Source organism: Poecilia mexicana, unplaced genomic scaffold (assembly GCF_051168715.1).
Source record: "Poecilia mexicana isolate PSO_F unplaced genomic scaffold, ASM5116871v1 scaffold_5, whole genome shotgun sequence".
Classification (NCBI taxonomy): domain Eukaryota; kingdom Metazoa; phylum Chordata; class Actinopteri; order Cyprinodontiformes; family Poeciliidae; genus Poecilia; species Poecilia mexicana.
The window spans coordinates 23,554,404-23,798,196 of NW_028263374.1; the positions used below are offsets into that span (position 1 = coordinate 23,554,404).

Consider the following 243,793-nt stretch of genomic DNA (forward strand, 5'->3'; position numbering starts at 1 on the left):
TCAGGTGCCTTGAACTCTGCCTGACCTCCTAAGCTTATGCTTAGGATCAGCAACACTGATGACTTTAGCTACAGTTATTATTCAGACTGAGGTTGATTTTCTTAGAGACTCTTTTGGCTTCATAAAGACACATTTTATTTTTCTGATGGGGGAAAACGTCATGTACATGCCTTGTGATATTTTTTTTACAATAAAAACATTGCAACAACACTGACGGAAGTGGATTCAATAACACTTAGAAAATTGCACTCAACATGTTTAGGTTGCAATCTAAACATCTTGAGACTAATACTAGCCATACAGAAGCAAAAAATAAAAATAAAAATAAAAGCACTGTATGTTAATTAGAATAAATTAGTGTACCGCTCAGAGGGGGAAAACATTTTTTTTTTTGTTAAGCCAGTTCAAACTAAGGTAACAAATCCTGTAACGATGTAACGAGCTTCACCGCTGGCCCTTAATTAGCGGCTTGGGAACAAAAACATTTGTCGATCTGCATGAAAGATTTCATCATATGCCTGAAACTCATACAGACTTTAAAACACATCGTTAGCAGTCTAGAACCTTTTGAAGCATTCGCATTTGGTACACCAGTGCCTCTTAACCACATCATTGTTCTGCAAAGCACCCTAACAATGCTACGACTTATTTATGTAAATAAAAAGATTATGAGTTGCCCAAGAAAACTTCAAAGCAAGTCAGAGGTGGTTTTATTGAATTGAAAATCAGAGGAGCACTACTTCGCTATGCACACCCTGAAAACAAAATCCATAGAGGTAAAAAAAAATTTTGACTTTGATTTGATCTGCAGATTTTGACTCTGCAGGAATAAGATGTTTATTCTTCATAATGCTCAGAAATGTAGCATTTTCTGCTTTGTAAAATTCCTAGTAAATCCAATCAGTGGAATTACAAAAAAATGTGTTTTGTGGAAGGGTTTTAAAGTTTTAAGGAGCGGATCAGCTTCTCACTGGGGAATTAAAAAAAGCGTGTTAATCTTTAGTAAAGCAGTTCCATAAATACAACAAAGAGAACTTGAAAATCCCCACATTGCCACATAGATATCGTAATACAAGAAACGTCACTACAAACCTGCAACTTTCAGTGAGTCTTACACTTACTAAAACCTGAGAAGCCAAATCTACTCAGGTTATTGAAAAGGTCCATCGTTTGCCTGGAATTAGACGGGTGGAGGGACAGGGCTAAAATGTAAGAGTGGGGGGTCAGAAAGAGAGAGTTGATGAGTGGATCGGAAAAGATGGAGCATAGGTCAAAGGACACGAAGATGGGATTAAAATGACTGAGGGATAGAGAAGCAACTTTTAAAGTGAGCAAAGAAGAACACAGTAATAAAATATTTAAATATATGGTTTATAATTTATGTTGATAGATGTTAATTTCTAGTCGGCTTGCGGACCGCTCTCCTACGCACACATTTACGGTGTCCTTAATATGCAGACCACAGCAGTAACTACATCCGTTACCACACAGGAGTGGTGCAAGCATCTCCTTTGGAGGATTAAGAAGGTCCTAATGCCGTTAAGAGTCTCCACTGATGAGTGCTTTTTATGCATCCCTCAAAGTTTGGAAAACTGAATATTTAAGATTTCTTGCTTTGAACCGTCTCATGAAACATTTGGCTTGTGTGGGTTTCACTTAATCCAAATTAAATGTGCTCATTTTCTTATTCAGCATTTCACAATCTAATCAGTTGGAGGGTTACAGAAATACAATTTAGATGAGGCAGAGACATTCATTTTCAGGGCTTACAGGAGCTGTAACCCAACTAAAAGATAAACCAGATGAAAACAACAATTATGGTGGTACAGCTAAAGAGCGGTCTGATTTTTTAAAAGGTTATTGATGTCAAACTGAGGTAATCAGCAAGATTACCTGTTTAATTTTGCTGGCATGAAATCTAAAAGTTTCAGATTGTATTTATGTTTGTAATGTTTACTGAACATTCTTAACTTGAGTCCTACGATACGTGTCTTCAAGCATCAACTATGAAGTCTAACCAAAGAAAACGTTCAAATAGTTTTAAGCCTCGGCCAACATAAAATAACACCCGAGTATACTTTGATCTAAATGTTTCCATTGCAGCTCTGCGTCCATGTTTAGGTCTGCTGTCCTGCTGGAAAGTGAACCTCTTATCCAGTCTCAAATGTTTTTTCAAATAGATTTTCTTCCAGGATTGCCCTGCGTTATCCGTCCTCCCAACAAGTTTGACCAGCTTCTCTAACCCTCCTCTGTTCCCACAGGATGATGCTGCCACCACCATGGCAGGGGGGGATTGTGCCCAGTGTTTTTATTTTCTTCCCATGCCTAATGTTAGGATGCCAAAAAGTTACATTTAGATAGTTAGAATATAACTATAACATGTTGAAAGCTTGAAGATTTTTTTTTGTTTTATAGCCTAATCCTCTTTAAACTCCTCCACGTCTTTCTCCCTGGCCATATTTCCTGAGCTCTTTGGTCTTTGTGATGCTGTTTGTTCACGAATGTTTTCTAACAAACCTCTGAGGCCTTCACAGAACAGCTGCATTAATGCTGAGATCAAATTTCACACAGATTAACTATTTACTAATTAAGCTTCAGATGACAACTGGTTGCACTGGACGTTATTTGGACTGAATGCAAATGAAAGCTAAACTTTTCACATTTTTATTTATGCTTGCCCTTCATAATTACATGCTGCTGAAATATCTGGAAGTTTGAACTTGTAACAAACTTCCAGAAAAAGTGTTTTCACATGGCAAAATGATGAAAACACTTTTGCAAAGAATCCCTGATTATCATATCATGTACTTTTCTTCTTTTTGGACGGTGAGAGGAAACTAGAGTACCCAGAGAAAACCCAGCATAGACAGAGATCATCCACTCAGAAAAGCCCTGAACAGATTTTGAACTCCAGATTCTCTTGCTGTGCAACTCAGACCGCTGCTCTAAACTGAGAAATCATTCCACCTCAGCCATTATATGCACACAGGGTTTAAGAGCTAAGGTGAAAGTTAGATGCTAACAGGAAATATAGACCATTATGTTACATTACCCTCTTGAAAGCAGTGTAACCTGAAAAATGGCAAAGAAAAAAAACACACCACCCCATTTTCTGTTGAAATGAAAAGGGTTTTTGTTATTACCAACAGTATATTTTTCTCCTGCAGTGGTCCCAGTTCCTAAAGCTGGACAGATATTTTAGGTGAAGCACTAACCCATTAGCCTTAATGGTACAGTAAACCCATTTCACCCACAGACTGTCAGAGCTGCATAGGCTCCCGAGTAGCTCATTGACCTTTAGTGCAGCCCCCCTTTCAGTGTCCATCCACTCAGTGAGGCCTATTACCAGCCCATTATTGTAATTCAATGGGACACTGAATGTAAGGTAGCCTGAAGGCCACACACATTAAAGAGCCACACAGGTCCACATAACACCTCCTCAGACATGCATGGCTGTAGTGTACTTATTACCCAAAGAAAACTAAAAACTTTTACTTTATTAAAATATTACTGATATTGTTATAAGTTTTTTATTTCCTAATTATTACTTCCCCACTCTCCCATAGACCCACTTTCCCTTTTCTTGGACATTTCTTTAAAAAAGACAGACTTCAGAAGTACATAAACTTCCAAAAGAGTCATAGGTTAATCGATTCAATGGAAAACAGTCATGTAAAAAAAACATTTCGAGGTTAATCAATTTTTGCAAAAGGTTTCCTAGTAACTTTTTAGACGCACGTGACAAAAGATTAGAAGAGGTGAAATCCACCTGTTAAAAAATACAAAGCCAATATTTTTATTTTAACTTGCAACTTAAAACAGAAGAATATGCTGATGTTTTATTTTTATTTTTTTATTTAGTCACTGGTGTCTCTAAGATCTTGTCTTGCCTTCATTACTGTGGCTCACTAAGGCAATTTAACAAGCAGAAACACACTAACTGCTTATCCCACACGAGGTCCACAAATACTACATGAAGAATGGACTTTGGGCACGTGTGGTACAAAAAGGTTGTTTGCCATTTGAAAGTCATTTGAAGCATGTGCTAGGGCACATATGTCAGAGTCAAGGCCCGCGGGCCACATCCGGCCCGCGAGAAGGTTTTTTACGGCCCCTGGGATGATCTTGATTTATTATTAGAACCGGCCCGCAGACCGCAGCAAGCCGGCACCCCGTCTGAAAAAAAATATCTTCCTTATTTGAACTGTAAGTAGTTCTTTAAATGTTCTGTGAGATGATGTACTTACCCATGTATCCATAACAACCGGAACTTTCAATATCCACCAAGTTATTGCCGAAATATACCGTCTATTAAAGGAGTGCCCCCCGGATTAATTACACTCTCTGCAGCTGCAGCTGCGAAGTTACCGTATTAACCCGATACTTGCTGGAAAGTGCAACATCTCCCCTTTCAGAAACCGTTGGAATTTTTCCACTTAGCGCTACGTGTGGCGGAATTACGGTACTGCAAATTTAGATGTGTCGCCGGCGACACATCTAAATGCCTTGACTCTGACATATGTGGATTAATAGATTTTTGCACTTTATTTTATTGTATTTCAATCCAATTATATTTTAAAAATATTTCAGTTGTGTCTGTTGAAAATTAAAGATTACTGACAGAGCCATAAGAAAATATTGCTTTATTTATCTGATCATATTGGAATATATTTGTTAGGTTTTCAGTAGGTTCAATTAGGTTCACTAGACTATATGCGTCATTTAAAAAAAATTCAATGAACATTCGATCAATCCGGCCCTCGGCTTGTAGCTAAATTTTTTATTTGGCCCTCCATCCATTTGACTTTGACACCCCTGTGCTAGGGTTTCAACTAAGTTGGACTTTTTTTTCCATATATATATGTATATATATAAATGTACATTTAACAACTGCTGACCTCGACTCAAATGACTTAAAAGCAATGTGAGCATATTGACAAGGCAACATTTATATAAAACTCACTTACATTCCCCCAGGCTTTTTAAAATGTGTGCCCACAAGCTAAAGAGATGTTTTTCAGTGTTTGATGCTTGAACTCACTGTTGCATTCAGATTTTGCTCTCATCTCCAAGCTCTGTTGTGCTGCCTCGGCTCATCCAGCACACAAATAGTCCCTCTCAAATTGCAACATACATTATTAAATGTGGTATGCTTTAAAAAGACATCTTACTCATTTTCACTTACTCGCTATTTCACAGTATTTTCAGGTTTTCTAACTTTGCCAGTAGAATTTTAAAATAGACACACCCCACAAAATGTCCTTTTTAAATAATGTTTTGATTTTGCCACAGAACTCCATATTCTTGCAAGATTGAAGTATTTTTTTCTTTTCATTTTAAAAATGTGTTTAATTGCTTTAAAACCTAAGCCTACGTTAAACTTCTACACAATTTTTTTTTTTACTTATGTTCTCTAAGAAAACTTTAAAGCGCTGTGAGGGAGCAGAAAAAAATCTCCCACACCAGGATGAAGCACACATTTACACTGACAAAAACCTTGTTAGTGTTTTGTTATGCATTTCTTTTGAAGTCCACTAAACCCTCTCTCTCCTCAACAAAAGCTTCCTGAAGGCAGGATTCATGGAGAGCACATATGATGACAGACTATAATGACTTCACCCTGAGGGAATTCCCTACTCATCTACCTCATTGGAGAAGAAGCTTGAGCTTGATTTGATTCAGTTTGCTTTCTATATTATCTGTATTAGTTTGTAGGCAGATTTATGTTGTGTATATAAAATAACTTTAGTAGCATGTTGTATATATTTATTGGTAAGGGTACTGTTTCTGTTTTTGTTTATAAAAGCTGCCTGAACTACTAATGCTGTGACGTTGGTGCCAGAAACTGGTGAGACATCTTTAAAAACTTCTTGAAAATTAAAAGAAAAACATTAAGGCTTCGGAAAACTAAGATGAAGAGACATCTAAAAGTTGCATGACACTGGTCCTCAAGGATGGGAGTATGAGACTTCTTGTATAATACATAAATCTGAATAAAATACATTCAAATTTGTGGTTGAAATGTGAAAAAAAAAATGAAAAAGTTAAAGGTTTACAAAATGCTTGAGGAAGGTGTTTACAATGTGCAGCTCAAAAGAAAAAAAAATCTTTCAAACCAAATATTATGCTTAAAGCTTTTAAATTGATGTACCATTTATCACTTATTGTGTATGAAATCATGAACTTTCAGAAGCACTTTCCTGTCTGACAAAACAATAAATAATGACATCATAAATTACTGTCAATCTGGATCCTCCAACAGAAAAAAACAGAAAAAAAAGAACGTTTGTCGATGATGATTAAAAGTGACTTGAAACTCAACCTCAGTTTGATAATGAAGAAATAAAAACCACACAGACCAGAAAGCTGAGCCTGATGATGGATGGAGCAGAGGGCCGATTATGTCTAATAATAGCATTTCTACGTTAAATATTCATTACACTGAGTGAGGGATTGATGAAAGAGAGGGAGAACACAGCAGGGGGAAAAATAGCTGTTTAGAAGAGAAAGCGAACAAACTAAAACTGACGCACAGAGAAACAAAAATAAAAAAATTAGAGGTACAACTATATAGACGTGGAATGGAGAAAAACTCATATCCTGGAGAAATAAGAGCTGCCTCCAGACTTTTTGTGTCGACCACAATTTGTGTCTTCTCATATGCAGGGCGGGGGTTTTGCTCCGTGTGCATCCAAGAAATAAATCCAGATGTGGAACATAGGAGGAGGTGTACATCTTATGCCTGATGTCTGAATAAACAACTGCAAGTCTCACCTTGGTGTCCAAGCTTGTTAATAAATCAACTTGAAATGAACATGAACACAGAGCCGGGCATAATTCACTGCCCAAATAGTTGAAACATATATACATATATGGTAAGCATTGGCTTATGCAGCACAAGTTAAGAAGATATCAGATGTGAATCAAGCTGGAAAAAAATATCTAATAAAATCTATTTATTTGTTGGATACACAGGGAGCATTTGCTTTTCTTCTGTTACTCATCAACCCAATAGGGGCTGCACAACTAATCCACTTTCAGTTGCAAGAGGACTTGTCAGAATAGTCAAGACAATCTATGCTCATTTATTTTAGTCTAAAAAAAAATCATTTAATTACATGACAAGACTGCCTGCCCTACTCTGCAACCCATTGACAACCAGCTGCAGGACAGAAAACCTATTCTATTTTATCCACTAATCAATAAATAGACAGTTGGGTTTTGCATTTGAGGAAACAGCTCAAATCTTAGAAACAGTTTATAATTACTTTCTTTTCTTATGAGAGGATGGAGTAAAGGGGAGTACAAAGTTAACAAAAAGGCTTAAAGCACAAAAACTGTGAATTTCAGACGAAGGTTTGAACATTTTAAACATACTAGTCCCTTTCATACAGGAAGAGAACAAACTGACCTAACTCAGTTTTACTATTTCAGTTGAAAATAGATCAATCTGCTTCTGTGAATCCCAACTTAGTGTTTGGAACCTGTCCTGTCAGAGCGAGCCAGCGCTAATGGCATAACAAAACACAGAAACCTGCAGGCTGGGAAAAAGTTGGCTCTTTTACATGTTTTATGCAAATCACTGCCAAGTTACTCCAGTTATGAGTAGGAATAGGCCGTAATTACTGGAAGCACTTAACAGTGTGACAAGGACTTACAAAGCATTAGAGAAGTGCTCCTAACATTTTCCAAGGAAACGAATGACAGACTTCTGAGAAGAGTCAGTCCTTTTAGGTGTGAGAGGGGACAGTGGCCTAGATGTTTCTATCCATGCCTTCCAGGAATGAACCACTTAGGTTTCACATGTAAAATGAAGGAACAACTCACTTTTCCCATTTGCTCCAAGACCTCTTTGACTAAATTATGTCAGATACACATATTTTTCTTGAGCAAAAACATCTCACTGTGTCTTATCTCCAGAAATAGTTGCGCAACTCTGCACTTTATCCAACTAGAGGCCTTAATTTAGTTGTTTTGCCTGATCCGTTTGGCTTTGGTTATAAGTCAAAATAGCTAAGTGAGTAAATAAAAGGTTTTCCCAGTTTTATTTGTATGACATAATTTTTCTGACCCAGGAAAATGTTTTGGTTTCAGACACATGTTTTGTTCGGTGGATAACTTGCTCCTTTGTATGTGATAGAAAACAAACATTCTTAAACATCAAAACAGGTCAGTTTCAGTTGGCGTTAATGAAATGTAAATGTAGATTTTCTGATTACTTAACTCTAAAATAAAAAAAAATATACCCCTTCAATTCAAATATAAACTCAGGAAAAATCTGATCACAGCCTATGACGATTGCATGTCTGCAGTCACAAATACAGTATTGAGTGGTTACCCAGCACTATGCCACTGATATTTTATAAGTGAATGAGTCAGCAGCTTTTGGAATAAATGTTGATACCAAACCAATACGTCTCAGTGCTGAGAGATCAGGGCTGTTTATGATGCACTTCTGTTTTCTGAATGAAAGCAGAGAAGTTGGCTTGTTGTTATGGCGATTGTGCAACCCGTCCTACCGGGGTGTCTGCGGAAACCGAGAGTAACCATAACAACGGCGGAACTTTCCTCCAGAACGCAGAGCCATACAAACACTAACCGTGACCCACACACGCAAACTCCCACAGCGGGCTGACAGTGCCCACATCTCAGCCAGAGCCTTAACAGAGGAGATTCTTTCTTAACATGAACCATTAAATGCATCTTTAATATTTACTTACTTTTTATTGCTTAGAAAAGTCCAACATCTTTTTTTTTCTGCCAATTACAGGAAATAGACATACAGCATCCCTTCATCCTAACATCACCATGAGGCAGCTGTCCACTTTTTTCTAGTTGAGTACTATAATCATAGACTTTACAGTAAACCAGGTAAAAACATATTATTTTGTTTCATTCTGTTTTCCAAGTATATTCTTATGAATATGATGAATACTCCATGTTTCCAAACTCAGTATGTTATCATTAAATAATCTTGATTTTAGTGTTGATCAAAGTAGTTTTTGATTTTTTTTTTACCTGCTAAAAGCATTTGCCTGCTAAAAAGGAATGAGTCAGGAAGATAAAATGACAGAGACAGAAATTGGAAATTAAGTCTCAAGTCTAAAAGGATGGTGAGAGTTTAAAAAAGGTTTGTGGGTATATGCTGGATTTCTTTGAATCAACATGAAATAAACTATTAGACTGAGAGGGAATATAGAAGAGGTCTATTTATTTTTCATGAGAGGGACACAGTATGTCCCCAAGCAAGTGTGCAACCAGCAAAATCCACCCATATATTACAGAGATCAACACTGTGGTGTTAATGCAAAGAACCACTTATGCTGACATCAACTTGGATCGGTAACAAGGTTTGCAATATTTCACTGATGTGTAAATAATTTTATTATCATAAAGTAAAGCAATTACAGGACGCCGCCACCCATCACCAAGGTTCATTAAGCTCCGAAGTCCAGCTGCTCTGCACATAATCCTCTCGAGTCTCTTGCCTTTGGTGTTTTGCCCTACTTGCTCACTCTGATGTGGGGAAACAGTGAATGCTTTAGGTTGATTGTGGTCTCAGTTTTTCACCTACAGATTGTGAATGAGTGCAGCGGCTGGAATTACATGACACAGACCAAGACACTGTGATTCATGTGAAAATCCTGCTGCACCCTCATGGCTTGGCAATTTAAGCAAGAGGGGCAAAGAACATAAAAACCGAAGGTAGAGATCAAACGGGAAGAGCGCTCTCCTCAACTACAACATTGGTTAGATGAGTTTCAGCACCATGGATAGCAGCCAGAATCTCAGATTGCATAAGTGAAATCTTTCATAGTTTTTACTTGCTAATAAAAGAGATATTTTTTGAGTCAGTGAAATACATTATCCAAGTACAATTACCTGTCTTGAGTGTGGTTTAAAGACCAGCTCAGTAGTACAATGTGGATGTACTCACAGAAGGAGACGCTGATTTCCCTTTAAGAGCTATAACTTAAGACAAAATAAGAACAGCACTCAAAATATTATTTCTAGTCTTCTTGCCATGAGCAGTAATTAATTACGCTCATTAGGAGCAGAGACAGTCATGTTGTGTGTGTGAGCGCAGTCCAGATCTGTCTTTAGAATCTGACATTATAGTTTACTATGGCTAGGGCAGAAAACGCTACAGAAACGCTCGTCTCCAGCTGTAAATACTGGAGGACTCAGGACCTCACCCTGAATATGAGCTGATCGAAAAACTACCAACATCTCCAAATCCAAGGATTGACAGATCAAAAGGATAAAACCGAGCAAAGTTGCTGTACATTGTTTGGCCTTCCTGTAAACGGCTTGAAGTTTTGCACTCTCTCGCCGTCCTGCAGCCTGAAAAACCAACAGATATGTCTTCATATGCGACTTTTCTAGTAGCTTCCTGTGTCTCTGCTGACTTAAGAGATGCAGCAAAAACGTTAATTCAAAACATCAGCTGGTTTGATGACTTTCTGTAGCAACAAATGTTTTACATTTGGGATATGAAATAAATGCAATGTTGATAATTGATAGCATTTTTATAAGATATGTAATTCAATATTACTACTATTTAAAATATACTTTTTGCTATAAGAATTGTATGTCAGTTTCACTGAGGATATTCTGATAGTGTCCTAATGAAGCAGTTGGAAGATTAACTGAACTGACTAAAGGCTCTTGGTAAAGAGCGAAACATCAGCACTGATCCATGTTATTCCTACTAAGAGATAATATTCCGGTAACATTTTATGGAAAGCTGCATCCAAGTTAGAAAAACTGTTTCATTTATTATTACAGGTGCAGAAGCTGCAATTTGTCTGTTTATGCTTTCGTTGGACACCATCATTTAACTGCAGTTTTACAACATAAATATTTCATATTTATATTCGCCTTAATTTTATTTAGAATGGGAGTATTTACATCTCCTCCGGCACATCGGCGAGATGTGCCCACACAAAAAATATACATAAACCTGTTAAGGCATGCTTAAGGCATTCATAAAAGTGCCCAGTTACTGCCTATAAATATGCAAATATGATCCAAAACCTCACTTTAAGAACAAAAATCTAATTTTATTCAAACATTTTCTTCTGACTCAATCTATATGAAGGAGGCCAAGGTTTTCCAGAGATGGTTGCTGAAGTAAGAAACACACATTAGGATTCAACAGAAAAACACTAATAGAATCTCCAGCAGTTGAACTCATCAAGTGATCCTTCCTGTCTCACATCCCGAACACATAGTGGCAAACAACAGATGGAAAGAGGAACGAACAATAACCAGCTCCTGGGAGGCAACGGAAAGATGTTTGATGTAGATCCTGTCATGTTTCATAGTTCTTTCACACTCTGAAGGAAACCATAACAATGCTGAACTAAATATCCCTTTCCTGTTAAATTAAAATCAAAGGAATAGATTTGGATGCCCCAGCAGCAAAGTTTTTGGAGATTCTCAGCAGCAGTTGTCAACACCTGACAAACCATCAGACCGTCTGGGACACTCGGCTGCATCACTTTTAACTGTGTCATACAAAAACTCTCTGCTTCAACTATGGAAGACTCACCTGGTTATGTTATGTATCAGGGGAAATGTGGAATCTCTTACTAATTAAGCATTTCCCTCCTCTGAGAAAAGCTTGTATAACAGCACTTTCTAATGATTAAAAGTGTAAATCTGGGTCACTAAACACTAACAGCCAGGAAAAGCAGCAACATGCCGCAGAGTGACAGTTCAACAAATTTCAAGTTCAAATGCAGTTCAGCTTATCGTGACACAGCAGGCGGAGCTTCATTCCATTAGCGGGCTGTTAAAGGATGCAAAAACTGCGCACTATATGCAGATTATGGTTTTATTTTATTTTTAGCAGAAATAATCCCATTGATAAAACGAAAAATCATAACGGATGTTTCAAAGCTTCTCCATAAAAGTTGGGACGAAAGAGCATGAATAAGCATAAAAACCTTAATCCTACTTAATACACGGCAAAAGATAACTAGATCTTACCCCCATATTTTGTGAAACATAACAGCAATAAAACTGAAAATGCTTAATTCTGAATCTAAAGTGCAGTTTGGACATGAAGCTCAAAAATCGAAAACTATTTGATTTGTAGAAAACTTGACAGAAAGACCAAACGATCCCGCACTCAGTACACTAATAGCTCCAATATCCTCATAATGTAATGGCTATACTGCAATGCAGAGCATCAACAATCACACTTTTAACGCCGTCTGCGAAAGCTGCTAAAGCTCTTAAAGAGAAAATAAACCAAAAAAAAGCAGTTATTCTGTTTCCCATCTTCAAATGGAAGATGAAACGATTACTGTATAATACAACACACAAAGTCTATATACATGCAGTATAATTAGCAAAGACATCCACAGGCAGACATACAAACTCAAAAAATCATTTCTGCCACAGGTAAAATTGAATAAAAGATCTTTAAATACTAATCTCAAACTGAAAAGTTTTGCAAAATTCAAACCTTTAATTTAAGATTGTGTTTCAGTAAAGTTACTTGTGCACAGTTGTTGGTATTCCAAGTGATTTCTAAGGTCTTCTAGTAAACTACGACTTTGACATAAAACAGAGGCTGAGTTATTGTAGTCACTGGCCACTAGGAGGACCAGGATCCATGTTCATCTTGCCAGCACCAATAGTGAGCAGGATGGTAGGAGAGGTTAAACAGGCATTTTTGGTGTCACTATATAACATTAGATACTATCTGCATATAAAGTGGGTGATGCCGTGAAACGACTTTCTGTTCTGTAGTCTCAAATGTAAAACTAGGAAACATTTGGAGTTTGCTAGTCTCAGCTGAAACTTTTTCCCTTGGTCAGATCAGCGATGATTGGGAAGAAAAACTTCAGGTGGGTTTGGAGTAAAACAAAAGACAAAAATATGAAAGCCACCTTATATCAGCATGTTGGATGATCTTTGACGCTGTGGGACCAATTCTCTTCTAAGGGCCCCAAGAATCTTGTTAGAGTACAAGGCCACAGCATTTTAAATAAAAAATCTGTTTCACTCTTTCAGAACAGTATTTCTTCAATAAATCAATTTAACATCTTTTTATTCATCTTTACCAGGGCGTGCCAACATCTGGACGACCAATTAGGGACATTACGCAAACCAAGTAACATGACATCCTGCTGCATAATACATCAACATTTTTACTAAATTAAGTCCAACCCTAAGAAAATGATTTGCATAAGAGAAATGTCTGACAGAGTGCTTCATTGTCTGGGGAGAAGTATAATAATGGCACCATCTGTAGTTTAGTACTGGAGCTTTTCAAATCCGAAAGGACACTACAGTAAGTCACAGGGAGGAAAATTTGAAAGGTTGGTTCAGGATAAATGGGTCAGAGCGAAATCAGACTAGATAAATTAGGGACATAAATTACACATCAGTTAATTTCAGTGTGACCCAGTTTAAACACTGGGTTTGCTGGTTCATGCCTGTAAAAATTCTTCAGCATATCTGTCATTTGCTGACACCGCGGTCCAGCAGCTGGCAACATTTCAGCTCATAACAAGCAGGTTCTGGGAGTGACCCAGCTGGCTGGCTTCAGCCTTATTGTGAGGGTTTAAATCCCCCTCAGTCAGGGAGTTGGTTTTATTAACTTCTTAACTTTTTCATATAATGGAGGCAAATAAGGTATGTTTTTAATTCTGCAAATACGATGATGATTATCAAAAGATGAAGCCGATAAGATTTAGTACCACATAATTTCAATAGCTGCTACGATGCATAATTTCAGACCTTTAGCAGGTATAATTGATGAACGGTATGTCACTTCTCATGTCCATCTCTCTCTCAACCCATCCATGTGTCAGTATGTGTTCTGTGTCGAGTGTGAGAACTGAGCAGTGTGCAGTGCAGCCCTGGGGGAGGTGAAGCTTCATTCAGGAACCTCTATGGGTGCCACAAAGCTGCATTCATGCAGCTGAATAGCTGTTTTCTACAAACGAGGCACTAGTCATCCCAACTCCATTGGAACGCCTCTATGAGTTACCACTCTCTCTGCCTTGGTATGCATAGCCTTATCCTGCAAAAATCACAAATGCTCGGATTACCAAAGGCCACAGAACACACTTGCATGACAACAATGATACCAGTTTCCAAGTGCGAGTTCTTCCAGGTTTTGTTTGATCCCAATATTAACGCCGACATTAAAGACTTCCTGATGTCTTCTCTGTTGTGTACCTATTTAGTTATTGATGTTTACAAGAAAGGATCATGAGAGAACAAATGAGGGGAAAAAAATCTGCTATAATTTCCATTTGATATGGAGCAGATTGTGATAAAAGAAAAACTGAATAAACTTCGATCACCACTTTAAAAAATAGCCGATAAATGATCGCAAACTCTCGCAGAAGAAATTATTTTAGTGAAAAAAAGATGATGAGCTTGTTTCCCCCCATGTAAGTCATGATGAAGTTTAAGCTGGTGTAGAAGAGGAGATAAATAGAGCATGATCAGAAAACTAAGGCTAAAGTCAAAGATGGGGATGGAAGGAATAACGTCTCATTCAGATTCAGCTAATGTTTGTTTCCAATTAACGGAGAGCTGGAGTCATGATTCCCCACATTGACTTCCTGTCAGCTGAGTCCTGCTTCCTCCCACAGCCCTTACTGGTGTAGAGTTTCCCCCTAATCGGTCAACTGGAACGGTCCGAGCAGCTGTTAATCGATAGCTCTGACCTCCAGGGTTTGGAGAGGTTGGAGGTCTGCTGCCTCATTTGAAACACTTATGCAAATTTTGTTGGACTCTCTAAGTTCACATGAGTTTTCAGATGGTGTTTTTGCTGCATGGGTGGTCCCAATTAATGAGCAAATGTTTTAAGGCTTTAAAAACAGTTTTTTAGACACTCAAAGTTCTTATGCAAGACTGAATGCTGAGAATTTGCAGTTTTAGGGGACTTGGTAAGCCTGAGGAACTCTGGAAAGACCAGCAAACGTTTTAGGCACAACTACACTTCTAGTTCAAAGCGGCATCAAGAGGAACAAATTACGTGAGGATTCCAGCAACAACTCCAGGACTGAGAAAACAACTTTGTGAACAAGTCAACGCCTTTTGGCATCATCATTAAATGAGATTTGGTTGAACTAAACAGGTTCAAGTTTGGACTATTTCAGTATATACTGACCAGCCACTTTATTAAGCAGACGTATTAAATCTGAACACAAGTAATTATTCACCCAATCACATGCTGGCAACTCAATTACTTAGGTATCAAGACGCGGTAAAGGCAACTAGAAGAAATTGAAAGTGATCGACAGAATGGGGCAGAAAGGGTATTTAAGTGACTTGGCATGGTAGTTTGTGCCAGATGGGCTGGTCTGCGCACGTCACTGCTGATCAGCTGGGATTTCTACTCTGAACAATCTCTTGGGTTCATAGAGAATGCCCCAAAAAAAGAGACCATGTTTAGAGAGCAGCAGTTGTGTGGATGAAACTTCTCTGCTGCTGTTAGAGGAAAATGGGGGAGACTGCTTCAAGAATACAGAAGCTGAAATAATGACAACCAAGTTATGCAGAATGATGTCTCTTCATGCACAAAGCGTTAGAGTTAATAGTGTACAGAAGATGGTCAGATGGTGTGGTCAGAATGTTTTCTCATAACATGAAAGAAGAGCTCTATCCTGGCTTGTCTCAATGGGTAAGGTTATCAGTGACTGTGTAATGGTGTTAGGAATTGTTTTTTGGGCACACTTTGGACCACATATTAATATCTATTCCTGATTTTATCAGGGTTGCTTTGCTGACTATGACCAGCCATTTATAACCCCTGCTTCTGACGGCAACTTCCAGTGGAAAACTGCACTATGTCATGGAGCTCAAACTACCTCAAATTGGCTTCTTGAGTTCACTGTTCTCCAGCTCTCACTTTTGGGGCGTTGTGGAATTGGAGATTTGCATCAAGGATGTGTAGCACAGCCATTTGTAATGCTTTCATATAAGTCTGGGAAATAACTTTTGAAGAATGTTATTCGAAACTCCCTGAGTTTCTGATAAAACGGACAGAGTGTAGGAAATGTCCAAAAGATATTTATCAAATTCCAAATGAAAACACCATTGACAACTGATTATAAGATTTTATCATCCAAAAACATTTCTGGCTTAGGACAATTTAGAACAGTCCAAGGTGTTTTTGTTTGATTTTTTTAAAAGCTCAAACAACAAAACTACTTTAGGTGAAAATGTATTGAGTGATGACCACAGAATAATAAAGGCGTTCAAGAAAATTACATAAGTGTATGGCACTGACTGCTTTCAAGGATTATGTACATTACTTCGTGTGAGAGAATGATAACAGACAAGGCAGAGAGAATAACTGAACTGTGGATAAGCGGCTAATGGTCCCTAATAAAGTCTTCTAAAACAATTAACTGTGATTCCACCACAGCACAATAAACTCGGATAGATCCCTGCTGATTCACCGTGGTCACAGATCACTGTACAGTCCACTGGTCCTATCACTCTTTTTCTTTTCCATCAAGTTTTACTGGATATTAAAGCCTACATCAGGCTTTCTGGGGTCTACAAATTGGTCTGTCTCCTGCTGCAGCTCTTTAAGACAGATAGCCCACTGTAAGATTCTTGCATCACCTCTTGTAGAAGACCTTCAAATCAAAAGTACCGTAGTCAGAGCTACTGCATTCTGAATATGCTGATACAGACAGAGCAAAGTATAAAAACTATTCCACTTTTAAATATTTTCTCTGAGAAAATGCTTCAAGATTCCAGTTAGGGCAGGGGTTATGCAAGATCTACAGCCAACATTATTAAAGAGTCAGGACTGGAAACACTTGACTGCTCAGCATGACAGTCCTCTCTGTGAAACAGATGCTTACAAAATGAAGAGCCACAGTGATAGAGAACTGTGGTTTTGTGTGTTTGTTCTTTACTCACCAACACCGATTTTCTCGTCTTCCGTGGGAGTCCACATGATGTCCCTCTGGAAGCAGAGCAAAATCCCCAACAAAGTCTAGTCACCCGAGGCGTCGCTTCATAGAAATCCCGCTGTGATTTCACCCAGAGAGGGCAAGGGAACCAGGAGGAGAGCCGCGGAGAAGAAAAGTTTACCTCAGGAAGATGGGAGGCAAAAATAATAAAAATAAATTCTTTAGGTTCTTGAAGTTGAAGGTGTCTCAGTTGTTTTGACAGTGACCAGCAGGGATGTTTTATCCCATCAGGTTTGGCGCATTGTGCTTGTCCATCTCTGCTGAAGTACAGCTATGAGGCAAAGAAATCTGATAAACAGGCGTCACTGCGAAGGGAATCTGTGGGCTACTACTTATACACCGGTCTGAACGCTGGTAAGACAGGTGGGGGTGCCTAAAGAGAAGGAAGCATATACAACAGATCCTGATTGAAACTAAAAAAAAAAAAAACACTAAAAAATAGCGCAAAATTTACCAGGGAAAAATGTTTTCGTTGATGGTTTTGGTCAAGGCTCATAGAACTCCTCTTCTCATTCAGCGCAGCATCTGAGTTCCCATGAATTCCATGTTGTTGTTTTTTTAAGTACACGCATGCGTTAACGAGTTGCAACTACTTAACTTGTCCTGCTGCAGACGGAGAGGGAATAAAAAGAAAGAAATGCATTCCCGTCTGGGTTCGGGCTCCGTCTGTTTCAGCCCGTGTTGGACTGCGTTACACGGTCCAGAGAGGGAGTTTAATGTTGGAGCGGGCGACTGTTTGTCTGCTGCAGCAACCGATCATTAAAGGTTTTCTTGTAGTGACGTGACACGAGCTAAATTGTCACTTAACATCACGCAGGTGAAAATTGCTAATCTATGCGGGAGACGGCTCGGAAAGCTCACCAACTAAATGTGAGCTGTGGGCACATATTAGGGCGCGCTACGTGAGTTGAAAACATATGAAAATATATTTAATATCCAAGTGTATGACGCACGAGCGTCAGAAGCAATGACTTTAAAGACTTGACTTTAAAAAGTGACACGACATAGTTCCTCATGTTTCGAGTGAATTACTTTAGTGCATATTGACAAATATGTGTTCATATTGCTATTGAGGCACAGTGAGTCTCCACGAATAGCTTTGTAATTGCGCCACCGTGTGGATGTTCCTGAGCAGCACACCGACGTCTCTGCACAGGGAATTATAAAACTAGTGGACACTGGACAGACCTGATCACTTCTTACCACTTATTATGCAATACATCCATATAAAATCACACATATTATACATCAGTTAACTACACAGAATAAAATTTTAAGAGTTATTCTGAGTTTACTTCTTTTAATATAGGTGATTTTGGCTTGCAGATAACCCAAAATTCCAGTTTTCAAAAAATGTTACATAAGATCAGTAATAAAAAGCACCTATAACAAAGAAATGTTATGACCTTTGTAATGACGGGATTAACTACTGACTTTCGTTATCTATCAAACCCCCACTGAATGTGTTAAGCACAAATATTCACATATGCAAACATTATGCAAGACTTACCATAAATGAGGATTGTCTGTCAGAATAAACACTCTCACCTGTTATCCTCCTTTTAGGTTTTCATAAAGTGTCTTGCATCTGTAAACACAAAAGGGGAACTCCAAAATGAACATTTGACGTGATGATGTTTCCAAATTAGTGATGATTTAAAAAGAAAGAAGAACAAAAAGTCATCATATCCCAATTAGTGGACGACAATAGTCTAACTTCTACATTCAGTCACTTAGTGTGACTACCAGTTGATAAAGGCTACTTACATTTATTTTTTGATGAGCTCCAACTATAACTTACTCATCAAAATATGCTTATATTGAGAAACACTTACACTCGTCACTAATAGACGAATATACTTTATGTATTCATAAAGTATATGATTGGATTGCAAATTATTTAAGGGAACATGAAACTAGAACTACTAAAACATGAAACTAGAACTACTAAAACTGAGATTCTTAAGGGAACTGGGTATGATTGGCTGATTAAATGAAAATAGCCCAGAAAAACAAAAGAGAAAAAACAAACTTTTTCGCAACTACATTTTTAAAAGTGTGAAGGACTGGTTGGCAGAACTCTAGTGATGATGCTCTGCTTTCTTGATCTATCTCAGCTCTACCCTGAGTCAGTTCCCAGACGTTGTGACCTTATCAGGTGGGGTTCACTCCACCACAATAGGTGAAATTGGAAATGTATGTTTTTGACGTTACACAATCAAGGATAAAACAAAATCCAGCATTGTTTTAAAACACGACCGTTTAAGTTTTTAGTGAGAAACTTCCAGTACATTAGACAATTATATCTTTCTGGCTGGTGTGTGGATATTTTAAGGAGAACATTCCAGAAATGTGTTTATTAAAAAAAAAAAAATCAATTCAAAAGGTCATATTTGGCATGTATTCACAGGCATTCAGACTCTTGATCAGAACCATTATTGCATCTGTATGTAAAAACATGATTTGGTTCTTTATATCACTTTCAGTCAAGGGTTGCAGATCCTTGCTCTCGAGGAATAGACTTTAAGTAAAAACATGCTATGACTGTTTCAATGCCAACACTGAAAAAATGCACTTAATTTTCAGTTAGTCTTTTTTTTAAAATTTTTGCTTTGCATGTATGCAGCTAACTTTTAACACAAACTTTGATCCACGTCACCTCCCTCGTCTCGTCAACAGCTCTAACCAGATGATGCACTGGTGAACTGATAATGATGAGTGACTAATCACAAAGCAAAGATTCCAGCATCAAATGTTTCCCATTACTCCTCAGGTGATCCTACACATGGTAAAGTGATTGCAAATGTGTATTACAAAGGTTGTATTTATTATGGGCAAAAATAAATAAATAAGTGCCTCACCACAATGATCATAAATTTAGGCCATGCCAGTATAACAATAAGTTGCATAGAATAGTTTTTAATTTACAAAGAACCAAACAATAGATGTAAATACACAAATATATCCGACTAATTTACAGACTTTTATTAAGCAGAAACAATTATACAGGCTCTAATTTGGATCTAATTTTTCAAACCAAATTTTAAACCATCGATTCAAGTCATCAGTGATGAAAATGCTCTGAGGCGTCACTATACTGTACATTCATTCGGTCAGAAACCAGACCTAAAACATATATATATATAGAGCGAGATAAGACCAGAGCTGCCATTCACTAACTGCAGCTGTGAATCCGAAACAATTTGTCCCAATTAATAAAGATCATGAAAAAGATTGATAAAAACCAAATATTTCAGAATACGCCCGTGTTATTGCTAGTTGTTTTATGCAGTTTCACAAGTTGAACACAACAGGCTGAAAACAGTACAAAAGGTTTCAAGGATTTGCATATTTTAAATCACATTATCGTCCTATGCTGTGTAAACTACTGGCACTCTTACAGACCCGTAATCATGACAGTTTTTCCACTTTTTATCCTCCCACAAAAGGCCAATTGAAAGTATGGGTACAAAAGTAAAAATATTGTTTAATGCGGAAAACAGACTCATATAAAACTACACTAAAACTGACAGTAACATCGTTTTAAAGTGAATTCCTTTAAGTAAGGAAGCATTTGAATTATTTGACTTTTTTTCCCAGTCTTTACAGGTTGAATGTGTAAAAGACTGTAAAGTTATTTTCTTTTGCCAGCAACATTATCTACTGATAATATCAAAAATAATTTTGGCTCATAAATAACAAAACAGACATTCTACTGGAGACAACACAATAACATATGTGACCTCAAAATAATTTGTGTTCTAATTAAATATATAGAAAACATTTGTACACTTGTAATCATTTAACCAGCTTGATCAGTCTTTACACTCATATGCTTATTGCATCCAGTTACCTGAGCGCTATGTGAGACAAAAAAAAAGCAAAAACAAAATAAAAAACAGCATCATTTTTGCTTAAATGTAAAATTCAACAAAGACACACCAAAATAAATAATCAATTAAAAAAAAAATATTTCCTAAGCCTATCCTTGGGAAACCTACAAAACAATAAAACACTAACTTAAAATTAAACAGTATTTAAAAAACAATAAACCGTGAAATATACTGGGTTAGAAAATATTTTGATCAACTCAAATATGGGATGTACTGCCATCTGGTGGAGAAATTGGGTCATTACTGAAACTCATTTTCCAATTGTTAGAATGAATAGAACAACGGAAATGTGATAGAGGTAATATTTGGTTTGTTAGCAAGTTCCCCATCAAGGAAAAGTTAATAGTAATTACATATTTTTAACCATTTGATCATCATAAGGATCAACACTGGATCTTTACTTAATTTACCTTTCTCTATCAAATGTTTTTTCCTGAATTGCATTCTGGCTTCACGACTACATATTAAAATGTCTGATTTTCACTCACATGAACACATAGAGGACATGAAAGCGCTTCAAATTATTTTTGTTGATGTTTTAAATAAAACATCGACAAACACCCAAGTGAGGCACATCTTTGAGAAAATAAGCTTTGTGCACATAAGATTATTATTATATCCTGAAATGTTAAACATATCAGGATCAATATGTTTTGTTTCCTGGCAAATCAGGAAATTTCTGCAGGTAATTTTTAATAAAAAAAAAAAAGCTCTTCAGTTACTATCCAATAAAAACAAGTCCAAATCAAAATGGTAAAAAATATCCATAATTTCTCAAGAAGAAAAATATTTCTTTGTAATTTATTCCCAATTTTGTATTTTCTCCCCAGGCTCCCCTAACTGGGTCCATTTGTGGTTTTGCTGCATATATTGGTAGAAATTAGAGATGAAAAAAAATGCATGTGCTCCATCTTCAGCCAATGGAAAAAGCCAAAAAAGCAACATATATATTTCCAAATCTTTTAAAATCACTCAACAGGGACAAGAAATGGAAAATGAATGGCCAGTCAAGATCCTTTTATGAAAACTTTACATTTTTGCTACCATTTTCTCTAAGAGGGATTCACGTTCTCTGCAGGCGGAGCGTCTACTCTTACATCATTAAAACCATAAGTCAGGCAAGGATCCAAACATGTCAGGGTCGTCATCATCTGATTCTTCTCCAAACCCTAAAACATGACAACACAAAACAGGCAACATATGTAGGCATAATTCATTTAAAATCATAATTGAAAAAAACATTTACAACAATAGATTTTAATTATTTTCATGCCTCACCAATCATTTCCTATGCAACGGTTATCCCATTGCATTATGTCATAATACTCAAAATGGACCTTTTAAATGTCAACTAATTTCTCTGATAAAACAAGGAAACTGAAAAGTTGGACATGTAAATTATACAAAGCTCTACCGATGGAGTCGGAATAAAAGGTACATTAAATGTATCAATGTCAAGTTTTACTTTCATTGTGTCGTCTCCTAAAATCGAGGCATTACATTTTTGCAACAATATGTGAGATAACTTTATCAACTTAAATGTTAAATTGAGAAAAACATAGATGATGGTTAAAACAGTAAAACTAAAGTTTATTTAATTTCACAAAATTACAAGCCGTTTAGTTGGGCTCACTAAAAATGCCAAAATAGATTTTAAAATGGGACTTTGAAATGAACTATGTATCTCTGCATATATAGTCAATTTCATACTTATGGTTTTACAAATTTTAAAAAGTGCATAATTAGCGCCTGAATTAAAGATCTCTTATTACATCCACTGTAAATAAAACAACATACTAATTTATATATATATATATGAACTAGTATTTATCACTCATTTTTCATAAAGCAGATATGTTTATTAAGTTATAATTAATTTGTCTTATACATTTCACAGTCTAAAGCTCTTAGCAATCTTTTCTAAGTGTTCATAGAAGATAGGATGTGCACATTTTTAGAACAGGTGCAATTTATAATAAAAACTATTGTATTCAGGTTAATTTAACAACAGATGGGCATTATTACTTACATGATAATGCATGGTCTAAAGCTTCAGAGTCATGATCAGTATCATCATCACCATCATCACCACTAGTACTACCAAGAAGAGCCTCAATCTGAAGAAAAACAAAAAGTAACATTTAGAAACCAACACCATAGGAATTTAATTTATCCATATTGCTACGTGATAAAACGTCAAATAAATTAGCAGTACTAATAATAGGATGAAAACATGCGTACATGTTGCTGAAGTTAAAACTATATATTTTAAAACAGCTTCTTATAAGTTTCTTATATCTCTGTCCACTTTCGACATGTGTATTAAGAGAAAAATAACTGTAATGATTCAGATGTGAAGACATGAAATGATCAGATACCGCGTCATCTGCAGGCAAGTCAGCTTGATCCTGGTCCTCCTGTTCTTCCTCATTTGCAAGTTCTTCAATGAGGGGCTCTATATCCATGTCATCATCATCGTCGTCATCTTCATCGTCGTCTGTGTCTGAGGAATCATTATTCTGATCTTCATCCTGGAAAACACAGAAATGCAGTAAGGAAACTATTCAAATCTCAATTTAAGGCACATTAGATGTCAGATTGATGAGCAACTCAAACCAGATCACTCAAACCAAAAATTCTCACACAAACTGCAAAAATAAATATAAAAAATGCATAAGAAAATAAATTATCCAGGAAAAAAATATCAAGAAAGACTATAGAAGAAAATGAAATGTTTCTTTCAAATTTTAGGAATCTTACTTGATCATCATCATCTCCTTCTTCTGCTAATTTCTGTCGTCCAACTTCATAAAGGCGACATACAGTATCTATGGTCACGGCATCCTGGTTCTACAGAGAACATGTGCAAAAACTTCATTATACAAAGAGCACCACAAGTACCCTAACAATCTCCTATGGTAAAAGTGAAAAAGCTGAGTATTGTCATTATTATCATTTTGATTTCCAATCAGTTAAAGTTGTCTATGCTACAGATTTGCTTTACTGACACCAATGAGATGAGATTTTAAAAATAATTTAAATCGAGTACCTCTATGACAGCCAGGTAGTGGTCTTTGGTATCAGTGCACAGATCAAAGATGTTCCTCTTCACATCCAGTGTGGCTGTTTGAAATTAAATCAAAACCAAACGTTACAATCTGAAGCAGGAGCTCAGTTACTTTCAGCAACCACTAGCAGACCAAGGTATCACAAAGAGATCACAAACCAAGCTGAATAAATAACAAGGGGCTTTTTTAAAAATTATTTTATAACATTTAAAGCCTCAACTTTTATTGTCACCAAGACACAGATGAGACAGATATCAAATAATTGTTGCACAAGGCTTTTCGAAACTGTAAAAACAGGAGGTGTAAACAATTTGAGACATTATAGAATAAAGGTAAAGTCGACCAACCAATAGGCTTGTAGTCCGTGGCATCAAATGTTCTGAAAGATGAGCCGAAGGGACTCGTCACCTGCTGATCCATGACGTCATGCTCATCATCAGCTTGCAGCATCGCTGTTCAAGAGAGGGGAGATCAGTCATAACACAAAGTTATGTACAGCCAAATTAAGAGAGTCAGACCCATACCTCCATACATGATGGTGCCATTGCTGTTAAAGACCACCCGGCACTGATCCAGAGCAGGAACAGTGTGCAGCAGGTGGAAGCTCCTCAGGTCCCACTGAAACCTGCAGTCAAGGTCGACAGCGACAGCAAACCCAACAACTACAAAACATTGATCTCACAGGAAATAAAATGTTTTTAAGGATAGTCTTTTTGCAAACAGTTTAGAAAGCAATGGGAAAGGAAAATGTGTGCAAAGCTGCAAAGAAAATATTATGGATTAAAGCTCACACCTGCCGATAAGGTAAAACTTATTTTTCCTCAACATCACCAAAGCTTCTTACTGGACATTAATATAAAAACGTCCCGCTTTTGTTGTCAAGGTGAAAGGAAGCTATCAGCATCCAGTTCTGTGTGAGTGACCTAAACGTCACTCACACATGGCACAAAGACAATAGTGGAGGAAAATTATACTGACTAACAGTATAATCAGTGACAAAAAAGCACCAATCTGCTTTTTATTCACTGTGTAAAGAATGTTTCAGCTCTCTTTGCTTAGGACTCATTGCTAAGAACTGCACTGACACTTGAAACCAACCTGTCCTCCTTGGTATAGTTCAACCGAGGAGGATAGCAAACATCATTTCTTTTTCCTTTTTCCTTTCACTTTCCAAAGGGCTAAACTCCAATGGTTATTACATTTAGAAAGGATACAATCTCAGTGTTTATGATGACCTCCAGGCCGTTTGGATGGAAAACCCCGCTGAGGTTCATGTTGAACTTGTCAAACTTGTGGATGGCCCGTGACGCTCGCACATCCCACAGGACCCCATCATTTAACACCAGGTCGTCAGTGGGGTTGAAGGTGGCACAATTCCTCTTGTAATTGTTGGCCAATGCGGGGTCGTTCAGGGTCAGGACCTCCTGACCTGTCTGTATGTCGTAGATCTGGAGTATGGGAGTCAGAAACAACAGTCTAAATATAAATAAATCAATAATTAAACCAATCAGTCTTAATTCAAGACACAAGAAGGGTCCATTGTAAAAGAAAGACAGAAAAGAGATAAAACAAACCAAAAGATAAGATGATAGGTTAAAAAAACACACACACACACAATATGTTATTGTTCACAGAGTCACAAATAAATGATAACGGCATGACTTCATCAAAGCTTTCCATTTAAGTCAGTAACTAAAGATAAAAATGGGCATGTTAGTCTTTGTTGTTGCTCTCTAGATTTGTTGCTTTGTGAGTTTTGGACCAGACGTAAGCTAACTTAACTGTATATGACACAGTATGATGATTTCATATTTTCACATCTGAATCATTACAGTTATTTTTCTCTTAATTAAATCATTGCTTAATGGGTCTTAGTATGACCATTACCATGACAAATTAAGAAAAGCAGCTTCAGTTGATTTTTTTTTTAATCATTAAGTTACTTGTTCATTTTAGTGTTTATCTGAAATAAATTGCTTTTCATTAGAAATCCCTCAATGGATCAGAATATAATACTTCATATTACTTTCATTAGATTATGAAAGCACCTGATGTATTAAAATGAATATAGTTTTATGTAGCTTAACCTCAGTAAACTACCTTACAAATTATGACATTTAAGAGTCATCCAAAACTCTGAAGGTATAAATATTTTTTATATACATTATCTGACATCAAAAAAATAAAATATTCTTAATGATATAGTGAGCACCAACAGAGAGTCAATGTGATACGTACATGTGCAACCTGGTCCTTAGTGCCAATTACTCTGTCCTGACAGAGTTTGCTGAATTCAACATAGTGATCCTCTCCAAAGGAGTTTCTGTGGACAGATGACATATGTGATATTTAACAATACATGACATAATCCATTATTACCATTGATTAAGGTGAAAACTGCCATGTATAATCATTTTTACTTCATGGTAAAGATGCTGTCCATACTCCAGAGAGCTGACAGAGGGACGCTCCACGAAGCAGAGGTAAGAACAAAGTTACCATCCTGTGAAATGGGGAAAAAATGGATCCATTTCAATCCAAAAATGTTTATAAATTAATAGAAGTAATCTAAAAGCTAGTCTGTATAAGTTAAACAACTCACGTTGCTTATTATTAATAAAGCAAATGGTCTGAAATCAAACCATTTTCTTAAACCTAAGCTGCTTTTTCTCTAAATGCCAAACTGTTCTCAGTATGTTTTGGATCCAACTAATCAAACTTGAGATTTAAAATTAGTTTTCCTACCCGGGAAGGCTCGATGTGAGAGATGGCCGATCCGTGGCAGGTGTAGTCGGCCGCCTCCTCTCCGGAGAAGATGTTGTAAAGCTTGAGGTGACCGGAGCATGTTCCCAGCATCAGGAAGCGCTCACGGGCCGAAAAGGCACAACAGGTGAAACTGCTATCGCCTCCATTGTTTTCACGGAAAACTGACACGGGGCGAAACCTGAGGAGGAAAACAAGAGGAAACAGAGTCAAAGAGAAAAAAAAATCAAGTTTGGTTTAGAGCTTTTAAAAAGACATAGGTGTTTTTTCTTACCTGCTGAATATTAGCTGTCTATCCAGACTTCCTCTGTCCACACCCCGGTACTTCGGATACAGCATCCTGCTCCCCAGACGGGCAGTGAAGTTGGGTGAAGCCTGTCGCCTCTGTTTGGACTCTGGGCAGCGGTGAGGGTTGAAAAGGGAAAAAGGTGGACAGGTGGTGACGGGATTCGAACAGCGGGCGTGTTGTTCTCTCAGGTACTCTGTGATGATGCTGTCAAGGGTCGGCGGAGAAGGCATGTGGCGCTCCAGCTGCTTTTTCATAGCTGGGGTCTGTTTCAAAGAAAGAAACGTTTATGAAATCAGTGTTCTAGATTGCTGATTTATAGAGAAATCAGTAATCTAGATCAAAAGAATAATGAAACAAAAATTGATGTCAAGAAACTGATATGCTTCAAGGCAACAGCACAATTGCAAAAAAGATTGGGGCCCTAATGTGGGCCTAAAATTGATACAACAAAATCGCAAATAGTCTGGACGACTGGTGTAAAAATCGCTCTGCTGATGATACAAGCATGAAACTTATCACAAATGTTCACCATCACATGCCTATCGATTCTTGAGGTGGAGTCATTTGAAAATGTAATTGCCTTAGTGCCAGTTTTGCAAAGTAACCGGCCACTGAAAATAACTTTAGTAATTTTAGAAAAATGAAATTTGCTACAAGAAATATAAAGCCTTTTGTTGAGAAGTGAGATTTCTATTCACAATAAGCAAAGGTTCAAGCATAAGAGAGAAAAGAAAAAAAAAATTTTCTTGCCAAGGCTGAAAGATGACTGTCATCTCCATCATTGAAGAGCAAAAATAACTCAATTATCAGATGTCTGCCATATTGTTCAAAAATTAGCACAATTAATTAAATGGAAAATCTGGCATTACAGTCATGCAATTTTTACTACCACATTGCAGGAGTTTTTATGAATTGAAACAAAAGGTTCGACTGACCTGTATGAAAGCACCATGGTCAGACTTCTGTCTAAGTGCACGCAGTTTTTTCCCTGAGCTGCAGTTGCCCGCTGGTCGTTCCCGAGAGAACAAAATTCGCCCAACAAGATGAGAGCTTTGCCCAGGATGAGGAGGAGTGTTGGGAGCCGCTGAGGTAGACACCATTGAACCTGACGAGTGAGGAATGGCAGAAGAACGGGAAGAGGAGGGGGTAGAGGGCGCTGAATTACCTGAGGATAAGGGAGAGGGCCCAATATTGGCAGCAACACGAGCTGCGACACCACCAGCAAACCGACAAGTCCTAGATTTGGAAGCGGAGGATGTAGGGGTGACACCTGAGGAGGCGGAGTTTGGAAAGAGAGACGCTGCAGGTAGGTTTGCCTCTTTGACCAGGGTATTTGCTGTGTCGTGTAGTCCTTTAGCAACAAGGTGGTTCCTAATCAAAATGAGCAATTCCTTCTCAGAAAAAGTGATGCGAGTCTGAGCGACAACGTTGGCTTTCTGCAGGCGTGACAGCGAGACCTCCGCGCCCATGATGAGCGGCTTGCCCGACACTCGCTCCGTCAGTTTGGCGGCGTAGCGACAGAAGCGGACATGTTCGCTCCGTTTGTCCTGCAGCACCGGCTCCTTCATGAACTGAGAAGGAGAAAACAAAAACACGAATGATTTTGCCTGAAAACTCTAATAACATTTTCCATCATAACGAGATATTTTTGTCTGATAACCTTTGAAAAACAAAGTAGTAGTTTGAGTGAGAAATCCCACATTATCTATTAAAAATTAAAAAAAATAAAAAAATAAAACCAATTTTAAAAAATTACAATTTTCAATTTACAAGATGAGGAAAGTCTTAAGCAATATATTTTTGGTCATGTGATAAAAATCTGTAGAAATTTGCAACATGGAATACACTTGTAGAGATAAAAAAAACAATAATTGTGTAATCCTGCTGATAAAAAGTTTTTTTTTTGTTAAATATGAAATATTTTAAGTTTGTAAATCACTGAATTTTTTTGAAAGGAGTTTGGATTGAAGGTCTTTTTGTCACCTGCTGAATGTGACCGCTGGCGAACAGCGGCAACTTGCTGATGATCTGTCTGATGGCGGCACTACGAGAGAGTCCAACCAGAGCCTTACAGGCCAACGCTCGGATCAGGTCTGCATCTGTGATGGGAACCTTCACCGACAGCAGAGACAGGAGCACCTGCAGCCAGAAGAGGGGCAAAGTATGATCTCTGGAACGATGAGGAATTCTATTTGATAAAATATGCAGCATATAGTTTCATCAAAACAAACACAAGGATTTTGAATACCATGTTTGAGACTGCCTACCTTTATGCCGTTATTGTTCTGCACCACTTGCCACATGTGGGCCAGCACCCTGTTGTGGGAGGGAGGGGGCTGCTGGGGGTGCAAAGGCTGCCTGAGGGGGGCGACAGCAAAAGCACTGAGGCTCTGGTCCGGAGCGCACACACAGTTTATTATGACCTGAGGTAAACATGAAGGACATGATCAGAGTGGGAGAAAACAAACTGAAACAGCTGCAGGAGCTGATGCTTTCTGACATGATTCTGAAACCCGGGCAAGACAATGTGAAGTCAGATATGTTTTATATCTGTAAAAATAATACATAATAAATAAAAGATAAGAAAAAAAAATCAGAGCTATCATTTTCATCCAAACTAGGGCTGTCTCTGAAAGTTGCATGACAAGTTCTCAAGAATAAAAAGATTCAGCATGCTCTTACCTTTATGTTAATTAATTTTAGCTTAAGCAGTGAACAAATAGAAAAATCCAGTGAGCCAAGCTTACTTGCAAAGCAGACTTCTGAATCTCAGCATCATTGGGAAACACTTCACCTTCAGCAACACCCAGAATGATGCTCATACCTACAAAAAAAAAAACACAATACACAGAGAGGCACACAAAAATCCTGAGATGAAAATCCCTGAACTTCTCTTGTCTAAAATCGGTGTTAACGCAGAAACGTTTTACAGACCTACAGTGGGAACAGGGGACCTGTTTTCATCAATAACTTCCACGGTATCAGCCAGCACTAACTGGACTTTAGGAACAACTGTCAGGATAGCCAGGATGTCCAAAGCAAAGCGAACTATGTCGCTCCTGGAGAGAAAAACACCACCAGATGAAAGAAAGAAAAGAAAAGAAGAAGGTAGTTAGTTCCTTAGCTGCTGCCATTCATCTTTCTGCTATATCTCTTTTTCTTAAAACTCATCTCAGCTCATATTATTCCTACCGGCGAGTCAGATTACCTGCCATAGTAGGTCTTCCAGTCACAGGCTGCAGATATGAGCTGCAGCATTAAAGGAATACAGGACAACTTGCAGAAGACTTGAACTGGCTCCCAGGGGCCCTCAGGAGGTCCACACTCGATGAGAAACTCCATCATCTCAATTATTTGCTCTCTGGTATTTGCATATGCCTGGAAACAGTGAATTATGAAGGTAAACATAACATCTCAATCCGCTGAGATGTACTGAAGATTTGAAAAAGTTCAAGGCACCGCATAGAAAATGGAATTTAAAAAAATAAATTATGACAGAAACAGAAAAATAGGCATATTCATGTTGAAATATCCTAATTCAAACATGGCAAACATCTGCCTGAGGGATCTCACCCATATGTTATAAACAACAGATATGATGTTAATATAATGCAGCCTGCCATTATATTTAACAGGAGAGAACTCATCAATACGCAAACGGACAGAAAATGACTGTCTTTCATTTTGATTTTGGATTTAATGACAAACTGCTAGTTTACACTGGAGAAACTGTTTGTACCTTGTAAGGTGGCTGCTGAGGGATGATGGTGCCGCTTTCTGAAGTATGCAAAGACTGTTTCATTTGTTCTGTCTTCACTGCCAGGTGAGCCTCAAAGTACCTTCACAACCAGATTGATGAAACAACAATATTAAATGCATGGCACAATAAACTGATGCAGGCTGAATGAATAAACACAGCAGGAAAAAAAAAGGTTTTACTCTGAAACACAGACATATCTAATTTCACTTATTCTCAATAAGTTTATTGTTTTTTTATCTGAATGTGCATTTAATATCACCATACCTGCGTAGCGCCATGCAGGTGTGCTTAGCCGTCTGTCTGTTGGAGAACACCTGGTCTTCATTCATCAGTGGTGCATCGTTGTCTGTGTTGAGGATCTCCAAAGTGCTGATCTACAGGGAGAAAGAAAGTTACTAAAGAAAAAGGAGGTTTCAGTTTCAGAGTATCAGGAAGAATTTCAAATTTCTTTTCTGGAAAAAAAAAAAAAAAAACATGATTCTGAAATGCCAGAGGAATTTTAGTCAAAGATAGTGTATTAATTTAGAAACAACTGCACCATCAGAGAAACAACATGTGTATGGTTTAGTACTAACCAGATTGACCAGCCTGCGTAGACCATCCAGCTGGTCAAAGAGCTGTAACACCACCCTGAATGAAAAAGAAATGGAGAAAAACATGGTGGCGTGGCAAATGCCAGAAGCGTGCGAGGACTCCAACAACCACAGAGCGTAGGACACCAGGTCTGTCAGCACATCCCCTGGGAACATGCACACCTAGAGGGAACACGAAGAACAAAGCGGTAAGATGGTGCCGATCAACCAAGACAAAAATATTATCCCAACATCTTAAAAAAAATAATCACATTAAATCTATTTTTTTATTAACTGCCTAGAATTTTGCTGAAAACTAATATTTAAAGATCTCCTTCTGACTTGCATGTCAACATATGCGGTGCTCATGTTCACTGTACCCTCTCCATTGCATCCTGATTGTACGCCAGGTAGTAGAGGCAGAGGGAAACGGCTGTCGCTGCCATGGATGGTCTCGGGATCTCCAGGAGTTTCTGCACTCCTCCATGAGCAATGAACTCGGTCGCAAACTTCTTATGAAGGAGAAGTGAGGCGAGATACTGAAGAGAGAAGGAACCAAAACAACATTTATTTATGGAATCACTACCTTACGTATTTACAGGTCTCCAATGTGTTTGCTGTGGTGTAATTTTTGTTCTTTATTTCCAGATATTACTAATCTCTCTCTTGTTTAAAGCAACAACAGAAATGATAAAAATGTTTTAAAAAGAATTCAAGGTGTTGAGACAAACTGAATCAACTACTTATGCTTTAAGTATTCATGTTTTATAACCATGGCTTGTCATGCAAAATAATCTTTTACAAATTTTACCAGTAATTTACCATAAAACAGGAGATTAGTTCATTGATCACTTCATTTTTAAAAATATCAGTAAAAATATTTACAGAGATTTATTCTAAAATGTCTGTAGATTGTTGGTCTATTCCAGAAAATGTAAAAAGCAACAAACAAAACTAATTGAAAAAGAAATCAATATTTTTTTTTCCATCTTGTTTGACCAGGATGATGAGTCAAGCTTTCAAGTTTTGATGGCCACTAATGTGAATCTTCAGGTGTTCCTCAGTACTGAGCAACTCCACACAGCGAACCCCACCCACAGACGTAGAAATTATCTTCCACATACAGACAGACGCCCTCTGTAGCGGGGAGGGGGCTGATGGGTAAATGATACCTTACTTTTAAATTCGAGGTCCAAAAATATTTTTTCTTTTACTAAATTAGATTATCAAAACACGTTTCTTTTGGGGTGGATTTTGGCATTTTCTTTAAACAACTAAGCAGTACTTTTCTTGGCTTGTCTTTAAAATAAATTTCTAAAACATAAACAAAGATATTAATACTGTACATTAGAAAGTAACAAAATTAACAAACGCAAAATAACAAAAAATACATCAAAGCCTGTTGGATTTATAAAGAAAAACTGCATCACTGTGTTGTTGAAAATGATCTCACCAACAGGGCATCAAATGTAAGCTGAACATTTTTGGTCTTCCTGAGGTCGATGTAGTTCATCATCAGCGAACGAGTGTCCATTTTCATAAAGATTGCAAGCAGCTGCAGAAATCAAAAAGATTATTTAAATTTCAGACTAGTTTCACAAACTTAACTGTCTAAAAAGACAAATATAACCAAACTATGCCAAACTGTTTTTAAATTATTTTTAAAGGAATGCTACAGCAACTTTACATTTTAATGCATAAAAACTGTAACATACTGTAGCTTTGAGTTGATACACAGTGATCAACAGTTCTTTTTGATAATATTTACACATATCAGAAAACTCACAATTGTGTTTCATTTCCTTTAGCTTTACCCATAAGATTCTGCTAACATAAGAAGCCAAAATAGCCAAAAGAAGCCAAAATAGCCAAAAGAAGCCAAAATAGCCAAGTTATTAATCACTATACCAGTTCTGCTGTTTGTTAGAGTACCATTATGTGCAACAGATTCTAAAAAAAACTATTCTGCGTTCTTCATATTTTCTACTCCTAATCTCTTGTTTGAGCATCACATCACCACTCTTACCTCCTGGTAATCTCCAAGTGGTGTCAGATACTGCAGGATGAGCCTCTGCTCCATGGTTGGGCTCAGCGGCAACAATCGGTACTCTGAACCAATCAGAATGGAGCTCATCTCAGACCAGGATGAGCTGCTGCTTGGCTGCTCGCTGGTAGCAGCCACCTCAGCCTCGTCCTCAGTCCCGCTGGCGGACGTAGTAAACTTTAGTTTCTGTTTAGTCTTCCTCCCATTCTCAACCTGTTTCGTCCCTCCTCCTCCTTCTTCTCCTCCCTGAGTGTCGTCCTTCTCCTTTGAAGTTGGATGTGGGCTAGCTTGGTACACAAAACCTGGAAGAAGGCGAGCAGAGCTGCTGCTACCACCACTGTCTCTCTGGGCCGAAGATTTGCCATTTGAAATCGAGCTGCTGCTCTCTGCAACATTTTTTTCTTCTGTCCCCTCCTCAGAAAATCCTGTCTGGATTTGCTGATGTTTTGTGACACCTGACATATGGGGAGCTTCATCCTGAGAGTCTTGAGGTAGATTCTGGGCAGTGTGGGTGTGACTGAAGCAACTCGTGTGCTCAGCAGACTGCAACTCGTGTAGACGTTTGATCATCATGGGTACCTGGATATGGAGAGCAGAGTAATTGCAAAATAAATATGCTTTTTAATTAAGCTGGGTTAAACTAAACACTGCTAATGAAAAATAAAACAATATTTTTCTACAAATGAGGTGTGACACCCACCAGCTGAGCATTTTCTTCTTTATGGCTCGTGGCTACTTCTTGGTTGCTCATGGCTTTGGCCAGCAGGCCTGTGGCATAGATCCATAATGGCCGCTGAGCTTCACGGGCCCATGTGAACAACTTCCCAACCAGACCTTCCTGTAATCCACACAAAACAAAACTGACAGCTGACTGTTTTGCTTAAATACATCAAAACACTCAAATATGTGTTTCTTTCTTTTTGGCTGCTAGAAATAATTAGAACTCTTTGCTCGACACCTGAAGACCCTGTGCAGCCTTATTAAAATAAACTCTTTAAGCTGAGAAGTTCACATAATTTCTTCAGGACAAAGGATAAAAGAAATTACATTTTGTAATTTAACATATTTCATTTTCTTGCAATAAAATGAATCAAATAAAAATAAAATGGCCATTCTTTTCACATCTCCAATGAGATGCAATGTGGCATTGTCTAATCCTGTGTGTGGATTGATGTGCGTTTACCTCAACCTTTAAATGAACTGGACACCTTCATTTTGGAGCAATAGAGTTAAAATAAAAATTCTAAAATTTGGCACTCTACTCTCAAGTCCTAAAATGCTACACGTTATAAAAATGTAAGGAAAGACACACATTCTTGTTTTTTCCCCAGTTTCACTACAAAAGATCTTTTCAACATCTTGAGGGCTATCCATACATATAAAGTTTTTCATATTTTCAAAATCTTTTCTATGTTTTTATGTCTGTTCTGTTCAAAAATCTAAGGGTTTTTTTTATAGGGAAAAAATTATTAGTTGAACATTTTGGCCATTTTTTTTTCTATTAACCTAGAAGTAGTTGTTTGTGATACGTAAATAGTCATGATTTTTTTTTTTTTAATTACATCTTTATTGCACTTTTCAAATACGGAGCTCACCATTTTTTTTACTTGCGCAATAAATGATGGGCCGATGACGCGAGTAGGTCATGGAGGACATAATATGGCAAGCCGTTGTAACATAAAATCGGCTACGTCAAAAAAATTTTTTCGAAAATGTAAGTGCGGCTTAATCGTACCACACTTGAACTTCAGATATCTAAAATTTGTTTATGACTAAACATATTAGTTCATTCAGATATCTGTAATTACATTTTGACTAGAAAAAAGAACCTCTCTGCGATACCTCCGAGTATATTCTGACTAACATAAATATCAACTTTATCATTAGGTTGTGTGGAGGATCCATTTAAGAAGGCTGCAATAAATTACTAACATCTGATACAGACTCATTCAATACATCTGAAAATTATTGAAAGGTCAATTTATTTTAAGAACTGTATCACTAGGTGAAACACATTTTTGATTAAATGCACACAGATGGATGTTTGAAAACCTTTATCTTAATTATCCACTTACAGTTAATGAAAACATGACATTGGAAATTAGAACACATCAGACCAATAAAAATGTTTAAAAACAGAAACATGATCTTAATGAAAAGTTTCTTTAGTATCTGCTTAAAGATTGTTATTTTCAAAACTGAGCTCTTTCTATACTGTGGCATTTTCTGTTGTACAGAGCAGTCAGTATTTTTGCAGACACCCAAAATTCTGCAGGCATCTGTTTGGACAGCTTAGTGGAAGAGCAAGAGGCATCCAATTTCTTAATTCAGAAATCTAATTTTGATTAACCAAAATTAAGTTCAAAATATCTTAAATTGTCATCATAAATATGGGATCCTTGAAATGACAAATTCGGTTACACCATTTGTGATATGTTGAAAAACATTTTGGTCCATCAAAGTCAAATTGAAAATATCATGAATTGTTCATTTTATACCCAATTTTGGACATCTAGATTTCCCAATCCTGGTCCTCAAGGCACACTGTCCTACATATTTTAGAGGTTTCCCTGCTGTAATATGCCTGATTCAGCTGACTGCAGTTCAACAAACGCCTGTTAATCAGTCATCGACTGAAATCAGCTGAAGGAAGGAAATACCTAAAACATGCAGGGCAGTGTGCCTTGAGGACCAGGGTTAGGAAACACTAATCTGGAATGTAATTAAAGACAGTAAGGCGAAACTGAGTTTATGCTAAACGGCTTACCATATTTGCGCCAACGAACAAACCAAAGCAAGTCGTCAAGGCTGATGTTACCATATGGACGTACCGTGAGTTGTATGTGGCTAGTCTAGTAAGAGTTTTTTCATTTGAGTAACGTTAGACAATGCCACACTGCGTCGCTTTAGGTTGTCATTATAACACAAAAAAGAACCGAAATACTCAAGTGAGTCTTCATCGTTTCCCAAATGAAAAAAAAGTTAGAGCGCAATGGGAAAGAGCCGTTGGAAGAATACATCTTCCTAAGAACCCATATTTGTGCTCTCAACACTTTTCTACAGAGGACTATGAGTCATTTGTACGTGCACAATTAATGAAGGAGCTAACGGGCGGCCGTTACCCACGCAAACTAAAATTGAATGCCGTGCCGACGATTTTTCCCCACAAAGCGCCTCAACACCACCCGGTAGCGGTAGGAAAACCCGGAGCTAAACGTCAGAGACTGACAAAGCTGGGCGCTCTAAATGATAGTGAAACTACCGCCACTGGTACTGCCCGTCAGCTCACGAACCGGACAACTGTAAGTGACATTTATTTCTTTAATATTATACGCTATCTCGCTCTCTCCTCTTCATCAGTTTGGTCCGCCTCATTTTCATTTCCTCTCGTCATTTATCAAAAAATAAAAATTAAAAAAATACTGTTCTGTGTGTAGAGAGCTAGCGTCATAGCACCTGGTGTACCTCATCTACCCAAGATGCATTCCAGCGTAAACATGTCCTCTGCATGATGAATGTTGACTGTGTTTTATTTAAATATATAAAAACAGCTTAGGTACAATATTTTTGCCTTATTGCTTTTACATCTTAAATATATGTTTTAAAGTAAAGTCTAATGTTACAAATAAACTTGACTCCCTTTTACAACCTGAAGTAAGACATCTCATCAACATGCTGGTTCATATAATAAGTGTAGAACCTGAAAAATTTTACAAGAGCTCAGTCTTCCAGTTTAAGACAAAAAAAAACATGAATGTCCACCCATTAGAGCAGGATTAAAATCCAGAAATAATTTGAATTTCAACAGCACGCAGCTTATAGGTATGCACTGTTATGTGGGCATTTTGTACCAAATAGGTGTTCTTAAATGCAATGTCTGACTTAAGAATATTTACACAAGTTTAATAAGCAGAAGAGATGTTGATAATGTCCTCTTTTACTCCAACTACCAACTCCAACTTTCTCTTTCACTCTGCATGATCTAATAGGAATAAATGCAAAAAGTACCTTTTCTTCAAAGACGACAGCTGTGTCCAGACCTGGGACAATATTCTGAAGGAGGCGACATGCTGCTGTGTTGAGACTAATGTCTCGACTGCTCATGATATACGTGTCCAAAAGCTGTAAGATACCGGAAAATCTTATGGAAAAACCAATTCAAATTTCCTTAACTAACACTTCTCAAATGGAGAAGCCTGTATTTGAATTTTTAGATTGACATGATTGATAATAGTTTGAATTTAAATTATAACGTATTTTATATACATATATATATATATATATATATATATATACATATATATATATATATATATATATATATATATATATATATATATCCTAATTTGTTGGACATGCACACTTCATAGACATATTGCATTAGTAAGAAATGTACACACATAATATAAGACAAGCAAACTGTAAAGGTTACCGAATTAGTGAAGTCATCATTTAAAAACAGCATCCTCAGCAGTTGCCCCAGCATACAGTTTGGGTCAGCTCGTCCTGAAAGATTACGCACAAGTGGAAGTCAACAACTGATCAAAAGTGTTTTAGACTAAACTCACTTAAACTAATCTATGTTTTTGAGGTTCAATGACATTTAAACAAAAACTGACCATAGAGCATACAAAGTTTGAAACTGTGCACACACCTGGATGACGATCGTCAAAGGGATCAGGGTCTGATTTGTAATATTCTTCTGTCTCCTGTTCAATCAGCTCAGATATTCTACAATAAAATAAAAGAGTAAAAGCAGAAAAAAAATAGTTTACATGCAGTTACTTCTCCAAAAAGAAGTAACTGAAAATGATGACCTCTGCACAAAAACAAAGGATCTGACCTTGTTAAGATGGACACCAGTTGCTCTGTGGTACCCTGCCGCGTTTCTTCCCACTCGTCCAACAGTCTGGCGAGATCTGCTTTTGCGTCCACAGCCATGGCGACGGCCACGGCAGCCGATAAAGCGGCTGACCATGCAGAAGACAGCACAGCAGACAGGGCAGGTGATGGATCTTCATCTTGGGAGGACATTGCACCCTGGAGAAAACAGGGGAGAAGATGGAATGACACAATATTGACTCAACATAAAGCGATGAGATGAATAAATCATGCAATCATAGTTTTTCACTGGTATGAATTTTAATCCTTAGGGGGGGAAATAGTACAGGCCAGCTTCAAACAAAAACAGAAATTTGTATTGGATAATAAAAGCCTGATAAGTACAGCTTTTGATAAAATGTAAAAGGTAAAAAATAACATATCTCAAACAGAAAAAAGTAGCTTATTCTAGATTAGTGTTTTCCCAACTGCTTGGGTGAGAGTTTTATTTTTTAGCCTCAGTCGTATGAATCTAAAATAAAGAGTGGAGCATGTTCAAAGCACCTAAAGATAAACCAGAGAAGCTGAAAATTGACTTTTTTCACTCTTCCAATTTTGTTAAACAATATTTGGGAGTAACAGGAATTTATTTACAACTTGAATTTAACAGTTTCTTTGAATAATCAAGATAAAGCATGTAATAATAAAGAAGTAAAGCATGAAATGCATTCAAATAAAATGTAAATGTACAAAGGCAGATATAGTATAAATGGCTAGAGATGCCACAATAAATAACTAAATAATTTGTCGATACATTTTTGCATGTCTAATTATTTAAATTAAACTGCAATGTAGCACACTAATAAAAAAGAAATACTTTAGCTATTTTATGAGAAGATAATGATTTTAACATAATGAACTCAAGTTTTGTTTAAATACATAACTAAAAGTGGAAAAAATTCAAACTTGAGTTCATTATGTTAAAATCATTATCATCTCAATATTGTGTGTTGGTTTGCAAATTTTATATTATATGTGCTGTAATACATCATACTTATCACATAGCATATAACTGGTTAGCCTGCAAAGAAACTACAACACAGACCAGTCACTTTGTTTTGTAATCTGAGTCCCTTGGACAGGTAAGACTGAAAATCTAAATTAAAGTCAACAAGTACTGCAAAACAAACAAGACCTAGAAATAATTTAAGAAATACTTAAATAGATAAGAATACTTTTAACATGTTGGTACTAATTTTAATTTGGATAAATTGGATTAAAAATTCAAACAATTAATAAAATATTAAAGTAAGAGTTGGACTATGTATTTGTATAAAGTAGCACATAGTCTTAGGATAAATAAAGATAGATGCTTTAGAATAGTACGTGCGTATTATTTGTCTAATTTTGAGTAATTTCAGTCACTTCTGGTCCCAGTGAACATAGTAAACTTCAGTCATGAACCTGAAATACAAATAGAAGCGCTTCTGTTGAATCTTCCCGTTGCTTTTGCTCATGATTTCCCCTTAATACTTACCCTTAGCTGCCGTGAGAATCGTCGCGGCCTCATCTTGACAACAGGCGTCAGAGGTCGTGACAGATGAAAACAGTAAATGTTTTAAACCCGCACCAACAGGTGAGCCTGTCTGCTGCAGGACAGCTGGTTTATTTGTTACTTCTTCAGTTACTGGGCTTAGCTGGCTGGTACCAAACTCATTTAACAGCAATAATTTCAAGCTGCACCCACCGAGTCCTCCGCATAAATATCTCTTGTTCATGTGACGGAGAGATAAGCTCCTAAATGAGCCTCCGAGCTCCCCAACAGCATGTTGACACTGACAGTCAGTTGCCTCATGTAACAGCTTTAGCTAGCAACGCAACATCAGGTTTTTGTGCATTACTTACACGAGAATAGGCTTTCTCAGCTCCGTGTCAGTCGTCTAACTCGTTAGCGCTTCCTTTACTGGTTTTCTAAAAAAAACTTGCTTGAAAGTAATAAAAAAGTAATCTCTGTCTGACAAATTTAAGAAGGAAAAAAAGTTTCACGTTTATTTTCAAACTTCTCCCCGGCGAACGTACGCTACGTCACCAAACGACCAGTCGACGTTTGATGACGAAATTAGACGAATGTTCTCATGGGATTTGTAGTCCTCAATGTATCCGGAGAGGTTTGCAGCTCTTGTGAGCACGGAAGAAGAATTTAATTCAGCATGAGTATACCCAAGAAAATATTCAAAACAGAGCAATTCCAAAGACATTGCTGTGTCCCGTTTTGTTCGGCGTCCTCCAAATGTAATAGTTTTCATTCTTTTCCTACCGATTCAGACTTGAGGAAACAATGGCTGATAAACATACGGCGTGATCCTTACACAGTTACCGCTCACACCAAAGTTTGCAGCGGACATTTCACTTCTGATCAGCTCATAGAGCCAACATCTCTGACTGGTGGTCGGAGGCTGGTTAAAGGTGCTGTACCAACATTGTTTCAATGGAATATCTGTGAAGGTAAAACAGAACCACCCCCTCCTCTACAGGTACAAGAATGGCACAGTTTACAGACGGACCATAACTACTGCTTTATACCCGGACCCCCTGCAAAGAAAAGGTCATCATCTTCTGAATTGGACAAGTCAATCTCAGCAACAGAAGACCAGTCCAAATACGTAAAGAACCTGAGGAAGAAAATTTGGGAGCAATTTATTCAGCAAGAGTTTTGTTTACAACGGTTTGCTGGCTCTGATGACGACATCCAGTTTTACACCAGGTAAACCTAATTTTTATTTCAGCTTTGTATTTTTAGAGCTGTGAAGGATGTCAAAAAGTAAACTTTATATAAATACAGTTTACTTTTTGACTTATAAAATCAGTATCGACCAAGGGAAGCTGGGTCGTATGTCTCGTAAATAAAGTCTGTGTGGAATTTAATCTCAGTATAAATTCAGCTGTTCTGTGAATGCCTTATTTGTTAGAGAGCATCAGTGAACTCACAGCAACATGGAGATCAAGGAACACACCAGACAGAATAGATGTTAGATTTTAAAATGCTAGACAAAGATTTGAACATGTCAGGACTTTTCAGTCAATCGTTACAAAATGGGTGTACAGCTGAACTGATAAGCCAGACCAAAAAGCTTGAAGCTGTCAGCTAAAGGTGGTTCTACAAAATATTGACTAAAGGGGACTGAACACAAATGAATGACATTCTGTTTATAATTTAAACAGAATGTTTAAATTATGACCTTCTGTTATAATTTGACATTATAACAGAATGTTAAGTTATTACATTCTGTTAAATTAAGAACTTGTTTGAAATTTGTTTCAATTTCAAATAAATCGAAACCCTTCTTATTGCATTTAAAAACTATACACGACAATTTTATTTTGTTTTTCAAATAAAATTCCCAGTCAAGTTTTTTTTTTTTTTTTTTTTTGCATTGCTACACGTGAAATTGTTCTAGGGTTCACTACACATGAAAAACCAAAGAACTAAATAAATTATTTTAGTAGCTACGTTTGATATTGGTGTGATAACAGGTTATGATTCATGTCTCCATTTTTAAATAGATTTCCAAGCTACAAACATTTGATGGCGTTTTGGTTTTTGATTGAGCCTTGGATTCATAAAATGGTAAGGATGTCAAGAGCTAAATTAGCTGCCAAGGGAAATGAAGAAATGACCTCCGCACCGTCATTAAAGGTAGGCCAAGGGGTTTGCTGGTAGCATCATGGGTTGCACTCTTCTTAACACGTTCTCTCTTATGTCAACCTCACAGAGGCGGCATCTTCAACCTGTTGACGAGTTCTTCCTGTTCCTCGTTTTTCTGTCACTTGGTATGAAAGAAAGGGACCTTGCAATTCGATTCAACACTCACCAGTCCATCGTGAGCCTCATTATTGCAACATGGACAAATTTTCTTTTCACTATTCTGGGGTCTCAATGCATCTGGCTTACACAGCAGCAAGTGCAAGCTTATCTTCCTGAGGAATTCAAGGATTTCCCTGACACCCAGGTGATCCTGGACTGTACAGAGCTGAAGTGTCAAATACCATCTTCACCTCTTCCCCAGATGGACATGAACCCCTCTCACAGATCCCTCTGCACCATGAGAGCCTTGGTTGGCATAGCTCCACACGGTGCTGTAACATTCGTCTCTGATCTATATAGAGGTTCATTCAGTAATAGGGAGCTATTCAAATGCTCTGGCATTGCTGAAAACTTGACCGAAGACATGGCAGTGATGGTAAATAAGGGCTTCCTGATAAGGGATTGTTGTGAGTGTAAAGTGTACCCCCTTACTTTTCTGTCCAAGCACCCAGGAGACCAGGCCACAGCAAGACTCAAGATGCATGTGGAGCAAGTCATTGGGAGGGTAAAACAGAATAAACTTTTTCATGGCATTGTCTCTCTGTCACAGGCCTACAACATTAACCAGCTGTTTGTAGTTGCATGTTTACTGTCAAATTATCAGAACACTGCTTTAGTTAAAAAAGGGGTTCATTGAGGATCTGTGGGCTTAAGCCACAAAATGTACACAAAGATTTGATCTATGAAGCAGTGAAAAAAACTACTTGCAGCAGATAAATTTCTGTAATTTAAGTCGAAAGCAGACGAGAAAACCGATTCTGCGCTGCTAAATTAGTTCTTGGAAGATAGTTGCAACTCATTCTATACATTGAATATGTTGAGAAATGTTTTATGTTAGATACGGTTTTACAGTTTGGCATTGCATGCTTCACTAAGTTTGACTATTGTTTGAGTTTAACTGGTTTTTATGTTTTGGATCTGAAGCAGACTGAGAAGTGATTCGACTAACATGCATTGGATTTATTTCAATAAAGTTTTGATTGCTGAATTGGAATATTTGATAAAAATTCTATACTTGTCAAGTGCATTGAGATTACGCTACAAAAAAGCTGAATAAAAAATACTGTACACAAAGTTCATTGAAATCATTTGTAAAGTTCATCTCTTAAAACCCTGTATTTAACCACAGATCCATGTTTTGTCATCAACAATCATAAATAAAAATAAAATAAGTGATTTCATAAATTTTCATCTGCTGAAAGTGACTGACCTAATTCAACAGTGGTCCAATTGGCCCAATTGGTGCTAGTAGTCTCACAATGAGAGAAATGGATATCACCTGATTGCTGTGAGTGTGTCTCGAGTGATTGTAATTTAAAAGAATATTTTTTCACTTTGACATTAAAGTTGTTTCTTTATTTTTTATTTTTATTTTTTTGTCAAAAATGTTTGTTGACTCAAAAAAATTAGGCTTCCTAAAAGCAATAAAAGAGGATATAATATTCAAAAAGGTGAATACTTTTTATAGGCACTAAAAGCTTTGGGATTTACCTGATTAAATGCACTTAAATTAAAAGGTGTAAATTGTGTTTACATAAGTATTTTGTGTGTCTCACACGCCTGATTTATTCAGTGGCCTGCACAACATGTAAATCCATTTCAAGCTTCTGAAACATATTTCTAGCATTGCTTTGGTGACTAACACACCCTGGAAACACGTTTGTTATTTGTGCTGTCACTGTTTACATGTAAAAATTGAATATGCAGAAAATTCTCGTGCTGAGTTTTGCATGATAAGCAGTTCCACTGTGTGAAACAGCACCTGCTATCTAACTGGAGATTAATCAAAAAGCTTAAGCTGAAAAAAAGTTAGGATGTAGATTTTAAATTTAACATCATCTTCATGGAAAGAACCCAGTAGGAGCATGGTTCAGCGCTATGGTTACTGATCCATCTTTTGAAAAAGAGACCTTTTGTTTAGTGTTGCCTTCAAACCGCTACTACAACAATTTTGATTAAACAACCTTAATAACTGCAATACCCAACTTGATTCATGTGGTCAGTATGAACTTCTTTTAAATTAAAAAATTTAGTCATTTATTCAATCATCCAATCAGTTGGACTTATATTTTTGACGCTCCTCTGAATTGAACCCCATGAATGGGACAAAAACCTTCTCACATCTACATATTTAGTGTGTGTGGTGACTCACTTTTCCTCATTGTCCTGCAGCACTATGCTCTCATTGACTTCTCCTGAAAAAAACTATTTTTAGTGAACACTGAATAAAATCACAAATACAAGTCTCATTAGGATTGCTTCTGCTTCTGGGTCCATGACCCCAGTCATGTAATGAAGCCCCAAGTGTAATCTTAAGATCATTTTAAAAACCATTTGTTAGAAGACAAACATGGAGAAAATAGTAGAAAACACTTAGAAAACACAGCCACAAGTAACTGTCCAAATACTGGCACATATGCAGTCTGTCAATTACGGCTGCATGGTATTAGAAGATCATTTACTGAGAACATTGTTTTTAAGTTTTACAATGATGATACTAGTTGTAATAGATTTGAATTTTGTCCACTCCTGCCTTTCTCATCTAAATCCCATACAGAGTCTACAGAATCTGTTAAATCAGGTGTGTCCATCCTCCTATTACTCTGTGTATCTTCTAATGTAAACTTCCGATGTACCATTACAATAATGTTTTAGATTTTGTGTTTAGTTTTTATACGCTTTAAAAAATAACTAAACAAACATGAGGAAGTGAACACATAGCCTAAGCTAAAACCGGTCAGTCTCTATCTCACGTCAGGGTAGAAAACAGGCAAGACACTATTGAATTTTTTTAAAAGGACATTTTCCTCATCAACATATGTAGAAGGCTACTTAGTTATTCTCATCACAAAAGTACCGGAACATACGCTTCAAGGCCCCCGATTTATGTGACAGCATGACCATTTCTTTCTGAGATATCTTTCTCTTACATGCTGAATAAATATCAGGGATTTAATTTAAATATTTTGGTTTTAAGAAGAGGGAGAGAGACAAACCAATAACTAAGTTATTCTCTTGGCGGGGGATATTGGTATTGCTACCACCACCTACGCTGGACGGTTCCATACTGGGAAAACATTCAAAGCGGCCTGTGATGTGCTCTTTCATTTAATCTGGGATTTATTTCTGGTTGGCTAAGCATCAATATATATTCATATTTATACATATCCACACACAGTGTATATTGATGAGCACTACAGGTTTTATCTTTTCCAGTGGAATCCAAATGTGACCAAGACACAGCGCCTGTGTCCAGGAAGCAGTAAATAGTTGATATTTCCCAGGAAGAAGGAAATCTTCCACCTCCATGAAGAGAAAAAAAGGTAAGTGGTTTTATATTAAGCCTGTTTAAATGGAGTTCTTAGTGACATTTGCACAAGCATATAATACAAACTGACAAGACTTTAGATAACAGCATTAGGTGTCAAATTTATGTTATTGGAGCTGAGAATTTGAGATCTCATAGTTTGGGTCATTTATGTTTTCTAAATAAATGCAGTTTTAAAGTCTTGTTCAAATCAGTTCTACATTTTCAGAATCTTTTAGGATCAACCCAGGCACCACTTAAGAAGATAAAAATATTTAGCATTAAAAGTTTAGTCATGTTATTACTCTTGTACTAAGTATGTTTTCTTGTTAAAATGTAATAGTTCTAACATGCCAACTAAGCAAAGTGAGCCAGTCTGACCTAATAAATGAAGAAGTAATTATTTCTGTCATTAATTTTTTGCTCTTTGTTTTCACACATCTTAGAAAATACTCCAAGATGCAATTTTCTTGTGTTTGTCTGTCTCTTTACTGGCCTCTCAACGTCTGAATTGTCACTACAGATGAACAGATGGTCACTTGTCCTGATCCTGGTACGGGATTTAAATTGGGCTTATAATTTGCTTTGGCATGACTATTCTTAACTAGAGCAATAATTGGGAAAAGACAAGCAAATGTGCTGGAGGGTTTTCACTTTTGTTCCAAGATTAAATATCAAGATAAATACTTTTAGTTAAATTTTAAGGTCTTACTTAAAAAAATCTATTTGGTTGTCTGCACTAGTAAAATACTGGCAATAGTTTTATTGCATTTCATTTTCACACAGTCATGTTTTGAGGTTGATGAACCCCTGGTAGAATCCTGGTGACAGAAAAGACACTGTTGAAGTGGAGTTTAATCAAGCAAAAAAAAACAAAAAACTAATAAATAATTCCAGATTTACAAATAAAACAGTTTAGAACATATGAGTCTAATTAAATGTGCTGCGGCTTTGTGGGGGGTCAACACTAGAGAGGCTGAAAAAATGATGGCCAAACAATACATAGTAAAAACAAATGAAACAATAAACATAAGCAAGAAGAAACAATAAGCATAACCAAGAAGAACACAAAACTCAAAACCAGAATGACTAACTAAACTCAGTCCATAGCAGTTACGTCCGTTGGTCCAAGCAATATCAATACATAGCAACAGCTGTTTGTGTGCCAGATTGTTTTCTTGGAAGCAAGAAAAAGTTTTGTTTTTTTTCACAATTTTTATTAAATATTCATAAATAAACCAATGAACATTTGTGCAATAAAATCTAGCATTTTTGAAAGAATATAGCTTTCTCAATTCTGCATCAAGTGAATGACATTGAAAGTCATGTTTTGACGTCATTTGAATTTGCCTTCAAGTCAGTGTGGTGCCACAAAGTCCATCAGATGAAATGTACTCTTCTGTGTAACCACAGGCCATGTCATGAACACAGCGCCAATGGTGTCAGTGGGAGTCAGAGGGATCTGCATGTTCTGAAACACTTAACTCTGAAAATTGTGGTCATCTGGTGTTGTGGGAGTAGTTTATAGCTGCCAGGAATTTATTCATTATTTTAAATTCTAGTATTGTCTTATTCATGATCATGAGAGACAAACAAACACACTCATTCCTATCTAAAATGGCCAATTAACCTACACTGCATGTTTTTGCAGGTAAGCTGAGCACACACAAAGATTATAACTATTTAAGTTTATATGAATGGTTTTTTTCTCTCCATATCAATACATGGGAAATATCACAAGCAAAATATTGATATAATTCAGAAGAAAAAATATCTGGCAGACCAGTTATCAATCTTCCTTCTTCCTTATTTATCTTTTCACTTTAAGAGCAGTCCTAGAGTCTCCTTCTGTCACAATAACACTGTATATGTTACTTCATTTCATTCATTAGCCTTCTCTATTTTCTTGGTTTTTTTTTCCTTTTTGGCAGCCCCATACTTTATAACTTCTGTTCAAAACATAAAGCTATGAAAATATTCCCCACCTTACAGCTTTCTTATAGTTTTGCTTTTTGCCATAACTAAATGTTTCAGATATTCAAACTGATCTTGGTATCAGACAAATTTAACTCAGGTAAATGCAAGCAACCGATCCTCAAAATTCTTATTATTCTTATTAAGGAGAAAAAAAGCTATACTTTACATATTAAAAAAGTACATCTGGATGATGGAGCAGGTCAATGTTTCAAAGCACTCGCAGCTGAAAGGCTTACAAAAATCCACATGGAGGTTTAGGAGTGGCCTATTCAAAGTTTTGACACAAATCCAATACATATATTTGTGCTACTTTAAACATGCAATTTATTATCAAACGTAGCTTTCATTTAAACAATAATGTACAGAATAGGATTAAAAAATATATGTAAAAGACTTCTTGCAGGGTTGCGGGGGGCTGGCATCCATCCCTAGCAAACGCCAAGTGAAGGGCATGCTACACGCCGGACAGGATGACAGTGGCAAAGCAGAACTTATCTGTACGGAGGCAAATAACAGTGCTATGTTCATAGCATAAATTGTCTCGACACAATACCTTAGCTATTTTTTTATGAAGCACTATCACTTTATACTTTTTACTCCTCTATCCATGTTATTGATATATATTTTTTGGATTCATTCCCTAATAAAGTGAATCATGCCATGCCTCCTTCATCTTTTCTGCCCACAAGCTTCTGATGGGAGCCAACATTCCTCACGGAGAAAGAAACTTCTCCTGGAAGATGTTGTCAGGACGACTGTATTTCTATTGGTGGCTGTGGAGGTACCATGGCAACCATGGTAGACCTCAGTCCTCCTAGGTTCATTAAGTGTTGGGGTCGGTGGTATCAAGCAGCTGGTGAAGAGCTCCAGGTAACAAACATTTTAACTACGAAGTCTTTGGAAAAGTTTAAACCTGAAGCGTCGCACACTTTGCTGAGGTTTAGCTCATCTGCACTGACTCATTCAGGGTCTCTTTGTCCAAGAAATCAATACAAACATTCAACCATTCTCTAAATTTGTCCTTTTACCTCAGGTGCCAGGGTCTCTTAAAAAAGGAATGTGGAGGATTAAACCACAAAATGGAGAAATCCTGATCCCTCAATTTAATTCGATCATTCTTTCTAAAGCACCTGATTAAATAAAGAACACATGCAAGCAAGCATTGAGGGACAGGGGTCTGTTTGGGATTACGTTAACACAAATAAGCCTAAAAGGCTTTGACGTTTTATCTCTCCGGACAAAAGTCACATGTTGGAGATGATGCTGCTGACGTTTTTTTTTTCTGTTCATTTCCAAATCAAGTGTCCTATTTTAAATTTGTGGCTTTTTATTATGTGGGTGGGCTAAACAAAATGTGTGTCTATGTATGTGTGTGTCAGGGGGATTTATAAAAGGTCTGAAGGGTCGAATCAGATCTCAGTTGGAGAATTTTAGCAATAGAGGAGCTGATTCCACTCAGAGAGAAGAAATGTAAGTACCTGCAATTATTGTTTGTCCAAGAGAATTTTGTTAATTATTCTCAAAGTTTATGCTGTGTATTTGTATTTTTTATGACAAAATTTATCGTACTGAAAGTAATTCTGAAGTTGCAATAGTCAGTTACACCATGTAAAAGTAATAGCATAATAATAGAAACTTGGTGATTTCTTTTTTTTTTTTTTTTTAGCTTCGTTTTATTTTTCTCAAATCTGAAAACTGATATTGTACCAATGTTTTTTTTCTACTGTTCTCACCTTTAACATGGCAGAAACCTACAATTAGGTCTCCAGAGAATTTAAATTTAAGCTGCAGGAGATTATTAGGAGTTCATTCTTTCCTCTTTTACAAAATCCCATCCATGGAAAGCTTTGTCATACAAGTTTCATTTCAGGTTTTATAACTCAAAATTAGAAAATAGATTTCTAAATCTAAAACTATTGATAATTGCCAACAGAAATTTTCCCTAATATCCAAGGTTGTGCAGAGATTTGAAATGAATAATTGCTATTGATTTATGCAAAATTCTGTGATTTATAGTTTCATAAATGACTTAGTTTCATAACTGCTGAAATTTGTTTTAGCAAAGAGTTAATTGTTTTGCTCATCTATGTTTTTTTTTAGAAAATGAAACAGTCAAAATGAAGGGCAAATAAATTTGACTTGTGACAATAAAAGTTTATAGGAGGAACCTGACTCTGGATTTTATTACCACATAGTTATTCGCCAACTCTTCTCTGTTATTCCCAGTGGAAGAGTACGGCACTTCAGATAGATTTTTCTCCATTTTCATGTTATATTTTGTGTATGTTTTCTGATTCAGAAGATGCAGATCTCGCCAGTGCAGTTGGTTGCTGTGATGGTTCTTGTCATCTTTACGACCGGCCATTGTCAACAGAATGACAAGTGAGACAAATATCTTTGATTTTCTGCTTTTGTGCAGATAGTTATTTTGTCTCGAGACAAGCTAAACATACATAAGTTATTTAAGATATTTATACTCATTTCATGAGTCCAAAATCTGTTCTTCAATTAATAGATAAGTGGTTGATTCATGTTCTGATCCATTAACATGTTACCTGATTATTTTTACAAGTACCAATGACAAAGTTCATACATAATTGGGTAAAAAGGTCCAATTTAACATAAAAAAACTAAGACTACAAATCTGAATTTTTATGGCATTAAGCCCTCAGATGTCAGCAGCATTTCTTGATTTATTTTTCTTTTTCAGAATCAACAGTAAATTCTGTTATGTCTTAAAATAATTTCCACCTATTCCAAAAGTGACATTTGATGCAGGTGGACATACTTCACTTGATTTTGCTTTTATGTAAACAATTAAAATAGTCTTTCAATTCATTTTTTTAGATTATACCTTGATATGTTTTTGCTTGGGTACCAACAGTTTTTATGTTAATGTAAAAATACGGTTTTGGCACCCACCTAACGTGAATGGGGAGTTTTTAGATTAAACCTGGTTTGGATGGAACTGTGTATTCCTCAAAGGTTTTCTGAGTTGTGAGGCAGTGCACTGACTTGTGTTTGGTCTCCCTGCAGTCGTCGAGCAGTGACTGAACACCAGCTAATGCACGATCGTGGTCGAAACATCCAGAGTCTGAAAAGGCTCATCTGGCTTTCCAGCGCTATGGAGGGTCTTCACACAGCACAGACACGCTCAGCTGCTGCTGCTACTGCTTTCACCCCTTCAAAGCTCCTGAGCTCCCCTCTGAATCCAGTTCTGATCCCAGCTGGAGAGAACCCCCAGCCTGCTCAGGTCCAGAACATGCTGAGAGACTTCTTTTATCCCCATTTGAATCATCTCTTGGATGAAGAGCCCTAAGACCACGCAAACACACATAAAAGATCAAATAAAATGTACAGAAAGATTGAGCGTGTCATTTTTTTTGTACAACAGAAAACCTGCAGCACACCAATAAAATCTTCTGTAAGGTGGCCAAGACTTGCATTCAGTCATAGAAATATATAACTGTATGAAATAGACACATTTAATGATTAACTAATTTTTGTGATGATTCATGTAGGTTTCATAAAAAGATGTTGCTTTTAATGAATTTTAATTTATTTTTGTTTGCATAGTAGTTGACAGGGGCTCTCAGCAAACGGTATTTTCAGAGAGAATTGCAATGCACTTCAAATCTAGACAAAATTTGAAGATTTGAGGGGTGTTTTGTTGGATATTTTCCAAATTAGATTGTGGAGCTAGTAATTTTAATAATGGGGATTTATTTTAAACCATGCCCCATACACCCTGACAACTGAAAATTATGTATTATCTACTCCCTCTATCATTTTCCATGTGATTGGTTTTTACATTGTTTCAGGACACTGCCTGAAAATGTTACGTAAAAGAAAATAAATGCTGCTAGGCTTTTTTTTTTTTGTCTGGTAAAATAGACACTAAAGTTTAATTTAAATTTGCTTTTTTTTTATTTTGCTCTGCTAATTTAAGCTAAATGCCTCAAGTACATAATATGTACCACAAGTGCCTATGGTTTTATGTGTCAAATGATTGAATAATAGGAGGAATACTTTAAAACTTACCTGAACAGCAGTGTCAGCACACATTTTAATAATTCCAACAGAGCCCTATTTTTGTGGCATTGTCTTGTAGATGTATAAGTCGTTTGATGGAAATAAGCTAGGGATGTGTTTGTACATTTTCAATTTAATTTACTATTCATTGTGCTTTTATACATATTGCACTAATATAATTTGAGTTTAAAATATTATTGTTATTATTATGATTAGTTGCAGTATGAATGTCTTATACATTTAAAAATGTATTATTATTAGTTGCCTGGGAGATCCAGTTCTGGATAAATTTCTTCCTGACTGAAGTAGATGTCGCGAGATTTCCGTGATGGCTAACGATAACTAGCTCACCGAGCCGACTAGGTGCTGGGACACCGGGTCGTGGACATTTCTCAACAGTTGCAGACGCTGCTCTGGATCATAAACAGTAAATCGGAGCGGACACTACAAGGACAAGCTGGCTGTTGGACTTAAGCTGCATAACTGACCCTTGGACAGTCCGTGGATCTCGTCCTTTAATCGCCAGGTCAGTTGGTGTTAGCATTCGTTAGCTGAATTTGTTTTAGCTTATTAAGCTAGACAGGGCTGCACACCCATCAACACCACTTTCGTAAATAAAAAATGTGCGTACTACACATTTTTTGTTTAAATAAAAATTCAAATTCAAGAATAACTTAAATGGTGGTAGGGAGTATGAATTCGTTGGATTTGGTCCGTTTGAACCAAGCTAACAGCTAACATGCTACTCAAGAAAATGTTTGCTGTCGATGAAAAACTGTCAGCAGTTCGTATTTTGCCGAGAGCTGACAGTTAAATAAGTATATTCTTACTGCATTTAGACGTAAATAAATCGCCTTTGGTTTGTACGATGATGGCAAGCTTTCGGAGTTACTCTGGGTGGAACTCAAAGTGTAATAGTAGAGCAAGCGCAACATGACACGTTGTGTTTTGACTTGTCTGGATGTTCCATTCTGACTTGATTGATTATATCAGTGACAGTCGAGATTCACAAGGGTCGCTGTGTCCTCCTGTCTCTGAGGACGTTTATGTTTAATAGCAAAGTAGAGGTTGTTTTAATTTAAATAATGTTCCCTCCTCTATGTGCAACGCTGAAGATATTTAAATGAATGCTGGACCGAGGTACTTGAACTTTAATTGTTTAATCTTTGGTTAGATTCTTAATATAAGAATGTAAGGATTGCTGTTTTAATAACGGAGTACTTGACATTTCTCTCAAACCATAAATAGTAATAGTTGGTGAAACCGCTTGAGATACCCTGACTACTTCATAATTTGTTTCCCTAGTTCTTTAGACTTTCTGCATTCTTTTTTTTTTTTAACTATTTTTAAAAACCACTTATAAATAACAGTGAATTGTTTAAAAGATTGTTTGAGCTACTTTAAAAACAGAAATGGCAGTGTTTAATTATTTTCTATAGTCACCTTTCTAGCAAACTAAGACTGAAGTATAGGCTTGGCATTTATTAACTAATTGTTAATTAGTTATAGATATATTAAGGTAACTTTGCCCTTCATTAACTGAACTGGTGAGGACATTTTTAGTTGCATGCTATTTTTTTGTTGTTGTTTTCTTTTAAACTAAAGAAACTGAGCTCACGGTTTACTAGTCTCTTCCTGATCAGCAGGTCACATACTGATTGCTACGAGCATCAAAAGAAAAATAAGCAACATGCTTTTGGTATGTAAATGCATCAACCGACAGCACGTATTTTGATGCATTTTCTGAGTTGAGTAAAAATCCAAAAAAGATTAAAATAATCTTGCAGTTCCTTCATTTTCTGCAAACTCAATTTGAAGACCTGCAGTAGATTTATTTTATTTATGTTATAGTCCTTCTGGAAATATCATTATCATTTTTAGTAGATTTTTCACAGAAAACCATTGGTTAATTCTCCCTAGAAATCATCCAGCCACATCGTGGATTTTTAGCCCTCCAGGCAGGACAGTGGCAGAGGCAGAGCCATCAGGGATCACATCAGGGCTCCATGAGCACCGCGGGGCAGCAAGGTGGGGGGCTGCGTACTCGCCGAAGCCTTGCCCGTGACAAGGATCATCGGTCGGGCATGGGCATGGAAGCGGCCTGCTGGCTGTCTCCTGGAGTGCTGCGCAGGCTGATCGAGCTTCCTTCTCCCCCTCTATCCCGGCACCAGCTCAAGAGACTGGAGGAGCATAGGTAAAAACTCTGCATCCTGTCATTGGACAATAAATCTAATCTAATCTAACTCCAATAAGTGGCAGTATGTATTTTACAACTACATAAAATATTTACCAATCATGAAAAAAGTGTTGTTTTAGAAATTTATTTAATTTCCCTTTGGTATCAATTAAGTATTTTTTAATTTTAATAAATTATTTTATTAGGTTTGGTTTATTGTAAAATATAATGTAATAAAAGATTAATTAAATAGATTATTGAATGTTTTACTATGAAACTTAAGGAATAAAATCTACCATCATTTCATACGTTTGCCTATCACGTCAACGATTCAGTTTGTTTGTGTGTCATGTTTAATACACATTGCTCTGCTGAACAAATTGAACTGAATATTAATCTTGCAAAAGTGTCATTTTTCGTAAATGTTGTGTTTATAATACTTGTAATCATTATTTCGCAATAATTAAGTTGCAAGTTTTCATGCAACAGCTCATCAAATGGAATGTATGTGCCAAGTACTTTATTATTGTTTCTCTTGTTTTTGCATGTTACACTAAATTAAATGTTTTAGGGCACATAATGATGTTCAGGCTGTACTTAAAACATAATTATATAGAAAGCGTTTGAGAGTAGTTCAACAATGAAACCCAAGACATTTCAGTACAACATGTGTATTGTTCTCAATTACTTTACCTGGTGTTTGCTTTTGTGCTGTAGTGTTTACTCATCCAGTGCGATAATGAGGAGTGATGAGTCTCTTTTGTATAAAAGTTCTGCTTCTTTATACTTACTGTTTGTTTAAAGTAGAACAAGTATGTCAGGTCTGACGTCTGTTTTAAATGATTAATGCAAACCCTTTTCACGACTGTTCCTGCACACAAATTTATAGCTTATAAGATGAATTGGAGTTTTTATGAATTACAAAAAGTAAAAATAATATTTCCCTTAAACACTACAGTACAAAAGGATGATGCGTAACTGCAGGATGAGCTATGTTTTGGGGAAAAAAATGGGCCCAATAATGACAAGAATCAACAATCTACAAATGTTAAAACCCAGCTTAGCCGTTGCTATGGTGATTTGATCCTTCTTTCAACTCCATCATTTTTGATTCTAGTTTTGGGAGAAATCTCCACCTGCTTGTTTTCCGTCCCTGCAGGTACAGCAGTGCTGGACGCTCGCTGCTGGAGCCTCTGATGCAGCGCTATTGGGAGTGGTTGGTTGGACAGGTCCCTTCCTGGATTGCCCCCAACCTCATCACCATCATCGGCCTGGCCACCAATGTCTTCACCACCCTTGTTCTTGTCTACTACTGCCCAACTGCCACTGAGCAGGTGGGACAGGACAAATACTTCTAGTCCTGGAACATATTCTTACTACCTAAATGATTCTGGACACTGCTAATAGGAAACTGTTGAAGAGGAAGAGATTAAAATCGTTTAAAATAAATTATTTAACGATATAATCAGCTTATTAAAGTGGTGAGAAAATGTGAATGTGGTTTGACGACGTTATCAATAACAAAGCTGAAAAGTTAATTCTTAATTTAATTAAACGTTTTTTCTGCAAAGATTGCAGATAATATATTTTTAAGACTAAATGGGCCATCTTGACTGGAAGCAGTGTGTTGGTTTATATTATTTAATGGAGTCTACAGTCCTTTGTAGACTCCATTGGGAAAAATATTCTGTACTGATACGTTTGGTTATTCTAATAGCTTCTGTTTATTATCCTTGGAATAAAATATTCCTGGGGGGGGGGGAGCTTCCTGTAATACAACTCTTAATGATAACTACATTTTTCTGTGTTTGTGTTTCTGCAGGCTCCTCTCTGGGCATACCTAATGTGTGCAGTGGGTCTCTTTATCTACCAGTCATTGGACGCCATTGATGGGAAACAGGCCAGACGCACCAATAGCAGCTCTCCATTGGGCGAGTTGTTTGACCACGGCTGTGATTCCCTCTCTACAGGTGGGTTGTGTTGATGTCTGGCTCTCATCATGTGGAGTTTTGTTTTTGTACTTCTGTTAGCGAACACCTCGGTCTGATGTTGCTGCAGTTTTCTCTGTGGTCATTCATTTATAACACTCTACAATGTATTGGCGTGTGCTTGCAAACGCTCAAATCTCTGTCTTGATTAGAACAGCATGTCTCACAGTGCTGACCTCCCATTGCACACACCTCTTTTTGTCTGTGTCACCACTTCTTCTGGAGCCCAGCAGCATAACAGCCTGACCCCCCCCCCCATGTCTTTATTCTGCCTCTGTACTGCAGAAATACAATAGCAAGGCACAGTTGGTTGTACCTAAAGAAAAAAAAACCCTCTGAATGAGCAGAGCCTTTGTCTTGGAAAACCTGTAACCATGTAAACAGTGTCTGTACCTGTGTTTCATCCTTGCAGTGTTTGTTGTACTGGGAACCAGCATAGCAGTGCAGCTGGGCACCAACCCAGACTGGATGTTCTTCTGCTGCTTCGCTGGGATGTTTATGTTCTACTGTGCCCACTGGCAAACATACGTGTCGGGAACGCTACGCTTTGGCATGTGAGTCAAGAAACAATGAAAACAAATCTGTTTTGTCTCAGTCTGATTATTTGTCAGTACTGCTGATTTCAGACCTGCCTTTAGTGACACACAAGCTTGTTTTTTAGCTTTTAAAAAGTCTTGTATATTTCAAGTGCTTTAAAATTAACAAAACAGAACAAACAAATCCCCTTTATTCACACATTATTGTCAGAAATTATATTATTTAAAAATGGTTTCTTTTTGTCACAAATATAAAATTAAGTGCATTGTGCCTTTTTATGTTTTATAAAAGATGGTAATATATATATAGAGAGAGAGAGATTAGCTTGAGTATCAGTATTATTGTACACTGACTTTCTAGTTGGATGAAATAGCATGATGGGTCAGTCCTGAGTTGGTTGCCAAGGTCAATGTAAGTTTTGCTGTAATTGCTGAAATTTTAACATTACTCTATACAATTGGCTGAAGCTAAAGATGTGCTAAACTCAATGGAAAAAGTGCCACTTGTGCTTCTTTTAAAGGCTGAAGCTATAAATTAAATTTTTTCGTAAATGAAAATTGATTCCGAAATGAACCCTTTTTTCTGGAACTTTATTTTGGGTTCTGCTCATTTATAGCTTTTCTTGAGAACCTAGAGGCTGATTATGTGATTGAAAATTTGCCAAAAGCTAATCCACATAATTTCACTGCAAGAACACAAAATCTTACCAAGTATTTTCGCTTTAGTTTGAGCTTAAAACAAGCTCCTATATCTTGATGTAAAGTTACTTGTATGTTAGTTTTGTCTTATTAAAGGTGAAGATATTATACACTAGAAACTAGACCAAAATTACTTTTAGATTTTGTGTTTGTGTAGTGTTTAGTATGTCATACTTGGTCTTAAAAGACTATTACTAAAAAGAGACCTTTTGTTGAATAAAAACATGGTTGGAAGAACCCAGGAACAGGTTCTTGGCATCTTGCAATCTTGGGCTTACTCCAAGGCTCTGAAGAAGTTATCTAAAAGTGGATCCAGCAGTAATACTTTGATATTAGTCCTTTCATCAGCCTGTAGCAGTAATGTGTGCAGTCGAGGTGGAGTAAATGTAATGTGTCCTGTGTGTAGATTTGACATAACAGAGCTGCAGCTCTGTCTAGCAGGATTACAGATGTTCACAGCCACTGTTGGTCCCTCCCTGTGGAACGTGATGGTAAACTTCCTGGCTGCTGCCTGCATGGCTTACTGCTGCACTGCCTCCACAATGGCTGCTGTCCTGCATGGAGTCACATTGAGAACAATGATTCATAATCTGTTTCAATTATTTTCTACCTGTACAAAAATTTACAGTTCAACATGTAGACCCAAACCACTGGCTCCATGTCTGGTAATGTCTTGTGGAGGAAGGCTGCAGGAATTTGATGTGCTGGTAGACTTTTACTAAACTTCACTGTAAATCCTCTGCTTTTTCCTCCCACTCAGCATTGATGTGACTGAGGTGCAAATCTTCATTATAATCATGTATTTGCTGGCCGCCGTGGGAGGATCTGCTTTTTGGCAGTCACTGGTAATTTTGAATGGTTCTAATTCCAATAAATTGACATATTGCATATGATTCTATAATTGTGGTAATTTTGATAATTTCATCAACATGTAATGCTGCTCTAACATTGTTGTGTTGACTGTTTTATACTAGTAAAAACAAACAATTCTGATAGCGCTTTTATTATTCTCTAACATTGCTCATGACGTCTTCAGTGTGGATGCTACTCTGATTGTGCTTATGACGTACAGAACAACTTTAAGAACCGGACCAGCGTATGTTTTAATCTCTTTGTTTGACCAACTGTAAGTTTCTAAGTTTGCTGTGTGAATCTTTTGATTCCCAGATTCCCGTCCTAAATATCCAGATGAAAATGATTCCGGCCATATGCACTTTATTAGGAGCCATCTTCTCTTGCACAAATTACTTCAGAGTTATATTTACTGGAGGTGTTGGTAAAAATGGATCCACAATAGCTGTAAGTATCAGAACATTTTGGTTCAAAAGTGTCATTGATGTTGCTGTTTGTGGAGGTGCGGGATTAGTTAGTGAATTGTTATAAAGAGTTTAGCTCATAAAGTTTTTTCCTGGGTGACTCTTTGTAATCAGATCTCACCTGCTCCCTATGCAAATCCATACAGTCCACATCTCTGTATCAGCTGTGCTGTAAGCCCCATGAACAGACCAATAGTCTGCTGACAGTATATCTCTGTAAAACCGCTGTTCATATTTTGTAATCTGAATGTTATGATTTATAATTGTTTGACTGCTTTCAGATAAGTGACACTCACCAAAAAGGCTCCATAGTAAAGCCAAACTTAAGGACAAAATAGAGCTGAACAAAAGCTACACAGATGGTACAAGGACTGAAGGGTAATTTTAAAATACCCTTGTGACTGTACTGGCAAAACAATAAAACAAAACTCCATCATCTCTTGACTCACTACTTTACTGAGCTGACATAGTAGGGCTGAATAATAAATCAGTACAAAATTGTATATCGCAATAGATGCGTGATCAATAATTTCACTAAAATTCGTCCATATCGTCCTGCCATATGACAGTGAAACGTCATATGTGGCTTAAACATACAAATTTTAAAATATATTTTGAAAGTAATTTGAAGCCAATAAATAGATGCTAGTATTCCCAAATGTCTTCTTTTCCCTTGTGCAGGCTAATCAAGAAGCAGCTTTTTCTATCGTGAGGAAGAAAATGTATGACTAATTCCAAAAAGAAACAAAGAGCAAGGAGCCAAGATTGTAAAAGAATGGATTACAGTTTCAGAGTGACTGCTTTATTTATGATAAATGACTCAACTGGAAAAGGAAGGATTTTACCAGTGTTTACTTAACTATCAATCATAAAGGAGTGTCAACTCTCACACCCAGATTTCTACTACTGTTTTTTTTGTTTTCTATCGGTGCCAGTTGGCCCAAACAGCAGGACTTTTATCTTGTTCTTATTAAAATTCAGAAGATTTAGTTCCACCCATCTCCTGATTTAAGCCAGGTACTTAAGAAGACAATGAGCAGAGCAGGGAGCAAAACAATTCACAGGGAAATAAACTTCGCAGTTGTCTGTATAAAAATGACAGGTGATACTTTATTTCAGAAAATAATCTGTTTCTAGCTCTGTTCATTTGTGATTGAGTATTCAGGGCACATGTTGGCACCAGCTACATGTCCCTTGTAGCTGGTACCAACTACAGGGCCAATTTTTTATCTTTGTAAAATGAAAGACTGTTCGAAACATAAGATTTTAGGAACTGGTTCTTAGTTCTCCTCTGTATAAATGTACTGACACTGATTTTGTTGTCCTTTGTCCCCAGGGAACCAGCGTCCTCTCTCCTGTCCTACATATTGGTTCAGTTATAATTTTGGCGATGATGATATACAAAAAGTCTGCTGTCCAGCTCTTCGAGAAACATCCATGTCTTTATATCCTGGCGTTTGGCTTTGTATCGGCCAAAATCACAAATAAATTAGTTGTAAGTCTTCAGTAGAAATGGAAATCTATGTCACATCTGGCATTTTTGTATGCCATTAAACATCTGACATTTTTAGTACACCAGACATATTAAACAAAGCAATAATTATAATTTTCAAGACTAAATGGGATAAATGCAGGAATCATGATTAATGCACCACTGTAGTCATATTGTGAATTGTTCAATCTGACCTTTATCTGAAGTTTTAACTTTTAAGACCCGTAGAGGAAGGCTCACCCAGCATACAAAAATCTCTTTTTTGAAGAAATTTGATAAATTACATTTTGATTTAAGCATGATCCTGGACTTCCACTTTATGGTGTTTAACTCATTTTTGTGCACAACCCCGTTGACATATTAGACTCATGTAAAAGATGAAAGACTCTTTGAGTTTACACTTTTAAAAATAAAATTATCTAAGTTTGTAATTTCTATACACCAGAGTGGATTTTGGTCAAATTATCTGCCGATTAAACTTTGTTAGCAGCATAATCTTTGAGTAGATATCATTTATTTGTACTTGAGCTCAAATTTTTAGTTGTTAGAAAGAAAATGTACAAAGTGCTAAATATAAATCATTAAGTCAAATTATTTACATTCAGTTATCATAGCCAACGGGGATAAACAAAGCTGTTCTCACTCATGAGACTTCCTGTGGCCAGTGCTGATGTTCCTTCCTAAAAATTTTGTTGTGTTTTTAGAGATTGCACAATCTTCTATTTGATTTTTGATGTGATCTACATATTTGTCTCTTCACAGGTAGCACATATGACAAAAAGTGAGATGCATCTCCATGATTTAGCCTTCTTGGGGCCAGGATTACTGTTTCTCGATCAGTATTTCAATAGTTTTATTGATGAGTACCTGGTACTCTGGATTGCACTGGTAAGTACATGCTTGATGCTGACTGGTGTATTTCAACATCAATGGTTTAAGTTAAAACAGTGTGGGGTGCGTCCCCTAGTGGTGGTGCAGTGCCATTGCAGGGGGTGTGCGATGAATGGAAGAAAAAAGAAAATCTTTGGGAACCACTGAGTTAAAACATGTTTTGTAAGGTTGCTTAAATTGTGATGTTTGTAGATTCCTTATCAGTTACAATTCCTCAATGAGTCCTGATTGTGTTTGAAATCCTTTTCAACCAGTAGCGGTGTACTTGTTTTGTTTTTGTTGTTTTTTTCCAAACTTCTAAGCTTTCTTTTCCCCCACATATGCATCTTAGGTCAACATTATATGATTTGCAGAAAACTTTGCAAACAGTTTAATAATCATATTTTAATTTCTGAAGTGGTTGAAGTTTCGTCTTGAGTTTTCTGATTATATTGTGCCTTACCTGTGTCTGTAACTTTGCTTTTTCAGTCTTAAAATGGTAACCTTTCTCTTGTCTTTTGCAGATCATATCCCTGTTTGATCTGGTGCGCTACTGTGTCAGTGTTTGCAACCAGATTGCCTGCCATCTTCACATTTTTGTTTTCAAAATCAAGCCTTCGCTTAGTCCTCAGTCCAGCTAATCACTGAGGGGACGCCAGCCGTTACTGACTCTGTCCCTTCCACTTAGTCGCACTCATCTTCTCTTCCCTCAGTTTTACTCCTAAAGAGGCAGGAGTCGATGTGGTGTAAAGTATGTGCTTCTGCCAACTGAATGTGAGGACAAATATTATACAATAGGATACTGGAATATTACTGTCATTTTTTCTTTTCTATGTTTTTTTCCACCAATACAGAATTGAATTTCTGACAAATTCATGGTTACAATGAGCAAATGTTTCAGAGGAGTACAGGTGCTACTCGGTGCGTCCAAGGAGAGAAACTTACATGTGTTTTAACTGTATAAGTGCAAGAAAATGTACAAGGAATGAATCAAGGTTTTTGCTTTTCATGATAAGGATTTTTGTAATATTTGCCTAACTTTAACTTTTGCTATTGTAAATAGGAAACTGTTATAGTGTGCTTCTCTTAAGTTAAAAGTCCTGCTACAACACATATAAATATATAAATACACACACATATATATATATACACACACACATATATATATATATATATATAAATTTCATGTATTTGATTTTTAAAGCAACTTCATCTTCTGCACATGAATCAAAGCTGTGCTGCTATTTTGTATCAGCAAAATATGTTTTTGGAGGAAACGGCAGCAACTTTATTATGTAACGTATCAGAACGTCCTTTTTTTTTTTTTTTTTTTTGTACTTCAAAAATATTCACTGCCAGTCCATTCGCTTTAATCTGTTGATATTTCGTTTTACTTTCTGCATTACTGGGTTAGTCAATGAAAAGGTTTTTTGGTTACAAAAAGAAACATTTTTACAAGTGGGAAAGGAGAACTATTGAGTTGGAGGACTCTGTAATGGCATTTATAGTTTTGCAGGTGTATGTGAGAGGCCTGAGAGACTAATAGTGGCCTTTGATCGCAACAGTAAATTCATGGTAGTAATTTCACACAATAGGATACTGTGTGATACTGTTTTCATTTTAGTTTTGATAACTAAAATGAAAACTTGTTTCAGTCCTGTTACGGTTCACCGGCTGTCGCATCCACCCCGCCCAAAAAGAAATCCCATGAAAAGACCAAATCATACCTGCACGTCTCACTTTTATCGCCTACTCTTACTAAGATGTTTGCACCAACTTGGTATGTAACGGTGTGTGGTATTAAAATAACCAAGGCTGTTAATTCATAGTAACATCAGAACAAAATGATGCAAACTTAATGACACCAAATTGTGACTTTTATTTGAAAATCCTTCTCAGATCATCTGATGGGTTTTTGCTTTTTTTTTTTCTTTCTTTCTTTTTTTTCTTCATTTCTTTTCATGGGATTGTGGATGAGAAATCCCCAGACTCTCACCAGACTGATGAATGAACACAGTGCAGCTGCCTGACTGAATCCTCCCTATGAGCTGTGTCTAATATTGATCTCACTGTTTTCCCCCAAACACATATCTGCTCTAACAGAACAGGTGCACACGTGAATGAATGCGCAGGAGATGAGGTGTAAAAACAAGCTCCTGGGTTTTTCTTCTTCTTCTTTTTTTTTTTTTTTTTGTGATGATCAAGTTTATTAAAACCCCGTCTATTCTGTGTGTGGCTGCTGCTGATCGCTCACCTCAGACTGACGCCGTGTTTAAGATTGCTGCTGCTGGAGAGGGTTTCCATTGATGGTCTGGATTCATGCAGACCCGGTTATAATTTCCTGCTTATGCATTTTGTGCCTGTTAATGTTTTTTTTTTTTTTTTTTTCGGAGTCTGTTTCTAGGACTCTACAGTTTTCTTTACCATCAGTAATGCCAAGTGTTGAGTCTCAAAAAATGTGCAGTATCTCAGTTAACATTAACCGATTTCAGGACAGTCGTGGTGTTTAATCATTCAGATATCTGAATATATCTTTACATAAGTGTTGAAAGACCAGATCAGTTTTTTTTTCCCTTTTATTACATTTACTTGAAAAATGATTATCTGAAAATAAAAACTTTAATTCGGAAGAATGTTTAATGGGTTTTGGCACTATACATAAAAAAAAAATCTTGCTTCTACCAGTCTTTTGTTTAGCATGTCATATATGCCAAATCTCAGATTTTTGACACATTTTAAAACAATCCAGTTTGAAATTAAAATGTTGGGATTTAATTGGAATTTTGTAGAAAAGTATTTTTGAGTAACTGTTTTTAATAAAAGACTGAATAGAAAAATTGTTAGATTTCTTTCCAACACCTGAAGAATAATGCAAAAAATTGAATTGGTAGAAAAATTTCTTTGACAAAATCCAATATTTTAGGATTATGGTTCCCAACCTCCCCACCCCACCCCATTGTAAATCAGGTAAAAAGAAAGGGAGAGGTTTTATATGTCAAAAACGCTTACTGAACATTTACCAGTTACAATTCCCAAAGCTTTCTTTGTCTTCAAATTGAACTAAGTTGCATTTCAAAGTTTGCTGAATGGGATGCCTAAAAGACTTGAGCTTTGTAATAAAATTAAAACAATCTAGAGGGATTTGGGTGATCTAGGTCGTCAAAAGAACATGGCGGAGGGCTCCACTTTGCAGATTTGGTATGAAATACAAGGTACATTTTAGAAAAATCATAGAATGTCACTTTCCTATCTTTATTTCTGGTTCTCTCAGTGTTCTAGGACAAAATAAGGAATGAACTGGTTCCTCAGTATGCATGTTGTAGTATTCCACTGTACAGTTTGTATCTGGAGAGGCTTTGTATGACTTCTACCTGAAAACTCAGCTGAACAACTTTTCATAATGACTCTGTGAGGTACACCACCATCGCTGCAGCTTGTGTGCTTATAGTTCCTGGCATCAGGTCCACTCTCATCTGTGAAGTTAAAAAAAAATGCCTTAATGAACTCATTCGTTTTCTATTACTTTGTACAAATTGAAGCCTTTCTCGATGAGCTCGTTGTCACTGTGTGCGCGTGCTCTCGGAGGCTTGTGGAAAAGTTTGTCTTCTGTTGGCCAGAATGCCAAGCTCAGGTATTTCACCAGTGTGCGCCACAGTGTGTTGGATCACCTGACAATCTCTGCTTCATCTAACAATGCAAATAAATTTCATATTCCCACCTAAAAACATGGTTCTGATTGTGTCTTACTGGAAATATATGCTTTGCTGGGTCTTTGTCTTTTTTTTTTATTGCCATCGACTTGTTGCATGAAGAAAGTTTTCCTCTTGGGCATACGAATAGTCTTATTTATAAAAGAAAGATGAAACTTGAATGACAGTTCTTTTTGTAGAGTTTTAAAAGTTCCTTTTTGACTGACCAGAGATGGTGATTGTGGTTCAATCAAAGTCCCATTCTGCTTCAACTATTTAATGATTTTTGGCAACACAAAGATTCATTTCTTTTTCATTTTGAAAAAATGAAAGCAGTGGGTTTCTTTTTCTTTCAAAATTAGAGGAAAGAAGTAGGGAAGAAAAGCCAAAGTGTGATTATATGTAAATGTCTAATTAAACTGGAGAGCTTGCTGCTGCACCTTGCTGTTTTACAGGGAAAATTGTGCATAATTGGGAGATATCTGTTGAAACAAACTTTACTTAGGTGGGTTATTTATTATTAGTTCACCTGTCACTAAAGTGAAAATTTGAAAACTAAGAGAAAGTAAATACTTAGAAGGGACAATATAAACACGTATTTGCAGTGTTTGTTAACTGTTATTAATTTGGAGTTAATAACACAAATTAACGCCAAATTCTTAAATTGCCTTTGGTTCATAAATTTTTTTCAAGGCTATGGTTATCTCTGCTGCTTCAGTACATAGTACATTTTTTTCTTCGCTTAACATTCCTTTAAAATGCTAGTTCTCTGTGAACAGTCATTTTTATTGGGAATGTCATTTTATGGTTTACACAACTTATTTTTTGATATCAGTCCCTGCCTCCTTCACAACTCCTGAAGTCAGTAATCACTCCCACAATAGCAACGTTTCACAATTGTCTAAATTAATAAAACTACATGCTATAATTTAAAATACATGTCAATCAGTGTGCAACAAATTTATAAAACAAAATTGTCTTATTGAAAATGACTAAACCTAAATCCCCAGTGGTACTAAAATTTGAGATGGGCTCTAATTTACATTTTTCTGAGCTAATTAATTAATTAGGAACCTATTTGTTAATGAACTTTTTAAGCTCAGCACTGCCTGCCAGGCAGCGCACAGGACAAAACAAAATTCCACTTGAATATTTATGTGCGCATGCGTAGCTCACCAAAGGAGGAAGCAGGCGTCCGACGCTGCGTGAGGTATTTTCAAAGCTTAAACAGATGCTTTACATTTGAAGGACTATAATTAATAGATAAAGAAAGTCTGAACCCCTATTTTGTTTTCAAGATAGTCTTTTCCATTTTGCTGTTGCAACACAGGAAGGTTATGTTCGCTGGAAGACTGAAATAACGTGAGTTTCATTATTTCTACAGAGGTGGTACCGAATACAGGAACTTTTCTCTACAATTATGTGACATTTAAGAATGTTGACTTACAAGAAAATACATAATATGTAGTTAACTTAAAATATTAACATATGATACACTACACAGTAAATTTTGTAACATAGTGGGCAATCGTTTGTTAGAATTAAATGAAAACGGCAAAACTAATCTTATTTCGCCCAAGGAAGTATTTGAGTAATTTAAAAACATCCGCATTTTTGTTAGTTAAAGTGATAAGTTGGTTTAATGTGCTTTCTCTCGATTTTCTTCACAGTATATCTATGTTTTGTAAAATTATTAAGCTGCCTTTATTTGCAGTGTATGCGTTTACAGCCTCGTTTTATGATACTTTAATAATACAAAAATGTTTATTTTCGTGAGAACGGGGAAGTGAAACCTGACACTTAAATGCATGTTGTCCTTCGAGTTTAACTCATTTCTGTTACAGTCTCAAACAAAATAAAAAAAATTACCTTGTGACTGAAAGTCAGGTGATTTGTTTTTTGTAGGTTCAAAATAGCACTTTGATATAGCAAGATTTTAAGTTTTGCTTTCACTCTAGATTTTTAGTTGATCAGATAAGCTGAAAAGCTATTGTCCAATGTGACTCATTGTATTCCTCTTTAAGCCCCTATTTTAACCCCAAACAAGTTATAATTTAAAAGAAAAGAAAGTAGGAGCCAGTACCTTTAAATTCTTGAGAAAAACAGGAAATTAACATTTCCACTATCTGATAAGACATCTCTTTCACATTACCTGAGAGGAGATGTCTCTCAGGTAATGTGAGATACATTACCTGAGATATATATATTACCTATATATATATAGGTAAAATATATATAAAAAAATATATATATTTTTTTATATTTATATAAAAAAATAAATATATTTATTTATTTATATAAATAAATATATTTTATTTATATTGCAAAATAAATTACAATATAAATAAAATAAAAATTGTGGAGTCTACCAGGTTACACAGTAAAAACGATTAAGAACAAGCCATTGGAAAAGAATAAACACCAGATAACAGTGCATCAAGTTTAATATAGATGGTAAGAATTACACCCCAGTAACAATATCAAACTGCAAAATTTTCCTATTTTTTTTTTCCACTTGACTAAAATTCAGTCACTAAGCTGTCCTTTCTGGGTTCCTCGTTCTGTCTACTGTACATTCAGAATCAGAATCAACTTTGTCGGCACAGATTGTGTGCATAAAGAAGGAATTTGACTTTCTCACTCACACAACATACCGTGAATAAATATAAACATATACATTTTAGAGAAAATAACATGAGAAACAAACTGAACAATGCGTACATTGATGCATGTACTGCCATTGTTTTATAAGAAGAAGCAAAAAAGAAAAGCGGGTTGTGTTCGTGCAAATGTGCTCGTTTTGTTTCACAGCAGAGTTGTGAAACTGATCATTTAGTTTGTTAGAGCCTGGGGGAAGAAACTGTTTCTGTGGCAGCTGGTTTTTATAAAAAAGTTCACAAGAATGAGGGAAGTCAAGATTTGAACTGTTTTAAAAGTAGACTAAGACTCTCCCTCTTTGCTGTTTTTTTTTGTTTGTTTTTTTTGTTTGCTGTTTTTTCATAATAGGATTTACTAATCGAAACTGTGTTTTAAAGAATCTATAATTGCAGTAAAATAGACCTGTCTAGAGCTATATTTTATTATAGATCTTACATTCTGTACAACACGGTGCCTATCACTTCTTATTGACTGGAAATGGTGATAAATATTTGTGCTGCCCCCTCAGACAGTGACACCCTGGGCAGTGAGCTGTATCATCCATATTAAAAAAAACAACCCTAATGATGGTATTAATGATCGTGTTTCTCGCAGCGCAGTGTGAAGAAGCTGTAAGGACACCATGTGGTGGTTCCAGCAGGGTCTCTGCCTCCTGCCCGCTGCTCTGGTCGTTTGGACGGTGGCGTCCTTCGTCTTCGCCTACATCACAGCAGTGGTGCTGAGACATGTGGATGCTGTGGTGCCTTACATCAGGTCAGAACTGGGAGAATGTCTTGGGTCTTCATACCCCGATATGTTGAGTCATATAACAGAAAACAAAAAAGTCAAAGTGATTTAAAATAATATGTATTTTTTTTCTTCTTTCTTGCAGTGACACAGGAACATTGGCACCGGAGAGGTGTGTGTTCGGGATCATGATGGATGTTTCAGCTTTCTTAGGTAAAACTATGTGGATCTGCACTCTCATTCTTTATTGTAAGAGGGACCTACACAACAGTAGACGTTTTTTTTTTAAACATTCCTCCCACTCTGTGTGAATGCCGTTTGCAGGCATTGCCACGGTGTATGTGCGTTACAAGCAGGTGGAGGCTCTTCACGATGACGAGGTCAAACTCCAAAGACTGAACTGCTTTGGGCTAGTCCTCGGCTGGATGAGCTCCTTTGGGATGTGTGTGGTGGCCAACTTCCAGGTGAGAGTTGCTGTCCTGGGATCAGTTTGAGCTCTTTGAATATCTGAAATATGGAATGGGTCAGTTAAAGATTTATGCACGCCTCTCTGAGCAGAAGACCACCATTTTCTCCATGCACCTGGTGGGGGCGGTGTTGACATTCGGTGTCGGAGCGCTCTACATCCTGGTTCAGACGCTGCTGTCGCATTACATGCAGCCTCACATCCACAGCAAGACCACGTTTGTGGTTCGCCTCACCATCCTGGTCTGGACCCTGGGCAGCATCATCAGCAGTATCCTTAATTTCCCTCTGACAGTTCTGAAGCACATATGTAGCAATCACATGAAAGAGGAAATATGATACAAATTTTTCACTAGATGACAGAAATTCCCTTGGCCTTAATGAAATATCTGTGGCATGGTTTGGTTGGAATCCATTAGGATTCCAGAACAAGAACCTGTTGTGCAGCTTCTCTTTGAAGTTGATTCTTTCGCAACTCATTTTAGGGACGCAAAAATCACGCTTTTACTGTCTTTCTTAGCCTTTTGTTTCAATTGCAAGTGTAGTATGAAGTTATTATCACACTTTTGGACAAAATAATATGAAAGTTATGTGTGAAACTGACCAACATTATTAAAACATGAAGCCAAAGATGTAGTCTTGGAGTAATTGACTAAAGTTGCAAGATCAATTAAAACAGATTTGCATCTTACTTCCTCCTTCACTGACTGCTGATCCATTGCTCAGGCATTTTATTTCTCTTTTAAAAGTTAACTTTCAGGACTGTTGATTTTTTTATGCTATTAATGGTGAATTCAGGGACAGTAGAAATTGATAATCTGAAATTTTGCCTCCTTTCCAATGTACAAAAAATGATGGAAACACCGATGAGGCATTTCTTGTGTGATAGTGATTTCTGATTTTTCTTCAGAGATTCCAATTTGTTCTAGATACAAAAACACATAAAAATAAAAAATAAGATTGTAACTTTAAGTCAAACGACAAATGAAAGTCAAGATTATCTCAAGATTGTCTTATCAAAACTCAAAAAGGTCAGTGGAAGTACACATTCAGGTTTGATGTATTTTTAGACTGAAAATCTGTGGGAATTTTTCAATCTATAAATTTTGATGCATTTAATAAAAACAAACTGATTTCTCAGTATTTGACCTTCCAACCACCTACCAGTTCTGCTCAATGGAAAACTGTGAGTTCTCATAAATTGATTGAATCATGTAAAAGCATGCTTTGAAGTTGGTTAGAAGTAATAACGAGGGAACTGTGTCTCTCAAAACGAAAGAAACAACAGATGTTTTACCTGAAGATCTGAATTGCTCATTTCGAGTTGTTATCCTTAACAGTCGGTCAGTGTTTGTATCATCAGTCATCATGTACACCGTTCTGGCAGGAGTAGATGTACCCCGTAAGCTACACTGGCTCCCAGGAGAACCGGTCAGTTGGCATCAGCATCCTTTGTATTTATTATATCTTTTACATCCATGCAGTTCAGATTATGGTACTGAAGCTAAAGTGATTATTTACAGATACTAATCAGTCTCTCCAGTTTTTCGCGGTTCTGCGATCACGAAAATTCACACAAAATCAGCAGATTCCTGGATTTGCATTTTGAGTTTATTGCAAATTTTCCACAAAAATGATTAAAAACATTTGGTTGAAGTGACTACTAACTCCCACCCTGCAGGTGGCAGTATTTCTTACTTCTACTACCTTCTACCTCAGCCTCACTTGATGTCAGTCAAATAACAAAAAGCTACATTTACCATAATACATAAATACAAATATCGCAAAATATCTTGCAGATATTTCTGAAGTAGCACCACAAAATCAGAGATTACGATTGCAAAAAAAAATCACAAAAACAGTCGGGAAATACTGGAGGGACTGACGAATGTTCAAACACAAACAGATAAACCTGTGGCTTAAACCAGAGCAAAAACTAAATCTAATCTAATGTTTAATGTCTCCATACCAGATAAAATGGAACACAAAATGATGTAGATTTTGTTGCATTAATGTTTGTGTTGTCGTCTTCCAGGGCTACGTGCCGCATATGGTCAGCACGGTGTCTGAGTGGTTCCTGGCCTTTTCCTTCATCAGCTTCTTCCTCACTTACATCAGAGATTTTCAGGTAGTTGTTCCTGCTGTTTTACACCACAGTGCTGAATATGTGAAATTATTACAACAGAATTACATCTGACTGTTGCAGAAACTCCAGTTCAAGTTTAGAGCTGCAGCTAAACTATATTTTCAAACTCTGTGTCAACATTCAAGAAAGAAACAGAGAAAAATATGGCATTGAAAAGTATCTATTTTTTCCAGTAGCAGCAATGATGTTCAAGCAAAGCCATAAGATACACTTTTCAACACAGACACATCCTGTCTTGATTACATTACATATTCAATTAACGTGATCATAGGAATTTAAACATAAAAATCTAATTAGTTTTATTTTAACAAAGCATAGTACTTTATAAAGAACCAATAATAAACTCACTCAATAACATATTTTAATTTGAATTTTTTTTTTACTTTTTTATACACATATATGTATTGTATGTATTAAAAAGAGCATAAATGTTTTTTGTTTTTTTTAATAAAAGCAAATAAGATAATTCAACATCTAATTATTAGGAATTGTAGACCATCTGTGGAGAGATTTTATCTATGGACTAAACCTGATGTAAATCTGAACTGTTCTGCTTCCTGCTGGGTGTTGGGAGAATGACACTCATGTGAACCTCTGGTTTTATAAAAATAAGCTTGTGGACACACACCACTTGTTCCTGTCTCCTGATGTGTCATAAGACTAGCACAATTACAAAACATGAAGCATAATTGTGAAAACTAATTTTAAAATGCGACTCAGCGTTTGCGGTGTGGATTCATAAAAAAGCTGAGGGCAGAAGACAAAAACTCATTGTGTCAAATGTTTTATATATCAAGCTGGGACAAGCAGGGACAAAGGGGGCACTGTTGTCTGCTGTAAACTGATAAAATGTGCCATTTAATCTCTTGTTTCACAATCTGACCATCTCTTATTTTTCATTCTTTTCTTTAGAAAATAAACTTGCGAGCAGTAGCGGTTTTGCAGAGCAGCCATCTGTACGACGGGAATATTCCACCTTCTCGTCAGAACAGACCGTCCGAAACTTCTCCGCTGCTGGCTGGAACAACGTGACACAAAGTGCAGCTGTAGCCGAGTCTGCTTCAGATTTGTTTGCTTGTCGTTAGCAAATTTGAAGTTTGTTTTTCATAAAGAATATGCAGAGACTTTTAAGGGTCAGAGCACCATGACATCTCCTCTGTCTTATTGTACTGTATATAGTCCGATACTGAGATTCTGAAGCAATCCGACTCAAAGGTTTGTCTCACCTGCTGTAATCTGCAGAGGAATGCGTTAAGTTTGAGCTGCTCACACCATAAGAAGGTCTTTGTATTGTTTTTCATATGAGATCTCCAAATGGTTACGATAACTAAAACCTGTGGAACCAAACAAGCAACTTGTTTTTATTATTTGTGCTTCACTAAACTGACGATAATGCAGATATTTATTCAGTTGCACTATAATCAACATATCTGTACCATGATGCAAAGCAGCGCTTACCTAACTGATTACTTAGCTTACATTTTAAATACATAGTATTAAACTGTTAGTCATTTAACAACAGTTATTAAATGTTGTCCTAGACCCTGTTGTAAGCCATAACTGGCCTGGCAAAACTATATCAAAACGTATTCATGGATTTCTTACATTTTTAATCAATATATATAAATTCTTTTTGGTCTATCTTGTGTTTTTTTGTTTGTTTTTTGCTTATCTGAGCACACACTTTATTAATTTAGGGGCTAATGGTATTCTAACATTTACATACCAGCTGTCAGTGAGCATGAATAAATGTTTTATTTGTACTGTAATGCTAGTGGGATACGACTCCTTTTTATGATATATTTAGCACTGATCACATTTATTTGCACTTGTGGTAAAGACACATTTTAATCAACAGTCTGTATATGCATGCTTGTACAAGTACCATGCATCATAGTTAACCTCAGTCTGACAGGGTTATGCTGCAAAGCTAAAATAACAGTGCAAATCACTTCAGCTTTGAAGTTGAAGGCAACTTCAAAATTAATCCTGAGGTTTATTTATTTTTTTTAAAGAAAATAAGTTATTTATTTACTCTGCAAACTAGAACAACTTTGATATCTGAAATATTGGCTGGAATTTAAGGTTCTGATGCCCTATGAACATGATTAGGTCTGTACCTCTTGACCTGGAAATTTAGGTGTTAGGTTAAAAACAACTGAGTTTAATGAGAAAAATATGATGCAAAAATCACAATTTTTAAGTAAAATATACTGGAATCCAGCTGGTCACATATGTATATGCAACATTTTAATTTGCACTACCATCAAATCATTTATGGACACTATTTAGAGTAATGCATTATGCTATAAACAGAAGGATAACACACAATGGAAACAAGTAAAATAAATTCATACTCCAGAACTAAAATAATGCCACACAAAAGAAAGCTGAACATCCTTTTTTATTTTGTCATAAGACGATTACATTTCTAATGCAGTTTAAATTTGTTTCAGCTGTGATAATTTTCTGTTTTAAAATGCAGGACTTGTTTGGCGGACAGATTTAAACTTAAAAATATATTCTCCACTCACACCTTGTCCCAAAACTCAGCAGCAATAATCTAATATATATTACAGTATATTTCTTTTAAAGTCACAACATCCAATAACCACTCTGAATCTGGAGAAGCAGTTTTGTAAAACACATAGAATTAAAATGCTCCCCCTCTTTTAACTGTGTGGTAACTTAGAGTAACGTTTTGCCATAACTGCCTCCATTCAAAAGGGGAACAGAAAGTGTCAGATGCGTGCTCTCCAGAATAACTCATCCAGACAAACTCATAAACTTACCGTTTACACTCTTCAAGTAAGAACCAGAGCAGTGGGGCTCTTCACCATATTTACTGAAGTTAATTTTACATTTAAAGCTCTGTCTTAATTACACACAAAATATAAGTTCCTTTTTATTTGTGATTAAACAGCACATTACTTTTCTTGCCTCCTTGTTTAGTGTTTTGTTCTAAATTTACACAACGTAATGCAGAAAACTATTTCACATTCTAAAATGCAACAACAGCATTGTAGTTATTTGCATGTAACCTGCAAGCAAGGACTGCAAGAAAAAAAAATAGAAAATAACTTGGGACATGTATTTTGTGAGAGGGTTATGCTCATGGAGGGTTGTATCTGTAGAATAGTATGGAACAGAAAGACGATTACATTTTTATTCAGGCAAAAACATCGCATCACAATTAGGAAAATAGATTGTTGGAGCTTGATTGGCAGGACTGTTTAAAGCTAACTTTTTTTTATACAATATTGCAAATGATTAGGACCAAATTAATCACCTAAATAAATTCTTGATGTAATTATCACAAGATAGGCTTGTGTGATTTTAGTCTCCTCATAATAATGGTCAGTCTACACGTTAAAAAACATTTCCCAGTGGTGGCACATAAAAAAACCCTCATGTACTCACTCTTAATTTCACTTAATTTTATTCTTCCACTGATGTGGATCTGAATGCAACAAAAATAGTTTCAAGTCACTGAACAGGATGCAGATGGTGGCAGTGATTCCCGGGTCTGGGACCAGTGTTATTACCTTTTTAATCAGTGACACATCCATTAATTTCAGAGATTTTTTTTTTCTTAACTGCTAGAAATCAACTAGAAGCTGTGGCACAAGCACAGATGAATTTTCAACAGTTCAGCTAAAGAATAAGTCTCTTTATTCCTCTGACCTTCACTCTTAAGAAAATCTTGCAGGAGCTTATTTTTTCTCCCCCACCTGATCTCCTTGTGTGCAGTTGGTTTCAGTTCTCAGAGGCATATCAGACCAAAAAGGTGCGATAAACAAAATATTGTGGGTGTTATAAGGCAACAATGGGCAGAGGATGGGCACACAGAGGCCAACAAGCTCCAAACATTCAAAGGTGCTTTATGTGTCACATCCAAGTCCTGAACTCTGCCCATCTGAAGGCTAAAAGGTCGTGCCGTCACAAATGATGTTCTGGTCACGCCCGGGGAACAGCTCCATCTGCCAGTACCGGGGGTCCGCATAGACTGCAGAAGAAGAAGAAGACAACAATCAAGACGGCGATTGGGTCAGAATGAGAAGAAATCTATAGCGAATAAAAAGGGGCTGATCCAATAAAAAGCTTTCAAATCTAATTTAATCTTTTAACACAAAACATTTTTATTGTTGGCTAAAGGAGTTTAAATGTGTGTCTGCTGCAGGAGTTACCCATGTCTCCAGGTGACAGCCAAAGGTTGAAGGAGCTGCAGTGTTTCTGGCATCGCTGAACAGGCACAACTCGCACTGTTGGCAGCCCCTCGCCCACCACCAGCCAACCCAGCACCCTGACACCCTGAAACATCAGCAGCAGATAACAATGACGTCTCCGGGAGAGAGTCCAAGGCCTGCATCATTTCTGCATCTGTAACCATTTCGTTGATGCGCTTAGTAGTTTATGTGAACAATGCATTTTATTCTGAAAAGTTAAAATTGTGGAAAAGTTAAAAATAAATTCTAAAAATTTAACAGAAATGTTTTCATAAGTTTTAAAAAAAATATCAATCTTTACTTCTTAGATCAAAATATCAGATATTTTGTGTGGTATTTTTTTACCGTAAAATTTTCCCTTCAGTATCTGTAACTCTTGTTTAGTACTTCACTCAGATTCTGGGCCAAGCCTCACTTGCCTTGCTTTGAGAGTTTGTGCTGTGGATGACCAGGCATCGCTGGAGGATGGTCCCAGCGCTGTCCAGCAGGGGGCAGAGCTCAGCCTTTGGGAAGAGCCATCTCAGCACTTTTTCCCTGGTTCCAGAACTGAACCTCCTGTAAGTACACAGACATTCAATTTGATTAAAAATGGCGTATCGATGCATATTTTTCCAATATTCTTTAGAATATGTCCTGGCAGTCAGGACAGATTCCTGACAATCATGAATTAATTATATCTAGTTTTTAAAATTAAATCATACATAAATAAATTCCATATTTACTAGTGATATATTTATACTTTATAAAGTTAAATAAAGTAACGTCAAATTTAAAACTATTAGCAACATCTCAAGCTTTCAACTTTAAGAAAAGGCGTGACACATCTGCTCTGTGTCTGTTCACACAGACTGACAAACCTAGCGAGGAAAATGCTAATCAGAGATGCAGCCGAGATCCTGACGGTAACTATGGAGGAGCTGCAAAGATCTATAGCTGAGGTGGGAAATCTGTTGATATGAAAACTATTAGCTGCCTAGTTCATAAATCAGGCATTTATGGGGGGAAAGCAAGAAGAAAGGCATTTTTGAAACAAGTGAACTCTAAATTACCATTTGGAAGAAGGTGCTCTGGTCAGATGAGACCAAAATAAGACCTTCTGACTAACATGCAAGATGCAATATCTGGTAGAAAGCTAAAATTGCACATAACACTGATCACACTATTCCAGTTTTGTACATGATGGGGGCAGAGTCATGCTTTAGGAGAGGCCTTTCATCAGCAGGAACAAGAAAACTCTTTAGAGTTAATGGGAAGATGGATGGAGTCAAACAATTCATGAACCCATTAGAGGTTCAATCATCAGACTGGTACTGAGCTTCACCTTTCAGCAAGACAAGGAAACAGTTTAATCACAGCATATCCATGTGCTAAAATGGCACAGATTCACACCAGAGCAGGGTGAAGTTGGCAGGTCCCTGAGGGAGGCCGAGGTTGTCGCTATGGAGACCGCTGTCCTCCTCCAGCAGAATTGACATGGAGCCTGAATGGGCTAAGTAGAGCGCCTCCAGCTGCTGCCGCTGGATGCTGAGAGACTCCCCGCCCTGCAGACGACAGTGTTGGTGAATAAAATAAAAAACTATGAATTTACAAAAAAAAAAAGTCTAATGAGAATGTGTATTATTGCTGCAGTTTTTATTTATTTTATATGTGATCAATGTGCATTTTTGAAAATGAGTAAAAAAAAATCTGATCCTTTTCACTCTTGAAAACACAATTCAAATGCGTCAGTTTGTGTCAAACTGTAATCACCACAGGTTGTGAGCATATCATACCAGTGTTGTGTTTATATTAAATTCAGCAGACCCTTATTTATTCTTTTTATCAGGAAAAAAAAATCTAAAGATTATTCAGAAAACTGGGAAAAAATACTTCCAAACAAATTTAAAGTAGGCTCTAATAGCACCAAATATCCAAAAGCAACAATGGGCAACTCATCAGATAGCTACTCAAATGGAGCTCTGACCTTCAGCAGGACCAGCTGAGGTCCCCGTCGCAGAGTCACAGTTCCCCTGAGGCTTTCTGGGACTTCCAGCACTGCGGAGATTTCTGCGCATCCCGAACAGTTAACCAGACTCTGCCGGAGAGAACCAGCACTCCACCACTCATGAAAACCTGCCACACACACAAACACAAGATGAAAATCAGAGTTTGTGATGTTAAAAACCTTCCGGACCTCTAAGTCACTTTAGGAATGAATATTTACAGCTCCAGTTGATCCCTTAAACTGGATTACACACGATCTAACAGAAAGCCTCCTAAATTTATAAAGTTGTGCACCAAGATACAGAAGCTATTTGTCCCAAATTAAGATCAGATTGTTACAAGCCTTCTGGAAGTTTGCATTTTGTAAGAGCTACAAAGTTTCCCACCTTGTAGGTTGTACTTCTTGGCAATGGGAAGGGAGAGCAGGCGGATATGGCTGAGGGGGGACGACCGGTTGCAACAGCCCAGATTTACCAGTCCCAACTGGGGGGAGCTCTGTGGGTAGGTGAAGGCCAGCACCACCACCAGCAGGAAGCCCACAGCCACCAGAAACTGCACAAAAACAAAAGACGTTAAAACATGGAGAAAACATTCATTCTACTGTACAGTTAGACATTACAAGAATGCTATGTTATCCACAGGTTTCTCACCTTAATGGTGGCTCTTAGAATGGGGAATTGTGGCGGCTCTCTTCTTGGCTCGTTGGTCTCCAGGACCTGCTTGATGAATCTCTCAATTTCTCTCTCTGACATGCCATAGCGGTAACCCGACTGGCGGAGGATGTCGATGCTCTCAGACAGTTTGTCGTAGATACATGGCTCGCTTGTTGTTGTCCCCATAGTGACAGCAGTTTTGTTGTCAAACACGTCAGTCTTCAGCTGGTGCAGAGAACCAGGATCATGGCGTCACCTCACCTGTTAAGAAACTAAAAGTTGTGACCGCCATCTCTAAACTATACATTATAGTTGGTCTCTATTGGCTTGTAATCCCCCTAAGTCAGTCGTTATTATTATTATTTTGTATTATCAATACTAATTTCTGTTTTGTTTTTTTTCAAACTAACATTTCAGACAATGAATCAAACACATTTTAACATCAGACAGAGGAAACCTTATAACCTGTCTGATTCTTTGCAGGTCTGCTGATGTTGAAAGGTCAGGCAAATTGAAGTCAGGACTTTGACTAAGGGTAAGGTTTTATTTCTAAAGTAACCCTACTTTAGACCATCTCCCCATACAACTAGTATCTTGTTTTTTTTCTTCTTTCTGAAATGCTGTATTAATTAGATATAATGGGACTTCAAATATTTCCACTTCTGCCAGGACACAGAAAACTTTCCCAAAAGTCTTGGGGATCATTAAGATGTTTGGAACTATCCTATTCATTAATTCTCAGCTTCACCAACATAAGTTAGACTTACAGCATTTTTATTTAACCACACTTGAGGGTTTTCAAGCATGAATGCCATGTTAAAGGTAATGTCACGAGATATAAATCAGACTCAAGTTTAGCAATGACCATGTCCCTCTAAAACGTTATTGCAAGTCATTCAGGGGTGGCCTTGACTGACAGACACTCAGACTTCAATTCAGGTACTGAATAAGCAAAGAAGGCCCACATCACCACACTGCCACCACCACAGTTGACTGTGAGAATTATTTTTTTCTCAAATACTGTGTAAAAACTCAAATACAAAATCAGAGTCACAAACAATAAAAATCCAAAGTTAAATTATTAAAACCACACAAGTGTACAAAATGCCATAAAATCATGATAGAGGTAAAGGAAAGAAAATGTAAATCAAATACAGAAAACAAAAGCTTGGCTCTGAACTTTTGACTTACAAACCTGAGCTGATCATGCTTACCTAATACTGTATCTATCTGGACATTGCCTGGTCCATAATGTTGGCACACATAATGAAAACACTCACAGACTGTTGTTTTGCACACGTTATGGACTTTCAACATCTACCTGTACCCCATCTGCTTGTTCTCCTCATTCACAAACAAGTTTTATCTCTTGAGTTTCCAATGCTTTGTTAAAAGCAGGTTATTTGGTAGGGTAGTTGAATGAAAAGCTGACAAGCTGGCAAAAAAAAATAGCTGCATGTGAAGCAACCAGCATGCATCAAACTGTACACAACAAAGCATTGTAAAAGTATTTTTACGAGGGGACTTGATTAAGATGTTATGTTGTCCGCTTAATCTGTAGTGAGAATGGTTAAATTCGTGTGTTTATTTTTTCAGCAGAGATTTTAGACCTCTAAATTAGAAGCATGACCAGCACACTCTCACACGAGAATATCCTCCCCACCTTATGTCGACGTGTTATTGTAAATAAAACATGCAAAACCCACAGAGAAAACAAAATGACTCAGCGGGCTGTTTAAAACCAGTGACACTTTGCGCCATATTCCCATTGTGGCGCAAGAAAGCGTAAACAGTCGGAAGAGATGTCAAGATAAGCAGCATTTCAGAGCAGAACAGCTTTATCTTCTCATTTAGTAAAACAGGAACCTGTCAACAATAATTATATAACAAATATACAAACCGGTACAAACACGATGGCACAGTGCTCACCAACGCAGTTAATGACAGGTCATATTTAAAAAGGGCTTGTTGTGTGATTAAATAATTCAAAACCATAGAAACAGAAATCTGCAGCCGAAATAATCTGACAGGTTAGCTTCTCTGATAGCAACATCAGATTCTCACTTAACAGACACAATTTCCCGAAAATAAAAACCTCACCTTAAGGTGAAATCCACCGTCGTAGTAAAAACATTCCCATTTCTTACACCGTTGCCATGAATATTTATATTTTTAAATAAAATAAACTACAGGTCGTCAGTTAGACCTTTAGACATGGCTGCATTCTGCATGACAGTGAAGTTCGCTTCCGATTTGTAACTTCCGGCACAGCAGTTCAGTAAGGAGTATATTTTGCATTGAATACGGATAGCTTAATACACAATTCGTGTTTTATAGATCTATGTTGATTAAGTAGAAATTAAAAATAAATAGGTGAGTTTTGGTACTTTAAACCAGTTATCGAAGCAAAGGTCAGTACCAACGTGAGGACCTGTTAAAACTCCAAAGAATCCTCCAAAGGAAATAACTCACATAGCAATGGTACATCTTTGGCGTGCTAAAAATCTTAGACGAGATAAAAAGCAGCACATACAAAACTGATAAAATCTTCACTTGGTAATAATGTGTAATTAAATATTATTTCCATTGTTGCAAAATCTGCTGCTCTACATAACCTACATTTCACAGTTATGCAACATAATATTTTGAAAGAATTTCTTAATATGGAGTTTGTGTTCTGTGTAATTCTTGTTCGCCGCCAATAATCTGTTTGGGATTCAAGAAGCCCTTTTCTGGTGTTTGGCAGCATGACGGGCATCCTGACAGATAAGAACCACAGAAGGTTTTTCTTCAAAGTCTAACATAAATATTTCATGAACGTCATTCGTTAGAGGAAACGTTTAAAACAAAAAAGATCATTACAACAATTTAAATCTCATTCGAAATTGGATGGAGTAAAATGTCATGTTGTGTGATTGATGGTATTGAAAATTATACAAAATAACGTATCATTTGCTTTCAAATACAAATGCATTTATTCAAGAAAGTATATACATAAAACATTATGGGGCAATACAAACTACTGTCATTTGAAGAATAAAAAATCACTAAAAGAAAAGGCCTTATGTAAAGAAACTAAATTCTATTTTTAATTGAAACCCCACTTCAAAAATAAAAAAGTCATAATAATCCAATATGTATTAAAATAAAGCTTCTATGTAGTTTTGATAAAGTTTCATAAACATTTCCTTTTAGCCAATCTAGCAAAATATACAAATCCTTAATCCCGCCCTACACGGAACCAAAACAATTCCCTTCAGCCAATAAGAGCATGGACAGGCCGCAGGAAGTCCCAACTCCTCCTTCCGTTTATTTTGCAACCATTTTACAGTAAAGTCAAGCTGCAAACAATTACGACGCAGTTGAAAGGCAGCGATGCGGAAGCAGAAAATTTAAACGATAGTTACCTTTCTTCACAAAATGAAGTGAAAAGAAATGTTAGTACATATAAATTCTAACGACCATCATTAAATAATGATATTTTATATGTTTTCCAAAGTAAACTTATAATGAATGATCAAGATTTATTGGAGACTGTATTTCCTGAGGGAACTCAAGAAGTACAACCTTCCACAGGACTGGCTGGTCATACATTATTAAGTCCTGTGTGCATCCATCACTGTGTGGTTGATCAGGTCTGTAGAGAGGATAATCAATGCTGGCTTTCCCTTCACCCAGGACTTTTACAGGTCTAGGGTCAGGAAGGAGGCAGCTAAAACCCCTGCAGACCCCACCCATCCTGGACACAAACTAGATTGTTCTTCCCTGGTTTAAAAAAGTTACATTTTTTGTTACATAACACCCAGCACAGTGCTTCTCCACATATCGGTCAGCTGTCTGGCTTAGAAACATTCATTTCAAGTTTGTGAAAAACATGGAGAGTCAGCACAAAAATCAAAGGAACCCTGCAACATATCTTACTATAAAATTATAAGAACTATAGTAAGCAAGCATGTACAGTATTTGTTAGTTGATTGTTATTTGTAGCATTCCGTTCCAAACAAAGACAAAGCTTTACTGATGGTTTATATGAGATTTAATTCCGTTAGCGTTTAATCCACATATCACCACCGTTTTCATCCATATATTACTTTAAGTCTGTGCTAAATAAACATATTAACAAACAATATATATATATTAAAGGAAATACTTTAACAATCAACACACCTTTGGACTCTTTGGTGGAGCTGCCAGTTTGAAACAATGTTTCTTGTTGCTCTGTGAAAACAAACTGCTCCACTAACTGCTGTACTAACTGTTGTAACAACTGCTCTAACTGCTGTAAATCACTGACTTCTTTCTGTGTCTGAGGGAAAAACAAACTAACAGTTATACAGCACTAGGCAGAAAATGAAAAATGAAAAATTTAAAGCATACAGTTCTAATCAGAATTCAAAATTACTGACAAAATAAAACACATTCAAACACTTATGGTTATTTATAGTTAGCCTTAGCAAGTGTTTATTTTATTTTATTCTATTAACTTTAAATGTAATTGGAATAAAATTTCCTTTGTGTATTAATTGTATTATATATTGTATTATATGTATAGTTGTTTTGTCACGTCTTTTGTTTTGAAAGTCCTCTCCGGAAGCTAATGTTGATGTGTTATTTTGACGTTGACCCATTCTACTGGAACCTGCGCGTAAGACAGTGACAGACGGACAAAAACAGAACTTTACTCGTGTTCAACATTTTTTAAAGACTTTTCTCTTTAGCTTTCTCTCACAGGAACCTTGCTTTCTGATCAAGCTCACATCATTATATTTTCGGTGTTCAATCTGTTGTCAGCGTGTTGGTTTGGACGGAGGTCGACGGAGCTTTAGCTAAAATCAGTCTACCGACCCGATGCTTTCCCCGGGCAGGACCATCTCCTCCCGGCTGCTGAGGCCGGCCTCGTGGCTTCCTTTTCGTCTGTGTCCTGAGCGGACAGCCGTTAGCTCCATGCAAAAAGGTAACAACAACCTGGACCAAACTAACCTACTTATTTAAATTAAAGCAGCTAGCATTAAGCTAATCCCAAAGTGACGCAGTTTATTAGGGGGTACAGGAAACTTTATAATGCCTTTGATCTAATTAAATATCATTGTACTGGGTCAGAAAAATTACATCGCTATTCGACTTCATTACTGTATATAAATGAGTCTGAAAGGCCAACTTATAAAAAGAATTGTGTTTATGGGCGTTAGTGTTCACAACACTAATGCTTTTAAATAGTTATATTAAGTATTTTATATTGTACTTCCACACATGATTGGTTTAACAACCAGAGTATATTTTATACTGTACATACTGACGAAGTCAATCTAATAATAATTATTATTATCTTTTGTATAAAACGCAATTAGAGCATTAGTTGGTTTGGTGACTCAAAATTTTCCCAATTGAAAGAAATGTATGTTAACTTTTATACTGCTAACTTGTATTTTATGTGTTCTCTGATTTTATAAATATGGTTGATGAATAAATCAATGACGTAGGATCCCAGGCTAAGCACTCCAGCTGATTCTTCCTTCAGCCAAACTACCATTGTTGTTTTTAGAGTAGCTTTATACTTTGAAATATCTGACAATTACCATGATTTTGGGTCAATCATTTAATCAGCTTGGATAAATGAGAAAATATGACAAATAGCTATACTGCATTCAGTAAGAACCTTTTGTGCTTAAATGATCTTGAACTTGTATAATGTCCTGATTGTTTTGGACATTCTTGTAGTGAGTTTAAAATGTGTGAATTGTGTTTTTCACTGTAGAGCTGATCAAGAAACATGAACTGGAGAAAGATGAGCTGCGGCCCCTCTACATGGACTTCCAGGCTACTACTCCTATGGTAACTGTTTCCTGTCAATTATTCAACAAGTCGTGATTAATTGTTTTGTCTTGTATTTGTATTTATAATTTAGTTCTGTATTTTGAAGTACAATAGTCATGACTTCTGTCCATGTGGCAACACCTTCAAAGTGCTAATGAGCAAAGAAGCTCTTTAAAAAAAAAAAAAGAAAATCAGCTTCTCCAGCCAAAATATTTTATTGTAGGTTGGGTAAGGTTTTCTTTGTGTGACCGTAACTTCCTCAGCTTCTTCTTTGTAGTTGATTTATCTGTTCATGTGGGAATCCTGTGTATCTTTACTAGCAACAAATTCACTGTTTTATCATTTGAAAGAGATTTATGCTTCTATTTAAACCTTTGATTAAGATAATTTTTGAAGCAGGCTCAGCACACCATGCAGCTTCCTAAACTAATGGATTATGTGTGTGTTTAACAAGTTATTTGTCTTTTTGGTATATTTAGGATCCTCGAGTGCTGGATGCCATGTTGCCATACCAGGTGAATTACTATGGAAACCCTCACTCCAGGACTCATGCCTATGGTTGGGAGAGCGAGACTGCCATGGAGACTGCCAGGAAGGTATAAAGACTCTCACTCAGGACAGGGGGAAAGTAGGAAACAACTTTTAGTATGCAAATACTTCAATAAGAGCTCCCCTACCTTAGTTTAGTGGTGATCAGGTGTACTCAGTGGTGGGATCTTTAATGAATTGCATCCTGGAAAAAACTTTCCTTTTGCCTTCCCAGTTCTGCCCCACATATAGTCACACATCCTGCTAAAGCTGTTCTGCAAAGAACTACATTGTAATTATGCAACCAATCAAAAACAATTAAGAAGTAAGTAAAAAATACATATATGTATATATCTCTTCAAAATTGGGTAAAAATTTCTAAATCAAATACTAACTTCTGCAACAGAAAATTCATTTGGGGTACAACTTTGTACTTTTCTGACTATTCTTGTGGCCCTCTCAAAATCTGCCACTGGATGGGCTGCAGGTCTGCTTGACATCTCTAATTGGTTTACTTTTAGCAAACCCTTTCTGCTAAATGTAGATTTTAACTCTGTTGCTTTAGTATTATCTTATCATATGAATAAATTAGAATACATTTATGCAATCACTGGGAAAGCTGAGGAAACTCGGGACCAATGTTGTGGAAAGTGGCACATAACTGTTGAAAATAGCTGCTGACTTTGTGTTTTTTTTTCCATGAGCAGCAGGTGGCCGATCTTATTGGAGCCGATCCCAGAGAAATCATCTTCACCAGTGGAGCCACAGAGTCCAACAACATGGCCATCAAGGTCCCGTCTTTTTACTTTATTATATTTACACACAAAGACAACCTGAACTCACTTCTGACATCTAGTTTTGTTTTTAAAATTTTATTTGATAATAAAAATAATTGCTGCACATTATATTAGTATATACTCTATTGGTTTCTCCTATGGCTGTAAAATGCTTGCATAGTGCGGAAATAATTAATTAATAAGTCAAACTTAAACATGGTGACATAAAACTAAAGCACACCAAAACAAAGCACAAAAAAAAAAAAAATCATAAAAATGTTGATCTTTTGTATCCCTCCCTGCAGGGCGTGGCCAGGTTCTACCAGGCCAAGAAACGGCATGTGATCACAACACAGACTGAACATAAATGTGTTCTGGACTCGTGTCGGATCCTGGAGGCTGAAGGATTTGAGGTCACCTACCTGCCCGTCCAGACTAACGGACTTCTGGACCTGCAGGTACACTACAACAGTGTCCACACTGACAATGTCTGCAGTGGCTCTCAAATGTGCATACCCATGTTAAATGTCAGGGTTTAATGTTGGTAAAATATGAGTCTTTGAGAAGACTGTTTAAATTTTTTTTGACATTCTATGAAATACATCCTGTGCAATTGAACTGAAAGGAAAACATAGTCCAAAATAGATAAAAGGAAAAGACTAAAACTTCCCAGGTTTACTCTGAAGAAGAGTCAGCCACTAGGAATTTCCAACTGGTTTTCTACAAATGACAACACATACAAGTGACAATACATACTCAGGGCAGGGAGAAAGTAGGAAACAACTTTGTGTTTGAAGTTATCCAGACTAAGCCTGTGTGTTTTGCTTTTCTTACATGCTAGCCAGTTTTGGTCAAATAAAAATAATGACATCTCGAGAGAGAAAAATGAGCAAAACTTTAGAACTAAATCTGATCATTTTCCTCAAAAGCTGAAGACAGTAAATGTTCTCAGACTTTGATAGATCTGGAGAATCTTTAGAAGTCAAGAGGTAAGACGCTGTCAGACTTCTCCAATAAAGACTGAGCACTAAAAATCAATCAGAAGCAATTTCAAAGGTGTACAAACTTATACAACTGGGTAAATTCACCTTTTTTTTTAGTTTTCTAACAGATCTGTTTGTTTTAGTTTACTTTTATATCAAATTCATGTCACAGTATAAGTGGAAAAAGTGTTTAAATTATTTCTCATAGTGTGATGTTTTTGCATCAGGAGAATTTCCCTTCGTAACAGGGCGTTTGTGGAATTTTGATAGTGGTTGTAGATCTAACGATAAAACCTGTGTGTGTGATTGCAGTTACTGGAGTCCTCCATCCGTCCGGAAACCTCACTGGTGTCCGTGATGACTGTCAACAATGAAATTGGAGTCAAGCAGCCCATCGAGGAAATTGGTAGATGTGGCAGCATATAATAAGCGCTTGTTACCACAAAGTAAATCAGCCAACTGTCGTTGCTTGGCTAATGTTATTGGTCTGATCAAGGTTTACTCTTCATCCTGTTTTCAGGTCAGATTTGCCGATCCAAGGGAGTCTTCTTGCACACTGATGCTGCTCAGGCTGTTGGAAAGATTCCTATCAGCGTCTCTGACTGGAAGGTCGATCTGATGTCCATTAGTGGTCACAAGATCTACGGACCCAAAGGTTAGTATAATTAGCGATAGTTGGTTAAGATAATAATGTAAACAGCCTACTTCCATTTCATACCTGTAACAAACCCATTTGTACCCATATATTTAAATCACTGCATATCTGCTTGCTTCTCTTGTTCATTATGGGTTTTGATGAATTATGAGAGAATAAATTGGTGACGTGTGCGTTTGTTTGCAGGCGTGGGCGCTTTGTATGTGCGACGCCGACCTCGAGTTCGTTTGGAGCCGCTGCAGAGTGGGGGCGGCCAGGAGAGAGGTCTTCGCTCTGGGACGGTACCCACTCCGCTGGCCGTCGGGCTGGGAGCCGCCTGCAGCATATCTCAGAAGGAGATGGAGGTAAAATCAGGAAAAAAAAAAAAAGTGACCAGACCTGATGATTACCTAATATTTGTTTTTGCGTTTAGTATGATCATCAAAGAGTGTCCATGCTGGCTAACCGCCTGGTCCAGAAGATCATGTCTGAGATTCCTGACGTTGTCATGAACGGAGACCCAGAACAGCGCTACCCTGGTCATTTTTTTTTTTTGCTATCCTCGCTCTTCCCTTCTTTCATTCTTGTTATCTAGTTAGTCTTTTTTTTCTAAACTTAAAACCAACTTTAAAGTTTTGCTCTTAAATTCGAACCTAAAAGCCTCCGTTTAGTAAGTTTGAAGGAGGAGCATAAAAGACAGTTTTGAACTTAAAGCTTGTTCACTAAAAAACCTGAATGTGTGTGTTTACAGGATGCATTAATCTTTCATTTGCCTATGTGGAAGGAGAAAGTCTGTTGATGGCGCTGAAGGATGTTGCTTTGTCATCTGGAAGGTCAGACTGCCACCTTTAACAAATATGAGTTTAAAACTGTATAATGTTGTTACTGTTTTTAAAGAGAAGAGTGTTTGTGTGATTGCAGTGCATGTACATCAGCTTCTCTGGAGCCGTCGTACGTTCTCAGAGCCATTGGAGCAGATGAAGACCTGGCTCACTCTTCCATCAGGTACAAATACTAGACAAAGGAGACCTCTGTTTTTTTGGTTATGGGACCTCTATATTTTAATTTCATTTGGGTTATTTATCCTGTGTCAAATCACCAAAGCATTATTAAGAGTCCTGATAAAACCAGTCCCGTTCAGATCCTGGTGTATAGAATCAATTAGTATAGTCCAGTAATATAAACAGACCCAGACTTAGATGCCGATATGATAAGATCGGATTGGAATGAATTAGTTCTGTATATTTAGAGATAAATTGCACTGGTTAATCTTGTGAGAAGCGTTGAAATGAAACTGTATGTGCATAAGATCAAAGAGAATCCCTTTGCTGCAGGTTTGGTATTGGCAGGTTCACCACAGAACAAGAAGTCGATTACACAGCAGAGAAATGCATCCAGCACGTCCGCAGACTCCGAGAGATGAGGTGACCAACTCTTACTTTTCATCTGATCAAGTCTTATTGTTGACTGTAACATATTTTTAAATAATTCTGCCTTCCCTAACCTTCCTCCGTCTCCTCTCTTTTCAGTCCTCTCTGGGAGATGGTTCAGGAAGGCATTGACCTGAAGAGCATCAAGTGGACGCAGCACTAGACCCCACCAACTGCTTGCCGATAACGATTACGGTTCCTAAGAAATTCTTGGGATGGTCCAGCTATTTTTTTCCTCTGAGCAAACACGCACAAACTTCCTGTCCGACTTGAAGTCTGTTTGTAACTGTAGCTCTTCGTTTTTGTACAAGTTCCTCAAGTTGGTCTCTTAGGAGAGATGAAGCAACAACACTGCTGTCTCTGATAGTTGTATTCTACAAGGAGGCGTCCACAAAATCTGCAACTTCATATGATCTGAGATGCAGCTTGACAGCTGAGTCAGCTGAATCCTGCGAATCATGAAAAGGGATAGAACAATAGAGTACAATGGACAGAATAGGTAGTTTGTGCCATTTTTTGTGTAAGATGGAAGGAGAGGAAACATCTATTACATCATTTAAAATAAATAGAAGCAAAAGTCAAAACTGGCATGTTATGCCAGCTGTTCTTATTTATATTACAGTGAACATGCATCTACTACCGTTTTATATGCAATATATAGATGCAGTCATGCTGCTTCAGTTTGTATCACTTTGAATTACATGGATTCATGATCGTCCTGATGTCAAAGCCTGGTTAAAAGCTTTTTAGGGTAAAACTTGGCTTACAAATCCAACTTTGGTCTTGTTAAAATGTGAAATGTTATAAAAAAGGAATAGTGTTGATGTAATATTAAAAAACAAAACAAAAAAACATCTGCCTTCAACTATGAGCAGTTTCACTGACCCTGTGGATGAAACACGTGCCCACCGCATGACGCTGCCTCCTGTCGAGGTGATGCGTTAACAAGGCTGCCCTTGATCAAATCGAAAAGTGATGATATTTCGGATGATGAAAAGAAATGGATTTTTGTAAATGTTGATTTTAATTTGTTACATCTGAAAGCAGGTATTTGTATGGGAGTGTTTGCATTCTTTAACTGTTTTTTTTTTGTTTTTGATAAAGTAAGTGTTACATGAAAATGGCATATGGATAGGAAACAGTCCACTCCCTGGACAAAAAACATACAGCGTGAATCTAAACACAAGTGTCAGTTTGTCTCATCTCTTTTTTTATGATCCATCTGAAGGATTATTCAGTTTTCCCATCAAATAAACAGGTTGAACCTTCATTGGTTGTCGTTTAAATTATCCACTTCAGTAGTTAGTGTGGAACATTCTTAAGACTAATTCTTAATAAATCAACAATTGTGATGAAATAACTTCCAAACAGAAATTTGATAAACATCCATATGAGATGATTAAAGAAATCCAGAAAATTGTTTTCCAAATCCACACTAGGAAAGCAAATGTAAATGTCTCTTTAAGAGATGTATTTTATTCCTAGGCTCCTCCAGCTGTGGTATTTCATTACGCCAAAGTTTCTGCTGTTACACAGTGCTCATTAGTACCCAATAAAATCACTGCTTTATGTAATCACGACTTTCACCAATTTGTGTTTTCTTTTATTTACACAGGAGGTCGTGTCACTCTCGTATTTAACTCTGTTAAGGAGTTAAATATGAGGGATCATGCAGTTTATGGTTAAAGGATTCAAAAGAAAACTAATTTCAGCTTGCAAAGAAGATGAAAAAAGATTTTTTTCTCACCATTGAAAACAAACTTAAAAGGAAAAGCATCCATTGTCTGTATTCACACTCTCCTATCTTTACTGATTTTCTTTATCTGAAATAATTTAGTATTTCACTTTCTAACACCAGGCTGAGATACATGTTCACATTCCATATCGTGCTGCAATATATCCACAAACTTTAGGGTATTTTTTTCAGGTTTTTATGTGTGTGATGAGACCAACATAAGGTAAAGGCAAAATTCAAGGACAATAATTTTTTTAATAACTGCAAATCTTTTTCACTGTGTCTCTACCTGCTTTTTACATCTAGAGAATGAAATGTTTATCCATTCTTCTTTGTAAAACAGCTCAAGTTCAGTGAGCTTGGGTGGAGATTATTTGTGAAAAAAATCAATATTTACATCTAGATGTATTCTCTGTTGGTTTGGGTGTAGGCTTTGACCAGGCCATTCTAACACTCAATCATTCCACTGTTTGAGAAAACAGAAAAATTCTGACAAGCTTCACTCTCCTTGCAGTGAGCATATATATTTTTTATGTTCTATTATATACAAAACAAATAACATGCATTGAAATGTAAAACAGTTCAAGGAGTTTGAATACATACAATCTGGATTAAAGTGCAGTGAAATATCTATACATTAAACAGTTCTATTTCCGGACACAAATTAATATTTTAGTTAATTGGAATGGTTTTCAATAGATCAGAATTTATTTATTGAACGGAGTGAGTTTTCCTTAATATCAATATCTAAGTACATCTAGATATTATAAATAAAATCATTATGAACCACTCTCTACTTACGGTGGCGGTAATGCCTACTCGACTTTTTTTTTTTTGCCAACAGCCAATAAAAATAAGAAGAGTTTGCTTTAACCAGATTCAACCAGCAGGGGGCGGAGGCTGCACACTCTCGCGTCATCCTTGCTGTTATCGCGGTGTTTGCGCCGACATTTCGTGCAGAAACACCCTGCAAAGAGAAGAAAAGACTCCCGTGTATGACTAAAACATCAGTGTGTAAATTGACAAAATTCCTCGGTAAGAATCCACATTCGACAGGCCGCTTAATTACACTGTCCAGGCGGCTTGGAAAGCCCGCGAACTGCTCGGTTTTCAGCTCTAAAACACTCATTCACAGGTTTCACCAGCAGCGATGGCTGCTAATGGGAGGTTAGCCTCAATGGATGCTAATACAGATGAAACACGCTGGTTGGAATTAGTCGATAACGAGTTTTAGAAAATGTGTGCAGAGGATATGTGTCGAAGCTTTGCTTAGTTTGAACAGTATTGACTAAATATTTAGCATGGTTTTGCTCGAAAGCTCGTATTTTTTGGTTGCTACTTACCGTTAGCTAGCTGTCCGAAATTCATTATTTTCTTCACGGTACAGCTCACAATGAGGTTAGCTGATTAAAGTTTGATTCATTGTGTTTACAGCTACATACAGGAAACTGTAAACGCAAACAAATTATTATCAAAGTATTTTATTTCAAAGTATTTTCATTCAAGAATCCAGTTTGATAAAATAAAGGTAAACGAGAGCAATGATCTTGACGTAATTCATTACAGACCAATTCTCTCAATTGGTCTGTAATGAATTAAGAGGTGTTGGCAACATTTTCAAAAATAAATTAGCATAGGACTTCTAAACTAAGACTGTGTGTGTATCTGAAGCCATTGTTTTAACAGCTTGACTTCTGGGATAATGTTTGTTCCTCCATTTCCATTGAATCCTGTGAAAATATCAGAGCCTAAATCGCAGCTTAATAGATACTGGTTTATTTCTCTCTATTTACATGATATAACTGTTTGCCCTGAAAGTGCATATCTTGCTTCTCATTAATATATATTTTTTCTAAAGCAGTGCAAATGCTCTGTGCAGTGCAAAAAATACAGTTTATTTTACATTAAAATAACACATTTGCCACACATGCATTTTGAGTATGATGATACTTTATAGCTGAAAAAAGGCCTTTGTGATTCTGTTTTCTTTTTGCTCATTTGTGGTGTTTGATAATTAATGTTTACTTGAAAGTACTCTTGTTGGAGAACATAATGCAGGTTCTGAATGGCTGTATATCTTGACCACTTGTATGCATGATTTCAGTTTTGCGTGTAAAGGGACTGAATTACTGAGGATTTTTAAATATAACAATTATTCTTATGAATTCCTCCTGTTCAGAATGTGGATTCCAGTGGAGCTTTGTTACGAGCAGAGTCAGAAATGATCAGTGACTGCAATAATAGCAAGAGGTTGGAAAAGGCATGTTGATTTGACCTCAGATTTTTTTGATGCTGTCTTATTGTTTTGTCAGATTTGGTCTCCATGTTGCGTTGGCATGTCCCTCCTACTGATTTAGTTACTTAAAAAAAACATGGGGAGTATTGTTTGTTTTGTTTCCTGATTCTGAATTTGCTGTTTAAAAATAAAAATCTGCATTTTTTTCCTTCTTTTTGCAGGAAGTGGTTTTCTGAATCTTTCCAGCTTCATTTTGCATCGCTATTCCTTGAGTATCCAGGGTTGGTTGGATGGTTTCTTCTCCTGGTTTCTACTGTACTTTGGTCTTATTTCTCCTCTTTATCATTACCACTTCAATGAAGATTACTTTTCAAAGCATTGAAAGAATTGTCCTTCATCTCTGTTGTCTTTTGTGTAATCTGCAGTGTGGCGCTTGGTTCTCTGGGGTTGATGATGTTGAGCATCATGTTGTGTAGTACACTGCAGGCATGCAGGCATTTTGTATTTCCAACAATTTTAGCTTTGCTTGAGTTACAGAGGGCAGTGGTCCCTCCATCTTGAACGGCAATGCAGAGGATTTTACAAGTGGCAAGTTTGCTCCATCTTCTGTTGCTCTGCGTGTTTTATTGGTCTTAGCTGCCATATTGCTCTGCTCTTTTCCACTGTGTTTCTGTTCATCAGCTGCTATCATTTGTTCTTTGCTGATAATCAGTTGTGAACGTTGCTATGGTTTATATGATGCTTATGTTGCTCTGGTTGGCATGATGCTAATGCTGCTCTCAATAAATGTTCCTAAGATTTCTTTTTAAAAATTAACGATAATGCTTCTGTTGTCTACAGAGTTTCTCCTGCTGTCATTAATGTTTGGTTGATATAATGTTTGCTGGTTAAGATGGTCATTCTGATGTTTTGTACAAAGAGGAGCTGAAGTGCTGTTTGCTGACTCAGATGTATGAAGATGCATATCTGTAAGATTTTGCTGAGTGCCTGATTGTGAGATAACTCCAGGGGATTTTTTGGTGTTGAGATCTGGTTTCATCAGAACTTGGCTGAGTCCTTTGGATTTCTGGGTTAACTTTGTCTGTTACTGTGATTATTTCATCCTTTGCAAGTGTTTAAGTTCTTTCAGGTTGGGAGTCTGGTGTCATTAGTTGATTCTCAAAGTTCAGTTTTGATAAATCTTAGTATGTTTGTTCAGTTTAAACTTTTAGGGAATCATACATTAATATGGCATTTTTCACATTTTGAGTCCGATTCAGAGTTAGCTGTTTACATTGATTACATTATTAAATACATTTTGCAAGTTACTGAAACACACCTTTCACTTTTTCGCCCTTCATGTCATTTTGCTGTGTGAACAATGTTTTGAACAGGAATGTTTGTTTCTCTGACCCTTTCACCAGGTTTCAGTGTCCTGCAGAAATCCTGTAACTCAGTGAAAGTATACACACTGCTTAGTTGCATTGGTGAGTTTGAACTGCATGAGATTTATTTTTGCACCACATTTGACCAGCTTGAGCAAACAAAGCCGATTTTTCTGCATTCCAAGGTAAAAAAACAAAACAACTTTCTCTTAAGAAGAGACAGTTAAGTTATTTTTTAAGCTGACGTCAGTAGTAGGGTTCAGAAACATCAAAAATGTGTAAAACTTTGATAAACCAATTTGTCTTAGCTTGATTTGCTTTCTTGTATGAACTATAGTTATCAACAATAAAAACAGATTTTTAGCGCACTTTCCTTGAGTTCAGTTAGTCATTATTTTTCAGAAGCAGAGGTAGCATCACACCATGTCTATAAGAGGAGTTAATTTAAAAAACATACTATTTAAAAAAAGAAAAAGACAATATTATGTAGTTGACCTTTTAAGATGTCTTTTGAATTTTATATTGGCAGTCAGTTCTGCAGCTTGAATGACCAACTGTTAAGCTGCGCCTTCCTGGTATCTGCTGAATTTGGCTCAAGACTGTCTTCCACCTTTTGCTAGTTCCAAGGTGGTTACAAATTGGTATCTTATGGCAGAGGGCTGTTTCTCATACCCGAAAAGGTTAGGTACTACATCAAACGGCAAAAAAAAAGAAATATTGAGCAAAATGCACAACAGGAGCTGTCTGTAGCACTCTGACTGAACAGCCAATATGAATGCATACAGAGTACAGTTTTCTTTTAAATTTGCTTTTGTGCTGCTTCTGACTTAATTTCAAAACATCACTTTGATACTGTAAATGGTTAACGTGGAATCTTGCAGTAACAAGTCACACACTAAGTGTGGTTCTCACAATGTGCGAGTGGATCAATATGGAGATTTCAGAGATTGGAAAAAGATTGGACTTTTAAGTTTTGGATTGTTCAATGTTTGATTTTGGTTACCAGCTGATTCTTGGTACATCTCTAGTACAGATGTGTTCTCCTTATCAGATGACTTAGTTCTCCATACACTGGTTTTGTAGCAGGTTTACAATCTGGAAGCAGCTATCTGTTCTGGACTCAAAGGTAGGACTGGGCAATTTGACCTCAAAAATGATATCTCAATATAATTGGGTTATATCTTAATATACAGTATCCATGGCTCTTCTCACCTGAAACAGACACACTTGGTTTTCCAGATGAGCTTGTAGAGGAACACGTGAGTGGTACCTTCAGGATCACATGCTTCCAATGGCTTATATGCAGGAGAGTAAATATTTAGAGCCATTTGTATAACTCACTTGAAATGTTTTTGAGTTATTGCCCAGCCCCACTCAAGGCTTTTTTAAGAAAGTCCAGAACCAACAGTTGGCCAGAGTGTTATTTTAATTTATTTTCACAACTGTCCGGTAGACTTGGTTCAATTGGAGTTTGAAATTGCAATACTTGTTACATTTCATCTGTTGCAGTTCGATTTCACACTGCATTGTGTCAAACAAACCAAACCTTTTGAAAAACCTGTTCTCCCCCCCTCACCTGTGGTGGTGCTGCACCAAGAATCACTGAAGGAAACTCCACAGAAACCTCTGAAGAAGATACTGAGCACAACTTTTCTTCATCAAATGTAAATAAAAATGTGGCAATGTCAAATTTTAGTGGATGTAGGATTTGTCTTTTGTCTTTGATAAAAGGTTTCGAACAATTTCTTCCACTACTCTAGATTTGCGCATTTGTCTTGGTTGTATTTACTCAAAATTCCCTGTGCCACAGTCTGCTTCCTGGTTTTGGAGTGGTCTCCAATCTGCTTGGCAATCGTATTTGAACTGTGCCAGTTCACATCAACAAAACTCAGATCTACGTTTTTAGGCCAGCCATAGTTCACTCAGAATTCAATTGTGCATTCACCTCCCCCAAAATGAACCAGACTTTCTAAGTAAATGTACTACAGTTTGATTAAAGCTGACCAAACTGGGCGTGTGTCAATGCATCCTAAATGGACTAAAATAAGAAGACTTTTAAAAAAGTATTTTATGGAGCTCAATGGTTGCTTTACAATGTTGAAAATAAGTTTCTTTTTTTAAAGGTGTCCAAGAAATTGATCCAACTTCAATTTAGCTTTAGTAGTTGAGGTGTAAAAATTTGTGTTCTTTAGCAAAGTGTGACTATATCCTTCTGCTAATGAAATTGTGACTAAATGAGAAAGTCTTACTTTGAAAGTAAGTTTGTCATTCTTCGATGACCCATGAAACTCTTGAGTAAAATAGTACACAGGTTTTTTTCCCCATTGTCACCAAAAAGTAATCTGTTTATGCCTCATATCAGTTTGAGTTATTTTATTTTTGTAATGTAAGCATCAGGGTAATTTGACATCAGAATGTTCTCGTGTATGCTTTAGGTTTTCTACAAGAAACACATTTGGTGGATTAAATAGAAGGTTCTTATTAACCAAACTGTCTTAAGAAGATTTGTATTGTATGAAATAGCTTGTATACCTGTTTGCTTAAGATCAATTGATCACGGGTATTTGGCCTTTTTGTCTAGTGATAAATGGCCCATGAACAATTCTAAACATGGCAACATTTTGGACTTTGTTTTTAGCTTTTAAGTTATTGATTTGACTTGATTCAGTTATTTGTTGGCATGAAACTACAGTATGAAATCAATACTATGTGAATGTTGGCTTTTTTGAGTTACTTTGTACATGCTCATAGCCTCCATTTGTTTTAAAGAGCAAAAAAAAAAATCTAATTTGATTGTTTTTATGAATCAAGATTACCAAATTTGCTAGAGGTTGGGCTTTTAGTTTTTGTTTTGCATTTTAAACATTTTTTTCAAAGTGACGCATTTTTAAAAAAATTATTATTGAAAACACCTCTGGTTTCCAATATCAGAGGACAAAATAATAAATAACAAAACGGTTTCTACATTATCAAAAATTTGATGTTACTTGTCTGCATAGTTTGAAGTCTGAAACATTTAGAAACTTCTCTGCTTCCCTTTGCTCTTCATCTGATGGTAGTGTTGCTTTCTCCCCAGGTTGTAGGGCTGTTGTTAAACAGTCAATATGGCTGTAGTCATCAGGCTGCAGGGTCTGCCCATAGTGGCTGGGACCATGGACATCAGACACTTCTTCTCCGGCCTAACCATTCCTGATGGGGGAGTTCACATCGTGGGTGGGGAACATGGTGAAGCCTTCATTGTGTTCGCCACAGATGAGGATGCTCGACTAGGAATGATGCGTACAGGCGGGTCCATCAAAGGCTCTAAAGTGTCACTGTTACTTAGTAGCAAGACAGAAATGCAGAACATGATTGAACTTAGCCGCCGTAGATTTGAAGCTGGAGCAGGGCCAGTAGAGATAACAGCACCCACAGCTGGAAATGCAAACCGTCAAGCACCGACAGCCTCCATACCCACAGTGCAAAGTGGGGCAGGAGGGAGATCTAGTAGCCATGGGAATCAGGGTTTTACAAACACCCCAGCTTCAGTGAGTGCTGTAAGCTCATCACAAGACCAACCAACTAACAAAGCAGCAGCAACCATGGCCAATGTGGTACCAAGCTTCCCCAATAACTATAGTTCAACTCCCACAATTTCCACAGCTCTATCATCACTCAATGCTGGTCCTCCACCCATCTCTGCTCTTGCCAACATGCCCTCCATGCCCCCAATGCCCACACTGCCCACAATTTCAGTTCCTCCTCCAGTGTCCACCCTTCCGCCCGTTCCTTCTGTTACACCTTTGTCCCAAGGTCCCCCAGTGCCACCTATAGCCCACCTTCCTCATATGCCCTCTCTTCCTCCCTTCAACCCCTCCTTACCTCCCCCAGCAGGACTGGGCTCAGGTCTGCCTCTTGGAACCCCTAATCCCATGTTGTTCAACCCTCTTTCTCCATTGGCTTCACTTGGCCTTCAAGCTCATATGAAAGCTGCAGCAGCTGTTGCCTCTGGAGCAGGGGGATCAAACCCTGATGAATTGTATGTTCTCCTCCAAAATCTCCCATTTTCCTGCTCGGAGATGGAAGTCAGGGACTTCTTTCGAGGTCTTGGAGTAGATGGGGTTCGCCTACAGAGGGATGGGCAGGGTCGACCAAATGGAAGGGCACTTGTCAAATTCTTCTTGCCCCAGGATAGTTTTGAAGCTTTGAAGCGAGGTGGTGGCATGATGGGCCAGAGATTCATTGAGATCAGTCCGGGCTCTGAGCATCAGTGGTCCAGCCTCAGTGACAGCAGGATGAGCCATATGTCTCATAATATTAGTAAATTACATAATGAGGCCCAGGATCATCAGAACCGCCGCATCAATGTTGGTCCTGGAGGCAGAGATCAACGAGAGAGGTCACGATCTCCTCACAGGCAGGAGTTTTGTGTCTATCTGAAAGGTCTGCCTTATGAGGCCAACAAGAGACAAATTAAAGAGTTTTTCAACAATTTGGCCATTGTAGAAGATAGTGTCTTTATTTCTTATGGCCCAAATGGGCGGGCTACAGGGGAGGGCTTCCTTGAATTTAAGTCAGAACAGGACTACAAGACTGGGCTTGGAGCTCACATGCAATACATGGGCTCCCGTTTTATCCAGGTCCACCCAATCAGCCGAAAAGGAATGCTAGAAAAGATTGATGCTATCCGCAAACGTGAAGCAGGACAAGGTGATGGCAAGAACCCAGATGGCATGAAAACTCCAAGGAATTGTGTCCACATTAGCAACATTCCCTACAATATTTCCAAGAAGGATGTCCGTGCCTTTTTTGATGGTATAGGCATATATGAGGAAACGCTGAAAGTCCTGACAGATAGTAATGGCAATGGTTTGGGGCAAGCCATCCTACAGCTGAGAACTGAGGACGATGCTCGCAAAACTGAAAGGCTACACCGCCAAAAACTCAATGGCCGTGATGCCTTCGTCCATCTGGTGACCTTTGAACAAATGAAGGAGATTGAGAGAAATCCTCCACCTCAAAACAAGCGAGGTCAACGCAACCAAAGCCATCAGAACCAAAACCAGCATCAGCAGGCACCATCTAATCCCCAGCAGCCCCAGATTAATCCTTTTGCAGCCATGAGTGGTGATGAATTTACCTTTCTTAGAAACACCATGGGCAACCTCAACAGTAACCCGTTTGTTACGCCATTCTCTGCCCCAGGTAATGGGCTTGCAGGTCCTCCCCCCATGCCTCCTTTGGCAGCAGGGTTAGGGGAAGTAAATCTAGGTGTTGCTCCTCCTCTGGTTCCAGGAATACCTGGCGCTCCCATCTTGGAGCCACCTGGCTTTCGCCCTGGAGCTACTGGAGGAGCTCCTTTTGGCCAGGATGGGCTGCGAGGCTTAATACCTTTTGACAATGCCAATAGAAAGGGAGCTGGAGGAGGACAGAACCGGGCTGGTGGGCCTACCACCACCACCAATAACCAGGGACTTCCAAGTGGTGGAGCGACAGGTGGACAGCAAGTGTTTACTCCTGGGAACGAAGCCCTCCGGAACCCTTCGGCCCCTGGAGGATCCAACAACCCCAACAATCAGCGTAGTGCTGCTGGTCCAACAATCGTAAAGCTTCAGAATATGCCATTCACTGTAACTGTGGATGAGATTATGGACTTCTTCTATGGTTACCAGGTGGTACCAGGCTCTGTCTGCTTACAGTTCAATGATAAAGGCATGCCAAATGGTGAAGCAATGGTGGCTTTCCAGAGCCATGATGAGGCCACTGCTGCAGTAATGGAACTTAATGACAGACCTATTGGAGCACGTAAAGTTAAAATAAACCTGATTTAAATATTATTAATAAATGACTGTAAATAAGATTTTACATTCGTCTGGATCAACAACTCTGGCTAAACCACAACCATGACTGATTCTGAAGTAAGCCAGATGTCAAGAACCTTGTTGAGACCTTAAGTTCAGTGACTGTCATTACCAAAACTCCTCCTTTGTGTAGATACCTACAGGTAAGCCCTGGCACTTGCAGGCTGTCCATAAAGGACTGTAATCCACATATTTTTTTTGGTTATTTTTCTGCATCTGCTCCACTGACTTTGCTTCTATAGACCCACAATGGTTGCGAATATGATGGTTATAATGATGTTGGCAGGATTTTGGTCCTTCCATATTATTTTCACTGAGAGTGTAGCTTTTTTTTCTAGTCATGTTGTCTATAGTCATCTGTCTTTCTTTGCTATGATAACCTTATTGTAAAGTGTCAAACATTGTTGCTGTATGTGCTTAATGCTCTGCTGTTGTGGTTTGAAATATACATGCTCTGTTGCTTGGTAAGATGAACAACTACAGTATGATGCTGTGATAAAATGTTTGTTTTTTTGATATGGTAAAAATTTACATGCACTGTCGCTGCATTCAAATCTTTACATCCTATGTTGCTTTGATGAAATCTGCCGCTGCGTTGAACTCATAATCCATGTTTAAATTTTGAAATTATGAGAAGCTTTTCTTGCTGCGATCAAATGTCTGTGACCTGTTGCAATGGTGATTATGCTTGCATCCCCTATTGTTTATTAAAATCATGCTGATTAAAACTGATGCATTGGTCAGTGTTACCGCATAGAGGATATGGGATGGCAAGACAGTGGAGTCATGTTTTTCTTTTTTAACAGAGCTGCTATTTTTTTTCTCTGTCACATTTTATGATAATGCATTTTTTCAATTATGCTTCACTGAATACCCCAACACCCCTTTTTTGCAGAAAATGTTTTGTAGGTGTTTGGACTGTAGAGTGCTGAGATGAAGTCCGTAGTGTTTTTAGTTTCTTAGCATTATGTTGCTTGTAAGTTCTATCATGATTCTGATGTTTCCACCTTAAAGCTCGTATTTGTTTCTGATATTGCTGTGAACAAATTTGTATGATCGTATTACCATACCTGATGTGGAGTCTCCTTTGCTTTGGCTAATAAAGGGACATTCCTCACCTGCAGCAATCTCTTCCAACTGTCTGCTCTTCACTTTCTGATTATGGGAACTTTATTTAGCTTATACTTGTCTGTCTTGAAACACTTAACGCAATATAATATTTTTACCATTTGAAGTCTTTGTTTTTATAGTTTAGCATTGTGTTCCTCCATTCAAAATACTTGCACAACCTACCTTGGATGTAAACTTTTATTCAGTAAGCTTATCCAATAGATGCTTCTTGTCCTTTGGCTTTACTTTCCACCTGTTGTATAAAACACTTTACAGCTATACTGCATTATAATTGACATCTGAAAGTTAAATCGCACAGCTCATCTGTGCAATTGAAGGAGTACTATAATAAACCTTACACTTGTTGGATACTTTATTAAGTACACTTCACTTGTTTGCAATTGGACCAAGTAAGGTCATGGATTCAGCATTGTCTTTGTTCTTTTTGGCTGCACATCCATAGCACAAATCTGCTGTTCGCCACATTCCAACAGGTGGTGTATTGCTTCAAAATCTGTTGACAATGGGAGCCATTGGTATAGAGCAGAGGTGCATAACATAGCCTTTTGGGCCATATTCTGCATGCTTTAAATGTGTTCCTGCTCCAGCACAGCTCAAATGCTTGAACTGCCTTTTTAGTATGTCCTCCGTTTCTGCAGAGGCCTGGTAATGGACCTACGTTTCATACAGGTATGTTGAATCAGGCAGAGATCTAAAACATGCAAGAAATCACCCCTAAAGCACTAACTAAATGCCACTGTCATATAGGGCTGAAGCAATTAATTGAGTTTATCATGATTAAGTATTGCTATAATTGTCAATTTAGTAATGGATTAATTAAGATACAGGCTCTAAAACCTGCCATTTGCTGAAAGAACAGTACCTTCATAACAGTAAGCCAAAAAAGTACAAAAATATGTACATTTAAGATTAAACACCTTTGTCTTTAAACATTTTACCCAGAACTTCTGAAATGGCATAGTTTTAGTTTTACCATTTTGTAAAACAAAAAATAGCCCAACATTGTAATAAGCAGAAAGGGCTGAGCGTTTCACATGTTAGAAACATTTCGTTAGATACAACTGCATACCTTCCTACAAATGATCAAGCGAATGCAAATTTATTTACATATTGAACATTGGGCAAAAAGTTTATTTTCTTATGTAAAAGAGAAATTTAATGATTTAATTTCATTTTTCTTATGCACTTGTAGTAAATAAACACAAGCAAAATGAAAATTCTGCAGAATGTGACAGTTTTATGAAGTTAATCTATAAATATAAAAATAGCCAGTAGAATAACTGATTTCTGGTTGTTAGCTTCACATACTGTTTTTTTTTCTGCATTTGTGTTAGTTGTGATGTTCTACTTACTGTTAATAAAACATTATTTAAATGGGATTACATCAAACCAAAATAAAATATTTCATAGCACAGAAAAGTGGGTTTAAATTAATGTAAAGCATGCTTAACACAAGCAGTATGTAACATTTACAAAACATATGCTTACTTTAGTACTGTCGAGATGTGACGGTTTGGTGCGAGACAGATGATCTGTAAAAAAATGGAGCTCCTCCCAGTGCTATTATATTACCAGCACTGTCAGTCATACTCGTGTATGTGCTGCTAAATGTGCTAATGCTGTTCTAGGAAAATTGTTTAACTGCCATGATCAATGGCCTTGCTAACTAACTCGGGCATTTGTGGCAAGCTCCATTGTGGTGAACCAGCTGTGTAATAGAGAGAAAGGGAAAGGCTGTGAGCAGCATGTACATCAGGGTGATTGACAGTGCTAAGACCTTCCTCTTGGCTCTGATTGGTTGTTTCTGACGACCAATCAGAAACAACCAGAGAGTATTTGTGCAGATGGCAGCAGGACCACAAGGGGAAGGCAGAGGAGCAATTTTTCTTTTCTTTTTTTTTTACGCATTATTTGTGTTATACTGTCACGACAATGTTAATATTTTACAATTATGTAAAAACACTTTTTATGAAAGTTACATACTGTAGTTATAAAAGCTGTGTGAATCCAGTAATGCCAGTAGAGGGCATTATTGGAAATAGTTTGGTCTGGAGAGGACTCAAGGAGTGGTGAACCTCTAAACGGGTACAAGAGCCATGTCCAGCTGAACATAGACGTGTGCATGGATTATTTTTTATTTGTCTAATAAAAGTGAAATGTGGGGGTACAGATGATGCTGTGCTACTGGTGTGGGAAGAGCAGAGTTTGTGTATTATAGTAAATCCTGCTGGTGGACATTCAGGATATGACTAAGCGGTGAGTGAGCTTTATTTATTTATTTTTTTCATGGGACCAGTGAGCTATTGATCATGCAACTATTGAGATTTAACAGAAGGCATATCTTACAGGTGAGTGATGGATACATGAATTATTGAACAGCATTATGATGATTCTCTTCAGTTGTCAAAGGAAAATTCACAAACAATAAAATTTAACTTGATGTAAGTGGCAGTCCTGCTAATGTGATAAACAAGTAAATAGTGAATTTGACCGGATGGAGCTTAAAAAAGGTGATCTCTAGATGGCACCCTCAATGTGTTAAAAGTGGAACATGGATTTTAATACTTGTTGACAAAGTAAGATCTACTTACAGTTGTTTTTAAATAAATGGTAGTCTCATATAGTAGCCAGGAGGTCAAAATAGAAGCTAAATTAATAAGTTGAAATTAACAATTACCATGCAAATATCTAATATATTTAACATAGTCTTAACACTAAATGCTCAACCACTGGTTGCAACAACCAGGAGTTTAACTATACTTTAGAAAGTTGGCTATTAAGTTTAATGCTACATATTTTAATACCCTGAAAGAATCACAAAGTTGGTTATCAGAGGAAAACTATTTTATTTTTCAATCGGACCGCTAATAAACACAATATATAAATATAATTAGATTAAAAGTAATTTTCTGCATTGGATTAGAAGTGTAGAATTTCAGTTAGAAATAAATGAGGACAAACAGATGTATGTGGCCGTTTTTAAATCTGCTTCTTGCTTAGATCAGATTTTCTTATTTTGACAACTCATCAGTGCTATGTTCTTTAATACTTGTCATTTTGAACTTAAACTACAATGCCTTGCAAAGATATTCATAATTATTCAACACATTTTTTCTACATGTATTTTTTTGGGGGGGATTTTATACAATAGATCTGCACCAAGCAGTGCATAATTGTGAAGTCAAAGGCAAGGAATAAACTCTATTTAGGTCTGAGCATTTTTAACATGTGGGTATGGTTTGATCTGAAGCATTTTTGTTGATTTGTATATTTAAGGTTGTTGTCCTGCTGGAAGGTGAGCTCTTATCCTATTTCCGAGTTTTTGCAGTCTGAAACGGGTTTTCTCACAGGAGTGTCCTGTATTTAGCACAATGCACCTTGCCCTCAACTCTGAAAAGCTTCCCTGTGCCTGTTGAGGAAAAGCATCCCCATGGCATAATGCTACAACAAGAAAATATTCTAACATGGGTGTGGTGTGTTCAGGGAGATGGAGATTAGTTTTTCTTCACACATAGCTTTTTGCAAGCAAATCAAAATAAATTATTCAAAAAATTAATTATGGAGTCAATCGAACACATTGTTCCACGTGTTTGCTGTGTCAATTGAATGTTAGGTTCAAACATACTTGTGATTTTCAATAATAGTTTTCTCCACTTTTCCACAAAGGGTAGATTTGTGAGTTGCACAGCTAATATCTGCCCTGGGCACATATAGTGGAGTCACTGCAGTTTCTTCAGAGATGCCATGGGTCTCTTGGCTGCTTCTTTGAATAATAATCTCTATTAGTTGACAGCCATGTCTTGTGAGGTTTGGATTTGTGCCTTGGAATTCAGTTTTAGGTGATTGAACAGTGCTTTGTGAGATTTTGAAAGCTTGGGATATTGTTACCAATACCTATCTCTGCTTAAAAAAAAAAAAAAAAAACACTCTAATAAAATATATATATATATATATATATATAAAAAACCTGGATTTGTTTGTTTTGTGAAGTACCTTAAGACAATGAATAAATGAGCTGGACTGAATTAATTGAATAATTAGGAAAATGCTTGTGTTTGATATATTTTGTAGACTATCTGTTGTAACTTGTAAAGATGGTTTCCAGCAAATGGTATTTTGAAATAAATGAATAGTGAGTCACTGTGGCTAAATGTTAACGTGCAACTGAAGAAGGCACCAGCTAGGAGGTCGTGTTTACAGGAAGTGGCATGTAGACTGTGGTTTTCATAGTGGGTAAATGACACGCGTAGCTGTTTCTTAAGCAAAGATTTGTACTTTTATCTATAACCTCTAAATTATAAAGTTAAATGTCACCATTTGTCAAAATCATTATATTGAGGTGCAATTGTGATGATGGCCTGTTGGATGTAAATGTTTTGAGATTCTCATGTTTAATCAGGCAGATGGTGTTACAAGTCTTTTGTGTGTCTCTTGTTGCTGATGTGTTGTCCAAAGTGATTTTAAAACACTGAAAGAATGATTTAACCCTTTGAATGAGCTTGGTTGGTGCTATAGTAAGACACATTTTCATTGACGTGCTTTTATTGTTCTGTATTATCAGCCAATGGACTAAGTATCTTTTTTGTTTAAAAGTTTATATTTTTAAGATACTTGTGTAAAATGAAATGTAAAATGACTTTTTATGCTGGAAGGGAAAATTTGCAAAAATGTACTTGTGGAAAATATTGATATCATGTTGAAAATATTTCATTATGATCTTGGTTCTATAGCCTTACATTAGAACTACTGTAGCGAGTGAATGTTTAATAATTCAGATAATTAATTGCATTCAAGGGGGATGTGAAAATGTATTCTGGGAAGGTAGTACATAAGAAAGGTATGTGCATTAGAAAAACTCGAGAATAAAAATGTTATATTGCAGATCGTTGATCATTTCAACATGCTTTTTTTTTTTTTTTTTTAGATATCCTACATGTTTTGTCTGTATCCTGTTATGGACAGTTTTCTAATTAGGTGGTTTATGCAAAGAAAGTAAAGGATTTTGTGGTTAATTTGTAAAGTGTATCGCCACTTTTATTGTGAAAGACTGTGACCGTCTTCTCTAGCGTTCTAACTGACTGACAGTTTATCCAATCAGAGCACCGCTCTGTATCAGCCAGACCAATCAGAGAGACTCCGTTTTTAATAAAGCGTTAGCTAAACTTGCTGGAAGTTTGGAGCTGAGCTAACTGCCTTCCAAGTCTTATATTTGCGGCAAAATAAAATAAAAAATAGCTGTAGTCTGCAAATATTTAAATGACTGCTCTAGTAGAGAGGTTGGTTAACGTTTAGTGGTATTAAGGCAGCTGCAGAAGAAAACGGCAAAGAAACGTATCTGTTTCGGCGCTGTGGGAGTGGTTCTCTCATCCGACTTGGTGTTTGTTCCTGTGGTTTGGAAGAATAAAAGAGCGCTCTGAAAAAAAGGTGATTACTTTTAGTTTTACTTCACTTTGTGTTCCTATTTCTGAGTGAGTGTGTGTAGCTATAGTTCTTGCTTATTCAACTGGCGAGGTAATTCTTTTTTATTATATGTGATTAATTATTCTTTAGCATGCCGTGCTTACTTGTTCACTAAAAGAGTGTGGAAGAGGATATAGTGTAACAAATATTCATGCATAGCAGATAGAAGAAATTGTATTTAGTTAGATGACACGGAGTCCGTCTATAGTTGTACAGCTGCTGCTGGAGGAAACTGTGCAGTGACTCATCAGAGAAAATCGTCGTAAAGCCGGTTTAGAATGCATTGTAGATAAAATCAAGTTGTTTAATTGCTATATCGTACAATATATTTTTTGAGTCGTTATAGTCGGACTACACAGAAACTGCATATCTGGGTTGATTTGCGTGTCTTTGCCTTATTGGACGGCTTTTCCTCATCATGGTGAAGATATCAGATTATAAAACGCAAAACTTGAGGTTTAAGTGAATTTTTTTTATATGCATGGCAAGTTTATTTGTATAACACCAGTAATCCATAATGTAATTCTAAGTGTGTTGCAGGAAAATAAAATAACAAGTAAAGAAATTTACAATGAAGACAAGAGAGCGTAAGACGCGTTATATATTAGGACAAGTGAGGTCTATATTTGACCAACAATTTTGAAATACAATTTGGCACAAATCTATGTAGTGCTTTATAGAGTATTAACACAGTTTTAAAATTTAAATATGTCTCTTTATAATGAGTAATATGCATCTGAATGATATGATTTGATCCTTTTGCTGGCGTTAGTACTCTTGAGGGGACTTGGATGAGCTGCAGCTACTTGATTTATCGGTTTTTCCCCCGCTTAGGCACCAGTACAATGATCTAACCCTCTGAGATAAAAAAAACAAAAAAACAACGTGTATTTTTTTCTTTATCCTGATGTGACAGGAAGCCCTTTATTATGAGTGTTGTTTACATAGAAAGCTTATTTAATAATACTTTATGTTGATGTTAAAATTTAGGCTAGTATCCCTGACCCATAGTAACACCTGTCTGGCATGCCATCTGGTCTTTGGCCTCAGCAGATATAATTTAAAGACGAGTTATAATCTTGTGTTTTTTGTGTGTGTGTGTGCATTAAGCTTGAGAAAATTCTGACCCATGTTCTCATTAATATATTGGACACTCTTATTTGACGACTTTGGTCATAGCAGAAATGTGTGCTATCAGTATGTACGGGAGATTATGATTCGGTATCATTTGAGCGAGGGGGATCAAATAGATGTTGAATAAAATTTTTCTGAAAACGAAGCCTCGAGAAACCCCATACTTTTACACATGAGCTGAAATGGCATTTCAGACTCTCACTCTGTAGTATTTTAAAGTGTTTCTTTTTCTGGTATTAAAGTTGTACTTCACTTTTGTAACCTTGGCTGTAATAACTTATTTCATTGTATTAAGTGTATTTTTGTGGTTTTGGATGACCTTAAAGAAATATGCATATAATTTATGTAAATGTATGTTCCAGCTGTTGCAGAGGAGCACTATCATTAATTTAAAGCCATATTGCTGATTTATGTGACCTTCTTCAAATCTTTTTCCTTAGTGACCAATTTCTCTGCCACATCGCATTTTGTATTTGTCGTTTGAATCATAATTACACTACGTTGAATGTAATGGCATCTAAACATTAAATGTTTCGGAAAAAATTATGTTCAGGTCTTTTAAAAAAAAAAAAAAAATTATTGATTGCAAATTAAACCGGATATGTTTTATTTTCTGGGCTAATCAAAACACCCCTATTTATTCTTTTTCAGATGGCAGACTGTGTTTCTAAGGTTGAGCTGACGGTTTCCTGCGAGAACCTGCTGGATAAAGATGTTGGCTCAAAATCAGACCCTCTTTGTGTACTGCTGCAGAAAACAGGAGACAAATGGACGGAGGTAATAGCTCTTTGCTCGTTACAGTTTGTTTTTTCCCCACATTGAATTCATATTTGAGATAAACCCACTGCACCCATCTCTTCCTGTCGCTTTGTCAGCTGTGTCGCACCGAACGCCTGAACAACACTTCAAGTCCATCCTTTAGTCAGCGCCTGAGGGTAGATTATCACTTTGAGACGGTTCAGAATCTGAAGTTTGGGGTTTACGACATTGATAACTCCACTTCTGATCTTACTGATGATGATTACCTTGGAGGAGCAGAGCTGACGCTGGGACAGGTAACCACCGTACAAGGCCAGGTTTAAAATGTATTAGAAGAGAACTTATTTTACTTTTATTACTTCTGTTTTAGTGGTATTTTACTTTTATTACTTCTGTTTTAGTGGTAAAAGATCTGTAAATGTTGAAGTTTTAAGCATGACCTTGCATCTTTGTTTATGCCAACATTCAGTTATTAGTTTGTAAGAATCAAGTCACCCTTTTCAGGCAACTTTTTTGTTTCATAAAAGCTTGAGATTGAATATCAATGAGTGACTGTTACATCCACCAAGGCCACAACATATTTGAGGACACGAGACAAAAGATGAGGGTTCAACAAAATATTTTATTCATAAATTCTCTTCACTTTGATTTTCTTAGTTCAGCTTCTTCTGATTTTCTGTGAAGAAAATAGAGTTCAAACCCTCAGATCCCGTGTCCCAAAAAAAATAAAGAAAACAAAACCCCAAAAATATTAACAGAAAATTGGACCTGGTGAGCCGGTCAAACAGAACAAAACGGTACAGCAGGGGGCCAACCCTATACAGGGCCGTCGAAGCCCCTACTAGTACCGGACTAAAACAAAAAGAACCTAATGCAAAAGAAAGATCGAAAACAGGACAACCGGTCCCACCAGGCCAAACTCACAACAAAAAAACAAACAAAGGTTAACAGAGATACCACATGGCAGGCTGGAAACCTCAGCTGCGGCCCACAGCGGCTGGTTTAGCGCACACCGCGCCTGGTGGTGGAGCGAGCGGAAGCGAGCGGAAAGGCGGAGCCCAGGCGGGAATGAAGGGGAGGCTCCCTACATGCTGAAAGCCAGCCTATTTATAGGCGGACCAACACCACCACAAATTAGCGTAATTAAATGACCAAAAAGAAGTTATCCAAACTCCAAAATATATTTACAAAAGCTCATTTAATCAAGGTCTATAAGAAAACAAATAAAAGAAATAGACAAAAATCATAATGTGCCCGAAGCACATAACAGTGACGTCAGTAATGAAATAATTACTTTTTATGACTGATTTTCTTTATCTTGCAGCCTGACGCTGAATTTTTGTCACAGAGTAGAGAATATCAGGAATACTGTAAACGTCTTGGCAATAAAAATCTAAGTTAAAACTCATGATTCCCTTTGTGTTTCTGTGTGTTCAGATAGTTTCCAGCAAAACTATAACCAGACCTCTTCAGCTGAAGAAAGACAAGCCAGCTGGGAAAGGAAGCATCACAGTAAGTAGCCTGTATTTTATTGAGCCAAGCATCTCATTGTACAGTTTGTCCTCAAGGAATCGGTGATGATGAAGCATTATTAACGCGACTGTCTGTAGATCACTGCAGAGGAAATCAAAGACAATAGAGCCATTGTGTTGGAGTTGGAAGCTAAAAAGCTTGACAAGAAGGTAACGGCTAAAACTCTACTAAGATTGCTGAAAAGTTCATTTTCATTAAATCAGAGCAGGAGCGACATGGTTTTATTGCTTTGCTGTGATAAATGAACAAACCTGTTGCCTCCATACACATTACATTTAGTCTTCTTTGTTCTTCAAAAAAACTTGCTGAGAAAACTGATTTTTCTCCAGGATACATTTGGGAAGTCTGATCCATTCTTGGAGATTTTTAAACAAGGAGAAAATGGGAAATGGCAGCTGGTTCACAGAACAGAGGTAAAGATTTTTATTCATGTTTCTGCAACTTTCAGAAACATGAAAGTTGCATATAATGGGTGGATTCCTCTACATCCACCCATTAATGGTCTTCTATGGTAAAAAATATGTGATGTGTGTTTTTATGTGCAGGTGGTGAAGAACAACCTGAACCCCAGCTGGAAGAAGTTCTCCGTTCCACTCCAGACCTTCTGCTCCTCCGACATGGAAAAACCTTTGAAGGTTTCACCAATCACGATTTAAGTTCCCCCCATAACAACCAATCAAATCTTCACTGGTTACATTAAATCCTTTCCCTCCTCTGCAGGTGGATTGTTCAGACCATGACAGTGATGGGTCTCATGACCTGATCGGTTCTTTCACAACAAAAGCCTCAGAGTTGATGAAAGCTGCTAGTGGCTCACCAGTGAGTTCAGTAAAAGTAAAACTTGTAAGTTAATTTTTTTTCTGTTTGCCAGTGGTCATTAAGTTGTCCACTTTGCAATCGCTTAGGTGGAATTTGACTGCATCCACCCAGAGAAACAGAAGAAGAAAAGCTACAAGAATTCTGGGGTTGTGTCAGTGAAGAGCTGTAAGGTATGGACTGCAAGAGCTCAGGATTGTTTTTATTAGGTTCTATAAGAATACTTGTGATTGTATAAGCATTGAAAACTGCATTGTGTTTGTTTCTTAGAATTAGATTTTAAGTTTTCAATCATCTGACTTTTGGTTTCATGTGTTCCCCTACAGCTGGTGACTGACTACTCATTCCTGGACTTTGTGATGGGCGGCTGCCAGATCAACTTCACTGTACGTCCACATGCACTAATGCACAGACTAAATTTAATATTTGATTTTGATCAGTTTCGGTTACATCACCTCTGAATAATTAACTTCTTGGGATTTCATTTTTTATTGAAATAAATCCATGTTTGTCAACACATTAGGTCGGCATCGACTTCACCGGCTCAAACGGTGATCCTCGCTCGCCCAACTCTCTCCACTACATGAGTCCGGATGGGCTGAACCAGTACCTGTCTGCTCTGTGGTCTGTGGGGCAGGTGGTCCAGGACTACGACACGTCAGTACACAACGAACCACAAACTACACCTACACAGAGTCAGAACCTGAAACAAACTAATCTCAGCAAATTAAAACATCATTAAGTTTATGTCTCCATTGATTTATCTAAAAGAAACCCCAGGTGTTAAGTGCAAATATTAAATGGCACGAGGACGTACTTTCAGTAGGCTACCATTCTGCTGTTAAAATCTTTTTTATTTTATAATTATTATAACTTTCCGAGAAACAGAAACTGTTTATAGGATTGAATTAGACAGACAGCCTAATTCATAAAAATAATTGAAATGCAATGCTAAAATTAACTTTTGATATTCTGATTTATCTCCATCCATCCACAGGAACACTACTTAACACCAAAGTTTCACACACGCACATCCTTCTAAAACTCCAAGCAGTATGCACAATGTCCTAGATTATGTAATTTATGCTTTACTTTACCTTTTACTACCTCATTTTTTCTGCTTTGGAACCTTTCTAATATCATTGTTAGAACAGCCGTTTTATACTTCAGGATTTATTCGCATTTCCAGACCTCTGTAGGAAAGCATAATTATTAACCCACATTCAGTTCTTTTGCATGCAGCTCCCAGTTTAATTGGGTGATAATCTAAAACTGACACCTAGACTAAGCGTTAAATCTACACCTGCATCCTGAGTGCAACATTTCTGTTTGGAAATACTATTTCCCGTTTCTAATCTTATTGGTTGCAGTATGGGGAAGTACAACCAGTTCGACTTCACCATACTGCATATTTGCTATCATTTTTATAATTTCTGCTTGTTCAAAAAACAAATTCCCAGTTAGAACTGTTTGAAATTATTGAGACCTGTTGTAAGTTTTACATTTTAATTTCTTTCAACATATGTGACTCTAACAGCAGGTGTGTGTTCTGTTGCAGTGATAAACTCTTCCCAGCATTCGGGTTTGGAGCCAAACTGCCTCCAGACTTTCAGGTCAGCTTTTATAACCATCCTGATGTCTAGAATCTAAAGTACAGCCTCATGCATGACAAACCTGCATGAATTGCAATCAGCAATAGGAACAATCGTGGCACCATAAACACACTAATATTAGCAGTTTTTTATTAATGATTTACATTTATTGTTGTGCAATCACTGAACTGTTGTGGTGTTGGTTTCACAGGCGGCCCATCATGAGTTTGCCCTCAACTTCAACCCCAGCAATCCATACTGTCAAGGTAAAGTAACACAGATGCAACATAATGCCACGGGATATCATGGAGGGCTGCTGAACACTTATCCTAAATATAATACTAAGATGGGGTTGGCAGGAACGAAGCCATTTCAAATCTCAGGTTATTTTCTAAGCTTTGTTTGTCTGCATTGTTTGATTAGTTTCTCCTCTGCTCTGCCTCTTTGTCTCCCAGGCATTCAGGGGATTGTGGATGCTTACAGAGGGGTTTTGCCTCAAATTAAACTGTCCGGACCCACAAACTTCTCTCCCATCATCAACCACGTCGCTTCCATCGCCTCCGGTGCCACTCAGGCTCCCACCGCCTCTGTGAGGAGCCGCAAACATCTTAAATACACAAAAATCTAATCTAACGAGCACAATCCTGTAGAGTCTGATCTTGTTTTGTGTCTGCAGCAATACTTCGTTCTCCTCATCCTCACTGATGGCGAAATCACCGACTTGGACCAGACCAGGGATGCTATAGTTCGGGCTTCCCGGCTGCCCTTGTCGATTATTATTGTGGGGGTGGGGCCGGCTGATTTTAAGGCCATGGAGCTTCTGGATGGAGACGATGGCGTCCTCAGGTCCACTGTTGGCGAGGCCGTATCCAGAGACATCGTCCAGTTTGTCCCATTCAGAAATTTCAAAGATGTAAGTCTCTTAGTAAATAATAGATGCACATTTTTTCACTTTTTCCATATGAAACAAAAACAGTGAAACTTCTTTTTTTTTGATTCTCAGTCCCATTAAGTGGAAATGACAAACATCACTTTATACAGGAGTGCATTGTAGCTGTGGTTCTCAAGCTGTGGTACACATACCATTAGTGGTACTTGGGTTTCCTTTAGCAATTCTGAGAAAAATATTTAATCAGTTTTTGAAATGTGAATATAAATAGATTAGCACTGATGTTGAACTGAGTTCTTTGCCTATGTTGATCTTTGAATCATCAGAAATTTCTCAAAAGTAAGATCAAGTGGAGAACATTGTGCAAATTCTAATTTCTGAGTAAAAGTAATGCACATTATTAAACTATTTCTTTGAACTAAATCATAAATGTCCAGTTGTTGACAAGAAACTAAAAAAAGTAAATAAACCGTCTTGTGTTAATACTGCTTTTCCATGTCAATATGGTGGAAAGTTTTAGTATTTATGGAGATAATCCAGGTTTTTGAGAACTAAAGCATTTTGTGAAGTTTAGTTTGCTGCTTCCTCACAATATACTCAGTTTAACTTGCCTTGACATTAATAATCTTTACACTGACTAAAGTTAGGAAAAATAATTATTTTCTGCAATAAAAAAATAACCATTTTCAAGTATATGTTGAAATTAATATCCTATTGAGTGTTTTCAAGGAGACTGATTTACTAGCCTTCCTTAGTTTTTCTTTCATGGATGTTTACAAATCTCTTTTAATTTTACATGTCTTTTAAGAGAAGCTTTAATATTTCATTAATATTGAATGGAACTTGTACACAATTAGAAATTGTTGCACAAATGGTTACATCAAGTCTAAAACCCTACAGTCGTGGTTAATAAGCATCATATTTGTTTTTTCTTCTTGTTTGTGCAATTTATTCCCTTCTTGACGTCAAAGCACTGCGCAAACTGTGTTATGGTTTAAGAACTTTTATGATTCAAACTAGGGAGAAATTTTTTTTATTTTTTGTTTTAAATTCTGTCTGATAGACTTGTGTGCCAGAAAAAGATGGATCGTGCGCTGGAATAACTTTTTTTGATTAAAAAACAAAAAAAAAACCAGACCTGCTATACATTGACATCTGTCTTTCTTTGCCCAGGCTCCCGTGGCGGCGCTGGCTCAGGCTGTTCTCGCTGAGGTCCCCAACCAGCTTGTGTCTTACTTCAAAATGAGAGGCCTTGAACCGCAGAAACAGCAAGCTGCTCCCAAATCCTAAACGTCACCTGCATTCCCCAAACTCCAGCCTCATCTCATTCCACATCACAATACTATAGCTATATGCTATGCACAATCAACTAGTCATTGATAGTTAGCATGAAGTGTCAACCAATTGCAAAGCAGTACTTAATCTATAAGCCTGTCGCAATAATTCTGGATAAATCCCTCTTTAACATAGTTTTATAACTGCATACTTTACATATTTATCTCTCTAGCACCTAAACGATAATAAGATTGCTTCTTTGTAACTAACTATGCATGTTTTGTGTCAAATGAGAAACACTGAGCCACACAGGAATACACGCCCTCTATCTAACTTTATCACTCTCTCTAGTGGACATTTGTGGAACTACAGGAGCAGGTATCCCACCACTCTCAGTGTTTTCATTCCCAGTTACTACCGGCACTTTTGCACTCCGACCCGCTGTGTTTTTGCGGTTTCTGATTAGCTTTATTGATTAGGTGCCAACACTTTGCACTTTGCCTTTGCCTAAAATGCTGGAAAACTAGAATAGAATGAAAGATGCTACCAGCTTTGCACCTGAAGCCTTACTCAAAACATTCTTATTGCCTTATTTTTGCAATGCAGATGTGCCTGTCTGACGCTTCTCAGCCATTATAGCCTGAGTTCAGCAACATAGCTAACATTAGCTTGTTGATGACGCCATGATTATTCCTATTGCTGCATTTTTTTACTTTGTTGGTTACCAGATCATACATTGTTAAAAGGCTACTATATTTGTACAGCTGCAATCCTTCGTTGTTGCCTCCATCATGATGGTCATCTCAGTGCATTTTTTTGCTTTAAATGGGACCATATGGTCAGAATTATTCCATGCCAAAAATGCAGTGTAAAAATTAAATTATCCTTACCATCATCATAGAACCAGAACAGAAAAATGTTGTTAAATTCGACAACCCACATTTATTGCCATTAAATACTTTTATTATCTGTAAATTACACTGCTGCCAACATTTCCACAGTAATCACTTCACTAGTACTTTTGCCTTTATTTCCATTGATGATGGTCACTTAAAATCATATTTAACCACTTTAAATCACCACTTAAAAAGAAGAAGAAAAAAAACTTTCTTTACATTTTGGGATAAAAAAAAAGTATTTTTTGTCTTTTGTTTTCTATAGTTTATTTTTGAACTTGTGCAGAGGAGAGTTGATCATGTTTGGGAACAGCTTAAATAAACGCCACATTCGCACATAACGTGTTTGCTGAAAGTCTTTGGGATGGTGCTGAAAGTGCTAAAAATAGCTCGTTACACACACTGACAGTTATTGTCTCCTCTGAGCAAAACTGCTACATCACATCATTCTGTATAATCTTTACGCATTGTGCCTTTTTAGTTTATAAAACTTGTTTATTCAGGAGAAAATATGAAGATGTATACAATCCTCTGAAACAATCTTCATCTAAAGCATATTCTATATCAGCATCATGAAACAAACCTTCTGTTTACTTTTAATGGAAGCTATTTTTATGCTTTCATTTGGTTATTTCATCTTTTGTCGTGGTTAGATATGTGGCGACATTCAGCTTTGGGACTACGGGTTTATTTCCTTGTTTAAACTCTTGAAAGATGCCTGGTGTCTGGTAAAAGGGATCATCAGGAGCTTCTCAAACCAAGCATTTGCTTTTTAAAATAAAATGAGCTGAATCTGCTAAGGGAATTAAAGCAAGCATTTTTGATATCTTTTTTGTAACCTATTGAATAGACCGGACTGCAAATCCAGATTTTTCTGTTTTCATGCCAAATTGCAGTTTAAAATTTAGTTCAGCTTCTTTCAGGTTTTAAACCCCGTTTGGTTTAAGTCTTGATGAATTGGTCTTGAAATAGTTTTCTTTAAAAATGCCTTTTAAAGTAAACTAAATCTGTTGAAGCGTGCAAGCTGTTTTTCTCTTGCCTTTTCATTGTAATCTTGCCAACATGTCATGTGATATGATGCTGGATTCTCATTAAGCAAAGTCATTCCTGCTACATCATTTACAGCCTGCAATTATTTGTTTTGAACATCTGAACAAATGCTCCAGTATCTATCATGATAACATGTCTCTTCCAATGCTGCATGTTTGAATCAACAAATAAAGCAACTTTGGTAAACAAAGATTTCTTCATGTGTGTATTAATTGACTAAAGTGAGTTATTCTGCTTCCATTTGTGCCATGAAATTCCATCTTCAGATACTTACAAAAATTCAGTAGAGGTTTTGAAAAACATGACACTAAAATGTGCAAAGGTCTCCATGACGGGTAGAACAGATGAAATGCAAAAGCATACTTTTTGTTTTCCATTAACGAGGGCTATGAATGTTCCATAAAATAGGCCTATATGTTATATACTCTACATTTTAGAGAACCCACTGTGAAGCTGGGCAGAATGAAAGTCTGATCCAGCAGCAGGAAGTGGCAGGAAGACCAATGTATACAGAGTCTGATTTCAGAGACTTTTGAAGCTCTTAGTTCCCAGCACCACACTAATACTGTAATATTGTACAAAGCTTAAAGATGCAGAAATGCAGATTATGTCAGTTGATTCATGACCCTGTTGCTAACCTTACTAATTCAAGTCAAGTACCGGTTTAAATGTTACGTTTTGTAACGCTCAGCCTCTGTATGTGTGTGTTTTCTGAGGAGGAAACTGGTTGAGCCACTATTTGCTTTATCAAACATTAGAAAGACCTGCCCAAAGACACACTTTAGTGAGCCTACATGTAGAGTCACAGTCACACACACTCAGAGCAGACTCGGGTTGTTTCTACCAACACTGAAGAGAGGAGACCTTAAAACATGTAGACGTAATCCTAGAAAAACCAACAGGAGAGCACAGAGGTGAAGGCCATCATGTCCATCAGTGTGGATCTAAAGAGGATCTTCAACCTGCCGGGACGTTCAGACAGAAAGGTTGAACTCTCCTTCAGAGGTAATTTGTACAAATATGCTCCTCTCTCTGTGAAGACGGAGCATGAGAGGGACTCCTAACAAATATTTCCTGGAAGTTTCATATGAATATGGCTGTTTTCATGTGGTAGACAGATTGAAGTTCATTTAACATTTTTTACACCCTACTAGATAGTTGTTCATGGTCATTGTTTTAATTTCGACATTTGAATGAATGCAATTAAGGTTGGAAGTGAAGGAAGTATGAGGATCTAAGTAAAAATTTTACACAGAACAAATGTGTCTTAAATCTGACCTCAGTCATTTTCACTTCTCAGGATTAAAAGATAAAGTTTCAGACTGTGGGCTTTTTAAGGCTCATGAGGAAGGTTCATCATAGTATTATTGCATTTCCACATAATACACAAATAATTAAGTTCCCAGTTGCAAGAGCTATGATGTGTTCATGTATGGTTGTTTTCTTTTTTGTCATAAGAAGTTATTTTATTCCAGAAACAACTGCCTCAACCATATATTTTTTTCCAAACCATTAAAACAGTTTGTTGGTTCATTGCCCTCAAGAGGTTAGTAGATAGTATATCTGCAACACTAGTAGCTTCAAGGCTTTAATAGCATCAAATATTTATCTAAATTAAGAGAAAGAACAAGAAAATGAACTATAAATCTAGTTGGAAAGAGACAGAACTTTGGAAACTAACCCTGAAACACAGTTTCACAGTTTAGAGCAGGAGTCTTCAACTCCAGTTCTGTAGGGCTGCAGCCTTTAGATGTGTCTCAGGTCCAACACATCTGAATTAAATGACTGAATTACTTCCTGAGTATGCGGTCAAGATCTCCTGGGTCCTGCCGGTGACCTCACTACTTGACTCAATTGTGTTAAAGCCGAGAGAAATCTAAAAGTTGCAGGACATCCATTTCTTTAGAACTGGAGTTGAAAATCCATAGTTTATGAGCCCAATCCAGTAAAATGAAACAGATTTCCTAACCTTCATTTAAAAATAGAATAATAATTGTGTTATTTAGATTATCAGTCCTCTATGATGCCAAAGGTTTTATTTCATCTATCCATAAAAGTCTATTGCTTTCCATCTGTTCTTCCTATTCCCCTTTCACCTAATAACCAGATAATAACCAGATAGGATAAATACTGGTGTTGCCATTGTAACCTGTTTAATCTATCTATCCTCCAGGTTTCACTCATAAAACCAGAGCCCCACAGTGTGAGAATGTTGCCATCTTCAACGAGGTCAGTAACCGTATGAATGCTGCAGAAACAGGAAACTTATTTGAAGATGAACTGAGGCAGCTAAACATGCAGGCCGATTACAGAGAATAAACAGGTGTGGCTGAATGTCCAGAGTCATTTTCACCTTCCACCCTAATGACAAGTCCTTTTGCAGCCTCTAACAAACTCAATGCCTGGGGGCCAAATCTGGCCTGGCATAACTTTTTATGTGACCGATAGATACTAGAGGGACACATAAATGAAACTTTCAAGATAACATTTGTGAACTTAGGTATTATTTTATCAGTCAGATCAAATGAATCATGAATTCCCTTTCAGTACATTCATGATTCATGGCCCAAAATGTCCCAAAAATTCAAATGAGGGCTGCCTACATGCCTATTTCTACGAAGCTGAACTTCTGACTCCCAGAGCAGTCCTGTCCAACTCCTTCCCCAGTCAGCTCCTCCAGACTAGCGGCAGCAGCAATTTGCAAACACCTGGACAGTCTGCCAACTTCACCATACACCTACTTCTCAGACCAATGCTTCTAAGAATGGTTGTACATGGCATAATGGAGAAGCACTGTTGGTTGTGATGCTTGAAGGTGGAGTGTCAGGAAGAGCAGGAGCTTCTTAAAGAGACGGAGGCTAATTTCAATGCGTCAATTTGTGAAGTCAAATTTCTTAGTTATATCAAAGTTTTGTTTGATATACATAGCATTTTCATTAAAAGTTGATTGAGCTATAAAATAATACTATGTGCTTGGAAAATACATGATATTCCTCTTTCCCTCTTTTTTTAACAAAACATGGACATCAGCAGTGACAATGATGGTTAAGTTTAACATTTTATACAAAAATGCTTTAAGATGTTTGATGCATTAAATGTGCACTTTTTAAGAATGTTATCATTTATCATATTGTTCAGAGAAGGTCACAAGCCTGATTGTCTGGTTTCTTGAAAACAAATGTTTTAACTTTATGACCAGAGGCAATATTTGTTGAACTGGTGAAGCTGCACCTTCCAGTCTGTTGCCTGGTGTTAGTTGATGTGAACATGGCATACAGTAGCAGTTCATCTCTGTGTGACGTGAGCAGGCACAGGGTTTCGGAGAACCTACGCTATATTTCTTTGCTGCTGAGTCAGTCAGGTGTTTGTTCTTTAGGTGTTACCAGGTGAATGTTTGTGTGCATGCCTTCCTCTAAGACACGGTAGTTAATGATTGTTCTGGAAAATGTCCAAAGTAAAGATGGAAACTGTCTTTTCCTACTTGTTCAGGTTGGATGATTTTCTGTACTACAAACATATATATATATATTTTTAAACTGAATTTTACTCTAAGATTGGGTGGAAAGACAAGAAGCAAACTGATTATGGAAGTTCCTCAGAGTCTGGCAGGAACAAAATATGCTGAAATGACAACTTGCTATGTTATGGTCCAATGAAACCAAACTGGAGCTTTTGGTTACTTTAGATGCTCCAATCAGGATTGCTGGCTTAAGATCTTGCAAAATTGAAAGTGTTTGTAAATAAATCAATTTTGAATTTTCACTCCTTCTTCTGATGTTTCATTTTTAATGTATACACTCATCCTTCATTATATAGTTCCAGTAAAAACTAGGGCAACATTAGAAAAGGTCCTCAACAGTGGCACATTAACACATGTAATGTTTTCAAAAATCTAGAAGTGAAATAAAAGGTGCTTCAGCTTTGATCTTTGTGTAATTCTTTGCATGCAGCATTTCCGTTGGCCCCATTATGGTAAAGAGATCACAGAAGAACTTTTGTCTGTCAGCGTTTACAACTGCAGCAAATTCTTTTCCAACAGGTAACACACACAAACACACGCATGCACATGAATCCAAACTCTTAGCATCCAACCATCTACTAACCTGAAACTGACCAGAAATTACTACTTCCACTTGAATCTCATTCAAAAGCACAGTTTCAACCTCTAATCAGATAAGCTGCAAACAGTGAAACAACCTGATGTTACATTATATGTATTGAGACACAGTGTTTTATTAGATAATAATAACTGTCTGTGTTTTTGTAGGCTGCTCGGTCAGCTTGTTATTAGTCTGCAGCATGTAGTTACCTCCGGGAGGTTGCTGCTTCGAGAACCTCTGACTGATGAAAACTACAGCCTGACCGATGTAAGGCCACATTAACATCATCTGTACATGTGTTGAGTTCAGTAGCAGCCATATTGGTTACCTCTCTGTCTCTGTAGATTATTATAGAGCTGGACATTCGGTTCCACCCACTGGAGGGAGTAGCAGGACAATGGGAGGGACTGGACTTTTTGGAAGTTGAAGACAGTGATGAGTAAAAACATATCTACGTTTTTCACATATACACAATCCAAAGTACAATTTCAGAAAAACACTTGCTTTCTTGACTCATTTACACTTTTTTCTCAGACATAGATAACCTGAACAAATTCAAAAAGTAGTTTTTAGGTGATGATTTTTATTTAGGAAAAAGCTATCTTAACCGATCAGGCACTCTGTACTCCTGGATCAACCATCAGGACCTAATTACACCCAGATCTGTAGAAAAAAGAAGTTACTAAAATAAAATCTATCTGACAGCATGAAGTAGGTGAAGTATATTTTGGGATGTTGTCTATAATTTGCCTCTGTGAGATGCATAAATTAAGACTCTGGAAGACAGACTTAAATAAGTAAGCATATTTATTAAGCAACACAAATAAATTTAAAGTTTGAGCAGACGCAGAATGCAAAGATTAAGTGAACCAAAATTTAAAGACTAGTCGAAGGGAGAAAGCTATAGCATAAAAGTCTCTTCTTGGGTGTGTTATCTGTTTTCAAATACTGCGTATGCTTAAAGATCTCAGAATGCTACATATCCTGCTCCTACTCTCAGAAAATTCAAGAACAGACAAAAACAATGTAAATGATATTTAATATCTTTAACTTAAAAATGTTTGACTCTTGGTAGAAATTAAAAAAAAAAAAAAAAAAAATATATATATATATATATATATATATATATATATGTGAACCAATCCATAATTTTCCTCTTGGAACAATTAGCCTTTTTTATGTTTTTAAAAACTTAATTTGCATAGGAATTGGGTTGATTGAAACCGAGTGATTGGTAGCTTTTAAAAATTATTTAATAAACAAACAATTATAAAACGTAGTCTTCTTACTGCAGCTTACATTTTGTTCAGTGAAGAAATAAAACCAAAGCTGACCTTTTGTAAAAATTATATATTACAATTTTGAAAACTAACGTAGCATAAAAACACACCGAACATGTACTATAATGCATGTTCAGTCTTTTTGCAGGATGTGATATACCATCCATTTTTCACAGAAATGCAGAAATTTTCTCTCCGGCTTCCTCTTACGGTCTAGAGGGGGTGGAAATTGCTGTTGCACACTTTTACATTATCTAAATAATAGATAACTGGAATCCCACCTTCTGCACCATGTTTGATACTTTGCTTTGCACAAAATACTGGAAGAGAAAGCTTGCCTTCTTGGCTGTCTGTAAAAGATTGTTAAGATAATTTATGCAAGGCAGAGAGATGGTAGTTATTACTTTCTTTTATAACCTTTTTTATCCATTTACAGATCAGCTCTGGTCATCAGGAATGATGGATTTGATGACATTGAGAGGTGAGACTTTGCTATAGCATTCATTTGTTTCTGCCTTTGCAGATGTTACAAGGTTAAGCTAAATATTTTATCCACACATTCATTTTGATGAATATCAGCAAAGAGACAGTCAGAACCTGGAGTATTTTACTTCAACTACAGCATCATGCAAAAGCATTCATACCCCTTAAGTATTTTAATGTTTTGAGACATAACAACTAATAAAAATAACAAAAGCATTTTCTGGATTTGTGTTCAGCTCAGTTTTATTCTTTTGCCCCCAAATAAATTACAGTGCCACCAACTACCCCCAGAGTCCACTTGTTTGTAATTTCATCTCAGTATAAATGAGGCTGTTCTTTGAAGGCCTCAGAGCTTTATTGCAGAACATTCATGAATAAACATCACCAACTCCGTTCTTTAAGATGCCGTGTCCTCCATGTTCTATGTGCATCAGGCTCTGCAGAAGGCTTGTAGAGAAACATTCATTTTATTAAGGTGTTTCCTACAAATAAAACATCTAAATCATGCATGCAGGACACTTGCTCTTGAAGACCGAGGCTAGCCATGCCTGGCTTATATCAAAGCATGTTTGTGTGTCATAAATGAGCCAAATCAATGCAAAACTTTTTCTGTTGTTTTTGTTTGGAAAAAATAAAAAACCTTGTTTCTTTTCTTTCCACTTAACACATAGTGCTACTTTGTGTTGGTCTAGCACATAAAATCCCATTACAACAAACTGGAGGTTCTGATTGTAACTTGACAAAATGTGAAAATGTACAAAACATGTAAATACTTCTGCAAGGGGCAATGTGTAACTGCTAATGAATCAAAATGATTGCTTTTCTTTATTTATTTGAGTACAAACCTCTAATTTCTTCCGTTTTAGTAAATAATCTCCACTCTGCTCTGTCTTACTTATTGCAGCTTTTAAAACATTTATAAACTATTCACATAACCTAACCTTCATCATTTTTATAATGCATTTTCTAATCCAGATAGAATATGATTGCCTACAGTGACTCTTTTTTAAAAAACTTTCCTCCTGAAACAAGAACAAATGCAGGACCTTGTCTTTTCTTGTCATTAGAGGATCCATGGCGTCTCGCAGTGATCAACTGGAGAGAGATGCTCGTCGTCTTGGACAGAGCCTGATCCGGACAGGCGATGAAGACGAAGATGATGAGGATTATGATTATGATGATGACCTTGTGGAGATGGAGACCAGTGACATCACTTTAACTCCTCTCAGGAGGTAAGTCAGTGTGCCGTTCTCTCTCTTACCCATCAGCGTGGAGAATCACTGATCTGCTGGGTGTGTCTGTGCAGTCGTTGCAGACCCCTGTCTAGAACTGCTGTTGCAGCGATGCCCAGAGTCCAGAGCTTTCAGGTGAGTTCAAGTTAGATTTATTATCCTGCCAGCTAAAGGTAAATCCAGTAAACACTCCTGTTAAATCTTTCTGAAGCTCTTCTGAAGTTTATTGAGTTACGCTCCATAACCGTGTGTTTGACTGTGTACGGATGCAGGTGAATGTAAACATCCTGGAGGCTCAGAAGCTTGTCGGAGTGAACATCAGCCCTGCAGTTTTTATCAGCGTTGGAAGTCAGAAAAAACACACAGCAACACAGAAATCTACTAACTGCCCATTCTACAACGAGGTACGCCAGAGTTGGGAATTCAGGAGAAAATTGTGAACCAAATCAGAGTCTAATGCAGAAGTCTAAATCTAAATCAGGGAACTTAGATGAATGTATGTTTTGAAAGAAAATAAAAGTTGAGTTTGCATTTATTTCTACGTTGATTTGACCACAGCTTTTGGATCATTTTCATGAAAGAAAGATCCAAGTAGAGCCTGTCAGATTTTTATTTAAACTTTGCATGAACTTTTTAAAGAGTTTGTGACGTAATGCTCTTAATGAGCCCTTGGAAGAGATGGAGGCCCACTGCATCATAGATCCTCCACCATACTTAACTGTGGAAATTAGGCGTCTTTCCACATGTCATGGATTACATATCAAGCAAAAGTAGAGTAAACTGAAGTTGTTTCTTCTTTTCCTCTTTTCACTTTTTCTAGAATTTCCAGTTTGAGTTTCAGGAGGCTCCTCAAATCTTCTTTGACGAAGTCATAGAAATAAAGGTTCCTGAAACATTTGCTTATTTATTTATTCTGCTTTTCAGAGATAAAGGAGTCATCATGATCACTTGTAACCTTATCTCATCTCAGGTGTTCCACAGACGGACCTTGGCCTTCCTGATGACCCACATTGGAACCTTTAAGATTGACATCTCCACCGTGTACAGTCAGCCAGGTACCAGTACGGCTTACAGCTCACAACAAAGAACTCTGACCCTATCTAAACCCCTGACTCATCATCCGTTTGCTGCTCCAGACCACCGTTTCTATCAGAAGTGGGCTCCTCTCACCGACCCGACCGACACCAGGTCAGGAGTGAAGGGCTTTGTCCGGGCCAGCCTTAGCGTGCTGATGAAGGGAGACGCTCTTCGGATGCCCAGTCTGTCAAAGGGCTCCTCGTCTGGAAGCAGCGAGGATATAGAAAAGTCAGTGAAATTAAGTATTGCCATGATTTTAAACAGATTAAAAATACCAAGGAGATGTTTTGTTTCAGATTTTACATTATGGTTGAAAATAAATTTGCCAAGTCTCAATGTAAATACAACTGAGATTATTGTCTTGGTTAGATAATTGACCTCAAACTTCATGCTGTTACTTTTATGGGAAATTTGGGAGTAATTCTTGAATGTCTTGTTTAAACCATATTCTTGCTATTCTTGCCTAAAACAGCCTTCCACCGAGGTGAATTTTTAATGCTTTTTTTTAAAGAAATCTGTTACTTCCTCGTGGTATGCCGTCTGAGCGTCCATGGGCTCGGTTTCGTGTTCGGATCTACAGAGCTGAGGGTCTCCCAACCATGGAAGCAGGGCTGATGGCAAAGATGTCCGTCACTGATCGGGCGGTTTTTATTGACCCCTACGTACAGGTGACCTTCGCTGGACAGCAGGTAGATGAACAAATACAAATATTCTTGGTATGAAATACTTAATTGACACTGTTGATGTTATAGCACATTATAACACATACATTTAAGCTTTTAGTGGTAAAGGGGTAATTTCATTTGGTAAATTTTACATTTTTTATCGTAATGCTTTTTGTTTTTAGGGGGAAACATCAGTCGCCAGTGCCACCAGCTACCCTGTATGGAATGAAGAAATCTCCTTTATTGAGCAGTTTCCTCCATTGGCACAGCGAATCAGAATCCAGCTTCTTGATGATGCCAAGATGGGAGACATAGCTTTAGCTACGCACTTTCTGGACCTGCAACAGATATCTGATCGCACCAGGAATGGTACGAAACTGAAATAGGGCATTAAACATTTCTATTCTTTAACTGGAGAAAACCAAAATAAGTTTAAAATTGCCAAAATAATTGTGTACTGGTATTTTATATCGAAACAATGGAAAATCTTACTGCCATTAGTGTTTTTTTTTATCAGATTTTATTTCAACCTGATCCAGGACTTTGTTAGAATACCTTGAAATCATGCCCAAAAAATGATAAACTTGTATTTTTTTACTGATCACACCAAGGCTCTGACAAATCATTTTTGTACATTGTGATGTAAGTAAGTCATTTTACAAACCCTGAGTCACTGCTCACCATTTCTCTTCTTTTTACTCCTACTCCTGTTCCTCCACAACACATTGCTTAATATGATGGCTGAACATCCTTTTGGCAGCGACAAATACATTTTTTTTTTCTTTTTCATTTTAACTGCATTTTGAAAACTTAAAACTTCTCTCAGTTTCTCAGCAACCAGCCTTCAGGGGAAACAGATGAGGTCCTGGTTTAAATGTTGGTAATACTGATTCACATGTTATGCTACCTCTGCTGCTACCAGACTCCATCACAAATCATGCAGGACACAGATATGCTGCCACTGCCTTACTAAGCCCCCAGAGTTTTGGGTTTTGTGCCAACCCAAAAGTTTTTGAGGAACTCCATGCCCGATAGTGGAACGCCATCTTACAAATTTTAGCTGATTTCTACGACCTTTTCAAACTATATGTGTATATGTAATATTTTATTAGCATGTTTTCTTGAAAAACATCTCTTAACAGGCCAGAAAAATATTTCATTAGAAAATAAATAAAATTGTTACACTGAAAATGTAATTTTAATAATTATTTTAATTTTTAATACTCCTGATTTTTTTTTTCCTGTTTCTCCTTGCAGGATTTAACCCAACCTTTGGTCCAAGTTGGGTTAATCTTTATGGTTCTCCACAGAACTCCACCCTGCGTGATGTCCACCAGGTAAAATACATTCAGATGAACTAGGTATTTACAGCAATAATGAAGGGTTTATGATGTTTATGATGAAGACTGTAGACATACGCATATTAATTTAACTTGATCAAAAACAGAATGAAGGGTAAGAATATGTCAGATTCATCAACCTTTAGCTGATTTTTCATGATTTTTCACATTATAACACAAAATTTATTTACTTACTTACTGAAAAACAAGAGAAGCTGCTACTTGTTGAACATAGTTACTTTTTGACAAGGTCAAGTTATGTTGAGAGAGGGTTTTTTCAGCCATCTTTTTCAAGTGAAACAGGAAATATATAAAATGTAGTCAAGGTATGAATAAATAGTATTAAAGAGACAATTATTTTCAGGCCTTAAACGAGGGTTTGGGTGAAGGGATCTTCTATCGAGGTCGAATCCTCCTGGCTCTCTCCATGGATGTTTATTCCTCTCCGACCGCCATCCCCACAGATACCGGCTCTGTTGCAGCCGTGAAGGTATCACTCATGAAATACTCCGGTTGTAAATAACAGCTTTATCAACTGTTTGACTTGAATATGTGACACTTTTATTGTATGGGCTCTTGAAGGTGAAAGGAGCACGTGGCAAGTTTGGACGAAAGAAGAAAAAGAGCAGCAAGAAAGAAAAAAAGGAAGGTGAGATCTTACAACGAATTTGGTTTTACCCATCAAAAGATTTCACATGTTGGTATAAAATGGGTCGCCAGCCATCTTTGATAGTTGCAACACTGCAATGATCACTTTTGATTGGCTAAAAAGAAGAAAATAAAAAATACTTAAAACATTATTTGGATTTTTTTTGCTGCCAAAGCAACTTCAGCTCCGAGTGGATTAGCCGATGAGGCTGAAGAAGCAGGAGTTGAGGTCCCAGAGTCTGTCGCTGTGGAAGTTGAGGAGATCCATCCTCTGCCTGAGGTCAGCATGGTCATTCAGTTTGGTTTAGTTTGTTGATGTTGTTCCACTTTACAATCATGTTAAGAAACTTTAAGAATAAAAAGGTAGAAGTGCCATCATTATTTTCAGGGGTTAATCAGGTAAATAAAGGAGGGGAAAATAAACAATGTTGAATAAAGTTAAATTAATTTTAGTAAACTTTATGTATGAGCTATTTATTCAACACAATATTACATTTCTTGCTTCCATCTCTATCTTGATTTTGATTCATTCATTTTAATCTCCAATTATTTTACTCTACAATTAAAAATAAAAAAGACAAACCAAAAATCTGCACAAAAAGCGTTAATGAGTTTTAGTAATTTTAATTCTCTGAAATTTAAATTCACTTTTGTCTGTGACATTTTAACTCATATTTTCAGAATTAAACTGTTGGGATGTCGCTATAATTTTGGTTGTATTCTAGAAGTTATGTGACACCTTAGTGAAATCTGTTACTGTTCACAATGTATTTATGTTTACTTCAGGGTTATCTCGGACAGAAGGAGGAGTTTCTGCTGTTTGTGTCTTTGTTTGAAGTGACAATGATAGACCCGACAGTGGGAACAAAACCACTAACCTTTGAACTCTCCATAGGTAAACATTGTGTATAATATAATACATGTTTTTTGTATTACTAATGTATTATGCGCTGGGATTTATCGCAGTCTATGGGGCACAAACTCAATTTCTTAATAATTATACGCCGTCAGGTTGAAGTCAGCTTTTGTTTTCTGACAGCTAATCCCGGAGGCCTCTCATCTTTTTGTGTTTGGCAGGAAATTATGGCAAGGCAGTGGGAGTTGGGAGATCTAAGAAAAGTCAGAGCAGGGAGGAGCTGAGGAGGAGCAGAGAAGATCTGACTGAGGAGACGCACGGTTTGTTGGAGTCGGAGGATGAGCTGGACAGAGAGGAGATGACGAATCCTGAACCTGAGAACAGATCTGTGTCTTCTGCCATGAGACCTCAGCCCACTGACTATGACAGGTACACGGTCAAAAATCAATCCAGCAGGTCGTCTCCTTAGACACGCTTCATCCCCACAATTCAGGAAATGCTCTAAAAGTTATCCAACTTCATAAATTACTTCCACTCTAACCTGGAAAATGTTTCTTTCCAAAAGGTTTGTTGTCATACTTGTGATGTAAATTTGTAATTAGCAATGATCAGCAGCACCAACTCTAAAAAACTCTTTTTTTAGCAAGTCAAATTTTTAGTATTGTTAAATTAGATGAGAAGTTTTCTTATTCCCATGCTTATCAAGGAAGAAGATGAATTAAACAAACCCTTTGAAGAATGAACTATGTATGATGCTCAGATGAGGAAGACAAATTATTAAAGTAAAATTACTCTAGATTAAATTATAATTTAACCTGAGTGGGTTGATTAATAAACTGGTAGTGATTGTTAAAGAGAAACCAGATTATATCCTACAACTACATGCACTCATGTTTATCAGCTTCTGTGTGTCTCTTTCCTTGTTTTTAGGTCATTTAAGTGTATTCAGCTTCAGGGCCCGTCAACAAACGTGAAGCCTTGTCTGTATGTCTGGAGTCAGTTTGAAGATCACAGCTTTCGTCTCTATCAGGCCAACTGGCTTAGCAAGATGGCCGACAGGCTGGTGGGAATCAATTGCTTTGAATTTGTTCTCAAACATGACATTTAATGAATCGTTCAGTGTCTCCAAGGCTCTTCTTCCGTATTTTAGGAGATTGGTCTCAATCAGGTGGAAAGTTATCTGCGGAGGCCAAAGAGTAAAGCAAAGGAGATCTTGACTGAGGTGTTACTGGAGCTGGTGACGTGTTGCAAGTGAGTTTCAATCAGAAAGGTTAATCAGAAAGGTATTTGGTTTATTATCTGATTGGTGTCTTCCTTTGTCAGACAGTTCAGCGCTTTCTCAGACAGGAGGTCACAGTCCCGTCCCAACAGCCTGGATAAATGCAGGAGGGAGTTTATCAAAAAGAATTTGGTGAGTTTATTCTCAGCTTTGTTTCTGCCGCTGACAATGTGATTGTCGGTTCCTAGCTGACTGTTTCACTGTTTGTAGGTTGTACTAGCCAGACAGGCAGTCAGAGTCAGGCGAAGGATTACCAGAACCAAAACCAAAGAGCATTTGATGGAAAGCTGGAAGATCTTAAGGAAGCTTCGACAACTGGCTGTGGAGGTTAGGCAACACAGAAAGGTCGTGCAAACTGCAAATCACCACAAAGACTGGACATTCTTTGACTGAGTGTTGACATCTCTTACCTGCAGCCCCAGAGCACCATCCCAGATGCTTTTCTTTGGTTACTTAATGGAAGCAAACGACTGGCTTACGTCAGGATTCCTGCCCACTCCATCCTTTTCTCACTGGTGGAGGAGCAGAAGGGACGGGACTGTGGCCGCATCACCACTCTCTACATGAAGGTTATCCGTCTGCTTTTACATATAATCTTAAAGTTGCCCTTTTGATAGGCGTCATTGTTATACAAATAAAGCAGTAAGGAGGCCCAGGTGTAAATGCTTTGAGCTGCACATTATGTGGTTCCTAGACAGTACAAAGCATTTGTATTAAGACTGCGTCGTTAGTGATGCTTAAGGTTTAAAACAGGGTTTGCATCCCGAATCTTTTTTTCATCATTTGCTTGCTGTAGCGAGCAGATGATATTGTGAATATTAGGTAATTTGTCTCATTGTGCTGTAGTCTCCAGGATGCTCCCCAAGTGAAACATTTGCAAAGCTGGAGGTGTACCTGTGGCTTGGTCCTGTCAAGTACAGTAAGGAGGCAATCAACAGCCTACCAGAAGAGTTCATGCCAATCTATGAGGAGATGGAGGAGGAGGAAACCCAGAGGCAACTTCCTGTGGAGGGAAGGAGAAAGTTTCCTGTCAGTCTGTCGTGTCAGGGTGAGTCAACTGATCATCAATAAAGCAAGAGACATATAGTTTAATCAGAAACCTTGTTCTAGAGAACCTTTGAAAATCTCTGTCTCTACAGACAGCAGGTACTTCCAGCTGCGGTGCCACCTCTACCAGGGCCGTGGCCTTATGGCTGCAGATGACGACGGTCTGTCAGATCCATTTGCAAGGGTGGTCTTCTCTACGCAGTGCCAGGTCACCAGGGTATGTCCCTCTACTCTACTGGTTTAAAGGTCTTGGATGCTCTGGTACCGAATAACCTGATCTGTATCTGTATGACTGTGTACAGGTGTTGTCAGACACCCTCTCTCCTTCCTGGTGTGAGTGTTTGTTATTTGACAAAGTTCTGCTGGAAGGAACGAAGGAGCAATTTCAGCAAGACCCACCTCTCATTATCATCAATATCTATGATCATGACAAAATGGTAAATCGACAACTCTTTTCTTCTGATGCTCTGTAGGTTAGAGAGTTGCTTCCAGTTCAACCATGAGTCCAAATGACTTTTTTGCAATAATCCAGTTAAAAACAATCCAAATCAGACACGTTGGAAATGGTTGATGGGTTAGGCGATAAATATGAAAAGAAAAAGTTGTACCTATTCATTTTAATCTCTAGATCAATGATGAATCTGTTTGAAAGTCAGTGAAATAAAGTAAGTTATCTGATATGTGGACAACTCAGCAGAATGAAAACTTGGTTTCAAGCAGTTTGTGAAACTCTGTGTTTATGCAGGGCAGTCCAAAGCCTCTGGGCCGAGCTTATGCAGAGCCTGAGTTTAAAACTGTGGAGCAGTTTTATGAAAAGCCCAGACTTCAGTTCTATGACGTCAGCAGGGGGCGGGTTCCTGCCGGAGAGCTGCTGGCTGCCTTTGAGCTCATTGAGCTTGACTACTCTGCTTTTGGAGAGGTAAGCCTAGTAAATCAATCAGTCTCATTGTAAGTGCTACATTTGCATCGTATTTTGTTACATTAACCAAAAGCATAATTGTACTCTAATAGACTTTTATGTGATACACCAACAAGTGGTAGAGCATAATTGTGAAAGGGAAGGGGAAATGCTTAAGTTTCATCATTTGGACCAAATTGGGACCCAAATCTAATTGGGAATCTTTAGCCAGACTTCATGTTCACAAATATAATCATTCAGTCTCACCAAATTTGAACTATTTTTCAAAGTAGAGTGGGAAAAGCTTGGACTTTCTAGATGTACTCCATTTGCAGGCCTGGTGGAGACATTCTCCAAACAGACTGCTTTTTGTGTTGGCCAAACACACAAAAGTCCAATAAAATAAGCTGAGATTTGAGAAAATGAGAAAAGCTCAACAGTTGTAAATACTTTAAAAGGCACCTTAGAAGATGCAACCTCACTGTGGTGAACGCAACGTAAGTTTGTCATTAGTCTGTGAATGGTAGATGCTATTAACTTGATTATTTTATTATATGATTGTAATATTAAAAACAATACCACCATATAAGATTATTGCTATATTTAAAGCTGTCTTTTGACCCAATCCCCTGAAGCCTCGCCTCCCCGTCAGTGTGGATCCTCAGGAGCTGACCTACGACAATGAACAGAAACATTACGTCATTCCAGAGGGAGTCCGACCTGTTCTGAAGACCTTCAGAATCGAGGTGGAGCTCGTAAAAGCACGCACATTCTTTTTAAAAGTTTAAAGATGAAGACTCTCTGCAGTTTTTTGCTTTATTGCTTTTGTTCAGGTGCTGTTCTGGGGTCTGCGGGAGCTGAAGAGGGTGCAGCTGTTTGAGGTGGAGCGGCCACAGGTGAGGGTGGAGTGTGCAGGACAGCAGCTGGAATCTGAAGAGATCCAGAGCTACAAGACCAACCCGAACTTTAAGGAAGTGGTCCGCTACATTGATGTGGTCTGTTTCTTTTTCCTTGCCATCAAATGCATTTAGATTTATCTAAGATAAATTGTGATGAATGTCAGTAGCTGCAGCACCAGAGAACAAAGCTGAACATCCAGCTGTTTTCTGCCTTTGGTCCTGTCAGGAGCTTCCAGAGCAGTCCTACCTCCACCCTCCTCTGACAGTGTTTGTGGTGGAGCACAGGGCATTCGGTCACCTTGCTCTGGTTGGGTCCCATGTTGTCCAGAACCTCATGAACTACGCTCCACGGGAATGTGGAGGGGAGGAAGAGGAACAAGAAAAAGAACCAAAACCAAAAGGTAACAGCATTAAAACTGGTAAACTCTGCAAAACAAGTTAGAATTTTTTATATTTGGAGATTTTCTATATTTTTTGTAGAATTCAGGTTTGTGCCCTTCCTGTAAAGTCTCCTGTTTCTTATTTTTGATGTCCTGTTTTACTGTGTGTGAATCTGTGTGCTTCCACTTACTTACAACTTTGCTGCTGGTTACATGGATTTCTCCACTGGGAGACAAAAAAATAATATTTCTTCTATTTTGTCATTTCAGCATGCAGTACTAGTTATCTGCTCTGCTTTCAGTTACATCAGATTTTTTTCTGTTTTACTTTAAACAAACCATACTTAGACTGAAATTGGTCTAAGTCGGTGTCCCATGGTTTCTGATAGTCTGCTGCTGTGGAACAACACCAGTTGTGAAACTCTTCTGAGACCCACAATTAAAATAACTGCTGCTTTTTTCCCCAACACTTTTGCATCTGGTGGATTAGTGACAAATCCCACGTACGTTTAAATGAAGGATGCTCTACAATGTGTTGAACAAGAACATAATTGTAGTTGATGAATGTGGTTTTCATGGATTGTATGGGGTTGAGCTAGATGAGATTCAACAGCAAAATAAATTACTATATTTTCCAAAAAGCTGAATTTGAAGCTGTTCTAATGTGGAATAATGTTCCTCTGCAGCATGCTGCTCTGAACTGCTCAGATTTTTCAGTTTCAAACATTTTTACAAGCTTTGTATGTGCTTATCTCTAGTGAGGCATAATTCAAAGAAGATAAACCCTTTGACTTCAGTGAAGAACATGAGGCTCAGCGGTTTGCCAGTCAAACAATCAAAAATCCCCATTAACCCCATGAAGATAGTTAATGTGAGTACATTAATCTCCCTCTGCTCTGCTTATGAGAGGCACAACAGCAAAACATTATGTTTCAGCTGCCCATAATAAAATACGAAAGTCTGGCCAGCTGACTCTCCTGGTTGATGTAAATGCCTTTAGGTTCCCCTGAAGAAGCTGAAGAGAAAGACGGAGGAGCTGGAGGAAGAGGCTCCTGAGAAAGAGGAGCTGGACTGGTGGTCCAAGTACTATGCATCACTGGAGGAACTGGAGAAACTGGTGAGACACAGATCATTTACCCGGCTGGTCTTTCTTAGTATGTCATGTCCTGTGAGGGTCTTACTGCCACTTGAACGTTTTTACATTTTCTTGCATTTCATCTGTAAATTTCAACATATTTTGTTCAAGTTTTATGCAAAATGCCAACAGAAAGTAATGCATAATTGTGAAAAAATGGGAAAAAAGTAAATGTATTTCAATAAATTATGATGTGTTCCTGTTTGCAGGCTGCAGAGAGAGAACAAATGGAGGAAGAAGCAGAGACAGGTACAGATTAACTCAGATCTGATGAACAACATGCCAAGTTCTTATTTTATCCTTATTTGATCCAACTTTAAACAGAAAAAACAGATATGGGATTATGCAGCTTAGTTAGTAATAAAACAGTCTTGTTTATGTTTTTTGTGAATATACCCAGGTTTGAACATTATTCTTCTCGAAAAACAAATTTCAGTCACATTTGTCTCTTTGGTTAAGTTTTGATTGCTGCCAGTGAGTTGGAGTCAATATGAATATCTAATAGGGATATTGTAATATGATTAGATGAAAAGAGGATGATAAAAGATACATTTCGGAGAATAAATCTTTAAAGTATTTTAAAAGAGAACTTTTCTGCTTTGAACAGACGGAGTAAATCTGACGATGGCAAACATTGAAGAAGAGGAGGAAGAAGCTGATGTGGATGAGATCGAGCCTCCTAAACGCAAAAAAATTGCCACACTAAAGGTGTTCAATAGACCTTAATCTTTCAAGTTTTATTTAATGTTCAGTCAAAGACAGGCGCCCATCATTTCTTTGACCTGATCAGTACTGAACAGTGTCAACAGATAAAAGATGTTGAGAATCAGCCTGCTTCTCAACATAAAAGTGAGCTTTGAATGATTTTCACCACTCCAAAGATTAAGTTTCTGTTCAAGCGTTTAATTGATGTTTTATCACACAGCTACAGATTCATAATAAATAGTCATCTGCATTTAATGCAGTCTTAGAACATATTTTAAATGGATTCTATTTCTATTGCTGTCCTTGAGATTTCTATCAGAGAAAATCCCATTAATTACATTTTCAGCTTTTATAGGTGTCATAGTTTTTATTATTTCCAAGTTAAAAATCAAAAAGTAATTTAAGTAAACTATCAGTCTCACAAGAAAACAGGCAAAACTTGGAAGTGTTGGAACTGCTTTTAAACATGATGTTAAGACTGTTGAATTGAAAGCTGCTCAATCCACTAATGGAAAGTTGAGTGGAAGAAAAAAAAAGATGCACAAGTAACAGGGATAACTGGAGTCTTGAAAAAATAGTGACACAAAGCTCATCAGAAAACGAAGGGGAGATTCTTTATTAATTCACTAATTTATTGAACTATGTGGCAGTGAAAAAAAAAAATACTGCTCAAAAAAATAAAGGGAACGTTTCACTTTAATTTTGTGTGTGGCTCCAAATCCAGGCCTCCATTGGTTAATAAATTTGATTTCCATTGATGATTTTTGTGTGATTTTGTTGTCAGCACATTCAACTTTGTACAGAACAAAGTATTCAATGAGAATATTTCATTCATTCAGATCTAGGATGTGTTATGTGAGTGTTCCCTTTATTTTTTGAGCAGTGTATATATAAATTAGACTGAATACTTCCTGAATGATTCAAAAACAAGTTATTTAGTGGAACATCTTTGTTTGTGTTCAGCTGTATGAGGGCGATCTGGAGTCAGAGTTCAGTGACTTTCAGGACTGGCTTCAGATCTTCCCCCTGTGTAAAGGTCAAGCCATCACTGAGGACAATGAGGAGGGTGATGAGGAGAGGCTGATGGGAAAATACAAGGTGACACTAATGCAGCTCTTGATTTATATATATGACTGTGTTTCTGTAGAATAGCTTTGTATTGGTTCCTGCTTTTCCTCCACAGGGTTCCTTCCTGGTTTATCCCATCGATGTGGAAGACAGAGATGACACCACATGTCAGATCACCAATGGGATTCCTAAAAATTCACCCGCCAAAGTCTTGGTCAGAGTTTACATCGTCAAGGTGCTGGTCTGTTTTTGTCTCTCACTCATGTACAGTACAAACTCTGCAGCAAATATCATATTTGAATTATTTGAATCTTCTCAACATCTAATTCAGGTTTGTGTTACAGGCCACCAGCTTGGCTCCCACTGACCCGAACGGTAAAGCTGACCCTTACATTGTTGTGAAGGTGGGAGATCAATGCTTGGACTCCAAAGATCGATACATCCCCAAACAGCTCAACCCAATATTTGGAGAGTCAGTTTCTCTTTCCATTTCCCAGTTAGCTTGCTCCCATCTGATCCCTACCTGCCTTAGAGCCTGTCTGAATGTCTAACTCTGCATTTTAGGGTGTTTGAACTCACAGTGTCTTTTCCCCTGGAGACGGAGTTGGTTGTAACCGTCATGGACCATGATCTGGTTGGGGCAGATGATGTTATTGGAGAGACTCGGATTGATTTGGAGAACCGGTTCTACAGCCGCCATCGGGCCTCATGCGGTCTCGCTCTTTACTATGACACGTTAGTATCACTTTGTAGGCTAGTGCCAAGACTCAACAACATATTAGCACAAACAAAGACATATACAGCTGTATATAGCTGCTCTTTTAGAGACAAAACTACCATGCATTTTCACCAAAACCACACAGAAGTGCTAAAACTTAAGATAAAATCTTACCCTGACAGCTATACGTGTGTGCAATGTCTATAGCTCATTCAATGTGTACTTTTCTCTCTGCCTTCAAAGCGATGGTTACAATAAGTGGCGTGATGCAAAGAAACCATCAACAATCTTGGCTGAGCTCTGCAGGAAGAATGGCATCCCGTCTCCAGAGTACAGAACATCTGAAGTCAAAGTCCTCAACATGATCTTCAAAATACCACCAGAAGCCGTACCTGAAGGTGGGACAGAGAATAAAGGTGGACAGACAGAAATAAGTAGACAGAATAGATCTCAACAGGTGGAGTTAGAAAGTAAAAGAGTTTACATCCTGAAGCACTATGATATATATAGAAAGTACATTTGTGGGAGCAAGCAGTTTGATATTTTGCTGAAAGCCAAATTATATGTTACTGATATGAATTTATATGAATGCTGAAAACACAATTAAGGATATTACAATAAGCATCAAGGTGGAAGGATATAATAAAATATGGCAAAAACATTTAAAAGTTGAGAAATGAGAAAAAAGTAAAACTACTAAAAGCAATATATGAACATGTTATTTTACACTCACCCCACTTATAACAGTAAGTAGCACATGATTGTAAAGTGAGAGGAAAAAGAGACATGGTGTGCAGTTTTTATGCAAAAAAGAAGGAAAAAAGATCTGAAAAGTGTGATGTGCTTTTTGCGCAGCCACCTCAGAGTCAATGCTTTCTGAGATCTCTCAATGGAATCAAACCTTTGAGTCATTTGGTATTTATCTCTAACACTTTTGCACATCTACTTCACATCTACAGAAACTCCAATTCTATTTTCAGTAATTTAGGAAAGCTTCTTTTCAGCGCACTGACAAATGCCTGACTTTTGAAAATATGACATGCTGGATTTCTAATCAGACTGAAAGCAGCAGCAGCAGCAGCAGCTCTGATAGAAGTGTTGTTATTTTTATCAGGTCTGCTGAAGAAGAATGAGCGGTCTCCAGAGGAAGAGGCAGAGATAGAGGAGCATGCATCCCTGAATGTGCTGCAGCGCTGGGGGGAGATGAGGGAGTTCCTCCCTGGAGCCGTTCCTTTGGTTCCGGAACATGTGGAGATCCGGTCCCTGCAGAACCAGGACAATCCTGGACTCCCTCAGGTTCAGAAACATGCACAAAGCAAAAATTAAGAACAAGTCTCTGCACATGGTGTAAACGGTTGCTCGCAACAGCGTTTTTATGTCTGCTGCATATTGCAGGGTTATCTTCATATGTGGGTGGACATGTTTCCCACCGATATCCCAGCTCCGCCTGCTGTTGACATAAAACCTCGTCTACCTGAACTGTAGGTGGACATACAACTGAAAGTAAATCAACAGGCTAGAAAGAAAACTACAATAGCTCACGTTTGTGTGTTGTTTTGATTGTGACAGGTATGAGCTGCGTGTGATCATCTGGAACACCGACGACGTGTTTCTGGATGACGTCAACCCTTTCACCGGCGACCCGTCTTCTGACATCTATGTTAAGGGGTTTGTAGACTTACACTTCAAAACACATGTTTGCAATGCTGGACCAGTTGGTCCAGCTTTACGCAGTCTGACCAACCACCATCACATTTCTTTTTATTATTTTTGTAGCTGGATAAAAGGCCTGGAAGGAGATAAACAGGAAACTGATGTCCACTTTAACTCCCTGACTGGAGAAGGAAACTTCAACTGGAGATTTGTTTTTAGGTTTGATTATCTTCCCACTGAGGTACATGCATGTTAATCCTGAGGTCTCTGCTACAAAGCTGGGATACTTAATGTATCCTGATTTTATCTGGCTTTAATAATCAAGAAAACAGAGCATTCAAGGTACATTTTGCTTAATTGAGAATTCTGGAGATGTTGACAAACCTTTTGTCACACATGAAAAACTCAACTAAACAATTTAAAATTGCTTCATAGTTTAAAATAACTCAAGTGCTTGGAAAAACAACACAAACAAGCGTTTGAAAATATGTTAAATACAAAGAAAAATTATGTTAAGCTAAAAAAAAATCCCTGTCTGCCCCTGTAGAAAGAAGTGGTGTACAAAAAGAAGGAGTCCATCTTTTCCCTGGAGGAGTCGGAGTTTCGCCAGCCGGCTGTTCTGACGCTTCAGGTGTGGGACTACGATCGCATCTCAGCCAATGACTTTCTAGGTGAGACTAAAAGTGGTAAAAACTTTTTGCTATCTGAGAAAATCATATTTAACCTGGTGAGAGTTCAGAACTATGGAAATACCTCGAAAGTGATAGCAAAACAGAAGGCAGCACACTTTGACATTCATAAAAAACAACTACAGCAGAGCAAAATGATGCAAGACAGAAGCTTTATTCTTCTCCAAGTGAACGGCAATTCTCCACTCGATGGCTTGATTCTGTCATGATCTATGGGTTGGTGGTGAGGAGAGACACAGAGACCCAGGTTGTGATGAAGATGATGATTCAATGACAATAATCCACGGGACAGAACAACGGGGAGCACAACGAACACACGACGGCACAGGGAAACAGGCCGGTTACACACGACGATGACACATGACGAGGATCCGACAAGAGACTAAGACAATAAGTGGAATTAAATACGCAGGGAGGGTAATCAGGGAATGAGACACACCTGGGAAGCAATCAACAGGGAAGACGCAGAAACAACAGAGACTCAGGACAGAAACTGAACAGAAAAAAAAAAAAACCTTAATACACAGAAAACACAGATCACAACAGATTCTTTCATATTTCAAAGATTTCTTGACTGAATGTTACATCCCTAGTGTTGTTACACAGGTGGCTACAGCGGAGACATCCCCATCATGCATGTCCAATGTGCCACATGCATATTTTAGCATGATGTTAAGTCTGTGCCTGACTACGTTAAAGCTTTTTAAACAGTTCAAATTCTGGTTAAATTCAGGTTATGTTACCGAAATGCCGTTTTTATGATTCAGGGATTTTGTTTCTCTGGATTTTAGCAACTAAGATTTACACTTATAATACAGACACATCGATTACTACTTCAAGTTAATTAGTGACATTATTAATTACACACAGAAGCAATACATTACAATTTTTATCTTCACTGAAACATATTACATTATATTTAGAGTCTCTATATTTAGTTGGTCTCTGTTACTTTTAGTCATGCAGATTTTATTCACAAAACAATCATGCCCTGCATTCTTTGAGAGTTTAAACAATTTTGACCAAATATTAAATAGAAGAATTTAGTAAAAGTAAAGTAAAATTTCACCATAATTTGTGTCTGCTAATTATATCTGTCAGTATCTTAGAGTTTTGTTCCACATATTCAGGCTTGATTGAGTCCTAAATGTCTGTATACTATTATGTCTACATTTGCAATAAAACATATCATCATCCATGTTCTGATTCTCTTTCAGGGTCCATAGAGCTTCCCCTCAGCAGCATGGTGCGACCGGCAAAGACGTCTAGCAAATGTACAATTGAAATGGCCATGGACCAGGCCAGTCCTCGCTTCTCCATCTTTCGAGCTAAAAAAATGAAGGGCTGGTGGCCGCTGGTCCGCTTGAAGACGGCCGAGGACTTTGAGAGGGAGGAGAAGGAGAAGATAGATGCCAAAAAGAAGGGAAGCAAGAAGAAAAAGACCAAGGACAAAAGAAGCCAGATGAGCAAAGAAGACATCCAGTACTCTGACAGTTTGGGCAATACTTACTTGTTAATGGTACAAAAAAAGATTGATCGTTGATCATGCTTGCTGAAATTAATTTGAACATGAACTCTGAAGAGCTGTTATTGTATTTTGAAAGAAAAGGGATGTTGAATCTCTTTTCTTCAGCAGACTGACCTTATTACTGCAGTTACTGATGCAATGCATCTGCAACTACTTATAGCTAAGGTTGGACATCTGTAACGCTCCAATTGTCTCTGTGAAGGGAAAGGTGGAGGCGGAGCTTCAGCTAGTGGCGTTGGAGCAAGCGGAGGCGAACCCTGTGGGGCGTGGACGCAAAGAGCCAGAACCTCTGGAAAAACCAAAGTAACATGCAGTCACACACAAACATGTCAATAACATAAATGCTGCAGTAAATATGGACTTTAAATTGGAAGATCAGGATTGCACAAACTAACAAAGATGAGAATGCTGCCTGACGATTTTCATATTTGAGGATGAGTAGCCATTTTTCAGACTTCCAGAGGGGCTGCAGGTTTTTGAATCAAGAGCTGTTTTTCCTTCTCTTCCAACAAGTAAAGACTGTCTAATAATGCAAAAACATACATAAAATCAAGACAGCACTGCCTAAAAAGGTTTTGTGACTAAAGTATTTATTAAAAAAAAGCAATTGTTTATGTTGAATTAACACATGAATAATATTTTAGGGTCTAAAGGCAAACTCTTAGAAGAAAAAACAACTTCCATTCTAAATCCTTTCAGAAATTATTGAACACAATTCAATGGAAGTGCACCCTCTAAAAGATGATCACTAGGTGCTACAACAACAACAACAACAACAACAACAACAACAACAACGTACTGTATAAAACTAGACAGGACAACAGCTAAAAATCTATCATGACTACTCCATACAGACTGATTTTTTTCTGTTTTTTGTTTTTACATTTTAATCTTGGTTTCAGAAATATTAAGCTATAAAATCAGGCAGTTTATTTCTCCATTCTTCTTCATAAATGATCTCCAGAACTCTTCAGAAATATTCTGACATAGAATAGGTCAGACAAATGTCCTGCTGTGTTCACAGGTATCGTCGACGATGTGATCAGTTTGTATTACTAACTGATACTGAAGTCTGTTTAGCTTAGTTTGGCTGCCTTGTAAAGACTGAGGCTTCAACATGAAGAAAATCTGAGTTCCTGGCCTACTAAAATTAGATCAAACCTTGAAACAATGTATTTTAAGTCTTTAACAAATAAAACTTTAACCGTCTAAATGGTTTATGCTTAATTATTTTGAGAAGCCAAGTTAGGGTGCTATTCAGAGTGAAAAAGTGTAATTTGTGTGTCTTCAAATCTGATTTAAAAAAGTTCAAAGGCTTGAGAGTCTTGTGTGGTGAAGTCTGAGGTTAGAACATTTTGTCTCTTGCTGATTCACAGTAACGTAGCAGGGTTGGTGTTGGCTGACAGGGCTTCCTTCAGCAGTTCAGTTTCAGGCTTTGTAGTTAGAAATTGGATGTTCAAGATTCCCAGTTTTCATACAGTTTTATTCCCTGTGACTCAATAAGTCAGGTAAAACTTGGTAATCAGATGTTCTTGGTAACATATAAACTTACATGTGAGTTTTATTCTTTTGAAAGTATATCTGTTATCTGTTGAAGTTTTTCTTTGCCTGTCAATAAATGTTTTCTTTTCACTAGTTGTACCATTTTAGGGATTGAGCTGAAACCTGGAAGATTTGTTTCCTGTCATGTAAACTGAACAAAAACCCTGCGTATAAATGCTGCAACAGAAGCTAATGTTTGCATTAATGTTACTGTTTAAACATAAATTAATGTTTACTGTTTTAGAGTTTGCTGACAAAAGCTTTTTTTTTTTTGTCTTTGCAGCCGTCCTACCACCAGCTTCAACTGGTTCATCAATCCTATGAAGACCTTTGTCTTCCTAATCTGGAAAAACTACAAGAAGTACATAATAGCCCTGGTCATCCTCATCATCCTGACGCTCTTCCTCGTCCTGATTGTTTACACGTTGCCAGGAGAAATCAGTTCCCTCATCGTCAACGGATGAAGAAACCTGCTGGGACTCACTGTTGCGTTGTGCTAAACTCCAAACAGTTTCAGGTTTCATTCTCAGACTGATATATTTAACCACGTTGCACTACAATACCAACAGAAATTGATCATCAGAAATTTGTTCAGTATCGGCATAATCTGTCACCAGAGCCAATTAGCAATTACTTCAAGTTTTAGGAAAATAAAGTTTTTCTCAAGTAAAATGTGACATATTTCCTCACATGTTAGTTATGCTGATGTTCTTGTCTATATTTTTAAAAACATATAAGATATATGTTATATTTTGAAATAAATATTTAATTTAATGCACTGATTTACAATTGAAATGATTTCTGTTTTTTTTTAAATAAGGATGTTAAATTTGTTTCTTGTAAATATTTATTCGTCAACCTCTGTAAGTGACTTGGAAGGTGTAAATTAGACAACTGCTAGTAAAATGATTTATTATCTCAAAGTGACAGGAAGGCATTGATTATTTACTAAAGTACAATGATCAAGAAATTGCACATTATTCAGTTGCATGGGGATATTTAAACACTGATGGAAAATGAATTAATGCTGACCAAAACCAACACTTTCACAAATGATTATAAAACTGTTTTTTTTTAGGAAAACGTGGATGTAACATCATCAAAACAGTTAACGTTACTTTTTTTTCACAATTAACCTTCATCAGGAATGAGTTCCCGTTCACTACTGACTGTCATTACAGTGATTACAGAATACATCTGATGATCTTCACTGAGTGGGCACTTCACTGTTTATTTTTCACTAAAAGGTCACTCATTACGACAGTGTCCCATTCACGTGGGGCCCAGTATTATGTTTTTATTTCATCAAAGGGTAACCAATTCACCATATCAGCATGTTTCAGCATACCAACCTCCAGCTCACTCCATGACAAGGACAACTCAGACTGATGAATCTGGTTTTGTCATCTTTTCATTGTGTTTTTGGAACATTTACAGGAATCTTCAAAAAGGTTTTTCATATTTGATGAAGTGGTGAATGGGCTGCCCTTTGAACTTTTCCACCTTTTTTCATGTTCCAATCATAATCATCGATATATTTTACACAAATTTGATGTGATAAACCAAAACAAAGATAATTTTGATGTGCAATAGAAAATGATACATGTTTATGAAAGCTTTTTTTTAACCAATAAAAGCTGAAAAGTGTGGTTGGCGTCTTTTATTCAGACCACTTAGATTTTTTTAACCATCCTTTTCTACAGTTACAGATGAAAGCTTTTAGAAGTTTGCCTGTAACAACTTTACAGACTAAATAAAATATTCCAGATTCAGTCAGAGTAGAAGAATAAAATTTGTAAAGAATTTTTTTTTCATTTAGCCTTTATTTTACCAGGTTAAAAAAAACCCATTGAGATTAAAGCCCTCTTTTTCAAGGGAGTCCTGGTCAAGATCTTCATTCCCATGTTTTCTGACCCCTTCTGGTAAACTGCAAACAGAACTTTGTGTGACTTCTTCTCTACAGCTGCTTTCTTTCTTTGCATTCTTTTTTAAAAATCGGAGTTTCAGTTCAAGGCTACTCTCTGCTGCTCCCCCAAATAAATAATTTTCCTCTTCTCAAATGCTGGATTAAGAATGCCGTAGGTTTTTCCATAACTTTATTCCTGACCTATTTGTTGAGTTCATTGGTTTTCTTGCATGTTCACTAATGTTCTCTAATAAACCTGTGAGGCATTTATAAACAGCTGGGTTTATATTGAGGTTAAATTGCCTACAGCTGGATTTTACTTAACATTGTTATTTATTTTTGAAGGTAATTGGCTGCAGTACATTTTGATTCAGGTAATTAGGTTCAAGTTATGTTTGTAAAACATTTCCTTTCACTTCACAGTTATCCCCTAGTTTGTCAATCAATAAAATAATCCCCTGTGTAAACAAAACTTGAATTTTTTCAGTTGAAACATAGCAAAATGTGAAAATGTTCAAAGGCAACAATACCTTTGCTTCCCCCTACAGCTTTTTGCTGTCTTTATTCTCCTGGAATGACCCATTTGTTGTCCTCTGCCTCATTAGTTGCTTTCTAAAGGTGAAAAGAACCAAACTTAGAGCAAGACTCTACAGTCAGACTTCGTCCTTGTCCTCTATTGGTGCAACAGGAAGTTACAAATAGTTTGTTTACTGTCCAGATGTTTGCTCTGATTATTTCCTCTGAGACTGGCAACGCTGGTTCAGTGTGAGATTCTCTGGCTCAGACGCTACAAGGGAAATGATGTCAGATGACGAGTATGAAGCGTTTGACAACAATGGTTACATTTTGCGTTTAAGATCACAAACTGTTTTAGAGGATAACTCTAAGGGTTGGTGAGTCACCTGGCCTTCAGAAAGAGGCGCTCTGATCATGTGAGAACGAACATGAATGTTTCAGTGTGAGGAGGAAGACTAACACTGGCACGTCTCCCTAGTCTTCCTAAATGTCAAATTAACTTCTCAGTCATTAAATTTATTATTTTAAAAATGAAGTTCTCCATATAATCTACCACGATGGACATATTGGGAGTACATTGATGATTGTGTGAGCTTGTAGGGAATGATCCACTGGTTGAAGTGAAGTGATTCCCAACAGCTGGTTTTTGTATTTACCCTGATATAAAAACCCCTAGATTTAATTTTTTTTGTTTTTGTTGTTGTTTAGCTGTGATTTATTTTGTTCAAAGTTATGTATGATGTTTACATTTGTCTTGTATGCACACTGACTTTGTGATTTTACTGAATTCAGCCACCATATTGATGTTAAATAAGTATTTCCAAAGTCTTTCGTCCTTCCCTGTTTTTGTCTCATCCCCAATGCCAGATGGTGAATATCCCTAGATTATAGAATCATCTAAAGAGTTACATTTTGTTTTAGAATTTGAGATTCTTTAAGTTTTTTGTTTTTTGAAACATAGGTGGAATATTAAACGACTAAACCTCAGTCACAAGTGTTTTTAATGGAGACGCTAATGTAGTCACGACATATTGAACACGTTCCTCAAATTGTTAATTTAAAAAATATATATTTGGTTTTGCTTAGAATCCGGCTTTTGGAAAGGTTTTGACTCATTTTCAGAGCGCCCTTTAAAAACAAGGGAGCTCTGTAACAACACGAAGCTGCTGTGACTAGGATGGGGCCTGAAAATCCCAGTTCTCCCAGTGCACCCAGTGTAGGGCTCGGTCAGCAGTGCGCGCCACCGCGACAGAGGGCTCCACCGCTGTTCACCGTGAACGCGCCTCTCCATGCGGGTTCAATAAAGGGAGCAAAAGCGGTGAAAAGAAAATGAGACGCTGCTAAAGAGAAATGACGGCGGGGCTGGACGGGAAAGCTGAGACTGGTTTGATCCCCCTATCGGAACCCGGTCTCTGGGTCCACTTGGTCCGGTTCTCCGCACATCGCCTCCAGGTCTTTGTCAGCCGGTTCGCACACGGACGGCAGAGCGCTTTTGTGATTTTTCCTTTTTCTGAATGAAGACGCTCATCAGATAAAGGCTGTTTTAGCTTTAACCCAGCAGAGAAGCGGCAGTATTAACATTTGAGGGATCCTGTGAAGTTTGTGGTGCTGGGATTTATGCTTTGCGTGGACTGAGCCACCTTTTGTTCGGAGAAAAGAGGCGTTTGATGCAGCGGTTCGGTCACACTGAGGCAGAATAACTGAGCAGGTCCTTGATTACAGCACATCTCCTGTTAATTATCATTTTTTCTTTACACACCCGAGTGAAAAGGGGCGTGTGAACATTCCCCAGCCTAGATATTTAAATCATTACAGATCATTTATTTATTTATCTGTTCATTGACTCTGCGCCCTGCGCCTGGTGTCCACCTTCTTCTGTCAGTCCCGGACTGCGCTCGACTGTCCCGGTTCTGCCCTTTGTGTTCCGGGGTTGACAGGATCACCATGCCGGAGTGCGTGTCGGTGTCGGAGTTCGTGCAGGAGGTTCAGGAGGACTGGAGCTCTCCCACCACCTCCTCCTTCACCTCCAAGATGATCAACTGCAGGAACACCATCTACCTGCTGGAGGAGGTGAGTGCTGAGAGGGAGTGGAGGGGAGAGGGTGGGATGTGGTCGTAGCGGCTTCAGCAGACAGATGTTCATGTTTCTACTGAAACCAATATTTAAAGCTTGCCCAATATCCACAATGGTCATCCTCCCCAAAGACAAAGAAAAATGTCTTTGATCCCCTCCACCATTGGTCGCCCTTAGGTTCTTGTCTAAGGTTAAGTTGTCAACATTTGCATCTTCTAAATTATTTTGTAATGCTGAAACTACAAATCCCTTTGTATTTATTTTCCCTCCTAATTTCTATGCTTGACTCAAAGAAAGTAAAAAAAATAAAATCTGCATTTGTGTTATTCCTATTGCTGCATGGACTGTGGTGACATCATGTAATAACTCAGCAAGGCTCTTATCACAGTGATCAGGACTCGGTCAGTGTTAACATCTGGGATGCTGATAAACATCTGTAAGCTAAATAATAGTCAAGTTCAGTTTATTTCATTTTTATCTACATTGCAGTAATATACCAAAATGCCTCATCTCATGGCACTTTGCAACACAATTTAAATGAAATCTCAATCGCTCCATGTTTAATTCAGATCACGCCAACTCATTTCTATACTACCTTGTCTGAAATGAAAATATCTAATTACATATGGACTATTGAGTCTAATTTTAATACAGTAGCGTCACAGAATCGTTTTCTGTGTTAGCAGCCATCTGGTGCAACAGGGAGTTGAGAGGACAGGAAGAACACAAACTGTGGACCAGAAGTACTTTAAACAGTAAACCAAAACAAAATCAAGGTACACACAGTTAATGGCAGCAACAGCTCTGTCAGTGACTTTGTACTCAAAGGAGACACAGAAGAACCTCAGTAAACTGTAAATAAGATAGAAAACAGAGATAGTGCTTGGCTATTGTCTGCAAATCTCTTTAGTTCTGTCTAGGAAAGAGAAAATCTAAAGAAGCACTGGACCAAATACTTTCTATGAAAGTATTTGGTCCAGTGTAGTACACAAAGTTAATGACAGTGACTCCTTCCAAGAAAGAGACAGCTGATCACTGAAACACTGGACCAGGGGTACCTTTTTCAAGAAAGGAAGCAGAGAGAAAACACAAAACTAATGGAACCCAGACTATTATTAAAGAAAGAAACAAAACTAAACACAAAGTGACTGGGCAATGTTTATTTTCTACAAGAATGAAAGTCAAAAAGAGTACAAGAAGTTAATACAGATCGGTCAACAGCTCCATCTAGGAAAGCTAGTTTTCACAGGAATGAAAACCAAAGACAATACACAAAAGATCATTTCAACAATAGATCTCCTGGCTCCTGAAAAGAGACACAGCATAACAAAGAATCACTTTCTGTGGGAAATAAAACTAAAAGACAGAACATAAAGTCAATAGACAACAATAAAAGCAGAGAGAGAAAATATCAATGCAAGGAAAAGTGGCTGGTATATTCCCCAGCAGCCTACGCCTATAGCAGATCATCAAACAGAATAATGTTGTGAAATGTTCTCTGATATTCTACCAGCTGATTTGCATTCATTCAGCATAGTGAGAGATGAATTTTACAATAAGCACACAAGCTTATTCTTTGACTTGAAAAATAACTGGGGAAGTTTGTTGCAAAATGGTTGACCGTAAAATTTATTAACTGTTTTTCAGCTTTTAGTTTAAGTTGGCTGATCTCTGGTCTAACAAGAACTAAAATTGTAACTTTTGGAGATTTATTTTTTAATCTCATGAGCTTTTATCACACTGCAATCTGTAGGAAAGACTGTATTGATTTAAAATGTAATCAGCTGATAGAGAATTTGATGTGTGTCTGTTTGACCTGATGGAGCTGATCAGTGAGGTGAGACTGAGCCTTTCAGGGAGCAAAGGTTTACCAAACTGAGCTGCTCAACACTGTGGTAGAAGGGTCACTTCATCACAGGTGAGCTATGCGTCACTTACTCTGTTGAGTGAGGCTGTGAATTGATTAAAGCAGTAGAGAAGTGTCAAAATGTCATATTTACCCAAACTGTATAATTACTTTTACAAAACAATCAATCAACTCTTGTTTAATTTTACAATAATCTTGTTATTTCATGTTCTTTGAAGTCAGAAGTAAATTCCAATGTTAACTCTGTCTTAGCTTTCATTCTTCAAGACTTATACTCTATAGAACATAATGTTCGTACTGATAAAGTACATTGTTTAATCAATTTGCCTTTAAATGAAGCCATGTGTGACCTTTATGTGAGCACCTTCTTTATGTGCCACAAGTAACATTTTCAAAAGCTCACATGACTTTTGGTCAAAATCATAAATTCAGTTTGTATTGCCAAAAATGTGGGTGCATGAATCAGATCATTTCTTGCCTTCAGTGTTCAGTAGTATCTGTCAAATAAAGGGATGATGATGTCATACGAATGGATGTGTGCTATCCATTCATGTTTTAGGTTTTTCATTTAGTATTTACATGTGTAAAAAAACAATCATCACCACTTTCTTTCCAAAAGTTGATTTCGGCAAGAAAGATCTCTTTTGACACAAAATGACTGGGAAATACAAAATACGGAAGGCGACAATATACAATCACCTCCAATATATAAAAAAATGGGCTTTAAATAATATTTTGCAAAAACAGACAGGGGAATTTCACTTGCGATTTTTAAAAATCGAGGGTTTTTTTTGAGGTTGTCAGACAGAAAACAATTTAAAGAAAAAAAAAACTGTCACTGAAAATTACCAAGATTTTTCTAAAGTCCAAAAATATCTATCAATCAATCAATCAATCAATCAATCAATCAATCAATCAATCAATCAATCAATCAATCAATCAATCAATCAATCAATTGAATTTGTACAGCACATTTCAGCAGCAAGGCAGTTCAAAGTGTTTTACGTCATTAAAAACACAAAATTACAAAGTTAACAGTTAACAATTGAACAAACATTACATCTTGATGAGTGCCATCACCAAAATCATACACATGAAATATGTTGGTCAATGTCTGATTTATTACGGTTCAAATCAACTCTTAACAAGTTTTCAGTTTTGAATTAAAGAAACTCAGTTTTTAATTGATATATACTACAAATGCTGAAATATTTGATCAGTAAAAGTCATTTTATGGTGTACGACAGTCTTGTCTGTCTAAAACGATCATACATTTTGGACGTCTCATACATCTTAGGCATATTAGACATCTGATGGGAAAAGACATCCATTGCATCTCCAAGCATAGCAGAGTAGAAAAGAAAGAAATCTGATAGAAGTAATGAATTTAATGCAACTGAAAAGTAGCACCAGATTTTTTTGTCTGAGAATATTTTTGGCAGCCGAACGAAATCCCTTCATTTTTCAGTTCATTTTCTGCCAGTTAACAAATTAACTACTGTGAACAATTTGTGTAACTGGCCCACTGCTGTGTGGGGTCTGTGTATTTGGATGAGGATACGCTTTAAAGCAGCATGCAGCAGAACCCCCGCTTTCCATCCCTCCACAATGGAGTTATTGACCTGGAGAATGGCCTGAAAAACACGCTCAAACTGACCCCTCCCCTCAGCCCCCATCATGTACCCCCAGCAGGGCCGACATATGTTACCAAGGCAACAGATTACTGGCCATCATCATTCTTTGTTATTGTTGTTTTTATGGTTATGAAAAGAAGCCAAAGTGATTAATGTTAATGAAGATGTTAGTTAATCTGCAAGCTGGTGTGGGATAAAGGCAGACTGGAGAGGTGTAAACTACAGCTTTTAATGGGATATTTAGATGCATAAAATCTTGTTTTCCTTTTGTCGCAAGGCAGCACATCTGTTGAAGTATGTAGTCCTGCCAAATTTTGTATGAAAATCAAGGCTTTTTTTTTTTCATTTTCACTTTAAGCGTGGCGACCAAATCAAATGGAGATTTTCAGGATCCAAGGACTTTTATTTTTTTCAGAAAAAATGTATCTGCATGAAGGTAAAACTTAAATTCAAACAGTTAAATTTAGCAAACATTGAAAGTTACAAAACACTAGATTGTAACTGTTCTGGTCATCATCTACTGTATTCACTTAATAAAGTTTATATTTGGACTTACGCTGTTTATTTTCAGTCTAATTCTTGAGTCTAGTGCATAACTATTTTCATATTATTTTTAGAATTTTGTAAATCATTACAATTATGCCAAAGTAGCTGTATTGTATTTATGTATACCTCTTTGAATCTTTTAATTTTTTTCATGTCACAACAATAAACTTTTAGAAATTTTGAGGGAATAATATGTGGTGGAAAAACACATAAACTTTTCATATCTGGATATTGATTTTTTTTATCCTCCTTTTTGCAAATTAACTCACTTTCAATCAGAATGAATAGAAATAATCTATGAACTTTTCCAGTTTTAGTCTGTATTCACATTAAGGTAGTCTAATTAAATGAATTTGATCTAAGCCATTCCATTGAATGGCTTCATTGTCCTGCCAGAAGGTGAACTCTCCCGTTTGTCATCCTCTAACAAACTTTCACCTTGTATTACACTGTATTGATGTAATTACCTAAATCTATTTTCTTTTTAATTATTACCAATATTTTGGTCACTCCAGCAGGAATAATTCTCACAGCATGATGCTGTTACCATCATGACTGACATTAGAAATGTTGGTGTCTTAAATGTAGACCATAAGAATTCAGTTTTGGTCTCATCACTGACTCACCTTCTACATTTCTTTTGGGAAACTACAAAAAAAATGTTCTGGCCTTCTGTAAACAGGCTTTCATTTTGCTTCAATTCGATTATGGCCAACTCTGTGGAGTACACTGTTAATTGTCATCCTGTCAACATTTTCTTCCACCAGAGCTGTTCATTTCTGCAGCTCCACTGGTTTACAGTGAGCCTCCAGTTTAGGTGGACAACCATGTATTTTTTTGTGCTTGCAGTTGTGACATTTCTTTTTCCATCTTCAAACCTGACATACTTAACGTTTTAACAACTGACAGTTCTTTTGTCACCAGTCCTTTTGCCCTCGTCCTGACAGTGCTGCTTATTTCTAAAAACACACACTGCACAATGCGAAAGCAAGAACTAGGAAGAAAATAAGAGAAAACACAGCCAAAGACTTTCACAGAACCTTCAGAAGTATTTGACAATTGAAAGTAAAAGATAAAGAAATGAGGAATGTTTTAAACTGGCGTGTCTGGTACAGAAAGATACAAAATAGGCTATAGAAGTAAGCAAAAATAGTTTTGTTTGCTAAATAAATTAAACAATAATTTGTGGTTGTTATCAAATGTCACTTGAAATGTTTGTCTTTTCAATAGTTTGTAAAAACCTGAAGCAGAATTGCTAATAATTTTCGATAATTGCTTGTGATACAACACAAATTTTGCAGGACATGATGAAATAAAACAAAGCCTCAGTTTAAAACAGCCACATCCAAACTGAGCTGCTGCTTCATGCAGTGAATTTTGACCAATCAAATGATGGTTCACAGCCATAAGAAAGCAGGTGTCTATTGTCCAGCAACAAAGCCTGCTGCCCCCATGCACATGCAGACCCAGTCATGCAGAAAGCAACTACACCCACTTATCATTCATGCTTGTGCTTGTCCAGGCTCTGGACAGCGACCGGATGGTGTTGCAGAAGATGAAGAAAGCGGCAAAGGCCAAGTATGCTTCAGGGCAAGGTACACAAATCCACATGCAGACAAACACAGATTACATTTAGATTATTCCCCAAACTAACTCAATTTCTTTTTTTTTATTTGTTAGATCATGTATCTCACCTGGAGCAGTACATCAACTCGATGGAGAAGCTCGCAGTAAACTGTCACTCAAATGGAGAGACGGAGGTCGGCTCGGCCTTCTGCCGCCTGGCGGACTTTTCCAAAGAACTTCTGTCTCCAATGAAAAATCTGGTAAGCGAGAACATCAGATAAACAACTAGGAGGTCAGGAGCCACATCAACTATTCCTGGACTAAAAATAGTTTTATTCCCTTGACTGTGATCTTCAACTTCTCCGTTATGATCAGAATGAGAAAGTATTTTATTGCCAAGCATGTGAGCACACGCTGGAAACTCGTTTTGCTCACTGAAGTTTCAGGACTTACAAGAATCCCATTGGATAAATATGGACACAAATTACAAACAATTAAAACCCCAAAAGAAAATGCAGTGCATTCTGACACTATAAAAGCCTGATCTATAGGATATTTTAAATATGTAATAGTTGTCACTTTTGGAAATTGGTAAAATTATATATAATTTAATTAAATATGTAATTAATGTTTGGCAATGTTGTTATTTACAAGGTGGTATATACAGAGATGTTGAACAACAGAGAATAGTGCAGTACAAGTGCCTGAACTGAACAATAAGACTGAGAAACAACATCCAAGTTGAGATTGTAATTTACTTGTTAGGACTTGCATGTTGTTTAAAGGTCTATGAGGTAGATGGACTGTGTGAGGGAAGCTGTTTTTATTCTGTGCTGCTGTGGTTTGCATCACTCTGAGGCACTAGCCTGAAGGCAGCAGCTTACACAGTTCATATTCTGACTGTGAGGAGCCAGAGGGAGTTTATTTATTTTTTTTGATTTTGCTTTCCTTTTGTCTGTGAAAAACACAAATCCTGAATGGGGGTCTGTGAGGCATGAATAAATCTCTTACTGTTGCAGCAGTCTTATGTCAGGGTTAGTGGCTGAAAACAGTGAATTATAAAAGTTTGCTAAGCAGACTCTGACAGCTGATTAGAACTGCATCAGGATCTTCGGAGCCAATGAAAATCTCCTTGGCTCCCTTTTCACAAATGGGTTTATTTGTGATATTATTTATTTCAGCTCTGGTATGATGTGGCTCTCTGAAACCTAAGATGTTACAGCTTAAAAACATGCAGCTTTTGTAATCTGTAATTCTTGACCAAACTTGAAATGTCAGAATAAAATGTTCAATCTTTTCTCCACTGGAATCCAACATATATAACATGAAATCACAATTATTTATTGTGAACCCAGATGATCAATAGTTGTAAATGATAACCTCTAAAAAATACACATAAAAGTTGAGAAAAAAAAACTATTTACTGCCTAATTCAGCATCTGTATGAATGGTTCTATGTTTTATGGACATGAGCCCATTACACTTATGATTGGAACAAGAATTTTTGTAAAAGGTAGCATTTGCAAACTGCTGATCAGAGCAAAATGTGCTTATTTTGCTGTGTGAGCTATTATGAAATGTTATGCAGGGTCCTAATGTCTCTTCAAGAGTTACAATGCAACCCTAAAAAATGCCAAACGCCCTAGAGAAGACAAATAGCGTCATACTCGGCTCCCCGAAGCAATCTGCAAGACGAAAGTCTAAATGCAGGGTGGAAAAGTACTCTATTTAATTTATGTACATATATTACATATATTGCATACCTGCCTGATGACATCTTTTTCATTTATTGCATCAGTAGTAATTAATTGCACGATAGCATTGCTAATGCATCAACCTACATTTGCTTTTTCCAGTGTAGATACTGTATATGATTATAGATCCTGAGGTTTAAGCTATAATACTATATAATACTGTATATGTCTGAGGATGCGTTTTTCTGTTAAACTACCTAAGCAAACTTTAGTGCAGAAAAACATCAGCTAAGTCTTATATTTAACAGACCACCAGCATGTTTCTGTCTCAAAAGACTAAAGATCTGCTCAGATATAAGACCTTCATTCCAAGCTGAAGCATTTTCCCTCCATTGCTCCTGGCTTGCCTGAAATGCCTGGCTGGTTGTTCTTTCTGGCTTTTTCCTCCTTTGATTTCACAATGAAACTCATTTGCATAACATCCGGCAAGTGACAAGTGTGGCACACTTCAAACAGAAGAAAATGCAGCTGCTTCCACCTTTTTCCCCCCACATCAGCTGACCAGTTGGGGCAAAGCAAGTTTTTGCAAGAGAGAGGATGTTAAAGAGGGAAAAAACTAGGAAGCAACATAAAATTATGAAGAAAATCTCTTTTTTTAACATTACTTCATGTCAATATGATGTAGCTGTTTTAATCAGATAAAAAAACAACACACACATTTTCAAAACTTTGATTATAGAATCTGAAAACCCAATACACCGTTTAGCAGTTTAAGTGTTCATGTGCTTGTGTCTATTTATTTATTTATTTATTTGTGTGTGTGTTCAGCTGAAGAGCATGCTCCACAACATCAACTTCTTCCTGGACTCGTTGGTTAAAGGAGACCTGCGGGAGGTGAAAGGGGTGAGGACTTTTGATGTTCTCATGTAAAGTGTATGTTATGAATAAGTTAAGCCATGAGTAATCTGAAATGGTGAAATGAACAGAGATTATTTGTGTAAATCTGAAGTAAACTTTTCCTCCTCTGTCCCGCTGCAGGATCTGAAGAAACCATTTGAGAGAGCATGGCGGGATTATGAAAGCAGATTGTGAGCGACAATCCTTTTAAAGCATCTGAGAGAGTTTACATGCTCTCTTGCATCTCCTATTTTTAGGATACCCTTCTTACGTGTTTGTGCATGTAAAAGAATAAATTACACCTCTGCATAATTCAGGAACACGGAAAGGCTCTTGTAAGCAGAAGTGAGCTGGTAAAACTGTCAGGAGTCGGATTAATAATTCAAAGCGGCCGTGTGTGTTCAGCAAGCAGGTGGAGAAGGAGAAAAGGGAGTTAGCGCGACAGTACGGGATGGTTCGGAGCGAGGTGAGCGGAGGAGAAATCGCTGAGGAGCTTGAGAAGGAGAGGCGCTCCTTCCAGCTGAGCATGTGTGAGGTCAGTGACCCCGGCTTTTTAAAACCAGTCTATTTCTGCTAACTCCCCTTGCAGCTCAGCACTTTACATCACCTCACTACATTTATGTCCAGTTAATAGACCAACTCTCTATCTCAGTATCTCATTAAGGTGAACGAAATAAAAACAAAGAGAGGAGTCGACCTGCTGCAGAACCTCATTAAGCACTACCACAGTCAAAACAAGTAGGTTCTGGCTCACACACACACTCAGACAACATAAAACATCATACAATACGGTGACAAAGATGGATTTACCGTAAATGTCTTTGTGTAGTTTCTTGCAGGAGTGTGTATCCACCACTCAGAGGCTGAAGCAGTACATGGAGGAGCTGAACGTAGTGCTGAACATGGTATGAATGTTGGCAGAAGTCTACAACGGCGTAATAGGGCTGTTAAAGATAGAAAATAGAGGCGGAAATTTGAATATGATCAAATTCAGAAATTTTGAGATCAATCTAAAAACGTTTCTAGAAGAAAACAAAAAGTTTTTTTTTTTGTTTTTTTTTCCCACCACATTTCTGACTTTTAAGTCTCAGAAGTTTTCATGTTTATTTTCTAGAACATTTCTGTAATTAATCCAAAAATGTACTCCTTTTCTTCTAAGATGGCCGTACTATGCCATAGGAGCCTGTAGCATTGTGTTTTCATGTGTGTGTGCTCATTGTGTATGTTGTTCTTTTTCTTAATGAAAACTTCAAGCAAAAGTTTCGATTGTTTTCAGCCAATTCTAAAACCATATTAGTATTATTTTTCTTGTGTCGAAGCAATGTGGCCAATTGATTTAACCTTTTGCCACCTGGATTGAAACACTGAATCATTAAATTTATAGTTGTTTTGGGAAAATTGTCAGAAATAAAAGTTTAATTGTCACAAGAAAAAGTACATATTTAGTCCATTTGTAGATTCAATGTTCAGGAAGATCTCAGTGGTGTGAGGCATTCCCACAGTCTTCTGCCAGCAAACGATGCTTCCAGTTAAGAGTGGGTAAAAGATCTACAGTAAAGTTCAAATTCCGGCAAAGTTATTTAGCTCCACAAAAGTAATATGAGAAAATTTTTGCTGATTCATAACATTGTTTTCTGTTGCAGTCAATGTGCAGGACTTCTCTGCAGCAATGCAACCCTGTGCAGTCTGGATTTAAAACTTTGCAGCTAAACCCTTCATGTTAAATTGCATGTCTTCATTAACTTTTTACAATATGAGTTTTGTTATTCTTGACCAAGAATTGTCACTTATTTTTATGTACTTATCTGTTTTTTTTTTTGTTTGTAAACTTGTCTTCAGTTGATATTTCATTTCATTTTCTGTCTCAGAAGGATATTTATATGGAATATTATATTTATATGGTGTTGTTAGTGAAAATTATGAACTGTGACGTGGCGTTGGTGTGCACAGGTGAAGCAGCGTCAGGAGGAGGAGAAGAAGCAGCTGTGCACCATCAGGGATCAGCTGAGGCCAGTTGTCCACACAGAGCAGGTCTGAGACTCCAACCCTAACAGTGACTCACACTGAGCTACAGACCAACTGATTCAGAAATGGTTTGTTTGTGTCTGCAGGACTCTTTACCTAAGCAGGTGTACAGCATGCATCAACTTCTGGGAGATAAACAGTACGGAACAGAGAGAACAGGATTCCTCTACAAGAAGAGCGACGGGTAAAAAACCCCCCACAAACATTACAAGCTTGTTTATGTTTAATTTAGGAGTTATGTAAGAGGACATATTTAATTAAAAAACCAAAGGACCAAATTTATAATTTAGATACTTTTGTGCTTATCATAACATATGACAAAGTGATGAAAAATGGATTCTCATCAAGTACAATATAAACAGAAATAACTTAACTTGTCCTCATCAACAGTGAATGGCTTTACATGATCTAGAGAGGTAATAATTCATTACACCCTTATGTGCAATGAAATGCTATTTTTTGTGCAAACTTTTCATGTGGACAATTCTTGATTTCTTTGAGTCTGAAAAGTTATATGTCTCTAACAATGTGCATGGTTTGGATTAGTGATTAAATATTCTGGGCTGTATGATGTATTTGACACCTACATTATGGCTGTTCCCTCTTTACAACTACTCATGAAATTGGCTAAATAACCTCAGTTCAAGGCTCAGATGAATAAAAGTGATAGGTCATTTTCAAAACCTGAACTGGTCCTTTCATAATAACACACAGACCACATCTGATAGAGACTTCACTTTAGTGAACTGCATGAAATTCAGTCAGATGAGGTAACGTCAGTTGTTGGGAAAATTAGTGAAAGCAAAAGTATGTGTTGTCTCCATCTGGCACAAGATTAAAACTGGAAAACTATTTACATAACCTGGAATGTTTTGCAGAAACTGATTTGTGTCAAAAATTTTATATAACCTTGTTTTTTAGTGATAATACATATCTACAAAACCTATGTTCACTCAAACCCTTAAACTCTTGAAAAACAGGAAAGAGTATGCCCGTGTTATTTGCTTTGCTAAAATATTGTGTTTGTGTTGCAGGTTGAGAAAAATGTGGCAGAAGAGGAAATGTTCAGTTCACAACTGTTACCTGACTATTGCACATGCTACAGTGAGTGTGTGTTACTGCAAGTTACTGCATCCTCACACTTTTAACATGTAATTTGTCATAATTAAGATTTCTTTGTTGATACTGTGATTTCACTACTTAAAAAATAGATTGTTTTAATAAATATTACTAAGTATTTCTGGATTTCAAGGTAATTATATTTCCTCACTAGCAGAAAAGTCCTAATTCCTTTTAAGGAGCGTATTTGGGAATCAATCAGATTAAAATACCCACATTGTTCGCAGAAAAGATATTCAACCAAAGCTACTCTTGTTAGTGTAGAGCCTTTAATTATTTCATTCCAGTTAATGGTTAAGTGTGAATTAATTATTGTTGATTTTTGAGCCACTAATGAAAATTGAAATATAATAAATAATTACCTCTATTATATAATTTCTAATGTGGTGCTGTATCCCATCACTTTTAATGTTTTTGCTTTAGTTTTTTTTTAAATTCAGCTGTAGAAAACTTGCAGGGTTTAAGCATTTGCATCTTGTCAGCTCTTTTTTCTGTCTTTCAGCCAAATAAACCTCCGACCCGACTAAACCTGCTCACCTGTCAGGTGAAACCCAGCGTGGAGGACAAGAAATGCTTCGACCTTATCTCCCGTAAGACACGTCGAAAAGGGAACTTGAAATGAAAACTGTTCTGCAGTCCAGACTCGAGTTGAATGGTTTTGTGTCAAATCTGTTAATTCATTTCCAGTCGTTTAAATCTTGACTAGATTTAAGTGACTAATTTTACGTACATTTATCATTAAATATTAGAAATATAGTTAGAAACGTAATGAATAAGCATATCTGTATGAATATTAAGTGAAATTGAATGAATATTAAAAGTACATGATTATTTACATTTAAATGACAGTAAAAAACAATTTGGTATATGTATTACATACTTGATTAAAAATGTTTTTCAACTCTGTCCTTTAGATAATCGGACCTATCATTTCCTGGCTGAGGATGAAGCTGAGTGTGTTGCGTAAGTCTTTTTTTTTTATTTGCAACAAAAAACAAGGACAAAACTTTATTTAAGCATTATTTTTTTAGTTTGATTCTTCTCATCTGTTATTAATTTGGACATTTTTTGTCTAAAATCAACAATTGTTCATTTTTTGAAATGCTCCGCATGGCTGAAAGTGAGTCAATGAAGCAAAGCAGAACCTGGTATTTATTTGCATAAAAGATTTAAAATTCTACTGTCTGGGGTTTAATATGTATATTAATTTTTAAAATTAAAAACATATTACAGGATGCAATGTTAATCTTGGGTGTTTTCTTTTGTATGTAGTACTCTAACGGCAGAAATCTACAACAGAATGATCTAAATAGTTATAACGTTTTGTCTGAAGAGGAGAACTGTGTCTTTGTTTTTGTTGTGAATGTTTAGATGGATCTCGGTGCTCAGTAACAGTAAGCAGGAGGCTCTCAGCATGGCCCTGGACGGGGGCAGGCGCGGAGGCGGAGGGGGTGAAAACAGTGTGGAGGATCTGACCCGGGCCATCACTGATGACATCCGCAGAATGCCGGGAAACAACTACTGCTGTGACTGTGGCGCTCCAGGTGATCTCTGTCTGCCAATAAGCACGTCTTATTTGACTCTTATTCATTTCATTTCAAGTGTAAAAGTCACATTTCTCCCTCTCTGAAGATCCTGGATGGGTCTCAACAAATCTAGGCATCCTGACCTGTATCGAATGTTCAGGGATCCACAGGGAGATGGGCGTCCACGTGTCCAGGATCAAGTCTCTGAGCTTGGACAGCCTGGGAACCTCAGACCTACTAGTAAGGAACATCTCTATACTGCATTGATCCTCTAATTACCTTTGTGGGTCTGTAGGTTATGTTTTTGGCCCAAGTTGACATAAGTAACTCGGTGTTGAAATCAATATATGCTGACAAAGTCCAAAGAAGTTTAATGTATTCATATTTTTCCTTGGTTAACTGTCCGTCAGTGAAACCAACCAATGACCCAGCCTTCTATTAAATAGGGCAGTTTGTGGTTGAACGTTGGATAAACCCTACATTGTGTTTTTGATGTTTGTAACTGAAATGTACCATTTCTTGTTCGATGAGCATAAAATGATATAAACTAATGTTCTCTGTTGTTTATTTCAGCTGGCCCGAAATGTTGGAAACTCTGGCTTTAATGACATATTGGAGGCGAATCTGCTTAGTCCGTCACAGAAGCCCTCCCAGCACAGCCACATGTAAGTTTCACCCACTATTGTCCATTATTGGAGAAAATACACATTTGAAACATTGTGTGCCTATGACAGGGGGGAGCGCAAAGATTTCATATTGTCAAAGTATCAGGATGTTCATTTTGTGAGGAGGTTCAGCAGTTCTTCTGCAGCGCTGCGACTGGGCCTGCAGGAGGCAACCAAGAGCTGTGACATCTACAGCCTGATCCAGCTGTATGCTCAGAGGGCGGAGCTAAGCCAGCCCCTGCACACCCACATACAGGTAACCACACATTGATGATCTACATCAATCATGCTTACAGGTAAAAAACGAATACCAGTAGTATGTAGTATGTTGGTGGTGTGAACCAGGCTTTTTTTGAGAGAATAGTTCTCCAGACTTTCATAATATTTTTCAAAATCTTTCTTGAACTTCAGCTTTGTCACTTCTTTTTGTCTTGTACACACACCTACACACAGATTAAGAAATTAACAAGTGTCAACATCTATTTAGCTGAACCCAACCAGAGACAATAATGCAGCTTCCTCCACTTGTGTTCCTCCATGTAAACGTGTAAAAAAAACAAACAAAAAAACCCTCTGAAATACTTGCAGTAGAAATAAGTTTAAAATTCAAACCTCTGAGAACATTAATTCAGTGAGAAAATTTCACAAGTTCTTCGCAAAAAAAAAAAATTAATAAAAAAATTATATAGACATTAAAGGATGGTTGGAATTAAGGTTAGGGTGAGGATTGGAAGAAGGGTTGAAGGAGGGTTGGAATTATTTTCATTTACTTCCAACCCTAATTCACACTCATTGTGTGAATGTCTTGTAGTATTCACACAATGCTACAAGGCATTGAATGAATGCTTTGTGTGTGAATTCTTTGTGGCATCTTTTGCCTCTTAGTTTTGAAGAACTAAGAGATTACATGCCATAAATGTCAAAAAATGTTTTCTAAAGTTCCTAGATACTCTTATTAACTGAAAAGCCTGAAAAAAATAGCAATAACTGGGGATTTTATAACAAAATTTTCCTAAGATGTCAATAAAAAGGTTTGGTATGTTTCCACACCAACAGGAGAAAGGGGAGACGGCTCTGCACTTAGCCGTCCTGTTTGCTGACAGGACGTCGCTGCACATCCTGGACTTTCTGGCCCAGAACTGGTCAGTCTGCTGTGATGATGCTGTGTAGTTGTTATGCCTCAGAGTGGTAAGGTTCACACCTGCATGTTTACTTGCATAGGTTTTCTCTTTTTTCCAGTTCCAATGTGGACGTACAAACCTCAGCAGGAAACACTGCGCTGCACTACAGCTGCCTGCATAACAAGAGTGACTGTGTGAAGCTGCTGCTGAGAGCCCGAGCCAACATACACATCAGTAACGCAAATACCCATAGTGTTATAAAGTGTAGTTTATTTTGCACATTGTTTCATTAAAACAAATTTGGAAAAGTATTTTCTTTATTAAATATTAATACATTATCAGAAACTAGACAGGGATTCAATTTACAGATTACTACTAGTATAAGCTTTAGAATAATTTTGTTTTCTAAACCTCCTGTAAAATAAATGAATTCTTTGTCTAACCCAAATAATCACCGCTACGTAACAACATAATTTTTCTGTGTCGCAGAGAATGAGTTGGGAGAAACTGCTCTGGATGTGAGCCGCCGACTGAAGCACAGTGAATGTGAGGCGCTGGTGAGATCCTCAATCTGATTCTGGATTACTTTATTTATTTTAATCAAATTATAAATTGTGTTGTATTCTTTGAACTTCTTGTAGTTATTGTAAGCCCTCACCGGCTAAGAGTAAAACAATTTGAGACCAAAGTGATCAGAAATTTCAGTAACTGCAATCATGAATAAATAAAATCAAATAATGTCCAATTAGCCAAGGAAATGAATAATAAAAAAATATTTCATTTCATTTTGAGAGGCCAAGCAGCGTTCTTCATTCTGACAAGATGGCTTCCTTTTCTCCTACTAAATGACTGAACTTTGATTGCAGCTGCAGCAGGCCCAGTCCAACCAGTTTAACCATCACGTCCATGTGGAGTATGAGTGGAGGCTTCGTCACGATGATCTGTACGACAGTGATGACGACTTTGATGACAGGGTAACAATGACAACGCCGTGTCTGCTTAACTCAGCGATAGTTCTTATTTAGTTTTTTATTTTTATTTTTCTGGTTTTGCATTAAAGGGTTGAAAATAGAGATTTAAATTACTTATAAATGACCAGATTATATTCTTAAAAAATCTCTTTCTGAACTTTGCAGCTTGTGGATGATGGTAGAAACTGTTACTTTATTTTGGTTGCGTCCAATGACTTTATTTTCTCTCTTGTTTCAGAATGGTCCAGTGAAGAAGGAGCGCTCCTCGTCTTCATCATCCTCAGTCTTCACCCCATCGTTCTCCTTCTCCTCCCGGCCTTTCAACTTCAGCCAGTCCTCCACCTCCACCTCCTCCTCCGTCTCCGTTGCCGCCCCGTCCTCCGGAGGACCAGGAGCCGGCCTCCTCAGCGTGGGGAGGAGGCTGGCCATGGCCATGGACCTGCACAGCCGACCAACTGGCTCCGCCCCCAGCCCTCCACCTCCGCCTCCGTCCTCCCCCGCTCCTCCACTGCCGCCCCGGGTCAAAGGTCAGCTCATTTGTTTGGAATTGTTTTGGTGATATCTTTGAAAACACAATAAGATGTTTTTGAGCTATACTTTTATTTCATTCCTAGCTGTTTATGTGTTTCTTTTTAATATCAGATATTTGAAGATACAAATATTTAAATACTTCTACTATCTGATTACACTTGGAAACAACCGGAGCTGTTACACACTGATTTATGTCTATATTGCCCTTGCATTATTCCCATAATTACTCATCTGAAAAATATGACTGCTGTTTCTATTCCCTAATTAACTGAATATGCACTCTTCATGCTGAGCTTTCAGTGGAGAATGGCTTCGGAAATGACTTGCACAAAAATGTTATTTCTGCTGTAAGTCAAGGTTGCAGGTCTATTATTTTGAGATGACAATGCCTGTATTGTTGTCAAAAGTCATTCATTGTTGTGGTTAATTATCATCCTATTATACAAAAACAAAAGACAGTCTTTCTGCTTATCAGATGTCAACACGAAGCGATTGCATCTGAGGAGCTCTGGCAACTAATTGTGAAATTTCAGCATATAAAGCCGAAGCTTTTCTGGTTGAATCATGAGTATCTTTTTATCTCGCAGCCCCTTGTGTTCCCCCTCCTCCGCCTCCGGCTGGGGGTGATGGAGTGAGGGATGAAGAGGAGGAAGAGGCGGAGGTTTTCTTCCCCACGTCAGGAAACAGAAAGACAACACCTCCCCCTCCCATCGCTGCCCGGCACAAGAGGACCTGCTCTGAGTCTAATAAGCAGGGTAATATCTGAGAGGCACCCCGCAGTTAGTCTGTCAGAGTAACACTGTCATTAACTCTGTATGTCTGTGTGTTTACGTGTGTGTGCACAGATCACGGGTTGCCAACCAGTCCCAGGATTTACAGTGGTCCAGACTCCTCCTTCAAGAAGTGTGTGTGAGTATCTGAGATATAATTATACTGTATTTTAACACAAACTGGATGAGATTTTTATGTCTACTCACAAAACATTAGGAATATTTGGCTCTCAGGTGAAATTCATGGAAATTGTTAAAAATCAAAGCATGTTTTGGTGACTTCTTAATGTTAAGCAATGTTTGGCATCAAAAGCAAACAACTGAAATTTAATTCCAAAGTTGAATAGCACATAATTAGTGAGTTGGGTGTCAAAAAACATAGTAATTTGATTTTAATTCTGTTTAAGTAGTAATTATACATAAAAAAAAATCATATATTTAACTGACACTAAGACAAAACATTAGAGAGCAGCAACAAACTGTTCTATATGAAGCATTATGCTGCCCTCTATTGGTCACAAGGATAATAACCAGATAAATTCTCTCTCTGTGACTCCAGTCCATCTTCTCCTCTCAGCTCGCTGACTGAACGACCGGACAGAGGTACCTGTTCTGCTCAGAAACATCCACTGCACTCTTTATCTATGCCTGGTCTAGCTGTCTTATGCAAATGTTACAATTTTTGAATGAATTCAATTTTAAACTAAAACTATTCTTCCACATTGAGATAGATGCTGCAATATCTGCTCCAGCTCTCACTGACATTGTTACTCAGATGCCTACAGCTGTTGTGTGAATCTTACAGATTCAGACAGTTTTGCTCATGAGAGAAAAGCAATGCCAAAATAATGTTGCTGTGCTCCTCACGTCTCTTGGACCTAAAATACAGTTTCAAAAATAATGCTTCTCTAGAAAGAATGGATTGTGGTTAAATTAGAAAGTCTGTTATCTCCTTTACTTTTAGCTGTGACTTATAAATGCAAAAGTAGTCACATATGCAGAGACAAATCTGCCCTCGTCAACTGTTTACTTTCACAGTTTTTCTGTATTTGCCTGAAAGGTTTTCTATATTTTCATATTATCACAAGCGAAGTTATACGTCAGTGAATGCATCTAAACTTTAAAATTAGTGGCATAGAGATAAAAATCTGTTTAAAAGCTGGAAAGATCAGCTTAGAGAATATTCCTCCAAAATAAATAGGCTTGTGCCTTTCTCCTTGAATCCTTGGCAAGGCTTATGTGAACATGCAAATACACGATGAGCCACTCAGAATTCCTCCTCTTTATTTCACAATGTAAGTATGTAAATAAAGTTTTTCCAATCTTTTTGATGTTGAACTGAACACCACGTTGTGATTGCCACCTGCAAAAGAGCGCCAGATGTTTTTTTTTTCTTTTTTATATTGTAAAATAAAAACACAACCTCTTTAAGGCAACTAGACATTCTTAAATGAATTTCTCTTTGAGGTTTTCGACGGACAGAAAGTGAAGGTAGCACCTCACATTTCCTGTACCCGGCCAGCAAAGCGCCTCCGAATGGATCTCCAATCAGCCAGCGCTCTCAGAGCTTCGAGAGCGACGGCAGAGGCCCCACCCCTCAGCCGCTTCCTCGCAGATCACTGGTGAGATCTGGTTGTTTGATGGAACCGTTTTAAATTGTTACTACGTTCAAACCTCTGTTTAAGAGCCTGATTCATTTTGTTGCTGACTGTTTGTCTGATAAGAGTAATATTTTGTCAATCAGCCTCGTGGAGCAGCCAGTCGGCGGGCTCAGGCTCTGTATGACTGCCAAGCAGACCACCATGATGAACTGAGTTTCTCTGAGGGTCAGGTGTTGGTGGTTCTTGGGCAGGAGGACAGCGATTGGTGGGTGAGTATCGGCATTCTTTATTTTTTCTGATTGGCTGAAACTGATGTGAGAAATTATCATGAGTTCTCGTTACAATTAACTTTTTTTTTTTTTGAAAGATGTATTCTTACTTGCAGTAAATGTCTTCATTCTGTGTGTTTTGTATAGCATGGTTATATAGAAGATGAACCAGACCAGAGAGGTTTGTTTCCAGCCTCCTTCGTCCAGGTTCTGTCCGATTGATGTAAACCCGCTCCAGATCCTCAGGCCTGCACAGATCTGGATCACATCACTTCTTCTGGAAACCAAACTGGGCTCTCATAGGAAGCAGGCCAGATGGTAAAACCTAACATTTACTGGATCAAGTCAGACTTTTGGATCAGATGTCTGGCATCCTGCAAGTTCTTGAGATCTTGGTCCAGCAAACCATAACAACCTCAGGTTTGGATTTACAATGAGCACATAATGGACGGCTCAGGACAGAAAACTTTACTTGTGTGACTGAAGTCAGGGAGTGTTGCCAAGCTGGACAATCAGCTGTGACTCATGACTTATAGGACATTTATTTATTATTCTAACAAGCACACATTTGACAGAAAGTTAGACCAAGTGACAACCACCCAGGGGGCTTTTATTTTGAGACTTGGATGAACTGCATTCTTCATTTTTAAGTGACATTTAAATTAATTACTTTTGTTGCATTTTTGTGGCGATACCTGCAGGACACCAGCAAAAGCTGCCACAATTTAAACTCCTTTCCAAGGACTCCTGGATACTGAAGACCAAAGCTCTAAATTCAGTAGAAACCAGTCATCAACACAGAAATAGAAACTCAGCTTCCTTTATTTACAGGTTTGGTAAAAGACTGAAGAGAAGAAGAAGGTTGAATGAGAAGCACTCTATGCCTTCAGCTGCCTTTGTGTCCCATTATACCAACACTTCACTGAGCAGAAACTTTGGCGAGCCGCTGCCACTTAACTCAGTGTTTAGGTGAAACAATGTAATTATTTTTCTTTAAAGAACGAGGAAACTATTTTTCTCCATAGACACGTGATGAGTTGTGGAACCAAGATGTTGAAAGAAGCACCACTGGATAACGAGAGGATTGATTTTTCAATTAAAGTTATTTTTAATAAAAAAAAAAAATAGCTTACAAAGACCAACCCTCGGATGAAATGTACTTTAAAGGTTACTGTGTTTTTATTTTATATATATATATAAAAAATGAAAAATTGTTGGTGTTTAACAGCACACACAAGTGAATGTTTCAATGTTTTATTTATTTTTAATGACTCTTCCTGTAGCTTGTTTAGACATGTTTATAGTATAAAAAAATGTTGGCATCTTTTCTCCGTTCTCTTAGAAATATTTATTTTGTTAAACAAAAATTACCTATAAGAAACTATCGCCAGTTCAATGTCAAGTAAAAATTCAACCATAGAATGGCTCAAGTGTAAAAAAAGAACAAATACATTTTTCTGTGTAGTTTGGCCTGCATAGATTAACTCAGAACATGCTTATCAACATGGTCTGCTCATACAAAATGTAACATCTAAAACATTTAGATATGCTTTAAAAAGGGAGCTTTACAGTGTAACATTTAAACTAATTTCACAGGGATCCTTGTCAAGATGTTAATGAACTATTTATAATCTGTACATTCATCGCCCTCCACACTCACAGGCGCTCCTGCTGTTAAAATTTTGTACAACTCTCTGTACCAGTAAGACAGCACCGACTCACCTGTAACATTTACAAGGTTGGACCATACAGGCAGAAGGACCTTTGACCCTTTTCAGTAGGATTTAATATCCTGTTCCAGTTTTCCGGCAGTCCTCATTTATATTTAACATGTTAAAGTTTAAGAGTTAATGATCCCATATAACATAACATAGCATCCTGCTCCTTGACAGCTCACAGAATCACAGTTCCGCCTCCAATTTGCTAATTTTATGCTTTTATTGGGCCAATCATCCTAGAGGTCACATTGACATTCAACTCACAGCGTTTACTTTTCCCCATAGAAAGTGAGTGTTGTTGTGCAAGGGCTTAATACCTGGATTTACCCAATCCATCTATGAGGTGCTTTTCCACGTATTATCTGCTTAGCAGATAAATCTTAGTCCAGCTGAAGTACATGATTTCAGTAAAAACGTAACATTTAGAGTAGACGTTTGCATGTGTTATGGTCAGACAGAAAAGCCTCTTTCCCTGCTATGCTTCCAAAACAACCAGTTGGCACACAGATAGCATCTAATGCCAGGATGATACAATTTGCTCCTGCTTTCCAACAGTAAGCACTGGAAATTGTCTTATCTTCCTTTCTCAACTGATGATTTTGTAAAGAATGATATATGGTATTTTGCCCACTTAATAAATGTACTCAAAACTCTTGGATTTTGCTTTTTATTTCCTAGTATGACTACTGCTATAAAATATGGTTTTATTTTCACATTAATACCAGTGGAACCAATAAGCACTGGAAGCAGCAATCGGTCCTGAAATGCTTGATAAAATGTTGAGACATCTTGCATAGTAATAGTGTGAATTAAAAATATACTTTATGATCTCCTTTTGATTATTAAAGAAAAGAACTGTTACACTTCACTTTATTTGTACTTCTTCACCAGGAATAAACTTTTTAAACTGGTTTGTTTACATTAGTTTACCAGTTTTAAGTTAAAGTCTTATTAAAGTCGAAGCTTAAATGTTCAACCATGAATGTAATTTACCAAAAAATTTGTTATCAGGTTCTTACAAGTTCTATTAATTCAGCATGTAACATTATTTTAGAACATTTTGAGAATATTTTGATAGACATTCAAATATAATGGTGTAAAACACACCGTAAACACAGCAACAAAACTATCTAAAAGAACAAAACCAATTTTACTTTGGTTCCATTTGTTTTTATTTAAATCAAAGTGAAGGTGGGTACATGTTTTCTGCGGTTTTGGCTGAACACGCTGCTCAGTTTGGCATCTAGATCTTGCTGATTGTAAACTAGTGTGTGACTGGAAACCCAACACTGACCATTTCAGTCCGAACAGAAAGCCCAATTAAAGCTGAACACACATAATCAGGTCCTTTGGATTAAATCCGTTCATCGTGTATGGACTTTATGAAAGGGAAAAAAAGATAATTAGAAGATGCCCCTTTATTTAAATAAACTCTTCACTCCCAGAATGCAGTGAGGAGCAACAATTTGGACTCAAAGGCACAAAAATCACTAACTAAAATACTAGGGTGTATCTGTTTGCAACAACTTGACATATTGGCAGTAAAGATAACATCCAGATGTTAAGTAATACTCAGGCCTGCTGCTCTGTCATTAAGTGTCTGAAAACTGCCAGAATAGCTCATTTCCCACTTTATTGGCAGCAATTTCCTGCGACAAAGCAAATTGTTAAAGTGAAGGGAAATATAAAAAAAAAACAAAAAACAGCAGATGTTTCTTATTAGACTGAGAATTCAGGCAGTTTTTGGGACTGAATGAACCAAACAATGAACAAACTGGTAAAAGTGACAGAGCAACAGCATACAGATGAATATCCAGCATTACGATGATGTCTGAGGTTTTCATCTGCTTCGAACAAAATAATTAAAATAATGGCAGCAGACTTCTGGAGTTTTAAAGAGGATAATGACTAAAGACCACAAGCTGTCTCTTTGGGTAAACTTTCAATGTTTTCAAGTTTGCTACAAAAGTCATGTTCTCAAGAAGAACAATGTTGTCTGAAGCAGATGGAGCATCTCAGCATAAGTCTCAGGGCAGTTTCACACATTGGTGTATGGATTTAAACATTCTCAACATTCTCAATAAAGTAATTGTACAAAACAAACATTCAAAACTCAATTACACTCAAGTTGAGCCTGCAAATGATCAGTTTCCCTGTAATTATCAAATTGTAGCAAATTATTTTACTTAGTCTTATGAATAAAGAAAGGGTAAATTTATCATTTTATCTCCCAAAACAAAAACATATTGCTATATCACAGAAACAGTGTAAAATGCAGGCAGTTTTCCATTGCAGCTTTGAATTTAAAAGCCTTTTTTAACAAAACACAATTAGATTTATTTTAATGTGCACATGCAATCTAATTTCTAATCCTCCATCACTGTTAGTTGGCCTTGGATCATAAGTCATTTTCAATAGGACTAAAAAACAGCAACACCGGCACTGAAAGGACTCTAAACATGATTATAGTGTAAACCAGTGGTTCCCAAACGTTTTCTTCTGCGCCCCCCCCAGCGGTCTCCAAACATTTTCTGCGTTTTGCTGGTTTGCTGCCGTGATTCTAACACAAACCTACGTAGCTCCGCACAGCAGCAGCAGGTCTCCTTCACAGGTGGAAACCCAGCGCGAGCGTCGTAGCGCTCATGTTGCGTTTAAAGGCGGCTCGGAAAAACAGGTTACAACATGTTAACAACGGATTAAACAGTTTTAACTGCTGATAAAAGTGACAGAGGACACAAATATGGGAAGTGTGGAAGCCTCTACTGTATCAAATTGACATAGGAATAACAGAGAGTTGGCCATTCTAAGGTAAAAACCCAGCGCATACAGTGTTCATGTTTTGTTTTTGTTTTTTTTCATCCAGACGGCTTCCTGCGCCCCCCCTGCAATGACACGGCCCCCCCTCTAGGGGGCGCGCCCCACAGTTTGGGAACCTCTGGTGTAAACCAAGACGCACACATTCAGTTGATTATTCAAGACAATCAGCATCAGATTATTTTTTCGTACATTCACAGTGCAGGTTCAGCAGCTGTCATTGCCGCCTGCTGAACTGGTCGGTGCCTCGTTAGCGAGTCTTTTGGTTGAACCCCAAACTGTTCTCAATTTTCATGTCATCCATTGAGTCCACATGTCATGTTACTAGTTAGGTTTTATTTAGGAAATCTTCATAATTATGTTGGTCTTCATGTTTGTCACCATGATCAAGGGAAGAATCATGGAGTTCCATTTGGCTCAACTAATGAAAGAAAAACAGGATTCCTCCACAAAAAGCAACTGATGAGTTGCTCTACATTTGTTAGCATCATGCAGTAGCAGTATGATGCCGTTTTATGTCCCACTAAAAGGCATCTGTCACACTGTGGCATTGCTTTTGCGGATTGTGACCAACTGGAAGACAATATCCCGTTAAAAATAAACAGAAATCCTGCAAGGTGTTTAAATTATTTAAACTCAAACTGTTAGCTAAGCATAGGCTCTGTGACCAAAAAAGAAAATATAGCAAAATTATAGCAAAAAAGAAAAAAAAAAAAAAGGAAACTAGATGCAGACTCTGTTTTCCTTCCAGTCATGATTCTATTGAGAAGGACGGTTTTTAAAGGACCTGGTAGGATTATAAATACAAAATCCTAGAAGTACTCTTAAAGATGCAAACATTCATTGGCACCCATGGTAAAGGCAAGTAAAAATCCTTCAAATAAATTTATGTTTTCTTGTGGCAGCATAATTTCATATGGTTATGGGAGCTAACAGTGTAATGGGACACTTTTTAATCTGACCTGACATTTACCTCACTCCTTTTCTCCAAGCACCCCAGGAACACACTCTGGGAACCTTGATACCAATGCTAATTTTTCAATACACTCCATCTCTTCATTAATTTGTTCCCATCTGTTATTAATGTAAAAGTGGATTTTCACTGAGTTTTTCAGCAGGATAATGATCCAAAACACATGGCCAGATAAACACAAAAACCCCTTTTTGCCTGGCTGCTCCAACTTTGCTAAATATGGGATATGACTAAAACATGTTCTTTAATCAAAAAGGATTTGCACAAAATAGTCACAGCTGGGTTGATTTGGTTAAAATGAGTTATTTCTTGACTTGGATTTTTCCTTCCAAAGTGTGAATACATAATGTCTCAAATAAAAAAGTTGGACTTTTCTAAATTTTCTGACTGAGATCACACTGCTGCAAAGATTAATTTATTTCATGTTTTTTACACATTCAAAGAAGAGGTGCCAATACATCTATCCATGTTTGCGTTTGGTTAATGAGCAAAGCGATCATCTTCCCATTACCAAACATTTCCTCCTCATTAAAAAAGTGCTTTTAATTTAAAAAAAAGAGGTTACCCCTTTGTAGTGTCTACAGAATCTGATACAAAAGTTTATGTTACAAAAAATTGGTGGTTGATTCCCATTCAGAGCAAAATGCATGGTGGTCAGTGGCATCAGTGACCAATGACAGGACAGTCAATAAAGGGATCCAAAAAGGCTGATTGTTCAAAATGAACATCTTTGAAGGAGCAGAAGTCTGTAAATACATCTTTGCTGCCCAGCAGGTTTGTTGTGTCAAGCCAGTTCACTTTCAAGCTTGGTGACTGAAAATAGGCAAAACAGCAACCAGAAGGAAGCTGCTGAAGGCAAAGTGGCATCAGAAAAGAGAAAAAAAACTGCTATCTGATTACTGTCCAATTATTCCCATGTTTGAAAAAAAAAAACAAAACAAAACATATGCAGCACACATCTGGCTCAGATTTGGTTGTTCAGAACCAGATCTTTCAGTCTTCATGTGAGTGTCAAAGGTAGAGCTTTATCTTGCCCTCCTTGTCGAGTCTGTGGATGACCTCTGTCTCGAAATCAGCGCTGTGAACACCAGTCTTCCTGAAGGCTCCAGCGTAGCGGTTCTCCTCCCAGTAGTGATGCCAGTTCCCCAGCTTATCAGCACCATAACCAAACACAGACACCTGAAAATGGACAAAGTGCATCATTACTATTCAACAACTGAGTGTCTGAGGAGCGCGTGCCTGCCGAGAAATAAATTGTCAAATCTTTTTCCAATAAATTCTATGAAATAATTTAGATTGGTGGCACATGGCAATTATAAATATCACTAAAATGTTCATTTATTTCAGTTAATTAAAACTTGACTATATTGATTCATTACATGGCAAACAGATACATCTCAGAAAATTTAAATAAGACTGAGAAAATACGGATTCTTAATTCAGAAATGTAGGTCTGCTGAGAAGTTTTTTTTAATAGCTCATTTGGCAAAAGCTATTGCTTCAGCGCAGCATGGCACTGAAAGGATCATTTGTGGCCCCTCAGCTCATCTGCATTGTTGGCAGGGTAAACAATTTATGTTTTAAAATACAACATGGCCTTTACGTTTCTGCATTAAAACTTTTATATGTCTTCTGTAAAACTCAGATTTAAAAAAGTGGGTTTTTATTAGTTATAATGCTTAACAAAACAACAAACAAACCTAATGTTAGGTAAATTGTATTATTATCAAATGTTGTTATACCTTTATAATATTCTTGCTTTATGTACTCTTATTTGTTTAATCATGTCTTTTAAGAAATATTCCTGTATTGTTAAATCACTCTGATTTCCTTTCTCAGAGGGCCCCTCTGAAGAAGAGCAGTGACAGCAGCTCTTTACAAAACGCCCTGCCTTTTGACCTGTTAGATAGCTGTAAAACCATCGCCATGAAGATATGCAACTTGCTCTGTTTGACCCTGTGTCAGAAACTGGATATTCTACGTTAAGATAGATTGTGTTAGTTAGTGATAATCATTGGCGCTGTAACTGTGTGAAGTGTCTTCCCTCTCCCTTTAGAGTTACAGTGCTCTCTGTGATCAGGGATCCTAAAAGACACTAAAAAGAGAGGGGCAGGCAAATGTGCTTTCAGAGCGGTAGGAGATTTGTAACTGAAAGCACATCTCTCTGTTCTCCTCGCGAGTATTCAGAATCTAACTTTCTCTTGTCTTTCCTGCGTTATTTAATCTGTGTTAATAGGCGTCAACTCTGACACCTAATGTATCATTGTGTGTAATGAGTCACTGTCATATCTGGGTTTCACTTATTGAATTAAATTACTAAAAAGGAGAACTGTGTCATTGTTATTCAAATTTACTGAGTTGCACCTGTTCCACATAGGAACAGGTGCAACTTTGTTCCACCTCAGGAGGAACAAAATAATTTCTAAGCAGTCAATTTCAAATGTGTTTTATTTTGTGCATTGCAGAAGGTCTAAGCAGAAATCACTTGCCAAGTTTCTTCCCAAAATTTAGTACTTTAACAAATTTCTAAATGGGGTGAAAAAAGGAACAAAAACAACTAAAAAAAAACAACAAATTCCCCCCTTCAGTTTTATGCTTCTTGCACCAACTGAAAATGTTTGTGGTTTATCTGAGAAAAGACTGGGCTTTGGTTTGACTGATAGAATATAATCTGAACATTAACCAGCATTTATATGTGAAATTGAGTAAAAGCACGGCTGTGCTTTCTTCCTACCTGGTCACAAGTGTGCAGAGCAAAGATGATTGCCAGCATGCCGGTGGACGGATAGCGACCGTGATGCTCTGTCCAGTGATCGTGGACATACTTAAAGAAGACTGGATTCACCACCAGAACCTACGTAAACACAGGGTTTCAATGAGGAAAACTGACTGGCCAAGAAAAAACAGACAAAAGAAAAAAAAAACAGATAAACTGATTATCTCTTCACCGTTTCCCTCTGCAGCAGTGAAGACAGAGCAGTTATTGTAAACTTACGTTGAACTGAACTGTGGCATCATTGTATCGATTCCACAGTTCAGTGGCAGAATATATTGGAATAAAACTAACTTTTAGGAGCAGGACCAAATCTGAACTGTTTTTTTTTTTTTACTTTGTTGTGCCTCATGCTAAAGCCACACATTGTCTCCCCCTTATCTGAGATTGGGTTGTGCAGGTAACTGATCCAGAAGGCATCCGTCAGATATCCATCTCCCCCACGACATTCCCCGGGTCATTCTGGGGAATCTCAACGCATTCCCAGGCCAGACGGGATAAAAAGTCCCTCCAATAAGTTCTGGTTCTTCTTTGGAGTCTTCCCTCAGTGGGACATGTCCAGAATACTTCCAGAGGGAGGCACCAGGCAGCAATTCTAATCAGAAGGCCGATCCACCTTTACTGAGTCCTTTACTGAAGCACCAACTCTTTCAGCTCCTCAGCCTGGCTCTGAGGTTGAGTTCTAGATCTCATTATTTTGGTCAAGATCCATATAGCATGACAATAGGTGAGGGTGGGATAGCAGATTGGTTATGTTGCAAAGATAAAATGGTCTGAACTTTTATCCAAGTGGAGCATTGAGGTTTGGTGGAGTCAGCTTTGTTGAATTCACTGCATAGTAGCATCTCTTGCAAGTCAAAATATGTTATCAATAAGAAAAGGAAAAAAATTAAATTTCAGAAATGTGTTTATTTACCTTATCTCTATCAGCCCCCACTCTGTCTTTGACCCTCATGTAAGTCCTGAAACACAATTAGTGATTGTGTGAAAATTAAGTTACTTTCATCAGTTTGCATACATGTATATAAATGTTTAAAATCAAATTAATAATTCTGGTCAGAAATTTACATGCACTCATCCTGGGCATGAAAAGCAATGTATAATTAATTATAATATAGCTTTTTTTTTCCAGGGCAGAATGATTACATGATGTATAACATCTGTATTTTTAAGGAGTGTCTAAATTGTCTAACCTCAATCATATTAGGATGCATATTGCTTAGCAAGTTGAAAAAAACCCAAATACTTTGTGGCCATCATCAAGGTTTTGGCACAATTCTGCTGGGTGTTTAATTTGGAATAAGCTCCGACATCAGCACTGTTGAAAAGTTTGGGTTTGTGCCTAAAAGTTGGGTCAATACCAGCCAACCAATTAGTTTAAATGATCTGTGTTCATTCTGCCAAGATGATGGCTTAAAAATGGACCTTGCTGATGGATAAAACAAACTATTTGATTTGTCAACCAATTGCTACAGAATACTTATCTAAACATTACAAAGAATTAGGACATATAGTTGAATCTATATCACATTGAGTTTATTAAACACATTATATCAAAAAACAACAGCAACAAAAAAAAAAAACATTAAATTCAAACTTTACCTAATTCCTATTTTTAGACATATTGTAAAAACTTAAAGATTTATAGCTGGCGCTGAATGATAGCTTTGCACCATTTATGTGTAAATATCTTTGTACACTAGAAATACGATAAAATTAGCTTACAAGTAACTTTTCAGCAAGATGTAGGAGCTTGTTTTAAGTCAGTGATTCATTAACATTACTAGTTCCATTAGCAGATAAATTTATAACAAGCTCTCAAATCTTAACATGTCAGTCCGGTGATGGTGATTTTATGTCCAAATGCCTCTTGCAGTAGTTCTGCTCACAAGATTTATTTTGCAAAATCAATTGTGAGACCTTCTATAAAAACTCTTCCATACTGGAAACCTGTCATGTGCTACAACTTTAATTCACAAAGAAGGTTAATTAAGCTTTTAAAGCTCAAATGAATGCCAGAATAAGAACAAAATATCTTAGAGTTATTGTGCATATAAGGCACTTGACAGAGCAAGATTTCAGAAATATCCTTTAATCAACACTGGAAAAATAGCATGGGTTTTATAGACAAGTAAGAGCTGTAAGAGTAAATCAAAGGACATTACAGTCCATGCAGTGCTTAATAACTAATGGTGACACTTTATTTGAAGGGGGTTGAATAAGACTGTCATGACACTGTCATAAACATGACATAACACATGTCATGAACATCAATAAGCCTTCATGAATATTTATGACTGTTGTCATAAAGCGTCATTCGGTAAATTATGACACTTTTAATACAAAGTTGACATTATTCAAAATGCCGTTGTTATGACAACTTGACATTAACCAAGAAAACATTACTGATATAAATTTGTTATTAAATAATCACTAATTTCACTTTAAAAGTTAGGTAACTTTATGTTATTAAAGGTAAAGTTTAAACAGTAATGATTTCCTGGTTAATGTCAAGTTGTCATAACAAAGACATTTTGAATGATGTCAACTTTGTATTAAAAGTGTCATAATTTACCGAATGACACTTTATGACAACAGTCATAAATATTCATGAAGGCTTATTCATGTTCATGACAGGTGTTATGTCATGTTTATGACAGTGTCATGACAGTCTTATTCACCCCATTCAAATAATGTGTTACCTAACTAATTAACCTGTCATTCACAGGTTGTCATTCACAATGACAGGGGTGTCAAACTCCAGTCCTCAAGGGCCGCTGTCCTGCAGTGTTTAGATGTGCGACAGGTACAAAACAGTGGAATGAAATGGCTTAATTACCTCCTCCCTGTGTAGATCGGTTCTCCTGAGCCTTGCTAATGACCTAATTATTCTTTTCAGGTGTGGTGCAGCAGAGGCACATCTAAAAGTTGCAGGACAGCGGCCCTTGAGGACTGGAGTTTGACACCCCTGTCACGAGAGGACCCAAATTTGGGTCCTCTCGTGACAGGGAGTGAATGTGAATGTTGCTCCTCATTCACATTCACATTCACATACTCGAAACAGCTACATGAACGCTGACTTTCCATAATTGCTGATATTATTCAAACTGTTCATATTTTGAAGAATTTTGTGAGTTACTTAATGTATTTGAGCAAATGGTAATTTTACAGCTATGATGACCCAAATTTGGGTCCTCTCGTGAATGACAGGTTAACCAAGACAAATACAAAAATAGTTTATTGTAGAAATATTATGACCATGATTCTTTGCACTGTATATTTTACTGCAGTAGATTATGCTGTTTTACAATCACAATTTACATCACCATGCCATTAGTCCACAGAATGTTGTTTAAAGTAAACATGTAATACGACCAGCTTTGTGCTTTGGCTATTTTATTGCCTTTTGACTGCTGACTTGACAGCTGTTTATCGACACCCTCCACAAGGAAGATATCAATCAACTGAGCCATGCTGTGACATTGAAGGAAAGTTCAGCTGGAGGACAAAATGTGGTAGAAAAAGAAATGGAGTATTGAGAAGATAAGCTGTAAAGCTTTAAGTAACCCACCTGTAATAAAAATATATTACTTTCACTATTTAATCTTCCAATTTTCCTAGAAACTTAATTTGAGGTTTTGTTTAGCTGAAAGCTATAAAATCAAACTGAACGAAAATAAAAGTTTGAAAATTATAACTCAAACTTATGAACTTAAATGTCTTACATTTTGATATGGCCGGTTGACAACGCACTGGTCAGCCACTCCAGGTCCATCAGCTTGAATGGCAACAGGACAAGGTTGACTCCATGTTCCACATCCACAGCACTCTCCGGGTACAGGAAGTGATGCGTCGTCCTGTTCCCGACATCCTTCTCAAAACCTCGAGTCACTGCCTTGTTCATTCTAAGCAGGAAGTAGAAGGAAGGCTAATGAGAACTGTATATTTACATTTATATGTGGGCAACCTTGGCCATACAAACCGAATTATGAAGCTGTGCGAGTTGATTAAGTTGCCGTGCCTGGACCCCCGCAGGTTGCCCGAGTTGCCGACAACTGCACATTTACGGCAACGTTTGTTGACTGGCGTGGGATCCACAGGGGGCGGGGAAATGACCTGGAACATTTTTGCCATCACTTCCTCTAAAGTCTGGCCATTACCAGACCGCTGAAGACTCTGTAGAAAAAAATACAACTGTAGTAAATAATTTAGGACCAGAAAGTAGGAATGTAATGGCTACAGACTGCTGTTAGAAAACCGACAGTGAATGCAATACAAGAAAAAATAAAATACTGTAAAGACTTTTTGCTGTGAACCTCTTCCAGTTATGGTGCTGCTACAGACTGCATTCTGTAAACCGGAGTGATGATGTTAGCAGCTTTGGTACTCCCCCCCTCCTCCTTTTAATCTACTAATGGTATCTGCAGCAAGACTTAATCTATAAATGCAGGAAAAAGACTGAAAACATTTGTCTCCATTAACACACTGCGGAGATCAGCTTCCATCACAGGAAACCAGAAACATTTTTAGGACTGCTTTAGATTTTTACAAAACTTTATGCACCATTATTGCATTCACTTTTCTTTTATAATACCAGCATGTCTTTTTTTTTAAACAACATTTTTGTACATCTGTTTTGCAGTGTGCAAGGACTACTTCTAAGATGAATTAGATTGTTGTTGCTCCTCATTCACATTCACATACTGGAAACAGCTACATGAACGCTGACTTTCCATAATTCAAACTCTTCATATTTTGAAGAATTTTGTGAGTTACTTAATGTATTTGAGCAAATGGTAATTTTACACCTATGATGAAACAAACTTTCTTGGTTTTATCAATTTACAGACTAATCCAGCCAATACACAACAAGTTTGTTATTTTAAAGATGAAGCATCCACAGGATAAAACTAGAAGGCACACTGAACAAAACAGCAAACTGTTCAGGTTGTTAAGTCAAACCTCAGACATGCCAATTAATTCATGAAACGTTTAACTCAGAATAGTAACATCCACAGAGATTCAACTAGAACTTCTCCTCACCAGCCACCATGCAAGTGCATCAGGGTCAAACTTGTTGTTCTTGGCATGTAGGATAGGTTGCTGGCTGGAGATGTAGCGGTCGCTGAACCAGACAGACCCCTGGAGGTCTGAAATGCAAGAGTCTGAGCAACCGCATGACCTGAAAGAGGACGACACCGAGAGTCATGCAGGAACTGACAGAGAATTACAGGACACACAGTCTCTACAAAAAGTCCTGTCACTATGAATTTTGCTCGATGATAAATGGTCACAGAAGTTATTACGATAAACAATAATATTGGTGTGAGACCATCATCAACTAATGTGGTGGTAATGGCATAATAATGCAAGTACACCCTCCTAATGATCAGTAAACATTCATTTCTAATGAACATTTAAAACAGAAAAACATGTTAAATAAAAAATAAACAAAACAACTTCAATAAATAAATCGATGAAGTCTGTAAGCAAAACAGGGCTTGTAGAGACCAAAGCACCAGAATGAAGAATTTTATCATCCAGTTTTATGGTAGAAACAGACAAAAACGAGAAAAACTAATTATGCAAATGGAAATTGTTGAGCTAGTTTTAATTTATCATGAGATTAATTGATTTATTGCGACATGCCTAGCTACAAAATTACTTTGGGTTCTGTAAGCTGACTACACGGTCCTCCTTGTTTTCCTCTTCGTTGTCTTCCTCTTCCTCTTCTTCTTCTTCTACATCAGCTTCAGGTGAAATGGTACTGGGAGGAAGACGGGGGTGAGACAGGACAGCAGGGGCCACTGTTGGCTCAACCACTGCAAGCAAACAAGTTTGAAAATAAAAACTTAGAAAAATGATGCATAATGGAAACTCTGATTTACAGCTCTGTTTTTCGCAGCTTGTTTGTTTTTCCACATACTATAAGACGTTGTGACTATGGACAGCTGAACGTCCTGTCTTATCCCAGTGTATTGTGCTAATGAAATCTGACCTATGTCAAAGAGCATTTACAGCTTCTGATCCTAAGACATCAATAATTCACCACAGCATTCGGTCTTGCATAGCTTTTCCTTCTCACCAGAGTCTGGGCTGTATGACTCCTGAATGTGGATCGTTTTGGTTCTTTGGCTTATAACAGGATGCCAGACCCATTTAGACACTTTACTAGGCACATCTGTTCACTTACTTGTAATTTAGTGCATTTAGGTATCCAGACTCTGGGTTTTAGCTGAACATCAGAATGGACAACATCCACTGGGATTTTCATGTAAAACCATCTATCTGGTTTACACATAATGGTAAATTCTCCAGTTTGATCTGAGTTCATACTGCTCCTCATGTCTCCCTTTTCCATAAGGAAGAGGAAGACATTCTTAAATTTATCAGGAAGAACAATGACCAAACACCATCTACAAAAGCCAGAAATGGCAGCAAAGATTTTAAACTACCTGCTAACCTTCTAATCCAATCTAATTTGGTATCTACTGGATGGTGGATGCATTTTCAGAAGATACTAAAAAAATAAAAAATAAATAAATAAAAACTACAACTGTTCAAAACCCAGAAGTATTGTCAGAAATGTGTTCTTCATTCAGACGACCAGATAAAACTTCCAGTTTTAGTGCTTATGCCCTGAACAGCTGCTGCACGTCTCCCCACATATATTGCCATGACAATTCTGCTCTACGACCAAACAAACAAACAAACTACTTTTGAAGCTTCCTCAACTGGTTACGTCCTAAAACATTGTACTTGCACATATGACTCTACTATTGTGGAATCAGGAAGTGCTACTCCCATCGTCACAGCTACTTTTCAACTCGACTCTGCCTTAAAGATGTAAGAGCAATGGTTCAACATTTATTCCATTAATATATACCACCAAGGTGGAATGAAAATGTCTCACACCCAGATACCAAGTCATGATGGGGACTTCTAAGGTAAGGCTTCTTCTACCTGATATAATAATGGGATAATCGTTCATATTACATTTTATACTGAAAGCACAACTGATATTGTTGCCATTGCAGAGACTCATTTGTACATTTCTCACCAGTGTCCCTGCTGGAGGCTGTGGATTTGCTTTGGAGTTGGGCTATTGACAGTGGCAGGATGTGTCTCCTTTGGATGCTCTGGCTTGCGAGCATCAGCAGGAGAACAACAGCAACTGCCACGACGACGTAAAGCTTCCTCCTAATCAACATGGCTGGACGGATGATGGGGGCGGTGATAGCAGGAGGAAGGAAATGTTGATGAGCTGATAATCGTTGAGCTATGTCAGCATAGTCGTTGTCATCTGGACATTTTGCTCTTTACAGTCGTCGCTCCTCTCCGTTTTATTTCCATTAAGCTCGAGTCCAGTGATGCTTTCTACACAGTGAGGACAGGATCTGTTGCAGACAGAAAGACAAAAATATTAACATAATCTTCAAATTATGTTTGGCCAAAAAGTTTGGTTAGCTATTGGACTGCTGCAGTTAAACATCAGTAGCTTAGAAGCTCTTGTCTGTAGATTACTTACTAATATCTAATAGGGCTGCACATGTAGTGACAAGTGATATCAGGAGCAATTTTATACTGGTTTCAACATGTCTCATTTCCGACGCTCTACAGCATCATCTGCATCACCTCCAAGTAATTTCATCAGTGAGTCTATCCAATAGGTTGAATATATTATTGGCAAGCAAAGTGTGAATTCCTTGCAAAACATATTGTATTCCCAACAGCTCTTTGCAATATTAATGAGGAACATTTTTATTCAGATGTCCAATATATTTGCAGTATATTGTGTGTGTCAAATGTCCAAATCATGTAGCTATTTTTCCACAAACTATGTTCACAAAGTACATCTCTTATATGGACTTCAGGAAGTTATTTATATAAAAGAAGGAATGGTCAAACATCAGAAATTACAGGATGAACTCGTATTCAAACTTTTCTCACTGACATTTCTGCCAACTTAACACTTTTTAAAATTATGACTCAAATTATGAAGGAGAAAATGATAAACTGACCAATAAAGACACAATTGATTGAAATCTCTTTTTGTGCATCATCTCAAGCAGTTATTTGTAAAAATTTAACTATTTGTCAAATCCATCACGAGCTCCTGGTAGCAAAACTCATACAATATTCAAAAGGATTTAATAACAACCCAAGATAGTAATTCAAAAGAAGAGTTAAACTAGAAAATGCATGAAAAGTCAGAGTTCTTGATCTTTAGAGAACAATGGAGTCACCAACTCCCCCCTCCTGTACATCACCTCCGCTCTACTCCAGCAGGAATGTTTCCCTGCAGACAAACGTGGTCTGTGAATACCAATCAGATCTGGATTTGTTTCAGCTACTCCTGTTTCAGCTTCCACTCTGCTGTCAACTTCAGTGGGCCTCTAACTTTGTTATGTTCACAAGAGTTTACATTTGTGAAATTTAATCCCTCAATAGTTTTCAAAATGTTACGGTTAGCGGAGGATGTCCGACTTGAAAGCTCAGTCTGCAACTTTAGCTCTAGAAACTGATTATTTATGAACAGTATACATGGAATAAGTAATAGCAACAAAAATAAAAGAGAAAAGAAAAGCCACTTCCCACCCTAAAGTGCTCGGTAGCACTGATTACTGAGCCTCTCTACCCTAAACCACAATGACCATCATTTATTTCAACGAGAGCTTCAAGTCAAAACACATAATGGTAAACACACAACCACAGTCATGTTTGTTAAAGCTTCCCATTTCCACTCTAATTTGGAAACATAGAGCTTCTTAATCACCGCCATCAGGCTCCCACTGATTCCTGGTTTGGATGAGTCTTTAGCTGATTCAGGCTCCGTCTGCACTTTTGGAAACACAGCATTTCATCTGCATTTCCCCAGCTGTGGTTCTCAGGGCACACTCACCTTCATGTTTTAGATGTTTTCCTGATTCAGCAAACCTGATTTTAATTGATGGCTGATAAACAGGCTTTTTCTGAATTTCTATCATCTGGATTATGCGAGTTAAAAAAGGGAAACATCTAAAACATGCAGGACATGCTTACTGGACCATGGTGGGAAGCACTCACCGACAGAACCCATTTATTTAAAACCTTAAGCAAGGTAAAATAACCTTGCCCACTGAAGTTCCTTATTTTTAAGTTGTCACAAGCGACTTATTTTTTCATACCTATAAGTTAGCCAGCTTTCATACCTTTAAAACAATATAATGTAAGGTAAGTTATGGATGAAAATTAGCAGGGGAAAGAAAGTCATATCTCTGAGTTCAATATTTTTCACACAGAGTGCCAACAAACTACTGAGGTCTTTTTTTTCTTTCCAAGGAAAACCTAATTAAATATTTTTGTTATGACGAAGGGGCTGATCGTAAATACTCAACAGGAAGATTTGGTTTTCCTTCCCTGAAAAAGCAATAATAGGTCAGATTTTAGAGGAGAATAAATTCCTTCTAGTGTTTCTACTTACTGCCCTGTGCAAAGTGCTCTACAGTTTTGTGAAAGCACAATGCCTAAAACAAAGGGAACAAACTGAAAAAATAAGAAGTCAACAAAATAATGGAGAACTATGCAGTTCGACAGCCAGCTAAAGGTAATTTCAAACTTTGTATTGGAAATTCAGGGATATGCCTGGCATTTTAAAAGCTAATGTTGAGGTTAACATTTTAATACCTTAAATAAACTGTAATGATCGAGGGCTTACACATTCAGCTGTTTTAATCAGGCCACTCACTGACTTTGGTTTGGGATCAAGTTAGACAAAGTCAACATCATGATTCTTTATTCTGGGTAGCACTGAAAGTCCAAAGGTCTTTCCAATTGTGCGTAATCCCCGTCCTGCTAAATGCAGGACTTGAATACGCAGTCCGACAGTGCAGTCATGTGATCTCATTCCAGTTGTCTTCACCTTAATCTGCAGCCAAAGCAGGTCCCTCAAAGACAAGAGGCATGCCACTCCATATCCTGCAGCAACAACTCAACTTTCCTTGCAGAAAGCTTTCACAGCAGCTGGTTGGACAACTAATTTCCTCTCGGAGTAGAAAACACATCTATTTAGAGGCCTGCAAAAGCCTCACCAGTCAGAAAGAGTTTAAAGAAGAGGGGCGTCATAATGACCATCAGCTGAGTCAGAGTCTGTATGTTATTTTAGGATGAGTGGAGGTTGAGGTGGAGGAGAGTGGGTTAGAGGTCACATGGTTTCCTGTGCTGGGAAACCACAGCTACAGTAGTCCTTGTTTCTTCCTTTCTTGTTGCATGACCTTCACGCTCGGTTTTCATGTGCAAACAGAAAGCAGCTGCCTGAAGTTATCAACGAAGTTAAAAACAAGCAGTAAAAAGAAGGTATGCAAATTGGCAACGACACACTTCAATAAACCGCTGCAAAGTTGTGCGAGAGACTTTAGGGTATTCTAGTGGATTTTCACTCATCTGCCATTCAAAAGAGTTATATTGGGATAAATATTTGATTGTTTAGGTCTTGGTTGCTAAACTCTTTTACGAATTAAATAAAAGGTCCTTATTTTGAATAGTCTGACATGCTATAATAACAGTATCTGCTTAAAACAATGCTATTTCCCTGAAGCAGGGAAATAGCTAAGTTCCACTTTTTCCACACACAGAAATGTGATTTTCCTTTTTCCGTGCTTTAGGCCATTAGTAAAGTTAGCTGATAGCACTGACCTTTAATGGAAGAGAGAGCACAGAGGCCAAAAAAAAAAAATAAAAAAAAAATGCAGAACTAGATTTTTTTCCACTCCATTGCAACACCAACCAGTGTAAATTAACCTTCAATCAGAACATAAGCAAGATCCCTTGGTAGCAAATGAACTTTGTGAATGAAGGAAAAAAAAGAAAAAAAAAACTAAAATTTTTGGTTCAACAAAGAAAGAAGAAAAGACTGATTGCTGTTAGTCACTTTAAACTGCTTAGAAAAATGGCACTGAGCGTGAATGGTGCAATACGAACAAGCAAAATGCAGATAACGTGTTCTGATAAACTTCAAACATGTTATCCAACATGTTAGGCACAGCAGAAACACGAAGCTTTTAACAGCATTAAAGGGTGTGTGAGAATCACATCAGATTTTATGAAAAGCAGAAGTATTTGTTTAACTACTATTTCAGAAAAACAAAACATGCGTACTTGATCTTAAGGTCTCCTAACATAAAAACAAATGCCTAACCTCTCCAACGGTGCTTTAGAAGCCAGGCATCAGACAGATGAAAGCCTAAGAAAGCACAAACTCACATGGAAATAGCTATAAATAATACCTCCTAAAGAGGAAAAACACTATTTGCCTATTTCCAGTTACATTTAGGACACCGAGATCCCCATTTCTATCTGGAGTGTTATCAAAAGTTTATATATACACTCATCTAGATCATTAATATTAGCTATTTATTTAAAGCATTGTCTTGCAAACTACAATTGGGTTTTTATTTCCATTGCTGGTTTCTTTAATCCACACAGTACCTACATTTCCAATACAGACTAATATATTCATGCACTCAGACTAAGAAAACCTAAAGAAGATGGACCTTCACTAGATGCTTTTTGTAGTCACAAAAAATATTTTACTATACTTTTGATTAGATATTTGAAAATTTTTATTCTATTTAAATTGGCTGGTTTCTTGCAGTGGACTCTGGTTTTAAGCAAACACCATACATTTTCAATACAGCTGAAGTCCTGCAACTCAGTACCAGGCTTTTCTAATTTGCATAATCAACAGATAAATGGTTAAATCATGGGAAGAGTCTGGACAATACAAAAGGACAATGATCTCAAAAACAAATAAAATGTAGTTTTGAAATAAAAAAAAGGCTAACCAACTTCCAAAATGCCTCCCAGTCTCCATCCCAAAGATGATATTTGAACTACATTAAAAAAAACAACAACAAAAAAAACACTGTTCTGTGCCAGGAAACTAACCAAATCAATATCTAAAATTGATCTCAAATTATGCAATAAGCTTTCTAATTAGTATATGAAAAGGATGTGGTATTGTTGCAATTTGCTCAGAAATCTTAACTTCAGATTTTAATGGTGACGTTTGAGGTTCACCACAGGTTAGAGCTGTACTTATAATTTTGACGAGGTGCGAGTTAGAGAAAATCTACACTAAATCAAACGTACTGGATTTTGCTTTTAAGTTGTATTGAAATATTATGATTACTCCTTACCAAATGCATGTCTTGTTCAAGTAAGATCAATAAAGGTCCAACATTAATAGGATATTCAAGATGGTGATGAGTGTCTCAAAACTTAAGACCAGAATTATACCATTCACAGTTGAAAGATTCATACCAAAATGTTCCTTTAAATAACAGCTTGAGATGTGGGCATTTTCTCTGTAAATACAATCTTATTTCTGTCTGACTGACCTTTTGTTGCCTTTCAGTCAGTTCAGACTTCTGAGGCTAATCTGTGGTTGTGGGCCAAAGAAATGACCCTGGTTGAAGTAGACAGCGAGTCTGAACAATCCGTTTCTGTAGCGAAGATTGAGAGTAAGGCCTCTATAATTACATCTCCCTACGTACTGACTCAGATCACACAACCTGCCTCTCCATCTGTAATTACATTAAGTGTTTTCAGTGTCTTGTTTCAAACCCATGCATCAAGCAGGACCTTTAACTACAGACACAGAGAACTCACTGAACAATACTGCAGACTAAATTGTCTTTCCATGATACCAAATACAATTTTTTATCAAAAGAAATATACCAAGACTATGACACAGGAAAAGAAGTAATAAATTGGAAGGATTTACAGATGAGACCAAAAATGACAAGTAATCATAGAAAGTTTAAATAATCGTTCTAGAAATTTTTAACAGTCGAGTTAAAGTGGAACAAAGCTACAACTGTTCTAACCAAAGTTTCAAAGAAGAAAAAGAAGCATGACTGGCAAAATATCCTCAGTATTTTTGACATTTCAAAATAATGAGGTTTGAATTGCCACAACTTATTTCATCCTTATTAACCACACTACAAAACAGAGTGCAAGTGTCACCAAGCACCATTTCATCGTTCTCATAAAGTCTACAAGATAACACAGTTCACAACAGCAGGTTCCCGGCTCTGCTTTGTTAAACAAGTTAATCATAAATCATAAAGACATGCAAATATTTTGTCACAGCTGGCTGAAACTGTTCTTGCTGTGAACCTTACACAAAATATATAAAAGGGGAAACACAAACAAGGTTCTTTAGTAGTCAATGTGATTACTAGATTTTTTATTTTTTATTTTTTTTTTTAACTGAAGTGGAGGAAATCACCTTTCGGCACAATTAGTCTGACACAGATCTCTGGTTTCAGTTTTCAGTGCTGATGCAAATGACAAAACTTTATAAGTCCTCTCTCACATGTTCTGCTTATTTGTTGTGCTTCTTCTAGCCAGAAGACCCTAAAGTAGTAATCTTCTGCATTAGCTTCTTTAGATTCTAGCTCAGACAAAACTATGCAACGAAGAGCTGTTGTTCTGTATTCCTTTGTCCCAGAGAGTCTGAGATGTAGATCTTGGATATTGTCCAGTTGCTTGGGGTGAACTCGCTGGGACGTTCACTCCGGTCCTGACAGCTGGCTTGAATATTTTTAAACTTGTAGAAAGATGGACTCCAAACATGATATTCAGGTTTTACTCATTGCTTTGGCAGTGTGACGTAGTTTTTGTTCAGTATCTTCATGTGAGTTGTTCATTTAAATTTGCCTAATTTTATGAACAAAACATCTTTTATATCAAGTCCTGATAAACTTCTCACTTAAAATATGAACTTTTTAAGAATGATGTTTTTACTTTACAGCACACCGATGATATTTTTAATAAGCCTCCTCAACTAGTTGGGGAAGCTTTTAGCTTTGATCATAAAACAATATGGGAAGTCACTGCTTTAAGATACGACTCTTCAAAAAGATTTTTCTTTATTATTTTGCCTTTTATTTTTCATGCAACTCAGTAAGTGACATGCAGAGACTTAACTTTCACTTGGGTTTACATAGGCATCATTCAATCCAAATCACTTCAGTTGGTTACAAAATTTTCCACAAGCAAAAAATAGTGAAAGTTAGTATTTAGTCTGTCACCAAATATTTTGCCAGATGTCAACACAGAAAATCATGCCTGGAAATCATGCAGATAATTAGGTCATTTCCAATCTCACACATAATTTACATTCTGAGATTTTTAAGATCATGCACAAAACCTCTCTCTCCCTTTTTTCTGCAATTTCAACACCATTTAAAGTTGTTTCCATCAGCACAAAACACTTGCAAAGCAATAAAAAGCTGAAAAGGAAAAGGGTGCAAAGAAAAAAATCCTGCTTTTTCCACTGAGACATCATCCCCTTTTAAAACCATGTCTAAAACTTTCCAGTGCTTCTTTTTGCCCTCCATTCAAGCACCTTTTGAAGTTACAGGAAATGCAGTGTCTCAATATTTTTCTACTGTTATTCGCTTACAAGATCAGCACAGTTGATTACAACTGTTTCAGTAAGTAGCAACCTACTTAGCAAGACTATCAAACCATGCTGTGAAATAAATTATGTAAATGTATTTTTGACAGCAGCAGTTATTAGCTAGCTAATAAATTAAGCTAAGCTTCATACTGTTTAAATATTAAGCTGTGGCTGTGAAGACCATGAAAATTAGCAACATTTAACACTACATCTTGTTAAATGGCTCAAAGCTGACCTCAGAGAATGATCTGTCAGTCTGTGTGTGCAGCTGAAATACTGATGAACCTTCAATCTGCAACATCATCGTAAGCAAAACGTTTTCAATAGCAAAAAGAGGAAGTGGCTTCAACCTTATATGTGAAGATAATCGCTCTACTCAAAGGTTGCACATCTGCATTCCAACGCTCGAGTCATCTGAAAGACCTCAACAAGAGAAGCACACAACGAGAAAGTAACTGCTGCTTTAGCCAGCTCATTTCAGACAATTAGGAATTCCTTGTTACAGCAAAAAAAGAATAAAAAGAACAAATAGTGATCTCAAAATATTGCCGGACTACAATAAAACATTTGCCTGACACTTTGCTGCTGACACACCTGAATGTCCCCACTGAGAGACAAAGATAATTTCTATTCAATTCAAAATAAATCATACCAGAATATTAGTCATTGTCGACTAAGATTTCAATACTGACTATGAGAAAAATCATCATCCCACCTCAAAGTAAAAATAATTTTTAAAATGCTGTAAGGAATTTTCTAATTTCTTTATCGGTATACAAATCTACATGTAACATGGAGGTTTTGCCACATAATGTCAATAAATATTTCTTACTTGAGTGTATACCTTACAATGGATCATTGTAATTTCCTACCCGAGTGGAAAAATTTAAACATTTAACTTTAAGACCACAACAAATTAAAATATCATTAAAGAAATTAATTTCAGTAATTCCATTCAAAAAGTAAAAACTTTTATTCTACATAGTCATGACAGAGTGATGGCTTAGAGCTAATTAAAAACACAAAATTAAGTTCCTTGCAAAATTTAAAATGTGATGAGACTAACAAAATGACAAAAATATGTATTTTTTTAAACATTATCTTTTATCTACCAAATAAAAAAGTCCTATATATTCTTGTTCTATAATGCTGAGGTGTTGTAACAGAGTGAGCTTTTTAAACTGTGTAGGTTACTTTGTGGTTTCCAATAAGATTTGTTGTTTTTGATACCTCATGGGTAATAACCATTGCCAGGAAGAGCAGACACTAAAAAAAACTGGCAGTAATTAGTTCTAGCATGTACAGATGGAAAAATATACATCACATTCCCCTGGTGAAAGCAGTGAGGAACGTTTTGCTTATTTGTATTATGAGCCCATGTCTTTTTGTGTGAAATACGTTTGCATTTGTGTTGCAGCAGCTTCATTTGATGGAAGCTGCCCCACCAAACTTTGTTCAAGAGTTGAGGGATTGTTACAGTGAAAACTTGACTCCACGTGTCGGCTGCCATTTCTTGATTAAATATTTTGTATGTTGAAATTATTTTGCATTTGGGTTTACTAACTCTGGACGAAATAAGGGAACTAAAAAGGAATGGATGAGAGCCATCTTAAATGGAAATTATTCTAAAATACATTTCAGGGGAAACTTCTACTAGAGGTGCCATTTCCTCAAGTACAGGTTGCTTAGCAGCTACCAGCTCTAATGTTTTCCAAGGGTGGGCGGTGACAGAAGCAGCTTTTAAAGTCAAATTAGTTAAAAGTTAAATCAGTGATGGAGATAGTAGCTTGAGATGACAAGCTATTATTATCTTAGCTAAGGTAGCCAAGGTAGCTATTAACGTCCAAGTAAAATGTTTCTGACACCATCTACTTCAAGACTGCTTTAACACAGGGAAAGTGAATTACTCAACAAAATCATCTGTCCTCCATTTCCACACACTTTATTGGGAGAATGGAATGCTGAAAAATGAATAATTTGATGCAACTGGCTGCATTTGCTTTAATAAATAACATGTAATTAACTGTTAATATAAATTGGCTGGACTATAATAAATAGAAACTTAACTGAATTTGAATCTATTCCTGTATTTGAATTATACTGAATTTGTTTCTCCTGGATATAAACTGGATCAGTTTGTTTTTTGTGTCATCAAAAGTCGTTTTCTGTGGAGAGGTGTTAAAAAATAAACTGAATTCCATACTTGTTGCTTTCTTTTTACCAGACTTTTTGCTTCCACTTACCCTCCTGTTAACAAACCGTCCAACGAGTCTTTTTTAAGGACTTGATTAAAATGACTGTTAGCAATCTTCTGTGTAATTATGTAGGTCACAACATTTCTGAATCTAAACTTTTTTTAGTCAATCTTACGCTACACTTTCCTAAGAAGGTGCAATTTTGAATGTGGGTGAACTTCATAAAAGAAATAAATTCTTGAGGTAAATCACCAAGTGCAATTTGTCCACATTATGAATTAGTTTCACATTTAAACTGAAACACGAACATAAACAAAATTCGACGATATTGTAATTTATTGGGATGCACCTGTATGTTAAATATATCCACTCGTTTTGAAAGACTATCGACAGTAAAATGCACCTAAAACATATTTGAACAAGTAGCCGTTTTCCTGTGGGTAGCAGTAAAATTGCTGCGACGACCCTGCAAACGGATTTGACAGACAGTTGGTGAAGAAAGTGCAGACTAAGTCTCCAAAGTATTGTGTGCTCCTCCGCCCACTACTTTTCTTTCTTGTCGGTATCATGCACTCCTTTCCTTTGGTAACACAAACACACAAAACAACAACCAAATACCACAGAGAGCAAGAAAACCATCAGGTACTAGCCAAAACTTTGGATTAAAAAAATAAAATAAAATAAAATAAAATAAATAAAAGAAAAACTTGCTCGAAAGTTGCTCGCCTGAGTCACCACCACACTGCGACATATTCAACAAATAAAACGAAGCAGCTGAGTGCGAGTTCAGACATTTTTTTAGGTCCAACCAAACAGTCGACAAGAGTCTTGAAAACCTGTTGGGAACAGACCGAGAGTGAGAAACTTACATGTAGCGGCAGCAGAAGTAGCGGTGCAGGCCACGGTTTTTTTTTACTTCGTCTCTTTGTGAAACCTCTGTGCTGATGGTATTATGATGCAGAGCAGAGGCTCCGCCCAACTGGGAGGGGAGGTTATTTATTATCAGTGCGGTTATCAGTGCGCCGTGGGGTTCTTCCCCCACTCCAAAAATGGTACAGTATGTTTCTCAACACACCATATTTTCCTCACTCCGTCTTTTTATTTTGCTTACTCCTTATGCTGAGTGAGTAGTAGTTAGAGCTTCCGTAAAAAGAGTGTGCAGTTTATGTGAGATGTAGTCACAGTGCTAACCCTAGACCAGGGTGTAAACACACTAAAAACTGACAAATTGTGGGAGCAAAACTACAGTTGGCAACAGCAAATCAAATTTCACAACTTATTTAGATGTTTGTTGTTCTTGTCACTTTTGATACTCTGCAACCTCTAGATAAGGTTGAAGATCTGTTTCATAATTTAGGTTTTTCTCAGAATGTAGATTCTGGTGTATAACACGCAGTGACAGTTTCTGATATGAGTGGCATGGGCAACCGCCCAGGGCGGTTTTATTTGGGGGGCAGCATGCCAAAGCATTCCCAAGTACAAATTGCATTATGTGAAAGTACAACCCGTCCACAACTACACAGAAGGGTAGCCGAGGACGTTATTTTATATTCAAAATAAGTTCATATTACAAATGTAGGAGAAATTTTTGACATGTTGAAGACTTTTTCTCAGCTCTGTTGTTGAATTAAAAGTCATTTCATACTCTGTTTTCATATTCCACCAGTTTCACACACGATTGTTTTTCCACTTGAATCAGAGTCAAACCAAGTAGATTCTTATCTCGTCCACAAAGTGTCTAATTTCACAGATGAGAGCTTTGTGTAATACTTATGTGGATGGGGAATCATCTTCTGTCAGGCCTTTAATAAAGTATTTTAAGGTTGCGTCTCACACAAGAGGAGAAGTAAAGGATCTTCTCTATAATCTCAAAGAAAGTATTTTGAAGATAACTGGGCCACAAGGAGGAGTCAGGGAGCAATGCACATTACACAATATCACATAATCCCACATTATGTTATGGGAAAGCAGTTGAATATGTTATAGACTGTTGCATAAGAGACTGCTAGCATAATAGTCTATGCAAAAGTAAGCTTTAAATCAGAGCCATTCTGAGGAGAATAAGTACTAAACAAACAAGCAAACAAAATAATTTGAACTCACTGACCATTTTATTAGGAACATCTATTCAGTTACTTCTCAAAACTGAATGAATAAACCAAAAACATCCCAGCAACTTAATAAATTTAGGCATCTGGAGGTTGTAAACATGGCTTGCTAAAGTTCAGGCTGAGTATTAAAATGAAGAACACTTTTGAGTCATTTTAAATGTGGTAATGTTTTTTTAAGACACTATTGACCTTTTTTGAACAGTAAATGAACAGGAAATAGGAAGAAGAAAGAAGGGAAAGACATGCAGCAAATGACCCGAGAACAGAACCAATGACAATCAATGGAGGATCACAACAACCACATGGCACCAACTGGGCCTCCTAGCACCCCAAGCATGGGGGTTGGTCCTGAACCAGTCAGAGTATCTTAGGAGCGGCTGATCTTCTGGGATTTTCAAATAATAATCTGTTGTTGGGTTTATAGAGAATAGTTTAAGTAAGCAATTGTGCAGGTAAAAAAAAGAAAAGCATTACTTTGCAAAAATGTTTGTCAGAGATAAGAGGACATTGTTTTAGACTGAGCATTTGCCTAAATAACCACTTGGTAAAACCAAAGAAATCCAGTCCTTAGAAACTGACTGCACATTGCATGTTAAAACTTTCAGCAGAGTGAAAATATCTTCAGCTAAGAACAAGTAACAGAGAATAGAAATCACACAGGTTGAGCAAAATTGGACAATGATAGATCAGAAAAATGTCTGGCAGGAAGCAGGAAGTTACTTAAGAAATCAGTCTAGTGCAACTTGTAATAATGTCCATCCAGCAGTCCTTGTGCAGTCTTGTCCTATTGACTTGACTGATTGGTGGTGAGCTCCATTCCCTTCATTACTTCATGGCATTTCAAATCAAACATTTACCACAATGTTAGGATATCGTGCAGCAAACCCACTTGTTTGGCATTAGGACATGAAGATATTTCTAGTCACCACCACTAGTATTTCCTCTTACATATCCTGCTTCTTATTTTTGGGTTTAGATGCTGCCTATATTCTTGCAACTATAAATAATCCATCTTTTTATCAAGGTAACGAACATGATTGGGAAGAAGACAGACGGAGTAGTTGGGTGCCTGTTTTATTAGTCTTTGGTTATCACAATGGGTCTTTTTTTTTTTTTTTACTTTATGAGTTTCCAATAATGTTTTAAAGCCGAAACATCTTGTTCTGAGATGAAAATATAAAGTCTCAGATATTTCAAGCCCATATTTATCTGCTGTGCTTTAGCTCTGTCTTTAAAAGGGATTCTCTGCAGGAAAATCATTCATGTTAAGTTTTTTATCTGTGACTTGTCAATCTCCTGCTACTGCCAAGGCTTAACTTTTGCTATTAGTGACTTTTTCTTTATTTTGTTTTTGCAAAATGAGTTAAGCACCTGCCCTGAGTAACGTCTTGGGGTATCTTCCTGCTCTTACTCAAGGCCAGATTCCCCTGAATAATTCTGTCTTCTGAGTCTGTAAAACTTTGCATATTTTGGAGACAGGTAGATCAAGTCAAGTCAAAGTTTAATTTAGAGAAATTTACAAACATTAAGACAAATTAGGCTCTTTAACTATGAATAACTGTGTTCACATAGTTTTTCATACTAATCTTTACTGAAAAACAAAGGATGTGCAAATGTCTGTTATGTTTCACAGCAGTTTATTTTTAGCCATATGTTTGTTATCAGCAAGATAACTAACATGCGTTTGCCAATGAAAGCTACCTTTGACAATATTGACATAAGTGCACATTTTTTTACTCGCATTTCTAATATACACCCAACACCTTTTGCCCTTTTCCTTAAATGTGAAATCAGAAAATCTGAAACACTTCAAAATAATAAAGGCATATGTGAGGAAATAATGAGGTTAGGAGATTTCTTCAGTGCACTACAAAAGAAATCACTTGTTCTGTTTTAGCCTGGAGGAGCGGATTTACCGTTTATCTATACTGATAAGAGTTTTGAAGTCAGACAGACTGCACTCAATGTCTCAGCAGGCATCAGACAGATTGGCAGCTTGTTCTTTATCTTGTCACTTTTCTACAGAGCATCCATGCTGAGCTCCAGGTACAAAGGGCGTCTCAGAGTTGATGTGATTGAAACTTCTGGATAACATCATGCTACACAGAGCTGAGAAGCCCTTTGCTTGTTTGTCTGAATAAAATACATACATATTGTATTTGAACATATTTGTAACTTTCTGAACGGATGGACTTTTAACCTGTCCAGGGACTAATGTGCAACCGTTTGCCTTGACTGACTGTAAAACAGATAACTGATGCAAGAAAAGTTTATTTTTTAAAATTTGAATAAGAGAAAAACATGCTAAATGTTACTGTCAGAAATGATTGTTAGTCGCAGTGCTGTATTTAAGGCATTTATGAATCTGATAAAAAGATTATCCTAATGATCATTGTTCACAGTGCTGTAGTATGTACATATATGATTGATGTGTTTGCAACATAGCACCACACAGTTTACATAATGAATGGTACAACAGCAATAAGTCAGTCATATTTCTTAAAATGCAAACAGATTCCATCTCATTCAGCAAAAACTTTAGTGATACAAAAATATAAAAGTAAAATAAATTCATGTATGGTTGGGTAAATATAACTGGTAAAACAATCAAACAAACCAAAAGAAAACCTGAAGTGGCTTTATCCTACATCTCTTTGACTGTAACACAATGTCAGATGTGCTACAAGAGTCATTGATTACATGAAAATATGCATAAAGTATGGGTTACAAGATTACTTTTTTTCAAAGTCTTGAATATTTTTGAGAAAAAAAACAAAATACAATCCTGTGATAAAAGCAGCAGAGGAATATGCAGTAGAGTACAGAACGAGCAAACAAAGTTAAGAGACCTTGATGTTAGTATTCAATGAAAACAGTCCACCTATCATAGTGCAAAGAGATCTTAGGCTGACTAGATATTTCACACAATTTTCACTAGAACATATAAGAAGTCTCAGTTTTTAGTAAATTCATGTTAAATGTGACTCAGATCACTGAGGTTTATGACTTCCTGAAGAACATAAGCCAACCAGCAAAACTAGATCTGTACATCTGTATTCACAGAAACATGGTACTTTTTCTCATGATCATGTATAAATGCACATGAGAGTAAAATTACACTGTAAATGCAATGGCTATTATAAAAACAAACATTCATGTTACATACATGAGGTATAACTGTAAAGTCATGATATGAGGATGGAATTCATTGACATGTGGGTCAAGTAAAACGAATAAAAATGCTGGTCGGCCCAAGCACCCAGATTAAAAAAAGAAAAGAGAAGATTTAAAAGACAGAGACTTACCTTCGGGTATTAGCAATATTTTTTTTTCATAGAATTGTATTGTATTGTAAAACATCATAATAAAAAGACAAATAATAAAGCCTTGCAATGTTATGAATGTTACGGTAAACCACTGGTTGTCTTCAAATACAACCAGTTGGAAAACAAATACTGTAGATTTAAAATGTATTAAGGGAGACGACTGTTGAAAGAAAATGGAAGTACACGTTTGAATTAAAATTTTTGTCTACAGGATGACGCAGCAGCAGGTTTCTGGGTAGTCGTCGGCGCTGACTTTGTTTTCCTTTCCATAAACATAGAAAACGTGAATGTTATTTTTCCACTTGTAGTTCACCTTAGTAACCGGGATCAACTCAACAGTCTGCCTCTGAAAGAAACAGATACGGAGTTATTTTATTGTAAAAGACGAAAACACCTTACAAAATACCCAATAAATTAAAAAAGCTTGAAGATTTAACACTTCAGGTGGTTTTATTTAGATTAGAGCCTAAAATAAAAATTTTTGCTTGCAGTGCTCAGTCTGTTTTTTTTTTGTTTTTTTTTATAATGCAAGTTAGGCATTTACTCATGTTTATTCTAACAAACCTGCTGCATGATCCTGGATGTCTGAGCATACTTGGACTGGTGCTCTTTGATCAGACGGTCAGAGGCCTCAACAATGGCTGGATTTGGGAATCCATACAGTGGGTAGACCTGTGAGGAAACGCATGGAGCTGAAAACCTGAGCACCATCTTTCAATCAGCTTTCCCTTATGGCTCTTCTGATAGACGATAATTAGATTGTAGCTCAGCTATTTTTGTCTGAGGTTAAAAATGTTTCATTTCTTTATTACATGAATTTATGTACCAAACATCCTAAATTATGCTTTAATTAATAAACATTTTTCAAGAATCCTGTTTAATCTGCAACAGATATGAATACAGCATGTCAGAAATTTAATATTTGTATTACAAATCAGCCAAACATCATAATGTTCGTCACAGGTGCTCATTCACTACGGTTGACTGTTTTCTCCCATTTTAATTTCCTCATAGTTTCATTAGAAACGATTCCTTGTTTTATCTATTTACTTGATTTGATCATTTCTACTGAATCAAAACAAATTGATATCTTTACGTTTTTATACCTAAATTACTTTCATCCACTTGAAAAAAAGTATGTATTAAGAATGTGTGAGTGTGTGTGTGTCTACCATGATCTGGGCCATCTTCAACAGCTCCTTTCCATTCACAGAGTTCAACTCTTCAGCCTTCAGGCCAGAGTTTTGCTCCACCACATGGTTGTCCACATTGTTAGCCCTAAACAGAAATAAGCAAATTCAACTCATGAAGCTGGCTGTTCAAACGTCACACATACCCTCTATTCTACTTAAGCCCCAGGAAAATATGCACAATATTTCCTACAGTGTATAATATGCAAAATGCGTGAATCTGATTATTTTTAGCAGGAGTGTTAATCTGCTAAACAGCAGTGTCCTGGAGGTTTTAGATGTCTCTGGTCTGATTCTGACTTCCCAGTCGGAAAAATCAACTGAAAAGTCGGATTTTTCACTGGAAAACTCTGACATACCCCAGTTACCACTTGAAAGACCAACTTCTCATTGCAATATGGTCACTCCTCACATCAGCGGTAATAAGATGTGGTGGAAACATGTTGATTTTACGTCCCAGGTGCAAGCAAACACCTTCACATATTCAAAGATGTGAAAGTAAAACTACTGCGGGGTTTGTTTTATGTGTGATACAACATTCTCAATAGTACTCAGACTAAAAACAATAATAATAATAAAAGAATCTTTTTGAAAAGTTATACTTTCTTGGGAATCGAAACAACACTGTCTTTACTTACTTTTTCCATGTAATTATTGACAAACTGATATTGAAAGAACAAAAAGTTTAAGTTCTGCTACAGTTTCTGCAAGAACATTGTGAATTATTAGGTAGTTTATTTAGAAAGCAAAATAGGGAATTGAAACATAGTCCCACTCATTTCCTTTGTATATGAGAATAGCATCATTTTATGTCAGGTAGTGGTTAAGACAGCTGAATCTTTAAAATATAGAAACAAAAGGGAATGGATTTAATGTCGCCTAGATCCACTATATAACCCTGTAAATCTTTTCCTGTTACAGCTGCAGCAGTTTAGGAAACTTACCACTCCACTTTGAGTTTGATGAAGGTCAGCAATTGCTTTTTTCCTTTACAGGTTTCACATTTAATTTTTCCCGCACCACTGCACTTTGAACACCTTCACACACACACACACACACACAAAAAAAATCCAGTCAGAAGCATAACACACTAAACATATTAATTGGTGATTATATTGGTAAATTTCAGGCCCATAATTGTTTTGATACAAGATAAAATAAATAGAATCTGTTAAACTCATTTACCACAACAGATTCTCTCTTGTACCCCTTGATCATTAAAAAGGCATATTTCCTATATTTCATATTTACTTTCTTTTTTACAATAAACTTTTACATCTACTGCATACTTCAAAATAAATTGGAAACAAAGATTTACACTTTAAAGTATGATATATTTATGTGAAGTGTGCAATGGAAAACAAATAAAATTGAGTCATTATTTATGCCTTTATAATTCCAAAAAGGCAGATTATTACAAACATAAAATATGATCAGAATGATTTTTAATTAAAAAAAGAGGAATGTTTAAGGCATTTGCAAGTCTAATGTTTCAGTTAAAATGTAACAATGAAGGCATTTACTTTTACAGTCTTTATGAGTCAAATGACACATTAGTTGACTCAATTGCATATTTGCTACCAATGCGTTTGCCACGTTCATATCAACAAGCCACACTGAGCTCGATTACCTGTCCTTTCCTGTTCCATTGCAGCCAGTGCAGTTTTCCTCCCCATCCTTGCCAGAGCCATTGCATCTATTGCATTGTTTCTAAAGGGAACATATGAACAAATATTCGCTGGTAATACAGTAAGGACTGACCAAATTACTTAGCCAGCAAATCAATTGATTTTACAAATGCAAAATGTTATTACAGATTTATATGGAAATTTGAAAGATTTCTTACATATCCTTTTGCCTCGCAGTCTTTGCAGGACACTGTTCCTTCAGCATGGCAGGCGTTACATTCCTACACACAAACAGGAGTTCAAGAATTGCCTCACTACCTTTTAGAAGCACACAGAATCTCAGAACACTAGTCATAATTTAAAGTTCTGACAAAAAGCAAGTGGCTTTTTTGTTTACACTGTTCGGCTTGTCAGATTTGGCAAAAGCACATTTATTTAGATGAAATATGATGGATAAATTAGATAAATATATACCTTTAGTAAAATGTGAACAAAACAATTTTTCTTTCTGGGTGAGGGGAGTTTTACACGCTTTTTACATCATTTTATCATTTCCTGAGAAATGCCTGCTTTTCATTTCTGTAATAAACTTCTTGATTGGCTGAAAATCAATTTTTCATCTAGAACTGCCAGGAGTATGAATCGCAAGAGCTTACCTGTACTTTTTAAAGCATACATAACCTCTCTGACGAGGCATTAAATTGCCTTTTAATTCAATCAGTCAAAAAATACCTATCAATATTATTTGGCCCATGGGACTTTTAAGACAAAACAAACATTTGGTCCAGTGATTTCTCAACTCTTTGGCTTCTGATACATTTCAAATAATACCTCAAAAACTTCCTGAGTAACTTCCTTACAGAATATATTTGGGCTGAATAATAAAAAAAGAAAAGAAAACCGTAGTGCTAAATTATATTTCAGAAAGAATCAATAGTAGTAATTGACAAAGAAGACTTTTAAAAGTCTTTTATAAGGGTTAAGACTTTTTCATGGCTATGCTTTGGTTCTGAATTGTCAATTGAAAGATTATAAGTCCAATTTGAGGAAAACTTCAGTGGTTTTAAAGTGCTTATTGCACGTAAAACCTCTTGGACGTTTGTACAGCAGGACCCTAATTCACTGAAAACAAGACAAACATTTCCAGTCTTTCTGAATGGAACCATGATGCTGCTCAAAAAATGGGACAGCCAACCTTAAGACAGGAGGCAAAAACTTGAACATGGATTATCAAGCTTTCCTTGAAGCTGTGTAGCTTATCTTACAGAAATCTTACATGTGTCAACACTTTTTCCAGAAAGCTGGAGTCTAAGCCATGTGAGCCACTGTCCTCCAGCTACGTCCTGTGACCCATCTTGACATCAGCTGATTTGTTTCCAGGAAAGATGTTTAACGATTTTGCAAAGAGTTTAAGTTATTCTTATCATTTCTAACTTCAAAACCATAATGCTGCACAGTAAATTGGCAAATGTATCAGAACAATGAATTAATGGGTCCCAAAAGTTGAATCTGGGATAAAGTAAAGAAATCAACAAAGCAGCAGGATAAACTGGCTGACTTGAATTCATGCCCTTTAAAAAACAATCACCTTGATGTTGGAGGTGTATGGCACTCGGATCTCCTCGGTGTGTTTGGTGAAGAGCTCAGGGGTCTTGGCCTGGACTTCCCAAGGTGTGGGGGCAGGCTGAGCGTAGAAGTCAGCCGTTTCCCCTGTTATGGAAATAAAACAATTCATCTGTCCTAGAAACTTCACTGAGATAACATTTTGTTCAACTAACAGAAACTAAATGAAGCAGTTTTAAGTATCTAACATGAAGCCTGGGTTTAGGGGACAGGAATACTGAGCTCCTACCTTCGTAAGGTTTCTCGGCCATCTCAGTTGATCTGGACTCGGTGAATGTCTCCAGACGCAACTACAGGACAGACAAAGTACTTTAAAATTTATTCCACCTTTAAACACAGCAGCAGCAAATGGCAGCAGAAGTTTCTATAATTTCATAAGCCATTATTACACATTAGGTGTGTGGTGGACATTTTGTATGTTTCTCTGTTCAAAATGAGTGTCAACAGTCAACAGTATGACAGTTTGACCTCTTAACACGTGTTTGCTAACTTTGAGTGAATTGTAATTTATTCAATGAGACAATGTATGACCAGAGAACGCAAAGAGGAAGTTGCTGGAGGAAACCGTTTAGTTTGACTTGTGAGACTGAACAGATGGATATTTAATCACATGGGTTTCCAGAGTGTTTTACACTGATGTGTATTGGGGATTGAGAGAAACTGTGGGTGTGTTTAGAACTTGGTTTCTTCAGAGCAGTGTTTAGAAGAATGCTTAGGGATCTGATGTACCGTTTCCCTTCATGCACCAAGCAACTAGGTTAAGTTAACTTCAGTCTTTCCATGTCAAGATGGATCTTTGGCACAACATAAAACAGTCCCAAACTGTGACACACAAATAAAAGAGTACACACTATGGAATAGAAAACCAAAGAATATAAAACTACAGATGCAAAACAACAATAGCCACATGTTGTCTTTTGTGCACAGTGTTGGGAACATGGAACCAGACATGGGAAGTGTGCTGGTGAATTTTGTGGGTGTGTTTTTCTGCACTAATTAACATGTTTATTCACTGAGGAGATATAGGGGGATAAGGTTGTTAGCATTAAGAAACTGTTAATGTGTTTTTAAGGAACGTCTAAGTCAGGGGTGTCAAACGTACGGCCCGTGGGCCGGAACCGGCCCGCCGAACGATTTAGTCCGGCCCGGGGGCTAAATGCATTATCATTATTCATGAAAAAACATATACTTCGTTTAATTGAAAATCTGCAGTTCCTAAACTGTCCACGAGGGGTGCTGTGTTTTATTCAGAGCACACAACATGATGCAACACTACAGCGGAACTAACAGCAGATGGCAGCACTGAGCTTCAGGTTATGTAAACAAGTTCGATTCTATGCTTTACCAGCTTTTTATTTTGGCCCTGGCAACCTCATATTTCTCGTGCATGCTAACATACATACATGTTATGTATGCAAGTTTTTCTATATGTATGCATTTTATGCATCAACAAATGTACTTAATCAAATGTCTGTTTAAAACAGCTGACACTTAAGATTTCAAATGTGTGAAGCCAGATAATTTGTTCAAATTGCTTCCCAGATGTTGAAAATTGATTTTAAATATTTTCTTAATTTTTGTCTGTTGTATTTTGTGATGCAGGACAGTGTTTTTAAGTTCCAAAAACTGTGAATAAATGTTTTGCAACATTGTACAACCACTGAGATCAGTTCTTATGAATAATGCACTTAAATAAATGCTTAACTGAGTAAAAGTATTGTTGAAATTGCAGATACCTTTCTTAAAAACTGAGATTATTCATAATATATTTTGTAAAAGTGAAATTCGTTTCATATAAAAATCAACAAGTCCACTTTTATTGGTTCTATTTAATCTTGCAATGAGTTTACTTGTGTGGCCCCGTGCAGATCAGATTAAGCTGTATGTGGCCCCTAAACCAAAATGAGTTCGACACCCCTGGTGCAAGTGTATAAAATAGCAATTTAGCTATAGTAAGTATAACTAAATTGTTGAAAGAAAAATGTTTCAAACACTGATAAAACTGCCTTGTTTTTGATTACACCAACACCTGTTTTCAGTTAGATTTCTGAGTAAGAACAAGAAATCTTAGAGGATGATGTTCAAAAAATCTGTGATCATCACAGAATAAACTTTAGGTTTAGGAGTTTAGGTTATGTCCTGTTATCGGATCTCCAAACAAACAGATCAAGAAGTTTCCTTAAGGAAAATAATGGTATGCACCAATTTATTGGAAAGTAATAAGTAATTTAGTTTTGTTTTCTTTTTGGCATTCACTCATGCATATCATGTTAAGAATGGATCCAAATGTGTATTTATCTTCAAGTGAGGTTGGAACTAAAATGTTGGTGGTTCAGATGTTAAAAACTCTGTCTTTTCTAATTAGGACAGCTAACTGAAGCATGAATGTTTAGCAACAGATTTACTGGTAAATGCCAAAGTCTAAAGGTTTTATTAGTAACATAAAATGCAATCACCCTGTATGTGTTAAATGACTCCATGTTGGTGATAACACCCTCATTTGCTGGGCCTGATTGGTAGCAGCACTGAGAATCCACATAGCCTTTGAATGCCTGACGAGCAGCATCTTCTGACATTGCGGGGATGCTGAAATAAAAAACAAAAAAAACATACAAACACAAATAAAATATAAGATGGATGCAAACACGGACCAACATGTGATTTACTGAGTGTTCAGTGATGTGAACGAGATCTTACTTCCACTCTTCAGGAGTGGGGCCAGGCTGGGTTGGAGCTACTGGCTGTAAAGGTACAGGAGGAGGCAAAAAACCACCTGCAACAACGACGGAAAGTTAGATGCCAATGTGCTGCAAATGTACAACTGAACTAGCATGACTCTCCTTACCTGCACCAATTCCCTCATAGCCAGGCATGCTTGCAAACGGGTTGGCTGCAGGGGCATGTTGAGGCGGATATATGGCTAAAAGAAATAAAGGAAACGGATTACTTCACTCTTGATTCCTTATAACTTCTTTAAACTGGTTTTATAACTTCTGTAGCATACCTTAAAACATGTTTAGACTTGTCAAAGTATTTGAATGTCAGCTTACTGCATATTTTCACCGCAGAACAAAAAATGGGCTTTAGATGCCCAACTTTAGTCCCAGTCAGGTTTAAGCATCTGAGTTGGGCTAGATCACGAAAGAACAATCTTTTCAGCTTAATACAAAATGTAGATGCCTCAACTAGATTTTCTTTGGGAAGTAAATACAAACAAAAAAGGAAATGGAAAGTAGATAAACCACCCAAATAACTGGAGCATAGTGGCTGTGCCTTAATTATTCAATTTTAATCCGTTTTCTGGATTTATCCCTTTTTTTTAATTTTTGTCAGATAATAAGTGAGGCTCTGCTGATGAGTCACAGCAGGTTTTTAGATTACTTTACATTGTAGTTCAGAATTAATTTATTATTACACGAAATGAATGCATCTATCCACATACATTCATTTAAAAAAATAACACATTCAGATTTTGATGCAATTCTTCCTCATTTTTAAATCATATGACTGTTATATTACTAAATTATTTTATTTATTAGTATCATTGTTGTTTGTTCCTTGGATTTGCACAAACTACCAGCATAATCCTCGTTTTTAATGTACGCAGAGAGTTTTTGATGTTTTTGGACCATCTAGAGTGGAAAACAAAATTCCAGTTATATCTAATGAAATTGTGGGCTACAACTAAGTGGATGAAATTCTCATTCCCTGGAAATAAAACAATCACCAGAGGAAGTATTGGATTTATTGGCAGAAAGTTTTTATCTCTTTTTTCACCTTTTTGCACATATTGAAATCATACTTTACTAAGGTTGTTCATTCACTGCTTTGGAAGAACTGTTTATATTTAAATATTTGACAAATTCAGACATTTTGTGTTTCCTGATAAAATCTCCAATCGTGTGGTTTAGACCACAGCAATGGGATGTTATCTGACAACTATTCAAATGATGATCGAGGGCTAAAAAGTGGGTGAGGGGGGGCACACAGTTGTTGTGACTTGTCTCACACCACCCCCACAGCTGTAGTGGTAAGTCACTAAGTGTTTCTAAGTGAAAAGCATAGGAACATGATTCCAAGGAATCCATAAAAAAAAGGTCCAGAAGTAGTAAAACCTTGGAAAGGGGCCAACTGTTTTTCAGAAACACTTTGTTCCTCAAAGGTGTAGGAAGAGTCACAGAGGTCCGCAGTACAATCACATAGTTCAGAATCTGTAAGTCCTTCAGTCCTGGCGGTTCATGAATGACCTTTGCAGATTCTAATCAGAAACCAGTTATGAAAAACAGGATCAGAAAATAAAAAAGTACTTTAAAATACTTTGTGCTGGACTGAAACAAATGTTTGTGGTGTATAAATACTTGCATAAAAATTTAAATTGGACATGATTCTCTTAATACATAAAATTAAAAAAAACAATAACGCAAAAAAGTGATAATTTTATCATAATTTTAGACAAAAACTATGCTGACGTCATAACTCTGGCTGTAGGAGATTATAGTTCTTTTGCACACCTTACAACACTGATTTTACCACAAAAAACAAATAAACAGATTAACCTGAACACATAAAGTAAACACAGATCTTACTGCATTTTAATTGCAGTATGAAACGCTCACAAATGTGACGTCACTGGAAGATAACGTCTGTGTTGCCTGCAAGTTATGAGGTAAGACTCAGCTTTATTTACTTGCCAGTGATTTAGTTTTATTACAAAAAGAGAAAAAATCATGAATATAACATCAAAATATTATTGTTAAAATTTTATAGCATGCCTACTCAAGGAGACCTCTCATTTCAATCCAAACGGGCTGTATGCTGTTTTCACTTCTCAATTTTCCACTTCCTGAGTTTCACAATCACTTCCAATTCTTTTAATGCTGTAGATTTCAGAGAAATGAACAAATAAAAGGACCAAACATGCCTTTAAGAACGTCTAAACATGCCAAGGTCATTTGCCCATCATGTATTTTCTGTGTGGTCCTTTTGGACACATTGTAATCGGGTGAGTGTAGCCAACACATGGCTGACCATTTAGGATGGTATTTCACCATATTGTTTAGATTCTGGTCATTTACACAGAATGAAAAAAAGAAGAAAAAAGAGCTTTACCCACAAATAAAGTATTTTAGCAGTAGGGGAAAGCAATTGCAGCCTGCAGTCAGGTCCGTTATTAAAGGCCGGGCATTATGAGACAGATGATAAAATTCCCAATGATTGGAAGTCTAAAGTTTGTACTCTTAAAATCAATCCTTTGAAATGCAAAAAAGGAATAAAAGTTAAAGCATTTAAGAAGTACAAAATAAAAGTAAAAAATAGTCACAAACTGAATGTGTAAATGCATTTAATGAAGAAAGGGAGACTTCTAAAATAGCCCGCAGTCTCTAATTAGATTAGCTCCCAATGTTAACCTCGGTCGTAAAGATTATAGCTGTTTCCTATTCAGCCATTCACAGTGACCCGACAAGAAAATTGATCTCTTGAGAAAAATTGAAAAGATGGGCGTTTCGATGAGCTCAGAAGGTCTCTTCACTCCCTGCTGCAAACGGACCCATCAAACTGTAAAAAGTTAATGAACCAACCTGCGCTGTACATCTTGTTGCTGCTAGATGCTTTGCTCCTCTTTCTCTCTCTCTCTCTCTTTCGGTATTGTGTAATTTGCAAAGATTTTCTCTGAACGTTTCCCAAAATGTTGTGTACAGTACCCCCACTCATTTAAAGCACCGTTCCCGGAAATAATAACTTCAAAATAAAAGAATTGCTGAGTTTCCACATAGCGGCTTAGTCGATTTTAAACAATGAATATTTTTCTAGTACTATAAGAGACTTTTTAAATATGTATAAGTATTTTGTCTTTTATTCGTTGCTTTCCTGTATCAGGAACATAAACCCATTTTTTTCATTATTATTATGCAGGACTTCCCTGGGCTCACATTTAATTTAGCACTATAATTTATGATATAAATAGAAGCAAAATAAAAAAAAATTCCCCAAAGATGAATATTTTAAATAAATACATGGTTTTCGAAGTCTTTTAAAATCTAACTGGAAATCTTCAGGGAAGATAGTTTTTTTTTCTTCTCGTCATTAAAATCGTTTAATACCACATTAAAAAAAATAAAACATAGCTGCTCAGTTTAACCCGTTTGTCTATCAGAGTCTATACTGCAATTTGAATGTGAGAATGCGTTTAAAAAAGAAAAAAAAAATCATTATTGTATTCATATTAGCTGTTCATGACCAATGTGTCCTGGGGCTTTTATTTTTGAAAGACTGTGTGGAAGCTGAGGCTTCTAAACTGAGGCTGTTTTCCATGTAATTTGATGAACACAAATGCCAGGAATGTTGACCACGCCTTATCTGTGATACATCTGGAGGGGCTCTTGACTAGCAAAAGAATATAGTGGCAGTGGCCACCAATAGGGGGGGAATACTACAAAACAAACCAGGTAAAAACCGTTGTACACATTGGAAATGTGCTGTAGAACATTTAATTTATTTTTATTTTATTTCTTTATTTTATTTGAGCAGACAAGATAAAGAAAAAACATACATTGTTGCATACATTGACATTACATAAATTGCTCAAAGGGAGTAGGAGGAAATATTTTTTTATGTTCCTGCTCTCTTTTACCAGTAAAAAATACAGTAAATAAGAATAAACATAAATGCCACTTAACCTATAGCAGAGGATGAGTCTGAGTTTTCATTACTGTTCGAAATGTATCTTTCTTTGGTTTTGACCAACAGGAAATACCAACAAAATAATTGTTTAAGTAATCGTTATATAATCCTACAATGGAAATTGTGGAGGAAAAGAACTCACAATGAAAATACATTTGAGAATTTCACACCTTTCTCTGTCAAAATTCTTCTCTATTCTTTAGGTTTGTGATGTTAAAACATTTAAACTCTGGACATTTATGCATACAAATAAAAAATTTTCAAGCCTCGCACCTACAAGAGACTGGAACACAAGGTTTTTTAGCATAATTACTGTGGTTCATTAACTAAAACAATGACAGGACTTTGAAAAAGTGTGTCTAATTAGAGTAGAAATGCTATTATGACAAATGAAACAATGAGTACCATAACTAACAATTTCACAATAAACTTCACAAGTTTTACCTGTGATTCTTCTCATTGGAGGATGAGGAATTTACCTCTTGGACATGTAAAACCCAGCCAGATCGTCTCTGAAGACATGTAAAACCTGGCATGTCTGCATGTTCTGGTTGTCATGGAGGCATCTGGAACCATGACAGATCGTCTCTACTTTCCTCTGATGGTATGTCACAACTCTTTGTTTCTCAAGATTTTTCTTTTCCAGGAAATTCTCCACACCTTATTATAGAGCAGTGTTTCTCAACCCTGGTCCTCACCACCCCCCTGTCCTGCATGTTTTAGGTATTTCCCTTCTGCCACACACCTGAATTGTATATCTGGGTGATTAACAGGCTTCTGCAGTACTTGATAGTCATGCAGTCATTTGAATCAGCTGTTCTGGAATAGAGCCACATCTAAAATATGCAGAGTAGGGGGGCAGTGAGGACCAGGGTTGAGAAACACTATTATAGAGATATTGATTTTAACTTTATTTTAAATGTTAAGCACTTTAAACAAGTGTGTCCCTTTTTTCATGTTGCCATTGTATCATGTAAGATGCACTTTAATTACTTGAATTATTTTACACTTGCAGGGTCAGAAGAAGAAAATTAATATTTTTTTCTGGACTACATCTTATTGAAATGCAAGCTTTCTGTTACAAATGTGTAATTTCTTATTATTCTGATTTTTCTGACATAAAAATGTATATTTGTGTAAGCTGAAAATTATGATTTCAGTTCTTCATCACATTAAATCAGATATTACTTTTCTTTAAAGAGATAAATGCTTTGTTATACTATAAGAATGGTAGAAAAATGAAAGACAAATACAACTAATAACCATAAAATAACCTCAAACAATGCAATTTATTTGGCTCATAATACTTCGCAATGGTTAAATATAAATGTAAAACTGATCTAGTATGCAAAATTTGGCTAATCTTATGTTTACTCACTAGAGGGCGCCAAACCCAACACAAAACATAAACGCACACAATACCATGCATTTATATTAATGTGCATCTTTACAGTGATGCTCTTTCTGTGTTGAAGTCAAAGATAACAAACACAATGTCTCCATCCATAAAAACAAACAACTAAACAAATATATTTATAGAAAAATCAGTTCAGCACGGCATCATCATCCTTTCTCCTTCTACTGTGTTTACATGTAGCTTCAGTTTATTCCGTATCTAATCCAATTTAGTAGGGAGATAAGAGGTGAAGAAGCGAAGTGCTGTGAAGAAAGAGCAGATAGTAGGATGAAAAAGTTGATTGAAAGGACAGAAACATCCAGCAGGGGGAGCCAGAGTATTAAATACTTATACTGAAGACTTCACATTTGTTGTCTGACTGAGGCAAAGTTACTGATGTCTGAACGACAAACTGAGTCAGAGACTGACAGAGCAGAGACTGTGCCGTCTAAATAAATACAGCCAACTGTTTGACTTTCTGTGTTTGCTGCTCTGTCTGTAAATCAAGCTCACCTCAAAGAGGCTGAAATGTTTGAAAGGTTTTTGAGAATGATGTTCAGATCAGTCATGGTGAATACATGCACAGAAAGAAATAAGAAAGACACTTTTTTATGGCTCACAATGAAGCAGTATTTGTTTAAGCAGTTAAGTGCTATTCATTTGAATAATTACTATAACTACAGATAGGACAGCGGTGACCAGTCCATTAAAGGACCAAGATCCCAAACAAATGAAATAAAGCTTAACCAACTAAGTATTTAGTTCAGAAAGGTCCTCAAAGAGGTTCAAACCTTCATTTGAAAAGCACATCTGCTAAACAACCCTGCATTCTAACATTACTATTAATAGGGCTTCACTGTTTTTTTTTCACTGTTTTTTTACAGGACAGGTTGTCAGATCAGATCGTTACTTTATCTTTTGGTGCTGAGACACCAGCCCAAAGAGGTTACTGGAATAAATACAGTATAAACCTGCAAGAAATTTCCACCTGGAAGGGAAAAAGTGGTACAAATCTTCACACTTTTGTTTGACACCCCTGTGACATTGTTTTCATAATGCACTGCAGCCCAGGGATTTTCTGGACACTTTACTATGAGGGGTACGTCCCAGAATACAAATGTCAGTGTTTCTACATGCGGGAATGAACTTCTGTGGACTTCCTGTGGAAACTAATAACTTATGAAACTGCCTTTGGTCAGCATCAACAAGAAAAGATGGAAAACATCAGCTTTACAGGGATAGTCTTTTGATGTGCCAACATAGCGTGACAGCCACATAGAAAGGGTTAAGGCTTGTGGCTTCACAAGTCAGCTCATCTGGTTCATGAAAAGCAAAAAGGAAAAACAAATAAACAGAGGCATTCAGCTATCTGTCTGCTTGGACTTAAACTGGATTTTTGTGTACAAGCCAAGAGAAATAAACACATAATCAAACAGACAGAAGAATATGTGATGTGTTTCTTCAGTCCTCTAGAACTTTCTCTCACTGGCTATTATTGCAATTAGCTTGATTTCATCTGTTTGGTTTAAAAATACAAAAATAAAGAAAACGACGGAGGAGTTTGACTGTTAGCAGCACTAAATGTCTAAACTTTGCTGAGAACATCGACCGCCTGAGCAATGAAAACATTGTGGAGCCACACATATGCTGGTGACTCATCTATAGATTGCTTAATTCGATTTATTATTATTATTATTATTATTATTATTATTATTATTATTATTATTATTATTATTATTATTATTATTATTATTATTATTATTATTATTTATTTATTTATTTATACTTGTGTTGTAATTTAAAACTATAAAATGTTTTCCCAGAAAAATTTGCTCTGATGGTCTGCTTTGTTTCATTTGTTTAGCTAAGATTTAAGATCTCTGACTGTGACCTCATTTTGACTCCTGTTTCTAATCCTGCGGTACTTTAACTAAAGGTTTATGTGACGTTTTCTTTTAAACTCAAGGACAAGTTTGCACTGTGCTGGTGAGTTTGAACAGACTTAACATGATGATTTTGTCGACATTCTTTTTCTAAGAAGATGAAGAAAGATTTCTCACAAACAGTGAAAAGTTGTTGCAAAGTATTTTTTTTTTGTGATCATCAAACAAGAAAACAATGCATGAGTGTGAAGTGTACATTTGTATTCCCCTCTGTTGATGCTTACATGCCTAATTAAAACACAATCAATTGCCTTCAGATGTAACTTTGTTAGTAAAGTCCACTTGTGTGTAATTTAATCTCAGTATATACGCATCTTTTCTCTGAAGGCCAAGCAGCATCACGAAGACCAAGGAAGACAGCAGCAAAGTTAGTGACAAAGTTATGGCTGAGTTTAAAGACAGGTTAGCTGATCCGAGTATTTTTAAAATCTTAAGTATCTCTGTTAAATTCATCATCTGAAAATGGAAAGAGGGTGTCGTGACTGGAAACCTGTCGAGACAAGGCCATCCACCTGAACGGACAGACCGCATAATCAATCAATCGTCCATTATTTATAGAGCACATTTCATGCAGGGAGGTGTTTCAACACAAGAAGGGTTTCCTGGTTTTATCACTCTTATTTATCCTTGATTATTTTTGACAATATTGGATAATCACTTTATATGAAAAATATACACTAGAAAGAGCTTTAAATGGTCAGTTCCTATAAAAATGAATTTCATCTCCCTCTGCACCTCGAACTAAGAAGAAACCCCTAGGAGGGACTTCTTGTCAGGCGTTGCTATTCTTAACAGATTCAGGAGGGAGCTGAACTCACAGCTTTGAGTCTCTGGTCCTCCTCCACTGAGAGGATGTTTACACATCACTCTGTGTGTGTGTCACAGGGGTTAAGCAGAGTCAGGCATTCTTTCCATTACCCTCATCAAATCAATGTTTAACACTCCTCCATCTACTGTCCCTGCAGAACAGAGTCTGTTTGTGTGAGTGTGCGCTGTACATGTGTGTCGCCAAAACGCCTGATCAATAAACAGATAGGAAATTTGATCAGTAAAAAGTGGGACAGCGAGGCTGTCTGATGTGGGCTGGAGATAAAACTGGCACTCACCCAAAGCAGCTTGATGTCATTTCACAGCAGCTCAACTTCATTCCTCTGATTTCGAAGAACCAGACACGTCTCCCCCCACCCCCATCCTGCATCCCCAGCATCATCTGAAGGCTGGCATCTGCAGCACTACGGGAAATGTGGAAAGTACATTTACATTTATTGACTGAAATGTCTATAAAGCAAGTAGAACAAAGCAAAAAGTTTGGGATCATAAAATAATAAACCTGACTGGGTTAAACTTCTGTATTAAGAAAGGGATCACAAGCAATATAATGGTTGTTTGGAATGGAAATCAGATTTTCTGTTTTCCCAGAAAGAAAGACAATGAGTAAACCTGCTGAAGTTGGAATTTCTACTGAGAATGAGAATGTTTAGTATCCATTACCAAAATCTGTAGAATGTAGTAAAGCTGACTAATATAAATTATTTATTTATACAATATCTACCCATCCATTTTCTATAACCAATTATCCATGTAAGGTCACGGGGGGCTCGCGCCTATCTTCGGCTGTCATTGGGTGAGAGGTGGCTGGACAGATTGCCAGTATGTAAACAATATGTTACAGCCATTTATCCAAATGTACACACACTCTTAGGGAGTCAAGAGTGTGGGAGTCAAAAGGGAATCAAATAAAACAATGTAACTAATAATGAAGTCTTTCTTCGATCACTTAGTTTACAAAATATACTAAATACTTCTAATCCCAGCCCTTATGCTACTCAAATGAAAGTAATAAACAATTCTGAATATGAAAAACAAAAAGTGACAGAAACATTCAATGCATGTAATTTATATTCCACGTCATCATGTTTCCTTAAAACTATGTTTGTGCCTATTTATTTAACTACACTCAAATTACTCCACAGTTTGACTCCACACACAGAGGCAGGCAAACATATTTCTGGTGGTCTGTACATAAACATTTTTAAAGTTGTACACACACAAATTAAGAATTTTCTGACTTCATAGATAACATTTTTAACATTTCTAGTGACTGGTCATTTTTTGCTATTTGTCATGTCATCATATCAGGGCAATTCAAGCTAATCAACTTGGTAAAAATCGCCAAATGTTTAAGTTAAAGTACACACAATGCAGTTTTAAATATGAATATGTGTACTTTACATTAATAACTAAAGGTGGGAATTTTTATTCCAAAAAGAATAAATAATTAAAAGTCCTCCAGACCTTTGCTTGATGTTTGACCCCAGAAACTGCTCTAACATCAAAAACAACATTTAGTATTCCTTTAAAAATAGAAGTAATCCATTGTGACTTTGAGCTGTTACCAGGTTATTTCAGTATGCTCACTTTGTAATTCACAGACTTTACAGATCTCCCACGATCAATAGAGTAAGCCCTGGAAAAGTCTCCAGTCCATCACATAGAGAAATGGATGCACAGCTCCAAGTCAATTTGCCTCTTCATCACTTTCATCCCTTCCCACGTTCTTTTTCTGCTCAGACACAAACCGCTTAATGTTTGCACTATGGCATATGTACTTAGTTTTTTTTTAGCTGTAAAGTATTTTCATACTTCATAAATGAATCATAGAATATTAATAGCAGAGATGAAATGTCTCAATGGTGGGTGTGATTTGATGTATGATTGGTGGGAAACATCCTGATTAGACATCACTACTCTGTTCTAGAAAAAAACATAGGTACAAAACAACCAAAACAAATGCACTTAGTTTAATGGTGAGGGAACAAAATGACCAGTTTTGTGAATATTCACTCATACTTAAGGGAAATCAAAAGTGGCTAATGAACAGGTAGGTGGCTGATAACATCTAACATTTGTGTTTAGTGAAGGTTAGCAAATAATGTCAACCAAAAATAGAATTTTAGTATTTGCCAAATAATAATAAAGAAAACATCCACTATGAATTATAATGCATAATTAGTGTTGCATAATAAAGTTATACTTCCAGAAGTCACTGTTAACATTAGCTGTCCCAATACTGAAATATGCACAAAAAGCATGGATCAAATGTATTTTTTGTAGACTAAACTCCAAGCAGGGAAATCCCAAAGGCAATCTCTCTAACATGTGGCCTGTTTTATTTCAGTCACGTAGAGGTGTCTGCATTAGACTGTGTTATCATAACGACCGTTCAGTAAACAACTTCTTCTAGCAGACATTGGCTAACAGACAGCAAATTACCAAGGCAACAGTAAACATTCAAGAGTTTTGACAGCGTGTTTATGCAATGTGGATTACTAATGTTTGATCCATGTAGCTTCAGCTGACAGAACTGAATAAAACAACCAAGCCACACCAGGAGGTTTCCCTGAAAGAAATCAGTCTGACAAAATGGTAAATAAATAAGTTACTGTCAAAAATTTCAATAACATTCTTCTTTTTCAAAAATTGTTACATTTATAGCTACCAGTGTGAACTTGACAAGCGTACATGCTGATGAGAAGGTTTTAAGGAATCAATAAAAAAAAATGCATTCACTGATACACATTGGTGTTATGCAAAACAGTAAATTTCTGTTCTTTCTTTTCTTTGTTTTCTTTACTTTGTTCAAAATTTGCCCGGATAATCTCACTTGACAGCAGTAGCAAAAAATAGTTTGCCTAACAAGCTAGTTTTTCTGTCAATAAACTGGTTCTTTGGTTATATACAGATGAAAAAGTAATGAGCTAAATTATAATCATACCTTTATTTCCAAAATATCTTTGAAAATATACATTATTAAGCATGCCAAAATAACCAGGCTGTAGGGTTACTTTGTGTTTTTACACTGGGCTTTTGCTAGTTGGAAACTAATTTTCAGGAAAATCTAATGCCATTGTCTCTTGGTCTTTCCTCCCAATAACTCACAAGCATTTTCTGTTGCTTCAATATAGAGGGAATCCAAGACAAAAAGTTTATTTGCTTAGTTATGTTTGTTGACTTGAGAATTTGACTTGAGAATAACTGTGGAAGAGTTATTGCTGTATAAAGTAGAGCGTAAACACATCCATCTGCAACTGGATCCTTGGCATTTTGACAGTAAGGCGCTGAATACTGGGGTCCCTCAGAGTTGTGTACTCAGTCCTGTTCTGTTCACTGTGCAGCAGTGCACAGATCAAACTGCATTATGTCATCTGCAAAGTTTACCATAGTGGATTTCATCAATAAAAATGTCAAGTCAGCATACAGAGAGGAGGTGTGATGGCTTACAGACTGAAGCAAAGTCAACAACTTGTTACTGGGAGTTGCTAAATCAAAAGACATGATCACTGGCTTTAATAAAACCACAGTGACCACGAGCCACTTAACTTAAACAGATCCTCTGCGGAGAATCCCCCAGACCCCACCATATTCCTTGGTCTTCACTTGATGACATGGATGATGAATTAATATCTGAACACTTTTCAAGCGCACCACTGAAAAGTTGTCATGGTCTTTCTTTCATTTACCTCACACCCTGGATGGGTAAAGCCAGCAGTATTGTAGGAAATCCCAGGAACCTCCTGCATGAACTTTTAACATAACATTAGATAATCATGTGGGTTCTCACTTTCAGATTATGTGGTTAACATTTTAATCAGGTTGGTATATATGTATATATAGTGCTAGGTTTCTGGAAAATTAAATCTTATGTAACTTTGCAGTGTTTCACCCTTATAAGGCTGTAATGATAGAAAAAGCAACATGACTTGGTTTGGTGTCATATTTTAACATCAGCAGAATATTATCTTCAGGAAACTGGGCAGGATGAAGGGGTAAAAAATGACAGAACTTTCACTTTTTCAATAGACACTGCCAAGTATGCAATGATAATTAAAAAAAAATATTTAAAAATCACATAAGAAGTATTTTTGTACAGCTCTAGTAGACATGATTTTATGACTTGAAAATTTTATTTAGCACATTAATCTGAACACAAGAAATCTCGGGATAACAACAGGGTGGACACAGTGATCAGGTTCGCCATGATGAACAATGTCACATCACCTCTACTGATACACACACACGCACTTACACACATCCATGCCACTGTTAAACCAAAGAATGGTGATCTGTTACATTCATCTGAAATCCTCATATTGACGTCATTTGGAGGTAAAGTCACAACAAATTTGACACTAAACAGTAAAACAGGGGAGCCACAGTCACAGTAAGTGTCTTCTTTTCATTCATCTTTCAGTGACAGCTTTGTCTGAGCCTGACCCGCTGGTCGTGATAGACACAGCTGATGCTATTTTCCACAGTATCACAAGCAGGTAATCAATCGTTCAAGAAGTCACAATAAAAGTCTTGATGAAAGCAAGCCTTCAGAGGACAGCTAGGTCATGGCAACTCTTGGAGCGCACTTTAACTGCCATTCGCTGGTTGTTTCGTGCCACCAGTCGATCCAGGAAACGCCGGGCCTTCTTGGTGAGGCTCTCTTTACGCTTGTAGATTGAGTTTCTGTGCTTTGTGACCTCATTGCTGTCCCGACGGAGACGGATCTGTCGGACCACACCCTCAAACAGTTCGGACACGTTATGCTGCAGGGATGCAGACGTCTCAATGAATTTACAGTCAAACACTACCGCACAAGCACTGCCCTCTAGGAAAGAAAGGAAAGATGCTAAATTATTAAAGTAGGATCAAATGATGTTTAGCCATTTTTCAATCATGGATCAGTGACCCCACCTTCCACAGCGACCTCTCTGGCCCGGACCAAGTCACTCTTGTTTCCTACGAGGATGATGGGAAGATTTTCGGCTTGTCGAGCGCGCCTCAGTGTTATGCGGAGCTCAGCAGCTGAATCAAAACTTGAGCGGTCGGTGACAGAGTAAACAATAACATAAGCACTCCCCACCTTCAGGCAGTCATCATGACAGGTTGGGTCTCCTTTTTCCTAACAGAGGACACAATGACAGAGACTTCTTAATTTTTCCTAAACAGAATAAAAGGATAGTAAAAAGTGAATCACCTTTAACTTTTGGGATTATGCACACATACATAGGGTTGTGGCATAGCTATACTTATTTTTCTACAAACATTTCTATTGTGGTTTCTTATTGTTTAGAAAATACTAACATTATCAAGTCAGTGATGTTTCGTTTGAGGAGAGACCAGATTTTAAAGACCAGATTGTACATTTTCATTCATATTGTTGAATTTTGACAAACACTTTAATAAGTAATAGTCATTACGTTGGTAAATAAACTACAGAAAGAAATTCTGTTTACCTTTGAATGAATGGGGTCAATTTGACCATGATTATGTCTAACAATACTACATTTTTCTTTTTTAATGGTTGCACAAATTTTGTGTTGGAAAGTAACTTACCAGCACAAATAAATGCTTAATACCCAGACAATTGATTGGTTGTGCTGGATTTTAAGCAAAGCTGTGATTTTTAATTACATTTTTTAGAAAGACATGGTCTGATTACATTTTCAGAACTTTTTCCTTTGTTAATGATGATGACAAATACACACACACATTCATGACATGCTTCTAGTTTATCTGGACAGAACTAAGAAGTTATATTTCACGCTTAGAGATATTTCCACACCAATACACACTCACTCAAATGCAGCATACCGATTTATCACCCTCCCATGTGTCCATGACAATCAGTGTTGTTTCCTCTCCATCCACCATCAGTGTCCGTTCATATGTTTCCACTGTGAGGAGCAATAAATACAGGCACATAAACAGCTGGGAAAATTTAACATATCTTATTTCTTATGTTATGTTGGATTTGAGTTTTGGATTCATTCATATAAAAAGGTTTTAATTTTGAGCTGCCTTGTTGCTGACATGAGATATAACAATAAACTTGACATAACCTTTGTGCAAAATATTTTTTGATTCTTTTCTCTTTTTCCAATGTGAATGCTTTTCAAATTACTCTGGCAGTTATGAGAATTAAAACATTTGATAAAATCTTATTTGGAACAAACCCTTTTGTGAAAAGTTGATGCTAATAAATAAACTTAACAAGATTCTTTTTATCCTTATCCTGTCATTTAATGCTGCTACTTTTGGATGACTTGTTGCCATATTCGAAACTTGTTGCCATATTTTGTCAATTCAGGATGTAATGATAATAATATAAGACGTTCAGACATCTACCAATTAAAAAAAATCAGAACTTGTCCCTGACTTTTTACTAAACAGTGAAGTAAATTTACTGTGAAATTCCTTTCATTACAGCTGATGACATTTAGTTTCTGATTGGTTACAAAGTTACAACATTTTGCAGGCTTTTCTTTTTTTCTTGTCAAATTCTTGTTGCCATTTATAAAACAAGATTAACATCAAGTATTATCTTTATCATTATATGATCTTAAGATGCATACAAGTAAACTTAAATTAAAAAAAATTTCTGAAATGACCTGAAAAAAATATAAGCGTTCAGAAATCATAAATCCTGGACTACTAAACTAAGTAAATATGTATTTTTTATGGGTAAAATCAGATTATGGTGTCTATTGGACTGGTTAAACACTTCCTCCAAACTTGTTCATGTTATTCTACATTTTCTTTTCTATTTTATTTACAGTCTCTTGAGAAGAAAATGTTGAGTTCAGTTGCTTAGATCGCATTTGACGTGCTGTCTAAAGCTCACATTTAAATTGAACTATCAACTTTATGGAAATATCAGCTTAAACCAAAGTGATGAATCTTCAAAGTGAAACTGGTTTCTGAAGAGCCTCAACTTTGGCCAAAAGCTGGACAAAAGTTCAAAAAACTAAAACACATCTACCACCAGAATGACTGTTGAGACAAATGAGGAAACAATAAAAGAACAAACAATCTCTGAGTCAACAATATGTACATAAAAACAAAACCCAGAGCTAATTCAGTGCAACTAACTGCACACCAACCCTGTCCTCACAGTGTGTCAGACTGCTAATGGATCAATATGGGTTGCCAATCATGGCCAGAGGCCCAAAGTCACATGACACAAGAGCTCATCAATAATGTCGGGCCAGTCAAGGTTGCCATACCACAACAAAGTCAAAGATACTGTGCACAAATCTGAGCAGAGAAGCCTGGTTTTCTGCATCCATGTGATGTTTTGTACCCCAAAGATTATAAATAGTGTGCAAAAAAACCTTTGTACAAGACTTAACATATATTTTCAAATACAAAGCAGCTGTGATTGAAGCTGTCTTCAGTCAGAAGAACAAGGAGCACTGTGGCGGGTTGTGGGGGCCATATGGTGCCAGGATCTCTAGATCGTAGAGTCAATCTGTGATTGTGAGGACGGATGGAAGATGCTGAGACAGCTATGCCTCTAGAGAAAGAGTGGCAAGCTAAACATGACGGTCATTGTTTCCACTGTCCTCATGCTTCATTTCCTGTGAATGATGCTGAGAACTTTGGACCCTGTCATGACTGATGGAAACCAGAGTTCACAGAGATATTTACAGAGTGCAATAAATTGAACATCTTGTTTAATGAAAAAGCAATAAATTAAGGCACTGCTGAAACCATGAAAGCACACTGACAACTAATTTATTAAAGAGTTCCACAAACAGCGTCCCACCTCCAGGTTGATCATCTTTCTCCGTGATTCCAGCAAAGATGCCTGCGAGGCTGGTCTTCCCGACACCATGGTCGCCAAGCAACACTACTCTGTAAACACACTCTGATTCACTCTGTGAGTCGTCATCTGAATCAGAACTCCAGTGAGCGCGGTAGTGGAGGGACTTGTCTCCGGGATGGTAAGATGCTGACTGCCCTAAAGGAGGGTGACTGCGAGTTGGACCGGGACGCTCCGGCTGTGTGCTCAGGGATCTGTGAAGGTCCCAAGTCCCGCTTAGCTGCTGGTAGAGGGGAGGAATTGGTGTGCTCCCTCGACGCCGCAGAGGCTCCTTATCTCTCTGAGTGTTAAGGGTCATAATGTTACGGTAACAGCATCAGGACGGGATGGGCCTATAAGGAAAATGGGACAGGTTAAATTTTATAATCATCGATGTTATAAAGCATAAGATGTATGTTAAAAGTATATACAGGGCGGTTCTAGCGAAACACTGATCCTTAGAAATGAGATGTCGTCCTTCTTAAACCTAAAAATATGCAGACTCCAATGTGGCACACTGAAAACCTGACCCTTCCTCTTCACCTTAAGTGCAGCTTCTTTAGGACTCACAGAGGAAGCGGTGCAACTTTAGTTTCATTAAACACTAAATCTAAATGTCACTAAATTTAGATAAAACAAAGTTTATGTTGTTCGGTAAGTGTAAAGAGAAGAATGACTTAATAATACAAATTGATAATATGACTGTGGAAAGAGTGACTGAAATTAGGTTTTTGGGAGTACTGATTCAAAACAAGATCTGTTGGAAACCTCATATAAGATATGTCCAGTCTAAAATGGTAAGAAGTATTGCAGTTCTTGCTAATGCTAGAAAATATTTAAACTCCTCTGCCCTATACATTCTGTACTGCTCACTTATTTTACCTTACCTAAGTTACTGTGTGGAAATTTGGGGCAACACTTACAGAACGTTACTACAACCATTATGCACATTACAAAAAAGAGCCATTCGTTTAGTTCATAAGGTTGATTTTTACTGTCATACCCACAATCTATTTATATATTCTTATTTATTGAAATTTACTGATCTAGTAGAGTTTCAAACTGCACAGATCATGTTTAAAGTCAGAAACAAAATATTGCCAGAAAAGATTCAACAATTATTTTCCGATAGAGTGGGGGGATATGACTATAGGGAAAACCTTAACTTCAGAACTTTGAAGGCTCGTACAACAATGAAAACATTGTGCATTTCTGGTGTTGGTGTAAGGATCTGGAATAAACTCTCTAAAGAGCTGAAGCAAAGTCCAAGTATGAGACATTTTAAGAAAGGTCTCAAGATAGCTATTATTCAAAGTTATAAGGAAGAACAAAGGGGATAATCCTGGTGGGAAATTAAAACTTTAAGTATGATGTCATCAAGTAGGTGGCATGTCGGCGCAGGTGTGGGTAAATATATAAAGGTATGTAAATAGCTGTGTATTTTGTCTATAAGCAGATGGGAGTGTATATGGGTGTATGTACGTATATATGTTTGTATATGTAAATATGTATATATGTATGTGTACAGATGTGTATGTGTGTGTATGCACTATTTTCATCTAGCTGAGGAAATTTTATTACACTTATTATTTCCTTTGTCAGAAAGGATACTGGATATTGAAAATACTGTGATAAATTACAGCTGGAAAAGGGGTATGATTACATAAGTTATACTTCATCATACTCCTTTTCAGACTCATAATCACCGATGTGATGTGTTTTATTTTATTTTTTTTTTTATTGTTTTTTTTGGTGTTGTTTACACTGTCGGTGAAAGGTTTGTCTGAAATAAACTAAACTAAACTAAAACTAAAACTAAACACAGTAGTAAACATGACAACGGTCTGATAAATTTATGATTAAGTCACAACGTTTATCTCCTAAAGCAAGTGAGTCACATTGCGGCATAAGATCACACAACCCTTTCTCTCTGCTGACAGACACCAGCAGATATATATTTGTGAGAGACAGGTGAGACAGAGGTGGACAGAAAGGTAAGGAGGAACAATTATACTGATATATTTCAAAGTACTTTTCTTTGTTTCAAGCAATACTTAAACTCTATGAGGATTATATTGTGACTCACAAAGAAGAGTAAGTTAAATTTCTAGTATTTTCTGGCAACAAAACTTTGTGCTCAATTTCAAAATAACCCTATATTTCAATAGCTTTACACCATTGGTGGAAAGAACTCAACATAAAAGTTAATTAGTTGTCAATACAAACATTTTAAATACTTAAAAGAAAAATTATGTAATTTTTAAAATTTCATTTTAATTTTCGCTTGTCACATTTTTTTTTCACTCACAATAGTCACAATATCTGTTTCAAAATTATGTTGTTGCTGTAAAAGAAAACAACCTGGAATTTCAGGAAGCTATTTGTGTCTTTTATGTGTTTTTTTATCTTTCAGATGCCTTTGTAAGATATTGTGGCTCTATTTTGTAACAAAATACTTAATTGGCAAGAGCATCAAACTATACAGAATAATATATATTTTTAAACCTTGTTATATTTTTTTAGAATATTTCTGATATTTCTGTGTTTTTGGTGTTTCCCTGGGTTTGGATAAGTTAATTAATAATAATTAATAATGCTATTAATTATTATTTATTATTAATAATACTATGATTAATAATAGTATTATTCACAATAATAATAATACTATTAATTATTCTTAATTAAAAATATTCCTTTAAATGTTATTTAAAGGAACGTCAACATTTTTCAAATGGGCAGTGTGGAGTATTTTCAGTAGTCAGTAGCTTAACTGCAGTGGATACCTCTCGTGATCCACTGGAAATCGGAAAACTTCTCATGGATGCAGGAAGCTAACAGATACTCAGAGCAGAAAAAATATCTTAAAGACTGAATTTATCCTATATAAAGCAATTAAAATCTCAAAAGTATATTTAGACTTTATTGTGATTGCATCAGACTGTGTTTTTTTTGTGTCTGTTTTTTCAAGGGATCAACATCTTTGTCTTGAAGCTGAATAACTGAGTTGGAATATTTTTTGTCTAACTAGCAGTTCTTCCTCTATAGAAACTGTGTCATATAACTATGCTTATTACACCCATTACTGCTCATTTTTAGTGTGTATATTTATTGTTTTGGAGTAAATTTTACTCACATTTTATCCTTTGAAAAAATACTCAGTTTTCTCTGCATAATCATTTGCTTAGCAAAAAAAAAACTGTTATATTTGAAAAGCTGTAACATGAACAACATTTTGAAGCATGTGTCTGTGTGTTAGGAATATTTTTTCCAATTGCACTGATTTATTTTAAAAGGTATAATTTTGATCTAGATTGTACTGAGTTATATACTGACTACTCATAACTACTCTATACAACTACACTTAAGACATACTGGGCCACAAAAAAGGGATTCTGGTTTGTTGGTTTATAACTCAGCTGACTTACTTCATTACAGTGGCTTTTCTTTAGTCTGATTAAAAGTTTAATAGGTGTAGCTTTTATTCACTAAACAGCTGGTTCTGCAATTATATTCTCTGTTTACTTGAATTGAAACTGTCCTCAAAAACTAATCAAATCTCTCACAACAGTTGATTTACATGGAAAACAACAATGACTCAAATAATTAATACTGCGTAGACAGTATTGGCAAAAGGTTATTTGAAAGATATAAAACTTTCCAATACATGAGCTGTGCAGGACATAGCAGCAACACTTAAACAAACCTCCTGCAATAAATAATTCAAGCATTTAAAGATGCCAAGAATGGCAGGCAGGATGGTGAGCACCATTTAGACCGGCCAAGAGCTACGTAGTTGTAGTCCAAGCATAAACCATGAACGACCAGCTCTCTACTTTATAATTATTCAGCTTATTAAAGAAATTGGACTTATCTGTTGACAGCAAAGTTGTCAATGTTCTTTGTGTTTTCATCAAGAACAATCCCACAGGCAATAAAACATATACACAACTTAGCAAGTTAACATATTTTTTTATTAACTTCCGTTAAGCCAGACTTATTTATTAGGTAACAAGAAATCTCAAGAAGAAACGAAACATACACAGATTTATACAGAAGTCTACAGCGGGAATAGACTGTATGTGAGGCTAAAAGTACTACCTTGTATGTTAAATATCATTATCTCATATGCACTAAAATTAAGTACAGATATATAGTCATCATTTCACAACTAATATAATATTTTTAAAAATACAGCATTACAAGTTTTATAATTTCTGTCTCGGTACAGGAACTACTTAACACACGCAATGCTTAAATGCTACAGAGTCATGACAATCAGTTCATTTAAATATCTGGACCTACCATACACTCCATGCACAGTCTGGGTCAGTGCAGCCTCAGTTAACAACAGAAAAGAGTTGAGCCCGGTCTCCCCGTCTCTGTCAGTGTAATAGTATCCTGGTGCCACAGTAACCCCGGCTGGAAAAAAAAAAAGTTCCACAACAGCGTTAAAAATTCAGCAGCGGAATCACAGTTATCAGCCTCCCTCTGTGTGAGTGTGTGTGTAAGAGAGACAGCAGAGCAGAAACAGATATCTGAGGAGGGAGAGTGTGCAGGACTTTTATCAGAGTGGAGGGTGAGCTGCTTTAGCAAACATTTTTGGTCACTTCCTGCTTGATCTAAAAGACACAGTTTAACTACATGAAACAACTTGGCTTGACTTACGTCTTTTCTTCTGTTCTATTGTTCTAAATTTTGTTTAAAAAAACATAAAAAACAAAACAAAACAATATATTTTCTTTTGATGGAACATTTCTTCTGTTTTATTGTTTGCTGAAAGTGTTAGACTTCCCAGACTAACATAGATGACAGCTATAGATCAAATTGTTAGCTGAAGATTAAATATTTTCTGAGATGTGGTGAAGTTTGGCAGTACAACTATTCATCATGTGCTTTTCAAATTTGATCTTTATGGAAAATTGGCAAGAAGAAAGCTACTTTATCCAAAGATCTGGCAGACCAAGCAAGTTCACCCTAAAAGCAGATCACAAGATGCTAAAAGAAGTCTTCAAAAATCTACAGCACAGTTTTGCTACTCTGTTTTCTTTTTTTAAATTCATTGGCTCTAGTGGCTTTCATATGATTGTGAATGAACAGAAAAGTGTGTTGTGAGAGAGACAGAAGACATGCAGCAAAGGTAAACAGGCTGAGACTCAAAGCTGACGGCTGAATAGAGGACTGACAGCTCCATGCCTGGGTGGCGCACTTTACACCACCGCTGCACCCCAAACTCATGCTACTCTTGGTGTGGAAGAGCCCCTACTATTAGTTACTTCAGCTGCCTCTCACAGTCCAAAACCACTGTTTGGTTAATTGATCTCAGAGATGGGTTGTTTGTAAATGTGTGTCTCTGTAATGTGCTAATAAACTGACTCATGACCTGTTCAGAGGATACCCCAAATCTGGACTGATGACGGCTGGAGGTAGGCACTACATAGACAATATATGTGTGGATGTATTAGGTAAATACATTTCTTCTAAAATTTGACAATTTCATTAGGAAGTTTTAGTTGGTATTTTGACTTTTATAAGATTGAAGACTGTGAGAAATGGTGGTGAACCAAAAAAAGGAGGTGAGTTCAATAAGAAACTGCAGTAGGAAGTTGGAAAATTTAAAGGCCACAGGCTGACCTTTAAGAAGTAAGACCAGACTGTTCTGCATAAATCAGTTTACAGATGAATCAGATTCATTTTTTCATAATTGGATTAAAGAGATGATTAAAATTCAGCACAAATGAAAAACACAGGCTATCAGAATTATAAGAGTCTATTTTGACATGTTTGCAGGAAAAGTGTTAGTGCTAAACTTCACATAGTTTTTTTGGCATAAATGGCTTTCCATATTTTACACATGTAACATGATGGAAAATTAAATTGTAGAGGGCACGCAGTACTTCCTCTGTGTCAGCGTGAGTGAATGAAACTCAACACATCACAGATGTTGAGATATCATCCACCCCTACGCAGTTCAAAGGTTTAAGTGCGAGAGGAAGCATTTCCATAGTCGCTACACCATAAACACTCTACTTTAAAAGCTGCAGAAGCTATTTGTTTATTTTTTTATTTCTATAAAAGATGAACTCAATCAGATTTTTAAAATAAGTACATTGGAAAGCTGTTTGCTATTCGGTTTAACCAAACCAGCATAACAACTTATTATTCCTTGAACTGTCTGCAGCTTAGCGGCTGCTCTAGCTAATATCTGTCTTCGAAGTTGGTTTAAAACTTGAACTTCCATTCCTTCCAGATGACTCATTTTGGAAAGCAGATTTCTTTCATCTGTAAATGAACAAGTTAGAAAAATAACCATCCTTATCAGCTGAAGAGACATACACAGCACCGCAGCTTTTGAAACAGATGAGCAGAATGATTCATTTATCGTCATTACCCCTTTGCTCTGGTATTAAAAGTATTATCTTTTTAAATTAATGTAACTCTTTTGTATTCCCCTCATTAACTCAAATAGTTTTTGTATGTTGTAATATTAGTTTTTATGATTCCCTGTTACACGTGGAACACTTTATTTTGTCGAAATGATGCCTTTTTTGGAAGAGAGAGTCAGTTGAGGTCTTTATAGAGTTAATAGTGTCTCTCTATGGCATTAATCACCACTGCCTGGGTGAAATCAGTAAGGTTTATTTTTAGTGTAAATGAGCAAGCTGGCCATTTTTCTGCAGATGTTTTGAGCTTGCTTCATTCTTCAAGTGAATGTTTATATATGCAAAGCAATTTAGGTACATTTTCGTAGAGGACCACCTGTAATGATATGCAATGCTGAGTTAAGCCAAAAGTCTGTTAGCCTCATCCAGATTGTGTGATTAAACAACAATAAGTTCCAGAAATGAGTTTCTTTATTGTTTTAACTCACATGGGGACTGCAGTTAAGATCCACATAGCAACATGAACAATCATCAATCCTCATTTTGAGGTTCAAAGATAAATTTTAAGAATTTGTGTGAATTTGAGAATATTACTTCTCCAAATGAATAGATTTTTGATACTGTTTATTAAAATAGATTAATTCTGATAATTGCTTCATACAGTGATGTTTTTCGGTTGTACACATACAGTTCGAGTAACATAATGTATATTATTAACTTCTACTGCCCCCATGTGGTATTATCAATACATGTATTTATTTACTGCAATTAATCACAAATTAATTAGAGCGGTAATTTACCTAAGTTTGGGGTGTTCAGCTCCTACTTAGAAATTATACTAAATAACAGAAATAACTATAGTAAAGTATCTTTATGCCATAATCTACAAAAAAGAGAAAAAAAACACTTTTGCCTTTTTTTATTTTTATTTATTTATTTTTTTTAGGTTTTATATAACTTGAAAATTATACCAAATATCAATTTGTCAATAGGCTGTTGAAGAGAATCTCACATGATACATACAATATCCCAAGCAGAGGACTTAAGACTCTTGGTGTGTTGTTAATGAAATGGACAGACAGATAGGGCCTGCAGCAGAAATGCAGCTGCTGCTCCAGTCTGTCGAGGTGAAGAAACAAAGAGCTGAACCAAAAAGTGAAGGCAAGACAAGAAAAGTTTATTTGTGTGGCCCATTTTAGAAGCAAGAAAATTCAAAGTGCTTCACATGATAAAGCTCTCAGTTTACAGGTCCGTGAGCTATGGTCATGACAGCTGAATCATTGGCAAAAGAGCAACATCCCAGATTTTTTTATTTTGTAGCATCAGCCATCTTCTGCACTATTGGCTGTTGATGCAGAAGCGTATCTTCCTCTGAGAGGCAAAGGTTAGATAAACTCATCAGGATGTCCAGCTCTGTCCTAGAAACTCCCTCGACCCAGTGCAGGTGGTGGGAGACAGAAGGACTCTAAAATAACATCTCTGATGTCTCCCACCTCATGTATGAAGGTGTTGCTGAACTGAAGGACTCCTTCAGTGACAGATTGTGGCATCCTAGGTGCACAAAGAAGCGTTTCAGGAGATCCTTCCTCTCAAGCAGCTGTGAGATTCTGCCTTCATTTCAAATAATTTGAAAGGAGCCAGTAGATGTGGTTTCGGTATCTGATCAGGATGCCTCCAGGTGCCTCCCTTTGGAGTCGGGGAAGACCCAGAATTTGTTGGAGCAACTACCTTGTCAAGCCTGGGAGCGCCTTGGGATACCTCCAGTATTGTGAGTGAGTGTATTTGTGTGCATGGATGGATGGATGGATGGATGGATGGATGGATGGATGGATATGTATAAACCTTGTAGCCCCCCAGTGATGTTCAATATCTAACAACACTGCATCAAACTTTAGCAAAGTAGTAAGGATGTGTAATTTTCGTCACCAACTTTCTGCTTATTGTTTCCAGGCTTTTTATTACATAGCACTAAAATATTTTCAGACACAAACTCAATTTGCTTGCCGACATTTTCTGTAACTAAATTATGAGAATCTATTTCTATATTTCTACAATATTTTCTATGCTCAGTTGTTGTCAGTATGATTATAAACGACCACTTCTTTATTTGTTTCCTCCAAACCAAACACCAAGAAGTATGATCATCACATTCCTCCAAGAAAGTTTTAATTCAGCCAAAAACAGTTTTAAGATATTTAAATGTTTTCTTCTTGTTTTATACTTGTATTTTGGGTTCATTTAAAGGGGACTTTTGTGTAGGGAACATTGTTTCATCTCGATTTCAGTGTTCATCGATGGACACTCCCTATAAAATCTGTTTTATAACATTTTCCTGGTGATGAGGTTAATCAGTCTAACCTCATCACCAGGTTAGACAGATTCATTTTTAAACAAGAAATCGTGATTGTCACAAGAGTTATGGATGTTCTTCATTCTTTGTCTAAAGGAAGCTTTCTTCTTCTCTCCTCTTCTTGTTACTGCTTTCACTCTGGGTTTCTGGTTGACTGGAGGATGAAGTAGGCTGGGCTTCATCTTGACTTCCGTTACAAACAGAGTGAAAACTTTGACCTGGAAGGCAGAATATTAATGTAAAATGAATGGATTTTTCAGACAAAAACTACAGAAAATGAAATTAATCACAGCTGGTATTGGTATTAGCATACTTTTTTGAAGTTTGTTTGTTTGCCATGGAGGTAATGCCATACTGAGCCATTGGGACATTTTCTTAGAGATCCTGTCTGGAACTTTGAAGGGGACACAAATGAAACAACAAATAAATCTTCATAAAAACATGTAGTAGGACCATATTTCAGAAGTTGAAGGGGCATCAACACAAAAGGTAAACAGAAAATAATAAATGTATTATAACAAATACAGGAAACAATTCATCTGAATTTAGATCACTTCATATCCTAATGAATTACAGGTCAGCACCATTTTAAAAAAAAGGGGCGAATAGTACGTACTCTTTGAAAAATCAGAGGTGACTGTTGAGGCTGTTACATTTTCCTGCATATGTTCTTGGGATATTTCATCAATATCTGTTGCAGTTTCCGCCTGCAATGCAAATCTTTCCAAAAGGTGATCCATAAGATCCTGGGCATGCTCTGGCTTAGTTCTGATGGCTAATTGCAGTGGAGGTTGTCCAACAGAGATCTTCAGCAACGTAAGGTTTCTGAGGAACCAGAACCCCGGAGAAGTACATTACACTCTCCTATCAGATACTTGCACTAAAGTAACATTTCGCCAAACTATTCAACTTAACTTAAACGATGACACTGTGTTCCAATTTGTTCAAGTAAATCCAACCAAAATAATTGTCTAAAACAAAAATGTAAAAGTTTTAGACTTTACCTGTTTTTGAAATGTCTATAAACCCAAAAGAGCACAACCAGAACAACCAAAATCACAAATAAAACCAGGAGTGATATGAAGAGGATGTCAACTGACGTCTGATAGACCATGGCAATGCTGATCCCTGAAATGTAGAGGACAGTGACGCATGTGTTTTACTGATCAGCTGTTTTAAGCATAAAGGAGGGAAAAAAAACAGTTGATTATTGAAACAATGGAGACAAAACAATGTTAATTTTCTGTTATCCTACAATTACTGGCTTTACTTTCTAATTAAAAAGCTCAAACACTTATAAAGCTATTGATTTGTGTTCTCTATCCTTATAGAGAACACAAATCTCTGAGCTAAATGAAATGATGAGTTCAAAAAAATTTGAGTAACTATCAGAATTTCCCACTTGAAGTCTGTTTAAGTTAATCCTTATAGAGAATGAAAAAAAAAACACAAATAAAAAAATACCTGCTTTTTCCTGCTACTCTCTTCCCCTGTTTGTTAATTACCGCTAAACAAAAGCCCTGACCCTTTCATTTGAATTTAAAAGTAAACATTCTGTTAGAATTTCGTTAAGTAATTACAGAGTTTGATTGTCATCAGTTTTTAAGATTTACTACAGTTACTATAACAAAAACAATAATTATTGATGCAATTTTTATCATTTCTAGACAAAGAATTAACACTAATTAACATTCATAGTGTGCGTGTAGCTTTTTATACCTTTCTGCCCAAATAAATAGCGATGATATTGTAGAAAAAAGGTTAGTGTTGCTCATACAAGTTCTATCAGATAGTGTAAATGGCTCGTATTTGATATTCCTTCTTCTGTCAGCTGTTTGCCATAATTACTGCAAATTTTACTCCTGACTGGCCGGCGGTTTCTTGGGATGACTCCTCTCCTGAAAACTTTGGATGCCAAGATGTCGAGGTTTATTTGAAGACACACAGGCAGAGCTGAACACTCTGAAACTTTGTTTCACCAGAGAATCTGGATTCAGCCTATTCAAGATGTCTCATCAATCTTTGTGGTTTCAATAAATGCTTCGGTTTGCAATGTAAAACATCATACAGTTGTTTATATAAAAATGAAACTCTTCAAGATTCAGATTTTTCATATCTCAGATGTGTGTTTAAACATTCAATACCTTCTTATAAACTCCTTTTCCATGCTGTTTTTCAACCTATTTTGTTCAGGAAAGCTCAATGCTTACTATACCCTTACAATTAATTATTATGTTAATTGTTATGGCCTCCTTGTAGATAATTGCTTGTAGATTAAGTTAATTGTAATCAGTGCAGCTGATTTGACTTTTCAATGAAACTATTTTATAATATAAGCAGATTCTTACTATTTTAAGACAATGAATTCGCTTTTTATATAATCTTTACATGCTCTATATTATCTATGAGATTATACAATATGCAGAAGTGTGTAATAAGGAAAAGTTGCGTCACAGCTTTAGTTGTTAAAAAAATAGAGGACAAGAGGATGTGGATACTATTAAATCCAAAAGAGGGCAGCAGTGAGTAAATATAGGAAAGAACAGAAATCAGTAGGATTGGTAGAATATTTTAATCATGTCAGGACAAGACAGAAATACTTTACAACATAAACATTAATAATTCAAGGCCAGTATACAAAAACATTCATCAGTGTTGTTCCAATAAAGCACCATTAAACAGTTACTGTTGTAAAAGTTGTGTAGTTTACATAAAATATCAGAGATGAATACATATATCCTAATTTAAATGTATGAACAACAGGTTGGCACCATAGTCATATAAATAAGATTTTCAATTTAGCAAATACTTTTTTAAAAACTGCACACACAGAGGTAATAAAATAAAAAGTAGTAAAAAAAATTAAATCAGTGCAATAACCAGATGCATCTGTGTTAGTTCAGGAAACATTATTTGTGTTTTCGTTGTTATTGATCTCCATCCTGCTGATCAGTTCAGTCACCAGCTGCTGCACGGTTTGAGAGCGCAACCGGCCGACTTCCAGGACGCCCTCGTGGTTCACGCTTTCAGAGTCCTCATAGCTCTTTACCACCTGCCATGGAGACCAATTAATCAATTAATCAGTCATCCAAGCAAAGATCCAGATAACTAACCATTCCTTAAGTTACTACATTCTTTATTAGTTACAGACTTATGAACTAAAGCTGAAAAATAAGAGTTGTGATTGTTTACTATCAGTATTTGTGATTGTTGTCGTACCTTATTTGTGATCAGAGAAAGTCCAAAGACTCTTAGACCACAGTGAGTTGCCACGACGACCTCAGGTGCTGTACTCATACCTGAAATAACAATACATTACAGGGGTAGTTTAGAACAGTGATATTAATAAATAGAAAAATCTAAAACATCCCACTTCCTATTCACCCTCTACTTCAGTTAGCCTCATGAACTCATTTTGTTCATTCCTGCCTATTCATAGTTTCTCTCAGTCACAACAAATACTGCTGCCCAAATACTGTCATTTGCTGATGTCTGTTGTAACCCTGTACACCAATCGTTTTACAAAGTACATTCTATAAGGAGATTCTGCTTGAAAATATGTTCATTTGCTTTTGATTAAAATGCAAGCAATCAATTAGTCTACTTGTTAGCAAACAGAGTAGTTTTTTTTTATTTTTAAAATTAAGTTCTCCTAGCAAACTATGCCTTCATTTTAGTCTACAACCAAACATCTAAACAACCTTTATGGGAAAGAAAAATTGATTCAGATATGTAGATCTGTCAATTCAGATCACATACCAACTTTAACTTTTGTACATAGGTGTCAACTTTCTATTGACTGAACATGAAAAAAAAAACAATAGAATAAAACAATTAGAAAATCTTCTATCTGGGCCAAACTAAGTGAAAATGTTCCTCCTGGTGCATTGAAGCGTCCATCAAAAACTGCAGCTGCACAACACATTAAATCAGACTTTACAGTGAGCATTATGCATTAAAAATACATTGGTTGGGGAAAAATATTTTCAACTGTGAATGGATTTTTAAATAAAGCTCCTGCAACTTTTTCCTCAGCCATCCAACTGAAATTTTCTTTCAGTAGAGACTCAAAAGAACCCTTTGCTCTTATCCTTCACAACAAGAATAAATTGGATGTACAATCTCTATGTGCATGAGCACAAAAATGTAGAATTGGAGCTAAGAATGAGGAGGAAAGGTCATAATGAGACTGTGCACATTTCTAGTGTCTTAGTGCATCATACCGACTGCGTCCACTCCCAGTCGATGCAGCAGTTTGGCCTCAGCGATGGTTTCAAAGTTGGGTCCACCCACCATGGCATATACACCTTCCTGCACAAGGCTAGAGACACCCATCTGCTTGGCAAGCTCCATCACGAGGCTACGCAGCCCTTTGTCATAGCAACCTGACATAGCTGGAAAGCGTGGCCCAAACCTGCAACAAAAATTTATTGGCATCATTGACATGTAAAGGAAAACTTTTATTCACCACTGTGAGGACAGTAAAATATCACCACAATAATCATGCAGAAATGAAATTACTTTTCATCGTTGGGCCCACACAGTGGGTTCAGACCGACCAGCCCAGGGAAGTTGATGTGGTCCTTGATTATCATGATGTCACCAGGACGTAGGCCATCAGCCAACGAGCCTGCAGCATTTGTCACTATAAGTGTCTCCACTCCCATCAGCTTGAAGACTCGAATGGGAAAGGTCGTCTGATGGAAAGACAGACATGTATTTCTATTTTAGCTATGTTTACTTGGATAGTATGTTACCAAGTGCAAAGATTGGCAGCCATTTGAACATGTTGTAAATTTGGAAGCTTTGGGCATGTAAGAAATTTGGTGAGACCATTGACTGTTCAGGATGAAGACACAAGTCTGTTGCCTCTTTTCTTTTTTGCATTCCTAAGTGAGTTGTTTTTTCTGTAAACAACTACAACTTTTTTTTTTTTTTTAGCTCTTTTGTTCTCTTCAAAAAGCATTTTGCATGCAGAGGATAAAGTTTGTCTCCTGTGACCAGAAGATCTTATTTCACATGTTTGCTGTGTCCCCTACATAGCTTGAGCAAACCACTAGTGAAATGAATGCTAATTATTAAAAAGATGAGTTTTACAGTGGTTTCTATTGAGTGGTTTTACAGTAAAGGTAGTTAAATATATGCAAGCTGCATATTAATTATTTAGTTATTTGCCACAAATTATATATATGCATTGTTATTAATTTTATTTATTGTGAGCATGCCTGTTTTTTTGCACAAATTAACTTTCCACAGTTTTGTTATGGTTTGTCAGGTGATGCAGGATTTTCACTTAGGAAGATAAAACTCTAAGGGTCGGTCTCCTGATAGTCACACAACCCTGTTTCATAGCTAACATGTAAGCATACAAAGGGTATTTTTAGCGAAAGTTTTTATTTTGAATCTGTTTTTTTTTTTTTTTTTTTTTTTTGGGTGGGGGGGGGCTCTTTGCAAAGGGCATTTCACAGGACGCCACCTAAAGGAGAGTCAGGCAGTCTCAGTGTAACACACAGCAGAGAGCACGTTTGTCTGAATGGGTGTTCTACAGAAGGAAACAAAGGCAGCATTGAACAGTTGACTAAAAGGCTGCATGTGACCAAACCCAAGCATGACTATGTCTCACACACACACACACACACACACACACACACCCCCCACACACACACACACACCCCCACACACACACACACACACACACACACACACACACACATACACACATACACACACACATCCAAGAGACTACAGGTTAGCTTGTAGCATGCTGGTTATTATGTAAACTTTGCCCAGGGTTGCTGGACTGAGATATTTTTTAGCCAACCACTTATGTGAGAATGTTGTAGTCTATGGTGGATGTGGATATAGTTGTGAAGACATGTTCTATTTAATCCATGTTTATGTGATGTGTTGTTTTGTCTGTGTATAAATGTATGTTATTAACTCTGCGTGTTCATGGACAGATGTCTTTAGGCTTAGTATTATACTTTGTATTTTCTTACAGTTTGATTTTCTACCAACTTCCTCACACATTTATTCAAATTCCATATGGAAACACACACATGGATGAGTTAGGTTTTCCAAAGTCAAAATCACAAGACACATCCAAGTTTATGCTCACTGGTTGTTTAGATATTTAAGTCTCTGATTTATTCTGTCATTGTATTTTTGTTTTTGCTTAAGCGTAGATGTAACTTTAGTTGTTTTTGTGCATCCTATCAACAAGTTTGACTTTTGGAATAACTATTAGTACACTTGAAATATCTGTGTGAATACCTTAAGGAGTGAATGTCCCTCGTACATGTGGAAGCGGCCCTGCATGCAAACACATGACTTCCCCTTCAATTCCCCAAAAACCAGCCGACCTGCGTGACCTTGTACTGTAACAAAAATAAACATAGTGAGAACATTCATTTTCTTGCTTTCATTGTGCATATTCACAGAATACAATTGCTTATAATGACAATTACACATCAGAGACATTTCTGACTATAATTTTGCAGGGCTGATGGATAACCAAATTTAGTCTAATGAACAACAACATACTGATCAATACCTAAAAGATTAAAATAAGGCATAAATTGAGCAATTAGTTATAATTTTCATACTTCAATTTGAGCTTCAGTTACTTAAATATATGAATAAAAAGAAGCTGAAAACATTTTTTGCAATATTCTTCTTATTAAATATCTGTTTAAAGGCCTTATGATCTTATGAACAAATTAAAATATAAAGTTTTGCTATGCTGTTATGTTAATATACAATATTAGTGACATGAATCTATTTGTAAAAATATCAGTATTTTTAAAGATATCAATTCATAAAAGCATGCACTCATAAATTACCTGTGCTCTGAGGAAACCCTGGTATGTCAGAGTAATCAAAGGAGTCTTGACATTTAAGGGTATCAGCAAGCATGCCCAGTCCAGAGCCGCAAATAATTGCCACGATGGGACGATGCTTTGTATGAGACATCAGCCAATCAGAGGTCTTCTGATATTCATCGTGACTGCAGGGAAATAAACAGCACAATATCACTCACAAAAATGTAATATTCTTAGTTGTGATGTTATGACCCTAGAAGCATCTTCATGATTGCATAGAAGCAACTAAACTAAAAAGACCTCTAATGTTAGTACATTAGCACTTTTCAGGTGTTAAAACAAAATAAATTTCTTTAAATATCTGAAAATGGCACACTGTTGACAATATTATTAACATTTTCAAGCTATTTAACAACAATTTCACATTACAAAACTTTACCGAGCATCAGAAATGATGTAAAAACCTTTTCCCTTACCTGATCTGTTCTTTGCTGTGCATGATGAATGAACGATGATGACCGGTACTACTTCCAGATGTGTGTGTGCGTGTGTGTCTGTGTGTTTGTGTGACAGATGAGGAGAGTGTGGTCAGCGGATGCTGATCAGCTTACATATTTACTGGTCACATGCATCTGATTGGTTCAGAACTTGCTCATTCATCAGAAGCAGCCAATAGCGTTACAGTTGGAGTAAAATAGCAATTGTGTGGATTCCTCACATTTTTCTTTCTTTTTTTGGTTGTGCAACAAGCTTTTGGTTCACATAACTCCTAGGATTATTGTGAGATTTTTTTTCCCCCTGTTTCTCAACTGCTAGAGTACAAACTGGGAGCCTGTTAAGATAATGAACAGACAATGATTCAATCTTTTAATCAATCTACTATCTTGTGGGTGCTTCATTTTTTAAGTATGATGCTCTTGCTGTAGTGTAGATTTTTGATATAGGTGATATGGTTTTCTTTTGGTCCAGAGCAGGATTTCCTTTGGGATGATGCAATCAGTGAAAATAATAAAAACATTTAATTGCTCTGTCATTTGTTACATGAACAAGTTTTCTTTTGCTTTTCCAGTCAGTAAAAATGTTCACCCTTAGTAATGTACTCAATAGAGCTGATTAAGCTAATATATGACTTGAATCTTATGATTCTGGATCATATTTTACAGTCTGCAGAAACTTCTGGAAAGGTTATAAAAAGACCAAAATAAAAGAGTCAGTGCAGCAATATTTTGTTTGGTCACAATATCTTTCCAAACTACGCATAGTTTTTTTTAATTCCAAATCCTAATGTCCCAAATGTAAAACAAATGTCATCTAGCTTAATTTTCCTGAACGCTGAAATCATGTACTATTTTTTATTGTTTAAATAAAACATAACTGCTATAAATCCAGACTCAAGAGGTCCAAGGCTGTGTCAGGCTAATGAGGAGCGGCTAGCAACTCATGATCGCTAATACACTTCACATGTTCCTCTGCTGCCGCTCTGATCAGATGCTGCTAATAAGGCTCATGTGAGCTTGATGGATGCTGAACAGAGATGGACTCGAACCAGCGGACAGCATACAGAACCAGAAGGTTTATACACTTTACTTGTAGCAATGTCACTTTTAACAAACAAAACCACATTCAGCAGTGCTAAGTATCAAACTCATCAAACTGGTCTCTGGAATCATCTTTGTTTCAACTTTAAGGGATGAACACAAAACTGCATGCAAATGATGCTGCATGTAAACGTGCATAACAGAAGCCATATGGACTCTAGTTAGACGGTTAATGAAAAGAGGAATGTAGATAGTTAGACACTCAGACATGTTTTACAATTATTTTCAAAGACATTTTAATCTTTGTAGCTACATGCATTGTGAAAGCCATTTAATTTAATTTACTTTATTTAATTGGGACAACACATATAAATCAACATGTCAGCAGTAAGCATCAATATAAATATGTTAGAGCTAACACAACAGCTAATTTTCTAATTTTCATTTGTTGTCCTAAAGCAGTTAAGAACAAGGCGTGTCCCACGAAACAAAAAGCAGAGAATAATGGAAACATCACCACCTATGTAACACATAACACAAACAACATGAAGAATAAAAATAAGAGCTGGTAAAAACCAAGATTCGATCTTCTAATAGAGAATACTTGTCAGAATAAAAGGTAAGTATGCTTTCCCTCAACTTTCCATAATTATGCATGCAGACAGGACTCTGCAAGCAGGAACACTTCCATAGGTAGTTCTGTTGTCAAGGCTTTTTTAATAGCAGTAAAGAGCTGACTGCAAGTATACACTGCATACAACTGGGTTAACCTGTTGTGGCCACTGATTTGTGCTTCTCAGTGTTTAATGCTCTGCTGAATGCTCACCATTACTGCATACCTTCACTTGGGCAGAATGTCAGAAATGTGCTCTCGTTCATTTAAGCGTCTTTTAGATATCTAGCATTCTTGGCCATATATGACATACAGACGTTACTTCTGTGTTTTTCATTGTAGCTATTTAAGCTGTGAGGCACAACAATGTTTTAAAAAGCTTATTGTTACATATGTTGTACTTTACACAAAAATAGTTCTTGTGAATATAAAGGAGTAACTTTCCTGACACTATTTATATATCATTAACTAACAAGGGGAGTAATGTGATGTAATAGATATTGATCAATGCAGGGTCTGTATCCATATCAGTAAAGCATTCATCTGACTGAAATGTCTCAAAAACTCCTGAATGATGTTTTATCGTTGGGTAAAACTAGTTTTTTGCAACAGATTTAATGTATGAGAGGTATTGAGGGTTTTAAAGTGAAATGTCTCGACAAATCCACAACTAATAACCATAAAAATTGCATAAAGACACACATTTTTTTTTTTTTTATCAAATGCCACCATCAGGGCAAATCATGCATCTGTTTAAAGTTTTGATGTATAATCAAATAAAAAAACTCTCCCAAACCCATACACCAATAAGTCATCTGCAATCTTGAAGTGAAACATAAACATCTCTTTATGTAGACTGCTGATTCATACATTTTACAGATTATTATGTGAAACCTCAAAAAAAAAAATTAATTGGTCTCTTTTACAGTCATGCATCACTTTATAAGACAGTGAAATAAAACTTCAAACATGTAAAGAAACTAATGTGAAAACCTCCATGTTGACTTCCTTTACTGTTGACGAAAGTGTTTTCTGAGGCATAAGTAAATTTGATATATGCAAATCAATGCATCCCCAAGTTTTAAATTATATTTGCCATCTGGACACTCTCCTTGTTTTTCAAAGAAATTAACTGACAGATATGGAGCTCATGGTGGTGTTTTTCCTATTTCAGATAAACTGTACTCATGTTGGAGAACAATAAGATCACGTTTTTCCTATCAAGAGTTTAAAGTTACTAGCATTGACAGCATCATCAGGAAGAGAAATTGTATAATCTGGTGTTCACGTGTCTCCTCGTGTTTGGATTTCTGACAAGATTTTTTTTAACTCCCTACCACATTGTCAGTGATTTGATTTTGAAAATCCCTAAAATCACAAATGAATCCTTTGGAATAACATAAAACAAATTAAAAGAACAAAAAAAGAAAAGTTGGGTGGGAAAACTAATCAGGAACATATAATATGTCATCTTGTGAGGGTCATAAAGCAAGGTCACACACAAAGCTCAGGTCTGGACACAATCATGTGAAGCAAAATCTAGAGTTCATCCAAATTATCTCTCTGGTGAGTGTGTGCTAGGAAAGAAATCTAGTAATTAACACTAATCAGACACTAATCAGAGAGGTGCTGTAGACCCTGCGGTGATGGTTTGGTCACGGGAAGTTTAGAGAGGCTTACGAGCATCGAGTTCCTTCCTCCTGAACTGAATGGTTGTCCCATTTTCAAGTTGGTTTCTCTAGTCAACCAACTTGATTCTAATCTGGGGGGAAATATGAACCTCCTTTTGCAGGAGGTTCTCTCCATTATCATAACCATAACCAGTCTTGTGGATCACTTTGCTAAGGAAGTTTAGGTCTATAGGCCATATTTGACTGAGATTTGTCCAGTTGACTTGAAGTTGGCAGTGCACAGGTTTGTTTGTCCAGTTGACAGACCAGGCTTGAGCCACTGGTCTGTCAACCAGTAGCTGGTGTTTGACTCCTCTGTTATTTTTACCAAAGCCTTTTTTGCCTTTCATGTATTGATCCATGTGTCTCCTTATCTTGGTCACTATGATGTCTGACAGGAGATTTCATTATAGGAATACAGGCTATTAACCAAAAGTGTGATGGATTGTTCCCTTCTGGGAATCTTTCATTGTCAGGACTGTTCTGCCCTCAGTCAGCCATTCAAGGTGAGCTTCATTCCTCTGCAGATGGTTCGTTTGTGCTGCTGATAGGAAACTCCTGCAAAGAAGTCAGCTTCTTGAGCTATTATATGTGACCAGACGCTGCCATAGCATACATCTTAGCTGGTTCGGTGGTGAATAGCCAGTTTGTTCATCTGGTTCTTGTCTCCCTTATCTCTTACATTGGGTGGGTGTTTTACAGTTTCTACAGTCTCAGGTATGGCATCTGTTCATATTTCTTGGATCCCTTATTTTAAAGGTCCTTCACCTCTTGAAATACATAACAAAACAAACATATCTGTACAAATGCTAATGGTTATTTGCTAATTTTTCAAGCTGCAGAAATTAAAACACAACACAGTACTGTGAAGCATTGTGAGCTGCCTAATAACTTCCACCAGTCGTCTTGCCTAAAATACCACTCCTAAGGCCCTGCAGCTTCTTACAGATATTAAAATAGAAAGCCTTTTTGGCCAATGACTTGTGACTATCCTCCCAAAATCACAAGTCTGAATGGCTGCTGGCCTCTTTCAACTCCACCATAAATTTACAGTTTCAGACCAGAGCAGTCTCTTACTGACCTCCTCTGGAGTTAAACTGCATTTCACCTTCAGTTGTTACTGTAATTTTTAAAACCAAATTAGACACTGTATGTGATCTCAGTAGATGTAATCCTCCTTTGTATTATGCATTTGCAGCCAGGAGGTAAAGTTTTTTTTAAGAGTAAACAAAGATAGATGAAAAGATTTGTCTTCACAGAAACATATTTAAGGTATGATTATGTAAAATGAAGAAAATGTAAGCTATAACTACATTATAAAAAAAAAACAGATTTTTTTTCAGCATGACATTTCCCAATACGTCCCCAATCTGTGCAAGTTGTGAGGTCCCTCACCTATCTGGAACCTATCTTGGTGCCTAAACTGTCAATGGGTGAAGCACAAAGTACAACGAGCCTCAGGTCCATCACAGGACAGCAAATAAAACATGCATGCATGAACTGAAGCTCAGCAACAACTTAGAGAAGTCAATTCCCCTAATATGCTTGTTTATGAAATTGTGGGAGGAAGTTGAAGCACCCTGAGATAATTTATACATACACAGGAAGAACATGTGGTATTAATACTCTGAATATTTCAGGAACTGGTGATCTTATGTGGTTTATACATACAACCCCCTCTCAGATTTTATTAATAATGTATGCTAGTATGAAATAAGAAGATGCACAACTGTTGTGTGGATAAAACATCCCTCCTACATGTCGAAACTATGTAGAAGACCATAATATGTGCTAATGCATCTTTGCAAATGTCATACAGAAGATTTCACTAAGTTCTAAGTGTTGCTCAGAACAGTTTACTGCAGACGAGTTTGCTGGGTTTGTCTCCCTCTGGTGGTTGAATGTGGCTCTTCATGCGTGTGAACAATCATGACACAGATGCCTTCTTATCAGCACCACATCAAACCTGATGAACAATAAACCAGCCAGGTGCTGACATCACAGCCAAGTCTGAGGTTGTGATGTCAAGGTGTTGCGACTCGGTTAACACTCTGTCTTATCTCTCTGCACTTCTTCAATGTCTGATTGTCAGAATCAGGAATTCTCCACTGATCCGTCAACACTTTGGCGATTGTGTGTGTCTTACATCATGCTGACATTCTTCACAGATCTCGGTGGCACACACACACACTCACACAGAAACACTTAGGAGCCAGCAGGTGTGAGATAACTGGGCTGGTTTAGAACAGAAACACTTTGCTGAAACATTCAGTGTGTTCAAAAGCATCTCCTTGTTGGAGTCAGGTTTAAAGCCGTCTGAACACACTGCAAAGCTATTCAAAGCACTGCTTAATCAGGGCCTCAGTTAGCAATTCTGTGTTGCTGAGTATAACTGACATCAGATTTAGCATGATCTGGTGACTTTAGCAAGCTAAATTTAAATCTTAGCATCATTGAACTTCAAACTATTGTGCTTTTATTGATTAGGCTGCATTTAGGTGGGGTGAATTTACCATGAAATTAAAATTGCTTTTACTGCTGTATAGACGTGGATAGAAATGTTCAGAATATTAAGATCTCAGTATTCTTCGGATACGCTTTAAGCCTTCTCATTTCTCATTGACGTTTTTAACTCCCTGAAGTTCTTTTTGCAAAAAGCTGTAATGCATCATTTAAAAAAAAATAAAAAATTGTGAAATAAAGAGGAGAGGAAGTGATATATTTAGAAAAGTATTTCATTACTTTTAAGGACATGTTCTGTATACACTTTTGAAAGTTCAAAGTGTATTAAAGTAAAAAAACTTCTGCAGTTGTTAATGCAACCATTTTAGATGTGACATCATGTCAGTATGAGGTCAACGCACACACAAGTCAACACTTCTGTAACTCTTCTGCAATCAGAGGCTGACTTCATCCTTCAAGCCTCAGTTTGTGTGTACGCGTGTGTGTGTGTGTTGGTCAGCGTTGCGTGTTGATTGCACCTCGTTACGGCAGAAAGCAGACGGATGGTGATGGAGGGAGTGCGTGTTTGTTTGTTTTGTTTGTTTCAGTCGGAGGCGGATGGGCAAATGTGTGTGTTTGCGTGCGTGTGTGTGTGTGTGTGTGTGTGTCTGCATGTGCGTAGGATATTGCCTCAAGTTGCATTTGATGGTTGCACAGGAGAGCAACAAAACCATGGACACAGACTCACAAAGACACATTTTAACACAGCTAAGACATCAAAAAGATGAATGTTAACTGTTTTCATGATATTGACATATTGTTTTGGTTTGTAACACATCAAACTTTTGTTTTTGCTGTCATGAGAATACACTTTACTGTTTAAAATTTTGACAGGTAAATCACTTTATTTACAACTCAGTTTTAGAGTTAAATTTACTTTATGAAAGAATTTTACTTAAAATAATTGAAAAATTGAAATGAAAAATGAGACGTCCAGCTGTGTGTCAGTTGCAAAAGATTAATCTTTTGTTTGTCAGAGGGAGGGACAAAATGGGTTCAAGCATTCTTGCATGAAAGGCACCCTGTGATGCCACTCCTGCCATGCGACACACAACCAGGCCTTTAGCCACACTCCCAAAGAAGAATTAAAGCATCAGTAAACATCGCCATCGTGGTGTAACACAACTCTAATTTTTTTTTTCTTTTGCCTTGTGGGCATGCAGCTATATTGCCCATATCATGGTTAAAAGTCAGTCAGTCTACTTTGGCTGCTTTTGTTATGTCAGGAAACTATTACTAAAAACAGATATTGACTTTTACTAAATAAATCTAAATTCACTGATGTATGAATTATGGTAAGATTTGTTCTAAGCTTAGTGTTTTCATGCTGAATCAATTTGGCTTTAGACTTCCAAAACTCTGATTGTTAACTAAGTAACTAGTCCCTCATTTTCTAAAGCGACATTAAGGTAAAATTTGTACTTTTGCGTATGTGTGTCTATTTTATTGATTAAATACTTTAATGTCTCAGATGTTCTTTTACTTTTTCTTCAAAGAACTTTTTCTTTTGACTGTAAATATTTTTTCAACAATATTTGCAGATCTTATGAAATAATGGACATTTTTTTCCTTCAGTTGCATTTCAATGCAAAAGCCCCATTTGTGGCAAAGTGTGATGTATTGCATACTCTTAATATTTGTCAATTAGACTTGTTGTCTAACAGAAACAATACTACATCTTCCTCAGGAATCTGAGGTACTTCAACTCATCTGTTAGATCAGATGAGCAAGGAGGGGATGCTGGTTCATCCCTTCCTTGAAATACTTTTGATAGATGCTCACCATCGCTGATCAAGAACAACACACAAGCGCTAGAGTTTTTGGGACATGTTCGGATTCAGTTGTCAAACCATCACAATTTTAACTATTGATAAACTGATTCAAACTCTTATGCATTTTGTTATTATATTAAGGCCACAATCTTCAGTTGCTTCCTAATCTAGCTCTTTATGTTGAACCTTGGCTGGACAAGTGACGCACTGATTGCTTCACTTTTAGCACTCGGGCAGTGTTTATTTTTTGTGCGGATAAGTTCAAACCTGCTAAAATGATTGATCGTGTCACTTACTTGCGACATTTCACAGTTCAGATGTTTGAAGTAATCAGGTCAAGTCTGGAAGCCTGATTGCACTTACTGCTTGCAACTTTTATTAGGATGTTTCCCACTAACCTCGGACTTTCTTCCTTCTATCAGACTTGCACACAAATAACTCATAAAAGTCCCCTGCTAAATGTTGTTTCAATCAAGTAAATTTTTTATAACCATGTATTGATAAATAAAACATGGGGAAACATCGCAAATGAAGACCTGCTTCCACGGCATTAAATCACTCTAAATAGAAATGAAATTATAATGAAACACACACAAAGTGAGTCTGCTTTAAAAAATACATCCTCACCAGAGATTCACCGCAGCGGCTCTCTCGTGGAAACACCAGTGCCTTAATCTTGATCATTAAAATAAACATCAAGCCCCCGTCTTGGCTGTTATTCATCCAGCAATCATGTTTTACTTTGGTAAATGAGCGAGAGACCTGATGGTCCCATGGGAGGAAGAATCAGACTAATTAGCTTCTGATGCAACACACCTGAGAAGCGCGTGAGACGCTTCACAGAGCTTCATTTGGTTGATTTAATGTCTCAGACGAACTTGACTGGAGCGCAGGCGTTTTCTTTTATAACATGAAACTTAAACACGTTGTGTTTTAGGCTATGACACTGTATGTTCCCCTTCATGTTTGTCTTTACTTCTTAAAAACGTCACCTTATATATCACTTAACATAAAAGAAATTGGTAGATCTTCACCTTTACTTAGTTTTCATTAAATGCTAATTTTTAAAAATGTGCTTGATTTGCTGAGAAAGCAGAATGCTGCAAAACCTTATATAACGCTGACAGATTTGTCTGTTAGATGTAGTTAAGAGTGTATTAGACATAAATACGATGCAGTCTGATAGTATTTATCCTTGCAGGTTATTTTATGTTAGATTTTCTTTCTCTATGAAATGCTTCAGATTATGAAAAAAATTGATATAAAAAACAATCTGAAAGGAAAAAAAAACTGTATTAACTCAGGTATTTAATAAAGGATGTGAAAAAAAGCGGTTGCTCCCTAAACTTCATAACTGGCTAAACTGTTGGTTGCGATAACTGGCAATGAATCTTTTAAATCACTGTGGAGGAATTTTGGTGAAATAGCTTTTGCAGAATTGTCTTAGCTCAGTCACATTGGACAGTCTTCTAAAAAACATCAGATTTAAGTTCTTAGTTTAATTTCTTTTAGCCATTCAGAGGTGGACTTGTTGGAGTCCTTAAAATAATTATCCTCCTGCATAAACCAGCTTGAGATTAAGAGCATGAACTGATGATCAGACTTTTTCCTTCAGGATTTTCTTCTTCAATATATTTTTAAACCTCTGGTTTAAGTTTCTATTCAATTAAGAGTTTCAATGAAGCTTCAGAGCTAGATCTGAACATTTATAATCACGTTTTTCAGAGTATTATGTATTTTACAGTATGCACCACAAGCTGTCACATTACTAAACAAAAATAAATATTTTATCCATTTGTAAAATAGTTGAGTTTGTTTAACTTAAATTCCATCACAATTTAACTATTGATAAACTGATTCAAACTCTTATGCTTTCGTATCTTTGGAAATATATTTGATTGGTGTCTCCAGTAACAGAAAAGAGTCCAAACTGTCACATAAAGTTCATCTTAAAGCTCAGATTTCTCTGTGAAGCAGTTGAAAAAGCTACTTTCTCCGGTCACAAAGTCCAGGTCAAAGGTTGAATCCATCCTCTAACTACAAATATACACACGCACAGCAGTCATGTCACAAAGGATGGTGTATGGAGTCGTCATGCCGACAACAGACATTACTGCTGGTTTCATCACGAAGACAATCCCAGGCTGGCCTCAGTGTGTGTGTTTATAGCTAACCCTCTTTTTTCCCTTTTCTCTCTCTCTCTCTCTCTCTCTCTCACACAGACACACACACACACACACACACACACACACACACACACACAGTATTTAGTTGTCTTCTTATCTCAGTTTTACATCATCCCTGGTGACCTCTGAGTGTATGTGTGTGTGTGCATGTTCCAGGGACAGGCTGGGACAAGTTCAGGTTTATTGCAACAGGGAAAAAAATGTAATAAGTTTTGTGCTGTGATGTTCGGTAACAACAAACAATGACAGATAGCAATGGTACAGTATCTGTATGCACTGACTGCCTCCTTTCATTATAATCTGGGCTTTTCTGATTTGCTTTGTCAAGCAGCCAATTGCTAAACAGCCAAGTGCTGTGTAGTCGGGAACATTTTACTAGAACAAATAAAAGCCTTTTACAAACAGAAGGCTGCAAGAGGAGTCAATATTATGAGACACTAAATTCTGAAGCAGGTCCCTTAATCTTTTTCTAATGTGTCATAAAGTTTAGATTTGAAAATGTATCTAAAGCTAGAATAAATATTACTCTTTTTAATATATGCAATCACCACACAGCAATCTCTTTATTGTTGTGTTTGAATTTACTTTTTAACAGAAGAGATTCAAACTCTTCTCTGGCCCAATAGATATATTTAGAGACTCAGGAATTAGTCCTTTCAGTTTGAGAGCTGCATCTAATCTCTGATGCTTTCACAATCCACAAATTGAGAAAACATGAAACAGTTTTAGTCAGCCATCTAAGATTACTGCAAGAACCCATCATCAACAGGTAAAGTCAGACTTCATGATTCAGCTACAGCAAAGAGGCTTGGCACAAATCCAGGCATCCAGGGGAGAGTTTCATGTAAAAAAAATACAACATACAAAATAAAAAAACTAAAAGACTCGCAGCTGACTAAAAAGAAAATATTTGCAAACACTTATAAAAGCAGTGTAGATTCCAATTGATTAATGAGTCAGTCATTGATGCTCTTCAACACACAGTTAAAAATTACTTAACCCAGGTAGTTCCAGCTTCAACATGAACCCTCATAATTTCTCATTGACAAACTGAGATTAGATTTGAATAACAAGTTGGGTAAAATACATTCAATACAGTATTCAATCAATCATTCAATGAATTTTATTTATAAAGCACCTTTT

The 243,793-nt window shown here is 37.0% G+C and overlaps 15 protein-coding genes across 28 annotated transcripts; 9 read left to right on the forward strand and 6 right to left on the reverse strand.

The window, feature by feature from the left end:
• Positions 1 to 19,767: 19,767 nt before the first annotated feature.
• On the reverse strand, positions 19,768 to 40,257 carry LOC106928633 (DDB1- and CUL4-associated factor 1-like). Its single transcript, XM_015005017.2, has 30 exons — positions 40,077 to 40,257; positions 38,194 to 38,390; positions 38,005 to 38,081; positions 37,783 to 37,856; positions 37,359 to 37,472; positions 34,051 to 34,188; positions 33,333 to 33,929; positions 32,760 to 32,861; positions 31,687 to 31,845; positions 31,310 to 31,489; positions 30,999 to 31,108; positions 30,714 to 30,813; positions 30,183 to 30,352; positions 29,909 to 30,033; positions 29,722 to 29,798; positions 29,242 to 29,397; positions 28,958 to 29,113; positions 27,910 to 28,545; positions 26,960 to 27,237; positions 26,668 to 26,866; positions 26,343 to 26,425; positions 26,161 to 26,245; positions 25,137 to 25,370; positions 24,447 to 24,540; positions 24,270 to 24,374; positions 23,904 to 23,977; positions 23,615 to 23,704; positions 23,233 to 23,385; positions 22,884 to 22,971; positions 19,768 to 22,023 (listed from the first exon to the last, which is right to left on the reverse strand). Exons 2-30 carry the CDS (start codon positions 38,382 to 38,384, stop codon positions 21,956 to 21,958), a joined length of 4,713 nt encoding a protein of 1,570 aa, XP_014860503.2. The 5' UTR covers positions 38,385 to 38,390; positions 40,077 to 40,257; the 3' UTR covers positions 19,768 to 21,955.
• On the forward strand, positions 36,578 to 43,407 carry LOC106928634 (uncharacterized). Of its 2 annotated transcripts, XM_015005018.2 has the most exons (4): positions 36,578 to 36,652; positions 40,706 to 40,935; positions 41,736 to 41,868; positions 41,945 to 43,407. In XM_015005018.2, exons 3-4 carry the CDS (start codon positions 41,758 to 41,760, stop codon positions 42,671 to 42,673), a joined length of 840 nt encoding a protein of 279 aa, XP_014860504.2. In that variant the 5' UTR covers positions 36,578 to 36,652; positions 40,706 to 40,935; positions 41,736 to 41,757; the 3' UTR covers positions 42,674 to 43,407. The 2 variants fall into 2 exon arrangements, with proteins under 2 accessions (XP_014860504.2, XP_014860505.2); XM_015005019.2 differs by lacking the exon at positions 36,578 to 36,652 and having other exon boundaries at positions 40,310 to 40,935.
• A 6,166-nt stretch (positions 43,408 to 49,573) lies between these two features.
• On the forward strand, positions 49,574 to 50,764 carry pth4 (parathyroid hormone 4). Its single transcript, XM_088006024.1, has 2 exons — positions 49,574 to 49,702; positions 50,357 to 50,764. Exons 1-2 carry the CDS (start codon positions 49,623 to 49,625, stop codon positions 50,637 to 50,639), a joined length of 363 nt encoding a protein of 120 aa, XP_087862150.1. The 5' UTR covers positions 49,574 to 49,622; the 3' UTR covers positions 50,640 to 50,764.
• Positions 50,765 to 51,687: 923 nt separating this feature from the next.
• cept1b (choline/ethanolamine phosphotransferase 1b) lies at positions 51,688 to 64,154 on the forward strand. 2 transcript variants are annotated; one of them, XM_015005015.2, is made up of 10 exons: positions 51,688 to 51,878; positions 53,273 to 53,546; positions 54,688 to 54,862; positions 55,351 to 55,498; positions 55,929 to 56,070; positions 57,158 to 57,242; positions 57,919 to 58,050; positions 59,404 to 59,562; positions 60,322 to 60,447; positions 60,954 to 64,154. In XM_015005015.2, the coding sequence occupies exons 2-10, from the start codon at positions 53,359 to 53,361 to the stop codon at positions 61,068 to 61,070; spliced, it is 1,272 nt and encodes a 423-aa protein (XP_014860501.1). In that variant the 5' UTR covers positions 51,688 to 51,878; positions 53,273 to 53,358; the 3' UTR covers positions 61,071 to 64,154. The 2 variants fall into 2 exon arrangements, with proteins under 2 accessions (XP_014860501.1, XP_014860499.1); XM_015005013.2 differs by lacking the exon at positions 57,158 to 57,242 and adding an exon at positions 57,512 to 57,596.
• A 1,085-nt stretch (positions 64,155 to 65,239) lies between these two features.
• On the forward strand, positions 65,240 to 71,882 carry dram2b (DNA-damage regulated autophagy modulator 2b). Of its 5 annotated transcripts, none has more exons than XM_015005031.2 (9): positions 65,303 to 65,328; positions 65,417 to 65,480; positions 67,371 to 67,529; positions 67,648 to 67,715; positions 67,827 to 67,966; positions 68,061 to 68,238; positions 69,316 to 69,398; positions 70,003 to 70,095; positions 71,026 to 71,882. In XM_015005031.2, the coding sequence occupies exons 3-9, from the start codon at positions 67,399 to 67,401 to the stop codon at positions 71,143 to 71,145; spliced, it is 813 nt and encodes a 270-aa protein (XP_014860517.1). In that variant the 5' UTR covers positions 65,303 to 65,328; positions 65,417 to 65,480; positions 67,371 to 67,398; the 3' UTR covers positions 71,146 to 71,882. The 5 variants fall into 5 exon arrangements, with proteins under 5 accessions (XP_014860519.1, XP_014860516.1, XP_014860517.1 ...); XM_015005032.2 differs by having other exon boundaries at positions 65,310 to 65,328; positions 67,376 to 67,529; XM_015005033.2 differs by lacking the exon at positions 65,417 to 65,480 and having other exon boundaries at positions 65,240 to 65,328.
• Positions 71,883 to 73,535: 1,653 nt separating this feature from the next.
• cunh6orf89 (chromosome unknown C6orf89 homolog) lies at positions 73,536 to 79,239 on the reverse strand. The gene is made up of 8 exons (XM_088005763.1): positions 79,071 to 79,239; positions 76,973 to 77,231; positions 76,709 to 76,874; positions 76,303 to 76,451; positions 75,729 to 75,880; positions 74,759 to 74,894; positions 74,301 to 74,424; positions 73,536 to 74,119 (listed from the first exon to the last, which is right to left on the reverse strand). Exons 2-8 carry the CDS (start codon positions 77,159 to 77,161, stop codon positions 74,037 to 74,039), a joined length of 999 nt encoding a protein of 332 aa, XP_087861889.1. The 5' UTR covers positions 77,162 to 77,231; positions 79,071 to 79,239; the 3' UTR covers positions 73,536 to 74,036.
• Positions 79,240 to 81,584: 2,345 nt separating this feature from the next.
• nfs1 (NFS1 cysteine desulfurase) lies at positions 81,585 to 88,714 on the forward strand. The gene is made up of 13 exons (XM_015005021.2): positions 81,585 to 81,929; positions 82,731 to 82,807; positions 83,269 to 83,385; positions 84,025 to 84,108; positions 84,399 to 84,551; positions 85,389 to 85,482; positions 85,597 to 85,731; positions 85,918 to 86,075; positions 86,144 to 86,249; positions 86,462 to 86,543; positions 86,632 to 86,715; positions 87,045 to 87,134; positions 87,240 to 88,714. Exons 1-13 carry the CDS (start codon positions 81,824 to 81,826, stop codon positions 87,301 to 87,303), a joined length of 1,350 nt encoding a protein of 449 aa, XP_014860507.2. The 5' UTR covers positions 81,585 to 81,823; the 3' UTR covers positions 87,304 to 88,714.
• A 1,090-nt stretch (positions 88,715 to 89,804) lies between these two features.
• Positions 89,805 to 99,438, forward strand: rbm12 (RNA binding motif protein 12). 2 transcript variants are annotated; one of them, XM_015005001.2, is made up of 3 exons: positions 89,854 to 89,910; positions 92,515 to 92,577; positions 95,552 to 99,438. In XM_015005001.2, exon 3 carries the CDS (start codon positions 95,580 to 95,582, stop codon positions 98,283 to 98,285), a length of 2,706 nt encoding a protein of 901 aa, XP_014860487.2. In that variant the 5' UTR covers positions 89,854 to 89,910; positions 92,515 to 92,577; positions 95,552 to 95,579; the 3' UTR covers positions 98,286 to 99,438. The 2 variants fall into 2 exon arrangements, with proteins under 2 accessions (XP_014860488.2, XP_014860487.2); XM_015005002.2 differs by lacking the exon at positions 92,515 to 92,577 and having other exon boundaries at positions 89,805 to 89,910.
• cpne1 (copine I) lies at positions 89,819 to 115,040 on the forward strand. Of its 4 annotated transcripts, XM_015005004.2 has the most exons (17): positions 89,862 to 89,910; positions 92,515 to 92,577; positions 106,692 to 106,817; positions 106,916 to 107,095; positions 108,237 to 108,311; positions 108,410 to 108,481; positions 108,662 to 108,745; positions 108,878 to 108,967; positions 109,053 to 109,151; positions 109,238 to 109,321; positions 109,475 to 109,534; positions 109,672 to 109,805; positions 110,707 to 110,761; positions 110,952 to 111,006; positions 111,196 to 111,329; positions 111,417 to 111,653; positions 112,803 to 115,040. In XM_015005004.2, exons 3-17 carry the CDS (start codon positions 106,692 to 106,694, stop codon positions 112,917 to 112,919), a joined length of 1,602 nt encoding a protein of 533 aa, XP_014860490.2. In that variant the 5' UTR covers positions 89,862 to 89,910; positions 92,515 to 92,577; the 3' UTR covers positions 112,920 to 115,040. The 4 variants fall into 4 exon arrangements, with proteins under 4 accessions (XP_014860489.2, XP_014860490.2, XP_014860492.2 ...); XM_015005003.2 differs by lacking the exon at positions 92,515 to 92,577 and having other exon boundaries at positions 89,819 to 89,910; XM_015005006.2 differs by lacking the exons at positions 89,862 to 89,910; positions 92,515 to 92,577 and adding an exon at positions 104,252 to 104,870.
• Positions 115,041 to 115,468: 428 nt separating this feature from the next.
• Positions 115,469 to 141,721, forward strand: fer1l4 (fer-1 like family member 4). The gene is made up of 49 exons (XM_015005034.2): positions 115,469 to 115,855; positions 117,024 to 117,079; positions 118,801 to 118,889; positions 119,118 to 119,217; positions 119,295 to 119,389; positions 120,667 to 120,711; positions 121,781 to 121,945; positions 122,020 to 122,080; positions 122,218 to 122,349; positions 122,766 to 122,828; positions 122,916 to 123,000; positions 123,082 to 123,250; positions 123,534 to 123,711; positions 123,870 to 124,056; positions 124,945 to 125,024; positions 125,392 to 125,517; positions 125,610 to 125,676; positions 125,852 to 125,955; positions 126,462 to 126,570; positions 126,753 to 126,960; positions 127,462 to 127,594; positions 127,682 to 127,782; positions 127,855 to 127,942; positions 128,021 to 128,137; positions 128,227 to 128,379; positions 128,657 to 128,858; positions 128,950 to 129,074; positions 129,160 to 129,294; positions 129,603 to 129,776; positions 130,391 to 130,501; positions 130,589 to 130,750; positions 130,881 to 131,055; positions 131,793 to 131,905; positions 132,035 to 132,151; positions 132,379 to 132,418; positions 132,777 to 132,877; positions 133,838 to 133,972; positions 134,058 to 134,177; positions 134,287 to 134,414; positions 134,507 to 134,677; positions 134,904 to 135,058; positions 135,775 to 135,956; positions 136,056 to 136,141; positions 136,230 to 136,328; positions 136,437 to 136,554; positions 136,861 to 136,984; positions 138,220 to 138,521; positions 138,733 to 138,833; positions 140,356 to 141,721. The coding sequence occupies exons 1-49, from the start codon at positions 115,777 to 115,779 to the stop codon at positions 140,534 to 140,536; spliced, it is 6,147 nt and encodes a 2,048-aa protein (XP_014860520.2). The 5' UTR covers positions 115,469 to 115,776; the 3' UTR covers positions 140,537 to 141,721.
• A 1,021-nt stretch (positions 141,722 to 142,742) lies between these two features.
• On the forward strand, positions 142,743 to 164,113 carry unm_sa1614 (un-named sa1614). Its single transcript, XM_015005008.2, has 28 exons — positions 142,743 to 144,564; positions 150,137 to 150,209; positions 150,295 to 150,440; positions 152,703 to 152,777; positions 152,913 to 152,962; positions 153,177 to 153,306; positions 153,424 to 153,509; positions 153,601 to 153,676; positions 154,722 to 154,802; positions 154,883 to 154,980; positions 155,831 to 155,900; positions 156,418 to 156,505; positions 156,830 to 156,878; positions 157,287 to 157,459; positions 157,548 to 157,681; positions 158,015 to 158,106; positions 158,176 to 158,362; positions 159,163 to 159,248; positions 159,328 to 159,461; positions 159,717 to 159,784; positions 160,094 to 160,201; positions 160,437 to 160,725; positions 161,317 to 161,484; positions 161,575 to 161,638; positions 162,059 to 162,102; positions 162,967 to 163,121; positions 163,244 to 163,369; positions 163,517 to 164,113. Exons 1-28 carry the CDS (start codon positions 144,439 to 144,441, stop codon positions 163,589 to 163,591), a joined length of 3,051 nt encoding a protein of 1,016 aa, XP_014860494.2. The 5' UTR covers positions 142,743 to 144,438; the 3' UTR covers positions 163,592 to 164,113.
• A 2,122-nt stretch (positions 164,114 to 166,235) lies between these two features.
• On the reverse strand, positions 166,236 to 189,362 carry st3gal8 (ST3 beta-galactoside alpha-2,3-sialyltransferase 8). Its single transcript, XM_015005010.2, has 9 exons — positions 189,158 to 189,362; positions 178,708 to 179,044; positions 177,313 to 177,469; positions 176,691 to 176,829; positions 175,630 to 175,823; positions 175,373 to 175,552; positions 172,564 to 172,609; positions 171,609 to 171,728; positions 166,236 to 170,053 (listed from the first exon to the last, which is right to left on the reverse strand). Exons 2-9 carry the CDS (start codon positions 178,856 to 178,858, stop codon positions 169,886 to 169,888), a joined length of 1,155 nt encoding a protein of 384 aa, XP_014860496.2. The 5' UTR covers positions 178,859 to 179,044; positions 189,158 to 189,362; the 3' UTR covers positions 166,236 to 169,885.
• Positions 189,363 to 192,652: 3,290 nt separating this feature from the next.
• On the reverse strand, positions 192,653 to 205,541 carry LOC106928638 (protein SSUH2 homolog). 3 transcript variants are annotated; one of them, XM_015005026.2, is made up of 12 exons: positions 205,327 to 205,541; positions 201,012 to 201,086; positions 200,864 to 200,939; positions 200,623 to 200,752; positions 198,396 to 198,456; positions 198,132 to 198,253; positions 196,762 to 196,824; positions 196,546 to 196,625; positions 195,860 to 195,952; positions 194,898 to 195,003; positions 194,290 to 194,397; positions 192,653 to 194,071 (listed from the first exon to the last, which is right to left on the reverse strand). In XM_015005026.2, the coding sequence occupies exons 1-12, from the start codon at positions 205,421 to 205,423 to the stop codon at positions 193,931 to 193,933; spliced, it is 1,152 nt and encodes a 383-aa protein (XP_014860512.2). In that variant the 5' UTR covers positions 205,424 to 205,541; the 3' UTR covers positions 192,653 to 193,930. The 3 variants fall into 3 exon arrangements, with proteins under 3 accessions (XP_014860512.2, XP_014860513.2, XP_014860514.2); XM_015005027.2 differs by having other exon boundaries at positions 205,292 to 205,382; XM_015005028.2 differs by lacking the exon at positions 205,327 to 205,541 and adding an exon at positions 203,746 to 203,910.
• Positions 205,542 to 213,131: 7,590 nt separating this feature from the next.
• Positions 213,132 to 221,464, reverse strand: rem1 (RAS (RAD and GEM)-like GTP-binding 1). Its single transcript, XM_015005000.2, has 5 exons — positions 221,121 to 221,464; positions 216,783 to 217,171; positions 214,829 to 214,911; positions 213,929 to 214,136; positions 213,132 to 213,842 (listed from the first exon to the last, which is right to left on the reverse strand). The coding sequence occupies exons 2-5, from the start codon at positions 217,135 to 217,137 to the stop codon at positions 213,565 to 213,567; spliced, it is 924 nt and encodes a 307-aa protein (XP_014860486.1). The 5' UTR covers positions 217,138 to 217,171; positions 221,121 to 221,464; the 3' UTR covers positions 213,132 to 213,564.
• A 6,637-nt stretch (positions 221,465 to 228,101) lies between these two features.
• On the reverse strand, positions 228,102 to 241,183 carry pnp4a (purine nucleoside phosphorylase 4a). Of its 2 annotated transcripts, none has more exons than XM_015004999.2 (7): positions 241,092 to 241,183; positions 232,391 to 232,554; positions 231,822 to 231,925; positions 230,070 to 230,245; positions 229,772 to 229,962; positions 228,768 to 228,847; positions 228,102 to 228,600 (listed from the first exon to the last, which is right to left on the reverse strand). In XM_015004999.2, the coding sequence occupies exons 2-7, from the start codon at positions 232,518 to 232,520 to the stop codon at positions 228,448 to 228,450; spliced, it is 834 nt and encodes a 277-aa protein (XP_014860485.1). In that variant the 5' UTR covers positions 232,521 to 232,554; positions 241,092 to 241,183; the 3' UTR covers positions 228,102 to 228,447. The 2 variants fall into 2 exon arrangements, with proteins under 2 accessions (XP_014860485.1, XP_014834281.1); XM_014978795.2 differs by lacking the exon at positions 241,092 to 241,183 and adding an exon at positions 232,846 to 232,930.
• Positions 241,184 to 243,793: the final 2,610 nt, after the last annotated feature.

Bases quoted from the DNA above. Each gene is read 5' to 3' on its own strand.
- LOC106928633 (XM_015005017.2), bottom strand. From the start codon at position 38,384: ATGTCCTCCCAAGATGAAGATCCATCACCTGCCCTGTCTGCTGTGCTG. The intron at 30,034-30,182 runs GTAATCTGACTC...TTTTCTCTCCAG, and splicing joins TGGAAGACCTACTATGGCAG to GAGCGACATAGTTCGCTTTG. The intron at 26,246-26,342 runs GTAAAAATGATT...ATCTGTCCACAG, and splicing joins GACAGCATCTTTACCATGAA to AAACTCCTTTGGAGAGGATC.
- LOC106928634 (XM_015005019.2), top strand. From the start codon at position 40,382: ATGAGTATACCCAAGAAAATATTCAAAACAGAGCAATTCCAAAGACAT. The intron at 40,936-41,735 runs GTAAACCTAATT...ATTTTTAAATAG, and splicing joins GACATCCAGTTTTACACCAG to ATTTCCAAGCTACAAACATT. The intron at 41,869-41,944 runs GTAGGCCAAGGG...TCAACCTCACAG, and splicing joins CCTCCGCACCGTCATTAAAG to AGGCGGCATCTTCAACCTGT.
- pth4 (XM_088006024.1), top strand. From the start codon at position 49,623: ATGCAGATCTCGCCAGTGCAGTTGGTTGCTGTGATGGTTCTTGTCATC. The intron at 49,703-50,356 runs GTGAGACAAATA...GTCTCCCTGCAG, and splicing joins CATTGTCAACAGAATGACAA to TCGTCGAGCAGTGACTGAAC.
- cept1b (XM_015005015.2), top strand. From the start codon at position 53,359: ATGAGCACCGCGGGGCAGCAAGGTGGGGGGCTGCGTACTCGCCGAAGC. The intron at 58,051-59,403 runs GTAAGTATCAGA...CTTTGTCCCCAG, and splicing joins AAAATGGATCCACAATAGCT to GGAACCAGCGTCCTCTCTCC. The intron at 60,448-60,953 runs GTAAGTACATGC...TGTCTTTTGCAG, and splicing joins TGGTACTCTGGATTGCACTG to ATCATATCCCTGTTTGATCT.
- dram2b (XM_015005033.2), top strand. From the start codon at position 67,399: ATGTGGTGGTTCCAGCAGGGTCTCTGCCTCCTGCCCGCTGCTCTGGTC. The intron at 67,967-68,060 runs GTGAGAGTTGCT...CTCTCTGAGCAG, and splicing joins GTGTGGTGGCCAACTTCCAG to AAGACCACCATTTTCTCCAT. The intron at 68,239-69,315 runs GTATCCTTAATT...ACAGTCGGTCAG, and splicing joins CCTGGGCAGCATCATCAGCA to TGTTTGTATCATCAGTCATC.
- cunh6orf89 (XM_088005763.1), bottom strand. From the start codon at position 77,161: ATGGGGACAACAACAAGCGAGCCATGTATCTACGACAAACTGTCTGAG. The intron at 76,452-76,708 runs GTGGGAAACTTT...TGTGTGTGGCAG, and splicing joins CAAGAAGTACAACCTACAAG to GTTTTCATGAGTGGTGGAGT. The intron at 74,895-75,728 runs GTGTGAATCTGT...GTGTACTTACAG, and splicing joins GCCAACTTCACCCTGCTCTG to GAGGTTCAGTTCTGGAACCA.
- nfs1 (XM_015005021.2), top strand. From the start codon at position 81,824: ATGCTTTCCCCGGGCAGGACCATCTCCTCCCGGCTGCTGAGGCCGGCC. The intron at 84,552-85,388 runs GTACACTACAAC...GTGTGATTGCAG, and splicing joins ACGGACTTCTGGACCTGCAG to TTACTGGAGTCCTCCATCCG. The intron at 86,076-86,143 runs GTAAAATCAGGA...TTTTGCGTTTAG, and splicing joins TATCTCAGAAGGAGATGGAG to TATGATCATCAAAGAGTGTC.
- rbm12 (XM_015005002.2), top strand. From the start codon at position 95,580: ATGGCTGTAGTCATCAGGCTGCAGGGTCTGCCCATAGTGGCTGGGACC.
- cpne1 (XM_015005003.2), top strand. From the start codon at position 106,692: ATGGCAGACTGTGTTTCTAAGGTTGAGCTGACGGTTTCCTGCGAGAAC. The intron at 108,312-108,409 runs GTAAGTAGCCTG...GACTGTCTGTAG, and splicing joins CTGGGAAAGGAAGCATCACA to ATCACTGCAGAGGAAATCAA. The intron at 109,535-109,671 runs GTACGTCCACAT...TCAACACATTAG, and splicing joins GCTGCCAGATCAACTTCACT to GTCGGCATCGACTTCACCGG.
- fer1l4 (XM_015005034.2), top strand. From the start codon at position 115,777: ATGTCCATCAGTGTGGATCTAAAGAGGATCTTCAACCTGCCGGGACGT. The intron at 125,677-125,851 runs GTGAGATCTTAC...TTGCTGCCAAAG, and splicing joins CAAGAAAGAAAAAAAGGAAG to CAACTTCAGCTCCGAGTGGA. The intron at 134,678-134,903 runs GTTAGTATCACT...CTGCCTTCAAAG, and splicing joins CTCGCTCTTTACTATGACAC to CGATGGTTACAATAAGTGGC.
- unm_sa1614 (XM_015005008.2), top strand. From the start codon at position 144,439: ATGCCGGAGTGCGTGTCGGTGTCGGAGTTCGTGCAGGAGGTTCAGGAG. The intron at 157,460-157,547 runs GTGATCTCTGTC...CCCTCTCTGAAG, and splicing joins CTGTGACTGTGGCGCTCCAG to ATCCTGGATGGGTCTCAACA. The intron at 163,370-163,516 runs GTGAGTATCGGC...TGTTTTGTATAG, and splicing joins AGGAGGACAGCGATTGGTGG to CATGGTTATATAGAAGATGA.
- st3gal8 (XM_015005010.2), bottom strand. From the start codon at position 178,858: ATGTTGATTAGGAGGAAGCTTTACGTCGTCGTGGCAGTTGCTGTTGTT. The intron at 177,470-178,707 runs GTGAGAAATGTA...GTTTGCTTGCAG, and splicing joins AGCCTCCAGCAGGGACACTG to TGGTTGAGCCAACAGTGGCC. The intron at 175,824-176,690 runs GTGAGGAGAAGT...TTTTTTCTACAG, and splicing joins ATGCACTTGCATGGTGGCTG to AGTCTTCAGCGGTCTGGTAA.
- LOC106928638 (XM_015005028.2), bottom strand. From the start codon at position 203,878: ATGAGTGGGGGTACTGTACACAACATTTTGGGAAACGTTCAGAGAAAA. The intron at 201,087-203,745 runs GTTGGTTCATTA...TATTTCTTTTAG, and splicing joins CAACAAGATGTACAGCGCAG to CCATATATCCGCCTCAACAT. The intron at 195,953-196,545 runs GTAATCGAGCTC...GTGTGTGTGAAG, and splicing joins AATGGAACAGGAAAGGACAG to GTGTTCAAAGTGCAGTGGTG.
- rem1 (XM_015005000.2), bottom strand. From the start codon at position 217,137: ATGACCCTTAACACTCAGAGAGATAAGGAGCCTCTGCGGCGTCGAGGG. The intron at 214,137-214,828 runs GTATGCTGCATT...GTCCTCTGTTAG, and splicing joins CATGGGAGGGTGATAAATCG to GAAAAAGGAGACCCAACCTG. The intron at 213,843-213,928 runs GTGGGGTCACTG...TTTCTTTCCTAG, and splicing joins CAGAGAGGTCGCTGTGGAAG to AGGGCAGTGCTTGTGCGGTA.
- pnp4a (XM_014978795.2), bottom strand. From the start codon at position 232,868: ATGCACAGCAAAGAACAGATCAG. The intron at 229,963-230,069 runs GTAATTTCATTT...TTTTTGTTGCAG, and splicing joins TGTGGGCCCAACGATGAAAA to GTTTGGGCCACGCTTTCCAG. The intron at 228,601-228,767 runs GTACGACAACAA...TCTCCATGGCAG, and splicing joins TTTCTCTGATCACAAATAAG to GTGGTAAAGAGCTATGAGGA.